Source organism: Natrix helvetica, assembly GCF_964273705.1.
Source record: "Natrix helvetica genome assembly, chromosome: 7".
In the NCBI taxonomy this organism is placed as follows: domain Eukaryota; kingdom Metazoa; phylum Chordata; class Lepidosauria; order Squamata; family Natricidae; genus Natrix; species Natrix helvetica.
This window is the reverse complement of record NC_138558.1, coordinates 11,251,190-11,461,959: the sequence shown is the minus strand read 5'-3', so window position 1 is coordinate 11,461,959 and position 210,770 is coordinate 11,251,190. Positions and strand designations below refer to the sequence as shown.

The following is a 210,770-nucleotide window of genomic DNA, read 5'->3' as shown; positions in this document are numbered from 1 at the left end:
AGAGAAATACCAGCTCAGAAATGGATTGGGGCAACCAACTGGCCTTGGGATAATTTGTCATAGCCAACTCATCATGGGACCAAAGAGAGATTCCTTGTATGTCCAATCAATAAAGAATTCAATTCAATTCTATTCTATTCTATTGAAAAGGTTATTGATTCATTTGGTTTCTTTTCTTTTCAACAGGGATCCATCCATGACGATACCTGCATTGTGGGGTGGTGCCCCCTTTGTTCCCTCTGCCAAATCAAGAGAGATATCAACAGAAGGAAAGCGATGGGGGCATTCTAGAAGACTTCACCCTAAGCGCCTTTCCGTTCCTCCTTTTTTTCGTTAGAATTCTGAGAAGTAAGATGCATAAAAGTAGTTTGCAGGAAGAGCCATTATTTAGAGGCAACCTTGCTTCATCATTCTAAGCACATTATTAACCCAGAAATTAAATTTTAGTGCTTATTCAGAGCTCAAAATCCAGTCACGCAAAAACCTGCTCTTGTTTGTCCTCGTCTTTGCTTGCTCTTCCTATTGCTTTTAAAATGGAAAACAAAACATTTTGGTTGCTGCTGTTATGAAACAATCAAATAAAATAAACCCTACTAGACCTTTGAAGATTTATTGGTGGATCCTACCATTCGGCCTTTCCGGTTTTAGGGCTACTGTTGATTTTGGTTTGCAAGATGTAGACACGGGAGAATATATGGTAAGGTGAAGATAAGGTAAAGGTTCCCCTCGCACATATGTGCTAGTCGTTCTTGACCCTAGGGGGCGGTGCTCATCTCCGTTTCAAAGCCAAAGAACCAGCACTGCCCGAAGATGTCTCCGTGGTCATGTGGTCGGCATGATCAAATGCCGAAGGCGCACGGAACCCACTCTGGCCACGCCCCCCTGGCATCCCAAAGTCAAACAATACCCTGATGCGGCCCCCAATGAAATCATCACCCCTAGTTTAGCTAATAAACTATGTTGTTCTTACTCTCCTAGCCAATGTTCTGACCCAGGCTTCCTTAGAAAGCAAGAAGCAAAGTCTTGGTCCCGACAAAACCTCTTTTATTTACACGACTGTGAATTTTTCATTCAGTCAGCAAGGTTTTACCAAACGGTCTTTCAGAGGACTGTTTATCCACACCCACCTTATCTTGTTTAGCGTGCTGCCAGATAACTAGTTTCCAAACACAGGGCAAGGCAACACTTGGCATAGAGTGTCTTATAATCACAAACAGAACTTTCCAGACCAACTGAACAAATCGTTTCCTGCAAATGCCCACTCCCCATTTGTTCCTCTTTTGTTTCCTTTGGGAGGGGCCAATCACCTTCAAGGTGTGGCTTTACTCTTAAGCCGATCCTGGTTTCTTAGTTGTACTTGTCTTCCGGCAGCTCTGCGCATGCACACACTGGGAACAGGCTCCAGCTGTTCCTCTGCCTCACTGCTCTCTAGCTCCCACTCTGCCTCCGAAGCAGAGCCCTCGTCTGAGCTTTCCTCAACCCCCAAGACTGGCCGTGTTCCTCCACAACCTCCTCACTGTCCGACTCTGCTGCCAGCTCTACTGGCCACCGGTGGGCCACAACAGCCAATGACACAACCTTTCCTAATGCTGGTGTGGGAAACTGCCAGGCAGGCTGCAGGGAGGAATCAAGTGAGGGCCTAGCTTGGAGTCCTTGAGCAGCCACAAACGCATAAGCTTCACCTCCAAGATCCACGAAGCCTTATTCCAGCTATTCCCACAGGAGCAAGAGCTGTCTAGTGAGGTTCTTGTAACATAGGAGGTAGACGCCGAAGTTACTCACTTTCGTTTTTCATTAATGGCTGCAGTTGGTTACGCCTGACAGTTGGTAGTCTCTGACCCTTTCCACCACCAACAGAGTTTCATTTCTCTGAGACTGTCCTCTCTCGTAGTAAAATGAAAGCCCTTTTACTTGAAATTCTTCTAAGGATGCTGTTTCTAGACCTCCATTTATTAACATCAGAACGCTGAAGTGGTATGTGGATGTTAGAATTGTATGCTTATTCCTTCCTTCCTTCTTTTCCCTCCCTCCCTCCTCCTCTGATTTCACCCTTCCTTCCTTCCTCCTTCCTCTTCTGATTTTATCCTTCCTCCCACCTCCTGATTTCACCTTTCCTTCCTTCCTATCTACTTCCTCTGATTTCACCCTTCCTCCCTCCCTCCCTCCTGCCTCCTGATTTCACCTTTCCTTCCTTCCTTCCTACTTCCTCCTCCTGATTTCACCTTTCCTTCCTTCCTTCCTACTTCCTCTGATTTCACCCTTCCTTCCTCCCTCCCTCCCTCCCTGCTGCCTCCTGATTTCACCTTTCCTTCCTTCCTTCCTACTTCCTCCTCTGATTTCATCTTTCCTTCCTTCCCCCTTCTCTGATTTCACCTTTCCTTCCTTCCCCCTTCTCTGATTTCACCTTTCCTTCTTTCCTCCTCCACTGATTTCACCTTTCCTTCCTTCCCTCCTTCCTTTTCTTCCTACTTCCTCCTCTGATTTTATCTTTCCTCCCTTCCCCCTTCTCTGATTTCACCTTTCCTTCTTTCCTCCTCCACTGATTTCACCTTTCCTTCCTTCCCTCCTTCCTTCTCCTTCACCTTCCATTAATCCTGTATATCATGGTTAGTTATTGTTAGTATTTTTTAAAGAATGCTGTGTACTAGCTTCGAAGCTCTCAGCAAAACAATTACATTCACACTCTCTCTCTCACACACACACCCATTCTATTTTTATTCCTCTTTTCCTGTGTCCTTGGGAAAGGAATGGCATCTTTCCCCCATCCCCGTCTTTAATAAACCCTAACCCTAACCACCACCATCCCAAGCTTTTAAGTTACTATTGTCCCACCTTGCTTCCCCCTCCCCTTAAAAGGAGGCTAGGGAAGAAAGCCGGAAGGGGGGGATCTAAGGGGGAGGGAAGAAGAGGCTTAGGCAGATCCCTCTCTGAATAGCCTCCCGCCCAGATTTCAACTGATTTCCTCTCCGATCCTGAACAGACCCCCATCTCCCCCCCCTTTTTTTTGTTATTGTCTCTGGACCTTTATTTTCCCCATTTATTGGGGGGTTTTATGGGGTCTTCCCCCCGCCCCCTGCCAAAAGGAAAGCCAGCTCGGCTTCTCCTCCTAGAAGCCCCCCCTACCCTTCCCACTACCACCCCCACCCCCAAACTCCCACTTCAGGACAGAGGAGCGCGCGCTGGAAACGCGTGTTGGGGCAACGTGGGGGCGCGCGTTCTGACCCTCCAGTGCTCGGCCAGCAACTGTCTGAGCTCCTGCAGGGCCGGCTTGCTGAGGAGGGTGGGGGGGAGCAGCCCTGACGCCTCCGTCCCCCGTCCCCCCCTCTCCCCCAATGGCCCCAGCCCAAAGGGGCGGCGCATTTCAAAGGCGGCAGAAAGCAGTCAATTGTAAAATACGTTCTTGCAAGAGCGGGTGTAAAATAGTAAGGTGACCAACTTTTTTACAGTGAAAAGGAGGATAAAACATGTTCTATTGTCCAAAATGCTAAGGTGACCAAATTTTTTACAATGAAAAGGAGGACAAATAAATTGGAAAAAATATATCGTAAATAAAAGAAATATTTTATTCATTGCAACAATAATACACTAAAATATGATATCTGCATAATAAAAACATTTGCAACATTTTATATTGTAATTATGCTTACATGCCTGTTAATTATTATTTAAACGCGTACTGTTCCATTAAATTAATATTCTTTGTCAATGTATCATCTTCTAACAATATATTGGAAATATCTGAACAAGAAATATCCTTCATATTGAATTTTACGGCAAGTGCTGCAGCTAGAGTATCAACATTTAATCTCGATTTCTCACTTGTCAAAAAATCATTGGCAATTGAAAAAAACTCTTTCAACTGCTGCATTAGTTCCAGGGCAGCACAATGTAAATTGAACAAGTATAAATAAATGTTGACATGGAATATGTTCATTTTTGAAATGGCTGAAAATATCCACCCATCTTTTATCAATTTCAACATGTTGATTTTCCCATTGTATTAATTTTTCAGAATTTAAATATACATTCAGTCTTCTAATTTCTTCAAAGAGACAATTGTCATCTATTTTAATGTCTAGCATTTCTTTAGATAAAAATTCTTGAGTCTTGACGAATTGTCATGTCAAATACAAATACGTCACATAATGCACAACAGATTAGTCTTAAAATATCGAAAAGGAGGACATATAGGAGGACACTTTTCGAGGGAGGACAGAACTTACAAAAGAAGGACTGTCCTCCCTAAAGGAGGACGGTTGGTCACCTTAAAAATAGGCACAAAGTACCCTCAGCCGAAAGTGGAAATCCTTCCCATGTCATGCCGTTTGACAAGGATCATATTATGGAATATAGGAACTGACACAGAATTCCGGGATCAAACAGAAAAGGTTTATTTGCACAAAGTTCCAGTCGCAACACAAGGAAGCACCGACTGGACCCCGAAGGATTTATTTGTAACACTATTATAGATCTGACAGGCTTACTTTACTTTACTTTACTTTTATTTCGATTTTTATACCGCCCCCTCTCCCCAAAGGGACTCGGGGCGGTGTACAGTCAAATAAAACACATAAAATGCAAAATACAAACATAGAAACATAGAAACATAGAAGAGGAGGCAATAAGACACTGTACAAAGTAAAGTAGATAAAAACCATATATCAACAATCCTAAAAATACCCAATTAAAATTACCCAGTTAAAATATATCTGCCAGGAGGTATAGTAAGGTTATGAATGGTCCAGGCCGGCTAAACGGAACAGGTGAGTCTTCAGTTTTCGTCGAAAGGAGGGGAAGTCGGTGGTGGTTCTGATATCGGGAGGGAGGTCATTCCAGAGGGTTGGGCCCATCACAGAGAAGGCTCTACTCCTTGGCTTCCCCCCCAAGCCCTCCCTTTTCCTTCTCTCATAGCTAAAAGAAAATGTGGTTTTTCTGATAAGTCACAAGTACTCGCGTCTTCAAAATTGCGGTTTGGCTAGGTGTGATTTAAGCTTCCTCTTGCAAACTAGGCTTCCTGTTGCAAATTCTTAATCTTCAAACTAAAGCTTTCCTATTACAGAACTCTTAACATGCTCCATTATAAAGACAGTTACATATATTTAAGATTCCTATTATCCCATATTATATTATCCCATATTAATCACACCATTCACAATCTTCCCAGAACGCCTAGTAGTTCATCCCTTTATGGAATTATCTACCTTTGCAGTCCTTTAAGCAATAGGTGCCGTTTTGCTTAAATCCACAGATCCTGCTTTCTTGGAATTTAATAAGCATCAACCGAAACAAAACAGTTTATTTTTAGATTATAGAATAGAATAGAAATAGAATAGAAATAGAATAGAAATAAAAGAGAAATAAAACAGAAATAAAATAAAAATAGAATAGAAATAGAACAGAACAAGAATACAACAGAACAGGAATAGCATAGCATAGCATAGACTTCTTTATTGGCCAAGTGTAATTGGACACACAAGGAATTTCTCTTTGATGCATATGCTCTCTGCACATAAAGAAAAATAAAATAATACATTCATCAAGAATTGTAAGATACAACCAGCGGTGGGTTTCAAAAATTTTTAGAACCTCTTCTGTAGGTGTGGCCTGCTTTGTGGGAGTGGCTTGCTGGCCATGTGACCGGGTGGGAGCGGCTTGCCAGCCATGTGACTGAGTGGGAGTGACCTTGCAGTCATGTGACTGGGTGGGCGTGGCCAACTTGTAAAATACGGTGAAACTCACTTAACAACGCTCTTGCTTAGCAACCAAAATGTTGGCTCAGAAACTCTGGCATTTGAAGCACACAAGTCTTAAAGCTGTCAAGTTACAAGACCCATGCACTCTTAACCCTTTAGAAAAAAAACCCAAGGGGTGTTCAGACTTGACAGCTTTAAGACTTGTGGACTTCAACTCCCAGAATTCCTCCTCTCGCTCTTCATCTTGATGATGTGCGGACGGGCGGGGGAAGGGGGGAGCTGGAACCTGTTCTAAACGGCACTGTAGATTTGTGGAACCTCTTCTATAGAAGAGGTTAGAACTGGCAGGAACTCACCCCTGGATACAACACTTAGTGATAGTCATAGGTTACTAATAAGCAATCCAATTATACCAGGAAGCAAATAAAACAATATAAATTTTAAAGATACAAGCAACATAAGGGGTCATAAGTGGAACAACATATAGTCATAAGTGGAAAGAGATAGGTACTAGGAAAGAGATAGGTATTAGGAAGGAAGAGAAGAATAATAGTAATACAGTCTTAGTAGATAATTTGACAGTTGTGGGGATTAGTTGTTTAGCAGAGTGATGGAATTCAATTCAATTCAATACAATACAATACAATACAATACAATACAATACAATACAATACAATAGCAGAATTGGAAAGGACCTTGGAGGTCTTCTAGTCCAACCCCCTGCCTAGGCAGGAAACCTTATACCGTTTCAGACAAATGGCTATCCAACATCTTCTTAAAGACTTCCAGTGTTGGGGCATTCACAACTTCTGGAGGCAATTTCTGTTCCACTGATTAATTGTTCTCACTGTTAGGAAGTTTCTCCCCAGTTCTAAGTTGCTTCTCTCCTTGATTAGTTTCCACCCATTGCTTCTTGTTCTACCCTCAGGTGCCTTGGAGAATAGTTTGACTCCCTCTTCTTTGTGGCAACCCCTGAGATATTGGAACACTGCTATCATGTCTCCCCTAGTCCTTCTTTCTATTAAACTAAACATACCCAGTTTCTGCAACCGTTCTTCATATGTTTTAGTCTCCAGTCCCCTAATCATCTTTCTTCCGGAAGTTATTGTGCAATTTGCCAGATGGCCTCACTTAGGGGGCTGCAAACATTTCCTATCTTTCTTATAATTCTAAGCCCTATTACATTTCTCAGTACTGTTCCCTTCAGAATTATGATTCCTGCGAAAACAACATTTAGCTATTATTGCTTGTCTTACAGTCCAACTATCCGTTTCCTTTTCCCAACTTAATTCCACCTCCATTTGGCCATTATGCAATTTGATTCACAGCTGGGATTAGAGGTTTTGGAAGGGTCAGAAATAGTGAGGGAATCTGCTATTTGGCTTCTAGAATCTGAAACGGAAAAAAGGCAGACATATCAGAAATGTTTCTAAAGACAAGGCAAGGAAGGATTAGTTTAAAGATAATTTCCTAAGCATTCTCAATTGTTACATCTCGTGATTTCTCTTAAACCAAGTTTCGTTTCTTCTCCTAGCATCTCTTTTGCGTCTTTTTTCCTTTCTTAGGGTTTTGTTTTTTTAAACCCCCCCCCCCCCACTGAAACAAAAGGTACTTCCTCATTTGAAAAAAAAATCTATCACATTGGTTAGAAAGGGTAATTCCCTCTCAGTTTTAAGGCACAACAGGAGGCAGTCAGTGGGCAGATAAATTGCAGCTGGGCAAAGAGACACCAAAAGGGGAAGAAAAAAAGAAGGGGGGAAAAAGGTTTGAAATTTTGCTTTCTTTGAAATCATTCTGGCTTTGCTTTTGTATTTATTCTAAACTAATAAAGTTTTCCACGTTTTTAAATCTCCCTGGACCTAAAGACCATCTTGTGAGATTCTGTATTACCTTACAGAATCTGAATCCTGATTTTTTAAAACAATTTAGGGGAAAATAAGAGTGGATTCCTAAAATAACACAAATATAAAGATGGTCATTTTTTTGCAGAGGAAAGCTAAGAAGTGACTTGGATAAATTAAGCGTTTGTTTCTAATTCCCCACTTTAAATCTCCCCAGGGCCTTACTTTTTGAAATGCTTATTTTTATTTACTGAATATCCATGCTGCCTATTTAAATATCTGTACTGTATTTAAAGGGGAGAAACAAGAATGGAATGGAATAGAATAACATATTATTCTCCTTGGTGTTCTCTGAGCTTGCTTGATTTCATGCAGACATCTATCCTATCCTATGTTTAATAGGATAGTGGACTATCAAAGCAAAAACAGAGAATCGCTACCAATGTTCATTTTGGAATTGAATGGTATTTTAAGGAAGGTATTTTAAGGAAGGCATTTGGTCTCGTCTTAGTTGTGGAATCACCGGAGGGCAGGGCAAGAAGTAACAATTGGAAACCTATCAAGGAGAGAACCAACCTAGAAATAAGGAGAAATTTCCTGACTGACAGAACAGTTAATCAATGGAAAGGCTTCCCTCCAGAGATTGTGGGGGCTGCATCCCTGGAGGTTTTTAAGAAGAGACTGGACTGCCATTTGTCTGAGATGTATGGGGTTTCCTGCTTGAACAGGAGATTGGACTAGAAGACCTCCAAGGTCCCTTCCAACTCTGTTATTCTGTATCATTCCTTACAGAATCAGTGGATGAACTGTCCTGTTCTTGAAATCTTTGTATACAGGAAAAGGTTTTACCTTCAATGACCACCTAATTCAGCCAGTCTCTCTCCGACAGTAATTTCTTTGATTCTATTTCATAATAGTTAGGAACATCATTATACAGAAAAATACAATAGTGTGCTTTTAATTTAATGTGGTGTGTACATTAGTTTTTTCAGCCCTCCCCTCTGCTAGGTGATGTCTTAGCTAGCATTTGCATTCGCAGTGTTGATGTTGCAGAAATTGCATTTTTTGCGTATAGCCAAAATATTTCTACAGTGTTTTTTCCCCCTCATCTCTATAGGTCTCTGTGGATATTTCTGTTTCCCTTGTTTGGGATGCCGAGTTGCTTCAGATATGAATGAATGCTGTTTGTGTGGTGCAACTGTGGCCATGCGAGCTGTCTATAGGACAAAATACAATATCCCTGTAAGTAGATTACTTTACTTTACCTACTTTACCTAAGATTAGCCCAACTTCAGGTTTATAAATGCTAGTTAAAACCCAGCCCAAAAACCAAACTAAAATATTAAGAAATACTCGTGAAATTGGAGAGAAATACCAACTCAGAAACAGACTGAGGCCACCAACTTGCTGGGGGATAACTTGTCATGGCCAACTGGCCAAGGGAAAATTCAACAACTCAATCTAATTATTTAAGATATATTTTAAAGATTATTTTAATTTTGGTCATTCACATTTCATTTTGCCCCTCCTTTGGCATCCTTTCTCCAAGGATTCTATTGCATCATTTCTTCAATATCACTGTAATTCTTGTCCTATGGCAAATTGTCCTTGGGGAGTTGACCACAACGAGTTGTCCTGAAGCCTGTTGGCCACTGAAAGTTGGATGTGACAAGGTATCCTAGACCCGCTCAGAAAGACACCTGGCATACACAATCCGGAAGTTTGTGAGAAAATAAAAACCTGACCTGTGATGTGAACAGATCATTCTTTCATTTGTTATCTGCAGCAGTCCATAATCTTTCAGAATTATAGGAATGAAAATGACACTTGTTCTATGCCAGTGATGGGGAACCTACACGGAGACATTTGTCAGGGCATGAGAGGTGTTCACCCTTTTTTAAAGCCATTTTTCGCCCTCCCGAGGCTCCAGAGGCTTTATAGAAGACTGGGGAGGGAGAAAAGAGCTTCCCCGCCCCCCCTGCCCCCCGGAGGCCCTCCAGAGGCTTCATGAGCTTCCCTGAACCCCTCGGAGCGCAAAAAAACGGCCCTACGGGCAAACCGGAAGTTCAGGAACGGACTTCCTGTTTGCTCGGAGGGTCGTTTTGACTGTTCCGGAGGCTTCAGGGAAGCCTCTTGAAGGTCCCTGAAGCCTTCGGAGCACTTAAAACGACCCTCCGAGCAAACCAGAAGTCACTTCCGGTTTGCTCGGAGGGTCATTTTGAGCGCTCCAAAGGCTTCAGGGAAGCCTCTTGAAGGTCCCTGAAGCCTTCGGAGCACTTAAAACGACCCTCCGAGCAAACCGGAAGCTTCCGATTTGCTCCGAAGGTTGTTTTGACTGCTTCGGAGGCTTCAGGGAAGCCTCCTGAAGGTCCCTGAAGCCTCCGGAGGGCTTCCGGGGGGGGAGGCTGTTTTTGCCCTCCCCATGCTCTTATAAAGCCTCTGGAGCCTGGGGAGGGCGAAAAAAGCATGCAAAATTGGGGGGGTCACGCCTGTAGTGCACGCATGTGCACTGGGGGGGGGGTCGCGCATTGCATTATGTGTGCGGCACGCCTGCACACGACCCCCTGCACTCCCCACACTTATGGCACGCAAGACAAAAAAGATTCGCTATCGCTGTTCTGTGCCAAAGGTAACTATCACACCAACCTGGCCCATAAGGATAAGGCAGAATTTGTTCCATGTCCCATGGATTAAGGTTTGTCATCTGTGGGACCATGAAAAAAAAGACCTGCTCAGTGGGCTGAAGACTACAAATTGAAATGGAGCCGATCATGTGATAATTTGGTTGCGTTGCTGCTGCCACTGGCGATGGGTGAAGTGGGTCTTTTAAAAAAATAGGTTTTCATAACGGAATGGATGTCTATTGTTCAGTGAGAAATTTGCTAAGTGGGTTTTGCCCCATTTTACAACCTTTCTGGCTACAGTAGTTAAGTGAATCACAGCAGTTGTCACAAAAAAGGGATCACATGACCCCAAGACACTCTAACTGTCATAAATATGAACCAGTTGCCAAGGATTCATTCAGGGGATACTGCAAAGGTTGTAATTTTGAAAAATGGTCGTAAGTCGCATTTTTCAGTGCCATTGTAACTCTGAAGCCAACAGCTAATTCTTTCATCTGTTATCTGCAGGAGACCATAATCTTTCAGAATTAGAGGAATGAAAATAAAAACGACACTTTCATGCCAAACGTAACTGTCACATCTCCCTGGCCCATAAGGATGGGAAGGCAGTATATGTTACAAGTCCCATGAATTAAGGATTGTAACCTGTGGGACCATGCCCGCCTACTCTGCTGCTTTGTAACTTTGAACGGTCACTAAATGGACTGTTGTAAGTCAACAGTCCAAGATAGAGTTAGCTTTTCATGATTCCATATCTGTACGTCATGGTTTTACTAAGTCTGCATTACTATTACTATTAATCTTCTCATCGTTCCTATCGCCCATCTCCTACCACTTATGACTGTGTGACTCTGTTGTTTGTATCCTTACGATTTATATTGATAGTTTCCTAGTATGATTTGACTGCTTATTTGTAACCTATGACTATCATTAAGAGTTGTACCTTATGATTCGTGACGAATGTACCCTACACTGAGACCATATGCACCAAATTCCTTCTGTGTCCAAATTATACTTGGCCAATAAATAATTCTATTCTATCATATCCCATTCCATCTATTCTATTCTATTCTATTCTAATCTATTCATATCCCTTTCTATTCTATTCATATCCCATTCCATCTATTCTATTCTATTCATATCCCATTCTATTATATTGTATTCATATCCCATTCATTCTATTCTATTCATATTCCATTCCATCTATTCCATTCCATTCTGTTCTATTCTATTCTATTTTATTCTATTCTATTCATATCACATTCCATATCACATCCATCTATTCTATATTATTCTATTCTACTCATATCACATTCCATCTATTCTATTCTATTCTATTCATATCACATTCCATCTATTCTATTCTACTCTATTCTATTCTATTCATATCCCATTCTATCTATTCTATTCATATTCCATTCCATCTGTTCCATTCTATTCTATTCTATTCTATTCATATCACATTCCATCTATTCTATTCTATTCTATTCTATTATTCTATTCTATTCAAATCCCATTCATTCTATTCTATTCTATTGAAAAGGTTATTGATTCATTGGGTTTCTTTTCTTTTCAACAGGGATCCATCTGTGAGGATAGCTGCATTGTGGGGTGTTGCCCCCTTTGTTCCCTCTGCCAAATCCAGAGAGATATCAAACTGAGGAAAGCAATGGGGATATTCTAGAAGACTTCGTCCCAAGCGCCTTTACATTCCTCCTTTTTTTCATGAGAATTCTGAGAAGTAAGATGCATTAAAGTAGTTTGTAGGAAATACTATTATTTAGAGGCACCCTTGCTTTATAATTCTAAGCATATTCTTAATTAAATTTTAGTGTCGATTCAGAGCTCAAAATCCAGTCACACAAAAACTTGCTCTTGTTTATCCTGTCTTTGCTTGTTCTTCCTATTTCTTTTAAGATGGAAAACAAAAACATTTTGGTTGCAGCTGCTATGAAACAATTAAGAATAAAAAAATAAAAACCCTATTAGACCTTTGAAGATTTATTGGCGGGTCTACCATTCTGCCTTTCCTGTTTTAGGGCTACTAAACCAGTAGGGAACAAAAATGGAAACCCACCACTGATGGATCCACGGAGATGCTGCAACAGACATAAGTGTAAAAAATGGTCATAAGTAACTTCGAACAGTCGCTAAATAAACTATTATAAGTCGACCAGCTGTACTGTGGAAATGGAGATATGCTCATTTACATAGTTTGTGTTCCTTTTAAAAAAAAACAGTCCTAGTGCCTTTAAATGTGCTGTGAAACTCACAATAATAAAAGTTTTGTTGTCAAACATAGCCCTGAAAGTTTTATTGGCTACTTCCTGTCAGATCCTGTTAGTATTTGGTTTCTAAACAAGATTATACTGTATTCACCTATGCATTATAGTCTGTCCCATAAAGCAGCTTATGGTAAAACCAAAGGACAAAAATAAATTATCCAATAAAGTGATTTCAGCAGCCTCCAATATAATAATCGGAATGCTTTCCCTTCTTAGCAACTTGGGTGCTTTAGAAGTCTGCCTATTTCAAAACTGCATGGGCCAGAGCCATGTGTGAGAATAAGTGATTCATACTTTATATGATGGCGCAAAAGCCCACCCTACCATTAAGTGATATTGTAATTAATTTGGGAGAAAGGCAGTCTGGAAAATATTACTGTGGTTCAATTATACTGAATGTGCCCCATTCTGTATGGAGAATTTACCTAGAAATTAATAAAAAACAGTCTTGTTTTTCTTATCTCACGTTTTGTGTGTTTCAAATATTATTCTGTTCTAGGGAAAAGCGGTCGGTGTTAATTTGCTAGGCTGTTTTTATGGTGTAATGGTTGTTTTATTAATCTATTAATCTGAAGGCTAAGATTTTCATTGGTATATATAAAGTGGGACAGGACAATTGTACTGGAATTCCACAAATAACATAAGCAATTGTCCTGGTTTCCCATCAACCCAATGGAAAGAATGGGCAATGTGATTGTGTGGTTTTTGTTTTAATTTCTGTCGAGTCAACGCTGGCTCTTGGCAACTGTCTGTAGGAAGTTAGCACCCACCCCTCCCTTAGAGAAATGAATCATCCTGGGAAATATTAAAAAGGCAGAATATTATATTTCCCTGGATAAGAAATGGAGAAACATGTTTTTAGGCAGGGAAGAGACTCCCTCTTAGTAGCCCCCACCTTTGTCAATGGTCCATTAAAAAGCCTGAGCTAGTCTACTCTACATAACAAAGGTAGAATTAGCCTTCTACAGAAACTCACCACAAGGCACCTGGGAAGATTACATCAGCCAGCAGGGCAACCAAACTTGGTCTCAAAGCACATCCTAGAGAGTTGCATATGCGTGGCTCCATGGGAGTCTGACAACCAATCAGAATACAAGATCAAGATCGAAGGCCGGAGAGGGCATACGTCCTGAAACCACGTGATCCTATCCACCATTAAAATCGTCTTTCCAACCAGCCTCCATGTTTCCAGTGTCTTTTTCCCCACTTGGAACTGAACCCAGAAGGACATTTCTTCCAACAAGGGAAGAATCACATTTCTGTTATTTTGTTTTGTTTTTATTCTTACTTGATCTATTGATCACCTTATGAGAGAGACCAGACCAAGAAAATGACTCCATCGGAAGACTAGAACGATAAATTGTTGACATCGGCTATAGTTGCAGAATCCTGCAAGCCTGAAAGGTAAAATATTGTACCTTTCCTCCCTTTGAAAACCTTCTGAGTAAAGGACAGCCTCCTGGAGCACTCTGGAGGCCCCTTTTTGGGCCCGGAAGGCCGCTTGGAATGCCGCCTGGAGCACCCTGGAAGCCAAAGTGGGTTGCATGGGGGCCATGCACAGCCCCCGGCACCCCACTTTTGCTAGGAGAGGCACCACGGGCCGATCCTTTGCTATTTCCAGAGGTGGTATTTCTGACAGGTTCTGGAGAACCGCTAGCGGAAATTCTGAGTAGTTCAGAGAACCGGCAAGTAGGCTGGCCCCACCCCTGCTGCCTCCCAGCTGATCTTCTTTTGTTGCCCTGAATAGGAGAACAGAACTGGAAAGCAAGTTAAGTGGGGTGGGGAGGGAATGGGGATTTTGCAGTATCTTTCCCCTGCCACACCCACCACGCCACGCCACGCCCACCAAGCCATGCCCACAGAACCAGTAGTAAAAATGTTTGAATCCTACCACTGTTCCAAGCCCCTTGAGTTTGACACCCCTGTTCTAGATCAAGGACTACCTGTGATCAGAGGTGTTGGGTGGGTCAGAAATAGTGGGGAATCTACTGTTTGACTCCTAGAATCTGAAACACAAAACAGAAACATCAGAATTGTCTCTAAAGATGGGACAAGAAAGGATCGATTTAAGGATAATTTCTAAGCATTCCCACTCATTGCCTCTCATGGTTTCATCTGAACCAAGTTTCGTTTCTCTTCCTAGCCTTTTCTTTTGTGTTTTTTTCCTTGCTTTTTTTTTACAAAAACGCCCATCAGGCTGGACTTCCTTGTTTAGAAAAATATCAAAGCAAATTGGTTCACTAAATTCATTCCCTTTCGGTTTTAAACCACAAAAGCAGGGGGAAAAAAGTGGGCAGAGTTTATTACAGCTCAGCAAAGAGGAGCCAAAAGAAGAAGGAAGGAAGAAGGAAAAAAAGGTTTGAGATTTTGCTTTCTTTGAAATCTTTCTGCCTTTGCTTTTGCATTTATTCTAAACTAATAAAGTTGTCTGAGTTTTTTAATCTTGCTGGACCTAATCTGCTTGTTAAAAGACCCTCTTGTGACATTCTGTATTATATTACAGAATCCGAATCCTCATTTTTTAAACTTGGGGGCAAAATAAGAGTGGATTCCTAAAGTAACACAAATATAAAGATGATCACTTTTGCAGAGGAAAGCTAAGAAGTGACTAAAATAAATTAAGTGTTTCATGTCTAATCCCCATCCTTATATCCTCCCAGTGCCCAAGTTTTGAAATCCTTATTTTTATTTAATGAATATCCATGCTGCCTATTTAAGTATCCATACCAGTGGTGGGTTCCTACCGGTTTGGACTGGTTCAGTCCAGTAGTGGTTTGGCAGCCTGGGTCGCTGGAACCGGCAGTGATTTAGGCCTGCCACACCCGTGAACTGGTTCTCTGGGCTGTGCCGTAGAACTGGTTCGGTTCTTGTTTTTTGTTTCTGCAGTAGTCACTGCCGGAACCCACCCCCTGATCCATACTGTGTTTAAAGGGGAGAAACAAGAATGGAATAGGAATGGAATAGGAATGGAAATGGAATAGAATAGAATAGCAAATAAAGGAGAATGCTTGTAGTCCAGGTTTGAAATGAGGGGTCCTTGGTGCTGTCTCAGCTTGCTTGTTTTCATGCAGACATTTGGTCATCCTAACTAAGTAACATCATCGGTGCGGTAAGGAGGGCTGTTTGCTGTCACCATTGGTCTGAAATGGGATAGGGTTTCTTGCTTGAGCAGGGAGTTGGACTAGAAGATCTCCATGGTCCCTTTCAACTGTTCTGTTCTGTTCTACTCTACCCTACCCTACTGTAGTAAGGTAACAGAAATAACCCAGACGGCATGCACAGAAAAAATTAATAAGCACGTAGCCAGGAGCCATAGCCAGAGAAAACCACACACGTAGCCAGGAAGAGGTTACACTTGGGCACAAAAGAAATAAGATAATGGGATTAGGAAAAGGGTAACAGAATTGGGAATCTAGCAATGACCGGCCAGGATAACAAAAGCACAAAATCAAATTCCAAGATAACACAAACATCATGACCATTTACATAAAGCAGACACCTTTGTATAAGCGCCCCAAACAGGAAAACACCCTCCTCATGTTTTATGATAGGATTAACTTCCCCCCCCCCAAAAAAAGGGGGGTGTTTAGCTTAAAATGGGAAAAGAAAATATTGGGATAAAGGTTTTATGTTGTTGTATAATGTTAACTGTAACTCAAGTAACTGCATTTTTAGAACCAAACGTCATCCCAGAGAAAGGAAACATCTGGGAATGCTTAGCAAGGGAATTGCTTAACACCACAGACTTCTGCCTAGAGGGGGGGGGGGGATCAGTGAAAGACATTTTAAAAACATGCCTCATGGGGGTGGCAGTGGGACTCCAAGCCATTCACAACGACACTAAGCGTAGGCACATCCCCATCACTCCGTCATACTCAACCATTTATGATTGGGGAAACGTCACCCAGAGTAAAAACGTAGACATGTACACTCTACACATAGCAGCCGTCTCGTCTTTACCCTGGTGTTTTAGGGTCGAGGGATGCGAAGCCCAAAGAAGGGTAGGTTGCGCTAACCTCAACAAGACCGACCTCAAATGCAACCATACAGAAAACATTCCCCATTCCTATAGCCACCTGAACTGAACCGGTAGTAAAAAATGCTTTAAGAAGTGGGAAAAAAGATTCAGCTGTGTCGTGCGAACGTGGGAACCTTTCTTTTCACTTTCTAAAGCATTTTTTTCCTGCCGGTTCGGGCGAATAGGCAGGAGAAAAATGCTTTAGAAAGAGGGGAGGAAACTTCTGACAATTGCGCGGCTCCCAGCTGATCCGCGCCCTCCGATTTTTAAAGCATTTTTTTTCCGGCCAATTTGCCCAAACTGGTAGTAAAAATTGCGTTAAGAAGTGGAGGGGAAAGGTTCAGCTGAGCCGTACGATCCTCGGAAGCTTTTTTTTTTTTACTACCGGTTCACTGAACCAACGAAAATCGTCCCTACCGCACCCCTGCCTTCTACCCAGCTTGTTCATTCATTTCTTCTCTTTTTGACTCTTTTCTTTCTTTTTCTTAGAAAATTGTCCACCATGAATGATCAGCCAGTGATTGTCACTCAGCCACAGATGATGATGGTGGTCCAGCCCAACAGAAACTATTGGCAAACGGACTTATGTGACTGCTTTAGCGATTGTGGAGTCTGTAAGTGACCAGGCCAATAACTGATAGTGGGGTTTTGGAAGCCTTCTTGGGAAGAATGGGCTGAATATCCTTCCAGACTGGATAGGTTGCAGAAATAAATTGTTCTTTATGATTTGAGCAAGGGATGTTTAATTCTTGAACAGCCCCCTGGATTGGAATTAGGATGGCAAGATATAAAGGGAGACACGGCTTCTATACTATCAAAAGTTGTTTATGGAACTTTAAGGTTCCACATGAAGGAGATGACCAGGCTGAGCCCGAGGGTGGGGTCAAACGCACTATCGGTTGGGAATCGCTATGCTCCCACAGGAGATCTAAGTCCAGTTCCCCATGAATTCTGTTGACTCTTATTTAGCACCAATTTGTCTTGACCATTAGTAGATCAGATTCTGGCACAAAGCATGAAGTAAACTCTATTCTGGCACCTGGTTTTTTGTGCCTGATGCTACCCACCTGAAGAATTATGCTAAATGGTTTTTTTTTTTAAAGAAAGCAATATGATGTTCTCTTAATGTTTTCAATTTTAATGTTCGTAATAAGGGATAGTTGCAGCTTTCCGAGCTTGGCTGTTGTCTTGCACATGTTTCATTACCCAGGTAGGGAATATCATCAGTGCTAGGACAGCATCCATGCTAGTACCAAAGCTGTTACTTACTTGGGTAATGAAATAGCTGCAAGAAAACAACCAAGTTCAGAGATCACCAAGGACACAACAGCTCCAAGGTGAGTTACAAATATTCTCTTCTATTGGTAATTGTTAGGCACAATCAATCCAGGTGCAAAGAATTCAGTTTACCTATTTTATTACGCAGGCCTCTAAAACAGGAAGCTTCTTAGACAGGCGATTTGCACTGGTGAGACTAGGTAAGGTTAAACAACATTCAGGGAAGATCAGACTTCATTCCCTTATGCCCATGTAAGGATTCCAGATTAGTTCCCTGTTTGATTCCACTCCCTGGCTCAGCCAGTCTCTCTCCGACAGTAATTTCCTTAATTGTCTGTCAGAATAGTTGGGAACATCGTTATACAGAAAAATACAATAGAGTGTGCTTTTAATTTAATGTGGTGTGTACATTAGTTTTTTCAGCCCTCCCCTCTGCTAAGTGATGTCTTAACTAGCATTTGCATTCCCACTGTTGATGTTGCACAAATAGCATAATTTGTACTTTCTGGGCCATAAATCTTATGTCATTCAACGCATTGCCAAAATATTTCTACGGGGCCTTTTTCTTCCTCTCTATAGGTCTCTGTGGATTTTTCTGCTTCCCTTGTTTGGGATGCGAAGTTGCTGCAGATATGAATGAATGTTGTTGCTATGGCTCAAGTGTGGCCATGCGAGCTGTCTACAGGACAAAATACAATATCCCTGTAAGTAGATTACTTTACCTAAGACTAGACAAACTTCAGGTTGATAAATTCTAGCTAAAAAAAAAAACACCACCCCAAACTAGAATATTAAGAAATACTCGTGAAATTGGAGAGAAATACCAGCTCAGAAATGGATTGGGGCAACCAACTGGCCTTGGGATAATTTGTCATAGCCAACTCATCATGGGACCAAAGAGAGATTCCTTGTATGTCCAATCAATAAAGAATTCAATTCAATTCTATTCTATTGAAAACGTTATTGATTCATTTGGTTTCTTTTCTTTTCAACAGGGATCCATCCATAACGATACCTGCACTGTGGGGTGTTGCCCCCTTTGTTCCCTCTGCCAAATCAAGAGAGATATCAAACTGAGGAAAGCAATGGGGATATTCTAGAAGACTTCACCCTAAGCGCCTTTCCGTTCCTCCTTTTTGTCGTTAGAATTCTGAGAAGTAAGATGCATAAAAGTAGTTTGCAGGAAGAGCCATTATTTAGAGGCATCCTTGCTTCATCATTCTAAGCACATTATTAACCCAGAAATTAAATTTTAGTGCTTATTCAGAGCTCAAAATCCAGTTACACAAAAACCTGTTCTTGTTTGTCCTTGTCTTTGCTTGTTCTTCCTATTTCTTTTAAAATGGAAAACAAAACATTTTGGTTGCTGCTGTTATGAAACAATCAAATAAAATAAACCCTACTAGACCTTTGAAGATTTATTGGTGGATCCTACCATTCGGCCTTTCCGGTTTTAGGGCTACTGTTGATTTTGGTTTGCAAGATGTAGACACGGGAGAATATATGGTAAGGTAAAGATAAGGTAAAGGTTCCCCTCGCACATATGTGCTAGTCGTTCTTGACTCTAGGGGGCGGTGCTCATCTCCGTTTCAAAGCCGAAGAACCAGCACTGCCCGAAGAAGTCTCCGTGGTCATGTGGTCGGCATGATCAAATGCCGAAGGCGCATGGAACCCACTCTGGCCATGCCCCCCTGGCACCCCGAAGTCAAACAATACCCTGATGCGGCCCTCAATCAAATCGTCACCCCTAGTTTAGCTAATAAACTATGTTGTTCTTTCTCTCCTAGCCAATGTTCTGACCCAGACTTCCTTAGAAAGCAAGAAGCAAAGTCTTGGTCCCGACAAAACCTCTTTTATTTACACGACTGTGAATTCTTCATTCAGTCAGCAAGGTTTTACCAAACGGTCTTTCAGAGGAATGTTTATCCACACACCCCTTATCTTCTTTAGAGTGCTGCTAGATAACTAGTTTCCAAACACAGGGCAAGGCAACACTTGGCATAGAGTGTCTTATAATCACAAACAGAACTTTCCAGACCAATTGAACAAATCGTTTCCTGCAAATGCCCACTCCCCATTTGTTCCACTTCTGTTTCCTTTGGGAGGGGCCAATCACCTTCAAGGTGTGGCTTTACTCTTAAGCCGATCCTGGTTTCTTAGTTGTTCTTGTCTTCTGGCAGCTCTGCGCATGCACACACTGGGAACAGGCTTCAGCTGTTCCTCTGCCTCACTGCTCTCTAGCTCCCACTCTGCCTCTGAAGCAGAGCCCTCGTCTGAGCTTTCCTCAACCCCCAGGACTGGCCGTGTTCCTCCACAACCTCCTCACTGTCCGACTCTGCTGCCAGCTTCACTGGCCACCGGCGGGTCACAACAGCCAATGACACAACCTTTCCTAATGCTGGTGTGGGAAACTGCCAGGCAGGCTGCAGGGAGGAATCAAGTGAGGGCCTAGCTTGGAGTCCTTGAGCAGCCACAAACGCATAAGCTTCACCTCCCCCAAGATCCACGAAGCCTTATTCCAGCTATTCCCACAGGAGCAAGAGCTGTCTAGTGAGGTTCTTGTAACATAGGAGGTAGACGCCGAAGTTACTCACTTTCGTTTTTCATTAATGGCTCCGGTTGGTTACGCCTGACAGCTGGTAGTCTCTGACCCTTTCCACCACCAACAGAGTTTCATTTCTCTGAGACTGTCCTCTCTCGTAGTAAAATGAAAGCCCTTTTACTTGAAATTCTTCTCAGGATGCTGTTTCTAGACCTCCATTTATTAACATCAGAATGCTGAAGTGGTATGTGGATGTTAGAATTGTATGCTTATTTCCCTCCTTCCCTCCCTCCTCCTCTGATTTCACCCTTCCTTCCTCCTTCCCTCCCTCCTCTTCTGATTTTATCCTTCCTCCCACCTCCTGATTTCACCTTTCCTTCCTTCCTATCTACTTCCTCTGATTTCACCCTCCCTCCCTCCTCCTGATTTCACCCTTCCTCCCTCCCTCCTGCCTCCTGATTTCACCTTTCCTCCTTCCTTCCTTCCTTCCTTCCTTCCTTCCTTCCTACTTCCTCCTCTGATTTCACCTTTCCTTCCTTCCCTTCTCTGATTTCACCTTTCCTTCCTTCCTTCCTACTTCCTCCTCCTGATTTCACCTTTCCTTCCTTCATTCCTACTGATTTTACCCTTCCTTCCTCCCTCCCTCCCTCCCTGCTGCCTCCTGATTTCACCTTTCCTTTCTTCCTTCCTTCCTTTTCTTCCTACTTCCTCCTCTGATTTCATCTTTCCTTCCTTCCCCCTTCTCTGATTTCACCTTTCCTTCTTTCCTCCTCCACTGATTTCACCTTTCCTTCCTTCCCTCCTTCCTTCTCCTTCACCTTCCATTAATCCTGTATATCATGGTTAGTTATTGTTAGTATTTTTTAAAGAATGCTGTGTACTAGCTTCGAAGCTCTCAGCAAAACAATTACATTCACACTCTCTCTCTCTCACACACACACACACACCCATTCTATTTTTATTCCTCTTTTCCTGTGTCCTTGGGAAAGGAATGGCATCTTTCCCCCATCCCCGTCTTTAATAAACCCTAACCCTAACCACCACCATCCCAAGCTTTTAAGTTACTATTGCCCCACCTTGCTTCCCCCTCCCCTTAAAAGGAGGCTAGGGAAGAAAGCCGGAAGGGGGGGATCTAAGGGGGAGGGAAGAAGAGGCTTAGGCAGATCCCTCTCTGAATAGCCTCCCGCCCAGATTGCAACTGATTTCCTCTCCGATCCTGAACAGACCCCCATCTCCCCCCCCCCCCTTTTTTTTGTCTCTGGACCTTTATTTTCCCCATTTTTATGGGTTCTTCCCGCCCCCCGCCAAAAAGAAAGCCAGCTGGGCTTCTCCTCCTAGAAGCCCCCCCCTTACCCTTCCCATTACCCCCTCCCAACTTCCACTTCAGGACAGAGGAGCGCGCGCTGGAAACGCGTGTTGGGGCAACGTGGGAGCGCGCGTTCTGACCCTCCGGTGCTCGGCCAGCAACTGTCTGAGCTCCTGCAGGCCCGGCTTGCTGAGGAGGGTGGGGGGGAGTAGGCCTGACGCCTCCGTCCCCCGTCCCCCCCTCTCCCCCAATGGCCCCAGCCCAAAGGGGCGGCGCATTTCAAAGGCGGCAGAAGGCAGTCAATTGTAAAATACGTTCTTGCAAGAGCGGGTGTAAAATAGGCACAAAGTGCCCTCAGTCGAAAGTGCAAATCCTTCCCATGCCATGCCGTTTGACAATGATCACACCGTTCACAATCTTCCCAGAACGCCTAGTAGTTCATCCCTTTATGGAATTATCTACCTTTGCAGTCCTTTAAGCAATAGGTGCCGTTTTGCTTAAATCCACAGATCCTGCTTTCTTGGAACTTAATAAGCATCAACCGAAACAAAACAGTTTATTTCTAGATTATAGAATAGAATAGAAATAGAAATAGAAATAGAATAGAATAGAAATCGAACAGAACTAGAATAGAACAGAACAGGAATAGCATAGCATAGCATAGACTTCTTTATTGGCCAAGTGTGATTGGACACACAAGGAATTTGTCTTTGATGCATATGCTCTCTGTACATAAAGAAAAATAAAATAATACATTCATCAAGAATCGTAAGATACAACCAGTGGTGGGTTTCAATTTTTTTTAGAACCTCTTCTGTAGGTGTGGCCTGCTTTGTGGGAGCGGCTTGCCGGCCATGTGACTGGGTGGGAGTGGCTTGCCAGCCATGTGACTGAGTGGGAGTGACCTGGCAGTCATGTGACTGGGTGGGTGTGGCCAACTTGTAAAATATGGTGAAACTCACTTAACAACGCTCTTGCTTAGCAACCAAAATGTTGGCTCAGAAACTCTGGCATTTGAAGCACACAAGTCTTAAAGCTGTCAAGTTACAAGGCCCATGCACTCTTAACCCTTTAGAAAAAAAAACCCCAGGGGTGTTCAAACTTGACAGCTTTAAGACTTGTGGACTTCAACTCCCAGAATTCCTCCTCTCGCTCTTCATCTTGATGATGTGCAGACGGGCGGGGGAAGGGGGGAGCTGGAACCTGTTCTAAACGACACTGTAGATTTGTGGAACCTCTTCTATAGAAGAGGTTAGAACTGGCAGGAACCCACCCCTGGATACAACACTTAGTGATAGTCATAGGTTACTAATAAGCAATCAAATTATACCAGGAAGCAAATAAAACAATATAAATTTTAAAGATACAAGCAACATAAGGGGTCATAAGTGGAAGAACATATAGTCATAAGTGGAAAGAGATAGGTACTAGGAAAGAGATAGGTATTAGGAAGGAAGAGAAGAATAATAGTAATACAGTCTTAGTAGATAATTTGACAGTTGTGGGGATTAGTTGTTTAGCAGAGTGATGGAATTCAATTCAATTCAATTCAATACAATACAATACAATACAATACAATACAATACAATACAATACAATACAATACAATACAATACAATACAATACAATAGCAGAATTGGAAGGGACCTTGGAGGTCTTCTAGTCCAACCCCCTGCCTAGGCAGGAAACCTTATACCGTTTCAGACAAATGGCTATCCAACATCTTCTTAAAGACTTCCAGTGTTGGGGCATTCACAACTTCTGGAGGCAATTTCTGTTCCACTGATTAATTGTTCTCACTGTCAGGAAGTTTCTCCTCAGTTCTAAGTTGCTTCTCTCCTTGATTAGTTTCCACCCATTGCATCTTGTTCTACCCTCAGGTGCCTTGGAGAATAGTTTGACTCCCTCTTCTTTGTGGCAACCCCTGAGATATTGGAAGACTGCTATCATGTCTCCCCTAGTCCTTCTTTCTATTAAACTAAACATACCCAGTTCCTGCAACCGTTCTTCATATGTTTTAGTCTCCAGTCCCCTAATCATCTTTCTTCTGGAAGTTATTGTGCAATTTGCCAGATGGCCTCAATTAGGGGACTGCAAACATTTCCTATCTTATAATTCTAAGCCCTATTACATTTCTCAGTACTGTTCCCTTCAGAATTATGATTCCTGCGAAAACAACATTTAGCTATTATTGCTTGTCTTACAGTCCAACTATCCGTTTCCTTTTCCCAACTTAATTCCACCTCCATTTGGCCATTATGCAATTTGATTCACAGCTGGGATTAGAGGTTTTGGAAGGGTCAGAAATAGTGAGGGAATCTGCTATTTGGCTTCTAGAATCTGAAACGGAAAAAAGGCAGACATATCAGAAATGTTTCTAAAGACAAGGCAAGGAAGGATTAGTTTAAAGATAATTTCCTAAGCATTCTCAATTGTTACATCTCGTGATTTCTCTTAAACCAAGTTTCGTTTCTTCTCCTAGCATCTCTTTTGCGTCTTTTTTCTTAGGGTTTTGTTTTTTTAAAATCCACCCGGCTGAAACAAAAGGTACTTCCTCATTTGAAAAAAAAAATCTATCACATTGGTTAGAAAGGGTAATTCCCTCTCAGTTTTAAGGCACAACAGGAGGCAGTCAGTGGGCAGATAAATTGCAGCTGGGCAAAGAGACACCAAAAGGGGAAGAAAAAAAGAAGGGGAAAAAAAAGGTTTGAAATTTTGCTTTCTTTGAAATCATTCTGGCTTTGCTTTTGTATTTATTCTAAACTAATAAAGTTTTCCACGTTTTTAAATCTCCCTGGACCTAAAGACCATCTTGTGAGATTCTGTATTACCTTACAGAATCTGAATCCTGATTTTTTAAAACAATTTAGGGGAAAATAAGAGTGGATTCCTAAAATAACACAAATATAAAGATGGTCATTTTTTGCAGAGGAAAGCTAAGAAGTGACTTGGATAAATTAAGCGTTTGTTTCTAATTCCCCACTTTAAATCTCCCCAGGGCCTTACTTTTTGAAATGCTTATTTTTATTTACTGAATATCCATGCTGCCTATTTAAATATCTGTACTGTATTTAAAGGGGAGAAACAAGAATGGAATGGAATAGAATAACATATTATTCTCCTTGGTGTTCTCTGAGCTTGCTTGATTTCATGCAGACATCTATCCTATCCTATGCTTAATAGGATAGTGGACTATCAAAGCAAAAACAGAGAATCGCTACCAATGTTCATTTTGGAATTGAATGGTATTCTAATGAAGGTATTTTAAGGCAGCCATTTGGTCTCGTCTTAGTTGTGGAATCACCGGAGGGCAGGGCAAGAAGTAACAATTGGAAATCTATCAAGGAGAGAACCAACCTAGAAATAAGGAGAAATTTCCTGACTGACAGAACAGTTAATCAATGGAATGGCTTCCCTCCAGAGATTGTGGGGGCTGCATCACTGGAGGTTTTTAAGAAGAGACTGGACTGCCATTTGTCTGAGATGTATGGGGTTTCCTGCTTGAACAGGAGATTGGACTAGAAGACCTCCAAGGTCCCTTCCAACTCTGTTGTTCTGTATCATTCCTTACAGAATCAATGGATGAACTGTCCTGTTCTTGAAATCTTTGTATACAGGAAAAGGTTTTACCTTCAATGACCACCTAATTCAGATATTCCTGAGTTCCAGAGTGCATAACTGGGATTCTCTGGCTCATAAAACTTCTCTGTTGTTGTTAGTTGCGAAGTTGTGTCTGAGCCATCGCAACCCCATGGACAATGTTACTCCAGGCCTTCCTGTCCTCTACCAACCTCTGGAGTCCATTTAAGCTCACACCGACTGCTTCAGTGACTCCATCCAGCCACCTCCTTCTCTGTCGTCCCCTTCTTCTTTTGCCCTCAGTCTTTCCCAGCATTAGGCTCTGCTCCAGGGAGTCCTTCCTTCTCATTAGGTGGCCAAAGTACTTGAGTTTCATTTTCAGGATCTGGCCTTCTAAAGAGCACTCAGGGTTGATCTCTTCTAGGACTGGCCGGTTTGACTGCCTTGCAGTCCAAGGAATTCGCAGGAGTCTTCTCTAGCACCACAGTTCAAAGGCCTCCATTCTTTGTCACTCAGCCTTCCTAATGGTCCAACTTTCACAGCCATATATTGTAACTGGGAAAACCAGAGCCTCAACTATACACACTTTTGTTGGCAGGGTGATGTCTCTGCTTTTTAGTATCCTGTCTAGTTTTGCCATCGCTTTCCTCCCCAGGATGAAGCATCTTTTAATTTCTTGCCTGCAGTCCCCATCTGTGGTGATCTTGGAGCCCAGGAAAATAAAATCTGTCACTACCTCCATTTCACCTCCATCCATGGCTGGATGCCATGATCTTAGTTTTCTCAATGTTGAGTTTCAAGCCAATTTTTGCACTCTCCCTCTTCACCCGAAGAAGTCGAAACTTCTCTATAGGTTATGAATTCCCCAGCATCGCACATTCACTCATTCAGAAAGCAGCAGTTTCTCGCCAAGTTTACATGCCGAGACACACATAGTTATTCTTGTTCTTAGTACATGAGATAATCGCTCTTCTTCTCTCTTATATAATAATTGGGCGGGGGTGGGTATGAATAGATTCCAGAGTCATCAATGAAGCAGAACAATGGGAAGTGTAGAGCACACACACACACACAAAGAGGAGGGGGAAGGAATTCATGTATTTATCCAACAACTGGTTAAATAGTAAGGTTGATTTCCCTGGGACAAGGCGATGTTTACCAATTCACATCCTTTCAAGGATGACTGAGATACGAGAACCAGTTTCATTAGAAACCCAGAGGTGGTGAGTTTCAATCTGGAATTAAGGAGAAAGTTCCTAACAGTGAGGCCAATTAACCAGTGGAATAGCTTGCCTTCAGAAATTGTGGGCTCTCCATCACTGGAGGATTTTAAGAAGAGCCTAGACAGTCACTTGTCTAAAATAGTATAGATTCTCCTGCTTGAGCAGGGGGCTGGACTAGAAGACCTCCAAGGTCCCTTCCAGCTCTATTCTGATTGATTGATTGACAAGACACTCTGCAGATATTCTGTTCTGTTCTATTTTGTTCCATTCCATTCTATTCTAGCCTAGCCTAGCCTAGCCTATTCTAATTCTGCCTTAAGTGTGAAATCCATGGGTGACTCTGGGCCAGTCCCTCTCTTTCAGCCCTAGGAAGAAAACAAGGGTAAAACTTCCCAAAAATCTTGCACAGAAAACTTCATGGATTTGCCTTGAAAGCATAAGCAAGCAAGCAAACAAACAAAAGTCCCAAAGATTTAGCCAAAAGGCAACTGGACTTTCTTGAGTTTTTTTTCCTTGAAAATGTTTCACTTCTCACTCAAGAAGCTTCTTCAGTTCAGAACTGATGAAGCTTCTTAGATGAGAAGTGAAGTGTTTTAAAGGAGAATAAAACCAAAAAGTCCACTTTGCCTTTTAGAAAAGCACCTTTGGGACAACAAAGACCTGGATGATTGAGAATCTTCATAGACAAAAAAGGGAAGAAAGGAATTCTATCGTACTAGAATACTAGACTCTCTTTGACCATCAGCAATAGGACAGAGCATTGGTCAACTTAATGTGCTTTCAGAGAGTGAGATAAGCCAACGGCTTGCCAGCAGCCACCCAGTTTCAAGATCCCAAAGCACAGGGACTAGAATCAAAGGAGGAAAGAGCAATTGGCTGTGTGCAGAGGGATCCACTCTTTCAAAACAACAGAGGACAATTGGATATTCAGAATGGCTCTGTCCCAGGTTGAGAGAAAGATTCTCACAGTACCAATTTGTGTACCAGAAAGATTTCATCCATCGATGGGATTCTGTCAGATGAGAATTTAATTAAGAAAACACTAGAATGCGCAGAAATGGACAGATTAACGCTTACTATTAAGCATAAAGAAGAAACTGAATATTTTTTGACATGAGATGTATTTTATCAATGGTTAGGCAATAGATATAGAAGTTGGAAAGGAGGAGAGAGAGATAAAAAGAGGAAATGTTAACGTGGAGAGAATTTAAAGATGATGATGTTATGTACTATTGTTATTATACTATTATATACCGTATTTTTGGTGTATAAGACGCACCGGAGTATAGGACTCACCAAGATTAATCAGTGGAACAGCTTGCCTCCAGAAGTTGTGAATGCCCCAACACTGGAAGTCTTTAAGAAGATGTTGGATAGCCATTTGTCTGAAACGGTATAGGGTTTCCTGCCTAGGCAGGGGGTTGGACTAGAAGACCTCCAAGGTCCCTTCCAACTCTACTATTATATTGCATTGTATTGTATTGTATTGTAAGATTTTGAGGAGGTAAACTAAAAAAAAGTTTTTGCACTCTGCAGGCCTCTCAAACCTTCTGCATGCCTCATTGATTGTGAAAAACGGGGCATGCAGAGAGTTTGAGAGGTCTGTAAAATGCTCCTGGTGGGGCTGCCCCCCCCAAAATGAGCAAAAAATGGGCCCATTTTTTGCAAAAAAACAGGGCATGCATAGACTTTGGGAGGCTTGTAGAGTGCCCCTGGAGGTTTGGGGGGCAAAAATGAGCAAAAAACAGCACTTTTCTGGCTCATTTTTGCCTTCCCCAGCCCCCAGGATCACTTTGCAGGCATCCCAAATCCTCTGCACGTCAATTTTTGTGAAGTTTCGGGGGGGGGGGGAAATGCTGTATTCAGTTCATGAGACGCACCCAGATTTTCACCCTCTTTTTGTGGGGGCGGGGGAAGGTTCATCTTATACTCCGAAAAATATGGTAGTTATATAGTTAAGATTATTGTGATGAATATAACAACAAATATGTGGATGATGACTGTTCAGATAATTGTACCCAGATTGCACACTGTTTGATGGAAATGGAAAGTTATATAAATAAAACAAATAAAACATAAAAAAGAAAGAAAGAAAGAAAGAAAGAAAGAAAGAAAGAAAGAAAGAAAGAAAAGAAAAGAAAGAAAGAAAAGAAAGAAAGAAAAGGAAAGACTTCATCCAGAATCGAATCTAGCAACCAGATCCTACTCTGTAAAGTTGGGAGTGACATCGCCTTCTACCCAGCCTGTTCATTCATCTCTTCTCTTTTTGACTCTCTTCTTCTTTTTTTTCCTTAGAAAATTGCCCACCATGAATGTTCAGCCAGTGGTTGTCACTCAGCCACAGATGATGGTCGCGATCCAGCCCGACAGAAAATATTGGCAAACGGACTTATGTGATTGCTGTAGCGACTGTGGAGTCTGTAAGTGACCAGAGCAATGAATGTTTCATTATCGAAGAGTCTATTGGCAAGATATAAAAGGAGACCCGGTGTTCTGACCCAACCTTAGCGGAACCAAGAAACAGACTCCCTCTCCTGAAAAAAACCCTCTTTATTTAACTACTTCATACTGTGAATTCATGGCATTCACACACAGAAAAGTCCAAACAATAATCCTTCAAAGGGTTAACCGCAGTACGGACCTTATCAGTTCCTTGGATAATCGCCAGACAGGCAGCTTCCAGCCGCTAGTTGTAAATTAAACTCTGTCAAGCAGTTTCTGAGGCACAAACTACAATGAACAAGGTTGTCTCCTGAAACCACCCCTGCCTTTTCCTCCTACTGCGTTTCCCTGAAAATAAGACAGGGTCTTATTTTCTTTTGACCCCCGAAATAAGAGCTCGGCCTTATTTTCGGGGAGGTCTTATTATTTTTGAGGTGCAGGAGGAAGCGAGCGTGGTCACCTCATGGCTGCTGCTGTGCTGCAATATTTTCGGGGAGGGCTTATTTTCAGGGGCGGGCTTATTTTAGCGCATGCGCTCAAAAGCCTGATTGGGCTTATTATCCGGAGAGGTCTTATGTAACAAGGTATTTATTCCCCAGCCAGGGAGGGGCCATTCAGCATCTCTGTGTGCCTTTCTTCCCGAGCTGGCTCCTGGTATTCAGTTGTTCTCCTCTGCTGACAGCTCTGCGCATAGGCAACATCTGGAACAGGCCCCAGCTGTTCTACTTCCCCACTTACCTCCGACTCTGAAGGCAGCTGGGAAATGTCCTACAGATCCGGCTCTGTCTCTGCTTCTGATGCAGAGCCTCCATCAGAGCCTTCCCCAGACTCCAGGACTGACCCAATTTCCTCCCCACCTCCATCCAAGTCTGCCACCAGTTCCACTGGCAGCTGGCGGGCCACAACACACGGCTTCTCTACTATTAGAAGTTGTGTAGGGAACTTTAAAGTTCAAAAATATAGGAGATGACCAAGCTGAGCCCGAGGGTGGGGTCAAATGGACCACCAGTTTGGAGTCGGTATGCTCCCACAAGAGATTTAAATTCAACACCCCCCACCCATGAATTCCGTTGACTCTTATTTAGCACCAATCTGCCTTGACCATTAATAGATCAGTTTCTTGTATAAAACATAAAGCAGACTCATAGTACTTTTGAACTTTATCCCGGCACCTGGTTTCTTGCACCTGATGCTACACCATTATGCTAAAATATTTTTTTGAAGAAAACAATCTGGTGTCCACCTAATGTTTTGAATTTGAATTTTCATAATGAGAGGGGTCCTTGCTGCTTTCCAAGCTTGGTTGTTTCCTTGCACATGTTTTCTTACTCAGGTAGGGAATATCATCAGTGCTAGGACATCATCACTACTAGTGCTAAAGATGTTATCGCATTCAGTGGGTTGCAAATATTTTTACTATCGGTTCGGGTGCCCTTCCCTGCGCGCCGCTTCTGTCCGGGCGAGTAGGCAGAGCCTCCCCGCCGCCGCTACTACTGGTTCGCCCGATCCAGGGTGAACCGGGAACAACCCACCTCTGATCTAATTGGATAATGAAGTATCTGCAAGAAAACAACTTTTGAAGCCTGGAAAGCATCAAGGACACAACAGTTCAAATGTGAGCTGTAAATATTCTCTTCTATTGGTAATTGTTAGGCACAATCAATCCAGGTGCGAAGAATTCAATTTACCTATTTTATTACGCAGGCCTCTAAAATAGGAAGCTTCTTAGACAGGCGATTTGCACTGGTGAGACTAGATAAGTTTAAACAACATTCAGGGAAGATCAGACTTCATTCCCTTATGCCCATGTAAGGATTCCAGATTAGTTCCCTGTTTGATTCCACTCCCTGGTTCAGCCAGTCTCTCTCCGACAGTAATTTCCTTAATTCTATTTCATAATAGTTGGGAACGTCAGTATACAGAAAAATGCAACAGAGTGTCCTTTTAATTTAATGTGATTTGTAAAAGAGTTTTTTCAGCCCTCCCCTCTGCTAGGTGATGTTTTAACTAGCATTTTCATTTGCAGTTTGGATGTTGCAGAAATAGCATAATTTGCACTTTCTGGGACATTAATCTTATATCATTCAGCGCATTGCCAAAATATTTCCACAGAGGCTTTTCTGCTTCCTCTCTGTAGGTTTCTGTGGATTGTTCTGCTTCCCTTGTTTGGCGTGCCAAGTTGCTTCAGCTATGAATGAATGCTGCTGCTGTGGTCCAACTGTGGCCATGCGAGCTGTCTACAGGACAAAATACGAGATCCCTGTAAGTTGATTACCTTGCTTAAGACTAGACAAACTTCAGGTTTATAAATTCTAGCTAAAAAAAACCAAAACCCATCCCAAACAATAATATTAAGAAATACTCGTGAAATTGGAGAGAAACACCAACAAAAAATGGGGGCGGAGCCAGCCAGAGGCGGTATTTGCCGGTTCTCCGAACTACTCAAAATTTCTGCTACCGGTTCGTTAGAACCGGTCAGAACTGGCTGAATACCAACTCTGTGTGCATTTGTTAAGTTAGTAACATGGTTGTTAAATGGATCCGGCTTCCCCATTGACTTTGCTTGTCAGAATGGTCACAGAAGCGGATCACATGATCCCCGGACATGGCAACCGTCATAAATAGGAACCTGTTAAGTAATTAAGCTCCCCATTAGAAGAGCGAGTATGCAGAGAAATGTAATGAGAGTGATATGGAAGAACACGCACAAACCAGCATACAGAGACACTGAATAGTATAAAAATATAGTAGTTTACTATGTAGAAATATAGAGGTACTCAGAGTCCAGTTAACAGTCCAAGTCATACACGGTTCAGTAATTCAGTTATCAATAATAGTCAGTCTAGCACACAAAATATAGCTAACAGTTGCAAACCACAATACCTCAGTATACACCAACCAGCTTCTAACAAAACAGAGAGAGAGCTAACAACCATTCTGGCTCCCTCTTATAGCTGCTTGGGGTAACAAGCCAATTACATCTCTGAATCATTTAAAGTAACAGTAAAGTAATCATAGCTTATATACATTGCCAAGTCAAGCCTAGGGTTACATCCCTAACAGAACCCGTTGCCAAGCGTCTGAATTTTGATCACCTGAAACATTGGGGATACTGCGAAGGTTGTAATTGTGGGGAAACGACTGTAAGTCACATTTCTCAGTGCCGTTGTAATTTTGAATGGTCCTTAAACAAACCATTCCAAGTCAAGGGCTGCCTGCATTTTGTCATCCAACACAGAGTTAGCTTTTTGTGACTCCGTATCCCTACATCCTGATTTTATTGAAAAAGTTATTGATCCATTGGGTTTCTTTTCTTTTCAACAGGGATCCATCTGTAACGATGCCTGCATTGTGGGGTGTTGCCCCGTTTGTTCCCTCTGCCAAATCAAAAGAGATATCAACAGGAGGAAAGCGATGGGGGCATTCTAGAAGACTTCACCCTAAGCGCATTTCCGTTCCTCCTTTTTGTCGTTAGAATTCTGAGAAGTAAGATGCATTAAAGTAGTTTGCAGGAAGAGCCATTATTTAGAGGCAAGCTTGCTTTATCATTCTAAGCGTATTCTTAACCCAGAAATTAAATTTTAATAGTGATTCGGAGCTCAAAATCCAGTCACACAAAAACCTGCTCTTGTTTGTCCTCGTCTTTGCTTGTTCTTCCTGTTTCTTTTAAAATGGAAAACAAAACATTTTGGTTGCTGCTGCTATGAAACAATTAAGAATGTAAAAATAAAAACCCTACTAGACCTTTGAAGATTTACCATTCTGCCTTCCCTGTTTTAGGGCTACTGGTGATTTTGGTTTGCAAGTTGTAGTCACTGGAGAATGTAAGGTTAAATTAAGCACAACTAGCCTACCTAAAAAAAAAAAGCATATTTCTAATTCTGCACATTTTGGAAGTAGGAAATTTGCACCCTGTTTTTGAGCATGTTATAGGGACACAGTAGTTCAGTGGCTAAGACGCTGAGCTTGTCGTCCAGAAAGGTCAGCAGTTTGGTGGTTCGAATCCCTAGTGCCACGTAACGGAGTGTGCTCCCATTACTTGTACCAGTTTCTGCCAACCTAGCAGTTCGAAAGCATGTAAAAATGCAAGTAGAAAAATAGGAACCACCTTTGGTGGGAAGGTAACAGCGCTCCATGCGCCTTCAGCATTTAGTCATGATGGCCACATGACCACGGAGACGTCTTTGGACATCGCTGGCGTTTTGGCTTTGAAACGGAGATGAGCACCGCCCCCTAGAGTCAGGAACGACTAGCACATATGTGTGAGGGGAACCTTTACCTTTGGCCTACCTGAAACTGCTTTCTGTCCAGATGTGAGGGACTAGAATTATTGTGATTCCCAACCATCACAGCTTTGAATTGAAGGAGGCATAAAAAGACAAATATGGAGATCTCCATCTTAAGAAAAATTAGTGTATGTGATTGTTTAGCTCAGGGGTGTCAAACTCAACACACACGGGCCGGATCTGACCCATGGGTTGCTTAAATCTGGCCCGTGGGGGTGACCTGGAAACAGCGAAGGACTGGCTCACGGTGCCTCTGCCAGCCAAAACGGAGCTCCATTTTGGCTGGCAGGGGGTTGCAGCAGGCCACCACAGGTGTCCCCAACATGAATGAGGTTGAGCTAGCCACACCCACCCTTGCCATGCCCCCCTGGCACCCCGAGGTCAAACACAACCCTGATGTGGCCCTCAATGAAATCGAGTTTGACACTCCCAGTAAACTATGTTGTTCTTACTCTCTTAGCCAATAGTACAACCTTTCCTAATGCTGGTGGTTAATGCCAGGCAGGCTGGAGGGAGGAGTCAAATGAGGGCCTAGCTTGGAGTCCTTGAGCAGCTGCAAGCACATAAGCCTGGCCTCCAACAAGATCCACCAAGCCTTCTTGGCTATTCCCATAGGAACACAAACTGTCTAGTGAGGTTCTTGTGACATAGCAGGAAGGCGATAAAGTTATGACTTTCATTATTCGTTAGTCACTCCGGTTGGTTACACCTGACAGCTGGTAGTCTCTGTCTTTTTCCACCGCTACCAGAGTTTCATTTCTCTCAAACTGTCATCTCTCACAGTAAAAGTAAAGCTCTTTTACTTGAAATTCCTCTCAGGCTGATGTGTTCTAGACCTTCATTTATCAGCCTCAGAACACTGAAGTGGTATGTGGATGTTAGAATTGTATGCTTCATGAGGTATCCTCCAAATACAGATATGAACATAGAGTTTGCAAGGCCTTTATATACCTAATAAAGTCCTAACTACAGGTAATCTTCGACTTACGAACACCATTGAGCCCAAAATTTGTTACGGGAGAAATTTGCTAAGTGAGTTTTGCCCCATTTTACGACTTTTCTTGCCACATGTGTTAAGTGAATCTCTGCAACTATGAAGTTAGTAGTATTGTTGTTAAGGGAATTTGGCTTCCCCATTGTCTTTGCTGGTCAGAAAGCTTCAAAAGGGGATCAAATCAGAAATATAAACCAAGTCTCCAGTGTTCAAATATATATCACGTGCCCCTGGGGATGCTGCAACAGTTGTAAGTGTGCAAATTGGTCATGTCACTTTTTTCAGTGCCATTGTTAATTTCAAACAGTCACTAAACAGACCGTTGTAACTCGAGGACTAGCTGTACTGAAGAAATGGAGACATTCTCATTTACATGGTATCTGTTCCTTTTTAAAGCTATCCTAGTGCCTTTAGATCAGTGGTGGGTTTCAAATTTTTTTAGAACCTATTCTGTAGGTGTGGGTTGTAGGTGTCTCTTCCGGCTCTTAATTTTTATTTTCTTGGGGTGGTATTTCCGCAGACCCCAAAATAGTTAAATATAATTTCTTGTTCCCTTTCTTTCTCAAATCCATCCTAATTATATTCCCCCCACCCTTTGTATCTTACTTTTGAATTATTACTTATATATTGTTATTTTCTTCCCTATTTTCCCCCCTCTAGCCCTGAAAGTTTTTTGGGCTACTTCCTCTCAGGTTTTGTTAGTATTTGGGTTTTAACCAACATCATACTGTATTCACCTTTGCATAGCAGCCTGTCCCGTAAAGCAGCTTATGATAAAACCAACGGACAAAAGTAAATTGTTCAATAAAGTGATTTCAGCAGCCTCAAATATAATAGTCTGAATGCTTTCCCTTCTTAGCAACGTGGGTGCTTTAGAAGTCTGCATATGTAAGAAATGCATGGGCCAGAGCCATGTGTGAGAATAATTGATTCATACTTTATATGATGGCTCAAAAGCTCACCTTATCATTAAGTGATATTGCAATTAATTTAGGAGAAAGGCCTTCTGGAAAATATAACTATTTGCTCAATTATATTGAATGTGCTGTTTTGTATGGAGAATTTACCTAGAAATTTAATAAATATAACCTTGCCTACGATTAGTTTTTGCGTCCCTTTTTTTTGCCAAGGTTGTTAAGTGAATCACTCCAGCTGTTAATTGAATCAGGCTAGTCTTTAAGTAAATCCGCTTCCCCCGTTGACTTTGCATGCTGAAAGCCAGGTAAGGTGGTCCCAAATGGTGATCAGATGACCACAATCAGAATCGAGCTGGAAGGGACCTTGGAGGTCTTCTAGTCCAACCCACTGCTCAAGTAAGAGACCCTATACCAGTGATGGCTAACCTTTTTGGTGCCAAGTGCCGCGCAACCTCAACATGCAATGCAAGCGCACCACCATCCCTTGTGTCCCGCCCCCGCACATGATTGCATGTCCCCTGCGCATGTGCCCTGCCCCCCCCCAGTTTTGGCTTCCAGGTTGGTGTAGGAGGCTTTCCAAGCACAAAATGGGGCACGGGGGTGGGGAGGGGGGCTCATGCGGTGCTCCCGCACCTCATTTTGGCTTCTAGGTTGGTGCAGGAGACTTTCCAGGTTCTCCAACTGCACTTCATATGTTTTAGTTGCCAGGCCTTTGATCATCTTTGCTGCTCTTCTTTTCTTCTTCTGTATCCGTAAATTCCGACTTGCTGGTCTGAATTTTGATCACATGACCACGAGGATACTGTGATTGTTGCTGTTATGAGAAGTGGTCATAAACTTTTTTCAGTTCCGTTGTAACTTTACTGCTAAAACAATGATTCTAAGTCAAGGGCTACCTGTATCGCTTTCCTAGGCCTAAAAGTGTTCTGACGGAGGCTTCCCAAGAGCCTGAAGCAAACTCCTTGTCCCGACAAAAACAGCTTTTATTCATTTACTGTGAATTCTGCTCATTCACATCCAGCAAAGTCTTTCAAGGGAGGATTTATGGTCACAGACCTTCTCTGGCTTGGAGAGCTGCCAGGCCGATCTCTGCAAAACTACGCAAGGAGTTTCAGAGAGTCATGAACCAGTTAAATGAACTAATTGTCTCCTGCAAACTCCACTCCCCTTTCACTCCTCTTTTATTTCCTCTGGGAGGGGCCATTCATCGTCCACCTGTGGCCTTATTCCCAAGTCGACCCTTGTTCTTTAGCTGTTCCCTTCATCTGGCAACTCTGCGCATGCGCACACTGGGAACAGGCTCCAGCTGTTCGTCTGCCTCACAGATGTCTGACTCCGAAGGCAGCTGATAACTGGCATACGGCTCTGGCCCCATCTCTGCCCTCTGACACAGAGCCCTCCTCAGAGCCTTCCCCAGACTCCAGGACTGGCCCATGTTCCTCCCCAACCTCCTCACTGTCCGAATCTGCTGCCGGCTCTACTGGCGGGCCACAACAAAAAGAAAGGGACTGACTCAAAGTTTCCCAGCTGGCTTTGTGCCTAAAGTGGGCACTAGAAATCATGACCTCCCAGTTTTTAGCCCAGGAGTCTCCAAAAGTGGCAACTTTAACACTAGTGGACTTCAACTCCCAGAATTCCCCGGCCAGCCATCTTAAAGTTGCCAAGATTGGACATTCCTATTCTGATCTCTGCTCCTTGGGCTTTACATTGTCACCAGCCACCTTTGTGAGGAATGCACTCTAATATACACTACTACATCAACATGACAAAATAAATAAATAAATACAAAATTATGCATATACCATGGGTGGGTTTCTACCAGTTCTAACCTCTTCTATAGAAGAGGTTCCACAAATCTACAGTGCCATTTAGAACCGGTTCCAGCTCCCTCCCCCCGCCTGTCCGCACATCATCAAGATGAAGAGCGAGAGGAGGAATTCTGGGAGTTGAAGTCCACAAGTCTTAAAGCTGTCAAGTTTGAACACCCCTGGGGTTTTTTTTCAAAAGGGTTAGTGGTTCAAGGGCCTTGTAACTTGACAGCTTTAAGACTTGTGTGCTTCAAATGCCAGAGTTTCTGAGCCAACATTTTGGTTGCTAAGCAAGAGCGTTGTTAAGTGAGTTTCACTGTATTTTACAAGTTGGCCACACCCACCCAGTCACATGGCCGGCAAGCCACTCCCACAAAGCAGACCACACCCACAGAAGAAGTTCTACAAAAAATTGAAACCCACCACTGGCATATACCCACATATATTATATGATAATGAGAAACAACACAGTCTAGTTCGGATGTATGCATGCACATGGTGAGAGAAACGAATCTTGCGAGTTTACCAGACGGATGGCACAGGGAACGAAGCGGTTACAGAATCTGGTAGTCCTGCTAGAAAGACTTTGAAACCTCCTCCCAGAGGGGAGCAACAGAAACACACTGTGGAATGGTTGTGTGGGGTCTCTAACAATGCTTTGAGCTCTACACACATAGGACTTATGAGCAGTATTCTGAATGAAAGGAAGCGAGCTTCCTATGATCTTCTCTGCTGTCTTCACTACTCTCTGAATGGACTTTCTATCTGAGGCACTACTGCCAAACCAAACCAAACAGTCCCTTGTCTCCCCATTGGCTGGGTCTGTCCGAGACAACTAATAACCCCACGTGAATCTCCACCTGTTTACATCTCCCACTACCATACTTTAGGCACCCCTAACCCTTATTTATTTATTTATTTATTTATTTATTTATTTATTTATTTATTTATTTATTTATTTACTTTTTATAGTGTAGCCCCCTAGTTAACTTTGCAGCTGAAACAACCTAGCCTCAGTTGAGGCTTCCTGCTATCTATTTGCCTAGAGACATAAGAGGAAATGTGGCTAGTATTTTTTGCAATGCATGTTTTCCTATAAGACCTTGTGGTTAAACTACCATCTTTGGAGCAGCAGGTGCTTCCTGTTACTTAACCTTTGCTTTTTTCTCGCTGCTCTTGGTCACATACATGTTGTCATGCCCCTGTCGGAGTCGAACAGCTGGCAGAGAGGAGGAGAGTGGTTCGGTTACCTGTGGAGGAAACTGGGGAAGAGCAAAGTCAGGCTGGGCAGAGCAGGGGAGAGTTAGAACAATGGAGAAGGGGCTCAGATGAAGACCAAGGCCCACCCCCTCGTCATCCTAGGGAGTGCAGGGAAGAACACAGAAGAGAGCAACGTGGGTTGTGTGGTTTATGAGGAAGGAAGGGCCTCGATTCCCTTAACAAGGCACGCCTGGGGATGGAGCTTAAAGGAAAGGCAGTTGGGGTGGGCGTTTCTCGGGGAAAAAATGCTGTGTTCACCTAATGTAGAGTTGTCCCGACTGCTTGAAGTATTTACGAACTTCGGTGTGCTTATCTCGTCCTTCTGGAATTGCTCCTGGGATTCCCTATCTTGCCCAGCTGGAGTGATTGATTGCAGTCATTCTGCTTACTGCATTTGGACTGGAGTATTTGCAGGTTTGTGGAAGAGCTTTTCTATGGGCTGGAGAGTGAAAGGGACGTCGGGGGCGCATTTAGTGTTAATAAAGGGACTCATACCGTTTCTCTGGCTGTGTTGCCTTTGTGCCACGCCCTGGGTTATCACACATGTTCCAGAAGGGTGTCAGACATGCTTGGTGCAAAGACAACATTTTACTATTTCTCACACCTTCAACATTTCCCCTCCGGAGACTTTTGTGCCATAGGGTAACAGCTGTCCAGCTACCAACAGGGCAGTGACAAGCAGCCCTGTGTCACTGGTTAAACAATTGTAGGAAGTTATCACCTAGCCCTCTCCCAGAAAAATGAAATATCCTAAGAAATATTGATAAGGCAGAATATTATATTTTCCTGGATGTGAAAAAGGGAGAAACACATTTTACACAAAGTAAATTCCTACAGCTTCCAGCCCATCCCCACTTTATCAATGGGCCATTAAGAAGGCCAAGCTAGTCCACTTTACATAATAAAGAGTTCAGCTCCAGGGGGATGGGTGTAGAGTTCTGGCAGTGACAATGAAGGCATGATAATATAAGCCTTTACTCAACTGACCACATGGCATCTGAACTCAAATCAAACCTGAATTCAAAACAGCCTAGAGGGTTGCCCCTGCATGGGCCCATGTGAGTCTGGCAACCAATCAGAATACATTTCTTACACAGGAACAGGAAACAGATAGGTGGGGCAGAACAGATTATAAAAATCCCTGCAAGCCCTTCTTCAGCCCTTCCCTTCCCTTCTCTTCCCTTCTCTTCTCTTCTCCACCAACATTGAAGCATGTGATCACCTTTGCTGTTCAGGGCTCAGGCCATGTGGTCCTGTCCACCATTAAAACCATCTTTCCAAGCAGCTTCCATGTGTCCAGTGTCTTTTTCCCCACTTGGAGCCGAACCCAGAAGGACATTTCTCCTAACAATTGGCGACCCACAGATGGGACTCCAAGCTAGCCTAACAAATGGATATGGCTCAGGTAAGCCTCCCATGCCGGCACAGACCCCATTGAGTCTGTGGGTGGACTTTATCTTGGCCTTAGCCATTTGGATCTAGGCTTTAAAGGGGTTTTGAGTTTGAGCTCAAAGGCTGCCTGGAAAGAAGGTGAGTACCTCTAAATTTTAATTCTCTAAAATTTAATTTTAAAGCATGGGAAATGTGTGTATGCCTGCCTGTGTGTGACTAGTGTGTGTAAAAATGGATGGAAAAGTGAATGGATTTTTTATTTTTTGTTGTTGCTGCTGTTTTTGTCCTGTGAGAGAAAAAAGCTAAAGCCCATAAGAAAGTTAGTGAGAAAAATGGAGGTACGCATACCCGCTCCGACAGCACCCCTCCTGGGTCACTGTGCGGCTGGTCCTCCGGGTCTCTTTCCCCAAGACTTGAAACTGTAAGAAAAGTCCCTGCGTGAAAGGGCGCGAATCGAGAGAAGGTTCCCGCGGTGAGGAACGCGTCAAAAGTCCCTCCGAAGGGCACCCCCAGAAAAGTCCCTCCGAAGGGCACCAATAAGACCCTCCGAAGGGCAAACAGAGAAAGTCCCTTCAAAAGGGCGCGAAAGGTCCTCTAAGGACGCGAAAGTAAAGTGGGGAAATACGAAGTGGCAAACCCGGCTAGGACGAAGTGAACCCACATCTAAACGGGATCATGGGAAGCGGTAGCTCGAGGGTAGCCATGGAAACCCCCCTAGGGGAGTTGTTGGGGGCCTGGGACGAAAAGCAAATGCCCGTCCTGGCCGGAATGAAGAAAAAAAAGAGCAGATTGTAGAAAATGGGCTTTGCTGAAAGATGATACAGGAAAAACTAATTTGGCTGAAAAGGTACTTAAAAGGAAATGGTGGGATTTCTTTTTTTTTCCTCTTGTCTGTCTCTTTCTCTGTCTTCTATGTAACCACGTGGTTTTTGTTTGTTAAGATTTGTGCCTTCCCCAATTTAACTGAAATTCATGGTGGGAATGATTTTGTTTTTCCCTCTTTGTCTGTGTGTGTGTATGTCTAAGTCTTTGTGCACCCTCAAGGTAATTGTAACTAAGATGTCTCCAATCCAAAAGACAAGAATTTTAAAGTGTTCAAAGAAAGAAAGGAGTAAACTGGCAGAAATTGCCTTCGCTCAGTTTGTTGGGCCCACAAAAACTGAGTGAAGGTGGAGGGAATCTTTGCTTTGCATCTGTTTTGGCCAGCAGAGACAGAGTAAAGATACTTTTTTCTTCCTTCCTTCCTTGCCTATACCTTAAAGTAACAACCCAGGAAATGTTTGCAAGAAAAGTTTCATCCTTGCATTTATTGTGTGTCTAAATGATTTTACCTGTCCATTTCTTTCCTGGAGCATGTGAATCCAGACCCCATTTCTCATCTGTGATATCCCCATAATGTTTATCTGTTTATCTGCTTAGTAACTAATGGTTTTATTTTTTTCAAACTCTGCCTGCAAGCTATCTACCCCCCCCCCACGCCCCTCCCTTACCTCTAATCCTCCAACAATGCCTTTTCTGTGGGGGAGGGAACCTTGTTCTCATGTCTTTCAGCCCTAGAAGATTGTACTCTTCAGGTGAGTATAGATTTTTTTTCCCTTTGGGGGGGAGGAGGAGAGTGTTGCCTTGTGTGTGCATGTATGAAATGAAGGAAATTCCTACTAAAGGTTTGCCTTCAACCTGAGTAAAAACCCTCTGCACATTTTTCTGACCAACCTACTCTATTAGTCCTAAAGTAAAAACCTGGCCTCCAGAAGGCAGTTTTGATTTAGATTTTGTCAACAAATTTGCTGATTTTCTGGCCACCATCAGATGAATCAAGGGCCCCACCCAGATGCAAATGATGTGTTAATGAAAGTCTCCATACATCTTGGATCTTTAAAAATTAGCCAGCATCCGCTGGCAGGTCCAAATTAGAAACGAACACCCCAGGGCAGAGACAGGTATTAACAATCTAGTGCTTAAGGAAATAGGACAACGGGGTCACTTCAAGCAAAAGTAAGAAATTTAGCAGGTAACAAAAAGGTAAAGCCTGTCTGAATGGAAGACCTAGGTAATTGGACTTGATTAATTTGATGTAATGTCTGTTAAGAAATTCTGTGTGTGTGCGCGTGATCATTTCCAGACCTGGAGGGAAGTTGAGATCCTTTAATAATAGAAAATGGAGCTCATTGGCTTATGTACAGCTCCCTGAAGTAATTGTAATAACTGCCTTGCATGAAGAACGAATGAAATGGGATTTTTGTATGTGAAATTAATGATTGCAGTGCAAATGTGAGTATGTTGATGGTAAAGTTGGTATGAATGTAGTTTGATTCCCTTTCATATAAAGAAGCAGTCAGTTACAAGGTTGTTTAATGGTATGTGTGTGTATGCATGTGTGTTATCATTTCCAAACCTGAAGGGAGGGTGAGATCCTCTAATAAAAGAAAATGAAGCTTGGTGGCTTGTGAAAAAAAAAAAGCTTCCTGAAATACCTATGATTGTTTGGCATGAGCAAGCACGAAGGTCTGATTGCAATATGAATGTGAGTATGTGTCCCTCATGCCCCAGGGAGTGATAAGTGAATGGATGCAGAGATCCACGTGATTGCCTGTGTGAATCCCCCCCCCCCTCCTCCTTCTGGGTCATTCTTTGGAGGGAAGTAGGAAAAGCGGGGAGAATGAATGTCTGCTCATTTTACCATGAGTGTGTGTATGAAATGCCCCAGTGATACCTGTGAATGCCTCTGGGCATCCCCCCCCCCTCCTTCTTTCCCTCCTTCCTTTTGGGTCATTAAAGGCTGAAATTTTTTCTCCTCACTTTAACCACTTTTCCCCCCCCTCTCTTCTGAGAAATTTGGAGTAAATGGGTGATCTGCTCCGCTTACCTTTCACTATTGTGATCTTTTATCTGCATATAAAATTATGCAGTTACATTTCTTTGCTCTGAATACAATTTTGATTTTTTTTCTTGAAATTTTTGAGGTTTAAAATGCTTAATTAAACCTATAAAAAGGAATGATTTTGAGATGTTTTGCTTACATTTGTAAATGTTTTAACATACTTAATGAGAATTTGCTTCCATCTGAATGGAATTTGATATTTTGGAGTGTTGACTCAAAGTACCTTTTTTTTTTTTTAAATTGCATTTTTTTTTAAAAGCTGTTCTTCTTACCTCCCTCTTTTACACCTGAGTGCATTTTTAAACGCTTATGAGTCAAGGTGCTCTACCCTATGAGATTTTGTTTGTTTGTTTGTTTGCAACACAAGTTGTTGTCCGTCTTGGAAATTTACTCATCTTACTGCAAAAGTGTTTCAATCATACAGGCAGTGGGAATGTCATGTTCCATGAAATTTACATCGTCTACCTCCTGAAATAATGTTTGGATTTCCACACTTGGACAGAATGGGTGATATTCCACAACATGAGACTAAAGATATGTCTGTAAAGAACTGTATTCTTGGCCTCTCCTTTTTTTTTTAACCTCAGAAACACAGGACTGCTAGCTCAAACCATAACTCTCCAATTTGCTGCTGGTGATTGCCTCCTGATAAAACCTGACATGAGGAGAAAAAAAAAACTTAGCCAAGCCTGGGACAGACTACCAAGACTGACTGACCACTCTTACCAGCCTTACCACCAAACCAAGCATGCCACCCTAGCAGACATGAAAGAACCCTAAAGGAGATGAAGAAGTAAAGACCAAAAGACTCTCTTCTATCCCCAGAAGACAGCTGTAAAGACTATGGGGGAGGGTGGAAACTGATTGTAAAGTTTTGTTTCTTTGCCTCCCTCACAGAAATTGTAATTGTAATTCTTCTTTCCTGTCTCATTTATATTGTAATCAGTTTAATGTATTCATGTAAGAATTGTATTTGAGAATGGCTAGCACAGCAAGTTCTGAACACCTTAGATTTCTGGCTGGTGGGAGGGAAATTTTGTCCAAAATGTCTGTATTTTCTGTATTGTAGAAGCAGCTACACACACACACACACACACACACACACACACAAAGAGAGAGGGAGAGAGAGAGGCTCCATTCAGAACTAGATTGAAACTATCTCCTTGACTTAACTCCACAAAGCTTTTCCTAGGTTGATTTTGCCCTTGCACAAAAGCAGATATCTCCCTTTTAATCCCATGGGGGAGGGTCAGTTCCCCTCAGGCAATTTCCCCACTTGGAGAGTAGCAGAAAGGATCTTCAAAACTCAAACCCTGTGACCCAATTAAAAAAAAAAATGCTGCTGCCCAGTTGCCCAGTAAAGCAGGACATGTTGCACTGGTGGTCTCTGATAGGAGTCCCTGGGCTCATTGTGTGTAACTTTAAAAAAAAAAAAATACTAAATAGCTTGTATTGCACACTAGCTAAACTCAATTTGGCCTCACTAAAATAGGAGCCAGGGCAAGTTAAAGAAATCCCTTGGAAATGGGCAGCCTGTACTTCTTTAAAAGGAAGAATCCTTCAATGGCTGTGAAGTTTTTTTGGGACTTCTGCTTGCTTGTAGTCTGGAAGCTCACAGAAAGTGATATCAAACACCTGAAAATAATTGGCATGGTAAATTGGATATTGTAAATTTCTTTCCAGAAATTGTGCCCTGGTTGCTAAGACCTTCATGGTTGAAAGCTCTCTGGGAGCCACTGAAGGGATCCTTCTGCTGTCTCTTTCAATGCTTTTCCATCAGAAAAATTAAGTTTCCCTGATCTGACCAATTTTATCTTTTGTCAAAAACATGTGCGTTCCACTCACATTTTTTTGAAAAAAAAAAAAGGAGGGATTGTAGGAAGTTATCACCTAGCCCTCTCCCAGAAAAATGAAATATCCTAAGAAATATTGATAAGGCAGAATATTATATTTTCCTGGATGTGAAAAAGGGAGAAACACATTTTACACAAAGTAAATTCCTACAGCTTCCAGCCCATCCCCACTTTATCAATGGGCCATTAAGAAGGCCAAGCTAGTCCACTTTACATAATAAAGAGTTCAGCTCCAGGGGGATGGGTGTAGAGTTCTGGCAGTGACAATGAAGGCATGATAATATAAGCCTTTACTCAACTGACCACATGGCATCTGAACTCAAATCAAACCTGAATTCAAAACAGCCTAGAGGGTTGCCCCTGCATGGGCCCATGTGAGTCTGGCAACCAATCAGAATACATTTCTTACACAGGAACAGGAAACAGATAGGTGGGGCAGAACAGATTATAAAAATCCCTGCAAGCCCTTCTTCAGCCCTTCCCTTCCCTTCTCTTCCCTTCTCTTCTCTTCTCCACCAACATTGAAGCATGTGATCACCTTTGCTGTTCAGGGCTCAGGCCATGTGGTCCTGTCCACCATTAAAACCATCTTTCCAAGCAGCTTCCATGTCTCCAGTGTCTTTTTCCCCACTTGGAGCCGAACCCAGAAGGACATTTCTCCCGACACAATTGTGGAGTCTGTGCGTGGTAATTAATACCTCGAACCTCGTTCGATCAAAGATGGCACCTACTGCTTTCAAATTCACTTCGGTCTAATAAGTGACAACTTCTTTTTTAGACTGCTGGTGTTTGCAAAAGGTCGTGAGGTACAACATGCATCCACTTGGTAGTCGCAAAGGTGCCTTTCATTGTGAACAGCAAAAGGTTACACTTACTGAAACTCAGCTCTCTTTCTGTCAAGTGTGCCACACTTTCTGCAGCTATAGTAATGGAAAGTGGCCAAGTTTAACTTGGATTCTTCACTGTAAGGTTTAAGTGGTTAAGACATCCAGTTGTGGGAAGCCACACAACCCCTCCCGCCAAGATTGAAATATTTTGGGGGATAGTAAGAGGGATGCGGTGGCTCAGTGGTTGATATGCTAAGTGGATGAGATGCTAAGATGCTGAGAAAGTGGGCAATTCAGCGGTTCGAATCCCTAGTGCCGCATAACGGAGCGAGCTCCTATTACTTGTCTCAGCTTCTAGCAGTTCGAAAGCATGTAAAAAATGCAAGTAGAGAACCGCCTTTGGTGGGAAGGTAACAGCGTTCTGTGTGTCTTTGGCGTTTAGTCACACCGGCCATATGACTACAGAGACGTCTTCGGACAGCGCTGGCTCTTTGGCTTTGAAACGGAGATGAGCACCGCCCCCTAGAGTCGGGAATGATTAGCACATATGTGCGAGGGGAACCTTTACCTTTAAAGGAGAAATGGAGAAAGATGTTCTTAGAGGCAGTCCTTAATGTGCCTATTCACAAGCAAAACAACTTCACCTCCAGGTGATGAGATTAAGGACAGGACAGGACCTTAACCCCATTCATTGAGAAAAGTGGAAACAATACTATTGGTCTATTAAGAAAGGCAGGCTAGAGGCAATAGATAACAGGGTAAAATTAATTACACATGCCTGTCAGGATTAGATTCAGAAAGCAGGCCATTAAGACCCATCAGGAGCCTTTGGGAAACAAGTGTAGAAAGTTAGCACCCATTCCTCTCCTAGAAGAACGAAATATTTAAGGAAATATTTAAAAGGCAGAATATTTCCCCTAAAAGAGAAATAGAAATCTTAAGACAGAAACTCAGCCCCAGCTCCCTGCCCCCAGTAGATATTTTGGTTATCTACAAGACAAAAGACTGGGCCATCTTATTTACAAAACAATAGACCTTCACCCTCAGGACATAATAGGATTAGCCAGGCTTCAAAAATTTTAGCAAGGGATTCTCTGGGTGGGTGTGGCCAGGGTGGGCGTGGCCTAGTCAGCCTTCTGCATCATGGCACCCTCCCCAGGCTTCGGAGGCTTTGCTTGAGCCTCCCCGGGAGGGCGAAAACTGCCTCCCCGGGCTCCAGAGACCCTCCGTAGGCTGGAAATGGTCCCATTTCTGCACTTCTGGAACTTCAGGGAGGCCTGTTTTTCACCCTCCCCAGGCTCTGAAGGCCTCAAGCCTCTGGGAGGGTGAAAATGGGCCCATTTCCGGACTTCTGGAACTTCCAGGAGGTCCGTTTTTTGCCCTTCCAGAGCCTCTGCGCAGGCTCTGTACTGTTGGAAGAAATGTCCTTCTGGGTTCTGCTCCAAGTGGAGAAAAAGACACTGGAGACATGGAGGCTGCTTGGAAAGATGGTTTTAATGGTGGACAGGACCGCATGGCTTGAATCCTGAACAGAAAAGGTGATCACATGCTTCAATGTTGGTGGAGAAGAAGAGAAGGGAAGAGAAGGGCTGAAGAAGGGCTTGCAGGGATTTTTATAATCTGTTCGGCCCCACCTATCTGTTTCCTGTTCCTGTGTAAGAAATGTATTCTGATTGGTTGCCAGACTGCCATGGGCCCGTGCAAGGGCAACCCTCTATAGGCTGTTTTGAATTCAGGTTTGATTGAGTTCAGATGCCATGTGGTCAGTTGAGTAAAGGCTTATATTATCCTGCCTTCATTGTCACTGCCAGAACTCTACACCCATCCCCCTGGAGCTGAACTCTTTATTATGTAAAGTGGACTAGCTTGGCCTTCTTAATGGCCCATTGACAAAGTGGGGATGGGCCGGAAGCTGCAGGAATTTACTTTGTTTAAAATGTGTTTCTCCCTTTTTCACATCCAGGAAAATATAATATTCTGCCTTATCAATATTTCCTAGGATATTTCATTTTTTCTGGGAGAGGGCTAGGTGATAACTTCCTACAGTACTTACTGGCATCCGTAACGGGCCACGTGGAGACTCCTGGGTGGGAGGGGTGGGATGGGTGGGGCCAACCAGGGGTGGGATTTGTAAATTCGCCAAACTAGGCAGATCCTTAGCTAGAGAATTGTTTGAACCCGTGCGAACCTGCAGCAGCCCACTCCTGGGATTAGCCCTCTACCCATCTAGCAACAGAACTTACCATATGGCACCACTAAGACCCTTCAATGCATCACCCAGATTCAACCAAGCTTGGAACACAGACAGCCTACAAAGTTAGCTAAGACCTCCCAACCCCCTGGGAGTCTAGCTAAGACCCCTGCCCACTGGGAGTCTGATAGCCAATGGGAAACATGTCTTGTAAAGGAGTAGTACACTCTTAAGGCAGGGCCCAAGAGAGGATATAAATATATCCCCCTCTCTCTTCCATGTGGTCAGCTACCCAGAATCACCCATGTGCTTGGTGGTTCTGCTTCACCATTGAAACATCTTTCTAATCGGCCTCCAATGTTTCCAGTGTCTTCCTCCCACCTGGAACTACACCAGTGAAACCAATCAAATAATCAAAGCATACAAAGCAAACCTCAAAATTACAAAATACCAAAAGGGGTGGGCTTCAAAAATTTCAGCAAATGGCTTCTCTGCCCAGTTGTGGCCATGGGGGATGTGGCCTAGTCAGCCACCTGTACCATGACGCCCTCCCTATGCTCCGGAGGCTTTTCTCGAGCCTCTGGGAGGGTCTTTCCGGTCTTCCGCAACTTCCAGGAGCCCCATTTCCCCCCCTCTTCGAGCCTCCGCATGGGCACTGCACTTACTTCACATCCAAAATGGGCCGCGTGGATACTGCTGGGAGGGGCAGGGTGGGAGGGGAGGGGCGGGGAGGGCCAATCAGGGGTGGGATTTGGTGGCTCTCCGAACCGGCCATAACGTTAGCTACGGGTTCTCCCGAACCCGGACGAATCCGTAGCAGCCCAACCCTGCAAAATACTGTAAACGGTATAAAAATCCTTGCCCTCATCAGGCTAATTTGTCAGCTGTCCCAGAACTGCATGCTGTGTGTGATTTGGTTCTGCTCATCAATAAACAGACCTTCTTTCTCAAGCTTGGAACCGGACTTGGCTTTTTCTTCCAAACTCCTTGAACGTGACTCTGTGGTTGGTTTGTGATTTTTCTGTTTACTTCTGCATTTAATGTTCTGCAAAGACATTGTTGGAGGAAATGTCCTTCTGGGTTCGGCTCCAAGTGGGGAAAAAGACACTGGAGACATGGAGGCTGCTTGGAAAGATGGTTTGAATGGTGGACAGGACCACATGGCCTGAGTCCTGAACAGAAAAGGTGATCACATGCTTCAATGTTGGTGGCGAAGAAGAGAAAGTAAGGGGAAGAGGCTTGCTAGGCTTTTTATAACCTGTTCAGTCCCACCTCTCTGTTTCCTGTTCCTGTGTAAGAAATGTATTCTGATTGGTTGTCAGACTCCCATGGGCCCATGCAGGGGCAACTCTCTAGGCTGAGTCCAGGTTTGGTTGAATTCTCAGAGTTCTCAGTTGCCATGTGGTCAGTTGAATAAAGGCTTATATTATCATGCCTTCATTCCCATCCCCCTGGAGCTGAAGGGGAGAACTCTTTTATTATGTAAAGGGACTGGCTCAGGCTTTAATGGCCCATGGACAAAAGGTGGGGGCAGGAAGCTGCAGGGAGAGTTACCTTGTCTTTTTGAAACATGTTTCTTTTCACATCCAGGGGAAGTTTCTGCCTTTTCAATATTTCCTAGGATATTTCATTTTTCTGGGAGAGGCCTGGGTGATAACTTTCCACAACATGATGCCTGATAATCACCGTAAAGTGGAGTCTCTAAAGTTATCGTTCTGATTTAAACCAAGGTGCTTTCTAACTGGTATATATCCACTTCTTTTCATAGACAGTCTCAGTTGGGTTCTGTTTTCCCAGTGCAAAAGGGGCAATAAATCACACTGGAACAAGGAAAAGCAACTTAATTTTTCTCCAGCTGCATATCTCTGGAAAAATAGAGAGCCTCATTCTTGGGATAGAAGCCACCATCAAGATCTGAGTAAAAATTCCCTCGGATATTTATATAAAAAGTTTATTTGTTGTTTACAGACATGGAAAAAATGGTAGAAGTGGTTGGAGGAAAGAAATACCCGTATTTTTCAGAGTATAAGACCTTTTTCCCTCAAAAAAGAGGCTGAAAATCTTATTTTCAGCTCTTATACACTGAATACAGCATTTTTTTGCCTCCCAAAACCCTGCCCCCTTCACCAAAATGGCTATGCAGAGCCTGTAGGAGGCTTGCAGAGTGCTCCTGGGGGCTGGGGAGGGCAGAAATGAATGAAAAACAGGCCATTTTTTGCTCAATTTTGCCCCCCACCCCACCCTCCAGGAGCACTCTATAAGCCTCCTAAAGGCTATGTATGCAATTTTTTTGACAAAAAACGGGCCTGTTTTTATGAAAAACGGGTCGTTTTTTGCTCGTTTTGGGGGGAGGCCACCCCCAGGAGCACTCTGCAAGCCTCCTAAAAGCTATTCATGCCTTTTTTGGGGGAAAAACAGGCTCCTTTTTGGGAAAAACAGGCTGTTTTTTGCTCATTTACCTCCAGGAGCACTCTGCAAATCCCTAAAGGATATTCATGGCTTTTTTGGAGAAAAAACAGGCCATTTTTGTGATAAACGGGTTGTTTTTTTGCTCAGTTTTGGGGGGAGGGCACCCACAGGAACACTCTGCAACCCCCCTAAAGGCTATTCATGCCTTTTGGGGGGGGCAACGGGCCCATTTTCGTGAAAAACAGGCTGTTTTGGGGAGGTTTGCAGAGTGCAAAAACCTTTTTTTAAAAAAATTTGCCTCTTCAAAACCTTGGTGCGTCTTATACTCCGGTGCGTCTTATATTCCGAAAAATACGGTAAAGATTAATGAAAGAATCTAACAAAGTTAAAAGCTATAAGTAGAGGAGGACTGGCATATACACACATAGCCGAGAGAAATAAAGTTTATCAGAGGTAAACAGCCCATATATTAGATGGATAAGTAAAGGATAATGAAATAAGAGGGTTAAAAATTGAGAAACTTAAGTAAAACAGAGGGGAAACAGGATAAAGACAATTGTACCGATTTGAAACTGCTAAAAGAAGGAAAATGAAGTTCCAATGTGTTTGTGTAAATGTAGTCTATGTCTAAGTTTTTTGTATTTGTAGTTTGGAAAATAAATAAAGATAGATAGATAGATAGTTAGATAGAGAGAGAGAGAGAGAGAGAGAGAGAGAGAGAGAGAGAGAGAGATGATGGATGATAGCTAGATAGCTAGATAGCTAGATAGCCAGATAGATAGATAGATAGATAGATAGATAGATAGATAGATAGATAGATAGATAGATAGATAGATAGATAGATAGATGATAGATAGATATATGATAGATAGATAGATAGATAGATAGATAGATAGATAGATAGATAGATGATAGATAGATATATGATAGATAGCCAGATAGATGGATAGATGATAGATAGATAGATAGATAGATAGATAGATAGATAGATAGATAGATAGATAGATGATAGATAGATATATGATAGATAGCCAGATAGATAGATAGATAGATAGATAGATAGATAGATAGATGATAGATAGATAGATAGATAGATAGATAGATGATAGATAGATAGATAGATAGATAGATAGATAGATCTGAGTAAAAATTCCCTCAGATATTTATATAAAAAGTTTCCCCATTCTTTACAACATGACAGTCTCAGTGATTTATCTGACAAGATTTCTGTTCGTGGCATTTGTCATTTGTCAAGATGATATGTTAGTACAAGATTACACATAGCAAAACCTTCCTAATCTCACTGCCAGATATTTCCTGGTGTGTACTTGTGGTCGATCGGGTTGTCTGTTTTCCAAGAAAGCCAGAAAAGATCAAGAAAGTCTAGGCAGTCCGTATCTGGTTTGATTAATTCCTGAGTGAATTGGTATTTAAAACATTATTTGAGGTTTTTTTTTTAAATGAATGATATTCCTTTCCTATGGTAGTTACTGCTTTTATTGTTCTTTTCTCTACGGTTTAAAGGGGACATTCCTTTTTTTTTTAAAATAAAGCTTATAAACTTTGTTAATTGATTTTTACTCAGAATATGGCATAAAAGTGTAATGTTATTGGAGGATTTTTGAAACAGCTAACAAGTGCCATTATGTGGTTGTGTTTTTAAATTTTTAAGTTCAGGCAGAAGCACATTCAAATAATTCTAGTCAAATGAGAATTGTGATATATTGATGGTAAGATATATAAAGATTTTTGATTTAAAGTGTACAATCTATTATGAACTACAAGTAATGACTATGGAAGAAATGCACGAAAGTTATTTGTAACCAATCGACAGGCTTTCTACAAGATGTATTGAAGGATGATTCTTTTTTTGTGTTTTTGTTCAATTAAAAAAAGTTCTTTAAAAAAGATAAAAATAAAGGGGACATTCCCTGTTTGAAGGATTCCATTATTTTACATTCTTTGTCATTTTATGTTCTTAAACTGTCATCAAGCTGCCAGATAGCCTGTAAACCTCTACCACTCTTCCTTCCTTCTTTCTTTCTTTCCTTCCTTCCTTCCTTCCTTCCTTCCTTCCTTCCTCCCTTCCTTCCTGCTCTTTCTCTCTTTTTCTTTCTTTCTCTCTCTCTCTCATTTTCTTTCTTTCTCTCTCTCTCCCTCCCTTTCCTCCTCCTCTCCTCCTTTTTTCTCTCCCTCTCGCTCTATCTCTCTCCCTCCCTGTCTCTCTCTCCCTCCCCCCCTCCCTTCCCCCCCTCCCTCTCTCCAGTGGTGGGATTCAAATAATTTAACAACCGGTTCTCCACCCTAATGATTTATTCCAACAATCAGCTCATCAAACTGCTCAGAAAGTTAACAATCGGTTTCACCCAAAGTGATGCAAACTGGCTGAACCCCACCACTTCCTCCCACTCGCCCACCCTCTCTCTATTATTGTCAATTGTATAAAGCTGTTTTGGAGATGTAACAGTGGGGACTTCCTGGTTTTGATATGATTACAATGTTAGATATTGTAGAATGGCCAGAACAGATGGCAATACAAAACCACTTTATATTTGAGTATCTTTGTGGTTTTGCAAAGAAGGAACTTCCATGTCATGGAACTTGTTTTCTGTGGTGATAATACTACCCACTTCTCTCCAAATTTATCAATACCAAGGTAGGGTGGTGCTTGCTAACAGCTGATAAATTCTCGTTGATTTTTCCCTGCTTTCTTCTCCTAAAAACAGTTACAAGGAAGACAGAGACCAGATTTGTAAACAGTCAAAATCTACTGTGTTTCCCTGAAAATAAGACAGGGTCTTATTTTCTTTTGACTTCTGAAATAAGCGCTTGGCCTTATTTTCGGGGAGGTCTTATTATTTTTGAGTTGCAGGAGGCAGCAAGCGTGGTCACCTCATGGCTGCTGCTGCGGTGCAATATTTTGGAGGGGGATTTTGAGCTCTGCTGGCTGGGGAATTCTGGGAGTTGAAGTCCACAAGTCCTAAAGTTGCCAAGTTTGGACACCCCTGTTTTAGCGCATGCACTAAAAAGGCTGATTGGGCTTATTATCCAGGGAGGTCTTATTTTCGGGAAAACAGGGGAAGAGTAAGAGAGATTATTTGATGGAAATAAGCAGAAAGTGTTATCTAGTCAAGAGAGGCTGAAATATATTTTAAGTCCAGAGCAATGAGATAATATTCAGAAATATCTCAGGGAGACGCTTCCTTAATTCACTGCACTATAAGGGGAAAGATGTATGCCAGGGATCCCCAACCTCTGGGCCACAGCCCACTAGTGGGTCGTGAGGGGTTTGCAACCAGGCCACGGAAACTGCAGTGATTCATTTAACAACTGTGGCAAGAAAGGTTGTAAAATGGCACAAAACCCGCTTAACAACTGTCTTCTTACTGTTGGAAGAAATGTCCTTCTGGGTTCAGTTCCAAGTGGGGAAAAAGATACTGGAAACATGGAGGCTGCTTGGAAAGATGGTTTTAATGGTGGACAGGACCTCATGGTTTGAGGTCATGAACAGAAAAAGGGGGGTGTCACATGCTTCCAGATGTTGGGTGAAGAAGAAAAAGAGAGAGATGCTGAAAGTCCCTGGTTTTATGCCCCCTCTGGCCTTTGATCTTGAGCTTGTATTCTGATTGGTTGTCAGGCTCTCATGGGGCCATGAAGGGGCAACTCTGTAGGCTGTGCTTTGAGTCCAAGTTTGGTTGCTTTGCTGGCTGATGTAATTTTCCCAGGTGCCTTGTGGTGAGTTTCTGTAGAAGACTAACTCTACCTTTGTTATGTAGAGTAGACTAGGTCAGGCTTTTTGATGGCCCATTGACAAAGGTGGGGGCTATTAAGAGGGAGTCTCTTTCCTGCCTACAAACATGTTTCTCCATTTCTTATCCAGGAAAATATAATACTCTGCCTTTTCAATATTTCCCAGGATATTTCATTTTTCTAGGAGAGGGGTGGTTTTTAACTTCCTACATTACCAATGGAAATTTTGGGTTCAGTTGTGATGGTAAGTCACGGACTATCTGTATAACAGGTTCAAGTTGCACTCCTAATGCATCCAAAGGTTGTGGAGAGTTTGTTTAACAATGACAGAAGGGTAAACACTCAAGATTCACTCTTTTATTTTAACTTTTACTTGTTTGCAGGATACCTGTCCTTGGGTATTAGGGTGGAAGCAAAAATTAGGTCAAAGAAACCCAAACATATCTCTGCTTACTTGACACTTCTGAACTGAAGTGTCACAACATGAGTGTCACAAAACAATCTGATTTCCAAAATGTGTGCATTCCCCCCCCTGTCTTGGCCTTTGAATAGTTTGTTTGAAGCTATTTTCCAGAAAAAATAAATGAAGATTCAATCAGAAAAAAATGTATAAGTGGTCCTCAACTTATGACCACAATTGGCACTGAAATGTGGTTGTTAAGCAATATGGTCATTATCAGATCCAATCTTATCATATTTTTTTTATCATGGTTGTTAAGTGAACCATCAGGTCATTAAGCAAAACTGGCCTATTGGCTGTCGGAAGCCGGCCTGCAAATTGTGATTGTGCAACCACAGAATATTGTAACCGTCGTAAATATGAGTTGATTGCCAAGCGCCCCAAAAAGCAATCACATGATTGTGGGCATGGTGCAACGGTCATAACTACGAGGATAGGTCATAAGCCACTTTTTTGCAGCACCATTGTAACTTTGAACTGTCATTAAATGAGTGGTCGCAATTCAACGACTACCTATAAATTATTTGGTGTTTTACTACAATCAATTCAAGTCTGAAATTCAAACAAATTCAACTCAATGAAATCCATGTCCCAGACAGAATATGAGATCTCAGTATAGGTAGTCCTCGACTTATGATAGATTGCTTAGCAAGTTTGAAGTTACGACTGATTCTAAAAAGAGGTCTGCAACCCAGATTTGAAGTTCCAATGGCCAGCTCCCTTCTTCATGCAGTGAACACCACAAGGCTGCGTTTAGTTTACGGCAAAATTGCACCCCTATCAAAACAGTGGTTTGTTTAATGACCATGGGATTCGCTTTACGAGTGCTCCATTCACTTAATGACCACCGTAAAAAAGGTGATAGAATTAAGATTGGTCATGTGACCGACCCATTTTAAGACTATTATGACATATGATTGTAATGGGCAGGCTTCATACTTGTCAGGTTTTCTTTTGAGGATGTCAAACCAGCTGCAGGATAGAAATTAAAAGGTGTTGCTGTTACGGGTTTAGATTTAGGAAACAAGGTTTTTGCCAAAAAACAACAACATCAGGCTTCTGGTTCTCTAACGTCCGTACTTTTGTTTCAGCAGCCAACTTTAGAAGAAAGAAGAAGTATATTGATAAACAACTGTGTGTATTAATTTACACGTGAAATCTATCACACTCCACTATATAGGATGTTCAAATTTGTTAGTGGTGTCATACAATACAATACAATACAATAGTAGAGTTGGAAGGGACCTTGGAGGTCTTCTAGTCCAACCCCCTGCCTAGGCAGGAAACCCTATACCGTTTCAGACAAATAGCTATCCAACACCTTCTTAAAGACTTCCAGTGTTGGGGCATTCACAACTTCTGGAGGCAAGGTGTTCCACTGATTAATTGTTCTGTCAGGAAATTTCTCATAAATTGGAATGATTTTTCTCCTTTGTGCATCGAAATGGTAATTCTGTCATTTTATCTTGAGCCCAAGAATTCTGTGTTTCCTAATTCCCCTGTGCAGTTAAGAACCTATAAATATAAGGAAAGAGAATGGCACCAAATTAAAATACAATCTTATGCACAGGAACTTGGGAGCATTTTTGAATATACAGTACTATAGTGGGTTTTGCTTTTGAACATCAGGTCAACACGTCTGAAAGAACCTGAAAAAAAACAACGGATAGCCCTAAATGATACTGGTGTTGGACAAACCTAATTCTGATGACCACAGCATCATATTTGGGGGGAATAAAAGTTTTCCCAGTTGCAATGCATGGCTGTGTAAATTGGACCATAAGGAAGATTGAGCGCCAAAGAATCGAGGCCTTTGAACTATGGTGCTGGAGAAGTCCCTTGGACTGCAAGGCGATCAAACCGGTCAGTCCTAGAGGAGATCAACCCTGACTGCTCTTTAGATCCTGAAGAGGAAGCTCAAAGACTTTGGCCATCTAATGAGAAGGAAGGACTCCCTGGAGAAGAGCCTAATGCTGGGAACGATTGAAGGCAAAAGAAGAAGGGGACGGCGGAGAATGAGGTGGCTGGATGGAGTCACCGAAGCAGTAGGTATGAGCTTAAATTGACTCCAGAGGATGGTAGAGGACAGGAAGGCCTGGAGGAACATTGTCCATGGGGTCGCGATGGGTCGGACATGACCTCACAGCTAACAACAAAAAAGTTATTGGCTGGATTTTAGCATATTTGCGTTCACAAAATTATTCATGTTTTGTAAATCATATCCTATGGGTTACGATTATTGTGCTAACCCAGTAATTGTGGTTTATTCAAAAATCTAGTTCCATCTTGCTTTAGCAAGCTTGAAACCTACTGGCAAGAATCAAACTAATTCTAATAAAAGTAATTCTAATTCTAATTTAACTAATTCTAATTCTAAATAAAATTAATTCTAATTTAACCGTGTTTTTCCCAGTGCTGAGTTTAAAGCTTGAGGTATTTTGAACTACTCTCGCTCGTTAGGAAATTTCCCTAATATAAAAAACAAAGGAAAACCCCAAGCAACCGCAGGCAATCAATCTTACTTTAAGATCAGAGGTTTATTGTTTCATGAACAATTTCTGAACATGAATAGCAAACATAGCTTTATTTAAACTAGCATCTTATTGCAATAGGGTCCACTGTCATAGCTGAATCCATAAGGTGACCAACCGTCCTCCTTTAGGGAGGACAGTCCTTCTTTTGTAAGTTCTGTCCTCCCTCGAAAAGTGTCCTCCTATATGTCCTCCTTTTTGATATTTGAAGGCTAATCTGTTGCACGTTATGTGACGTATTTTATTAAACAGTTTTTAATGGTGTTTTTTTTTACTTCATCGCAAGTATATTGAACAGATATTGAATCTTGTGTTGAATTTTTATCTAAAGAAATGCTAGACATTAAAATAGACGACAATTGTCTCTTTGAAGAAATTAGAAGACTGAATGTATATTTAAATTCTGAAAAATTAATACAATGGGAAAATCAACATGTTGAAATTGATAAAAGATGGGTGGATATTTTCAGCCATTTCAAAAATGAACATATTCCATGTGAACATTTATTTATACTTGTTCAATTTACGTTGTGCTGCCCTGGAACTAATGCAGCAGTTGAAAGAGTTTTTTTTCAATTGCCAATGATTTTTGGACAAGTGAGAAATCGAGATTGAATGTTGATACTCTAGCTGCAGCACTTGCCGTAAAATTCAATATGAAGGATATTTCTTGTTCAGATATTTCCAATATATTGTTAGAAGATGATACATTGACAAAAAATATTAATTCAATGGAAAAGTACTCATTTCAATAATAATTAACAGGCATGTAAGCATAATTACAATATAAAATGTTGCAAATGTTTTTATTATGCAGATATCATATTTTAGTGTATTATTGTTGCAATGAATAAAATATTTCTTTTATTTACGATATATTTTTTCCAATTTATTTGTCCTCCTTTTCATTGTAAAAAAGTTGGTCACCTTAGAATCCAGCAAGGATTAGCTACGGCCTGAACTCTTCCCAAGACAATCTTTTTATGCTTTTCTGCACACATTTCACAACTTACTTTCTTGTTCTGCCTTACTGACCACCACTCTCTGCAAACACCCGTGTACATTTGAGGTTCTCAGACGCTTGTTACTTTCAGTTCCTCATTTCCTGCCATCTCGCTCTTCCTGCTCTAAATATATCCGTATCAAGTACAAACTTTGCAGAAAATGTGGCACGTCAGCACATTTGGAAATATTAGTCTGGTACATTTTGCAATTATGCTAGTTTTAAAACTTTGGAACGGTGAGGCCTGCAAGCTCAGTCCTAGGCCTATTACCTGCAACTTTCCAATGAATATTTTCTCCCGTCACAGAAGGTAGGTTAAGTACAGGTAACAATTAGGTGTGAGGTCCTTCTGTGCATTTCCTGCCTCTGATTACTTTTCTGTGTGGGAATGGAATGCAGATTAATCTTCTTTTCCCCCATATGGTCCATCTGGAGGCAGTTACCTTGACCTTGAAATTACTTCCAACAAAATGCCAGAAAAAAATTAATAGTGTAACCTTACAGTTAGACCAGAATATGTACTTCAACGATTTATATCAGATTCCAAGGACTACTGGCTAGAGTCACAAGCAATTTCTCTGCCCGTATTTCATCACTGCTTTGATTAGTGTGACAGGTAAATACAGGTAGCCCTCAGCTTACAATGAAGAAAGAAGTAAATGCTATCTACCTGCAAATCACAATGGTAATCACAGTCATGTGACCACAGGAAGAGGCAAACAGCTTCAAATACAAGCAGGTTGTTGCCGAGTGCGCAAAACACAATCACATAACTACAGGGGAGGGGGAGGGGGCTGTTGGAACTTTGACTCTGGATCGTACATCTAGCACTACCTGTCCTATAGAATAAGGTATGTCTGTGGGGATTCTCCAGGTCACAGTTGCCACAAAGGTGCTTTTTTTTCCCCAAAAGGCAACTGGACTTTCTGTTTTTTTTTCTTTGAAGACAAATGCAAGGCATTTGATAAGGTAGACCATAACCTACCACTAGATAAAGTAGAAAAATGAGGGGTGGACAGCATCACCACCAGATGGATTCGTAACTGGCTGGCCAACTGCACTCAACATGTAGTCCTCAATGGAACTGCATCTACATGGAGGGAAGTATGCAGGGAAGTACCCCAAGGCTCTGTTTGGGGCCCAGTACTCTTCAACATCTTCATCAATGATCTGGATGAGGAAATAAATGGGGAACTCATCAAATTTGCAGATGACACCAAGATGGCAGGAATAACCAACACTCCAGAAGATAGGCTTAAGATACAGAAGGATCTTGACAAACTTGAACATTGGGCACTATCTAACAAAATGAAATTCAATGGTGAAAAAAGTAAGGTTCTACATTTAGGAAAGAAAAACAAAATGCACAGGTATATTATAGGTGCTCAATAGTAGTAACTGTGAGAGGTATCTTGGAATCCTAGTGGACAACCATTTAAATATGAGCCAGCCATGTGCAGCAGCTGCCAAAAAAGCCAACACAGTTCTAGGCTGCATAAACAGGGAGATAAAATCAAGATCAGGTAAAGTGTTAATGCCACTTTATAATGCCTTGATAAGGCCACACTTGGAATACTGCATTCAGTTTTGGTTGCCATGATGTAGAAAAGATGTGAGACTCTAGAAAGAGTGCAGAGAAGAGCAACAAAGAGGATCAGGGACTGGAGGATAAAACATGAAGAATGGTTGCAGGAACTGGGTAGGTCTAGTTTAATGAAAAGAAGCACCAGGGGAGACATGATAGCAGTGTTCCAATATCTCAGGGGTTGCCACAAAGAAGAGGGAGTCAAACTATTATCCAAGGCACCTGAGGGCAGAACAAGAAGCAATGGGTGGAAACTAATCAAGGAGAGAAGCAACTTAGAACTGAGGAGAAATTTCCTCACAGTGAGAAGAATTAATCTGTGGAACAGAAGTTGCCTCCAGAAGTTGTGAATGTCCCAACACTGGAAGTCTTTAAGAAGATGTTGGATAGCCATTTGTCTGAAACGGTATAAGGTTTCCTGCCTAGGCAGGGGGTTGGACTAGAAGACCTCCAAGGTCCCTTCCAACTCTCCTATTGTATTACATTTTGCTTCTCCTCCGAGAAGCTTCTTCACTTCTGACTGAATGGTGGGAGGATGGAAGGATTTATATCCCTTGCAGTCATCTGGTTATTAGCACTCTCTCTGAGAGTCGTTGAGGCCACTTGGAGTTTTATCTATACCCTCGGCAGTGGTGGGTTCCTATCGGTTCGGCCCAGTTCGGCTGAACCAGTAGTAGTTTGGTGGCCTGTGTTGCTGGAACCGGCAGCGACCCAGGCCTGTCACGCCCCCAAACCGGTTTCTGGCTTCTGCGCATGCGCAGAGCAAATTTTATTGCTGTGCGCATACGCGGGACTCACCCATGAGTGAATCGGCAGTAGCGACTGCCGGAACCCACCCCCAAGCCACCTGAATAACGCAAATGAGTGTGTAACCTTCTTGGAATTGTTGAAAGGACCGTGTTGCCAACAGGAGACAAGGGGTGTCATATCCCTGCTCCTTTGGTGGGAGAGGGCTCAGTTCAATTCTCAGCTCAATTTAAACCTTTATTGTCAGAGTATGACATGCGTACAATGAGATTGGCTGAGCCTCCCTTTGTGCAAACCCCCCAACCCCCCCAACACAACACAACTCACAGTGAAAGTCCAGTCTAGCCCAGGGAATCCTACAAACACCCAGTCCTATAGCACCATGGGAATTTATTGCACGTCGTCGCGCCGGTCCCACAAGTCAATCGTCCTGGGTTATTTTTCATTCAGGAGTCTGACAGCCGACGGGTAAAAAACTGTTCTTCAGCCTGTTTGTGCAGCTGGCTATGCTTCTCTATCTCCTTCCAGACAGTAAGGAGAATAAAGAAGGGCTGACCAGGATGCGAGTCGTCCCTGAGGGTTTTCCTCACTCTTCTAAGGCAGCGAGCCCTAGCGATGTCATCTAGTGCAGGGGTCGGCAACCTTAAACCCTCAAAGAGCCATTTGGACCCGTTTCCCACAGAAAACACTGGGAGTACCCAAAACCCTTCCCGTGCCTGACTATTTCCTGACTGCTCCCAAAACCAGCCTAAGTATTTGAATTAAAGGTTCTGTTTTCTTCTGCAACTTTTCTTGGATTTATCCATGGTTGGCCTACTGGGGGTCGAAAAGCTCAATAAATTGCGTGTCGCACATTGGCGGTTTGTGACACAATATTTTTTAGCAACAGGGAGCTGCAGCAGAGGGATGAAGAGAGCCACATGTGGCTCCAGAGCCACAGATTGCTGACCCTTGGTCTAGTGGTATCAGGGGACAGCCCATGATGGTTTGTGGTATCCTCACCACCCTCTGTGGTGTCTTTCTATCCCTGGCTGTCAACCCAACATACCATATTGTAATGCAACGAGTGAGGATGCTTTCTATTGTGGACCGGTACAAGTTGTTCCACTTTATTTCCCCCCCCTTAGTCTAGATTGCCTCTTTGACCCCCCCCCTTTCAAACCAGCAGTCCTCTCTGTCCACATTCTTCTCAAAGTCAACTTTCTGAACCGCTGGTTCCACACCCATTTGCACTATTCAGGTGACCATGAGGGCACAGATAAACTTCCGAGTGGCCTCAATGGCTTTGAGAGAGCGCTAACGGCCAGATGACTTGAAGGAATAGAAATCCTTCCATCCTCCCACCATTCGGTCAGAACCAAAAAAGCTTCTTGGATGAGAAGTGAAGCATCTTCAAGGAAAACCAAAGTCTAGTTGCCTTTTGAAAAAAGCACCTTTGGGACTACCTTTATAATAGTTCAACCTACTTGAATTTAAAGGAAATACTAATAAGGATATACTAAATAGTATTATACTAGATGGTGCCTTTGTATACTTGCATTTATAAACATTTGTTTCCTGCAATATCTATCTATCTATCTATCTATCTATCTATCTATCTATCTATCTATCTATCTATCTATCATCTATCTATCTATCTACCTACCTACCTACCTACCTACCTGATGCTCTTGTATACTTGCATACTATAAATATTTGTTTCCTGTAACACATACGTGTTATGCCTTTTGTTATGCCTGTTATGTGCCACATTGCACCCTTATGTTTGTATTTCCTGCAACTAAGGAAAAATGCTGTAAAGTACCTGGCATTTGTCAAAACCTATGCCTTACCTTTGATCTGTCACCCTTCTGCATAAGAAAGTATCTCACCTTTGATCTGTTCCCTTCACAACAGGCGGCCAAATGGCCAATCATGAGAACAAAGGAAAGAGATAAGGCTGATAAGGAGTATTCCATCCTTTTTGCAGGAATACCCAAATCTAATTAGGAAGCCAGGATGTTGTTTTATGATGTTTGGCTGTATAAAAAGGAGTTACCCCGTCTCGGAAGTGTAGTTCTTCCCTGCATATCCTAGGGGTATATTGGGAACAACTGACCATCATGTCTTTAAACTTTGATCAAAGATTAAATGCTGATTGTTATTCAGTTTCATTTTTGGCTCATTATGACTTGGATGTATTCTCAAATTTCTATGGGTCTAAACTATTCTCAAACCTTACAGGAAAATATGCATCTGTTAGATAAATGCCAAGTCTTACTTTTTAATGTTTAACAGCTTTTAAACAGTTTATTTTTTGGTAAAGACCAATAAAAATGCAGGAAATGAAGTATCCAGATACCAAGTAACTGCTCAATTTCCATCCCATCTTTATTGGAGCAACTGTATCTAAAGAGAATGGAATTTCAATTTTTCACAACACACAAACATTCACAAAGTTACATGGCAACCAAAATTTTAATATAAAACTTAAACACATTCATCTCTTTAAATTACAGCTTAAAATAATGTTCAGGTTGTGCCACTATCAAGGTTCTTAAGAGCAACAAGTAGAACCAAAGCCAGAAGTTCAATTTCCTAGGTTTATTTCACATTTTTTTTAGAAAAAAAAAACATCCAAAGAACGGGTGTGGGGGAGAAGTTGAAAGTCTATTGGGTCATTTGAGCTTCCATAGCCTGTGCTGTCCATTCTGGGGCGGTCTGACTTATCTTCTCCAAAAGATTGTTAACTTGGAAGCAAAGCGACTGGATCTGTTTGTCCCACGTTGGTAAGGCTTCTCGTGCTAAAATAAAAAACAAGTACATAAAATAAACAACAGCAGAAGTTTCATGCTTGTAACCTTCATTCTGATAAATGCAGTTTATTATATATGACAAGCATTAGCAAATATTTTTAAAAGTACATAAAATAAACAACAGCAGAAGTTTCATGCTTGTAATCTTTATTCTGATGAATGCAGTTTATTATATATGACAAGCATTAGCAAATATTCTGGATAATTTAGAACAGGACATTTACAGCACTTCCACTGTATTTAGACTGCCATCTAGGGGTTGAAGGAGGAATCACTGACAGATGTTACAGCACAAATGCAAGATCTTTATTAAGGCAATTATTTATTAAGTCATCCAAGGTTTAGAAAATAGACTTTTTCAAACTTTCATTATTTCCCAAACAACTTTCATGAAAGTTGTTTATCTCTACTCCAAGTTATAGCCTTACATAAAATGATGTATAGATGCTTAATTACCCCGTTTCCCTGAAAATAAGACCTCCCTGCATAATAAGCCCAATTGGGCTTTTGAGCACATGCGCTAAAATAAGCCCCCCCTCCATGAAAATATTGCAACGCAGCAGCAGCCATGAGGTGACCTCGCTCGCCGCCTCCTGCACCTCAAAAATAATAAGGCCTCCCTGAAAATAAGGCCAAGTGCGGGGGGTCAAAAGAAAATAAGACCCTGCCTTATTTTCGGGAAACAGGGTATTTATAGGTAGTCCTCACTTAATAACCGGTTGCTTAGAGAATGTTCCGAGTTATGACAGATCCCCGAAAAGGTACTTATGACCCAGATTCCAAGTTCTGACGGCTGCCCAACCCTGTAGTCTCATGACTGCATTTGGGCACTTGGTCCACATTTACGGCCGTTTGCAGCATCCCATGGTCACCTGAATGCAATTTATGACTTCTTTTGCTGGAAACAGGCCTTTTACTATCTGTTTCCAACAACAAAACCCCACCCATTTGCTTAACAACTACTGCAAAAAAAGCCAGAAAAGTGCACCAGTCACATGATAACCTGCTTAACGACCGGCATGACTCACGACTGTAAATCTGGGTTCAATTACAGTCATACATTGAGGACTACCTGTATTTTTCACACCAGAGTTTAGCAAGCTGGTAAACAATATTGAATCCTATTGTTTGGTCTGGCAGAGATATTGTTATGTTCCTTCTGCCCACGGAGGAAACTGCTGTTGTGTTCCTTCACAAACAACACGGAAACGCATTGGATCAGGGTATCCCCATTTTGCCTGCCTGCTCCACTGAATGCACAAAAGCTTCTAAGCACATAGGCCAGGGGTGTCCAAACTTGGGAACTTTAAGACTTGTGGACTTCAACTCCCAGAATTCCCCAGCCAGCCATGCTGGCTGGGGAATTCTGGGAGTTGAAGTCCACAAGTCTTAAAGTTCCCAAGTTTGGACACCTCTGACATAGCCTGATGGGGGAGGAATCCTCAGCTAACCCTCTCTAGTTGCCACATGTTCATCTGGAGGAAATTTAGCTGGTTGCACTAGAAGAGTCACCTAGAGCCAAACTTACTTTCAAAGTGGACTATTCCATCTATTTGATCAATGAAGCCATTCATGCGTCCCTCGGTTATCATCTGGGAGGCTATTTTTTCTGCCTGAAAAACAAAAGCAAGTAGCACACCAGCTTCACTTGAACGAAAGAGGCCAGTCCTGATAGAACATTTATGCGAAGAGATCTAATTTACTGGAACTTTGAAAGAAGAGATTGGACAACCATTTGTCTGAAATGGTATAGGGTTTCCTGCCTAAGCAAGGGGTTAGATTTGAAGACCTCCAAGTATCCGTTCTGACAGAGGCTTCCCGAGAGCATGAAGCAAACTCCTTGTCCCGACAAAAACCTCTTTTATCAATTTACTGTGAATTCTGCTCATTCACATCCAGCAAAGTCATTCAAGGGAGGATTTACAGTCACAGAACTTATCTGGCTTGGAGAGCTGCCAGGCTGATCTCTGCAAAACTTTTGCAAGGAGTCTTGGAGACTCACGAACCAATTAAGTGAACTAATTGTCTCCTGCAAACTCCACTCTCCTTTCTTTCCTCTTTTATTTCCTCTGGGAGGGGCCATTCATCATCCACCTGTGGCCTTACTCCCAAGTCGACCCTTGTTCCTTAGCTGTCCCCTTCCTCTGGCAACTCTGCGCATGCGCACACTGGGAACAGGCTCCAGCTGTTCGTCTGCCTCACTGATGTCTGACTCTGAAGGCAGCTGATAACTGTCATACGGCTCTAGCCCTCTCTCTGCCTCCGACACAGAGCCCTTGTCCAAGCCTTCCCCAGCCTCCAGGACTGGCCTATGTTCCTTCCCAACCTCCTCAACTGTCCGAATCTGCTGTAAACCCCACTGACGGGCCACAACAGTTCCCTTCCAACTCTGTTATTCTGTTTCTGTTCTGTTCTTTTTCATCCTTCCAGAGACTTGGTATTATTGGGGGAAAGTGGCAGGAGGCAGCTCTGTTTCTCAACCTCCACAACGATAAGATGTGTGGATTTTAATTCCTAGAATTCCCCAGCCAGTATATTGAAGCTGCCGTTCAAAAATGCTGGTCTTCACCTTGAGCTCCTCAATGAAAGGTGGAACACAGAGCTAAAAAAAATCAGAAAACGATCCAAGCAAGTCCCAAGATTAATCTCAGGACTTCTGAGTGGGTCTGTGTGAGACTTACATTACAGTGCAATTTAAGAAGAATTATGCAACTGTTTGCTGAGAAGTAACAGGTCCAATAAATAGGATTGTTACATTCTAACATTGACTGAAATACTTTTTCCAAAATATGGAAGGTATGCTTGGAAAATATGGAAAAAGGCATACCATATCATTCCAAATTATAACAATATAACAACAAGAATACATTGTGTATCTTTTTTGTCTTTACATCTCATATAATAGGTCCAGTTTTCCTTCAGTGTTGTTAGTTCTTAAAATCAATTCAATTTAGGGTCCAGGTCTTTGCAAATTTCTTATATAAACTCAACCATAATGCTGCTTCCATCACCTGACTCTCAAAGAGTCAGCATCACAATTTACAGTTTAGCAAAAGAATGAATGAATCAATGGAAGATGCATACCTTGGCTGCAGGTATTTCTAACAAAGCTCCAAGTTCTTCAAAGGTAATGTTGTTATATAGTTTGCTTGCAGATAGCAAATTATGTTCAATGACAGCTCTGTCCAAAATACTAGAACCTAAGGAGGAAGAAAAAGCTATTGATCAGCTACATGTTTAGCTACAAAACATGTAAATATACATAATGCATACAATACATATGCCAATAATATATGCGTATATATGTGTTAAGAAAAAAAATAGAAAGGAGCAGGTATATATTAATACAGTGAAACTTCCAATGAATAGTTCATTTGAGAAGATGGGAGTCTGTTAAATCCAAATGTTTGTTAAATTGAATGTACAGAATTTGCACCGATTTGTAGGAGAAGACACAGAGCCTGGGTCAGAGTCAAGAGAGGAATCAGTCTGGAGGCGTTCCCATAAGCAATCAGAGTCCAGCCCTTGAATTCTATGGATTCTTATCCAGTGCCAGTTTAGTGATGACTGTTACTTGACTAGATTATTGTGTGTAGGCAAGAGTGATAGACCTTAACTGAAAGTAATTTCGAGACCCACGTGCTGCCGTGTGATGGAGCAAGCTTGCATCATTTGCTCCACCTCCTGCCAACCCAGCAGTTCAAAAGCAGGTGACTGTGGGTAAGATAGGTGGGTACCACTTCAGTGGCCAATTTAACAGGAGCTCCAAGCCAAGCATCGCCTAGGCAACAATGATGTTACTGGTTAATCTTTCAACCCGGAAGTGCCTCAGCGCTTCCGACACAAGAGCGAGTGGCTGGAATTTAACGTGCACTCCTGATTCTTCAGTGGCTCAGTGGCTAAGCCGTCGAACTTGTCGATCAGAAAGGTCGGTAGTTCGAATCCCTAGCACCGCATAACGGAGTGAGCTCCCGTTACTTGTCCCAGCTTCTGCCAACCTAGCAGTTTGAAAGCAGGTAAAAATGCAAGTAGAAAAATAGGGACCAACTTTGGTGGGAAGGTAACAGCGTTCTGTGCGCCTTCAGTGTTTGGTCATGCCCACCACATGACCATGGAGACGTCTTCGGACAGCGCTGGCTATTCGGTTTTGAAACGGAGATGAGCACCGCCCTCTAGAGTCAGGAATGACTAGCACATATGTGCGAGGGGAACTTTTGCCTTTACCTTTTACCTGATTCTTCATGCCTGACAATTTCTGTCAATGGCATAAATGGCATTATTTTCAATAAAACCTCAATGTATGAACAAGTCCTTGATTTATGATTTTAAACAATGGAAATTATTTATGCTAATCAGCTGAACTGAAATCCTCTATTACTTACAAATGTCCTTATAGGCATGTTCTACCTTTTCTGAGTGACCAAAAATTCTACTGTTTAACCCATGGATGCTGACCACCGGTTCAGAGAAGTATCTGCTCTTTGGCCCTTCTCACTTATTACTACCGCTGCTAACTCGTCTGAGAGACTTATTAGGGCTACAAATTAGATCTCTCCACAATGGGATCTCCTTGTCTAATAACATGCCTTCCCTTTTCTCTTCCATCATTCAACTCTCTTAAGTTGCATGCAAGTGCCAGAAGTTTGGTTCTGTTTCTGCCTTCTCTCCCATTAAAAAAAAAAAGAATCAACAGGCCACCTTGTTCTTCTATAACAGACAGCTGCTTCTACTGTAAAATGTTTCTGCTTCTGCTTGCAAACAGCAGACATTCAGAGGGGAGGACTCTGATTAGCATAGGCCTGTGATGACGCACCTGTGGCACGCGTGCCACAGGCGGCACACGGAACCATATCTGCTGACACGCATGGTCAGTTCCAGTGTGCATGCGTGCACAGGCCAGCTGAGTTTTGGCTTTCCGGAGGCCCAGGGGATGCCGTTTTTGCCCTCCCCAGGTTTCAGGAAAGCTTCCATAGCCTGGGGAGGGTGAAAATGGGTGGGGGGGGGGAGCATGGGGTTTTTTTGTGCACACATGCACATTTGGGGAAGTGCTTATGGGTGCTGGCACACGCGCAAGCTATCACACATGCGTGCTCACATTTTTGGCACCCAACAACAAAAAGGTTAGCTGGTATAGGTATAGGCATCACTGGTATAGGCAATGCCAACTCCCCCTTACCCTGAAAGGGCACCTAATAGAGAATGAAAACAACAAAACTTGCACAAAAGTGCGGGTGCAAACGAGATACAATGTAAAAACAAAAACATGGAAAGGTCATCCTAATCCTAACCCTTACTGATTTTCACAGAATCGGTTCCAAAATAATATTTTTATCGAGAACTAGGGTCAAAATTGGAATGGAGAGTAATATTGCCTACAAAGCGAATGTGCCGTAATACAGAGAGATGAGCAACAGCTATTAAAAATGGAAAATCTGAATGAAAAACAAACAGCTTGGAATGCAAAAAAAAAAAAAAAAAAGGATTTTTAGAAAAGGAATTAGGGAGGCAGACTAGGAACCAGTTAAAATAGGACAAATTAAAACCAGAGTCAGAAATCAGGCGTGACCGGTTCCTCTTTGACTTATTTCAAATATAACTATAAGGCATTCAAAAGAAATAAATCCAGTGAAAAGCACGGAACATTCTGACCAGGCATTAGAGAAGACTCCATAATCCTTCCTAAGTATGCCAAACAACCATTCCTGCCTCCAGAACTTTCTAGTCTACCAGACAGACCAGTCATTCATGTAATTCCATCCTTGAATCCAGAAAGGAAAATGCTGTATTTTTGTTCTCATGCTTACGTATATGAAAAATAGGATAGGGCAATCTAGTCTATTTTTCATATACATAAATAAGCATGAGGACAAAAATGCAGCATTTTCCTTTCTGGATTCATCGTCTACTTTTTGGTGGCCTTCATCACCCTGGAGCTTTGTCATTTAGGACAGAACCCCCGTTTGCGTCAGGCAACCGGTTTGGTATTCATCTGAATCTAATAATACATGTTGCCAGTACATCTGTCAGCTGCCACCTTAACACTTGCTTCTGCTTCGCTACCATGAACTCTGGGGAGGGGGAATGGGAGGGGGGGGAATGCTTGGGGGGAAAATGAAAATGACTGCTGTATTCCACCCCCCACCCCATCCCCAGCTGCTTCAAGGTCACCTGGCTGGGAGAAGGAAAGCAGCTGCTGTTCTGACCGAGGCTTCCAGAGAACATGAAGCAAACTGCTTGTCCTGACCAAAACCCCTTTTATTAATTGACTGTGAATTCACATCCAGCAAAGTCTTTCAAGGGAGGATTTACAGTCACTTATTTGGCTTGGGGAGCTGACAGGATGATATCTCCAAAACCTGGCCAGGAGTCTCGGAGAGTCACGAACCAATTAAGCGAACTAGTGGTCTCCTGCAAACTCCACTCCCCTTTCGCTCCTCTTTTATTTCCTCTGGGAGGGGACATTCATCGTCCACCTGTGGCCTGACTCCCAAGTCTACCCCTGTTCTTTAGCTGTTCTCTTCATCTGGGAACAGGCTCCAGCTGTTCATCTGCCTCATTGCTGTCTCACTGACTCTGAAGGCAGCTGAGAACTGGCATACGGCTCTGGCTTCCCCTCTGCCTCCGACAGAGCCCTCGTCCGAGCCTTCCCCAGACTCCAGGACTGGCCCATGTTGCTCCTCCAACCTCCTCACTATCCGAATCTGCTGCCAGTTCTGTTGGCTGCTGGCGGGCCACAACAGCTGCATACCACCTATGCTTGGAAGTGACCATTCTGAAAACATCTTGCTTGAATAAGGTAATGGGGGGGGGGGGAATCAGCGATGGGAGGCAGTTAAGGGATGGAAAACTTTTCAGTTGGGGATTTTTGGTGTACGCTTCTCAGTTCTGGCTATGGATTAGTGCGATGCACTTGACTTCTAATAAAATTATACCTTTCTCAACAAATGGAGCCAAGGATCATTTGTATTTAGAGGTTTAAGTGGTAGCAGGTCTAACAGTGTCAATGTATAACATTGCCCAAGTAGTCAGTGAGGAATGATGAGGAATGATTAACATATTATTCAACGTTTTAAATATAATGACCATACTAGACCATACTAGGCAAAGTACCATCAGCCGTTGTTGCTTTCTGATGGGGCATGAGCATGGCAGCGAACTCTTGCAGCTGGTTTCCCCTTATAATTCTGTCAAGGTACATTTTCTCCAGGATGCCATAGGCTGCAAGCTGCTGGCATCTTTCATCCTTGAAGAGAGTGGCTAACATTCGGGAGCGCTGCTGTCCTGAAACACAGTAAGAATAACGTTAACTTCTCCAACCTGTTCTGACCCAGCCTTCACAAGCAATGAGAAACTGCTTGCTCACAAGTAACACAACCCCTTTTTGATTTAAGTCAGGGCAGGAACAGTCCCTGTTCACATCGGCCCTATTATTTCCCAGCAGGGAGGCTCCATTGGCACCTCAAATTCAGAGCAATTGGTCCCGACAAACTTGGTTTTGGCAAAGGAATCCAACATGATCGATGTACACTGGAAAATTAATGGTTGGCCCACTCCAAAACCCCTATTTATTTCCCAGCCAGGGAGGGGCTGGCTAGCATCTACATCTTCTTTCCCCCCCGAGAGCCGGCTTATTGCTTTCTGTTGCTCTCCTCTCCTTTCCTCTCTATGCCTATGTACATCTGGAATGGGCCCTATCTGTTCCTTCCCCTCACTCAGCTCAGGTCCCGAAAACAGCTGCCTCTCTACCTCGGGGAGGACGGAAGACCCTGGCTCTGCATCTGCCCCTGATCCTGCTTCCACTTCAGAGCCTTCCAAAGGCTCCGAAGCCAGCCCAGGTTCCCACTCAACCTCCCCCTCGTCTGACTCTGCTGCTAGCTCTGCTGGCAGCCGATGGGCCACAACACAACCCAGACGCAACATGTAAAATCTGCAATAGATTTCTTTTTTTTAATCCACTGGATTTGTTTGTCAATCTCAAACTTCAATCTGTCTGTCCGACATGACCTTGTGGTTAAGAAAAGAGGCCATCATGTTGAGGTTGACTTCTGCTGATTAGTTGGGACACAATTACAGATACCCCTTGTTTAGCGGCTGTCTCAGATAGTAGCCGTTCACAGCTACAAAAGCGATGAAGAACAACATTGCAACCAATCTCATTTACAACCTTCTCAGTGTTCCCCATTACAGTCACTTTACAGATAGTCCTTACTTGAGCCCAAAATTTATGTTGCTGACAAATTTGTCATGTGAGTTTTGCCTCATTTAATGACTTTTCTTGCCACATGTGCTAAGTGAATTGCTGCAGTTGTTTAGTTAGCAACACGGTTGTTGAGTGAATCTGGCTTCCCCATTTACTAGGCTTATCAGAAGGTTGCAAAAGGTGACTCGATGACCCCAAGACACTGCAACCGTTCATAAATGTGAGTCAGTTTCAAGTATCCGAATGTAAATCACGTCACCATGGGAATGGTCATAAATCACTTTTTTTTTTCAGTGCCTCTGTAACTCGGAACGGTCAATAAACGAACTGTTGCAAATCAAGGACTACCTGTATTTTATTTTTAAATTTATTTTAATCCCTTTATTATTTTTTATAAATACTGTATTTTCCAGCGTATAAGGCGATTGGGCGTATAGACGACTCCCTACTTTCAAGCGCCCGCGAGCCGGCTGAAGGCCTCCGCGCTGCCAGGTTCCGTAGTTTGAGCTCAGCGCCTTCCTCCTCCAGACCGCCAGCCAGACCTTACTAAGCCATCCCAGCACTCATCCATTCACGTGCCCAGGCGAGGAGCGCTGAGGTTATCGATTGAAAGGCCGGCATCTACGCTGGTGGCGTTGCTTTTTCTTTTCTTTTCTTTTTTTGGTATGGCCTTTCTTATACCCAGCGCATAAGATGACCCCCGATTTTTGAAATAATTTTTTGGGGTTAAAAAGTGGTCTTGTATGCCAGAAAATACAGTAATTTAAGAAAGCAAACATGGGGGAATGTGAGCTATTAATTAAGGTTTTGCTATATCAATTTATTACAATAAAGACCCAAATATACAACAAAATACAAACATTACAAGTCCAATTATACTATGCAATAGTCATAAATACATTCAACAATGATTTACTAATAATTTAGGTAAAGGTTCCCCTTGCATACATGTGCTAGTCATTCCCGACTCTAGGGGATGGTGCTCATCTCCGTTTCAAAGCTGAAGAGCCAGTGCTGTCCAAAGACATCTCCGTGGTCATGTAGCCAGCATGACTAAACGTCAAAGATGCATCGAACGCTGTTACCTTCCCACCAAAGGTGGTCCCTATTTTTCTACTTGCATTTTTTACGTGCTTTCAAACTGCTAGGTTGGCAGAAGCTGGGACAAGTAATAGGAGCTCACTGGGTTACGTGGCGCTAGGGATTCAAACCGCCAAACTGCCAACTTTTCTGATCGACAAGCTCAGCGTCTTAGCCCGAGCTACCGCGTCTGTGTATAACTTATACTTTCCTAATTAATTCACAAGTTGTGTCCCTAATCTAACAGCCATCACCAAAAATGGTTGGCTGTAGCAAGAGTCATATCTTCGAATCTCTGCCAAGCAACATCCTTTTAACACATTCCAGATCAAGAATGTGACAGAAGATTGGCCTGGTATTTTGAAACTACAATTAGAACAATTAATCAGCAGAACGTTTTGCCTTCAGAAGTTGTGAGTGCTCCATCACTGGAGGATTTCAAGAGGAGATTGGACACTTTTCTGCAATGTTATAGGATCTCTTGCTTGTGCAGGGGGATTGGACTAGAAGACCTCCACGGTACTTTCCAACTCTGTTATGCTGTGAGCTTGAAGTCTCCTCAAAATAGCAATATGCACTGTATACATTTCAAAGATTCGAATAAAATGGAATTACCGTATTTTTCAGAGTATAAGATGCACCTTTCCCCCCCTAAGAGGGTGAAAATTTGGGTGCATCTTATACACTGAGTGTGGCCCCACCCACCCACCCTTTGGTCTCTGCCTCCCAGCAATTTACCTCCTTGCAGCAAATGGGGAAATGGGGCTTGCAGAGGCGGGATTGGGCTATGGCAATTCTTGCAGCCTGAAACAGCTGATCATCAGGATGCCCCTACTTAAATTGAAATTGATAGTGAAACTTGCTGTTTGCTGCAAGGAGGCAAATTGCTGGGTGGCAGTGGCAGATTTTTTTTTCTTCTAATCAGGCTAAACTGAAACAGGCTGTTTGCTGCAAGGAGGTAAGTCAATAACTATCAATGCCTATAGAATGTTCAAATTAGTAGACTTATTTTTAAAGACTTCTTTATTATTGTTCTAGGCAACTTAACAAAATGAAGAATCTCTTTAAAATAAATGGTTGATCTGAAGAGGCCCAGTGCTATGGTATCTTCTTTTAAATAGCAGAGAATAACGTATACTTTCCAGAAAGCCACATCAATTTTAACAGCATCTGTACAAGTATAGTCTGAAATGCAACACAACAAACAGTGTATATCTTCTGTACTGTTTGCTGCAAGGAGGCAAATTGCTGGGAGGCAGAGGCAGATCCCCCCCCCCCCGTTTTCCTCCCCAAAAGCTTGGAGAGTCTTATACTTTGGAGCATCTTATACCCCGAAAAATACGTTAAATCTTCATCTATCATTTTACCTGCTGAGGCTAAGATCGTACAATGCAAGGCGTGCTTCAGGGCTTCAAGCCGCTCGCTTTCGTGGACTATGCTTTTATAAGAAAGCTCATTATATCTTTGGGCAGCTTCAATGAATTTCCTTCTGTAGTCAAGAACACGAGCGTAGCATACCTGGAAGAAGGAAAAACGTATCACTAAAAATCGTCCGGGCTGCCAAAATTTCTAATGTTGCAGAATAGCATTTCAATGGCAATCAAATCTGTCGGTGCTATTTTTAAAACAAAAGTTATATTGAACAACCACAATTAATTGAACCTCATTTATCCTGTTCAGTTTGGATATTATGAAATATATCTCTCTGAGGCTGCTGCAGCTGCCATTTAAGTCATCCGTTCAGAGCAGCATAAAAGAAAACGAGACCTTGGAGATAAAATTCGTCAACGGGATATTTTGTGAACCTTTGTCTTTATAGATCAGCTCTACCACCAATTATATTATTATTACTGCTGAGGGAAGGAATATGGATCACTGGACAATTTTAGACCTAGAGGATATTTTTCAATATCTTGTTGATACAGCACACGCTCTTATACTTACAACAGACCTCCCTGAGAGCATATTATACGAATAAATCATAACTTTGCATGCAGGAGTCATAAATATTAATAGTTTTGTTATAATCTAGCATAACAGTGGCGCAGTGGTTAGAGTGCAGTACTGCAGGCTACTTCTGCTGACTGCCAGCAATTTGGCAGTTCAAATCTCGCCAGGCTCAAGGTTGACTCAGCCTTCCCTCCTTCCAAGGTGGGTGAGGACCCAGATTGTTGAGGGGCAATATGCTGACTCTGTAAACTGCTTAGAGAGGGCTGTAAAGCACTATGAAGCGGTATATACGTCTAAGTGCTATTGCTATTACACACAAAGCCAAACCCATTATGAATATTTTACCTTATAATGAATTTGTAACTGCTCATTGGTCGATTCATTTTGAAGAAGGGATGCTCTATTTATATAAGCCTCAGCTTGAACGGGATCATCATCCTCCAGATAAAGTCGTGCAATTTTCAGATAAGTTTCCAGTTTGTAATCCACATTGTACTGCCTTGAATAGTGAGGGAAAAAGACGGAGTTTCAGTCCCATATTTAAGCAGGATCACACTTTTTTGCAAGTAGATTTAAACAGTCTGCCAGATTTCACAATAAAGCACGCAGAACTGTACGAATAAAAAATTGGGGATGGTTGTATTCAACAATCAATGGCAATTTCACACTCTACCATGAGTGAATAGGGGGAAACCTCTTCCAAGAAAAATGAATAGCTTTGGGGGAAAAGAAACTGTTCTCTTCGACTGAAGCCCAGACTGAAGTCTTTTGCCTAATTATACTCCCGTTTGCTAATTTCTTTCCAGATTGATGCAAGATGCCTAGCAAAGCCATTTAGAGTCCCTGGTGGTCTCTGGTCCTGTTGTCCTCCCCCTCCTCCCAATCTGAGAAATATCTATTCAGATTTTTAAAAAAGACTGGGTTTTATGTGCTAATGACAACTTTGCAAGAATTGATTTCTGATACAGTCTCTATTCAAATTATTCTTCATCCACCCTATCTAAATCTCATTAACTCCCTTTTTACAATCCTGTAACACCCCCCCCCCCCTTTTTGGGACAGAGTCAGGGTGACTGGATGGAGCTGAGCGTTTACTGGCTGTATCTAAATCACATTCAACCACCACCTAAATGGACACAAAGCTTAAACAAAAACCAAGTGTACCAACAACAAAACAAAGCCCAAAGCCTTCAGAATGTTATTTTTAATAAGGAGCAAGATGTAGACTAGAAGTTTCAAGGGAGAAATCCATAGCTTCATTAGAGTAGCTGAAGGAAACAGGCTATTAAAATGCAGCTGGCACAAAATTGCATCCTTTTATAATCAGGAATACAGCACTATCCTATTGCTAAATAGCTCAGTTTTAAGTATTACCTAAAGTAAAAATATCCTCAAGTTAGCTCCTAGCTAACTTTTTCAGGCAGGCACACAGATGTAGTTTGCCTTTTGGAAGACATTTTTGAGTTATTTTATTGTGTAATTACTCCCTAGATGATATTTTTTTTAATTTTAGCAGATTTTTTTTTCCCCTTCTACAACACATTACAGTCATTATACCAACATTGTTATATCATCATATCTGTACATGTATATAACATTTCGCTTCTATATTTACACACCTTTATACACAGTTCTCTATATATTTATATATATTGTTTTTTGGCTTAATTAATTTTCTTGTTTTGCAGCCATTTGTACCAATTGTTCCAAATTTCATAATATTCCGACTCTTCTTTATCTTTTAATTTCAGTGTTAATTTATTCATCTCTGCACAATCCAAAGTTTTTTTTTATCACTAATTCGTCCGAGGGGGCATTATTTTGTTTCCAGCATTGGACAAAAGCTATTCTAGCTGTAGTTAGCAGGTGTGTTAATATGTATTTAATTTTCTTTGTATATTCCCCTTTGATTATTTCCAGCAGAAAGATTTCGGGTTTGTATTTTATCTGTTCTCCTGTAATTTCTTGCACCTATTTCCAGATTTTTGTCCAATATTTTTGTGTTTCCGGGCAGGTCCACCATATGCGATAAGTACTGCAGTAATTAAATCAAACTCACTTCACCTTCCAAAGATCAGTCTCATGTGGCCATTGGCTGAGATAAGCATTTTGATATAAACACTTGACATTTAAAAGACACAAGGATCCCAACAAAGATAAGACTTTTAGAAGCTTGCTGAAACTACTGATACATTTCTGCTTCAAAGACAACTGTTGAAAACAATTAAGTTTCTATACCATATTGTGAGAGAGCAGCAATAAGACGCCATTACTCTAGAATGAAAACTCCAGAAGAAAGGACAAAGAATGTATCAATTTTTTTTTGTGTTAAAGAAAAAGGGATAACTGTTCTATTTACTTTTGTCCTGTTTCAAGAGGAATCCCCACCAGCACTTGTGCTGCGTTCCGCCAATCTTCTTCTTTCTCATAAATGGATGCCAGATGTTGTCTTATAGAAGCAACCTGAAGGGAGAAAGAAGGGAGGGAGGTGAAGGCATAGGATAAACTTATAACCCATTTATCTTATCAGAAATATGTTTATTTTCCAGTGGCCTTTGTGCTTGTTTCGATTTTTCCCCATCCAACAGATTTTGACAGGAGCCTCACTGACATAACAAATATATTGAGGAAATATTTGCAGAGCAGGCATTTTCTCCCAATCTCTGAAAAATGAACCTGTTAACTAGGATTCAATGTATTTCAGGATGGATGGCCTTGGTAACCATACAATATCTAAGTAATCAGATAAATAACACAAGGAGTTACACAACACTGATCTACAAAATGAAATCCATCAACAAGGTGAACCCCAAGACAGTTTTGCTAAGGTTCCCTTTTTTTGAATGAATGAAAATATATTGCAATCAAAGAACCCAATAACAAGCATAATGACACAGAAAGAAAACAACATACATTTTGTCATTACATGGGAAGCAAGTCATTCAATACGTATTTTCTTCCTCCAATTCTTTTAAAAACACTTTTAGAGGTCTCCTCTTGCATCAAACCAAAGTATGAACAATTTAAAAGGGAAAAAAATCAAAATACAAAACTGCTTAGCAGCATAAGCATGTTGAGAGAACCATGTATCTCTAGTTAGTCTGGTTCCAAAGCTGAAGCAAATCAAAATAAGTGGTGAATCAAGTGACCAGTGAAATGCTTCCAATGCAAACACTTATGCTAAATAATAGTTGAATATAATAGAAACCCAAATGCTACGGTTGGGAGGGGGGCAAAGTGACTTTTAATTCCTCTCCTGCCTACAGTTCTCTCTTCCCATAGCACACTCCTCCTTGTGACAACTGCTTCAAAACCTGTTGATGATCCAACAATTATCTGAAGCACATTTTAAAGGTGTGCCATAAGTTACCAACTGCTCCCTCCTGTTGGAAAAGTATGGATCTGGGGCAGTGGTGGGATTCAAATAATTTAACAACTGGTTCTCTGCCCTAATGATTTCTTCCAACAACCAGTTCACCAAACTGCTGAGAAAGTTAACAACAGGTTCTCTCGAAGTGGTGCGAACTGGCTGAATCCCACCACTGATCTGGAATGGGGGTGTTATCCATGAGGTCTTGTCCTTACCTGTTCCTCAAATGAAATTACACGAGGTTGGATCTTTTCTAAGGTGAAGTGGTAGATCTCTTTGGCTGTACTATCGGGAAGGTTTGGAAGATGCGTGCAAAAGTCAGTCAACAACTGGCGTGAAATTACTAAACTGACATTTTCGTTTACCACTAATACAAAAGACACAAAGAGAAATAATGTCATGTTTGCATTGTCATTTTAAACAGTGCGCTGATCATAACTCATTTTCTTATTTAAGCCTGAACAATGAATAAGCCAACAGTTTCCAAGGCAAAGTTTTCAGCCTCTGAACCATCTAATGGTTGTATGAGACATAACATTTCTGCACCAGCGTACCAGAGATCTATTCTGTAATTTAGCTTTGCTGATATGCTACCACAATGTCAAATTGCATAATCTAGAAGCAGGCAGAGAAGAACCTGCTGAATCTGCCACAACACAAGCGATTCAGAGCAATAATGATGTTCAGGTGTTCAAATATTTACTCTAGTAAGGTTTTTGTGCAGGCTGATTCCCTTACACCAGAGGTCTTCAAACTTGGAAACTTTAAGACTTGTGGACTTTAACTCCCAAAATTCTTCAGCCAGCTATGCCAAGTTTGGGGACCCCTGCCTTACACTATGAGAAATATTCAGAAATTTTATTGCAGTGTTTCTCATAATATTTTTAAAATGTATTTTTAACAATCCAGCCCTAAGTAGTTTTCTTGAACAAGAAGTTCCAATCTCATGTCTGCAGTACACAAAAATAACTACATTTCATAGTTACAAAATGTGGCCCAATTACATAGAAATGTATCGTAAAAACAAAGGATCCTTTTTTTACCCACCGGAAAGTATTACATGCACAGGAACAAGGAAGCCAAATTACATAAAGAATGCAGATTGCTAAAACGTGTCTCTCTATAAACCAACAACAACAAAAAAGTGCCAGAGCAACTTAGAAAGTCAATTTTTCACTCATCACAGGGTTGTGATCCCAATCATTAATTCCCAGTGGGTTTTACTACAAATAAATCTACTCCACAAAGAACTTCAGTGTTTATTAAGAACAACATGAAAACTCCAGAGTTTAGTTATAAATACAAAGCTAGAGATTTTAGTTAAGTTCTCCACTTTGTTGATAGTAAAGCTGTTCTCATTAAATGGTCAGTTCTTCTATAATGCTTCTTTTGTAATATTCCAAAGGCTAATGCAAAAATGCTCATCAAGGAATAAATCCCTTCAATTTTGTTAAAATTTCCAAGTGTGCGTAATTCAATTAATTAATGAAATCAAAACTCTGTAAACATCTGGTTCAATATATAATTTGGTACCATTCAAAATCCTTTTCCTGATTGCAGTTCAGTATGTACAACAATGTCATGCAACACCAAGCACAGTTTAATAAACTCACTTGCTTCTACAAAAGCTTTTAATGCTTCTAGTTGTTCCACTCCTGAAAGCTGAATTGCTTTCTCCAGTATCTGTCGATACCTGCCAGAAAGTTGTAAAAATAGATGACAATTAATTCTACATCCTAAATAGGAACTTTGTATTTTATTTCTTCCCATTTTTAGATAATACAAGTAAATGCTTTTTAACCTATAAAGGTTATCCTGTTCTCCTTTACTTCAGTTCCTTATTTCTTGGAATGTTATTTATGACAGGCCGCAGATCTAAAATCGGGATGACCGTTATGTTTTTCAGAACAGAGAGGTATTCAGGAATACCTTTTTGCTTTTGAGCAAGACTGTTGGATATAATCTTTCTTATACTTGCCATACTTCTGCATTTTCCACCAAAGTAGAGATGCCCTCAACTGCTAACACATTCACGTCTCTTTTTTGCTGAAATATAGAAATTATTTGCTACTGCAATCTTCCTATATTAGATTACACTAATGGGATTTCATGCTAGACTCGTTGTTCAGTCACTAGGTTGCGTTGAAGTCTTTGCGGCCCCATGGACCACAGAATACCAGACACCCCTAGTCCTCCATCATCTCCCAGGGTTTGCCTAATTCATGTTCATTACGTTGATGGCCCTATCTAACCATCTCATCCTCTCCTGTCCTTTTCTCCTTTTGCCTTCAACCTTTTCCAACATCAGGATTTTTTCCTCTTCTCATTGGGTGGCCAAAGTATTTGAGCTTCAGCTTCAGGATCTTTCCTTCCAAAGAACAGTATGGAATGTGATCTTCAAATAAAGTCAAGTCTTTTCTGAGCCAAGCTCAACTCTGGTGACTTAATATCCATGGTGTTTTCTTAGCCACAACAATGAAATAATTGTCATTGCTTTATTCCAGGATTTAAAAACAAGACATTTTCCAGTCTAGCCTACACACAGGATATTTTATGGCAGTCTCCTATCTAAGTTCCCATTATGCTTAGGTTTGGGGGATTTACTAGAATACACCTTTCACTCAGATCTCCCATTATGCCCTTGAACTGCAGCTTGGTTCTACCAATTGTCAGATGAACACATTTCATGTTTTAAAAAAAGCACTAAAATATTTCTATTTCACAGTCCCCTATGAAATCACTTTAAAGCAGATTTTCACCTGTTTACTTTGAATATACAGAGATTAAGAGAGAGAATCAGTTTGGTGTAGTAAATGTGCTGGCGTAAAAAAAAAATCAGAAGCTTGTGAATTGTAGGCCTGTCTTGGGCTTTAGGAAAGCAGCTGGAGCTTTGGGCCAATTCCTCTCACTCAGCCTAACCCACCTCACAAGGTTGTTGTGAGGAAAATAGGAGGCAGCAGTATTAGGTATGTTGGCAGCCTTGAATTGACTCTCTCTCTCAAAATCTAATCATATCACAGGTCCTGGATATTTTTATTGTTATTGTTGTCAGTTGTGAAGTTGTGTCTAACCCATCGCAACCCCATGGACAATGTTCCTCCAGCCCTTCCTGTCCTCTACCATCCTCTGGAATCCATTGAAGCTCACGCCGACTGCTTCAGTGAGTCCATCCAGCCACCTCATTCTCTGTCGTCCCCTTCTTCTTTTGCCCTCAGTCTTTCCCAGCATTAGGCTCTTCTCCAGGGAGTCCTTCCTTCTCATTGGGTGGCCAAAGTACTTGAGTTTCCTCTTCAGGATCTGGCCTTCTAAAGAATAGTCAGGGTTGATCTCCTCTAGGATTGACCGGTTGGATCGCCGTGCAGTCCAAGGGACTCGCAGGAGTCTTCTTCAGCACCAGAGTTCAAAGGCCTCCATTCTTTGGTGCTCAGTCTTCCTTATGGTCCAATTTTCACAGCCATGCATTGCAACTGGGAAAACTATAGCCTTGATTTTTTTATTAATTGGCTCCTATTTTATATCATACTCCAGTTGCAGCACATTATTGCTTGAATTGTTTTATTCTGTGTTTGTACTGCACTAAATTATAAGCATATAATAAGATGCTGCGGTAGTTAAGGTGCTGGGCTAGAAACAGTGGATTTCAGTCCCCCTTAAAGCATGGGAACATGACGTTTTCTGAACCCAGCCTACCTCACAGGGTTGTTGTTAAGGGACTATTAATCCTTAAGTTTCAAAAATTAAAGGCGAGATATAAATCCAATCATAAACGCATAAATAATCAAATACATCTGCTGCCACTCCGTTAAATTTATTTCTCTGCCGGGTGTACATTACCCTACAACCCGAAAAAAAGGGCTGAGGGAAACTGACTGACCTTAACACCAGGGTCTCCAGCTCCGAACCCCCCCAAATAGTCACTCCCTCTCCTCTAGGCCCATCCGTGGGTTTCCCCTCAGCTCATAACCCCAACTCCGGCCTTCCCAGACCCTCAGAATGGAGACCCGCTCCGGCTTCTTTATCTCTTCCCACCCCTGCCCGATCCTCTTATCAACAACCAGGAGAGGGGGGAGGAGGAGGGCTGAAAACGACCGTGAAGGCCGCCTCACTCACTTCCCCGCCAGGTCCTTGTGGGAGCCGCTGGAGCTCATGAGCTGGGTCAGCTCCTGCCTCACTGAAGCCGCCATCTTGCTCGCCCGTCCCTCACGGGGTGTGGGAAAAACAAGCACGGGCTGGGACGCCGCTGCGTAACCACAGAGCGGGCCCGCCTAGAGCGGATCGGACGCTGGTGTTTGCGTGTATGAGCGCGTCAGCCTCAGTCTCTGTTGTTGTTTTTTAAAATACCCCTGCGTAACCACAGAGCGGACCCGCCTAGAGCGTGTGTGCTCGTCGGCTTCTGTCTCTGTTTTTTTTTTTTTATAATACCCCAGCGGCTTCGCGTGTACAAAGTGGGCGGGCCGAACGCCGGAAGTCGGGCGAGCTTTTGAGGGAGGGAAAGGCGGGAGAATGGAGCGGAGACGGGGGACGAGGAGGCGCGACGTCGGTTGTCAGGGCGCCGTCAGCCGGCTTATTATGGGATGCGGCGGCGTCGGAATGGCGCGAGGCGCGTGATTTTGAACCGACGCGGAGCCCTTGACGCCGGGCTCGGCTGGCTTGAGGTGGCGGCCCGGTGGCCGCGAGCGAAGGAGCGAGAGAGCCCCGGCCAGGCGGGAAACAGACGAGAGAGCAAACGGGGGAAGGAGCCCGCCAGGCCCCGGCAGGTGAGATGCCGGCGTCGCGGTGTGAGGGGCGGAGGGGAGGGGGAGAGCGAGCGGTGGGCTTAACGGCGAGCAGCGAACGCCTTGACAGGACCGAGCTGTGGCCGCCTCCTCCTCCTCCTCCGACTCCCTCCTCGGGGCGGGGACTGCCAGGCGGGTTGGGGAAGCGCCGTGGGGAACCGCAGCCGGTGCTTCAGCCCCGTTGGTGGCCGCCGTCCGGACGTCAGGCGGTCCCGGCGTCTCAGGTGTCTCAGGTGGGGCGAAAGGCGGCCTTCGAAAAGGAGAGGGGGCGGGAGGGTTTTCGGCCCTTTGGGCGACGATCGCGAATGGACGGGTTAAACTTGACCGTCGGGGTTGCTTTGTGGAATGGGTGGATGGAGGGGAGGGCGGCCGTCTTGCCACTGCTGGGAAAGGGAAGAAACCTAACAGGATGTTTACCTGCCTCCTTAGAGACATTATCAGCGATGTTAGTCTCAATCGATAGAAATGAAACTTAGTTAAATGTGTTCATGTATAATGGAGAAATGTTCAGATTTCTATATCTAAACATTTCTAAGAAAGATATAGATGAACATGAGATAAAGATGAGTTCACACACAGTATAAATGTATAATTTTAAAAAATAATTAACATTACAAAAATGTTTACCTACTTTCTTATAGAGATTATTAGCAATGTTAGCCTCAATTGGATCAATAGAAGTGAAACAGAGTTAAATTTGTTCATGTATAATAGAGAAAGGTTTAGATACAACAATTAGAGATAGAGAGGAAGGTAGAGATAAAGAGGAGGAGTTAGGCATTTTTTTTAATATATATGTTTGAATAATATAATAAGGATTATATTATATAATATAATGATATTATGATTACTTAAATTTGAGAAATGTGATAGAGAGATTATTAACAATATTAGCATCAATTGGATCAATATAAATGAAACTTAGTTAAATTTATTCATGTATAATACAGAAAGGTTTAGATAGAACAAGTAAGATAGATGAAGGTAGAGATAAAGATGAGGAGCTAGGCATTTTGTGAATATATATGTTTGAATAATATAATAAAGATTACTTAAATTTGAGAAATGTGATAGAGATTACTAATATTGTTATTGTGAATTGGATTAATACCAGTGATACCCAGAACCAACTCTGTTCGCACACAATATAAATGTATAATTAAAAATAATAATTAAAATATATTACAAAGAAATGTTTACCTAGCTTCTTATAGAGATTATTAGCAATATTAGCATCAATTGGCTCAATATAAATGAAACTTAGTTAAATTTATTAATGTATAATACAGAAAGGTTTAGATAGAACAAGAAAGATAAATGAAGGTAGAGATAAAGATGAGGAGTTAGGCATTTTGTGAATATATATGTTTGAATAATATAATAAAGATTACTTAAATTTGAGAAATGTGATAGAGATTACTAATATTGTTATTGTGAATTGGCTCAATATAAATGAAACATAGTTAAATTTGTTCATATATATATTAGAGAAATGTTTAGATAGAAAAATTAAAGATATAGATTCAGGTAGAGATGAAGATGAGTTAGGCATTTTTTTGAAAATATATGTTTGAATAATATAATAAGGATTACTTAAATTTGAGAAATGTGATAGAGATTACTAATATTGTTATTGTGAATTGGGTTAACATGAATGATACCCAGAACCAACTCTGTTCACAAACAATATAAATGTATAATTTAAAAATAATAAAAATATATTACCAAAAAAAAGAATGTTTACCTAGCTTCCAAAATAAACCCCTAACATGTCTAGGGCTGTGAAAATGATAATAACTTGGTTGGGAAAGCTTTTGCTTTTTTGTTTGTGTATGTATGTGTATATGTGTGTGAAAGAGGAAGAAGGGGGTAATAAAGTTTAAAATAAATTTTATTTGCATACATACAGTAGTGATACCTGTCCTATCATTTTCGATCAGCCACCCTTTATGTCAGGTGCACAAAAAGGAGTGAAATGGGAAATCGACTTGCTAGATAAAATGATTAGGTGCAAATAGACATACATATTATTTTCACAGCTGAAGACAAAGCAGAAATGGTTAAATTGATTATTTTATTTGAAGAGGTTAATTAAGTAAGTTTTTCATTTGGATATCACTCCTGGATTTTGTTCATTTGGATATCACTCCTGGAAGAAACCAAACAGAATTGTTTACTTAGCTTCTAAAACAAACCCCTATAACATGTCTAGGGCTGTGAAAATGATAACAACTTGGTCGGGAAAGTCTTTGCCTTTTTAAAAATATTTTATGTAAAAGAGGAAGGAAAGAAAAAGTTTAAAATTTTGTTTGCATGCATACTGTAGGGATATCTGGCCTGTCATTTTCCTTTGGGTTGTGTGGGGGAGAGGAGGTCAGCCACCTAATGCCAGTGCAGTAAAGGAGTGAAAAAGGAAATCAAAGACTTGCTAGATAAGATGAATAGATGCAAATAGACCAGTGGGTCTCAACCTTCCTAATGCCACGACCCTTTAATACAGTTCCTCATGTTGTGGTGACCCCCAACCATAAAATTATTTTATGTTTTACATATTTTTTTGAAAATATGTGTTTTCCAATGGCCTTAGGCAACCCCTGTGAAAGGGTCGTTCGACCCCCCCCCCAAAGGGGTCCTGACCCACAGGTCGAGAACCACTGAAATAGACATACATACTATTTCTACAGCAAGGAAAAGAAAGCAGAAATGATTAAATGATTACTTTATTCAAAGAGCAGAATATGTTTAAGTGTCTTTTTCATTTGGATATCACTTCTGCATTTTGTGCTTGTGATGGAAAAAAATTAAACTTTGATTTTGGTTTTGTTGAGTAGATAGATTTGTCGTTATATTTGTCGCTAGTTATATACTAATGTGTAAAAAAAAAGACAAACTTTATTTGCTGTTAAAGCAGCCTCAATTTGTTCGTATCATAGATGTCTTTTTGTCTACTTTTGGTAAGTACATTTCAGGTCCATAGAGTTAGTAATATCTTCTGAAACTATGATGATCCATTCCGCAGAAAACAATAGATAAGCTAATGAACAAATAGGTTTATATAAAGCATGCACACTCACTGTGGATGAGTGGAAGACTATATAAAATATATTTGAAAGTCAATATGAATTATTGCTATGTTGACAGTGAAAATGATGTTGGGAAGTTGAGGTAAATCTACAGAGTACTTAGAGCCAAATAGTAATTGCATATTAAGAATCTAATCTTTTCTAAGGCTGTGTAATTATTTTCAGTTTTCAGTATTTGCACTTTTCCTTTCGCTGACATGCCAGGGACTAGACATGAAAAAGTTGGTGACACCAACGTAAAAGTAAAATTTTATTTCCATTCAATGGAGTGGAATGTGGAGGCTAAACCCAAATTTTTCAGGGGTGGCATACAACATTGGGCCATACATTGTGAGCTTCTGTTCTATAATTGTTTTAAATGTAAATTAAATGGCTTGATTTTTTTGGGGGGGGAGTCCTTGGTACTGTCTGAAGTTAGTTATTGGACTTTTATTACCAAACTATAGCATGAGCAAGTAATGTTAGCAAAGCAAACAACCAAGGTCAGAGAGCACCAAGAACTCCACAGTTCAATCCAGAGCTACATACCAGTATATTCTCTTCTGATAGGACCTATTTTGTTCCCTTTGAATTAGTGCCAATGTAGGAAAAGGAATCAGGCTTTTACCTTATTGTAGCATAGGCGATGGTATTCAGATTAATTTATAACTGCTAAAATTGTACATTAATCTTAACATATTCAAAAATTTCTTTCAAGTTTTTGGTGATATGATTGTTGTGGCCAATGGCTTGGCAAGATTGTGTTGATGAGAACCTAACACATAGAAACTTAAATTTGCTCAGATGTTGAATTGTTGTAATTTGGGAACAACTGAGAATCACAGATTTGTTGCTAATGTAAAGTGTGTGCCCAGTATTTATGCCGGTGCTTATTTGTGACAAAGCATTGGCTTTACAATTTTTCTCATTGTGATTTACAGAATATCTTGAATACATTCATGGCTTTAACATTTGTCATTCTACAGTGCTATTTTCATTTGACTATTAAGAGGTGTGCTAGCGGCTTATAGAAGCCCTGCCTGTCACTCAAAGAAATCCAAGGCTCAAATTCTTTCTGCAATTTCACATCTGCCAGCTTTACTTCTGAGTAAATATGTATTATGTTAGTTCACTCAAGCTCTATAACTCTTTGTTGTCTTTAGTTTGCTCTGCTGATTTGAGTGTCATTCTTGAGAATTTTGCAGGTGACCCAAGTAAACATTTTCTGAGCTGTTCTACAGCAGGGGTGTCCAAAATTGGCAACTTTAAGACTTGTGGACTTCAACTCCCAGAATTCTCCAGCCAGCAGCTGGTTGGAGAATTCTGGGAGTTGAAGTCCACAAGTCTTAAAGTTGCCAAATTTGGACACCCCTGCTGTACACAGTTGTTTGCCTATGGAGATTTTCAGTCTTCTAGGTCATGGTTGTCCCAAAAGTGATTTTTTTCCCCAAGAGGCAAGTGGACTTTCTGGTTTTTCTTTGAAGACTTTTCGCTTCTCATCCAAGGAGCTTCTTCAGATTCGGAACTGAAGAAGCCTCTTGGATGAGAAGCGGAACGTCTTCAAAGAAAAACCAGAAAGCCCACTTGCCTCTTAAAAACAAAAACAAAAAGCACCTTTGGTGTACACAGTTGTTGTTTGGAACTGTATCACCTACGCTGCGCTTTTGCTCTTGCATTTCTACCTAACGTTTTCAAGCTCAGCTTCTGTTCATCTCAACGACCGATATTCCTCCGTCCCATTTTTAACCGGAGAATCTGGACCCTGAGCGAGAACTACTCCGCTGCGTCTTCTGCTCGTCGAAATCCGCCGCTTTTTCAATGGCGCAAAGCAGGGCCGCCTGTTAAGGTGCCGCGGGGACTTGGAAGGCAGCCCGATCCACCGGCGGGGGGCGCGACGTGTCCGGAGCGAATCCCCCTCCTCGCTCTCCGGCTGCGCCTTCGTCTCGGGGCGCAGGTGGTCCGCTCCGTTGGCCGTCGGGGCAGGGCCATCGGGGTCCGGGCGGGCATGGTTTCCCGGTCCTCCTTTCCTGGCGGTGGGAGGGCTTCCCTGGGCGGGCTCCGGGGCGGAGGCGAGGAGGCCGGCGGGGGTTGTTGCGGAGCTGGGGCTGCGAGGGTGATGACGAAGTGAAAATGGCGGATCTTTCGAAATCCTATCCCGGCCCTTGACATTCCAGAAGCGGCAGCTCAACAGCCCGAAGAGGCTCCTCTGACCCGCTTGGCTGCCAGCGGCCCCTCCAGCTGCCTCTCTCTCGCCCTCCCCGCAGCCGGACAGACCCTCGGGGCGGGACGCCGCCTCCCCGCCCGGGAGCTGGCACCGACCAGCTTAGAAGGACTCGCGGCTGCCTCCCGGAGAGGGTGAGAGAAGGGCGCATCGAGAGGTCTGGGCAGCCCCGGATGCGCCGGCCGCGGAGGCTGGAGCCGATCGAGGGGCTTCTCCTGCTTCGGATTGCAGGTGTTTCGTCCCCGGAAGCGCCGCTGGGAAAGGGATCGGGAGCTCCCGGGGCCTAATTTTCTTCCCTCGGGGGTGGGGGCGGGGGCGATCGAGAGCTGTCCAGCTGTGCCACGGCTACTCAGCTGGGAGGATAGGACTCGCGGGGCGAGGGAGGTGGCGGCGGCATTTTTTTCTGGAGGAATCCAGGCTGGGGCTTTGCTGCCTAGGAAAGTCTTCTTCATCCTTTGCTGTACAGGTTCAGCGAAGGATTAGGAGTGCCTTAAAATTGCTCCCGGGACACAAAAGAGTCTTAAAAAACTAATTTCATCCGGCTTCTCTTTCCCACACGAATGGGTGTGTTTCAAAAGTCACCTCTTGTAAATTAGCACTTGCGAAAGCTTCCACCTGTGTTTGGCTGTTCATATTTATCATAAGTAAAATAAAATAAAATATTTTTTTTTAAAAAAAGAAAACTCATTAACTTTTGAAAAGCACAGCTCAGCGTAGCAATCAGTAAAAAGAAAAGTTATTAGGAAAAAATAGGGTTTTCTCCTCTTTTTTTAATAGGCTTTGGATGGTGAATTAAGACAGGTCCTATTCCTGGCAAAAATGCCGTAGACAAATGATAATTATTCCACATAATGCCTCTGGAAGAAAAAAACATTTGTATTTAACAGCTGAATTCTAAAGTGCCGCCAATTAATCTCACCATTGTTGTTTATTTTATTTCAGGGTAGAACCATTTTTCTATGGATCTGTAGCTCTTCCACCGCTTTGAACTTTGTAGCAGCTTTATTTTATAGAATTTATAATGTGATTAAATGTTATGATTTTATACCCCAAAATAATTAGAAAGTGATATATTCAAGTGATATATTAGAAACAAAATACCTGATAATGTAACCAAGGGATTCTTTGCTATCTTCCTCTTCTACAGTTGTATTTAAAAGGCCTCATTTTAAATAATACATAAATCACAAATATAAGGCATTTCAACCAGTGTAGAAAAAACTGCTTAGTTTTGAATTCTAGGTACTTTCAGTATTTGATGGAGTATTTATCTTTAAAAAAAAACATTGGCAGAAGTATAGGAGAACTGTTTGTATTTAGATCATTATGTAATCTTTATATTGTATGCTATAAAATGAAAACCAACATAATCTGCAGATTACTTGCCTGCTTTTGATATGTGTTATATTCTTAAGTAAAATACTTTTACATTTTCAAAAACTATGCAAGCAATGCACCTGTAAATTGCAATGTTGCATCAGCACACTAACTTATGACAGCAGTTGCAGCTGTTATGGTTGCCATCATTAAGGGAATCAAATTGTTAGGCACAGTACCATATGATTGTTATTTGTAACTTCTTACCAGCTTGTCAAAAGCCATCGGTGAAGTTCACAAATGGCAACCATATGACCGCAGAATATTGTGCCCATTGTAATTGTGAGCCCGTTGCCAAGCACCTGAATCACAGTAATGTGACTCGGGATGCTGACATGGTCACAACTACGAGGATTGGTCATAAGTCTCATTCAGTGCCATAGACTTGGCAGCTAAAGGAATATTTTCAAGGGAATATTTTCCAAGCAGAATGTATACCCAGCTAAGTAACAAAACAAAAAACAGCAAACAAAAAACAGTTAAGATTTGTGTAGGAAATATCTTTGATTGTATTAACTTCTATTTCCTCTAAAACATACTACATATTTTTCTCTTCTGAATCAAAAATAATTCAGGAACATTACAAATATTGGATGTAGAATTGAAGAATCCCATTTCTTTACTTAAGGTTTTTTTTTTTACAAGAAATTCTAAGTTCAGTCAGTTTACTTACAGTAACACTTCAGGTTTATGTTGAAAAAATGTTGGTTATTTGAGTAGTCCAAAGAAGAATTCATCAGAAAATTCAAATTTTATCTAAGAGCAGGTGATATAAGTCTAGTGATACTACTATTTACAAATAATTCTCATCCAGTAATGACAAGTGAAAATTTAAATAAAACCTGCCTATAATCTTGGATTTCATGGCTTATAAATCTGAAATCCAAATATTTATTATAACAAAGTTAAATAAGGTTCCCTAAATGTAAAACATTCATTAAACATAGAATAGCTGGTGAGCTTATTGTAGTTTAAAAAATGTCGTTTTAAAAAATGCTGAAGTCATACACATTGTTTTATGAATGACTAAACCACTAGTCCTGTGGCCTGTTTTAATTATTAGTCATAAAATAATACAGAGTCATAAAGAACCTTTTTAATCAGTGACCCAAACTGTTAGTATTTCATTAATGTATGAGAATACTTTGTAGATAAGCCTTTAATTATGCATGGGAATTTAATATGAATAGTCTGTTTGGTATTTATAATTAACTTTGAGGAACTAAATGTCCATGTAGTCTGATATCTAGGATAATGGTGCCTGAAAAGAGAGGCTTCTGTATAAAATATATTTTCTGATGAAATCTAGTTAAAAAATAACATCCATGTTGATGGATGTTAAAGTAAGTAGACTTACAACTGACTGTTTTCATATATACAACACACATAACCACACATCTCAATTATACAAGATTGTTGTGTTTCCTGTAACTCAAAAATTCCTAGTGTGTGTTCTAATCCATGATAATATACTCTACAAAAATCAATGCTAAACATAAGTACTCTTTAAAAATAAAGATCCGTTTGAACCCACCATAGCCAACTATTAGAATACCAACCTGTTCTCTTGTTATAATTTTTTTTTCATTCTCCCACTTAGATTCTGAAGTCAGGTTTTGAAAAACAGGAGGGTTTTTCAGAAGATGGATAATTTTTACAATAAAAAAAAATAGTACAGTAGACTTGTGAGTGGTACATCCAGTTAAAAATACACATCAGCTTTTGAATTTATGAAAACCCAAGGCGTTATAAACAAAACAAGCTGCCACATTTTTCTTCTATGCTTAACAAATTATGGAATGATTCATGTAATATGTAAATATACTATCTGTTTGTTTGCATGTAGCTCTTGAACCCCTTCCCCCAGATTATTATTATTTGTGTGTGTGTGGTAGTTTCAGGGCCAACTCTGATCGTAGTTGCTGAAATTAATGGCATAATTTCCTCCATTTTGATATCATAAACACTCAGCATTTAAAAAAAAAACCTTAAGAATTTTTAAACAAGAAAATCCTGAAACTCTCTAAAGAAGTTCACTTTAAAAAGTCATTATGCCCCATGTACTTATACTCCTGTTCTTATATCTTGATGCTGAAATGTGCAGCCATCGAAAAATTGCCCATCCCCATCCTGGTTGATTGTAAATTGACTACTGTGGGCAATAAACTGTTATTGGTGCTTGGATGAGCTGCTCCCAAATCTTTACAGGGTCATAATTTTCATTTGAAAAATTATGATCCTGATTTTGCTCCTCAGGTACCTCATTAACCATTGTATGAAATACGTTTCTCTGCGAAAAATGTATTTGAAGTACTCTTGCAATAACTAGTGCTGTGATTCATATCTGAATCTGTATTAGTAATGCAGTCTCTTAATAGTAATTTAATACTTTATTGAACTTGTATGCCACCCAACTGCCAATTAGTGGCATTTTTTGAGGGGGGGGGGAGAGATGGGGAACAACTTTGCTTTTTAAAAGTGTTTCAGTACCAGACTATCACCCAGCTAATAAAACTCCAGATTTTTATAATGGTTTCCAGAAAATTTATTTATTATTTATTTAATCACATTTGTCTGGCCACCCATCTGATACGGTTGCCGTATTTTTCAAAGTATAAGACACACTGAAGTATAAGACGCACCAAGATTTTGAAGAGGCAAATTAAAAAAAAGGTTTTTGCACTCTGCAGACCTCCCAAAAATGCCCTGTTTTTCGAAAAAACGAATAACCTTTTGGAGGCTTGTAGAGTGCTTCGGGGGGGGGGAGCCCCCCCAAATGAGCAAAAAACAGCCCATTTTTCATATAACCGTGCCCGTTTTTTGTCAAAAAAAAAAAGGGCATGCATAGCCTTTAGGAGGCTTATAGAGTGCTGCAGGGGGGGGGGGCAAAACTGAGCAAAAAACGGGCCAGTTTTTGCTCATTTCTGCCCTCCCCAGCCCCCAGGAGCACTCTGGAAGCCTCCTAAAGGCTATGCATGGCCATTTTGGTGAAGGGGACGGGGTTTCGGGAGGCAAAAAAATGTGCATTCAGTGTATAAGATGCACCCAGATTTTCACCCTCTTTCTTGAGAGAAAAAGGTGCGTCTTACACTCCGAAAAATACGGTACTCTGGAACGCATACATAATAACAATAAAAATATGGGAAGCCCATTAAAACAATTTGAATTTTTTTTTTTGAAAGATAACAAATAAAACAATAAAATGGTGGCAAAACATACAGAGAGTGCTTTCTATTAACTATCATAGAGCCATCTAGCATGCTCTACAGGTAGTCCTCAGCTTACAAGAGTTTGTTTAGTGACCATTCAAAGTTGCAACGGCATTGAAAAATATGACTTATGACCGTTTTTCACAGGCATGACCTTTGCGGCATCCCCATGATCGTGAGATCAAAATTCAGATGCTTGGCAACTGGTTCATACTTATGACTGTTGCTGTGTCCCAGGGTCATGTGATCCCCCTTTTGTGACCTTCTGATAAGTGAAGTCAATGGGGAAGCCAGATTCCCTTAACAACCAGTTTACTAACGTATCAGCTGAAGTGATTCACTTGAGAACAAAAATTTTGGGCTCAATTGTGGTCGTACCTGTACACTCTCATGGGCTCCCCAAGCTAATTGATCAACCCATGTTTTATTGGCCACCTGAAACAAGTTGGGGTGAGCCTCACCTTGTAGGTCAGGGGCTGTGGCAGAAAAAGCTTTCTTCCTAGGCCCTGTCTGATACACTTCATGACTGAAGGGACCCTCAACGTGCCTCTCCTGTGGCCCTAATATGATGGATAGATGTTCCTAGGCAGACACATCCATCAAATAATGGGACCCCAAGCCATGTAGGCTTTAATCAGCACATTGAATTGGACCCAGAAGGAAACTGGCAACCAGTTCAGCTCTGGATCAGAGGCATAGCATGTGCAGTCCTAGGGCACACATCACTGCCAGTGTCTCAAAAATGCTTTTTCCAAAAGGCAACTGGACTTTCTCAGGTTTTTATCTTTTCCTTTCCTTTCCTTTCACTCTACTGTACTCTCCTATTTTTCTTTTCCTGAAAATGTTTTGTTTCTCACCCAGGAAGCTTCTTCAGTTTCTTCTCCCCTCTTTGGGGGGGAGAAGGAAGTTCTGCTTTAAGAAAGTTCAGAATATTCCCAAAGATCCATCTCATCCCGCTCACTTTTTTTTAAAACTATTACCGTCTGGCAGACGGTACAGGACAATAAAACAAGGACAAACAGGCTGAAAAACAGCTTCTCTCCCAGGGCAATAACCATATTGAATTCTACGGTATAGTGCAATATCGGGTTTTCAATTTCAGTTATATAGAATGCAAAGGATGCATATTTGTGTTTCTATTTTTAGAATTGTAATGTACACTGAAGACGGCATTTAATGTCATTGTACCATGTGCAATGACAATAAAGTAAACTAACTAAACTAACTAACTAAACAGTTCTAACTGAAACTGCTTCTAGCTTCTAATTGAAGAAGCTTTGTGGACGAGCAGCGAAATGTTTTCAAAGAAGCAAAATCCCCAAGAAATTCATTTTGCCTTTTGGATAAAGTCCCTTTGGGATAACCATGACTTGGATGATTGAGAATTTCCGTAGACATAACTGCATTCTGCACCAGCTGAAGTTTCTGGATTCTCTTGAAGAGGCAGCCCCACGCAGAGCGCATTACAGTAGCCCATTGGGAAATGGGCACATCTGGTGACAGTACAAAGCTGTATAACGGCCCTCCTAGCCATGACTGGAACCTGGAGCAGGAGTTGTGACTCCAGAAGGACCCCCAGACTGCACTTTGCTTAGGGCAGGGGTGTCCAAACTTGGGAACTTTAAGACTTGTGGACTTCAACTCCCAGAATTCCCCAGCCAGCATGGCTGGCTGGGGAATTCTGGGAGTTGAAGTCCACAAGTCTTAAAGTTCCCAAGTTTGGACGCCCCTGGCTTAGGGCAATGCAACCTCCCCTGAGAGCACCAAAGGTCCAAATCCAGAAGACCCTACAACCTAAAGCCCCTCAATCTTGCCAGGATCTTCTGAAGCCTTTTGTTCCCTATTCAGGCCCCTGCCTTTAGGCACCGTGAGAGGATGTCAACATTGTGTATCTATAATTGGCCTTGACCCCCCAAAAAAGGATCAAAGGTGAAGGAAAACATCCCGACGGTGTAGCATTTCCTCAATTTAGGATGGATCTGAAAATAACAAAGATCATCATTCTCTCTTCCAGCTTCAGCACATGGTGCTGCGCGATGATGTTTTTGGAGGTGCACCGATGTGAAGCAGCAGGAATTTAAAAGAAATTCAGGTAATTCGAAATATTCCTATTTCGCAAAATCAGTGTCCCTGCGGCGTAGCACCAATGTCCGATCTAGAGATCATGTCAACATGTCAAGCATTTTGTACCCTCTCCACTTTCATCATAATATTGAGTTTAATTATGAATTCCCAACACTCTTTACCATGCTTTGCTTCTGTAAAGCTGGATAACAATCATACTGTAATACGTATTTGTTTTGTAGAAATAGAGTTATAGAGCCTCTTTTGGCTAGCCATGGGGGCCCCTTCTTGCCCCAACCCAAGTCTCTTCATGCAGCGCCGGTGCCACTGGGAGGTTTTAAATAAATCTATAAATATTGTCGTGCGCAGGAGTTGCTTTCAGAGTTCGCTGTTGAAAAAGGATGGGATAACCTGTCCCTGCATTTCTGTCATTTCCAACAGAAATCCTGCCAGCCCAGTGTTTTGGTATAATGAAAGCTTACGTTGTTAACAAAGGAGGTTATTTTAAAGCAAATTAATTCCCATTTGGCTATGGTATATATTGGGTGAGTAATGGGTCAACCATCCTCTCCCTAGGTAACAGAAAATCAAAATATCTTCCACTCACAAATATATGTCGTGCTTTTGCCCGATGGGGATTTTTTTCAGCATTAAAACAGAAGCATTATGCTGAAAGGGAGGAAAGCTCCCCCAATGTGGCTCCGAAAAAGATCTTCTTGTTGGTTATTCAGTATATTTATGGCTAATAAGTGATTAGAACTGAACTGTCCTGATTTTCAGCTCAAGCTCCAGGTTTCTGAGGTATAATAACCCTTTCGGTATAAATTAGTAACTATTCTTATTAGCTAATAGATTTGTGTGTATGGGGGAGGGTATGCTAACAGTGTATTTATCCACAATTGCTAACACGTCACTTCCACAATTATATAGCTGTCCAGCTATGACACCTCTGATGTTTCAAGTTACATAGTTTGGCCGAACATGAGAATTGAACATTTTTTTTAAAAAAAAATCTCATTGTAGTGGCTCCTGTCGAACCTACCGTCAACATCTGCAAAATGGAAGTGGTGTCAGCAGAAGTGAACAGCTTGCTCCCTGAAGAGATCATGGACACAGGTATAACGTTGGAGGAAGACGAGAACATCGAAGCTGTAATTGTGGGCGACCCTATTCCTATGGAAACAGAATTGGAGGCAATGGCAAATGTAAGCTCCGCTGATGATCACACTACTACTGTCACACCATCGGTCACCACGGAATCCGTCACATTGCCCAGCAATTGTGTTAGCCCCGTGACCGGCAATTCTGCCTTCGTAAAATCTGATGCCGGTGTGACTGCACAACCTTCTTTTCAAAGCGGCCTCCAAAAGCTAGGCCCCCAGACTCCAGTCTCTCTGTCAGCCAATCAAATTATTCTTAACAAAGCAACGGACTTGAAAATTGGTAAACAGGCCATAAAGCAGGAAGGTCAAAAACTCATAGTAACAACGCTGGGCAAGCCCGGACAACCGATTGTCTTAGCGCTACCCCACAACCAGCTGTCGCAGTCCCAGAAAGCCACGTCGCAACTACAAGCCAGTGACGCCAAGGTTCCAGCCCAGCAGTTCAAGGTGGTCACAATTGGAGGAAGGTCAGAGGTGAAACCTGTCATTGGTGTCTCTACTTTGACTCCAGGGTGCCAGCTGGTAAATACCGCCAACCAGTCATCCGTACTGCAGACCCAGCAATTAAAAGCAGTGCAGGTAAGAAGGACTTCTATCGATTATTATTCCCTTTGCAATAAAATTGATGTACTATAGGGAATTCCCTTTGGTGGCAGGAAGACAGCTGGCTAGGTTAAAAAAAAAACCTCAATCTTTAAAAAGCAAGTTCTAAAGCAAAGGTGTTAAAAGACAGCGGAAATGATGACTATTTTTAAATAATAAACTAATTTGTCCATCGAGATGAGGTTGCAGCAGCACATATCAGAAAGGGTTTCCTCAAAATTACCAAACTTTGGAAACTTGACTTTCCCCAGGACTTGATTTTGTTGAGGTGGTGAGCCTCTTTCAGGATTTACCTGTTAATTTTGAATGTTTCCCTCTGCGACATATCCTACTCTTTCCTTATTATTTTGGTTTCTATTGTTTTTAATGTTGCACGTTATCCAGAATCTTACTGAGTTGATCAGCTCTCTGAAGTGAGTCGATCAATCAATCAATCAATCAATCAATCAATCAGATGATTACTAGAAGTGAAAGTTGGCAGTTTGGAGACCAGCTTAAGACTGGTTCTTGTTCAGGTGCAGTGAAGAATGAAAGGACACACTGTGTGAAGAAAATGTGGAAAGGAATGGCAACTATACATATGCAAGCATATAAACATGCAAAAATTTAAACTTCAGTTTAGCAGTGATTCAGTGACTATAAGCTCAAGAACGGTAAGTCTTCATGTCTGTGTCTGAAGAATATTCCTTTGTTTCTGGCCTATTAATGAAAAAAAACCCCAAAAATGGTTAATTTATATTTACAATTGTCTTTTTTTTTTTTTTTTGCTTTTTTATAATAGGCCAAAAACAAAGGAATATTCTTCAGACATAGGCATGAAGACTTACAGTTCTTGCGCTTATACTTACCCCATGAATCACTGCTAAACTGAGGTTTAAATTTTTGCTTATGTTTATATATGCAGTTGTGTATCGGTTTACATTCTTTTTCACATTTTCTTCGTCCAACGTGTACTTTCAGCTTTTTTGCTTTTAATCCAGTTTGGGAAGATTCTTATTCATAAGTAGCCAATAACCCGACGTTGCCCGAGTATTTATTTATTGGTGGAAAATGTCCAGACCAAACGTAATTTCTAATGTTGGATTTTCCCCCTTACCAGAGGGAGCCCCCTTATGGAGTACTGTGAAGCCGTTACCACGGCAACTCCATTGTGCTGTACAGTAGAAGCCATTGAAAGGCACATAGGCTGCATTTTAACAGAACACACACCCCGGAGGGGTGTTAGGGGTGTCTTAGTCCCACAGTATTTTTCTCCAGAGAGTAAGTGATCTGTGTACCAAGTTAGGTTGAAATTGCTCGAGGTGTTCCAGAGTTATGCTGGAAAACACACACACACACACACACACACAGAACCATTTGATAGATAGATAGATGATAGATATAGATAGATAGATAGATAGATAGATAGATAGATAGATAGATAGATAGATAGATAGATAGATAGATGATAGGTAGGTAGGTAGGTAGATAGATAGATAGATAGATAGATAGATAGATAGATAGATAGATAGATAGATGATAGATAGATGATAGATAGATAGATAGATAGATAGATAGATAGATAGATAGATAGATGATAGATAGATGATAGATAGATAGATAGATAGATAGATAGATAGATAGATAGATAGATAGATAGATAGATAAAAGGATATATGTGTAGTGAACCAATGTATGAATCTATTAACTGAGTCATTTATTTTGCCTCCCATCCCTCTATTACAGTGGTTCTCAACCTGTGGGTCGGGACCCCTTTGGGGGTCGAACGACCCTTTCACAGAGGTCGCCTAAGACCATCGGAAAACACATATTTTCGATGGTCTTAGGAACCGAGACACCAATTTTATGGTTGGGGGTCACCACAACATGAGGAACTGTATTAAAGGGTCGCGGCATTGGGAAGGTTGAGAACCACTGCTCTATTACATTACTAAGCCACTCCACCCCCCACCCCCCCAACTACATATGCAGGTAGTCCTCAACTTACAATAGTTCATTCAGTGGCCATTCAAAGTTATGATGGCACTGAAAAAAGTAACAAGATCATTTTTCACACTTAGGAGCTTTGAAGCATCCCTATGATCATGTGATCAAAATTCAGCGGCTTGGCGACTGGCGCATACTTACCTGCATTATGCAGTCTGCATTAAAATTATAATTACTTTGGGCAAAGAATTCTCTCTTTCTTAAACTGCAAAGAACTAGGGCTATTTAGGCCGTGGTTGGCCATTCTTTTGGCTTGTCTAGGCTGCATTAAGTAAAAAGTAATTCTTGGGCTGCATACAAAAACTTATAATATACTTCATGTATATAAATAAAAAACTGCCTTGTTAAAAAAAATTTAAAAAATTTATCTTGTGGGGTCTCAGCACCGCTTGCACCTCATGGGCTGTGGTTTGGACATGCCTGATTTAGGCTATAGAGCCCAGTGATGGCAAACCGTTTCAGCACTGAGTGCCACACTGTGCATGTGTCTGCGCATGTATCACAGCACCTGAAGACCAGCTGGCCGGTGCGCGTACATGCCTGTTTTTTTTTTACCTTTTCAGGCCGTTATTTGGGCTGTTTTTGGTCTGAAAAACAGCCCAAAATGGCCCAAAAAACCAGCCCGAAACGGCCTGAAAACATTTTCAGGGCACTTTTCAGGCCATTTTCAGGGCGTTTTCTGGTGTTCCGTTGCCTGCAAAGACCAGTTGGCCAGCGTACAATAGGTGAAATATGATTATCTTGAAACTCCCCCCCCCCCCCAAAAAAAGTGGTTTTATTAGCCATCAAACCTCAAAAAATGCACTTTTCCTAAAAGGTTTCCACAATTTTGGCCACTACCGTATGTGATAGTTTTGGGCTGTTCTTTTACCTTTTTGGGGGTGGGTGGGTGGGTGGGTGGGAGGTGTTTCAGTGGAGTTGGGTCAAGGTTGGTTCTCCCTTGCTTCTAACTCCTTTGGCTTCCCTTCTTTAAGAAACGATTGGTCATTGGATTCCTCATTGTTTTTTTTTTAGATTGCTAAGAAAGCCAGGACACCAACTTCAGCACCAATGATAACGAAGCTCATCATCACAAAACCAATCAATAGCAAAGCAGTCACAGGGCAGACAACTCAAGTATCACCAGTCATTGCAGGTTTATATCTACATCTACATCTATATCTATTAATGGCTTTTTTTTCAGGTTGTAATATTTAGCCAGGGTGTAACAAGCGAATGGGAAGTATAAAGTGACCTTTGATGGATTTTGATTTCATCATGGAATTTCCATTCCCGGATTCCTTCAAATTTGTCAAAACTATGTTAACCCGCAAGCACTGGGAGGATATTAGGTTATGGAAAGCCCAGGAACAGCTTTCTTCAGTCTGGGTTCTCTCCAAATATTTAAGGTTCATCTCTGCAGAGTACACCTGGTAGGGGGGAGTTTGGGAGTTGGTCCCTGCCTTTGGAGGGCACCCAGATTGGGGGAACCTGCGCGAGAAGTGATGCTGTTCAGATATAGTACGATAATGAATTCCAGAATTCCCAACTAACGCGACCAACAGCTCTGCTGACTGGGAATTCTGGGAGTTGTCATCCAAACAATGACACATCCTGGTTTGTATTATTTTGAGGAAAGTTGCTCTAAGTGTAGTGTTTTTCAACCCTGGGGACTTTAAGATGGGTGGACTTCAATTCCCAGAATCCCCCAGCCAGCAAAGGGATTCTGGGAGTTGAAGTCCATCCATCTTAAAGTTGCCAAGGTTGAAAAACACTGCAGTTAGAGCATCACTCAGTGTAAAAGGGAGTTGGATTTGTAAGCTTTTGATTTCTTTTATGGCTTAAAGAAACATTTTCCTAAGCACAGGCACCTTGAATGCCAGCCATAAAAAGGACTCTTCTCTCGTCAAGTAGAAAGTATGTAAAAGTTTATCATCTTATCTTTAGAAGTTCAGATCTTGGATTGATTATGTGGGAGGACATGCAATTATCTTACCGTGTGCTAAATACAGAAAGCTTCCCAGTTTTATGAATATGTAATAAAGTGCAGAAGTACACTCTTGGTTGGCTTTGAATTATGCTGTCATTCCATTTGCAATTATTGACAAGTTTTGTTGCTAAGAAATCAATAGATTGATCGTACATATTATTTGAAGCATTCCTGCCCCATTTCAGCATATTTTGGAATACTTATTTTTGTATTAGAGCAGAAGATCAATCTTTTCTTAGGAATTCTTTATTTTTTCCAGGGCAACAATGTTTGGAATTATTTACTTTTTTTTCTTTTGTCCAAGGGGAAAAAATGGTCAAGATTGTTTCTCTTTTGCACTGCAGAGGAATTATGGGGCAAACGTTTGCAGATTCATTTACAAACTATACATAAGAGGAGTGAGCTGCAGAGGAAACGGAGTTAAATCCTGGCATAAATTTATTTATTAAATTTGTATACCACCCCTCTCACTGATTGGGGCGACTCTGGGCAATATTTGATCACATTAATTAAAAAATCTCATTTGTCTTTTATGACTTTTAACAAATTATTAAGAGCAGAATCAAAATTGTATCAACATTTTGGGACTATATTAAGATGCACTACTACAGGTGAAACTCAAAAAATTAGAATATTGTGCAAAAGTTCATTTATTTCAGTAATGCAACTTAAAAGGTGAAACTAATATATGAGATAAGACTCATTACATTGGCTGATTCCCTGGCCGGGAAGAGAGAGAGAGAAAGCATGCGCAGCAAGTCCTCTCATCAGAAAAGAGGACTTTGGACCACTGAACAACAGGACTTTGGACCACTGTGCTTCATTAAGACCAGGGTCAACGCAGCCATCTACCAGGAGATTTTGGAGCACTTCATGCTTTCTTCCGCAGACGAGCTTTATAGGGATGCTGACTTCATTTTCTAGCCGCCCACACTGCCAAAAGCACCAAAACCTGGTTCAATGACTGTGGGATTACTGTGCTTGATTGGCCAGCAAACTCGCCTGACCTGAACCTCATAGAGAATCTATGGGGCATTGCCAAGAGAAAGATGAGAGAGACATGAGACCGAACAATGCAGAAGAGCTGAAGGCCGCTATTGAAGCATCCTGGTCTTCCATAACACCTCAGCAGTGTCACAGGCTAATAGCTTCCATGCCACGCCGCATTGAGACAGTAATTGCTGCAAAAGGGGCCCAAACCAAGTACTGAGTACATATGCATGCTTATATTTTTCAGAGGTCCAATATTGTTCTATGTACAATCCTTGTTTTATTAATTGCATGTAATATTCTAATTTTCTGAGATGGTGGATTTGGGTTTTTCATGAGCTGTATGCCATAATCATCACAATTATGACAAATCATGGCATGAACTATCTTGCTTTGCATGTAATGAGTCTTATCTCATATATTAGTTTCACCTTTTAAGTTGCATTACTGAAATAAATGAACTTTTGCACAATATTCTAATTTTTTGGAGTTTCACCTGTATAAAAAGTATACTTGTTCCAAAGAGAATAGTGGGTTTGGGGTGTTTTTGGCAATGGGGGTGATTCTCTAGTTATGCAAAAAAGTGTTTTGTTTAGTTTTTTACTGCTATTTGAATTATCTGCTTACTTGGTGACTTTTTAGGTGAAGACCATTTTGTTTTTAATCGCCAAAGTATTGTTTTTTTGTTTTTTTTAAAAAAATAAAGTAGTATGTAGGCTTTCAAGAGAGAGAAATAATTCAGTGAAGTATGTACCAGTAATATATTTTATAGTTCCACAAAATGTGAAGATTGCATCAGTTTAAATTTAAATTGTATGTTTATTTCTAAAGTTAAGTGGTCTGCTATTAAAAACCCTCTAGCTCATAGAAAGTGCTAATGCCTTTACAGAAAATCTTGCACTTTATCTTCTGATAAGATGGGTAAGATTATAACTCTGGGTTGTTGTTTTTTACAGGTAGAGTTCTTACTCAGACTGCTCCGGGGACACCCCCCAAAACTGTAACTATATCAGAAAGCGGAGTTATTGGGACAACTTTAAGTTCTACAATACAGGAGGCACCAAATAAGATAGCAATCTCTCCTTTGAAATCCCCAAATAAGGTAAACTTATATTTCAGTTGCTTATGTGTATATTGTATTTCAGATTCTAGTTTTTACAATTGAGACACATTGCTAAGAAATTCCATAGTCCAGTGATGGCGAACCTTTTTTGGCTCGCGTGCCACAAATGGGGGGAGCGCAGGGGGGTCGAGTGCGGGCGTGCCGCACCCATAATGCAACGTGCGACCCCCCCAGTGCGCATGCGCGCAAAACGCGCGACCCCCCCATTTTTACATTTTTTTTGCCCTCCACATGCTCCAGGGGCTTTATAGGAGCCTGGGGAGGGCGAAAAAGCTTCCCACGACCCCCCGGAGGCCCTCCGGAGGCTTCAGGGACTGTCCAGAGGCTTCCCTGAAGCCTTCGGAGTGCTTAAAACCACCCTCCGAGCAAACCAGAAGTGACTTCCGGGTTGCTCGGAGGGTCGTTTTAAGCGCTCCGAAGGCATCAGGGAAGCCTCGGACGGTCCCTGAAGCCTTCGGAATGCTTAAAACGACCCTCCGAGCAACCCGGAAGTCACTTCCGGTTTGCTCGGAGGGTGGTTTTAAGCGTTCCGAAGGCTTCAGGGACGGTCCCTGAAACCTCCCGGGGGGGGGGGGAGCTCTTTTCGCCCTCCCCAGGCTCCTAATAAAGCCTCTGGAGCCTGGGGAAGGCGAAAAATAGCTTTTAAAAAGGTGAATTCAGCTGGCCAGCGCTCGCATGCGCGCTGGTCAGCTGACAGGGCAGCGCCTCGAGTGCCCTGAAAAATGGCTCCGCGTGCCACTTGTGGCACGCGTGCCATAGGTTCGCCATCACGGCCATAGTCCATGCTCCCGTTTGCACAAATGCATTGGCGTGAAAATGATTGAAATGTATGTTCCACTTCAACTAAGTTAGTCTGATTTTGAAATGGACTTTCTGAAGGATCCTGGCTGTTTTCAGCTGTTTTAGAATTGTCTGCTCTCTGGCATCATTCTGCCATGGGAATTTGTGCTAAAGGAAAACTCACAAATCCTCCAAATAAAAATGAGTATGACAGAAAGTATTATTTGAGTCAGTGAAGGAATTAGATACAGGTAGTTCTTGACTAGTGGTGGGATTCAAATTTTTTTTACAACCGGTTATGTGGGCGTGGCTTGGTGGACGTGGCTGGGGAAGGATACCATAAAATTTCCATTTCCTCCCAAGCAGCAGGGACTTGGGACGCAGAGAATAGATGGGGGCGGGGCCAGCCAGAGGTGGTATTTACCAGTTCTCCGAACTACTCAAAATTTCCGCTGCTGGTTCTCCAGAACTGATCAGAACCTGCTGAATACCACTTCTGTCCTTGACTTAAAATAATTCATTTAGTTACAATGGCACTGAAAAAAGTGACTTATGACCGCTTTTCACACTTACAACCGTTGCAGCGTCCCCATAGTCAAGTGATCAAAATTCAGACGCTTTGCAACTGATTCATATTTATGATGGTCGCAGTGTCTTGGGGTGATGTCATCACTTTTGCAATCTCCTGTCAAGCAAAGTCAGTGGGGGAGTCAGATTCACTTAACCACCGTGTTACTAACTTAACAACTGCAGCAATTCACTTAACAACTGTGGCGAGAAAGACTGTAAAATGGGGCACAACTCACTTAACAACTGTCTTGCTTAACATTAGAAAGTTTTGGGCTCAATTGTGATTGTAAGTCAAGGACTACCTGTACATTAATTTGTTGTTGTTGTTAGTTGTGAAGTCGTGTCTGACCCATTGCGACCCCATGGACAACGTTCCTCCAGGTCTTCCTATCCTCTACCATCCCCCAGAGTCCATTTAGAGCTCACACCAACTGCTTCAGTGACTCCATCCAGCCACCTCATTCTCTGTTGTCCCCTTCTTCTTTTGCCCTCAATCTTTCCCAGCTTGAGGCTCTTCTCCAGTGAGTCCTTCCTTCTCATTAGGTGGCCAAAGTACTTGAGTTTCCTCTTCAGGATCTGGCCTTCTAAAGAGCAGTCAGGGTTGATCTCTTCTAGGACTGACCGGTTTGATCGCCTTGCAGTCCAAGGGACTCGCAGGAGTCTTCTCCAGCACCAGAGTTCAAAGGCCTCAATTCTTTGGTGCTCAGCCTTCCTTATGGTCCAACCTTCACAGCCATCCATTGCAACTGGGAAATCCATCGTCTTAACTATATGCACTTTGGTTGGCAGGGTGAAGTCTCTGCTTTTTAGTATCCTGTCTAGATTTGCCATAGCTAATACAGCTATGCAAACTGGGTTTAACAGACTTGTAGCTGCCACTGCCCCCCCCCTCCCACTACCTCCTTTCTTCCATCCCTCCCTCCCTAGTTGATAATAGCTTTACTTTTTTCCAAAATGGAGTAAGGCAGTCCTATTGCGTTTTGAGTCCCTCCCTTGCTCATTTTGCCTCCAGACCCTACCTATATTGTGGAAAGTCTTGACCTCTTACGCATTTGCAATGTTACCTATTTTAAAGTTGGGATTCTGTGCTTATGTGATCCTGTTAAGCAGCTAACGGTGGTGTCGGTCGCCTCACAGCCTCCAAGCTCCCCACAGAAAACAGTCGGTGTTCCTCTAAACGTAGCGCTGGGACAGCAGATTCTCACAGTGCAGCATTCAACGCCCTCTTCCCCGGGGAAAGCTGTCGCTAACAGTACAACTGCTCAGGTACAGGCTAATTTGAGTCCCATTCTGAGAGCCTGGTCTTCAGATTGTGATTTGCAGAATTGAATAGTTTCAGGCATGATTGATTGTTCGTTCTTTCTTTCTTTCTTTCTTTCTTTCTTTTTCTTTCTTTCTTTCTTTCTTTCTTTCTTTCTTTCTTTCTTTCTTTCTTTCTTCCTTCCTTCCTTCCTTCCTTCCTTCCTTCCTTCCTTCCTTCCTTTTCCTTTCTTTCTTTCTTTCTTTCTTTCTTTCTTTCTTTCTTTCTTTCTTTCTTTCTTTCTTTCTTTCTTTCTTTCTTTCTTTCTTTCTTCCTTCCTTCCTTCCTTCCTTCCTTCCTTTTCCTTTCCTTCTTTCTTTCTTTCTCTTTCTTTCTTTCTTTCTTTCTTCCTTCCTTCCTTCCTTCCTTCCTTTTCCTTTCCTTCTTTCTTTCTTTCTTTCTTTCTTTCTTTCTTTCTTTCTTTCTTTCTTTCTTTCTTTCCTTCCTTATTTCCTTTCTTTTTCTTTCTGTCTTTCTTTCTTTCTTTCTTTCTTTCTTTCTTTCTTTCTTTCTTTCTTTCTTTCTTTCTTTCTTTCTTTCTTTCTTTCTTTCTTTCTTTCTTTCTTCTTGAAAAGAAGGACCAGGAGTGACATGATAGTAGTGTTGCAATATCTCAGGGGCTGCCACAAAGAAGAGGGAATCAAGCTATTCTCCAAAGCCCCTGAAGTCAGGACAAGAAGCAATGGATGGAAACTAATCAAGGACAAAAGCAATCTAGAACTTAAGAGAAATTTCCTGACAGTTAGAACAATTAATCAGTGGAACAACTTGCCTCCAGAAGTTGTAGATGCTCCAAAACTGGAAGTTTTTAAGAAGAGATTGGACAACCGTTTGTCTGAAATGGTATGGGGTTTCCTGCCTAAGCAGGGGGCTGGACTAGAAGACCTCCCAGGTCCCTTTCAACTCTGCTATTCTATTCTGTTATTCTATTCTATTCTATTCTAGTCTTCCTTCTCTTTTTTCTTTTCTTTCTAATTGAAATTAAAGCACCGCTGAAAGGAAATAGCTTAAAGCCAATGCAGAATCTATACTCCGCAAATAGCTTCTGGTCTAACCATGAACGGTGTGGCAGCACTGTTTTATCTGTACGTATGTTAGTCTCGGGCCTGAGGGGGAATTGTGCTGACTCTCATTAGAAATGAAGAACTGGCTTGCCAGCAATCTCAAATATATATATTTTATGTCGTTTCAACAGGCTGTGAAATCTGCAGTACAGACCCTCACTGTTGGGGGCGTGGGTACTTCTCAATTTAAGACAATAATTCCCTTGACAACGGCGCCCAATGTCCAGCAAATTCAGGTACCTGGAAGCAAATTCCACTATGTCCGGCTTGTAACCGCCACAACTGCCAGTAGTACGGCACAACCAGCCAATCAGAATCCCAGCACCAGCACTGCAACCTTGCAGCAAGGTTAGAAAAATCTTTATTTGAATATATTAAAATATAGATGCATAAGAAAAACGCAAGTGGGAAGCTACAAAGGAAGTTTGATGAGACTGGCAAGTTGGAAGAGTTGCTTTATGCAAGTTGAAAGATGACTGCTTAGCCGGAAATGGTTGTGTATTTTTAAAATAGTTTTAGGATTGATTTGTGGTTGAAACGTGATTATTTGTTACGTTCCTTGCTTGGTTGGAGAATGCCACTTCGTTAAGGCTTCATCATGACCCCGGCTTGCTCACCTTACTCAGATCTTTTTCAGAATTTTGGGAGGCATTTTAGAATTACAATAATGTTTGTTGCATTATTTTTCATGGCTTGAGTCGCCATTAACCAAGACCCTGTAATAAAGATCTGATATTTACGTTTACTTTTATCTCAAGTTTTCTTTTAAAAATAGACCAGTTGGCAATGTGGCTGCAAAGCCTTCATTGGTTAATTTCACAACTCTACTTTGAGCCATTACTTCATTTTCAGTTAATACGTTTGCAAGTGGGGTTTTGCACCCGGACATTGCAGTGTGCAGAGTGATGTCCCTCCTGCTTGCTTCGTTTTGCTTCCACTTCCACTTGCCCATTCTTCCCATCACTGTGATCGCTTCGTGGCACCTGGACACATTTTTGCCTTCGTTTGAATTGGGAGGGGGGTGGGGGAGAATGATGGAGGAGGTTCCCTACTCAAGTTGTGTCTGAAACCTCGATGGTTTTGTATAGCTTGGAACTCCCTTAAGCCTGCTTGTGAATTGCTGGCGGGCTCCGTAAAAAAAAGCTTGCAGTGTGGAGTGCTTCCAACTATTCCCGTGGGCCAGGGGTCTCCAACTTTGATAAGTTTAATACTTGTGGAGTCAAACTGCCAGAATTCCTCACCTAACCACGCTGGCTGGGGAATTGTGGGAGTTGAAGTCCAGAAATCTTAAAAATTGCCATGTTTGGAGACTCCTGTTATACATCCCTGCAACACAGTTTTCCCATTCCCTTTCTAGGGCACCTTTGTGTCCCTGTATCATTTTTTTTTTAAGCCATGTGCAGCCTTTATACCAGCAAGCTTGCTAGTACTGTACAGGTAGTCCTCGACTTACAACATTTTGCTTAATGACCATTCAAAGTTACGGCAGCCCTAAAAAAGGGGGGGGGGAGGATTTCTGACCAGTTTTCACAGTTATGACCCTTGCAGCATCCCCATAGTCACGTGATTTGCATTCGGATGCTTGACAGCTGACTCACGTTTATGACGGTTTCAGTGTCCTGGGGTCATGTGATTTCCCCTTTGGCGACTTTCTGACAAGCAAAGTCCATGAGGAAGCCAGATTCACATAACGACCGTGTTACTAATCTAACAACTGCAGTGGTTCACTTAACAAATGCGGCAAGAAAAGTCGTAAAATGGGACAAAACTCACTTAACAAATTTCTCACTTAGCAACAGAAATGTTGGGCTCAGTTGTGGTCGTAAGTCGAGGACTACCTATATTATTGTAGTAACATAAGCAATAATTCTTGGGAAGCAAAATTGGAATTAAAACCCTGAAAACAACTAAGAGCTGCTTTGATCTATTTTTGACATTAAAGCAGTGGTGGGTTGCAGGCGGTACGCCCCAGTACGGACATACCGGTGCCTGCCCGGAGCACCGGGTACCATTCCAGTACAGTGCTCCGGGGGGCCTGCCCGCCCATCGTCCTTACCTGTCTTTAAACTCTTTGGTGCTTCCGTGCACTTGCATGGCACAGTGCCTGCGCAACGCTCCGCCGAGGAGCTGGAGCATCGCCGAGGCTCGCGGAGGCGTCGCTGGATGATAGGACATATGCATGCGCTGCGTGGGTTGATGTGGAAGACACCAGGCCCCGTTGCAAGCATACCGGTTGCAACGGGATCCGGAACCCACCACTGTTAAAGCTACCCAAATAAATGGAATGTGTATATTCGCTAATCTGGAAATTATATTTCTACCTTCAAAACGCTTAGATGTGCCACGTTCTTATTTTGCTTCCCTGACATTAGATTTCTAAACGGAATTGTACGCGGCTTTTATAATAAGCCTTTTTGCAATTCATGACATCTTTCTGCAGCTATTTATATATAGACAGGAGGATATGACATGCTGGGTAGCATCTCTTGCTGAATATGACACAGCTCAAGATCGATCTGCCAGCTTAACGTTCTAATAGATGAGAATGAGGGGTGACTGGCTAATTAAGGAAGCTGCCCACCCTTTTCTCAACGTCCTAGTCTGTCGAGTTGCCTGTTGTATCTGATGCCATTTCTTTTCAACAGCCAAACCAGTGGTAGTGAACGCAACCCCTGTACGGATGTCTGTTCCAATTATCCCAGCAACGCAGACAGTCAAACAAGTGAGTTCCACCTACACCGGCTTCCTACGAAGCCGGCTTTGCACAGAAACGTTCCATGCATTCCATTCTGGCTATCCTTCTAAAGTTATTTGTTGCAAAAGATTGCCGTTTGCTACACAAAACAAGACACTGAATATTTCCTTCCTTGCAGGTGGCCCCCAAACCAATGAACACAACTTCGCAGATAGTTACCACAAGCCAGCCACAACAGAGACTCATTATGCCTGCCACACCACTGCCACAAATCCAACCCAACCTCACCAACCTTCCCCCTGGCACTGTCCTGGCCCCTGCCCACGGCACAGGAAACGTGGGATATGCCTTTCTCCCTGCTCAGTATGTCACACAGGTATGAGATTATGAGAAGGAATTTACAAAAATAATATACGGTGTTTATAACTAATACTCTCGAAGGAGAGGCTAGAGCAGGGGTGTCAAACTCATGTCATCACGGCAGCGTCAAGTGATATATCGGGACTTTTTTCCCCCTTCACTAAACCGGGGGTGGGCATGGCCAGCGCATGATGCATCCGGCCCGAAGGCCGGGAGTTTGACAGCCCTGGGCTAGCTAGAGAGTTTGTATATTTGGTAGTTGCGGGCAATTTCTAAGCCTTCTGCACCTTTTCAGCATGCTGGCTGGGGAATTCTGGGAATTAAAGTCCACACATCTTAAAAGTTACTGAGATGAGAAGCGTTGTTTTAAAGCAGGGGTCAGCGATCTGTGGCTCCGGAGCCGCATGTGGCTCTTTCATCCCTCTGCTGCAGCTCCCTGTTGCCAGTCGGAGGAGACTCTACGGTGGGGGAACTGGACTTCCAGTCAGCAGAGGAAACAGGATGCCGAGCTAGGAGGAGATTCTATGGTGGGGAAACCAGACTTCCAATCGGCTTTAGAATTGAACGAGGAGCTTCCTATTAGGACCTTGGTGGCTCTTTGAGTGTTTTAGATTGCCGAGCCCTGGTTTAAAGGACTTCTAACTGCTGCCGGAAACAGCTCCTCAGTAAGGTTAAACCTTAAAAATAAATCTGAGTTGTTTTCTTCGTTTTGAGATTAAACATTGTTGCATATGAAGCAGTTAGCTAATTAATGGAGCCTAGAATTTATCCCTTGGGCTCCTGAGAAGAGGGAATGTTCTTTATTCCCTAAAATCCGGGGGGGGGGGGGAGGCGAAAATCGGAACAAAGCTGTAAGTGTGACACAGTGTAATTTAGATGGCTAAGCAGAATGTATTTTCGCAGTATCACATTTAGAGCAACTCAGCTTGCAATATTCAAAGGGTGGGCAAGAAAGAAGAGCAGCTCTTCTTCCACATGGTCTTCCGTGGCCTGTGCATTCTTCAGATGTGCGGGCCTCACCTCCCAGAATGTCCCAGCCAATCGTCTAAGGCCGTGATGGCGAACCTAGGGCACGCATTTCCAAAGTGCCACATGGACCCATGTTGCTTGACACATGCGGCATTGCCCGTTCTTCTTCCTGGTTTCTTGCGCGTGCAACGATCTGGCCTTGTGCGTGCGGCAGCGCTGGAAACTGGAAGAGCTCAGCATCGCTGTTCTAAGAGGTTTGAGTGTTAAAATCCATAATTTGGAGAACTGGTGCAAAAGGTGCAGGAGGGAAAAAAAGTTATGATAGCCGAATACTTTTATGGAAAGCATAAGATATGAATAGGGAAAATCAGGTTCACAAGCTTGATTTGGGTTACACTCTTCCCTTCAACACTTAATTTCTCCCCGTATTTATTACACATTCTGAATGAATACTTGGATCGGTTTTATTTGTTTTTAGGATTGATGTTACCTAGCCTTAAATGTATTGAGGGATGGGGGGAATGGGGGTATTGTCAAATGAGTTTCAGAAGACCTGTAAAGAAATGTTTTGTAGAAGTCCACTAAGGGCAATAAGGAGCCCAAAGCAAATACTGGAGCTGCAGAGAATTGTAACATTATTGTTAAAAGACCGTAGCGGGAAAAGGATGCACCACGCTCAGCACCTGTTAAGTTTTGTACATTTTATGCACCTGTGGAATTTTGACCTCCTGAAGCTAAAGTGCTTAAGACCAGAGGTTTCCAACGTGACAACTTTAAGACTTGTGGACTTCAACTCCCAGAGTTCCTCAGCCAGCAAAGCCGAGGAATTCTGGGAGTTGAAGTCCACAAGTCTTAAAGTTGCCAACGTTGGTGACCCCTCTTTTGATAGCATAAATTGCAAATCAACAGAGCATATGTTTTTAATGTACCTGTAGTTAGCAGGCTGCTATTTTTAAGTCACATCTGGCAAATTTGCCTATCTCTTTTTTCACTTTCAGCCTTTATTCATAATCAGAATTGCAAGTACAATAACAAGAGATTAGGCTACCCTTGTAGGTATACTAAATTTGAAAAATATCATTTAAGGCTAAGTTTCTAGAAAGCCATATTGCTTAAAAATACCATTGACCACCTTCTGACTTCCAACAATGGAAAAAGAAGGGTGTGTGATTAATGCAGCTATTTGTGAAAAATCCTCACCTACAAACAGCATGTCATGCATTAACTGTGTGTGTGTGTTTTTTAAGCTACAGCAGCCATCTTGTGTCTCCATAGCGAGCAGTACTACTCTTAGTGGGACATCAAATATCCAGACTCAAGCCCGACTTCCATTCAATGGGTGGGTATTGTCTACACAAATTATGCCACTACACGGAAGGAGATAAGATCGGGAAAAGCATTTAATGTTCAACTATTAAAAAAAAAACCAGCTGCTGCAGTTTTGTCCACGTACCGTAGATACTGAAGATTTCCTCCTTTGCTTTGCATATAGTTTGGCTACCTGATTAGAGTATTGTGTTATTGATTTGGTTATTTCATCCCAGAGACTCAAGACGGGGGAAAAAAATTGAAATGAGGCTGTTAAAAATAGATAAACATAGAGACAAGTTTTACAAATATTAGAATATAATCTTGTAGCCATCTCTATGCAGAAGAATCCAATAAAAGAAGACCCGGTCCATCCACCTAGTTTATGTTTACATCATGGTTTTTTTTGGGGGGGGGGGATAATGCAGAGTCTGAAAACAGATTGGGGGGGAAATGGCCTCTCTCTTCTCAGAGAAAGCCTTCTCTGCTGCTGCCCCTGGAGGCCCACGCTCTCTTAAGTCTTCTGCAAAGGGATCAAAATTTGGTTCTGCGTCCTTGGGTGGGTGGGGGGGCACAGAGGACCACACAACTGTGGGATGGGCTAGCCCTGTGAAGGCAAACCTATGACACGCGTGCCAGAGGTGGCATGCTGAGCCCTCTCTGTGGGCATACGTGCCATTGCCAGCTGCTCTTCCGGGTTTTGTCCCATGCATGCATGCCAGACAGCTGGTCTTCACGCAAAGACCAGCTGGCTGGCATGCATGTGCGCACTGGAACCTGGAACAGCTGCTGGCCGCCACACACATGCGCACCAGCCAGCTACTCTCTTCCAGGTTCTGGTGCTTCGGCGCGCGTGTACGGACCAGTTTCAGCCGTTGGTGCCAAAAAGGCTAACCATCACTGAGCTAGCCCCATGAGAATCCCCTCCTTCCTTGTAATAATCAAGATTTAATTTGCCATTTTGGGATTATTACCCTTTGGAAGTTTATAATGTCATTATTCTGTCATTTATTTATTTTTAATCCTAACTTAATTTTAATGTTAACGTTAATCTTTCTGCATTTCATGGACTGATTATATTATATTGTACACTTCCCAGAGGCCCATTTGAGGCAGATTGGCGGTTTAGAAACATTGAAATATAAATAAATAAAATGATACTGAAATCATATCTTCTAGAATAATCTCGTCTGAATCTGCAAATCGTCCAAGGAAGCCCTGCAATTGTACAAAATCGCTGTGTCTTAAGCTGTGAGTATTATATACCTAGCCTCTTTGGAGATTTAAAAATCCACTTTCTGCTGTATATTAGAAGAAAACCCCACTTTAAAAATTATTCTGTAAAAATCTACTGAAATGATACTGTGTATTTGCACGATTAGAACAGGTCTCTGCAATGATCTATAGCTGAATGATTCGGACTTAAGGGCAGACCAGCAGTAAACCTCGCCTTGCAGAAAAAGGCGTACAAGCAATCCTTTTATGATATTCACAGGTTATTCTCAGGATGGAATTTATGGCTGCTAAACTGAAAGAAATCTTTAGGAGCAATTCATGCTAGTTTATTTCCTTATTTTTTGTATCAATTTAACCAATTTTTTTACAGCTGATCATCACTCACCTAAATGACTCTGGGTAGCTATCAAATTGTTATAAACCATAATTAAGATAGATGATGTTGTATCATCTCAAAATGGGCACATCTAACATTCCAGTCTGAACATCTGTGGAAGCCTCAGGTTTTTAATGCCTTACAAAAGCGTAGCAAGGTTGGAGCCAATTGAATCAGGATGAGGGGGGGGGGACAGGGGGAGAACATTTGAGCTCCATGTGAGATGATCGTCAAACGTCTTTTCTTTAGAGGCAGCCGTTGTTTCTGGTATTTAATTTGTCGGTTCCCTTTGAAAAGCCTGGACCATTTTTATGGCTCATGTCATGTTGAGAATTCCTGCTAAGCCCAAAGTTAACATGCTCGCACTCATGAATAAAGGAACCAGTACACACGCACACACACACCTTTGCATAGGTCTGGACAGATGTTTCAGATAAAAGCCCAGCAAGTTGCCAACCTTTTATGTCCAGAGGTTTCTCCCAACACTTAAGAGATTCTGTGTGGTTGGATGCAGAAGAGGAAGGAGTCGAGCTCTGCACTGAACTGGTCAAGCGTCATTAGGATTTATTTTCTTTTTTACAGATACTGTGATTGCTTTGCAAATGGGGAGTTCTGTAACAATTGCAACTGTACAAACTGCTATAACAACCTGGACCATGAAAACGATAGGCAAAAGGCAATCAAGGTAAGGTGTTGTTGTTGTTGTTTTAAAAAAATAACAATCCTGTGTCATCTTGGGGAAATAACATTTCCCGAGTTCACAGTAGCCGTGAATGTCTTTTTGATTGGTTTGGTTTGGTTTATTTGGATTTATATGCCGCCCTTCTCCAAAAGGACTCAGGGCGGCGTACAACATTAAAAAACACACATCCCAAAAGTTAAAAAAGATTAAATCCATATCCAAATAAACAAACTGAATTTAAAAAAAAAACAATACATTTAAAATAAGTTAAAATTAAAATTAACACGCCAGGCCGGCTTGCTGGAAAAGCCAACTTTTTAGGGCGCGTCGGAAGGACCGGAGGTCAGGGATTATGCGAAGCTCCGGGGGGAGCTCATTCCAGAGGGAAGGCGCTCCCACAGAGAAGGCTCTCCCCCTGGGGGTCACCAGCCGACACTGCCTGGCCGACAGCACCCTGAGGAGGCCAACTCTGTGGGATCGTACTGGACGGTGGGAGGCTACCGGTGGCAGTAGGTGGTCTCGCAGGTACCCTGGGCCTAAGCCATGGAGCGCTTTAAAGGTCATAATTAGCACCTTGAATCGCACCCGGAAAACAACCGGCAACCAGTGCAGGCCGCCTAAAAGGGGTGTAACAGTGGCTGGAAGCCACAACTGTTGTCTTTACTACGTTAGATGGATGTCTTTTTGCCATTTTGTTTCCTGCACAGGATAGAAGTTGAATCTCTCTTAACATTTTGGGTGGTTGTTGTTTTTTTGTAATGGATTTCTCTTTCTTTCTTCCTCCTCCCGTCCCTCTTTACATTCCCCTTGTTAGGCCTGCCTGGACAGAAATCCCGAAGCCTTTAAACCTAAAATAGGGAAGGGAAAGGAAGGCGAGTCGGACAGGCGTCACAGCAAAGGTTGTAACTGCAAAAGGTCCGGGTGCCTGAAAAATTATTGCGAGTGCTATGAGGTAAGGAGGAGCTTTGCGGTGACGCTTTCTTTGTTTAGTCTTGTGAAATCTAGCATTTCAAAAATCTTCACCACTTAGTGATAAATTTGCGTGAGGTATTAATACTTTACACCTCTTAAAAACCCAGGGTTAAGTGCAGTCACCAAAAACCTAGTTAATAAAGATACCTTCGGTTTTTCTAAAACAGGGGTGTCCAAACTTGGCAACTTTAAGACTTGTGGACTTCAACTCCCAGAATTCCCCAGCCAGCTCTGGGGAATTCTGGGAGTTGAAGTCCACAAGTCTTAAAGTTGCCAAGTTTGGACACCCCTGTTCTAAAAAAAAAAAATCCCTAATGTCGATTGATCTTAATAGAGGCAATCCCAACATCTCGCTTCTATAAAGGCCTTCCACCATTCTCTCCCCATTTAGTCATCTTTCTGTGTCTTGGATAGTGACTGTTCTTCAGAGTTTCCCAGCTTCTATTTTGATATCTTTTTGTGAAATGAGTTTATAGCATTTGTACAAAAGAAACTTCATAATTGTAGGTCTCCGACAGAAGTAAAAACTCTACCCTCTTTTTCGAATGCCCCCTATATTCTAGTGAAAGGGGGACACAGTGGCTAAGACGCTGAGCTTGTTGATCAGAAAGGACGGCAGTTCAGTGGTTCGATCCCAAGTGCCACGCAACAGAGGGAGCTCCCGTTACTTGTCCCAGCTTCCGCCAACCTAACAGTTCAAAAGCATGCAAAAATGCAAGTAGAAAAATAGGAACCACCTTTGGCGGGAAGGTAACAGTGTTCCGTGCGCCTTTGGCGTTTAGTCATGCCGGCCATATGACCACGGAGATGTCTTCAGACAGTGCTGGCTCTTCGGCTTTGAAATGGAGATGAGCACCGCCCCCTAGAGTCAGGAACAACTAGCACATATGTGTGAGGGGAACCTTTACCTTTATATTCTACTCAAGCAATAGCTGGGAAGATAAGGTAATATTTTAAAGTAGCAAGCTTTTCAGGAATAATAAAATTGATTTAATTCAATTTTATCTCCTCCTATCCATACCAAATTAGTAAATTTTTATTGGTCTGTTAGTATTAACTTTCTATAATATTTGTCAAAATGCTTTTAATTTAAATTTTAAAAACTGCTAGCCACATCTTTAATTATTAAAAAAAGATTCAAGGACAATCAGGAAAGCTGTATCACAATCATACCGTTTCAGACGTTCATTAAAGGTAAATGAGTTTCCCTGCCAGAAATGAGACAGAAATTGAAAATCTGTATTATTTTTGAGGTGGCAATCAGGCATTATTTATTTTAAAGCATATTTAGAGCGCCATTCACCTTAATTCGGGCTTCAGAAGAATGCACAACTTAAAGGGAGTTTTATAATCAAATAATCAGCAAAACTAAACAAGAGCAACAGCAGATTAAAATAATATCTAAATGGAGAATTTGTCTTCAGTTAGGGAGACTGTGATGTAGGTGTGCTCTAAGAGAAGACCCATTAACCTTTTCTAGGTCAGAAAATCTACTTTATACTTGCATAAACCATCCCCAACACGAGAACATCTTCACGCACAGAGTTGGATTGAAAGAAAGGGTCATTGTGACAATACTTGCGCTATCAGGGTTTTGCTGGTAGTTTGCTCGCCGAGGTTACACTGAAAGGGGGAGCTCCAAATGTACCGTATTTTTCACCCTATAAGACGCTCTGGAATATAAGACACACCCAATTTTAAAGGAGGAAAATCTAGAAAAAAAAGATTCTGAACCAAATACTGTAGTAAAATATTTTATATCAACTGTATAAAGTTAACAGCAGTTTAAGAACAATTTTATGTCAACCATGTAACATATTAAGAACTATCTTTACTCTCATTAACAGTCAGTAAAGTCAGTAAACAGTGAAAGTAACAAAAATAAGGCTGTAGTGTTTTTATTCGAACCCCAAGAATTCCTCTTCTTCGCTGCTATCAGAAATGAGGAAGGACAGATCCACGCAGTCATTGTCATCACTTTCTTCCTCACTGGTGTCAAATAAGACGTCGTCTTCTGTTCCATCCAAGGCCTTACTAATGCCACACTTCTTGAAGGATTTTACAACAATGTCCTCCTTCACGGAGTCCCATTACCTTTTAACCCATTCACACACTTGTGTGATAGTGGGCCTCTTCATCCGCCCAGTAGACATCAGATCATGGTTCCTAGCTGCCATCCAGGTGTTCCACTCCTCTCGCATCAGAACTTTGAACGGTTTGTTAATGGAAACATTAAACATTCGGCGTATAAGACGCACCAAGATTTTCACCCTGTTTTTTGGAGTAAAAAAGTGCGTCTTATAGGGCGAAAAATACGGTAATACATTTGTATTTGGTGGCACTTTTATTCTGTACGTCCCATAGAGCTCTGTAACACTCAGTGAACATGCATTTGGTTGACTTTGGATTTCTCCCCGTTGTAGGCCAAGATCATGTGCTCTTCAATTTGCAAATGTATTGGCTGCAAGAATTTTGAAGAAAGCCCAGAACGGAAAACGCTGATGCACTTGGCCGATGCGGCTGAAGTGCGAGTCCAGCAGCAGACAGCCGCCAAGACCAAATTGTCTTCGCAGATTTCAGATCTTTTAACCAGGCCGGCCCCAGTGCTGACAAGCGGAGGGGGAAGGTGTGTTCGCTTACGGTTTGTTACTTTTGTACCATTTCTTGCACATAAATTAGATTTTGAGAGGAGGGCAACCCCTCCAGGTGCCTAAAGCGTTCTCTTCCTCTCTTCCCCTTGCTAGCTGCTAAACTCTCTTTGTTTTCCCTCACGGCTTCTGCTGTTACCGATCATGAGAGTGAAATACAGTGCATAGATGACGGGGTTACTGGTTTATGATTTGCCCCGTTGTGGATTTAAAGGTCCGGTACCTTTAAACCTGAAGAAAGAGCTGTGGAATTGGTTAATTAAAATCTATAGAAGGCCAAATGCATAGGGGAAAGGGGAAAGAAAGGGGAAAGAGAAAAGGAAATGAGGAAGAGAAGGGAAGAGGAAAGAAAGTGAAATATAAGAGGAAAGAAAAGGAAGCAAGGAAGAGAAGAGGAAAGGAAGCGAAATATAAGAGGAAATAGAAAAGGAAGTGAGGATGAGAAGAGGAAAGGAAGCGAAATATAATAGGAAAGGGAAAAGGAAATGAGGAAGAGAAGGGAAAAAGAAAAAGAAGCAAAATAGAAGAAGGAGAAAAGGAAGTAAGGAAAGAGAAAAGGAAGTGAAATACAAGAGGAAAGAAAAGGAAATGAGGAAGAGGAAAGAAAAGGAAATGAAATATAAGAGGAAAGGAAAGGAAGCGAGGAAGAGAAGGAAAGAGAAAAGTGAGAAAGAAGGAAAGAGGAAAGGAAGGGAGAAAGAGAAGGAAAAGGGAAAGAGAAAAGGAAGCGAAATATAAGAGGAAACAGGAAAGGAATCAAGGAAAAGAGAAAAGGAAACGAAATATAATTCAAATACATTAGCATGGCTCAGAACCTAAACCTTCCTCTTGTTTGTGAATAGCTCGGTGTATCAGTTAACCAAAAGTGCGGTTGTTTCAGCTACATTGGATGAAAACAGCTCATGCTTTCTCCCCCCCCCCCCCTTTCCAGGTTGCCCTTCACGTTCGTAACAAAAGAGGTTGCTGATGCGACATGTGACTGTTTACTTGCACAGGCTGAACAGGCCGAGAAAGCAGGAAAATCAAAAGCAGTAGCGGAACGGATGATTCTAGAGGAATTTGGACGTTGTCTAATGAGAATCATTAACTCGGCAGGAAAGTCCAAAAGTGATCCTTGTGCCATGAACTGCTGATTCTTACAAAAAAACTGGCTTTGCTCAGACTGGGACACTAAAAGGCACACGGACACTTTCCTGGCTCACAGCAGCATTCTTCGTTTGTTCCCCGGTGCTGTGAAGTTTCCATTGGTGTATGTTAATATAGGAACTTTGCAACGAGGCTTTTACCCTTTTAACTTAATTTTCTTTTGCTTCACAGATACAGGATGCGTTTTATTCTCAACCTCTAAACAACACGGGGCAGCGAGTGCAAAGTTTAGATAGTTTCCTTCCCTTCGTTCTCTTTTAAAAAGGGTATTCTAGAAGCAATTCTTTAAATTATTATTATTTGCAATTGATACGGTTGACTTTTGTATTTAGAAGAAGAAAGAAACTAGTCGGTCGATCAGGAGCAAATCAGTTTTTGTGCAAAACTAATTGAAATGCCTAGATATTCTTATAAGAACAATATACTGGATAGATTTTTTCCCCAGCCCATTCAGTCAGCATCAGAGCACAGATTATATTTGCAAAAATATAGGCAGCGGTACATCTGTGGATGAGTTAATGCTGACTGGAAATTATTAAAAAATAAATATTTGCTGAAAAATAGCTTTTAAAAAAATGCAAATTTAAAAGTTATCTTGTTGACCACAATCTAATTTCAGTGACAGTGCCTTGTCTGTTGATCTTAAAATATTAACACCCTAGCAGTGATAGCTGCAGCTATATAACATTGATAGGAAAAAAAAATCAAGGTCATAATTGATATCTTAATCATTTTGGTATGTTTTTAAAAATGCATCACTGTAAAATATATATTCCAAATTTTAATAAGACATTTTTCATGTCTGGCTTTCGAGGGGATCAACATTTTATTTGACAAATGTCAATGTAATTAGATTTTTAACATTTCTGCTATATGCCCTATGACAAAAGTGAGAACAAACCTGTCTCTTGTTTGTTTAGAATGTAACTATCCGGTCAACTACTGAGTTTCCCAGTTTCTCCTTCAAATACTTCAGTAGACTAATTTAAAAAAAAATCTTAATTAATTTAATATTAATTTATATTCGTAGTGTCTAAGCTTTACTCATACTCAACGGCAGGAATAGGTGGAAATAATTGACGATCATGCCCATATTTGTTAGTGGAAGCAATTACTGGGGATATTTCTAAACTAAGGAACCCTTGGTAATATTTCACCTTTAATTATAAAGGGGTGACCAAGATAATCCTTAGATTTCCCCAAATCTGGGTTACTTCCCAAACTCTGGACTTCACTTCACAAAACTTCCCATCCCTGAGGTTTCCAGAAGCCCATTATTATGTCTGGAAGTGCTAAAATTGTGCAAAATGGCCGATGTTCTTACTACACTGTCTTGAGTTTTCATAAGAAGCCATTATTTTGGGTCTTTTGTGTTTCTCAAATCTTTTTTTGCCTCCATTCCAGATGACGCATAGTGAAATTGCTTTTGGAAAGATATATATTTAATGGAAAGGGAAGAAGTCAGTATGTTGTTTAATATGGTCACCATCCATTGTCAATAAATTGCTTAGACGTAGCTCGTTTAACTGCCTTTATAAGAACTGTGTGAGTTTTGTTTTAAAAGGCGCATGGCGCAGTGTGGAGGGTGCATCTTTTGAAGGCTGAGGTCTCTTTAAAAAACAACAACAACAACCTGTACGATTGTCATTTACAGTGTTCAATAGAATGAACAACTCCCTTATGTCCTTGAGCTTTCATGCATCAGCTTCAGTCTGTCGGGTTATGGTTGAAGTGTATAAGATAGTTGAAGTGGATAAGACAGTGGAAGTCTATAGAGCCATATCTGCTTGTGCAGAAAATTAGATCCATCGTATGAAAATGCACATTTCAACTGGAGAGGGAGGAGAAAGATATTACCGAGGGGTTGAAACTTTTTTTTCCCTTCAGCCAAGAGCAACCATTCGTCCCAGTAAGTATTCAGCCGAGATGTTCTTTTAGCAGTGTTCAAACCAATTTAAAGCTGTGCGTTCTTTTCATTATTCGATCGGCTTAGTTTATATTTTAAAAGTATATTTTAGATGCATAGTCTTAGGACAAAAACCGAAAAGATTTCCTTGGGAAAGAGAGAAAAGAATGGAATAACATTATTTGGATGGAACCGCTTAGGGGAGAGAGAACCGTTGTGATAAAAACTATTAAAATGCGAAACACGAGCGCATGGGTTTGTAGTGAAGAACTTGTTCAATGAGTTTATGAATATCTAAGTTCCATGTTTGAATTAGTGAGCACCTGCTAGATAATGTAGCCTGCTCTGTAATTATATTGCTGCAATTCCCCCCCCTCAAAATGGATGTTTTCTCCATATAAATGTGGGTGGGTGTGTATAGATATATGTACACACACAAACACATGTTCTATTGTATTGCAATATGTGCATAGCATACTTGCTTAAGTTACACACAACCCTGAAAGGAAAGCTGTTTATTTCAATATAATTCTTTTACTAATAGAATTATTTTTGGCTGGGCAAGAGTTTGTTAATTTTCTGAATAGATGAAGACTTGCCTTTTTACTAAATTTCATAATTGTCCATACAACAAGATTTGTATAAATGTAAACTAGTGTAAGTGGGTAAAATCTTGATCAAGTTATTTTTCAAACATGTGTTGCTTTGTCTAGAATTACATTTGTTTTATGTTGTACATATTCTGTGTCTTATTTTAACTTGCACCTTTTTTTTGTGACGTGTATTTATAAGTGTGCAGAAAACCTTCTGTGAAGTTTGGATTCTGGTTGTAGATTATGTATAATGGAATTGTGTGTAAAAGATTTGAAGAAGGTGCAATCAAAGGAAGCTAGTTTTTTTGTCTCATAAAACAAGCTGTCTCTTCTACATAGCTTGGATCTTCTCCCCTTTTGAGTTTTTCTTGATTGTTTGCATGAAAGTGCTCACAGGTTAGTAAAACAAACCAAGATCTTGATAGCGGCTTATCAAAATTATGCCTGCATTGTGATCCTCTGTCAGCTGAGATTCTGCAGTGTTTCTTTCAAAGCCCCTATAACAATAATTAGGAGCTGCTTAGCCAGAATGCTTTTATATTGCATCCCCTTATTAGAAGATTTTGAGATGGGGAGGGTATTTGGGAAAATTTTCTAGTTATGGTTTACATCCAAAAATAGATAAAATTTATATTACTAGACCTATTAAAAGAATACACTTTTCTATATTGTAAAAAAAAAAGTCAGATAAAGAAAAAAATAAAATGTTTATACTATTATGTACAAATTGACAAATGTGTTTTTCTTTGCTAATGTCAGTAATATAAAAAAATTGCAGTGGTACCTCAGTACTCGTACTTCATTGGTTCCGTGAGGCACACGGAGTTCTTAAAAAGATGAGTAGTAAAGAAACCATGTGATTTCCCACGTGACCCTTTGTTTCGCCTGGAAGGACTTCCTATTTGTCCCTTTTCCTAGGTCAGCAACCTTCCCAGTATGACCAACTTCCTATTCACCTTCTGTGGCTGTTCCCCAATTCCTTTTGCAGTGCGTTGAGTACCAAACAAAGATGAGTACTTGGACAACATTTTTATATGACAAAATGTGTCAAGTACCAAATTTGAGGAGTTTTGAAGCAGTCGAGTGCCGAGGTACTGCTGTAGTAGATTTCATTAGCATAACCACTCATTTTGAAAAGGTGTCATCTGAAAGTTTTTTCAAAGTTAAACTTCTCATTTTTGCTTTCATGTTTTCCTTACGTTATGTCATTTTTGATGCTGATGTTGACATGTAGCCTTTGCTTTCTCTCTTTTGGTCCTCTAAATTCTCTCTGTTAAAACACACTTCCTCCTTTAAAATTTTGTGAAAACAAGGCATTTTACTGGCTGTCCTTTTCTGTAATTGTTGAATAGTTAACAAAACCTCATCAGATTAGTGTTGGTTAGTAAAAACACACTTAATTTTAAAAGTCTAGGTGATATTACAAATTATTTTAAAAGCCTGTAGTTCATGCCTATAAATATTCAGCCCCAAGTCTTACTTATAAGGGATGAAACAGCACAGCCTAACCAGACCACCTGCCTATTACAACAATGCAGTGTTTTGATTCTTTCATCGTATCCCGAATAACCCTTCAATAATTTGGGTGAATTATGCTTCCGCTGGGCCCACTGGAAATTATTACATTCACACTTCACTAGAGACTCAGAAGACAAATCCTCTAAATCAGTGTTTCTCAACCTTGGCAACTTGAAGATTTCTGGACTTCAGCTCCCAGAATTCCCCAGCCAATGCTGGCTGGGGAATTCTGGGAGTTGAAGTCCGGACCTCTTCAAGTTGCCAAGGTTGAGAAACACTGCTCTAAATGCTCTAATACCACAATTGAGGCCAAAAATTATGTTGCTAAGTGAGAAATTTGTTGTGTGAGTTTTGCTCCATTTAACAGCTTCTCTTGCGACATTTCTTATGCGAACCACTGCAGTTGTTCAATTAGTAACACTGTTGTTAAGTGAGTCTGGCTTCCCCGTTGATGCTGCTTGTCAGAAAGTCACAGGAAGGGATCACATGACCTCAGGACACTGCAACCGTCATAAATATGAACCTGTTGTCAAGCATCCGAATGTAAAGTACATGAGCATGAAGATGCTGCAATCGTCATAAGTGTGAAAAATGGTCATGTCACTTTTTTCAATGCCGTTGTAACTTTAAACAGTCTTTAAGTGAACTGTTGTTAGTCAAGGACTACCTGTACATTTTCCCATCCTGAAGTTCTTATAATTGACACTTTTCAGGAAAGACGTTTTATCTTGAGATTAATTCTTGATTATTAAGAAAACCAGAATCGTGTAGCTAGTTGACTTGACATCTCCAAAGTGGTCTGTTGAATAGTATTACAGAAAGAGGTCCCTATACTGTTGCGCACGCACACACACACGCACACACACACACACACACACACAAATTGACCCACTGAGGGACCTGGACTATAATTTTTGCCACTGATTTCTCTAAGAAGAAAGAGAAGCTATGCCAGTATTTTTCAGGCTTGACCAGAATTCCCTAGCCAGCCATACTGAATATTACCATATTGAATTATGATGAAGAAATCATCAAGAACATGTCATTCGTGTCACGAAAACCCCAGAAGGAAACAGCTTCTATTATACAATATGGCTCATTTATTTGCACATTTATCGTAAGATCAGAATCTTGGGTCACCCCAACGCCTTATTTCTAAACATAATACATGGTGCTCAAATACCGCAGTACAGTGTGAGCAATTCGGGCCTCTTATCTGCATCACAATCTTGCAGTCTTGAACTGATCTTTGAATGCCGTTTAATGCTCTTCCCTTCGCACCCTCCCTTTTTTCCCCCAAGCAGAACTCTACAGATTCTGCATTCATTTTGTATATTAATCTACTACAACTTAAACATGCTTTTAAAAGGTAAAGGTTCCCCTCACACATATGTGCTAGTCGTTCCTGACTCTAGGGGGCGGTGCTCATCTCCATTTCAAAGCCGAAGAGCCAGTGCTGTCCAAAGACATCTCCATGGTCATGTGGCCGGCATGACTAAACGCTGAAGGTGCATGGAATTCTGTTACCTTCTCATCGAAGGTGAATCCTATTTTTCTACTTGCATTTTTTACATGCTTTCGTACTGCAAGGTTGGCAGAAGCTGGGACAACTAACGGGAGCTCACTCCGTTATGCGGTGCTAGGGATTCGAACCCCCGAACTGCCAACCTTTCTGATCGATAAGCTCAGTTTCTTAGCCACTGAGTCCTTCAGATTCTGCATTCATTTTGTATATTAATCTACTACAACTTGCTTTTTAAAAACTGCTATAAAGGAATAAACCTTAATGAATTTGTTGAAGGTAATGTTTATTTAACTTGTGGGGTCTATAGCATTTCTCTCTTGCTAGACTTAATGGGATAGAAACAGTGCTGCAAATAACTCAGCTTCACATTTGAGTTTTACCGGGCTTTATAGCAGACCACCATTCCCTTGGCATTTCCCTGAAGGATGTAAACAAAGGAGGAAGCGTATGAGGATTAGAGGATTAGAGCTTTCCGTATTCAGTCTCAGAAACAACTGTTTACAACCTGTAGAAAAGCAGGCTACTGAGAAAATTGCAGACACCTGAGCTGCTTTTCTTTCCCCCTCCTATTTGAGCCTTCTCCCCATTGCCTATAAAAACTTCAATTTTCAAACAAGTGGGGGAGGATCTGTGTATTTTACAAGCTGGGTAACAAAGAGAAATCAGCCAAGCAAAAGGCTTTATTTTTTATATATATTCCACAGACACTAACCAGAAGAAAAAAGAAACTCAGCAAAGAAAATGCAAGTTTTTCTATACTGCATGTTAGTAAATGTCTATGGAGACTCTTAGTCATCCAGGTCATGGTTGTTCCAAAGATGCTTTTTTTTCAAGAGGCAACTGGACTTTCTGGTTTTTCTTTGAAAACGTCTCGCTTCTCATCCAAGAAGCTTCTTCAGCTCTGACTGGATGGTGGGGGAAATAATAACACGACCAAATCCTTCCATTCTGCACCATCCAGTCGGAGCTGAAGAAACTTCTTGGATGAGAAGCGAAACATTTTTTTTTTTAAACCAGAAAGTCCAGTGGCCTCTTGAAAAAAAAGCATCTTTGGGACTGCTTGTTAGTAAAGAAGAAGAAAAAGAAACCCAGTGAGAGGAATCAAAGAGAAATCGGTGTAAGAGAAAAACATTGCTCTGACTTCCAATAGTAATAGAGAAGGAGTAAAATACAGTATAGAGAAAATTACAAAATTGTAAATGGAAATAGAAGTGATGACATGTCTGTTTTACTTTGGTATCTTTTTTTAAAAAAATAAAGCATCTTTCCAAACTTTTATACAGAGATGGAAAAAGTCAACTGCAGTGCTTTGGATCATTTCAATTGGATATTTTAAAAAAGAACCCACGACACAACCACATTGTATTGACATAACACATTAAGGCCCTCCAAAATACCTTAAAGTAAACCAAAGGACCCAGCAGCCCAAGAAGAAAAAGCAGGAGTTGCCTACAACATACGGTTGAGAATAGCCACCCTATTACATCCCCCCCCCTCCCGCAACAATCTGGAACCCTCATTTTACCAACCCCAGAAGTTTGGTAGCCTGAGTCAACTTCGAGCCAGTCAGAATCAAACTCCTGGCAATGGGAATGCAGAGTTAGTATTGCCAATATTGCCAGTGGTGTGTTTCCATTCTTTTTACTACCAGTTTGCTCGTGCGCACAACGCTTCTATGCCTACACAGAAGTGTCTGGGTGGGAGGGCAGAGCCTCCCGCCGCCGCCATTACCTGTTTGCTCGATCTGGAGCGGACCGAGAGCAACTCACCTCTGAATACTGCACTCTAACCACTGTGCCATCACGCCTCTCTATATAACTGAATTATGTGAGTCTTTAAGCCATGATACGGCTTTGACATCCCCTGGGTTGAGTGGTCTATGAATCCATGCAACGTGATCTGGAAAAGAGGTTTATTCTTTATTGCATTCTCCACCAAATCTGCTTTAAAGTGTGGTGGGACCCACCCAGCCCACTTCACCTCATTGCAGTTTGGCAGTTTGATCCTGACTGGCTCAAGGTTGACTCAGCCTTCCATCCTTCTGAGGTCGGTAAAACGAGGACCCCAATTTTGGGGGGCAAGAGGCTGACTCTGTAAACTGCTTAAAGAGGGCTGTAAAGCATGGTGAAGCAGTATATAAGTCTAAGTGCTATTGCCATTGCCAAAAAGCTCTCGGCTCTTCCTGCTGTCCCAGGTGCTGAACTTCTGAACTGAAGAGCTCCAAGCACATTGCTCGCCTGCAGGATTCCAGTTGACAGGATGTATGGATCTATCTCTCTGTGTGTCTCTTTCCTGCTTTCTCTCTTCCCCCTCCCTCATTCTCCCTTATCTTTCTCAGTCTTTCTCCCTGTCTCTCATTTCTCTTTCTCTCTTTCTCCATCTCTTTCTCTCATATCTCAGTCTCTCTCCTGTTCTTGTGAGAATTATATCCATTTCCATGCCCCCCCCATAGAAAAATATACAGTCCCGCTGACTTTTTAAAGGCGCCATCTCACACTCACTCATATTTTTTATCACCACAAACTAGCATTGTCGTCTCCCTATAATGTCTAACAGCGTTGGTTTTCAACTTTGGCAGCTTTAAGACATTTGGACTTCAACTCCCAGAATTCCCCAGCCAGTCTTGTTAGTTTCCCCCATGCTGGCTGAGGAATTCTGGGAGTTGAAGTCCACAAGTCTTAAAGTCACCAAGTTTCCAACTTTGTTTGGCCTATATGAGGGGTCCCCAAACTTGGCAACTTTTAAGACGTGTGGACTTCAACTCCCTGAATCCTCCCGCCAGCTCTGCTCTTCAGTCAGCCAGCCAGCTCTTCAATTCTGGGAGTTGAAGTCCACAAGTCTTAAAAAGTTTGAAGACCTCTGACTATATACAGGGTGAAGCACCAAAGTTGAATTTGGGACTTGACAAGCTTCCACATCGTCAACCACAGCTACCTCTCTGGGCAGACTTTGGCTTGGCAGGTAGGTTGGTTGGTTGGTAAAGTTGAAAGGAGCCAAGTTAAGGATAGGGCTTGGCTTAGCTTAGAAGAGCGCCGGGATATTCCAAGAATCGTTGCGTAGCGAAGAAGATGGCAGTAGCTTCCGTATCCTCGTCAAGAACTCTAAAGGGATCATGTGCCCGTGGAATCCGCCGCAATAAAGGACAACTGGAAGAAGCCTCTCCTTTAACGGGGCCATTCCTTTAACGGGGTCAACTGAAGCCACCTCTCCAGGGATCCTGCCTGTCCTTTGCTTCCCCTTCCGTTGAGATAAACCAAATTCCAGCCGACGTCCTCTCTCTCCTCCAGGGGAGAGGAATCCTTCCCCGCAGGAAAAATGCCCACCTTCGGCCTTCTTTTGTCTACTCCGTTAAACAACCACAACAACCAAGTATACTTGCGGAAGTAGCGCCGGAAGCGCTGAAGGACAACTTCCTGACGCTCCTTCCTTAGGAACTCTATGGCTGTATGGAACTGGCCGCCCGCACACCGGAAGCGGGGGGGGAACCAAAGCCGCGCGCCAATCAAAGGCAAGCGTTTGGCTAGACCAATGGGAGCGCGGCTAGAAGGAAGAGGGAGTAGTTTTTATTCGCGGGTTCGGGCGCGTGGCTTTCTTTCCGCGCGGCGCTTCACAGCGCGGCGGGTCGTGGCGGGGGTCGGGCGTGGAAGGCACCTTCTCGCTCGCTCCTCGCGGTGGGACGTGAGTTAGATAAATGAGAAATTGGAAAATAATTACAGGATATAAATATAGAATAGATATAGATCCCGTAATTATTAGGGGTCCGTGGTGTCGGGGCAAAGGAGGTTTGAGAGCAACCGCCTCGTTCGTTTGCCAAGGGTGGAGGATTCGTGCCTTTTAATTCTGGCGAAAGAGGCGAGCAATCCGGCTGGTGGGAGGGGATGATGTGTGTTGTAGTCTGCGCGGGCGAAGGGCACGTGTGGGTGGGGATTTGCTTCCCCGCTGCTTGCTTTGCAAGAGCCGCAGGCAACGAAATTTGATTTTAATGGATGCCGATTGGTTTCGCACTTAAAGTGACAAGTTATTCTAGAAGTCTTCATTCGGATGCCATCCGGGCTTATAAGCCACGTGTTGCATGGCAAACCCGACTCACTGAAGTTATTCATTTATTTTTATTTATTTGATGTGTCGATCATTTAGAAGATAATAAGAATAAATGAGTACGAATAAATGGGAATAGTAGGACAGGGACGGTAGGCCCGCAGGTGCGCTTATTTACAGGAATGGGATGAGGTCAACAGTGGACAGAAAGGTTAAAGTGATGGGGGATTTGAAGATGTAACAACGGAGTCGGGTAGAGCATCCCAGGCATTGACCACTCTTGCTGAATTCGTATTTTCTGCAATGAGTTTGGAGCGGTTTACATTGAGTTTGTACCTGTTGTGTGCTCTTGTATCATTGCTGAAGTAGTCATTGACTGGTAGCACGTAATTTTGTGTACTATGCTTAAGTCCAACCTTAGACGACATAGTTCTAGGTTATCCAAGGCCAAGATTTCAAGCCTGGTGTTGTAGGGTATTCTGTTGCCAGCAGAGGAGTGTAGTACTCTTGTGAAATATCTCGGGACTCGCTCAATTGTATTAATTTCCAATATACAGTGCGAATTCCAGGCAGATGAGCTGTATTTGAGAATTGGTCTAGCAAAGGTTTTGTATGCCCTAGTTAGCAATACAGTGTTACCAGAGAAGAAGCTTCGCAAATTAGGTTAACAACTCTTATTGCCTTTTTGGCAATGCTGTTACAGTGGGCTCTAGCATTTAAATCGTTTGATAGTTCTGGGAACTCTGGGTTGACAAGGATTGGGGACAAGTTTTACTCTTGGATGCTAAAGGAATCGCTAATTGTTTTGATTTTTTAAAAAGAAGAATACATACCCAATGTTTGAAACATGGAGTCCCAAAATTTGAGGTAAGACTTGTTGTTTTCCCCCTTAAGATTCCTTTCCATGTATTAGATTGTGCATTGAATCAGATTTCTTCATATTTGGGTAAGATTGTGGTTCCACATTGAGTTGGTTGTTTTATGGGGTCTTATATTTCTGATGTTTTAATATAAGCCAATCCGAGAGTACTGTGTGTTGGGCAGGCATATCAATTTGTTTATTACATTAATAAAGGATAATCAAAACATTGATAAAGGTTTTGATTCCGGTGAATCTGTTCCTAAATATAACTAAGAATGCATACATCTCATGACTGTATCATTTCTATGAATTGGTACTGTTGATAAAAGATTCAGAATTCTGCCACAAAATTATTAACAATTAGATGTATATGCAGTACTGTCTCCTTCCCAGTGATCCTGGCAGTTTGCAAACTTTTTGAAACATTTAAAAATGCAAAACAATACAAAAAAAAGATGACAGAGAAACCAAACCTGGATGGGGACCATGGAAAATGCAAAAGGTGTAACTTTCTTACCAAAATGGCAGTAGGATGGAGACTCTTTGAATCTCAGGAACAATCTTGAGGGGAGGCAGTATTACAGAGAAGATGTGCTCTCAGATAAATGGCATTTAATTGAAGGAATCTGGATCACCAGATTCACCACCAGATCAAACTATGTGCATAAAATATAATTTACTTCTAAAATGCCACGCTTAGATATTTGCATATCTGCAACATGGATGTTCAGGCTGTTTTCTTTCTTTTGGCCAGTTTTTCTATGGTGTTCAATGATTAAAATATTTTTGCTGTTCACATCATGATTTGCTGTGATTATGACCCACATAGATGAGGACACCATATTTTGTTTCAGTTTTGAGAAAGTATATTTCAACCTTTATAAATATAATTTATACTATTTATGTAGTCACAGTACTTTTTTCTTGCTTTCAGGAAACAAGAAATTTCTCTTGGAGGATAACCAGGTAATCATTAAAATATTTCTCAATACCGTAGTAGTAGAGAATAAAATAATCAATCCAATGGGGATAATGTTAAACTAAGCCACTATGTTGAGCAAACCGTACATTTTAATGGTGGTCTATAAAGGTGGGATTCATATACTAGTCACTAAAATCAAGCTTATGCTATAGCTTTGGTTTGTTAGCTGCAACTAAACCAGTGAATTGCTGACAATTTTTTTGATTTTAGCAACTAAATAAAACAGTCCTATGAGAACTCATAAACCTGTCCTCCTGAATACATATTATCAGATTGATCACACAGATGCAAAAGTTTTGTATGAAATCAACTTTAGTATTAAGTAGTATATGGTTGTATCACCCATAGAAAATTATTTTGTGTAGTATTTGATGTACTATTATTCTGTATTTTGTGGCAATCTCTAGCTTTTGACAGGTTCCCACATAGAGATTAATAATTAAAATGTTACATAAAATTGGGGTCATTCTGTACATTTATTGTCCCTTATCACCAAAAATTAAATTATATCTTACTTTAAAAATACCCCCTGTAGGTCAACATTAAAAATATAACTTAAGAGATTAGTATGCAATCAAGTCTCATGCTTTTCAAAAACTGATTACATGTAAAATATTTTATTTTGTTCCTTAGGTATGTTTTTAAAAGGCCAAACATTCGTGTTGTGGATTTTTCATCAAAAAATTTTTTTTTCATGTTGTAGAAAACTCAACTTTCATCTGATTTTTCCATCTGTTTTTAAAACTTAACCTTTAATGGATCATATTTCCAAGAGAAATGGGGAAATGAACTTCAACGTGTGTCAAAAGTATAGTATTCAATGTCTTGTATTTTACTGATTTTACTTATAATAAAAAAATACCTTAATGTTGCTTTACGTGTTTTGATTTCTATACTGTATTAAAAGGGATGCTGAATCTAAGTATTGTAATAGTGCTTATAATATTTGTACAATACTCTTGGTGCAGAAGGATTGAGATGTTTATGTCAAGATATATAAATATATAATGTCTATGTAATGTTACAATTTTAAATAAAAAATCATTTATGGTGAAATGATCAGTCTTGACCAAACTTTGGAGTTACAGGGAAAAGTGTTGGGTCATTGCTTAAAGAATAAGCATTGCAGAGCTTCATCTTACCTAAGTGATCGCTAGAAGTCAAAAACCACTTGATAACAAGTAATAAATGGTACAGCTTTAAATTTTCTCACCTGATCTCTTATGGTTACGTTACCAAGTTGCTATAGAATTCAAGGCTACCTTTTCTAAATGGGCACCCACTAGATGTTTTTATACTAAAAGCACCCATATTTCCCAGTTTTCCCCTATTTTAGCTGGGAATTATAAAGTTACAAATTACACATGTAGAGGATATCCAGTAAAGAATATTGTTTTAAACTTTTGCTTGAAAAATATTTCAGGATTTGTATGAATATTTTAGCACGGGTTCCCTCTCCTCATGTAAATGGAAAATACTAACTGGTTTGCTGTTTTAAGATACATTATTTAGCATTTAAAATTAGGAACGAGCATGCTATTTTTTTTTTTTTTGCAGTGCTTTATGCCTATGTAGGTAGGCATCGATGGCAATATTTCTTTTATTTTTGTGATGTAAGGCATAGCTGACGTGTTAAATGAAAATATTTTACTTTATGTGGTTGACAAAATATCCCAATATTTGCTTTTTTAGCAATTCTGTGCAATGGCTTAAGCCGAGAACAGGGCTAGTCATAGATTCTAGTCTATAACCTGTTCCAGCCAAAAAGAAGCATGTCTGAACATGATGTGGGGATCCAGCATCAAGCAATAGCTTAACACCTCCTAGAGTAGACTGCTATCTCTTTCTACAAGGTGGCTTAGTGTGATGCTTGAACCTACCTAACAGGTTTCCTGAAACCAGGATTAATTACAAAGGCATTCGCCCTGTTCATATCTGATGGCCAAGCTGGATGCCCACCAAAATGATAGTAGTTTTATTGCAGTAAAAGACCAGCATTATAAGTAAGCATTGATAAAATCAAATGCCCATGAGGATTCTCAGTCATCCAGTCATAGTTGTTTCTAAGCTAATTTTACTTTTTGAAAAGCAACAACTTTTTTTTTCTGAAGAAGTAAAACATTTAGTTTCCCATTCAGGAAGCTTCATCAGTTGTACTGGATGGCAGGGGAGATGGAAGTACTGGATGTACCAAACCTTCTTTCTCTTTGAAATGTATTTGTCTTTCTCTTTTTCTTCCTCCAAAAAATCAGTTCAGTTGCTTTTCTTAAAAAAAAACCTTTCAGTTATTAATAAAATCAAATGAAATAAAGAGATGATCATTCTTAGCAATTGGTGATGGATTGGGCAGTCAAAAGTGCCTAATTTTGCAGAGTATTAACAAAATCTGGCTACATTCAAGGAGACCATCCTGAATGGCTAAATCTTGTTAGTAGGGGTCCTTGGTTCTCTCTGAGCTTGCTTGTTTTCTTGTAGACATTTCATTACCCTAACTAGGTAACATCATCAGTGCTAGCATGATGACAACCTAATTTGGGTAGTGGAATGTCTACAAGAAAATAAGTCAGAGTACCAAGGACCCCTTCAGGTCAATCCTGAGCTACAAATATTGACACTTGTATTAAAATAAATTTTATAAAGAAAGATCCTTGGTGCTCTCTGTTATATACATATTGTTTGTTTGGGACTGCTGGATCTTTAAATTTACTTAGGATGTCTTGGAGGCCTTTAGTTGGTTTGTGTGTGTTACGATGATTCCATGTGATTGTAATAGTTTTTGGGTGGTTTCTGGGTTTTTAACACTGCCATCTCAGCTCAGGAAATCTGGGAGTTCAAATCCACAGGTTGTGAAGGGATCATAATTGCCTACTGCTGGCGTATATTATGCCCCAGACTGAAATATCTCTGGGTAATCTTCCAGGGCCTTCTGATCACCTTAACTTTTTCCCCCAAAAGGGGACGCTTCAAGGCTGGATGAAAATAATCCAGAAACTTTGGCTTTAGCAACGTCTTCTTAAATAAGGAGCATACTAACTTTCTAAAGGTGATAGTTGAAACCATCCCTTCACTCATGAGTTGTACTTTGTTGCACACTGACCTGGCAAAATAGCAGATATTTTATTTTTGGGTAATTTTTAGATTTCAAGTGGAACATAAAAGTAAACAAGGTGTTAAATTTGTTCTGATGCTTTCTTTTATATTTTATTTTTAAGATTGTTAGATCTGTGAGTATCTTGGGGGGATTTTCGCCACCAGTGTGGAAGCTGCAAAAAATTTTCTGTACACCCTTTTACCTTTCCCTATATATTTTAAAACCAATAAAAATTTTGCAATAAAAAAGAAAAAAAAGAGTAAACAAGGCCTCTTCTAGCACACACAGTCAAGAAATTCTGTGAGAGATGCATCATAACACCACTTATAATTATCTCAATCTTTGTTGTTGTTAACTCAAACCCTATTTAGATTTTGACAATGCTTGGGAGCAAATATAATAAGAGTGCCACAACACAGGACAAAGCATGGACTAACCCAAGGGTCCCCAAACTTGGCAACTTTTTAAGACTTGTTGGACTTCAACTCCCAGAATTCTCCAGCCAGCAGAGCTGGCTGGAGAATTCTGGGAGTTGAAGTCCACAAGTCTTAAAAAGTTGCCAAGTTTGAAGACCTCTGGACTAAACGGTGAAAGACACTATAGAGATGTCAACCCCGAGCTACAAATATTCTCATTTAGTCTTTTATACGGTCTGCAAAATTAGGGAGACTTTGGGCAAATGACTGAGCGGCAGGAGCCCGGCGTAGCCCTTTGGGGGTGTCTCGACCCCCGCAGCGCCTCTTGCGACGGTTGCGGCCTAGTCCGCGAGAAAGGCCTGGCGCTTTGCACGCGGGCAGAGGACCCTTTCGCCCTTGCCGGCGGCCCCCGAGGAGGCGTCCAAGGCCTACCGCGCTTGCGTGGCGCGGGAGGCCCAACCCAAGCCCAGCCTTCCAGCGGGTGTCGGTTAGTGCCGGAAGCCGGCGCGATGAAGGCGGTGCTCCGGCTGCCACGTTGAAGCGGAACGTGGAAGAGCCGCGGCCGCTGCGAAACGCCGAGGAGGAGTTGGAGGTAGGAAGAAAGCGGCGGCGGAGCCTCTGAAGGGGCCCGAGCGGCGCTCCTCTCCGAGCAGGTGAGGCGGCGTCCGCCGGGGATGAGTGCGGGGACCCAGGTTGGCTGACGCGGGCGAATTGGGGCCGGGGGCGACGCTTTATAGCACACCCACCTCGGCTTTGCCGTTGAAAAAGAGGCCGGACGCTCCCAGGGAGCGCCGCTGGCTTTGGGCTTCGGCTCCGCTTTTGTTCCTCTCCGGCTTTGGGCCTGTCCGTGGCTTCCAAGGCGACTGGGTGCCCGTCCGTAGCTGGTCCAGCCCGCTTGGAGAATAGAATAGAATAAATAGAATAGAATAGAATAATAACTTGTCACTTTGAATGCAGACTAATTGGCATGCATTAAAATGAAATTTCGTGGCATGCAGCTCCCAAATAGCCAATATACACTACATAACCATGATAAAATACATACATACATACATACATTCATACATACAAAATTAGGCATGATCTACCTACTTATATTATAGGACACAGAAACAACACGGAGGTAGTCATCTACATGGCTATAAAATACATACATTCATACAAAATCAGGCATGATATACCCACATATATGATACAGAAACAACACAGATGTAGTCATCTACATGGCTGTAAAATACATACCTTCATACAAAATTAGGCATGATATACCCACATATATTTTATGACACAGAAACAAAATGGATGTAGTCATCTACATGGCTATAAAATACATACATTCATACAAAATCAGGCATGATATACCCACATATATGATACAGAAACAACACGGATGTAGTCATGTACATGGAGCTGCAAGCCAGCCCATGGCTTTGGCTGAAATTTATTTATTTATTTGTATTTATTGTATTTATTTAGTTTGTCACTCATGCACAAGATAACAGGAATAAGAATAAACAGGAATAAGAACGCAGGAAATGGGGATGAATAAATGGGGACAGTAGGACAGGGTAGTGTGCTTATGCATGTCCCCCTTACAGACCTCTTAGGAATGGGGTGAGGTCCACATTAGAAAGTCTAAGGTGAAAGTTATGGGGGGGTTTTCTGGGCTAAAATTCCGTATTTTTGCCATGCTGTGAAACTTTCACCTTTCCAGGTTGGATTTGCACAAGGCGGAGGCTTCAAAGGGAAATCGTTCAAAGGGAAGCCAGGCAGTTTGCAAACTTGCCTTTTCTTATAGCCCTTGAGTTTGTGTGGTTGTGGTTGTAGAAGAGAACACCACACCGCCTGGGCAAAATCTTGCAGAAGGAGTTTTGCACTCAGTGCATTGCCTAATTTCTCCTTTGAATTTCAGGGGTGATATCTACACGTGGGAAGGTATGCAGAGAGAATGCTTCTATGTTTATAGGTAGTGCTCGGCTTATAATTTGAGCCCCACATTTTTGCTGCTAAGTGAGACATTTTGCCCCGTTTTTACAACCTTACCTGCCCCAGTGGTTAAGTGAATCATTGCCGTGAAGTTAGTAACACGGTTGTAAAGTGAATCCCCATTGAGTTTGTTTGTCAGAAGGTTACCAAAGGTGGGTCACATGACTTTGGGACACTGAAACCGTCGTAAGTGTTAGTCAGTTACTAATAGCTGAATTTTGATCACGTGACCATGGGGATGCTGCAGTGGTCGTAAGTGTGAAAAACAGTCATAAGTCACTTTTTTCAGTGCTGTTCTAACTTCGAATGGTCGTTAAATGAATTATTTTAAGTCAAGGACTACCTGTAGTTGTTGTATCAGTTGCAAAATTCATAGATAGTAAGTCCTTCTATAACAGTGCCAACATACCACATCTTACATATACATGAATTTTCACTCTTTGTTTTCCTTAGTTACCATATTTTTTGGACTATAAGACGCACTGGAGTGTAAGAAACACAAAGATTTCGAAGAGGAAAACAAGAAAAAAATAGTTTTTGGCCTCCACGCATTTAGTTTTTGCCCTCCCCGGCCCCCAGGAGCACTCTGCAGGCCTCCCACATCCTCTGTCCCTCCTGTTTTCACCAAAAACGGGCCAGTTTTTGGCTTCCCAACCCTCCCATGCATCCCATTTTTGCCCTCCCCAGCCCCCCAGGAGCACTCTGCAGGCCTCCCGAACCCTTTGTGTGTCCCATTTTTCCCCCAAACAGGCCTGTTTTGGGCGAAAACAGGTCACGCAGGGAGGGTTTTGGGAGGCCAAAAGCAGGGCATTATTCGGTCTGTAAGACGCACAGACATTTCCACCCACTTTTTTTGTGGTTTTTGAGGGGGGGGGGGAAATACAGCACTTTCCTAATTTGTATGGTTATTACGTTGGTGCAAATTATCATTGTGTGGCTGAGGTTACCTGACATGATTAATTGAACTGTAGTTTACTCTCTGTTTCCTGCATTTGCCCAACATACTTAATTAATCACACAGGCAGGATCTGGGCACCCTGCTAGCTAAACTTTTCTTCTGTGGCTTGAGTGAACACAGACCTTCCTTTCTGATGCCTGTTCTTGAAACCTGATTAAAATGGCAAAATAATAGCTACTGTTCCCTCTGCAGCTGTTTAAAGGGCTGTATATATACACTGTATTTTTCGGAATATAAGACATACCCGAGTATAAGACCCCCAGCAAGATTTTGAAGAGGTAATTTTTTTAAAACGTTTTTGCACTCTGCAGACCTCCCAAACCTTCTTCCGCCTCAATTTTTGTGAAAAACTGGGCGTGCAGAGAGTTTGAGAGGCCTGCAAAGTGGGGGCTGGGGAGGGGCATAAATGAGCAAAAAATGGCCCATTTTTTGCTTGTTTTTGCCCTCCCAGCCCCCAGGAACACTTTGCAGGCCTCCCAAACCCTCTGCATGTCCATTTTTGTGAAGGGGGCGGGGTTTCGGGTGGCTTAAAATGCTGTATTCAGTGTATAAGACACACCCAGATTTTCTTCCTCTTTTTGGGGGGTGGGATAAAGGTGCGTTTTATACTCCGAAAAAGGTGTTATCTGAGAACCCACATATGCTTTCGTGCATACACGTACTCCTTGACCACAGTTGAGCCCCAAATTTATGTGGTTAAGCAAGACACTTTACAACCAACTTTATCACAGTTGTTAAGTGAATCAGTGCAGTTGTTACGTTAGTGACACGACTGCTAAGTAAATCTGGTTCCCCCATTGACATTTCTTCTCAGAATGTCACAAAAGGAAGTCTACCATGCATGGGCATGCCTCCCGCCAGCCAGCTGGTCTTTGGGTCTCTGCCACGTATGCGTGGGGGGTGGGGCACATGTCGGATGCTTGCGTGCATGTGCGGGGGCGGCGCATGTGCGGGGGGTGGTGCTTCAATTGCATTTTGGGGGTTCACGCACATGCGTGTGCCCCTGTGCCCCGTTTTGGTCCTGGAAAGCTGCCTGTGCCAACCTGGAAGCCAAAAATGTGTGAGGGGGGCTGGGTGCATGCGCCTGGGGTATTCACATTGCATTTTGGGGTTTCACGCACCTTGGGCACTCAGCCCCCAAAAGGTTAGCCATCACTGTACTAGAATATCAACTGAGAGCAAGCCCAATTCTTTACTAGTCCTGATGATGTTGCGTAGTTTGGAAACAACCAAGCTCAGAGAGCACCAAGGACTCCTCATTTCACCCTGAGCTAAAATATTCTCCTTTATCGACACTTGTATTAAAAATAAATTTTATAGGGCAGGGTCCTTGGTGTTCTCTATGTTATAGATATTTCTTGTTTGCTTTTCTTGGGACAGCTGAATCTTTAAGTTTACTTAGGATGTCTTGGAGGCCTTTAGTTGGTTTGTGTGTGCTACGATGATTCTATGTGGTTGTGATAGTTTTTGGGTGGTTTCTGAGTTTTTAACACTGCCATCTCAGCTCAGGAAATCTGGGAGTTCAAATCCACAGGTTATGAAGGGACCATAATTGCCCATCCCTCCTGTATATTATGCCCCTGGCTGAAGTATCTCTGGGTAAGCTTCTTCCAGGGCCTTCTGATCACCTTCTTAACAACTTTTTCCCCAAAAAGGGGAAGCTTGAAGGCTGGATGAAAATAATCCAGAAACTTTGGCTTTAGCAACGTCTTCTTAAATAAGGAGCATACTAACTTCCTAAAGGTGAAAGATAGTTGAAACCATCCCTTCACTCAGGAATGAACTCACTACATCATGAGTTGTACTTCGTTGCACACTGACCTGGCAAAATAGCAGATCTTTTATTTTTGGGTAATTTTTAGATTCAAAGTGGAACATAAAAGGAGAGTAAACAAGGCCTCTTTTCTAGCACACAAAGTCAAGCAATTCTGTGAGAGATGCGTCATAGCACTTATAATTATCTCAATCTTTTTTTTTTTTTTTGTTAACCCAAACCCTATTTATATTTTGACAGTGCTTGAGAGCAAATATAATAACAGTGCCACAAAACTGAGGACAAAGCATTGACTAACCGGCTGCTTCACCCTAGGAGGATCAAATATTGGGCTTTATATATTTTGTATTTTGATTTGGAAGCATAATGCCCCATATTCTACATAGAAACCCAGTTTGGAAATCTAATCTTGAGAAAGATCCAGGATGCAGCAGCTTTTCAGAGTGGAATACCAGGCATATACATTTAATAAACAAACAAAGAGAAGACTTGTCATTTGATATTTGTTTTAGCAACAAATAACTTGAGTAAGAGAGGGAAGGAGAGGGAAGAAGAAAGAGGAAAGGAGAGGAAGATTGGGGGGGATAGGAAGAGAAGGAGAGAGGGTATGAAGGGAAAGAGTAGAGTGGACTAGGGGAGAGGAAGGGGAAGAAGGAAAGGGAAAGGAGAGGAGGAAAGAAGAAAATAGAGAAGGGAGGGAAGGAGAAAAGGGAAGGGAAAAAAGTAGAGTGGTGATAAAGCAAAATAGGTGTATGGGATGGTAAGCAAAGTAATCCCGATTATATATTTTAATTTTTGATATGAAAAAATCAGTGTTTAGAAGTGTTAAAATGTGATAAGAATCGTAACTAAGAAAATATATACTTGTAAATGTGTGTATGAGACTAAAAATAAAAAACTTGTTTAAAAAAATAACTTTTGAGTAAAGTCAATCTTTCTTACGTCAGTTTAAAGCAGGGTTCTTCATCTTTGGCCATCTTAAGACTTGTGGGCTTCAACTCCCAGAATCCTGGGAGTTGAAATCCACAAGTCGTAAAGTTGAAATGTCTTTTAAGTAAGAAAGAAATGTGAAACTGAAGGAGAAAGGGCTTTCCCGGTTATTTTCCCCCTACACGCCCTTTCTTGGGGGGATGGGGGGGATAAAATTAAAATTAAAATGTCATCTTAGTAGGATAATAGCTTTGATATTCTTTATAATCCTTTTCTCAGCAGGATGAAACTGAAAGAGGTCGACCGTACTGCCATGCAGGCATGGAGCCCTTCCCAACATCATCCCATTTACTTGGCCACAGGTAGGTTGTTGGGTTTGATGTCAGAGGATGGGTTAGGAATGCACAGCGTGGCTTCCAGAATTCTTTGCAACCTCTTAAGAGCAGCTCCACTCTGAGTCATGTGACTAGGATGAGGCCTCCTTAGAATGGAGAGATGGGTAGCATGCCTAACCTTTGCCCAGATGCATTCTTCATAGGGATGCATTGGAGCAGGGATGTTAAATTCAAGGCCCGCGGGCCAGGTGTAGCCCGCGGAGTGCTTAGATCTGGCCCGCAGGGCTGTCTTGGAAACAGTGAAGGACTGGCCCACAGTGCTCCTGCCAGTGAAAATGGGCTCCAGAGCTCTGTTTTTGGCTGCCACCACGCGGCCCTCCCGAGCTCCATTTTTTCCGGCAGAGGGTTGCAGACGGCCGTCGTAGCCAAAAACGGAGCTGAAGAGCCCGTTTTCTCTGCCAGTGTGCTCAGGCCACCATACATGAGTGATGTTAAGCTGGCCACACCTGCCTTGCGCCCCCCCCCCAGGTCAAGCACAACCCTGAAGTGGCCCCCAATGAAACCTAGTTTGACACCCCTGCATTGGAGGATATTTTTTCCCCTCTGTAACACGCATACTTTGGAATTCAGTCTTTCATTAACAAACTTCTTTTCCTCCTCAACAATTTTGGTCCCATTCATTTGTACTTTTGGAAAGCTATCGTGTTGGTTGATGGATGGATAGTTACACAGAGCCCCGAGATCCTTTCCATATATTTTTTTTTCTAACACTATTAAACAGATTAAAAGAAGGGACTGAATTAATTTTTTTAAATTCCAAACATGGGCATACTTGATAATTACGGCAGTTCAAAGTTACAACTGGCAAAAAGTTACAGTTCTTTGATTATGTGGAAAGTGGGAAAGGATGCCTAACAAACAGAAGTATTTAGAACAGACCATATCCATCTAATTCAGATCTTCTATTTAGCACCACATGCCCTATCTTTGCATGTTGATGTCCAGTTCATCTTTTGGAGCTACTGGCTTCATGAATTACTGGAGCTATTGTTCCTAAATTGAAGTAACGTTTGTTTCATGGCTTTTTCTGAATTTTGTGCTACCCAGCCAAGAGAAAAGATCCATTTATAGTACAGTCCCGTGCATGTCCACATGGAAGAAAACCTTGCTGTGAGTGCAGATTCCAGACTTTTTGCAGCATTTGCCTAAGGTTAAACCTGGGCCCTGAACTCCAGAGGACTCTTAGCCCTTTTTATAATATGTCAGTATTAAGTAAATGTGTGTTTCTTGCAGGTACCTCTGCTCAGCAGCTGGATGCCACTTTCAGTACCAATGCTTCCCTAGAAATATTTGAACTTGATTTGACAGACCCAGCACTGGATATGAAGTCCTGTGCCACTTTCTCCTCCCCTCATAGGTAAGTCCTGCATTCTAAAGCTTTATTTCTCCTTTTTGAGAATTTGCAGTGCCCTAGAGAAAAGGAAAGGGGTAGCACGTTGGTTCAGAAGTTAAGACACTGGGCTTGTCGACTAGAAAGCCGGCAGCCCAGGTCCAAGACTTGAGCTCCATGCGACAGGGTGAGCTCCCATCCTCACCTCAGCTCCTGCCAATCTAGCAGTTTGAAAACATGCAAATGCGAGTAGATAAATGGGTACCACTTTGATGGGAAGGATGCATCATACTGGCCACAGGACTGTGGAAATGTTGTCAGACAGTGGCCCAGTGGCCTTGAAACAGAGATGAATACTTTCCCCTAGGATTGGCAACAACTAATGGAGTTAAATCTGCAAGACTCCTTTACCTTTTGTGTTTTTTATAGAAAGGGAAATGTCAGAATGTGGATAGTAGTTAAGGTTGCATCAATTTTTTCAGTGCTGAGGTAGCTTCAAACGGTCCTTAAAAGAATGGTTGTAAGTCGAGGACTACCTGTATATATTTTTATGGTTTCATTGTTTTTAATGTTGTAAGCTGCCCAGTCGCCTTGCGGTGAGATGGGCAGGAAACAAATGTGATACATGACTATACGTTCTGTACTTGTGGGACCTGGGAGATGGGATTGGAGAAGGAAGATTCAAGAATTGGGCAACAAGTACAGGTTTCTTAGATTTCATGATGCCTAGATTTGTGTGGCAGAAAGTAAGGCTCTCTCGACCACCCCAACTTGCCAGTTAGAAAAGAAAGACTTTCGAAAACATTATTAGCACAAAGTACACTTACTAAAGCCAAGTGGTTACAGAAGAAGCAAAGCCAGATCTGGGATTTTTACGCACAAAACATATGGTTAACTTTTTCCTTGTTCTCACCTTATCCCCCTGCTTATCTGTGAGTGTCCAACTAGGTACTAACAAAGGGTTCCCGGGCTGGATAATTTTGCATTCCATGGTGTGACCAGGGAGCGATCGGCGGCTTTCACGGGATGACACGATGTGTAGTTTCAATTCCTCTCATGCTGGCACGCCCGTATCCCACCCCACAATCTCCTCTCCCATTGAGTATGGCAGGATGACAGCAAGCAATGCATGGCGTATGCATTGCTTGCTCTAGCTTCATCCTCCTTTTCAGCCAGCTGGCTGCCTTCACAGGTCACACCAAGCCATACTAAGTTGATCAAGACATTGTGGTCTTCTTGACTAGCCCTAGGCACTGGTTTAAAAATTATAGCACCTGGAATTGCCTACTGAGTGCAATTAGTTAACAGGAAGAATTCTACTGATCTTTTTAGTGGAATTGGTCTCAGCTTTTGATGTCAGTTTCGACAATATCAATAAATCCTCCTCAGAATAACAAAAAGAGTTCTACTTACCTCTAAGCCAGGGGTGTCAAACTCGAGGCCCGTGGGCTTAATCTGGCCCATGGGGTCCTTAGATCTGGCCCATGGGACCACCCTGGAAACAGTGATGGACTAGCCCGTGATACCTCTTCCAGCAAAAATGGTGCTCCGTTTTCACTGGCACAGGTTTCAGGAAGCCGTCCCAGCTGAAAACGGAGCTCGGGAGCTCGTTTTCGCTGGCAGAGCTCTCGGGCCACAGGCACCACTGACATGAGTGACATCAAGCTGGCCACGGCCACCCCAGCCCCTTGAGGTCAAACACAACCCTGATGCGGCCCTCAATGAAATCGGGTTTGACATTCCCTGCTCTAAACCAATATTTTACTGAAGCCTTGAACCTTGGTTATTCTGTACGTCCCCTATCACCAGCGGCATCTTGATTTAAATACTAACAGATCAGCCTGTTCCTCTTCAAACATCTTAAAGCAAATACAAAGGGCCCAATTTTTTTTGAAAACTAAAAGGTAGACGGATGAAAAACTTCACTTGTTGCTGATCGACAGTTCCCAGGATCCCATGCTGTTGACCTTGTTTGAGAGGTACCCGTGAGTTCTAAATAAGCCCAGTTGGAGGGCTCCAAGTTCCTCAACCCAATCTAAAGTTTTTTAGATAAAGTAGGTGCCTTGGAGTCCGTCTTGATTCCCAGTGACTGCCTAGACAAATCTCTGCCATTGTTTGGTCAATAGTTTTGGAAGTGATTTGCCCTTGTCTTCTTCCTAGTCTGGGAGAAAGGGACTAACCCGCTCACTCAGTTGACTTCATGTCTAAAGCAGGAGTAGAACCCACAGTCTTCCTAGTTACTGGTCTGGTGCCTTAACCCACCACGTCACGGGTGTCAAAACTCAATTTCACTGAGGTCTGCATCAGGGTTGTTTTTGACTCGGGGGGGGGGGAGGGAGCTGAGGTGGGTGTGGCCAGGGTGATCATGGCCTCTCTCAACGTCACTTGTGTCGGTAGCGCCTGCGGCTCAAGTGGTCTGCCAGCCAAAACGAACTCCCGAGTTCCGTTTTCGACTGGGACAGTCTCCTGCAACCCTCTGCCAGCGAAAACGGCGCTCGGGAGGGCTGCACTGAGTGCCAGTCTTTCAGTGTTTCCAGGGCCGGTTCTAAGTACCCTGTGGGACGGATCTGGCCCATGGGCCTTGAGTTTGACACTCCCGCACTACGTCACACTGGTTTTCTTTTATGTAATCATGAGCATAATTTGTTCCATAACTTTGGTCACAACCCGATTTGGTTGTGACCTGAACCTAATTTTGGAAATTTGACGCTTACCCAAAGAAATGGCATGGAAGGGAAAATAGACTGAGGGAAAAAAACTGTGAATTGTGAACCCGATTTGGTTGTGGTCAGAGGTGTTAGCGAATAGAGGTTCTACTGTATAGGATACTATCATCCCGTCTGTTTGTTTCATGTGCCAATGAAAATTCCAATATAGGTCCCCTACTGGCAAACTCAATAGCATCACCTCTCAGAAAAACGGAACAAGGCTGATGGAAAAATATATTTCCCAATGACTTCTATCCATGTGTTCTTGACGTTGTCTTGCAGGTATCACAAATTGATCTGGAGTCCTCACAAAACAGCATCCGATGAGACTCTTTCCGGAGTTCTTATTGCTGGTGGTGAAAATGGGAATATAATTTTGTATGATCCAGCTAAAATATTAGCTGGTGAAACCGAAGTCATGATTGCTCAGAAGGACAAGCATACGGGACCTGTAAGAGCTCTGGATGTTAATCTATTCCAGGTTAGATTTTCCTTCCAACTTTTCATAGTGTCTTCAAAGCATTTCAGATCGAAGTGGTTGTGGCCGGCCAGCAGAGCTGGCAGCAGATTCGGACAGTGAGGAGGTTGGGGAGGAACATGGGCCCATCCTGGAGTCTGGGGAAGGGTCTGATGAGGGCTCTGTGTCTGAGGCAGAGAGGGGGCCAGGGCTGTGTTACAGTTATCAGCTGCCTTCAGAGTCAGACGTCAGTAAGGCAGACAAGCAGCTGGAGCCTGTTCCCAGTGTGTGCATGCGCAGAGTTGCCAGAAAAAGGGACAGCTAAAGAACAGGGGCCGACTTGGGAGTAAGGCCACAGGTGGACGATGAATGGCCTCTCGCAGAGGAAAGAAAAGAGGAGTGAAAGGGGAGTGGAGTTTGCAGGAGACAATTAGTTCTCTTAATTGGTTCGTGACTCAAAGACTCCTTGCCAAGTTTTGCAGAGATCGGCCTGGCAGCTCTCCAAGCCAGAGAAGGTCTGTGACTGTAAATCCTCCCTTGAAAGACTTTGCTGGATGTGAATGAGCAGAATTCACAGTTAATAAATAAAAGGGGTTTTTGTCGGGACAAGGAGTTTGCTTCATGCTCTTGGGAAGCCTCGGTCAGAACAGAACTTCCCCCTTTTATCCCGAACAAAGTGGTCACTTTTTGTCAGATGGGCAGCCCTATAAATTTGATAAATGAAATAAAAACTCATGCGCATTAGCTTTCTTGAAAAAGCTGCTTTTGATACAATTTAATTTGTAGGGCTTGCTTTGTGTTACAGACAAATCTAATAGCTTCTGGGGCAAACGAGTCAGAGATCTACATCTGGGATTTAAATAACTTTGCAACGCCAATGACACCGGGAAGCAAGACACAGGTATACTAGATTCATATTACGTGTGCGAGAACTGTGTAAATCACTGGATAAGAGGAGTGTGGCCATGGAGGTTGTGTTGCACTTAAGGATAGTTGTATTTGCCTTAGCTTCCTGGTGGTTTGTCCTATCTCTGGATTTAGTGGGCATCCAAGTTATGACTTTTCAAATAAAGAAAATACATTTGATTTCTCTTATGGTTCGTGAAAACGCACAAACATTCTTAGGTGGAGAATGTGATTAGGGAAATGCTAGAATGTGCAGAAATAAATAGGTTGACCCTGGCTATCAAAGAGAAAGAACAAACTGATTGGTTTTTTTTAACTTTTTTTTATTTTATTGTTTTAATTAAACAAAAAACAACACAAAAACATTCTTCATTACATCTTCCAGAAAGCATGTCGATTGGTTACAAATAAATTTCGTGCATTACTATAATCATTCTTTATATTTCATTCATATTGAATTGTACATTTTAAATCAAAAATCTTTATACCATCAATATACCATCATTCTCATTTAACTATATTTGTTTAAACGTGCTTTTGTCTAGAATCATTTATATTTATATTATAATAAATCTAGACAAAAATTTATTACTAGAATTTATAAGTACCCAGGAGAGATTACATCTTTATAACAAAATCTAAACAAAAAAAAATTAATTAAATTAGTAAATCTTTTCCCCAGGAAGAACAAACTGATTGTTATACAATTTGGGGAAATGGATTGCTTATATCAAAATAAAATAAAATAAAATAGAATAGAATGACAGAGTTGGAAGGGACCTTGGAGGTCTTCTAGTCCAACCCCCTGCCTAGGAGGGAAACCCTATACCGTTTCCAACCTCTTCTTAAAAACTTCCAGTGTTGGAGCATTGGCAACTTCTGGAGGCAAGCTGTTCCACTGATTAATTGTTCTAACTGTCAGGAAATTACTCCTCAGTTCTAAGTTGTTTCTTTCCTTGATTAGTTTCCACTCATTGCTTCTTGTTCTACCCTCAAGTGCTTTGGAGAATAATTTGACTCCCTCTTCTTTGTGGCAACCCCTGAGATATTGGAACACTGATAGTATGTCTCCCCTAGTCCTTCTTTTCATTAAACTAAACATACCCAGTTCCTGCAACCGTTCTTCATATGTTTTAGTCTCCAGTCCCTTAATCATCTTCGTTGCTCTTCTCTGCACTCTTTCTAGAGTCTCCACATCTTTTTTACATCATGGCAACCAAAACTGGATGCAGTATTCCAAGTGTGGCCTTACCAAGGCATTATAAAGTGCTATTAATACTTCACGTGATCTTGATTCTATCCCTCTGTTTATGTAGCCTAGAACTGTGTTGGCTTTTTTGGCAGCTGCTGCACACTGCTGGCTCATATTTAAATGGTTGTCCATTAGGACTCCAAGATCTCTCTCACAGTTATTACTATTGCGCAAGGTACCACATATACTGTACTTGTGCATAAAATAAATATTAAAAAACATTCTTAAGTGTTTACAGGTTATTCTAGAAAAACTGGTTAATCCCCTCCCCCTCCCCACCTGAGATACTTCTGAGTCAAAGAACATCATGTTCCTTAGAATAACAAATACAAAGCATTGTATTTTGGGAAGTATCCAGGTCATATGTTTGCCCTCTGAAGGCGCATTGGATTCTTAATACCATCTTGTAAACATGAATTGACAGTTTCCCCCAATTGCTCTTCTGTTCCTTCTACTTCCTTCTGGGCTTTCCTTGCATGAGTAGTAGGAAAAGCAATAGCACTTAGACTTATATACCGCTTCATAGTGCTTTTACAGCCCTCTCTAAGCAGTTTACAGAGTCAGCCTATTGCCCTCAACAATCTGGGTCCTCATTTTACCCACCTCGGAAGGATGGAAGGCTGAGTCAACCTTGAGCCTGGTGAGATTTGAACTGCCAAATTGCAGGCAGGCGGCAGAAGTAGCCTGCAGTACTGCCTTCTAGCCACTGCGCCACCGTAAGAGAGAGAAAGCTAACCCATTCATGGTGTGTAGTAAGTCTTAAGCCAAGGAAGGTTGAACCCATTTCCAACCGTTTTTCCCACCCCAACAGCCTCCTGAAGACATCAGCTGTATTGCGTGGAACAGACAAGTCCAACATATCTTGGCCTCTGCAAGCCCCAGTGGTCGTGCTACCGTGTGGGATCTCAGGAAGAACGAGCCCATCATCAAAGTCAGCGACCACAGCAATCGGGTAACTATCCAGCCGCGTGCCTTAAAGGCAAAGGATCAGGGGGGGAGAAAAAAATTAATTCGGGCGAATAATTAGAAAGTTACAGGTGGCCCTCAACATACAACCGCAGTCCAGCCCAAAATGTATGTTCTGAAAGCGAAACGTTTGCCAACTGAGTTTTGTTTTACGACCTTCCATGCCAGGCGGTTAAGTGAACCACTGCAGCTGTTAATTTAGTAACACGGTCGTTAAGTGAATCTGGCTTCCGCATTGACTTGGCTTGTCAGAAAGTCACAAAGGGGGACCACGTGATCCAGGGACACAGCAATGGTCTTAATTGCAACCAGTTACCAAGCATCTGGATTGTGATCCCATGACTACAGGGATGGTGCCATGTTGCAGGTGTGAAAAATGGTCATTAAGTCTCTCTCTTTTTTTTCTGGCACCGTTGTAACTTTGAATGGTCACCAAATGAGTTGTTGTAAGTTTGAGGACTACCAGTATTAGTGTAATGGAAAAACAGATCAGTATTGTTTTTTAGTGTGCTTGGATTTTAAAGCTACGTCTGAAAACGTGACCAAATAATATTTTGGGGTGTTTTTTTTTCTCTTCCTGATTTTTCTTTTTTATCTCTTTTCTCCCCCTTTTCTCCCATTTATTAAAGCAACAGCAATCCATGTAAAGATTTTAAAAAGATATGTTGAATTTAAAAAAAAAAATTCAGTCAGCTGCTTGGCCAGATTATTATTACCTTTCGTAGGGAATAAATGCAAATTGGTGTCCTTTGTCACCCATGTAAAATAACTGTTATGGAAGTAACAGTTCCATACAGTGCACATTGCCTAATCCTTGCATTTTCTCACCTCCCCAACCCGGCCTGGTTTTTTAGTACTTGAGATCATCCTATACATATAGATAGAGTGTAGCATATTCATTTATGGTATGTGGCTAGGACGTGCTGGCAAAGCTATGGCACACGTACCACAGGTGGCACGCAGAGCCCTTTCTGTGGCCACGTTAGCCGTCATCCCAACTCAGTTTCACCGCGCATGCATGCACCTGTGCCTCCCACCAGCCAGATGGTTTTCGGGCCTCTGCCATGCATGTGTGAGACACGCGTACATGTGGGGGGGTGCACATGGGGTGTCATGCGCACACACCGGGGGGTGGGGCGCACACGGGGGCATACACACATTGCATTATGGGTGTGCGTGCACACTTTCAGCATTCAGCCCCAGAAAGGTTAGATATAACTGGGCTAGGAGGTGTCCTAACCCACCGGTGTCAAACTCGCCGCGTCACATTGTCGTGTGACGTTTCACGACATTTCTCCGGAGCTGGAGTGGGCATGGCCTGCACAAGACGCATGGGGCCACAGGCCGCCAGTTTGACACCCCTGGCCTAACCTCTCCATCTTACAGATTAACTTTGGGCTTGTTAAGTGTGTGAGGATCTATTAGAGATTTTCACATCCTACATGTGGATTGCTCCCCTTGCAGTGGTTGCAATGAACTACATGTTGAACATGTTTTTCTAAACAAGGAAAAGTGTCATTGAAAATTACTAGGACGCTACACTATTTCTAAGGAAGAAAAGCCATGTAGTCTTTTACGAAGAGCTTGTAAAAGAGAAGTAGTTTTCTTTTACATTTGTAGGCGTGGTGGCCTAGAGCAGTGTTTTTCAACCTTGGCAACTTGAAGATGTCTGGACTTCAACTCCCAGAATTCCCCAGCCAGCATTCGCTGGCTGGGGAATTCTGGGAGTTGAAGTCCAGACATCTTCAAGTTGCCAAGGTTGAAAAACACTGGCCTAGAGATGGAGCTTTTACCCTTACAATCAGGAGGCTGTGAGATCGATCCTAGGTAGCAACAGATATTTCTCTCCCTGGGCACAAAGAAAAAATATTGCTGCGAACTCCACACAGGCATCAGGAAGGGCATCTGGCCAGTAAATGCTTAGCTCCATTCGGTCACCTCAACTCCACCCCAATGCAAAGGATTACAGGGTTGTTGTTGTTTTTTTAAAAAAATGAACATTATTTATACCATTTCAGATGCATTGCTCAGGGCTGGAATGGCACCCGGAGGTTGCTACGCAAATGGTTCTGGCGTCAGAAGATGACCGGCTACCTGTAATCCAGATATGGGATCTCAGATTTGCCTCTTCTCCTCTTCGTGTTCTTGAAAACCATGCAAGGTGCATAAAATACAGCTTTGATGGAAGGGGGGGGGGGGGCTAGAAAGACTGGTGGAGATGTTACAGCAGGGGTGTCCAAACCTGGGAACTTTAAAACCTGTGGCTGGCTGGGGAATTCTGGGAGTTGAAGTCCACAAGTCTTAAAAGTTCCCAAGTTTAGACACACCTGTGTTACAGCAAAATATATGGACAGATTTTCATGCAAAGGCATTGGCAAAACAATGATTAAATCACGCTGGAAAATAAACGTATAGGATTGGATGCAGATGATTGGAGATACACCTTTTTGATCAGCACCCAGAGTAAGATTTTATTTTATTTGAGACAAAAGCAAAAAAAAGGGGACTTTTAAGCATTTCGGTTGATTGTTTTTCAGTTTGGTTTATGATAATAGCCCTTTTATTCTAATCATTTCCTCTTTTTCAAATGTTAATGTCCCATTGATATCAGTTCACATATTTGCAATGTTTGGCTAGTTTGATAAGCTTTTGATATATATATATTTTAACACAGAGGTATTTTGACAATTGCTTGGAGTATGGCAGATCCTGAACTCCTGCTGAGCTGTGGCAAAGATTCTAAAATCCTTTGTTCCAATCCAAACACAGGAGAGGTATTTGCATTTAAGTAATATTTAATACTTTAGAAATTTTTAAAAAATGTGTCAGTATATACCAGTGATGGCTAACCTTTTTGCTGTCACGTGCTGAAAGCACCCCCGCACGGACAGGCCCATAATGCAATGACACCCCCCCATGCTCCCCCACACATGCATGCGCGACCCTGCACGCTCCCCCTGCCTTCCTGCATATGCACCGACAAAACCTCCCCCCCATGCTGCCATTTTGACCTCCCAGCAACCTCCTGGGACCTCTATTTTATGAGCTGTATAAATTAAACGATACATAATAATACCGGGTTCCTTTTAAAACCCAGTAATGGTAAATACATTGTTAACGGAATCTCATGGTTGATAGGTGTAGCTACCTCCTGACAGGTTCCAACAACCAAGTCAATGGGGAAGCCAGCAGGAAATCGCCAATCCCTGGCAGCTTGTAGACAGACCAGCAAACAGGAAAGGAGCTGAGGGGGGAGGGCGCACCGCTGGGCCAGGGAGGGTGTGCGAAGATGCAATGGAGGCTTGGAGTTGGCAGGAGAATATAATTCTCCATCTTGCTCGCAATAGATTGATATACTGTATACTGACCAATTTTGCAGGTTGTTCCTTTTGGCAGCCATAATAGTTGTCTTTCTTCCTTTCTGCTGGTCACAGGTGTTGTATGAGCTTCCTACCTCTACCCAGTGGTGCTTTGATGTGCAATGGTGTCCCAGAAATCCTGCCCTTCTCTCTGCTGCTTCTTTTGATGGACGAATCAGTGTTTACTCAATCATGGGAGGAAGCACGGATAGCCTGCGACAGAAACAAGCGGACAAGGTATCTCATTTAAAAAAAAAAAAAAACGGGGCAAAGGCAGGTTTTGCAGTTTATGATGAAACACCTAAAAATAAATGATTGAAAATGTTGGCTGTCTCAGAACTCCGTGTTCTTGGTTTCTCAATGAGGCTTTAAACATCCACCTGCCAGGGAGGAACAGATCCAGTACTAGTGGTTCTTTGGCTGTGTTCATTTTTTCATCCCCTAATCCACTGCTTCTCAACCGTGGCAACTTTTAAGATATATATGGACTTCAACTCCCAGAATTCTTCAGTCGGGCCCTGCTGGCTTAGGAATTCTGGGAGTTGAAGTCCAGACATCTTAGAAGTTGAGAAACATTGCTGCAATCCTTACCTATCTGTCAGAGTTTGTTGCAAAAATCAAATCCAGAAAGCACACACAGATATCTGATTTTGGTGCTTTTGGCAATGTGAGCAGCTGGAAAATGAAGTCAGCACCCCCATCGTCTGCAGAAGGAAGCATGAAGTGCTCCAAAATCTCCTGGTAGATGGCTGCGTTGACCCTGGTCTTAATGAAGCACAATGGTCCAAAGCCCTGTTACTCAGTGGTCCAAAGTCCTCTTTTCTGATGAGAGCAACTTTTGCATCTTATTTGGAAACCAAGGACCCAGAGTATGGAGGAAGAATGGGGAGGCCAATCAAGCACAGTAATTCCACGGTCATTGAACCAGTTTTTGGTGCTTTTGGCAAAAGTTGCTCTCATCAGAAAAGATTTTGGAGCATACTTCCTTCCACAGAAGAGCTTTATGGGATGCTGACTTCATTTTCCAGCTGCCCACACTGCCAAAAGCACCAAAACCTGGTTCAATGACCGTGGGATTACTGTGCTTGATTGGCCAGCAAACTCGCCTGACCTGAACCTCATAGAGACTCTATGGGGCATTGCCAAGAGAAAGATGAGAGACATGAGACCGAACAATGCAGAAGAGCTGAAGGCCACTATTGAAGCATCCTGGTCTTCCATAACACCTCAGCAGTGTCACAGGCTGATAGCTTCCATGCCACACTGCATTGAGGCAGTAATTGCTGCAAAAGGGGCCGAAACCAAGTACTGAGTACATATGCGTGCTTATACTTTTCAGAGGTCCGATATTGTTCTATGTACAATCCTTGTTTTATTGATTGCATGTAATATTCTACTTTTCTGAGATGGTGGAGTTGGGGTTTTCATGAGCTGTACGCCATAATCATCACAATTATGACAAATCACGGCTTGAACTATCTTGCTTTGCATGTAATGAGTCTTATCTCATATATTAGTTTCACCTTTTAAGTTGCATTACTGAAATACATGAACTTTTGCACGATGTTCTAATTTTTCGAGTTTCACCTGTATACAGGGAAGTTAAGCTAAGCCTAAGCCACGGCCGGGCTCCTTGCTTTCTCAGCTCCCAAGCAGCCCTCATTGGCTGACTTAGTTGCTGTGCCTATTCATTGGCTGACCTTGTTACCATGTCTCTGCCAGTTCATGAATATTCTGACACTTATTATCCTTTGATTTTAAAAACAAACACAGAAGGCACTTTTGACAAATGGCAAACAGATTCTAACACACAAAGGTTTGCCCTGGAATTGGATTGAGATAAAGATCAAGGAATAATTTCCTCTTTCTTTTCTGTTTTCAAAAGCTCTCTTCGTCTTTCGGCAATCTCGATCCCTTTGGAACGGGGCAACCCCTTCCTCCGTTGCAGCTCCCACAACAGACCACCCCTCAGAGCACAGTTCTCCCTCTGAAGAAACCACCCAAGTGGATCCGTCGACCCGTGGGAGCATCTTTTTCTGTAAGTCCCTGCTGTTTAGATCCAAAAAAGAGGCAGTGTACCTAACAGCAGCTACGCCAAATATTTATGATTTAAATTTTGCCTTACTTGTTCAACTCTTGTTGAATTTATGGTTGTATTTTACCCTCTTGGAATTAATATTCCTAACTTCAGAAATGGCTTTTATTTTAGATCAGTTTTAATTCAATATTTGTGTGTGTTTAATTGGTATTTTATGACCTACCGTATTTTTCGGAGTATAAGACGCACCTTTTTCCCTCAAAAAAGAGGCTGAAAATCTGGGTGCGTCTTATACACTGAATACAGCATTTTTTGCCTCCCGAAACCCCACCACCTTCGCAAAAATGGCCATGTATAGCCTTTAGGAGGTTTAAAGAGTGCTCCTGGGGGCTGGGGAGGCAGAAATGAGCGAAAAATGGGCTGGTTTTTGCTCAATTTTGGCTCCTCCAGCCCCCAGGATCACTCTATAAGCCCCCTAAAGGCTATGCATGCTCTTTTTTGACAAAAAACTGGGCCCTTTTTTGCGAACAATTGAGTGTTTTTTGCTCATTGGGGGGGGCTCACCCCCCCAGGAGCACTCCATAAGCCTCCTAAAGGCTATTCGTACCCTTTTTGGGGGGAGGAAGGGCACGTTTTCACGAAAAATGTGCTGTTTTTGGGAGGTCTGCAGAGTGCAAAAACCTTTTTAAAAAATTTACCTCTTCAAAATCTTGGTGTGTTTTATACTCCACTGCGTCTTATACTCAGAAAAATACGGTAAATAAACTGACGGTGTAATCCCCTAGAGTCCAAAAGGGGCTGCCAACGTCTGTCCTAAGAGTGTTGGTTTCATATGTAGTATTCACAATTGCCAACTCCTTGTGAGGCAGACTGTTGCAATTCCACACAAACCATACTGAGCACCAAAAAGGATTTGCTTTCAAACTGTCTAGTTGTACGAGCAGGGATGGATTAACAATACCACTGATTGCTTTAATTCCAGTTTGGCGGGAGGCTGGTCACTTTTGAGAACAGCAAGACTCAACAGCAAGGAGAACATCCTCAACAACACTACCACGTCTACGTTAGTCAAGTTGTCACCGAGAATGAATTCTTGAACCGGTCCAACCAGCTGCAGGAAGCGGTTCAGGCCGAAGCCTTCGTCAGCTACTGTCAGAAGAAAATCGATGTAGCCAAAAATGACTTCGAGAGGAGCGTGTGGTCCTTCCTCAAGGTGATTGCATTCAGAATTTCTCGCTTTTAAAAATAAAAGACATGCAAAGATCCAAAGTGGAAAATATTTTTGGATCCGTATGGGCCCCAGAATACTTGGCAGTTCTCAACTTATGACCCATTGCTTAGCAAGCATTCTGAGTTATAACAGACCTATTTTGGATCTATTTAAAACGACCCAGATTCAAAGTACCAGTGGTTGCGCCACCCCCCCAAGGGGGCACACCAACCAACACGAGTGCTCCATCCCACGTCCATGTGGTTGTGTTTTATGATGGTTTTGCCAAAAAAACCGGATCGTACTTTTAGGTTTTGGCAAAACTCTTTTGACGAAACTACTCACAAATTTCTGGAAGAAGAGTAAGTGAAGACAGAAAGAAAATAAATCCAGTTAGCTTTCATTTCTCTACCGTTTTTCCCCATGTAGAGCTGATTTTGTTACCCTCTGCTGTCCCTCTTCCCTCACTTCAATTGCTTTGCTACAGAGTTTCATAGCTAATGGGTCATTTAAATTTTACCATAATGTATAGTGATTGTTTGGCAGAGGTGTCTTGCATTGTGAACGCAGGAAGAACGCAAAAACTAGCCAGGCTCTCAAATGCATTCTTTGCTTTTTATTTTATTTTTTATTTTTTAAGGTGCATTTTGAGGAAGACTCTCGTGGCAAATATTTGGAACTCTTGGGGTACAAAAAAGATAGTCTGGGACAGAAGGTAAGCGTTGCTATGTTACATTTTGAAGGACTACATTAAAAAATATTCGTCATCTATTAATTGCCTTTTGGGTTTGGTTTGGAAGAAATCATGGGGCTATGGGTAGAAAATAGATACGGCAAGAATTAAATGCCTTTCACTTCTCAATAATCTTAAAACTGCCTGCTCTCTGATTAATAAAATGCTCAGGAATTCCTAGGAATTCATGAATTTATGACATTCCTAGTAATTGCATGAAATATCATCCTCTCTTTTTTGCTGATAGTTTCTTAGTCTAAATCAGGCTTTCCCCAACTTTTTTTTTTTTTTTACCCTGGAAGAACTTTTGAAATAATTTGGGGTTTTAGGGTATCTCTGCCTAAAAATTGCAAAACACAGAAAAACAATACAATTCATCTCTGACCTACACCACCAACACTTTTCAACATTTACAACAAGCGGGCGCCCGAGTTGCAGCACGTAAAAATTCCCATTGCTGCTAATTCCAGAACTATGCAGTGCGCACAGCTCAAAAAAGATGGTTGTGTTGTTTTTTGCTTCCATCTCAATTTGCAGTGGACTCAGGTTGAAAAAGACAGGTACAGAGTATTTGAATAATAGGGACATCCACAGAGTGTTTCTTGCTTGAATATATCACTCACCTGGGTCAACTACCGTATTTTTTGGAGTATAAGACACACCTTTTCCCCCAAAAAAGAGGCCTGCAGAGTGCAAAAACTTTTTTTTAAAATTTACCTCTTCAAAATCATGATGTATCTTATACTCTGGTGCATCTTCTGAAAAATACGGTAACACGCAAGGATAGGTGGATGAGGGAAGAAGGAAAAAAAATCACAACAGTTTTAGTATTTAGATTGTTTCGGTATCGCTTAAGATCTGACCAGATAAATTGAAAATATTTCATCCTTTTGCCTGTTTTTTTTTTTTTTAAGAAGTTAAAGTTAAGAAGCTTCATTCTCCAAAATAAGTGTTACGCCATTTGTTTTATTTTCCTTAGATTACTTCAACTCTTGCTAAGGAGAGTCCTCAGGGCAGAGATCAAGATGAGGTAAAAAAAAATATAGATAATCCAGTGCAACTTAAAAAAAAAAATTGATAAAATTTTGAAAGTAGCACCTTTTCACTCTGACTTTATTGCAGCCCAGTGCTTATATAGTTAAAAAAATAAGAATTTAAAATCCCGACAATGCAATACCCATTAAGGGAAAACACTGATCTCTACAAGGGGATGTGTGGAAGACTCAGTATTCATTGCAATTTGTTAGTTTTACTCTAAAGTAAACTACGACAAACCATCTGTCTGAAGTGGTGTAGGGTTTCCTACCTAAATGGGGTTGGACTAGAAGGCCTCCAAGGTCCCTTCCAACTCTGTTATTCTGTTCTATGATGTTATGCACTGGGTATGCACCGGCCCATCAACAACATGAATCACGTCAAAGGATTACAAAACTACAGTTTTTATTGCTTATCCTCCGCAGAAGCTAAACACTGCCACAAGCTGAGCTGGGCATCCCCTTGCTGTTCTCCTTTGTACACCTCCTTCAATCCCTGTTTGACTCCCGGTTTCATTCCTCCTCATTCCTCTGCAGCCATAGTCTAACTTTCTCCTCCTTTTAAAGCACGGTTTCTCTTTCTGCAGAGTGCTTGATTTCAATATATTTTTCTTGCTTTGTACTTATGTTAAATCATATTTTTCCATAGATAGATAGATAGATAGATAGATAGATAGATAGATAGATAGATAGATGATAGATAGATAGATAGATAGATAGATAGATGATAGATAGATAGATAGATAGATAGATAGATGATAGATAGATGATAGATAGATAGATAGATAGATAGATAGATAGATGATAGATAGATAGATAGATAGATAGATAGATAGATGATAGATAGATAGATAGATAGATAGATAGATAGATAGATGATAGATAGATGATAGATAGATAGATAGATGATAGATAGATGATAGATAGATAGATAGATAGATAGATAGATAGATAGATAGATAGATGATAGATAGATAGATAGATAGATAGATAGATAGATAGATAGATAGATGATAGATAGATAGATAGATAGATAGATGATAGATAGATAGATAGATAGATGATAGATAGATAGATAGATAGATAGATGATAGATAGATAGATAGATAGATAGATAGATAGATAGATAGATAGATGATAGATAGATAGATAGATAGATAGATGATAGATAGATAGATAGATAGATAGATAGATAGATGATAGATAGATGATAGATAGATAGATAGATGATAGATAGATGATAGATAGATAGATAGATAGATAGATAGATAGATAGATAGATGATAGATAGATAGATAGATAGATAGATGATAGATAGATGATAGATAGATAGATAGATAGATAGATAGATAGATAGATGATAGATAGATAGATAGATGATAGATAGATGATAGATAGATAGATAGATAGATAGATAGATAGATAGATGATTGATAGATAGATAGATAGATAGATGATAGATAGATGATAGATAGATAGATAGATAGATAGATAGATAGATAGATAGATAGATAGAGAGAGAGATGATAGATAGATAGATAGATTAGAGAGAGAGATCAGACAGACAGACAGGATAGATAGAATAGGTCGGTGATGGCTAACCTTTTTGGTGCCGAGTGCTCAAAGAGTGTACAACCCCCAAATGCAATGTGAGGGTCCCCCGCGCATGCGCCCCACTCCTCCTTGCCCATTTTTGTCTTCTAGGTTGGCTTTCCAGGCACAGGGGGTGGGGGGTTGTGCGGCACTCCCACACCCCGTTTTGGCTTCCAGGTTGGTGCAGGAGGCCTTCCAGGCCCAAAATGGGGTGCACCAACCCTCAAAATGCAATTTGAGTGCCCCGCGCACATGCCCCCTGCCCCCTGCACAACCCAACCACGTGTCCCCTGACAAACACAGGCAGCAACCCCTGAGTTGGCCCTTAACACTGCAGCTCCTTCCCTTCCCCAGTCACCTCATGGAGGCTTGGCCCTTTACCACCCTGCCAGTGTGATTCCGGTGGCCAAATCTGCATGGGAGGGGGATACGAGCTCCAGTGTCCCAGTAGCAGCAGGGCCAGCAGGCAGGACCAGCAGACGCCAGGGCACGCCAAGAGCTTGGCCTGTTGTGGCTACGGGCAAGCACATGGTGAGACAGAGAGGGTTGGGCCGGCAATAGCAGCACTCCCACTCCCATCGGCCCCCATGCTCACCGCCTCCTGTACGTCAAAAAAAAAAGACATCCCCTGAAAATAACTCCTAGTGCTTATTTTCGAGCCAAATAAAAAAAAGCCCCGGGTCTTAACTTTTGGGGAAACATACTAGGTACCATTTTGGTCGGGAGACAAGCTGATGCTCTGTGCAGGCAATCAGATTCCTGACAGCTCTGAACCTTCCCAGTTGCAGCGCCCATTCGCGAGGCAGCTCCTGGAAAGGAGGAGGCTTTGGGTAACACTGCAGAAAGAGCCAGTTGCCTTTCTCTCTGGGGCGAAGCCAGCTCGCCATCCTATGGCGCACCTCGGGAGTGCGCCTGGGCGTCCTACGACAGGGCTGGCATCTTGAAAAGCCAAACTACTACTCTGCACTAGCCTTGTGGTCTCCTAGTTAACGTAACAAGGCCCTATGCCTGTGATGGTGAACCTATGGCATGCATGCCCAAAGTGGTATGCAGAGCCATGTCACCTGGCACGCATGGTGTCCACTGTTCCTCTTCCAGGTTTCTGGCGTGCATGCGCATGTGCTGATCAGCTAGGCTTTTTGCGCGTGGCAATGCCGGAAACCCAGAAGAACTGGTCTTCTGTTTTCCGGCGTGAGCTTGCGCACCTGTCAGCTGATCGGTGTGTGCATATGCGCGGCAGTAACTGGAAGACTTGCCGGCCGGTGCGCATGTGCACGCAGGAAACCCAAAGTTTATTTGCTGGCGTGCGCATGCCCTGTGGGCAGCTCCTCTTCCTGGTTGCATCCCAGAGAAACACATACGCAGGTGCTCGGTGCCAAAAAGGTTCCCCATCATTGCCATACGCCAGGGGTGTCCAAACTTGGGAATTGTGGACTTCAACTCCCAGAATTCCCCAGCCAGCATGGCTGGCTGGGGAATTCTGGGAGTTGAAGTCCACAAGTCTTAAAGTTCCCAAGTTTGGACACCCCTGCCCTACGCTAATGACTACTAATAATTACCCTCAAGGAGAATATTTGTGCATATCCTGGGGACAAACCTAACTATGGTTTCTGCTACACTTCCTTACATTCCTGCAGCCGGTGTGGGTTGAAGGTCTCCTGTAATTATTTTAGCAAGCAGTCAATATTTGGATTCTTCAGAAAGAGAAATGTTAGAAAGAAAGAAAGAGAGAGAGAGAGAGAGAGAGAAAGAAAGAAAGAAAGAAGAAAGAAAGAAAGAAAGAAAGAAAGAAAGAAAGAAAGAAAGAAAGAAAGAAAGAAAGAAAGAAAGAAAGAAAGAATCGGGTTCTTCTCCTTGTTGCTCTAACTCTAGGTTTACTAACACGACACTTTTTTGGGAGACCTCTTGGGGCTATTTGTGGGCTGTTTGCATTGGTTAAGGAGTTGGTTTCTTTGCTTTAATCTTTCAAACGTCCTCTTCGTATCGGTGAGAAAGGCTCACGAGGAACCTGATCCGCTTGCACAGCCTGATGTTGGAGAGGGTCTTGCGGTTAAGGACCAGCTGTTGCCAGAGGTATTCTCCACCACCACCCTTTTGTGCTAAAAAATATGCAAACTGACACACACGGGTAGAGAATGTGAGTGATTGTGCATGGATTCCCAACTAACCTGCTTGCTTCTGTGGGTATCTCCTGTCCTGAGGGATGTACAGGGAGTCCTCGACTTACAACAGTTCATTGAGGGTCCGTTCAAAGTTACTACAGCCCTGAAATAAGTGAACTTACGACCGTTTTTCACACCACCGGCTGAAGCATCCTCACGGCCGTGTAATCAAAGTTCAGACTGTTGTCAGCTGACTCATATTTATGACGGTTGCCGGGGTAACGCGACCCCCTTTTGCGACCTTCTGACAAGCAAAGTGAACGGGGAAGCCGGAGTCCCCTTAACAAGCGCGTTACTACCGTAACAACCGCAGCGATTCGCTTCACAGCTGTGCCAAGAAAGGTCGTACAATGGGAAAAAGCTCCATGAATGTCTCACTTAACAACAGAAAGGTTGGGCTCAATTGTGGTCGCGAAAGTCGAGGCCTACCTGTATCCCCGGGACTGCCTGTAAACTGAGATGGTATTCAAATTACCTTCAAAGTTTAGCCATATTTGACTTAGCAGCAAGGATGTTGCCTGCTGTGATTGGATGTTTTGGAAATAAATGTGTTCTGAACCAGCTCCCCAAACACAGCAAACTTTCACCGCAGGCTAACAAGTCTGTCTGGCAGGGAGGTGAATAGTTGTCTGCCCCATCTATTCATCTCCGCCCCCTGCCTTTTATCCCCAGAGCTAGGGTGGGGCTTCATTAGCAACGGTGGCTCTTCTGTCCCAAGGACCGGCCCATAGATTTCCACGGCTCTCCTCTCCTCTGCCCCATCTATTCATCTCCGCCCCCTGCCTTTTATCCCCAGAGCTAGGGTGGGGCTTCATTAGCAGCGGTGGCTCTTCTGTCCCAAGGACCGGCCCATAGATTTCCACGGCTCTCCTCTCCTCTGCCCCATCTATTCATCTCCGCCCCCTGCCTTTTATCCCCAGAGCTAGGGTGGGGCTTCATTAGCAGCGGTGGCTCTTCTGTCCCAAGGACCGGCCCATAGATTTCCACGGCTCTCCTCTCCTCTGCCCCATCTATTCATCTCCGCCCCCTGCCTTATATCCCCAGAGCTAGGGTGGGGCTTCATTAGCAGCGGTGGCTCTTCTGTCCCAAGGACCGGCCCATGGATTTCCACTGCTCTCCTCTCCTCTGCCTTCTGCACATCCGCGCCTCAGGCACTGGGTCCAGCTGTTCCTCCTCTTCTTCATCAGCCACCTCCAGACCTGGGGGCTGTTGACTCTCCATCTGAGGGCTGATGGATGGCCCAGGTTCCGCCTCTCTCTGACAGCTCCATTCCCTCTTCCCCTCGGAGCTCTCAGGTTGCCTTGATGTTGACCCTGACTCCCATGTTTCCTCCTCCTCCTCTGATTCGGCTGCTGGAGGGGTCGGCGGCCAACAGGCCACAACAAAATGAGGCTGGTGTGTATTTTGCACATGTGGGTAGACCTCAACTAACGATGGGTCATTTAGCCGCCATTTCAAGTTATAATGGACCGACAGCCATCCTCCCACAATCGCATGACTGTATTTAAGCTGCTGGCCAACCAGCCCGGACTTTCAATTTCGTTGTATCTATTTTGCACAAGGACAATAAAGACTATACTTAGGGCTGCTTGCAGTGCCTTGCGGTCACATGGCTGCTTTTTAAAGCATTTCCCCCATAACGAATGATTTAGTTTGCTTAACAATTGTGGTGTTTGCTGAACAACCACCACAACAAACATCGTAAAATGGGGTTTATGACATGGGTGTCCTGCTTTATGACCATCGTGACTTACTGTTGTGGCCCGCCAGCACAGCTGGCAGCAGATTCGGACAGTGAGGAGGTTGGGGAGGAAGATGGGCCAGTCCTGGAAGCTGAGGAAAGCTCTGATGAGGGCTCTGTGTCGGAGGCAGAGAGGGGGCCAGGGCTGTCTGACAGTTATCAGCTGCCTTTGGAGTCAGAGATCAGTGAGGCAGAAGAACAGCTGGAGCCTGTTGCCAGGCGAAGGGAAGAGCTAAAGAACAGGGGTCGACTTGGGTGTAAGGCCACAGGTGGACGATGAACTGCCCCTCCCAGAGGAAATAAAAGAGGAGCGAAAGGGGAGTGGAGTTTGCAGGAGACAATCAGTTCTCTTAATTGGTTCGTGACTCAAAGACTCCTTGCCAAGTTTCGCAGATATCGGCCTGGCAGATCTCTAGGCCAGATAAGTTCTGTGACTGTAAATCCTCCCTTGAAAGACTTTGCTGGATGTGAATGAGCAGAATTCACAGTAAATTAATACAAGGGGATTTTGTCGGGACAAGGAGTTTGCTTCATGCTCTTGGGACGCCTCGGTCAGAAAACGACCACAATGCGCAGGCTCCATTACCGTTGTAAGTCGAGGGCTATCAGTGATGCACACAAGAAATGTTAATGAAAAGTCACCAAATGTATCATTGCTCACCTTCAGCTAGTACCTCTATAGATACTTCAATATGACAGTTTGAATAACATGGCAGAAATGATTATACCCCCCAGTCCTATGCCTATTTGCTCAAAATTAAGTTCAATAGCGTTCATTCCCAAGATGAATGATCAGAGGAGTGAAAATGTAAATAGACCATTTCTCATTGTAGTGAGTAGGATAAAATAAATTATTGTTAAGTGGCAGTTTTCATTTCAGTGCAGCTCTGCCACAATGTTTCCCGTTATAAAGCACGTTATGATTAGAATGCATTTCAATAACATGTCCTGAAAAATATATTAAGCTGCATTGTTTTTTCCCCTTCCAGAGTAAAAACACTGAGATGGATTCACTGCAACCTGTCAATGAAACCTTTAACATTTCTGTCACCGGAGGTAAATATATAGACATATATCCATCTTCCGTAACGTCTCAGGTTACCAAACGGAGTTAATTTTCTGTTTCCCCAAAAATAAGACAGGTCTTATTTTCTTTTGACCTCCAAAATATGCCCTTGGCCTTATTATCGGGGGAAGGGGGGCTTATTGTTTTGGGGTTGCCAGGCGGCTGCTCTCTTGTTAGCGGGCTCCCAAAGAGCCTGGCATAACCTCAGGGGCGAACAGCTGTGTTACGCTGTCACAACAGCGCAACACAGCAGCCATGAGGTGACCACGCTCTGCCCAGCAACCCCCCTCTCCAGCCAGGCAGAGCGCCACTCACCGACCTAGCAGTATTTCAAAGGCGCCAAGCTGCGCATGCGCCTCCCCCCCCCCCCCCGGCTCCCACAACTTTGCACCTTCGGAATACCGCTAGATCAGTGAGTGGCTCTCTGCCTGGCCGGAGGGATTGTTGTCCAAGGGGCTTATTTTCAGGGGAGGGTTTATATTTTTCCCCACCCCAAAAATCTGTCATGGCCTTATTTTCTGGACATGTCATATTTTGGGGGAAACATGGTACATTTTGATTATAAGATAATGTTGATGAGCATTATCTGTGAGTGTTTGTTCTCCTTCATGCAGACATTGATGGTTTGATCACTCAAGCTTTGCTGACGGGGAACTTTGAAAGCGCCGTGGACCTCTGCCTGTACGACAATCGCATGGCTGACGCCATTATCCTTGCCATAGCTGGTGGCCAGGAACTCTTATCCAAGACGCAGAAGAAGTATTTTGCAAAAACAAGAGGCAAAATTACCAGGGTAGGTGGAACTTTTTCAACTGGAAGCAAGGATAAAACTTACAGATTGGCAAATCTCATGATTAACTCCCTCCTCCTCCTCCTCTTCTTATTCCCCCCCTCCCCTTTCAAACCCTTGGGCAATTCAGAGAATAGCTAAGCAGGTATGTATTTACGAAAGGACACATCATTTTTATTTGTTAAAAAGAGATTTTTAACTCCCTTTTACGTCCATTTCTTTACGTCCATTAAGTGAATCACTTGCAGTTGGCAAGTCAGTAACGCAGTTGTTGAGTAAATCTGGCTCTCCCATTGACTTTGCTTATAAGAAGGTCGCAAAAGAGGATCACGTGTCCCCGGGACAGTGCAACGGTCATAAATATGAGTCAGTTGCCAAGTGCCTGAATTTTGATCACGTAACCCTGGGAATGTTGCAACAGTCATAATTATGGAAAATGATCATAAGTCATTTTTTTCCGTGCCATTGTAACTTCGAACGGTCACTAAACCAACTGTTGCAAGTTGAGAACTACCTGTACGGCCATGGCGGCGCAGTGGTTAGAGTGCAGTACTGCAGGCTACTTCTGCTGCCTGCTTGCGGTTTGGCGGTTCAAATCTCACCAGGCTCAAGGTTGACTCAATCTTCCATCCTTCCCAGGTGGGTCAAATGAGGATCTAAATTGTTGGGCGGTGATAGGCTGACTCTGTAAACCGCTTAGAGAGGGCTGTAAAAGCACTGTGAAGCGGTATATAAGTCTAGGTCACAGGTCGGCAACCTTAAACATTCCAAGAGCCACAAAGGTCCTAACTGGAAGCCTCCCATTCAATTCTGGAGCCCACCGGAAGTCCAGTTCCCCCACCATAGAGTCTCCTCCTAGTGCAGAGTCCTTTTTCCTCTACCTGTCCTAACCGAAAGCCCTATTAATTGTGGAGCCGACCAGAAAACCCACCCCTTGCCATAGAGTCTCTTCCTGGCGTGTGGTGCTCCTCCCCCCCTTCCCCCCCCCCCCCCAAAAACGGAAGCTCTTCTCAAAGTTTTGGCACCGACCAGTGACAGGGAGCTGCAGCAGAGGGATGAAAGAGCCACATGCGGCTCTGGAGCCATGGGTTGCTGGCCCCTGATGTAGGTGCTATTGCTATACATCAACATAAGCCATGGAGAAATGCAAAGATCAGATTGGACTCAACACTTGATGCCCAGTGTAAGGTAATGTTACAAGGAGAAAAGGAAAAAGACATTTCTTTCAAACAGGTATACTGTGTAATAAGAGAGCATGGCAGCTGGATCTTAAAAAGCACAGCTCAGAGATGAGCAAAAGAGAAATCCACTTCCCAGACTCTGGATGGATGCCAAGGTCTGACTCGTTCATGCTTCATGATAATCCATATTTAATGTCTCCATTCGGTCGAGGTTCTGTGAAAATAAGGCGGGGTTTGGGTATAGAACAGGGATTCCCAACCTTTCGGATCTCGGGGACCACTAAATTCATAATTTTAAATCCCGTGGACCAGCAATACAATTTTTTAAAAAAAGATAAAGATAGTGCAATATAAAAAATGCAGATAATTTTTTCTGCAGACCACCGAAATTTTCTCACAGGATCCCCAGTGTTCCACGGACCACTGGTATAGAAAGCCCGACCCTTTTGTTCTACTTAACTCAAAATATAGGTAGTCCTCAGCTTACGATAGTTGAGTTAGTGACCATTCAAATTTACAGTGGCACTGGAAAAAGTGACTTATGACTGGTTTTCACACTTACGACTGTCGCAGCCCACACACACGTGATCAAAATCCGGATGCTTGTCAACGGCTTCACATTTATGACAGTTGCCGTGTCCTGGGGTCATGTACTCCCCTTTTTGTCACCTCCTGGCATGCCAAGTCAATGGGGAAGCCAGATTGACTTAACAGCCAGGTGATTCACATAACAACTGCAGCGATTCACTTAACAACTGAAGAAAGGGCATAAAATGGAGCAAAACTCACTGAACTGTCTCACCGACAGAAATGTGTGGTCGTAAGTCAAGGGCTGCTTATACTGTGGCAACAGATGAAGCAAGTATCAACGTTGATTCCAGAGTTGGCCATTCCTCAGGTAGACCTGTCAAGATCAGGAGGACCTGAGTTAGTCGCGATTGTGATCGTCAGTGATTTCAGTGGATCTCTGACCAACCGATTCATGCATAGCATAATGCAATCTGGTGGGAACCAAGTTCTACAGAAGCTTTCCATATGCCCTGGGACTGAGTTGCCTGCAATGGAAGCCCAGGGATGGCCAAATTCTGTGGGGTGCAGTCTTCACCTATCTAGAGACAGCCTTAGCAAGACCATACCTAGAATACTGCATCTAGTTTTGGTCACCACACTATAAAAAAGACGTGGAGACTCTAGAAAGAGAGTGCAGAGTAGAGCAACAAAGATGATTAGGGGACTGGAGGATAAAACATATGAGAAACAGTTGCAGGAACTGGGTATGTCTAGTTTAATGAAAAGAAGGACTAGGGGAGACATGATAGCAGTGTTCTGATATCTCAGGGGTTGCCACAAAGAAGAGGGAGTCAAGCTATTTTCCAAAGCACCTGAAGGCCAGGGGAGAAATAATGGATAGAAACCGATCAAGGAGAGATTCAACCTGGAGATAAGGAGAAATTTTCTGACAGAACAATCAACCCATGAAACAGAAGTTGCCTTCAGAAGTTGTGGGAGCTTCATCCCTGGAAGCTTTCAAGAGGAGACTGGACTGCCATCTATCAGAAACGGTGTAGGGTCTCCTGCTTGGGCGGGGTTGGACTAGATGACCTACAAGGTCCCTTCCAACTCTTGTTATTTTGGCAGCCATTTGGGGAAGGGTGTTCTATGTGTTCTCATTACTCAGTTAAAATTGCACAACATTGGAGAAAGGGCATTTTGAAGGTTCTATTGACGTTTGTGTGTCTGTATGTCGTCTCCCCCCCACCCCCCCACCCCCATTCCAGCTCATCACTGCTGTTGTAACCAAGAACTGGAAGGAGATTGTCCAGTCGTGCGATTTGCAAAACTGGAAAGAGGCCTTGGCAGCTGTGTTGACTTACGCTAGGCCGGATGAATTTGCAGTTCTTTGTGGTAAGCCAGATGGGCAATCACAATTCTAAATATTCCCACCACCCCCATTCCTACCCCTATAGATATAAATGCAGGCAGGCAGGCAGGTTGTGGGGGGGGGAGAGATACAGATACACACACACACACACACACACACACACATACACACGTGCATGCATACATACTTATAAATAATGTTCTCAATCCAGGGAAATAATACCTGGCACATCTCCTTTACTAATTATTTATTTAACTTGGGCATTCGGATTTCGTGCCTGAAGGTAAAAATAGCGCCTCCTATTTTATTGTATGGGCCTCCTATTCTAAATCCTCCTGGTTACTAATGGCCTTTAATTTGTCTCTGACGAGGAGCACTGGTCCTGATTAATAGCTGAGAATTAATATTTGAAAGCATTGGATATGCGGAACTCTGAGAGGAAATGACAAGTATTATTAAGCTGTTAAAAAATTATAGTTCAGAAGGCAGCCCTCCTGTAAAAGCTGTCCTTTTCTAGCAACTCGATGAGAAATCATTCTGGATCTTGAACGGCTTTAACTTTGGGATCAGTGCCCATTCGCATAACTTGAAATATACATATAGCTCGTCTCTCCAACTCTCCAGAAGTGTTGTAATCTAGAATTGGGAGGAGATTTTCCAGTTAAATATCTATGGAGATTCTCAGCCATCCAGGTCATAGTTGTCCCAAAGGTGCTTTTTCAAGAGGTGTAACTGGACTTACTGTTTTTTCTTTGAAGACCTTTCTCTTCTCATCCAGGAAGCTTCTTCAGCTCTGATTGATTGGTGGGGAATGATTGCCAGAGCTGAAGAAGCCTCTTGGGTGAGAAGCGAAAAGTCTTCAAAGAAAAACCAGAAAGTCCAGTTACCTCTTGAAAAAAAGCACCTTTGGGACAGATTGTCCAGTTGCAAAACTGGAAAGCAAGCTGAACTCCTGGGTTTGCTTACATTAGGTCAGACTACGTTGTAACTGTGGTTAAGATTTCATCAAGCTACTTCCCATTCCAGCGTCTTATTTCAGACTAGCTGATAACCTGGAGTTGCCCGGGTATCTATTTATCCTAATCCATACATTTGTCCTCAAAATTAATCCTGGATGAAACGTAATTTCTAATGTTGGATATTTGTTGAGAGAAGATCCCACCTTCCCCTGTGGCCTTCATACTCCTTTCTCCCCTGCCCCCATTTTAATCTTTTTTTTTTTAAAAAAAAATCATTTTTAAAAAAATATAAACATTCTCCCTTTCCTTAAACAGTGTGTCGTCTGGGTACAAATTGAACCATTAAAATTTACAACATCATTTACATTGATATTAATTCTCTAATCTTAGAATTATAGTATATTAAATAGTTTTACATAGTGAACCTGTTTGTTTTTTCTGTTAACATATCTTCTACTAAAATATAACAATGACATTAAACATAATAATCCTCATCATCATAATACATCACAATTATGATATTGTTTATATCTCTATCTTAACATATTTTCTACTCTTCTTTAACCTCCTTCTTTTACTTCCAACTTCTATTTTTATTCTCTAACCATGGATAAAATAATTCCCATATCATATAGTATTCGGTTTGCTCTTTCTCCTTAATTGCCAGCGTTAATCTGTTCATTTCTGCACATTCTAAAATTTTCCTAGTCACCTTCTCATCAATAGGGATCTCTTCACTTTTCCAATGTTGTACAAATACAGTTCTAGCTGCGGGTAACCTTCTAATGATACATTTTAGATAACTGATTATTGTTATTAACTGTTTTATCTTTTTAATATTTGTAAGCTGCTCAGAGTCGCCTCCGGATGAGATGGGAAACACATAAATCCAATACATACATATATACATGCCTAATACATATACACACACCAGTGGTGAGTTCCGGATCCCGTTGCAACCGGTATGCTGCAATGGGGCCGGGCGTCCACCACGTGCATGCACGCATGCGTACTTACTGCCCACGATGCTCCAGCTGCTCGGCAGAGTGTCGCATAGGCGTCGTATGTTCCATGCACGAAAGCCCTGATTGGCTCATATACAGGTAAGGGAGGGAGGGAGGGTCCTCCGGAGCACTGGAAACGGTACCTGGTGCTCCCAGCAGACACTGGTACGCCCATTTGTATCCCAACACACAGACACACACATCACCAGCAGCAGCAAATGAAGAAAGGGAAATGCGGGAGAAGGTGTACCTGAGTCTCCAATGCTTTCTAATTATGTGGATAAATTGTTCTATGGCCACATGTATATTTTGTTTATCTTCCTAACTAGATTTGTTGGGCTCAAGACTTGAAAACGAAAGGGACAGCGTTTTGCAAACACAGGCTTGCCTGTGCTACATTTGTGCCGGAAATGTGGAGAAGTTAGTTTCCTGTTGGACTAAAGCCCAGGATGGAAACAATCCACTGTCTCTTCAGGTTCGGCCCTTTTATTTTCAATTCCCTTTGGGTCTCGGTCGTTGGGAGATGCACAGTATCATCCAAAGTTCCCCAACCTTTCTGGTTTGGCAGCCTGGTTGGGGGGGGGGGAGAGGGGGAGGTGCCTTTACATGCATGAACACATGTACGAACAGGGCCGCGATCACCCACGGAACACAAATGGGTCCACAAGTGCCCACGCATGACACGGTGATGCTAGTGCCCACACAACGCTCGCGGAGACACTAATGTGAGGGGGCTGTGCCCTCTGGCCAGTCACTCATGCAGTCCACTGGTCAAGGGGCTATGGACCAGTAGTGGGGACCCCAAATATAGGGTCTCCTGCTGAGCAGGGGTTGGACTAGAACAGGGGTCAGCAATCTGTGGCTCCGGAGCCGCATGTGGCTCTTTCATCCCGCTGCTGCGGCTCCCTGTCGCTAAAAATACGTGTCACAACCGCCAATGTGCGACACGCAATTTATAGAGCTTTCCGACCCCCAGTAGGCCAACCATGGATAAATCCAAGAAAAGAAAAGTTGCAGAAGAAAACAGAACCTTCAATTCAAATAGTGCATAGGCTGGTTTTGGGAGCAGTCAGGAAATAGTCAGGCACGGGAAGGATTTTGTGTACTCCCGGTGTTTTCTTTTCTGTGTGAAACGGGTCCAAATGGCTCTTTGAGGGTTTAAGGTTGCCGACCCCTGCACTAGAACCATGATAGCGAACCTATGGCACGCATATCACAGGTGGGCACGTCAGCCATCACCCTGGCTCAGTTTAGCCGCCCATGCATGCGCACCTCCCTCCAGCCAGCTGATTTTCGTGTCTATGCCGTGCATGTGTGGGGGCGGCGGGGCGCATACAGAAGATCCGTGCGCACGCACCAGGGGGGGCGCAGTGCACGTGTGCATGGGGGGAATCACAAGTGGGGGGATTTTATGTGCATGCACGGGGGCAGGCGCGTGGGTAGGCACGTACATTGTATTATGGGCGTGTGCGCGCGCATACGCTTTCGGCCCTCAGCACCAAAAAGATTAGCCATCCCTGGAGTAGAAGACCTCCAAGATCCCTTCCAGCTCTATTCTGATTGAAGTCAATTCTAGCTGAAGAGTCCATCAATCTGTCTGATTCAAGCTTGGTCTTCTTTGTTTGTTTCTTTTCTCCTTCCATTTTGCGCTCCTAGGATCTCATTGAAAAAGTGGTCATTTTGCGTAAAGCTGTCCAACAGACTCAGGTGATGGACGCCAACGCTGTCGGGGCCCTCCTGGCTGAAAAGATGAGCCAGTATGCCAACCTTTTGGCCTCCCAAGGCAGCATCGCCGCAGCCTTAGCTTTTCTTCCAGCGAATACCAACCAGGTAAGCTGACTTTACCGTGCCTATCTATATTTCCTTGTTCTGCCTTTTACGGGCAGTCCTCGCCTTATGACCACAGTTGAGCCCAAAATCAACCTTGCTAAGTGAAGACAGTTACCAAGTGACTTTTGCCCCCATTTTACGCCCTCCCTTGTTAGGGTTGCTGAGTGAATCACTGCCGTTAAATTGGTAACATGGTTGTTAAGTGAACTTTGTTTTATCGGAAGGTCGCAAAAGAGGATCACATGGGGACACTGCAGCTGTCATAAAAATACGAGTCCGTTGCATAGCGTAGAATTTTGAACACCTGACTTAGAGGATGGTGCAGTAAGTGTGAAAAAAGATCATAAGTCACACTTTTTAGTACCGTTGTAACGTTGAACGGGGACGAAATAAAGTGTTGTAAGCCAAGCACTACCTATACTAGATTAGCCGATTGAAGGCAGCCTGAGAGAAGAGAGGTTCAGTCAGCCATCACCAAACTGGTTACTATGAATCCATTGTCTTCTGTGGCTTTTGTGATAACATTAACAACACATCCACTTGATAGATCTGCTCCTGTGAGTATTACTCAACATGGGATTTATTGTATAAATGGCTAGATAACAGATGCAGAGATTAGAAACGTAATAACGAAAGATCAACAAACTAGAAATAAATACAGGTATTTAGATATATATAAGAATATATACTGTAAGTAATGTTAATATCGGATTGTATGTGACTGTGGATTTAAATGTATAGAATGTAAATATGTAGAGCGTTACTGTGCAACTATGAAAATAAGGGATATAACTATGACGTACAATATTATATATTTAAAAGATTATGCTGTATGACCATGAGAATAATGGTTATGATCAGAGAATAGAATAGAATAGAATAGAATAGAATAGAATAGAATAGAATAGAGTAGAATTCTTTATTGGTCAAGTGTGATTGGACAAATAAGGAATTTGTCTTTGGTGCATATACCCTCAGTGTACATAAAGAAAAATAAAATAGAATACATTCATCCAGAATCATAAGATACAACACTTAGTGATAGTCATAGGTTACTAATAAGCAATCAAATTATACTAGGAAACCAAAAAGAAAATTTAAAATATAAAGATACAAGCAACAGGGTTATAGTCATAAGTGGAAAGAGATAGGTACTAGGAAAGAGATAGGTACCAGGAAGGAAGAGAATAATAATAGTAATATAGTCTTAGTAGATAATTTGACTGTTGTGGGGATTAGTTGTTTAGCAGAGTGATGGCATTCGGGGGGAAACTCTCCTTGTGTCTAGTTGTTCTGGTGTGCAGTGCTCTATAGCATCATTTTGAGGGTAGAAGTTGAAACAATTTATCTCCAGGATGTGAGGGGTCTGTAGATATTTTCACAGTCCCCTTTTTGACTCATGCAGTATACAGGTCCTCAAAGGAAGGCAGGTTGGTAGCAATTGTGTTTTCTATATAATATCCTGTTTCCCTGAAAATAAGACCTCCCCGGATAATAAGGCCAATCGGGCTTTTGAGTGCATGCACTAAAATAAGCCTTCCCCCGAAAATATTGCAACACAGCAGCAGCCATGAGGTGACCACGCTCGCCGCCTCCTGCACCTCAAAAATAATAAGACCTCCCCGAAAATAAGGCCAAGCGCTTATTTCGGGGGTGAAAAGAAAATAAGACCCTGTCTTACTTTCAGGGAAACACTGTGTGTGTGTGTGTGTGTGTGTGTGTGTGTGTGTGTATTTATTTTCTTAGATTTTCATGGGTGTAGGTATGCTGGTCTTGTTGTATTCGGGTCTTTTCCCATGTAAGATTGAGATTGTCTTGGCATCGTTTCAGCGAGATCTCACTCCCCATCTTCGTCTTTTGAGCTTAAAGGCCAAAACTCAGCCTGAAGATGGTGAGTGAGACCTCGCTAAAATGTTGCCAAGACAATCTCAATCTTACATGGGAAAAGACCCGAATACAACAAGACCAACACACACACACACACACACTAATACTATGTATATTTAAAAAGGATTTGATACAGCCAGTACACGGTTGTTGCAAAACTGGAAATATATGGAATAAAGTAAAATACATAATAAAAACATTTTTTTTAAAAAAGATAGATCTGCTCCTGTGAATCTGCTTAACTGGGTGTTTTGCCCTTTGCCAGCCCAACATCGTGGTGCTACGGGACAGAATCTGTAAAGCGCAGGGGGAGCTTCCCAGGGGCCCAGAGGCAACCCCAGCGCCCTACGAGAGGCAACCAGCAACCAAGGGGAGAAGTGGCCCTGCTCCTGGCCAGATGCCGCAAAACCCAACTCCGCAGTATTATCAGCAGGTAAAAAGGCCCCTTCAGCTACCACCCTTACGTTGGTGGTTACAGCATTTTAGTGCTTCTGCATGATGGTCTGCTCAAAATTACCCAAAAGTGTGCCTCTTAAATCAGAGCTTGTTATCCTACTTTCAGTTTGGGAAGGTGTTCCTTGCACTCTCGTTCCGGAGATATTTTAGGAAATCTTGCCTGGTGAAGCTGCTGGAGGTTTCATGCAGCAGCTAGTCAAGGTTTTACTAATTTGAAAGGCTCTTTGGAATAGTGATGTATTTTGCCCCCAGCTCATGACGGCAAGAGCTCTCCCTTCTCCGTTTCTTGCTTTGATTTCTCCCCTGGATCTTCAGTTCTAATAAAGCTTAGTCCATCGTCATTTAGTAGATGCCTTGCCCCAAAAATGTTATATATAGCATGTCACTTGGTTCAGCCTTTTTTTCTGGAGACTCTGTAGATCAGAGGCCTCCAACCTTGGCAACTTTAAGACTTGTAGACTTGTTCCAAAGGTGCTTTTTTTTTTTCTTCAAGAGGCAACTGGACTTTCTGGTTTTTCTTTGAAGATGTTTCACTTCTCATCCAAGAAGCTTCTTCAGCTCTGTCTGGATAGTGGGGAGTGGAAGGATTTATACTCCTTGCAGACCGCTAGTCATTTGCATTCCTTTTAGTGAGTCGTTAAGGCCACTTGGAGGTTTATCTATGCCTTCAAGGTCACCTGAGTGGTGCAAATGGGTGTGGAGCCTTCTTGGAACTGTTGAAAGGACTGTGTTGTAAACTGGATCATTTATCTCCAGTTTACAACACAATCCTTTCAGCAGTTCCAAGAAGGCCCCAGAAGTTGTGGATGCTTCAAAGCTGGAAGTTTTCAAAGAGAGACTAGATAACCATTTGTCTGAAATGGGATAGGTGTCAGGGTTCCCACCGATGCTCTAATTAAGTCATGAGCCTGGAGCCAAGCTTCAAAAGAAATCCAGTTATTAGGAGCTTCATATCAGCACGTTCCAAGTGAAGCCAACTCTGACCTCACTTAATTCATGTCCCGGCTCTGACCCTGTTACCCCTCCCACAAAGGTGTGTCATCAGTCACATTCCCCAACGAAGCAATTTCGAGGGTTGTAGAAGTCCCTCCCTCTGGCCACTGTGGGTCTCCGTGGAGATGGCCTTAACATAGAGATGGCTTGGAATGTGCTTTTGTTTTGACTGAGGTGTGATTCCACGCTGCAGCTGTGAGGCTCGGTTCCCCATCCCCCTGCCTATGGCAACTCGAGAGCAGGTCAGGAATGCTTTGCAATTTGACCATAGGGTTTCTTGCTCAAGCAGAGGGTTGGACTAGAAGACGTCCAAGGTCCCTCCCAACTCTGTTATTCTGTTCTGACCTAGGCTTCCCGAAATCACGAAGCAGTCTCCTTGTCCCGACAAAAAACCCTTTTTATTAAGCTAATGTAAATTCCTCTCATTCACATCCAGCAAAGTCCTGGCAAACAGTCTTTCAAGGGTGAATTTACAACCACAGACCTTATCAGGCTTGGAGAGCTGCAGGGCCGGTATCTTGCAAACACAATGCTGTACAAGAAAAGACTTGGCAAGGAGTCTCAGAGTCATGAACAGAGCTTCACACTAATTAAGCGAACTAATTGTCTCCTGCAAACTCCACTCCCTTTTTGCTCCTCTTTATTTCCTCTGGGAGGGGCCATTGACCATCCACCTGTGCCTTTACTCCCGAATTGGCCCTTGTTCCTTAATTGTTCCCTTCTCCTGGCGGCTCTGCACATGCGCACGTCGGGAGCAGGCTCCAGCTGTTCTTCGGCCCCACTGATCTCCGACTCCGAAGGCAGCTGATAAGTGTCAGACAGCTTTTACCCCCTCTCTGCCTCCGACACAGAGCCCTCGTCAGAGCCTTCCCCAGACTCCAGGACTGGCCCATGTTCCTCCCCAACCTCCTCACTGTCCGAATCTGCCGCCAGCTTCTTTGGTTGCTGGCAGGCCACAACATATTATTTTGCCTGTGAGGAAAACCCATCCTTGATTATCCATGTTCCTTCCCTCTGTCCCCTTCCCCCATAGACGTCCTTAATTGAGTTGCACCACTTGATCAGGAAATCTCGATTTGCAGAAGGCTATGATTCTTGCAAGCAAATTAAGCATAAGAGAGTTTACAGCAGCTCCATATAAGAGGCCAGCCTTGTTCCAGCCTCCTTTTATCAGCATATGGCTGCAGGAAGAAGCAACAACTCCCTATAATAATGATTGAAGAGAATATTTTTTTAAAATATTTTTTTTTATTTTCAGACAAACACACAACACATATAACATAAAAGCCTCTTCAATTACACATAGTGTGTCCTTCTGTGTAAAAATTACGGTCCGTCCAAGCCTTACGAGAGAAGAAGCTTTTAATCCACAAATACAAAAAATGGAGAAAGTATAGAGGAAGAAGGGAAAAAAAGAGACCAGTCCAGTTTAAAAGTAAGAGGCATTTGGAAAGAGTCCGTCCATAGAAAACAAACCAAGTTAAGGTAGAAAAGATAACACAATCGTCTTAAACCAGAGTTAATTCGCCGCTTATTTTCTTCTGCCTTCAATTTTATTTTAAATTCCAATTCTTCTGGGTTTTCCCTTATCTAATAATAAAAAAATTTCTCACCAATTTGACACCACTCCTGTACTACTTCTGTTTCAGAGGCTTGTCCCAACCTTCTGCAGCCATTTTGGTTGCTTCTCTTGTAGCTGGCAAAAAGAGCTTTCTCCTGGATCAATCGGGCGCTTTGTGATGCCCCTGAGATCAGCCGGACATGCTCTTCGATTGAAGAGAATATTTGTGGCTCAAGATTAAACTGAGAGAACCTTGGTGCTCTCTTAGCCTTGGTGGTTTTCTTGCAGACGTTTCATTACCATACTAGGTAACATCGTCAGTGCTAGTGAAGGTTAGGGTTTGCACTGACTCTTGTTACCCAGTTTGGTAATGAAACGTCTGCAAGAAAACCACCAAGCTCAGAGAGCACTCTTAAGGAGCCCACAATCACACACGAATACAACAATCAGTTTTTAAAAGTGATCCCTAATTAATAGCAGTCCTAATCCAGCAGAATAGATTTATGATTGATGGGAGTCATCTGGTTATGGGAAGATGGAGAAAGACACAGAAAAGGGACAATTCTGAGTAGCTCAAAGTGTATTATTTTGCTGGATGGCAAAATAAATATCCATGAAGGTAAGGTGGGCAACCTTTGATGTCCAGAGGCCCCTCTTAATGTCTTTTTATGAGGTGGAACCTACAATGGGTGTTGCAGTGATGGAGAACGTGGATGCTATGTCACGCAGATAGACAGGTCAGGATATTTTTTTGCCCAGTTTTGGGGTAGGGTGGGATACGGGATTAGATTTTATTCTTCTTTAACTGTGCAAAGCCACTCATGCAGGGTTTATAGTAGTTTTCTTGTGCTTCCCACCACAAGATGGAACCAGTGGAATGGCTTGGCTTCAGAAGTTGTAGGTGCTCCAACACTGAAGGCTGTTAAGAAGGGACTAGACAGACATTTGTCTGAAATGGCATAGGGGTAGTGTTGGCAAACCTTTTCGGCACCGAGTGCCAAAATGGGAGCGCACGTGGGGGAGCGCCAGAAACTGAAAGAGCTGCGTTTCTGGTGTGCACATGCGCACCGGTCACCTGGTCTTCCGGTTTCTGGCATGCATGTGTGTGCCAAGGCCAGCTGGCCGGCGCAAATGTGCACACCGGAACCTGGAAGAGCAACGGGCGACAGCTGGCGTGCCCGGAGAGATGGCTCTGTTTCTGTTTGTTCTGTTTATTGGATTTATATGCCACCCTTCTCCCAAAGGACTCAGGGCGGCGTACAACATTTAAAAAAACACATATTACAAAAGTTAATGGCGTGCCACTTCCGGCACGCGTGCCATAGGTTTGCCATCACGGCTATAGGGTCTCCTGCCCGATCAGGGGCGGTGGGCTAGGTGACTTCCAAGGCCCCTTCCAATCTATTATTCTGTGCTCTATGTTGAAATAAGCATAGCACCAATTTTAATCAAGTTAAATGCTGCATTTTGACGAGGCTTCTGCACTCTGCCAGTTGTCCCAGGATGTCTCTCTTTGCTTCGCTAGTCTGCGTATGAAACATCGCAGCACTGTAGGAAATATTATCTGACAGAAGAGGGGAAACGTGCTTTGTTTCTGAAAATTGATGGGTTTGAGTTTTGTCTTTCATCCTGGAGAACAAACGTAACATAACCACTTGGTCTTAAATGACACCCATCTGGTTTCCCTTTTGCCTGTTTTAATTATCTAACCCCATTTAGCAACTTTATCAAACACACATAGCTTCCCCCCCCGCCCCATGTCCCATGTCTTAACACTAAATTCCAGCAACTGTAATGGACATAAAAGAATCCACTGTCTTGCATGAAACTTTGCTGTACCTTTTCTTATGTATGTCACAATACTATGTGTCACGCCCTGCGCTAAAGTTTCAAAACAGAAGGTCCTTTCCAAAGAATTCATGTTTCACCTTTTTGGGGGGGGGAGGGGGGGGAAACATTAGCAAGACATTCCTAATCTAATTCTCTTCGTGTGTTATTCAGCACGACAATTCTAGCTTCGCTGCTTACCTTTCGTCAGTGGAGAAAAATGCATGAGCTGCAAAGAGTATAAACGTCTAGCACTTGTGGCATGAATATTAACTCTTTAAGAGTTGGCAGTTCTGGTAAATATTAGCTGCTTGCTGATATATTTAGTCTCTCCCTTCGTCTCCATGTTGCTGCTCGTTTCCTTGCATGGATGAGAAGGCGTCTTCCACCAACAACTGTAAATCAGTGGTGAAATTCAAATTTTTTTACTACCGGTTCTGTGGGTGTGGCTTGGTGGACGTGGCAGGGGAAGGATACTGCAAAATCCCCATTCCTTCCCCACTTCTGGGGGAAGGATATTGCAAAATCTCCATTCCCTCCACACTCAGGGGCCAGCCAGAGGTGGTATTTGCCGGTTCTCTGAACTACCATATTTTTCGGAGTATAAGATGCACCTTTTTCCCCCTCAAAAAAGAGGCTGAAAATCTGGGTGCGTCTCATACACTGAATGCAGCATTTTTGGCCTCCTGAAACCCCGCCCCCTTCACCAAAATGGCCGTGCATAGCCTTTAAGAGGCTTTCAGAGAATTCCTGGGGGCTGGGGGGGGGGCAGAAATGAGTGAAAAACGGGCTGTTTTTGCTCATTTTTCTCCCCAGCACCAGGAGCACTTTATAAGCTTCCTAATGCCCATTTTTTGACCAAAAATGGGCCCGTTTTCACAAAAAAGGAGCCGGTTTTTTTGCTCGTTTTTGGCCCACCCCCTCACCCTCTTCAAAACCTTGGTGCGTCTTATACTCCGAAAAATATACTCAAAATTTCCGCTACCAGTTCTCCAGAACCTCTTGAATTTCACCCCTGCTGTAAATGACTAGAAAGTTTCTTAGTGCATTCCTGAGCAGTCTGGCTGTTTGAAACTTTTTTGGCTTTTCACTTCCTTTTATTTATTTATTTTTTATTTTTTTATTTTATGTTTCCATGATTGGTATCTCTCTGTTCAATTCAGGTTAGAATTGCCCCTACTGTTACTACCTGGAGTAACAAAAACCCCACTGCCCTTCCCAGCCTTCCTGCAGCCTCTCCCTCTGAGACACAGGTATAACATTCATTATTCCTCTTCGAGCAGAACCTGCTCTCTCCTCCTGTAGACCTCATGCCGTGTTCCTTGGCACTCCCCCCCCTTTTTTTTAAAACGCACTGTTAATAATTCCCAATGCGTCCTTGGCCACCTGCGAAACGGTTTCAGACTTCCAGGCTTATCCTGGGCTTCTCCATCGTTTGGCCCAAATATCGCTCGGTTTTAAGATAACTTTGCTGAATGTCAGCTGTTAGATGGAGTTGGAGATCAACTAACCACCCCTGGGTTTTTTTTAATTTGTGTCCCAGAAGATCCTGAATTGTTTCGTCCTCCTTTCCCATTCCTCCCCTCCCCCCCCCCCCCGATTGCTTGAAATGGCTTTCTCGTTTTATAAAATGGGTTTATAAAAGTCTTGAAATGGATCCATTCCCCCTTCACCCTCCCTTGCCAACCCAGTAATCAATTCAAAATGCATTCCCTAATGTTGCTGATGGAGACTATAAGCTTTTTGGCAAATCACATTTGAATGCTTTCAATCAAGGGGTCTGCAACCTTGGCAACGTTATGACTTGTGGACTTCAACTTTCCAGAATTATGACTGGTGGACTTCAACTCCCAGAATTATGACTGGTGGACTTCAACTCCCAGAATTCCTCAGCCAGCGCATGCACGACGGCTTGTGGACTTCAACTCCCAGAATTCCTCAGCCAGCGCATGCACGGCGGCTTGTGGACTTCAACTCCCAGAATTCCTCAGCCAGCGCATGCACGGCGGCTTGTGGACTTCAACTCCCAGAATTCCTCAGCCAGCGCATGCACGACAGCTTGTGCACTTCAACTCCCAGAATTCCTCAGCCAGTGCATGCACGGCGGCTTGTGGACTTCAACTCCCAGAATTACGACTGCGCTGGCTGAGGAATTCTGGGCATTGCAGTCCACAAGTCATAACATTTGCCAAGGTTGCAGACCCCTGCTTTAAATCCTTGCCGTTAACACAGTAGTAGAAAGGAACAACAATGTGCGAGCTGAGATCAGAGCGTTTCACTTCCGAGACAGGTCTCCTGCTGGGCTGCCCCTCACGGCGTAATTTCTCTGTTTCCCGCTCCCCTCTCCCGTTTCTTCCTCAGAGAGACAACCCACCTCCTCCTCCAGGGTTTATTATGCAAAAGGACCTGAATCCCCATATGCCACCGCAACATCAGCCTGCCCATCCAGATTACAATATGTACACAAGGCAACCGTGTCCACAACGTAAGTAGCTGCAGTATTCTCTGGACTTCGCATGCTGGATTCCTTAAAATGACTCGGCAAATACGGGATAATCTGTTGCTTTCGTTTTCCTCAAAGTTAACCCCTCTCTAAAGATAATATTTGTTCTGACCGAGGCTTCCCCAGCAGCACAAAGCTGAGTCCTTGTCCCGATAAACGCCTTTTATTTAATTTACAGCAAATTACTCTCCAGCAAAGTCTTTCCTCTCCCACAGTCTTTCAAGATAGTTCACAATTAGCGACCTTTATCAGGCTTGGAGAGTGGCCAGGCCAATGTCTTTCAGATGCCGGAATACTTGGCAAGAATGCAGGAATGAACGAATTGTCTCCTGCAAACTCCACTCCCCTTTCGCTCCTCTTTTATTCCCTATGGGAGGGGCCATCCACCTGTGCCTTTACTCCCGAGTTGACCCTTGTTCCTTAGCTGTTCCCTTCGTCTGGCAACTCAGTGCATGTGCACACTGGGAACAGGCTCCAGCTGTTCTTCTGCCCACTGATGTCTGAGTCTGAAGGCAGCTGATAACTGGCATACGGCTCTGGCCCCCTCTCTGCCTCCGACGCAGAGCCCTCATCAGAGCCTTCCCCAGACTCCAGGACTGGCCCAGGTTCCTCCCCAACCTCCTCACTGTCTGGCTCCGCTGGCCGCTGGTGGGTCACAACAATGTTATCTGGTGCCAACCACCAGTGTAATCTAACATAACTGTAATATAATGTAACAATGCTAACCCTTTCTCTTTTCCAAGAAAATTGAGGCACAGGGAGCTCATGGGTTTAATTTATTTTAAAAAGGGCTCTCCCACGTTCATTGTTTCTTTTTGATTTCTATGTTACTGTTGGTATTCCTACCCAGGATGTGGTGGCTCAGTGGCTAAGACGCTGAGCTTGTCGATCAGAAGGTTGGCAGTTCAGCGATTCAAATAGCGCTGTGTAACGGAGTGAGCTCCCATTACTTGTCCCAGCTTCTGCCAGCCGAGCAGTTCGAAAGCATGTAAAAAATGCAAGTAGAAACATAGGAACCACCTTTGGTGGGAAGGAAACAGCGTTCCGTGCACCTTCGGCGTTGAGTCATGCTGGCCACATGACCACGGAGATGTCTTCGGACAGCGCTGGCTCTTCAGCTTTGAAACGGAGATGAGCACCGCCCCCTAGAGTCAGGAACGACTAGCACATATGTGTGAGGGGAACCTTTACCTTTAATCGTATTCCTTAAAAGTGTCCTCTCTGGAACAGAACTGAATAAGGATAAATTGTCGCAGCTTTTGTTATAATGCATTGCCCCTTTTAGGGATAAAACAATTTTGGTTCTTGGGCACCACTTAGACTAGGGGTGTCAAACTCACGGCCCGCGGACTGGATCCAACCCACGGGGTACTTAGATCTGGCCCGCAGTGCTGCCCTGGAAAGGACCGGCCCGCGGTGCCTCTGCCAGCAAAAACAGAGCTTCAGGGGACCACGACCCCCAATCTCCATTTTCATTGGCAGAGGGCTGCAGGAGGCTGTTGTGGCCACAAAGAGGGCCCAGGGGACCGTGCCCCCAAGCACCATTTTCGCTCGCCGAGGGCTAGCAAAACAAACTAAAACCAAATCAAAAGGAGAAATGTTTCTCCTTTTGCATTTGAGCATGTAAGAAGGGACAGGAAAGGGGAAAGGGAAAGGAAAGAAAAAGAAGGAAAGATTGGAAGAGAGCATGGAAGGAGAAATAAGGAAAGAGGGAAGGAAGAATAAAGAGGGAGGGAAGGAAGGAAGGAAGATTATAATGAAAATGAGGGAGGGTCTCAGGGAAGTCCTGCCTTAACACTTGGCTACCACAGGTGCCCCCGACACAAGTGACATCGAGCTGGCCACGCCCACTTTGCACGCATGCACACACGCACACACCGGTCCTCCGAGGTCAAACCCAACCCTGATGCGGCCCTCAATGAAACCGAGTTTGACACCCTCGGCTCAGACAGTCAAAGACAGCCGAATATTCTGCTGTGGCCTTCCCTGTTCAATAGATTAACTGAGCCTTTTTCAACTGTGGCAACTTTAAGATGTGTGGACTTCAATTCCCAGAATTCCCTAGCCAGCTGTGTCACCCCAGGGGCACCAGGAACCGTCTAAGCAGCTACATTCTATGAACACCCTTCAAGGGTAGCCCCATATAAAGTGCAGCTGCTGGGCCCATCCTTTGTGGACTCTGACTGAGCCGGAATTCAGCTCAGATCTCTCCTTCTCTCCTGTTATTTGCAGCTCTAGTTGATTAATTTCCCCCAGGGCATCTTTAAAAAAAGTGAACATAGATTTGGCAGTCAAGAGAGCTGCAGGTTAGTGAGAATTCATATGATTTCCTTCCCACCCCTCTAACCTAATCAATAACTAATGTAACAATTCTTCACAGCCTAGCAATTTCTATTCTAGGCAAACTATTTTGTGCTTTTAGGCTGACTGTACGTCTGACTTTAATTATCGCATTTCAAAAGGGGGAAAAAACGGACCTTGGGTGATTAATATCTTTTTCTAAACCCGTATAAACCTGTAAAGTAAGTTCTGCCTTGTTCGTATGTGGCTGTTTTAATTCTGTCTAAAACTTCCTTCTGGTGGCTTTACACTATTAAAACAGAAACCTGTCTAGAGGTCTGTACAGATAGTCCTCGGCATACGACCACAGTGGATCCCCAAATTTCTGTTGCTAAGCAAGGCAGTTGTTAAGTGAGTTGGACTCATTTTATAACCTTTTTGCCGCAGTTGTTAAGTGAATCACTGGTTGTTAACAGGATCGTACAGTTAAGTGAACCAGCTTCCTCTCCCCACCCCATATTGATTTGACTTGTCATAAGATAAGATTGTCAGACCTGCAGCCATCTTTTCTTTTGGATCTTTGGCCTGCCACACTTTCTATTATTCTACTGTGCGTTTTCTATTGTGGGAAAATGGGAGGGGGGATTGTACGGAGTTAGATGCTATGTAGCCATAACAAAATTCTTTCTAGAAAGCCAAGGTCATCCTTTGTCTCTGCACCTGACTGGAACTGGATGGGTGGAACTGCCAGCATGGCAGTGGGAGATTGGGCCATGTGATGGACTTGTGGGTATGGGGGCAAGATCATGAACTTTCAACTGGGCGGGGAAAACCGGGAAGCTTTCAGACTCGGGTTTTCCCAGATGTGCCAACATGACTCTCTTAATAAATTGGAACTTTGAGCTAGACTTTGCCTTGGACTCTGATTTAATTTTGGACGCTATTTGGAACCCTGACAAAGATAAGATGGCTAAGAAGGTTACAAATGGGGATCACATGACCCCGGGACCGGGCAGCGCAGCTCTCATGCCAGTTGCCAAGTGCCCGGATTTTGATCATGTGACTACGGGATACTGCAACAGTAATAAATGTGAAGGTCACTTACTACGTATCAGTCACTTTTTTCAGTGCCGTTGAAACTTCAAATGCTCACAAGACGAACAGGTGTAAGTCAACGATTACCTGTCATCTGAAAGAATTGCAGATACAGACAGCCCTTGACTTACAACGGTTCATTTAATGACCATTCGAAGTTACAATGGCGCTGAAAAAAATGACCATTTTTCACATTTATGACTTTCGCAGCATCCCCACGGCCACGTGATTTACATTCGGACGCTTGGCAACGGACTCATATTTACGACGGTTGCAGCCACCTGGGGCCTTGTGATCCCCTTTTGGCACCCTTTTGACAAGCAAAGTCAACATGGAAGCCCAATTTACTTAAAAGCCACGTTACTAATTTAAGTATGGCAGTGATTTGCTTAACAAGGGGTGAGCAAGGGTGAACGCAGCCTGGATGCGCTGGCGAGAACTCACCGGGGTTCTATGTGACAGACGAATGCCAACCCGTCTTATATCTAAGATTTACAAGACAGCCAACCCCCCTGTTGCACTGTACGGCACCAAATGCTGGGCAGCAACAACAGGGACCGAAAGCTCTCTCCATGCCGTGGAAATGCGAAGGCTCCGTTGGGTATCGGGCATCTTCCTTCTCAACCGCATCGTTCGACAACATTTTGGCGTGGCACAAATTATAAAGATGAGAGAAGGCCGACTCCGCTGGTATGGGCATGTCCAGAGAGCAGCACCTTCCGCCATGGCCAAAACTGCCGGTCAGGTTCCATTCAGGCAAAGAAAACAAACAAGACGACTAAGCAGGTAGTTCATGGTAAATGTAATCTTTATAAGCCTGTTCCGATACTTGCAACAAACACACAGTGCAAAACACGAGTGAATTAAAGTCGAGCCTGTAATTCCGTACTTCACCATTTAAACCCTCCTGTGGCCCGTCCTCTCCTACAAGCGCGCAATACACCCAAGATACTCTGATGACGTGACAGACCATGCTGGTTTTCATTGCCACGCCTGCGCTGGTGTCGTTCCGTATGAAAGTCACTGCAGGATCCGAAGGTCCTTCAAGCTCTTGGCGCGGCAGGGAAACCAGTGTGGTGTCAGGTTTCCGAAAGATGCCCTAATTAACAGCAGCAATCCAAGTCACGAAACGCCCGTGTCATGAATCTCCCCACCAACAGAATGGCAGCCGCTAAGAGCGCCAGGGCTGACAAAAGACAGTAGCCGGCGACTTCACGAGCGTCCAAAACAGAGATGACAAGACACCATCAACAAAGATATGCAAGCCGCCGGCCTGCGCCCTGGAGACACGGCTGACCGAGCAACGTGGCGTTCAAGGATCTGAAAAGCAGACCCTGCACCTGCGGGAATACGCTCGGAAGCAAAAGAAATGATTCGCTTAACAAACGTGGCGAGAAAAGTCACAAAAGGGGGCAAAATGCACTTAACAAATTTCTCCCATAAATTTGGGGCTCAATTGTGGTCGTAAGTTGAGGACTACTTAGTAATACTAGTTCTAGTATTACTAGTATCTACTAGTTCTAGGACTACTAGAAATAGTAGTTAGTGCGTTTTCCTTACTAACCTCGTTCTTTTTCTTCTCCAACGTAGCTTGTCAACCAACCCAACCGTATTCTTTTCGACCGTCGCTCTATCAGCCGCAGCAACCTCCTCTGGCCCCTCCTACTTCGACCTCCTACCCTACCTCTAACCCCCCTTACATGCCCTCTAACCCTGCCGGTGCCATGCCTCACCACTTATACCCCTCCCAGCCCCAGGCCTCTCCAACCAGCTTGAATCCGAGTTCTTCTCTTCCCGCTCCTCCTCCTCCCCCTCCTTCCGGCGCCTCCTTCCAGCATGGCCGGCCAGGAGCGCCACCATCTTCTCTGCCGTCGTACGCATTGCCTCCTGGACCAACAGGTACAGAGACCTCGACCAGTGAGTTGGCTGCTTTCCAAAGAACAGGTCCGCGCTTAAAAGGGCTGCCGGGGGGCTGGGGGGGAGTATTGCATATTGAGACAGGGTGCCTTTTACATTCTTATTAATGTAGCATGTGTGTGTGTGGTGATCTTGTCTTGTGGTTTAACACGGTGCATTTTGACAATGGCAGAGGGCTCGCCCTCTTTGCATGCTGCCTAGCATCTCGTGCTTCCTCAGATCCTTTTCAGAGCAATTAAGACAATAGATGTGTGGCCCCTCTGAAGCTAGGCTGCAGTTGGCACTCCTCCCTGTGTCTTTAGGGCAGGGGGGTCAAACTGGATTTCTAGATCAGCATTGTAGTTGTCCTCCATTGGCCGGGAGTGGGGGAAGGGATGGGACGGATGCCTCCTGCAGTACCCTGCCTGCCAAAACGGGGAATGGGGGTTGCACGTGGAGCCCCCCTGCCTCATTTTCAGCCTCTGGCAGCACTCTGGCAGCCAAAAAGGTCCTGTTTTTGGCTGGCAGAGTGCTGCTGGGGAGGCCGAAAATGGGCCACGCAAGAGCCACATGCCCCCCCCCCAACCGTGGCCAGCAGAGGCACCACGGGCCAGTCCTTTGATATTCCTAGGTCGACCCCGCAGGCCAGATTTAAGCACCCTACCAGCCAAATCGGGCTAACGGGCCTTGAGTTTGAACCACACACACACACACACCCTGCTTTATGAGATATTTAAGAAAAGCAACTTCCATTAACTTTTATTGGTTAAAAGGCACTGTTCAATTGCTCACCAAGAGACAAGCCAGGGTGTTTGTCGGGAGGAGTTGGCAGCTCTGAATCAGCAGCTTGTAGGAGCAACAAGCTGTTTGGTTCAAGAGAGTGGAGAAGAAGAGAAAATCTGGCTCTTTTGTCTATTTTGGTTCTGTCCCAGGATTGTTTAGCTATTATTTGCAATCTGTGGCTCAGCAGCCATGAATCCTTGCTGCGACATTAGCGTGCTGCTCTTTTTATTTACTGACATGTTTATTCTCCCTCCCTTCCTTCCAAAGAGGCTTGAATTTACACTTATGTAAATGTCTTTTCTACAAACTCAAGTGGTAGACCAAACTATGGCAAAGTATTTAATTTCACGCATCATGCCAAACCACAGTTTTATTTTAAACCAGGATCTGGTGTCAGAGCCTGTATGATTGGCTTCACAACTACTCCAGTATGATGTCTGAATCCAGCCCACAACCAATCTCATAGAACAGGGGTCCCCAGGCTTGGCAACTTTAAGACTTGTGGGCCTCAACTCTCAGAATTCCAGAATGTAATGCAATAAACTTTTATGAAGGATTTGCTATTAGAATAGCAGTTACAAAGAAGTAAAGTGAAACACGTAGAAAAAACAAGCTATACAAAAATTATCATCATGTCAGTTAATACTTAGTTGGGTAACCTGATTGGCTCATTGCTAACAGAAGATGGCACCTGATTGGCTCTCTAAACACTCATGCTCATTGGCTACAATCAGATGAAGGAAAGCTACCTGATATCAACCTAAGCAAGTTGTGCTTCCTTTTTCTGGTTATTTGGCTATAACTTTTCATAGAAGACCGATAATTGAACAAACTTTGTTGCATTACATTCTTGATTAAATTAAATTAAATCGTCCCATTGATATATAGTTTTATGGTACTACTCCAAAAAAGGTGATGTTATTAGCCCCCAAACCTCAAAAATACACTTTTCCCAAAAGGTTTCCACAATTTTGGCCACTTCTGTATTTAGCCAGTGACCCACTGTCAATATATATTCACCGATAAGGAAGTTTTTGCCTTCCAGTTGCAAGGCAGTTGAGAAAGGCCATTGAAACCAAAGGGCCCCCAACCTTTTGGGTACCAGGGACTAGTTACATGGAGAGAGGTTTTTTTCCATGGCCCAGAGGGGGTGTGGTTTCAATACAATAGCAGAGTTGGAAGAGACCTTGGAGGTCTTCTAGTCCAACCCCCTGCCTAGGCAGGAAACCCTATACCGTTTCAGGCAAATGGCTATCCAACCTCTTCTTAAAAACTTCCAGTGTTGGAGCATTCACAACTTCTGGAGGCAAGTTGTTCCACTGATTAATTGTTCTCAGTTCTAAGTTGCTTCTCTCCTTGATTAGTTTCCACCCATTGCTTCTTGTTCTACCTTCAGGTGCCTTGTGCAATAGTTTGACTCCCTCTTCTTTGTGGCAACCCCTGAGATATTGGAAGACTGCTATCATGTCTCCCTTAGTCCTTCTTTTCCTTAAACTAGACCTACCCAGTTCCTGCAAACGTTCTTCATATGTTTTAGCCTCCAGTCCCCTCATCATCTTTGTTGCTCTTCTCTGCACTCTTTCTAAAGTCCCCACATCTTTTTTACATCGTGGTGACCAAAACTGGATGCAATATTCCAAGTGTGGCCTTACCAAGGCATTATAAAGTGGTATTAACACTTCACGTGATCTTGATTCTATCCTTGAATCTAGTTTCATGTGCTACCTCATAAGGCGGATGGAGTTTTGCTGTTTTGTGGGGCACGGTTACTGGCCTGCCCCGGAGTGGTGCCAGTTCATAGACCGAGGGTTGAGAACTTCTGATTTAAGAAATGCAGTTTCCCCACCAGCGGGTGAGCAGAAGCGCATGTGCATGATGAAACATCTGCTGGTCTGAGTTTGTTAAGCATGGCATAGACAAGGTGTGGCTTTAAAGAATGAGCTTTTAAAAGCTTTTGTACCTTGCTTGTGTTCCCCGTTTTTCCTCCCTTAATGCATAACAACAGACCTGTTCCTTTACTGATGTAATTTAATATTTCCTCATTTTTTTAAAAGGATAATACCTAAGTCCATGTTGGTGAATCAATGGTATGCGTGCCAGAGGTGGCACACAGGGCCCTCTCAGTGGGCACGTGCGCCATTGACAGCTGCTCTTCTGTTTTCCGGTGCGCTGGTCTTTGTGCACCGGAAAATGGCCTAAAAATGGTCCAAAAAAACCAGTCAAAAATGCCCCAAAACCAGGTGGTTTTTTTGGGCCATTTTCAGGCAATTATTCGGGTCATTTTTCAGCCCCAAAATAACCTGAAAACAGCCCAAAATGTGGCCAAAAACAGGCCCCCGTGCGCCAGTATGCGCATGCGTTTCGGTTTGGCCACTTGGTGTCAAAAAGGTTCACTATCGCTGCCCTAAGTGGAAAGTGAGGAGGGCCTGATCTGTCAGTGGGAAACGATTTCCTCTGTCTATCTATTAGAGCATGTTTCTCAACCTTGGCAACTTTAAGTCCTGTGGACTTCAACTCCCAGAATCCCCCATTCTGGGAGTTGAAGTCCACAGGACTTAAAGTTGCCAAGGTTGAGAAACACTGTATTAGAGTGAAGGCTTAGTTGAGGTGTTACCACTTCCACAAGTGCCGCCTTTGTGTGGATTTCAGATGGATGCCCTTTCCTGGAAACAAGAAAAACAATTAGGATGCTGAGCAGATTCACAGTCAGGGTGGATTGTCTAGAAAAAGCTTCCCCAAGCTGTAAACTCACAATCTATATCCCGCCCGACTTCAATTACTGGGATTTGAAGTCTGACCTTAGTCATCCTTGATTCAGCCTGCAGAGCCGCTTTAGGACTGAAGGCTTGCTATATAGTGAGAGGCAGATACTTCCCATTTTCATCTGTTCAAAGCTGTTTATCTAACCCTGTACTCATTTACCTGGAAGTCAGTTCCAAGGAAAGCAGTAGGACTTATTTCCGCATCGCTACATGTGGAGCTGCATTGTTGGCGGATCCGCCCAATGTCTAAAAGGAATTGATTTATAAATGGCTCAAGAGTGAATCACCAAGTCTAGGAGTGTTCTGACTTAGTCTTCCCCAGCGGCACGAAGCCGAGTCCTCATCCCGCTAACCCCCTTTTATTTAATTCACAGTGAATTCCTCTCCAGCAAAGTCTTTCCTCTCCCACAGTCTTTCAAGATGGTTCACAATGAGCGACCTTGATCAGGCTTGGAGAGTGGCCAGGCCGATATCTTTCAGACGCCGCAATACTTGGCAAGAATGCAGGAATGAACTAATTGTCTCCTGCAAACTCCACTCCCCTTTCGCTCCTCTTTTATTCCCTATGGGAGGGGCCATTCACCATCCACCTGTGGCCGTACTCCCATCGCCCCTTGTTCCTTAGCTGTTCCCTTCATCTGGCAACTCTGCGCATGCGCACACTGGGAACAGGCTCCAGCTGTTTGTCTGCCTCACTGCTGTCTGATTCCAAAGGCATGACCTAAACTCCTTTCCTGCCAAAAATAGGGTCGTGTCATGATTGCTTATTAGCTAGTGACCTCTTAAATAATACTTAAAATAATATTAGTTTTAAGCAAAAAAAAAAACTATGTTCTTGATTTCGTCTATAGCTATAAATATAGCCATTTTAATCATTCACAGCAATGAATGGGAACTAATCAAGGAGAGAAAGAACCTGGAATTGTGGAGAAACTTCTTAACAGTGAGGAGAATTAATCAGTGGAACAGCTTTGCCTTCAGAAGTTGTAGATGCTTCATCACTGGAGGATTTTAAGAAGAGCATATTCCTTTTTAGCGCACACTCCTTCCCATCTCCATTTCAGTAATAAGAAATAGAAATCACCCATTCAATTGGGCATATTACAGCAAACCATAATTTCATTAACTCTTTTTTTTTTAATTGAGTTACTGTACAATTAAATGGTTCACCCTAGGTCTGAGCCATCAACCGAGCTTTCTAATCTCCAGTGGCTGAGTTTGCACAACATGTTAAACCACAAATAAGGAATCCTCATTATGGCTGAGAGCATTATGTACATTCATTGCATATTGGATGGTACGAATGTGGCTTTTGTGGTGTTCACTGCATCTCCAAGGACAAAGCTTAAAAAAAGAAAAAGCGAATATTCGTTTGTAATATATAGTTTAAAATATCTCCTAAGTTGTTTTTGTATTTTACCTGCAGAGTATCATTATTTACAAGACCAAGCCAGTTTCCTGCAAGGTGAATTATGTTGTAAAATAAATGAAACACAACAAAAGGGTCTAACAAGTTTGAATCTAGCATTGCATGCAATCGCTCTTTCAAATTCCGAGTGAATTAAAATTTAGTAAATTTAAAACAAAATTTAACCTCCAATGGCATTTTAAAAATGAAAATGACCATAAAATAAAGTAACTAACCTGGGTTTTCCAATCAAGATTCTGATCAGTTGTTAAAACAGATTATGAAGTTCTTAATAATCTTTCTGCAAAAGATTCATATCCAGTCTATAGTGAGTAAATCAGCTATTGTACAAGCAAGAAAATTCAAACTACACGTTATGACCGAAGAGACAGAAATGCAATCTTTAGAATAGTACCCCTAGCCTAGAAAATATATGACATTTTTCTTTTTAAAAAAATAGCAATTGTGCTGGCCAAGATGGAATTATTTGGGTAATTTATGCAAATAAAGAGTTTTGCAGAAATATTTAATATTGGTAGTCCTTGACTTACAACCACAATTGGGATCAGAATTTCCTTTGCTCTATACACGGCGATTGTTAAATGAGTCATGTCCAATTTTACAATCTTCGTTTGTCACGGTTGTTAAGTGAAGCCCTGCAGTTGTTAAGTGAACGACATGGTCATTAAGCAAGTCTGGCTTCCCCCATTGACTTTGCTTGCTGGAAGCCATCTGGGAAGGTCACAAATGACAATCACATGACCCCGAGATGCTGCAAACGTCATAAATGCGTGCCCGTTGCCAAGCATGAGAATTCTGATCACGTGGCAACAGTCGTATGTCACTTTTTTTTCAGTGCCGTTGTAACTTCAAACGGTCACTAAAGGAATGGTTGTAAGTCGAGGACTACATGTAGTTCCTTTCTCAAGTAGACACCCACCCACCCCCCAAGATAAGGAAGCAAAAAAATCATGAAAATTCTCATCTGGGGCCAACTCATTCCACCGCTTGTAGATAATAATGATAATAGCAATAATGCCCAGGCTGGAATAACCTCCAAAGAGATCCAAAATTGTCATAGAGCGGGGGTGTCAAACTCGATTTCTTTGAGGGGCACATCAGGGTTGTGTTTGACCTTGGCGGGGTGGCCAGAGGGGGGGTGGCCAGCTCGACATCACTCTTGTTGGCGCCTGTGGTGGCCCAAGCGCTCTGCCAGTGGAATTGGGCTCCCGAGCTCCGTTTTCGGCTGCTACAGCTTCCCTGCAATCCTCTACTAGTGAAAACGCATATGGCCCTCCCGAGCTCCATTTTCACTGGCAGAGGGTTGCAGGAGGCTGTAGCAGCCGAAAACGGAGCTCCAGGACCCATTTTCATTGGCTGAAGCATCGTAGGCTGGTTCTTTGCTGTTTCCCGGGAGGCCCCGTGGGCCAGAAATAAGTACCCTGCGAGCCAGATCTGGGCCCCGGGCCTTGAGTTTGACACCCCTGTCATAGAGAAAGGGCTGTCCCCATGTCCCTATGTTTGGGATACCAAGACAAAATTTTGGAATCAGGTAATTCTGTTTGCAGAACAGAACTTGTTAGCCAGCTCTTAGATTTCAAAGAGAAGCAGGAAGCACAGCCAAAGTGGCTTTCCAATTTCTAAGAAGCAAAAAAAAAAGCTTCACCTCTCATTATATTGTGAAAAATAATAAATCAGGGAGCTTAAAAGATGCAACTGCCAGGAATTATAATTTGTATATTCGGAGTCCCCTCATTTGCCAGGCAAGGCTCTCTCTGCAGTTTCACCTATTCCATGGCAGTTTTGGCGCCCTTTTACAAATTATTCAGATTCTGTTATATTTTTGGCTAGTTCAGGGGTCGGCAACCTTAAACACTCAAAGAGCCACAAAGTTCCTAAGCGGAAGCCCCCCCTTCAATTCTGGAGCCAACAGGAAGTCCCGTTCCCCCACCATAGAGTCTCCTCCTAGTGCGACATCCTTTTTCCTCTACCTGTCCTAACCGGAAGCCCTATCAATTGTGGAGCTGACCGGAAAACCCGCCCCTTGCCATAGAGTCTCTTCCTGGAGCGCTGTGTTTTCCTCCCCTCCCAACCGGAAGCTCCTCTCAAAATTGTGGTGCTGACCGGCCACAGGGAGCCACAGCAGAGGGATGAAAGAGCCACATGCGGCTTCAGAGCTACGGGTTTGCTGACCCCTGGGCTAGTTGATGAAAGAGGAATGCAGAACACTGAATCATTGGTCAGCTTAAATCCAGCAAGTAGCCAATCTCTGCATTTTGACCAAAAGCTGGTCATGTTCTCTTCCCTAGTACTTTTTTCAACATTCACCTCATTCTTAAAAGCAAGAAAAACGAAGCTGAAATTCTTACAAAGTGGAATGGATGCTTCTTATGCCGGGTAGCTCTAGGAAACCTACCGTGTTTCCCCGAAAATACGACAGGGTCTTATTTTCTTTTTACTTACAAAATATGGCCTTAGGCTTATTATAGGGGAGGGCTTATTATTTTGGGGTTGCCGGGCGGCTGCTCCCTTGCGAACTGGCTCCCGAAGAGCTGGGCACAGCCTCAGGGGCGAAGCAGCCATGAGGTGACCAAACACACGAGCAACCGCCCGGCAAACCTCCTCTCCAGCCAGGCAGAGCGCCGTTCACTGATCTAGGGGGTATCCCTAAGGCGCCAAGCCATGTGGCGCTCTGCCCACTCCCCAGCTCCCGCGGCTTGGCACATTCGGGATACCCCCTAGGTCAGTGCAAGGAGCTCTGCCCGGCTGGAGAAGGGGGTTGCACGAGCACCTGTTCCGCTCCCATCAGGCATGCCTCCTTGCCTGAACATGTCCGGGCCCGGCTCTCCCTGCAGCAGCCGCTGCCGCCGCCCCGGGGCTCCGAGCATAACGTGTTCTCTGGTTTCAAACTCGGCTGCCGAGTCTTCCAGCAGTGGCCGCTCTAGGAGTGCGCTCTGTGGTTGTGGGCTGGCTGCTGGAAGACACTGTCCGGAAGACTCTTACAGACAGTTCCAGCAGCCAGCCTACAATCATAGAGCGCACTCCTAGAGCGGCTGCTGCTGGAAGACTCGGCAGCCGAGTTTGGGAGTTTGGAACCGGAGAAGACGTTATGCTTGGAGGCGCGGCGGTGGCTGCTGCTACAGGGAGAGCCAGGCCTGGACATGTTGAGGCAAGGGAGCAGCCACCCGGCAACTCCCCCCTCCGGCCAGACAGAACGCCACTCCCCAACCTAGCGGTATCCCGACAGCACCAAGCAACGTAAGCGCCTTTCTCTCCCGGCTCCTGCGGCTTGGCACCTTCAGGATACCGCTATGTCGGTGAGCGGTGCTGTGCCTGGCCGGAGGGGGGGGTTGTCCAGGAGGTTTATTTTCGGGGATGGGCTTATATTTTTGCCCATGTGAAAAATGTGGCAAAGCTTTAGTTTCAGGACAGGTTGTATTTTCGGGGAAACAAGATAGATGTGAACTGAACTAAATGTACAGTTCCGTCATCACAAAGGCCAACAGCAATGATTTGCATTTCTCACATTTTCTTTGCACATTTATAGCCTCCGATTCTGTTTTAGCTTTTAAAAAACGCAATCGGATAACCTCATGATTTAAAAAACAAACCAACGATAGAAGTTACTCTGAAAGGCTGTGGTGAAAAACGGCACCGTTGTGCAACCAATGCCTTATTTTGTTTTTATTTGAACAACCCTTGCAATGAGTGAAGGACAGAACATTGAGTTCTGGGTACCGTCCAGATTATTTTTAGGACGGAATCCGGGGAATTCCTGAATTGGGGGGGGGGGGGGGGAATCCACTGGGAATATTCAGAGCAGCTCTTATTTTCGGTCGGACTTTCTCAGGCCCGATCCCTAATGGATTAAAATGGGCTCAGCCTCGTAAATGCAGAAGCACGGAACAAAGCTAGATTTATATTCTGCGGATTAATCTCCCCATCTTTTTTAGCATTGCACGTTGGCTCTCAGCCTGATCTCTTGGGCAACCCACATGCCCTGCGGGTGGATATATATTTCATTTGAGCTCACGTTTTCCTCATTTTACAAGTCGGTGCGCATGTGCCCACAGAGAGCTCCGAACATGGCATGGGTGGCTGTCCTTTTTCTCACCATGGATCTTGTGAAAGTATTTTCCACCCTAAGGGTTGTTGTTGTTTTTTAGGTTTAGATGTGTCCTTTTTCCTTCAGCATCATTGTTTAGAACTGAAAAAGCTGAACAACAATCTTTCCATTAGGCACTGGAATAGTTAGCTTAGAAGCCAGCTAACAGTTGGCTTAAAAGCTTGAAGCACATGTAGAAGAAGGCGGTATTGGGCTACCAGCTTGCCAAGAGTCCAAAAAGAATTGGGCTAATGCGCAGAAGCCATGGAGATCAACTATTAATCTTTGATGCCCATGCGACTGCCTCTGAAGGCATCTGCTGAGAGTTTGATCAGGGGTGAAATCAACTTACCTTCGCTACCAGTTTGGGCGATGTGACCTCCGCGCATGTGCAGGACCTTCGATTTCTGACAATCAGCTGTGGCGCGCAATTTAGATTAGCTAGAAAGCATGAAATCCGACGATTCTAGCTAATATAAATCACGGGTCACAGCTGATAGTCGGAAATACCGGTTCGCCTGAACCGGTAGCATTTTTACTACCGGTTCGGGCGAATGGGTCCAAACCGGTAGCATTTCACCCCGGAGTTTGGTGGCTTCCTAATGCAGTTGGTTGGCCGTTATGAGAACAGACTGTTGGGCCAAATGGGCATGGATCTAGTCTGGCAGAGCCTTGCTTATGGTCTAGATTCTGTCCCAGCCTATTACAATTCCAGATAGTAAGCTATTGACCTGGGATGGAGAGAACAACACCCCACTAGCTTCTATCTAGTTACTGTATTTTTCGGAGTATAAGTTACGCACCAAGGTTTTGAAGAGGCAAATTTAAAAACAAAATTTTTGCACTCTACAGACCTCCCAAAAACGGACCGTTTTCGTGAAAACGGGCCCGTCCCCCCGTCCCCCAAAAGGGCATGAATAGCCTTTAGGAGGTTTATAGAGTGCTACTGGGGGGGGGAGGCAAAATTGAGCAAAAAACCCACCAGTTTTTTTGCTCATTTCTGTCTTTCCCAGCCTCCAGGAGCTCTCTCAGAGCCTCCTAAAGCAGGGGTCTCAACCTGCCTAATGCCGTGACCCTTTAATACAGTTCCTCATGTTATGGTGACCCCCAACCATAACATTATTTTATGTTTTCCATACTTTTTTTGAAAATATGTGTTTTCCAATGGTCTTAGGCGACCCCTGTGAAAGGGTCGTTCGTCCCCCAAAGGGGTCCTGACCCACAGGTTGAGAACCACTGTCCTAAAGGCTATGCACGGCCATTTTGTTGAAGGTGGGCAGGGTTTCTGGAGGCCAAAAATGCTGTATTCAGTATATAAGAAGCACCCATATTTTCACCCTCTTTTTTTGAGGGAAGAAGGTGGCGTCTTATACTCTGAAAAATACGGTACTTCTTAAGAGTTAAATTCTACCTTTCCCACCAGAGCCAGGGGGTTATAGGTAGCACTTTCTCCTTCATTTTCGTCTGCAACAAAAACAGGAAAGTTGAGCTGACCCATAGTCACTCCTGATGGTCCCTCATGAAATTTTGATTTTGCTCAGAGGCCCTTCTCTGGAATTTGAAACGGCTATTCTTCCCTACTGACTCTTTGTTGTTCTCCTTGCAGGTCCTCAGAACGGCTGGAATGACCCCCCTGCTCTGAGCAGAGCCGGAAAGAAGAAAAAGGTTAGCTACACAAGCGTGAAGCCCCCCCCCCCCCCCCCCCATTAAATACCAGTCTTCTCCTTCCCAGCGTTATACCTGCACAATGGCAGGGTCCGCTTGTCGGCAAAGCTGTTTCCAATTGGGTCCCTCTGGGGGTGACGGCCACATATTGCATGTCCTCCTGGATGCAGCCAATCCACCGTTTCCTGGGCCTGTCATGTGGACTTGGCTGGCCATTGGGATGCAGACGCACGGCTGTCCTTGCCACCGAGTCTTCTTTTACCGCATCATTACCAGTCTGGCTGACAAATCATGCTCGGCCAGGGGTTTGCATGGGTTCGGTGATCCTCTAGCGAAGATTCTGTGTGGTTCGGTGAACCCCCAAATCCCACTCCTGGCTGGCCCTGCCCACCCTGCCCCTCCCAGGAGTCTCCACGCAGCCCTGTCATCATTCCAGGTAAGTTCAGGACCCATGTGGAGTCTCGGGGAGGGGGGGGGGGAAAACGGGCCTTCTGGAGGTTTCTGGAAGGCCTCCGGAGCTCAAGGGAGGCAGTTTTTGCCCTCCTGGAGGCTTGAGGAAAGCCTCCGGAGCCTGGGGGAGGCAACCCCCACCCCTGTGGTGCAGGAGGCTGACTAGGCCACGCCCACCATGGTCACACTCACCCAGCAACGGGGCAGTGAACCCGTTGCTGCAATTTTTGAAGCCCCCACCCCCATCCCTCTGCAGGAAGGATGGAGCCTTCTTCAAACACAATCGTACGGCACAGCTGATTGTCACAGCTGATAGTCGGAACCATTTTAAAAACTTTTTAACGCTTTTTTTACTACCTATTCTCCCGAACCAGTGGTAAAAAAATGCTTTTAAAAAGTTCTTTTAAAAGGTTCAATACAATACAATACAATAGCAGAGTTGGAAAGGACCTTGGAGGTCTTCTAGTCCAACCCCCTGCCTAAGCAGGAAACCCTATACCGTTTCAGACAAATGGCTATCCAACATCTTCTTAAAGACTTCCAGTGTTGGGGCATTCATAACTTCTGGAGGCAATTTCTGTTCCACTGATTAATTATTCTCACTGTTAGGAAGTTTCTCCCCAGTTCTAAGTTGCTTCTCTCCTTGATTAGTTTCCACCCATTGCTTCTTGTTCTACCCTCAGGTGCTTTGGAGAATAGTTTGACTCCCTCTTCTTTGTAGCAACCCTGAGATATTGGAACACAGCTATCATGTCTACCCTAGTCCTTCTTTTCATTAAACTAGACCTACCAAATTCCTGCAACCGTTTTTCATATGTTTTAGTCTCCAGTCCCCTAATCCTCTTTGTTGCTCTTCTCTGCACTCTTTCTAGAGTCTCCACATCTTTTCTACATCGTGGCGACCAGAACTGAATGCAGTATTCCAAGTGTGGCCTTACCAAGGCCTTATAAAGTGGTATTAACCCTTCACGTGATCTTGATTCTATCCCTCTGCTGATGCAGCCTAGAACTGTGTTGGCTTTTTTGGCAGCTGCTGCACACGGCTGGCTCTTATTTAAATGGTTGTCCACTAGGACTCCAAGATCCCTTTCACAGTTACTACTGTTGAGCAAGGTACCACCTATACTGTACCTGTGCATTCCGTTTTTCTTGCCTAAATCAACTATGCCGCGCGATCGTCGAAACCTTTTTAAAACTTTTTTTAGCATTTTGTAACTACCGGTTCAGGTGAACCAGCCCGAACCAGTAGCATTTCACCCCTGTTCTGGGTATCTTACAACCTAAAAGCATCGAGAAACATTAAAATCATCCATTATAAAAGCACAATAAATAAAAACATTAGCCGATAAAATCAAGGAGACAAGATGGCAAAGAAGGGAGCCAGACTCAGGTGGGGATGGGTGGGTGACGTTGTCAGCCATTTAAATTAGCCAACCATTAGTCGTCCCTTGTTTTCATTGCAGGTGCCTGAGAGCTTCTTGCCTCCTGTTCCCATCACGGCCCCCATCATGACTCCTTTGTCGGACCCGCAAGCCCAGCTGCAGCAGCCTCCCACTTCGGCCCCACCTCCGACTCAGGTTCCCTTCCAGCCTTCCCATCTGCCTCCGGGCCAGCCAGGGTTACAGAACCCTTTCCAGAATGTTCCATCGTCTGGGGTCCAGACAATCATGACTCCATCCGTATCGGCGTCTAGCATGGAAGGAGCACCGGGCGCTCCAACAGGAAACACCATGCAGGTAAGGTGATCTTGCTAGACTAGCAATTCTCCTTGGAGGTCACCTACCTCTTACTTGCCCAAGAGGTGCATGCATTGTTGTGGCCTGCCAGCAGAGCTGGCAGCAGATTCGGACAGCGAGGAGGTTGGGGAGGAACCTGGGCCAGTCCTGGAGTCTGGGGAAGGCTCTGATGAGGGCTCTGTGTCAGAGGCAGAGACGGGGCCAGAGCCGTATGCTAGTTATCAGCTGCCTTCGGAGTCATAGATCAGTGGGGCAGAAGAACAGCTGGAGCCTGTTCCCAGTGTGCGCATGCGCAGAGTTGCCAGACGAAGGGAACAGCTAAAGAACTGGGGTTGACTTGGGAGTAAGGCCACAGGTGGACGATGAATGGCCCCTCCCAGAGAAAATAAAAGAGGAGAGAAAGAGGAGGGGAGTTTGCAGGAGACAATATGCACACTGGGAACGGGCTCCAGCTGTTCGTCTGCCTCACTGATGTCTGATTCAACCTCCTCACTGTCTGACTCTGCTGCCAGCTCTGTTGGCCACTGGTGGGCCATGACAAGAACATCTGTAGGATTGAACTATGGGGCCCATGGTGCTCTCTGAGCTTGGTTCTTTTCTTGCAGACGTTTCGTTACCAAATTAGGTAACGCCATCAGTGCTAGTAGAGAGTGGGGATTTGCTCTCATTTTATATTGTAATGGCTTGCCCCTTAGCAAGTTCTGCCAAAGAAGCGAACAATAAACAACAGCCCAATCAAGGAACCATCAAGCCCGCTCCCACCAACACTGGCAAAAGGCTGAGGACACACAAATTCCAAAAAAAAAAAAAATATCTTCAATCATTTCTTTCTCTCTCCAGCATATGCAGTCCCTGCCCACGGAGAAGATAACCAAAAAGCCCATTCCTGAGGAACACCTTATCCTAAAGACCACTTTTGAAGCTTTGATCCAGAGATGTCTCTCTTCAGCTACCGATCCGGTAAATCTTTCGCAGGGGATGCCAGCTCCGCTATTATTATTATTATTATTTTTAAATGCATTTTGTGTGACATAATCATACATCCATAACTCGTGACATCCATCATTAGGTGACAAGTCACACCAGAATTGATTTAATACCTCTCCCTAGCTCAGCTCTCCCCGTGCTTCTGGGAAATTGCAGAATTTGCAGCTGTCATTTGATTTATGCAGCGGGTCACGGAGGAAACCCCTCCCCTGAGAAGCTGCAATGAAATTTAGGTTTCCCATGGGAAACCTACACATTAAAGGTATGCAAAATACCCATTTACAGTTATGTCTCAAATGGGAAATAGATGACTGACGTAGTCCTGTTAGTTCTCTGACTTACTCAGATAATGCCTTTTTTTTTCTTTTTTGCACAGAAAAACATTTAATCATTTTCTCTAATTCAGTTTGGGATGAGCTCTACAGCCCCTTTCATCCCCAGCCAAGATGGGAAGTGTTTGAAAATTATAGAAGTAGTAGTCCCCTGTTTCCCCGGATAATAAGCCCAATAAGTCCCTTTTGAATGTATGCGCTAAAATAAGCCCTCCCCTGAAAATAAGCCCTCCCTGAAAACATTTAAACGCATGCATAGCCGGTCCCCACCATTTCCTCTGGTTGCTTGCCGTGCAAACAACACGAGGTGAGGAGGCGAGGCTGGGAGGGGGGGAAAGGGGGGGAACATGCCCCATGCACCCCACACACCCTTACTTAACAGCCACTCCCACTGTCAGGCCTGTAGTTATGTTCTTTTTAGGATCTTTGGCCTGCCACACTTTCTTATAATTTTCTATGCTGTTTCAATAGTGTAGTAGTTGGGAGGGGGGAATAGAAAGGAGTAGGATTGTAGAATGGATTGTTGACATTCTTTTGTAGAAGCCAAGGTCATCTTTTGTCTCAGCACCTCGACACCTGGCCGGAAGAAGATGGGTGTACATGCCAGCGTGAAAGATGATGATTGGAACATGTGATGGATTTGTGGGTGTGGGGAGAGATCATGAACTTTCAACTAGGTGAACTTACAGGATGTAATTCAGAGTTGAAATTTCCATAGCCGTACTAACATGCCTGCGGAATAAATTGCACCATTAAGGATGTTTTGCCTTGGACAATGATTTATTTCTGCATGGTATTTAGAACCCTAACACCCACATCCGTAGCCAGCACACCCCTTCTGTCATGCTAATGGCCACCGCAGGTCCAGCGACCCAGCAGCAGCCATGAGGTGACCACGCTCGCCACCTCCTGCACCTCCAAACTATTAAGCCCTCCCCGAAAATAAAGCCAAGCACTTATTTTGGGGGTCAAAAGGAAATCAGACTCTGTCTTATTTTCAGGGAGACACAGTAGAAACAAATATTGGAAAAAGGTTGAAATGCGTAATAGATTTGAGCCATTACACCATCCTGGGGCCAGCAAGGAAATGCCAGGAAAATTCTTCAGAAAAATGAGTGGGTTTAATTCAGTTTGACAGGTCCATAGAGCCATTGGAAGTTTGATAGAAAAGAGGAGAGAGGAATTGTTGACATGATGTCACAGACCACCTCTCAGTTCTTCCTTGGAAGGGATCCAGAACAGAGTAGCCTCTTCTTCTCACTGCTAGGATGCAAATCCAGAACTTGAATCCACCTGCTGTTAGCGTTCTAAATACCATGCATGAAATAAATCATTGTCCAAGGCAGAATCATCCTTAAAGTTACCTTTTATTCATACAGGCAAGTTAGCACGTCTATGGAATTCCAACTCTAATGTTCTTCCTGGAATTCCACCCAGTTGAAAGTTCATGATCTATCCCCACACCCCATAATCCATCACATGTTCCAATCATCATCTTCCACACTGGCATCTACACCCCTCTGCTTCCGGTCAGGTGTTGAGGTGCGGAGACAAAAGATGACCTTGGCTTCTATAAAAGAATGACAACAATACATTCCACAATCCTACTCCTTTCTATTCCCCCCTCCCAACTACTACACTAATGAAACACATAGGAAATTAATAAAAAGTGTGGCAGGCCAAAGATCCTAAAAAGAACATGCCTGACACCTGCATTAAGAGGCTTGTTTTTCTTGATCCCAAGCCAGTTTGTAGCTTCTAGGCCAGGGGGTGTCAAACTCAAGGACTGCGGCCTGCATCCAGCCCGCGAGTTGCTTAGATCTGGCCCACGGGGCCAGCCTGGTAACAGCAAAGGACTGGCCCACAGTGCCTCTGCCAGTGAAAACGGAGCTCCTTTTTCGCTGGAGGAGGCCGTTGTGCTCCATTTTCGCTGGCAGAGGGCTATCAAAACAGACTGAAAACAAAACAAAAGGAGAAATGTTTCCCCTTTTGCATTTGAGCATGCAAGAAGGGGCAGGAAAGGAGAAAGGGAAAGAGGAAAGGCAAAGAAAAAGAAGGGAAGATGGGAAGAGAGCAAGGAAGGGAAAATAAGGAAAGAGGGGAAGGAAGAAGAAAGAATGAAGAGGGAGGGAAGGAAGGAGATTATGAGAGGGAAGGAGGGTCTCAGGGAAATCCTGCCATAGCAGTTGGCCACCATAGGCGCCCCCATGTCACGCCCACACCTGGCCACGCCCACCCACGCATGGCCCTCCGAGGTCAACCACAACCCTGATACGGCCCTCAATGAAATTGAGTTTGACACCCCTGTTCTAGGCTGTCTCAAATAAAAGTCTTCTGCTGTCCAACTAGGCAGAGCCGTTCTGAGATCTTTCTAGCACAATGCTGAGTTTCAGTCTTGCTTCTCCAAAACACAAAGGAAGAGCCAGGCTTTAGGTATTCCTCAAGGGTAGCCTCATGGGGAGCATACTGTAGCAGTCAAGCCGAGATGTTGCCCCAGCATGGGTGACTATTGGCAGGTCTGCCCAGTAAATCCCCTTTTCTTTCCTTCCCCCATAATACATTTCCCTTGGCTGAAACGTGGCTGGGGTTTGAAACATTCGCCCTGAAATATTTAAAATCCCAACACATGTGCCCACATCCCCACCGTGCATTTCCTGTTCCTTTTCTCCAAAGGGAGCAGTGAGATATTCAAAGACATGGCACCTCTGGAGGATGCAGAAGAGGACAAACCACATCAGGTTTTATACAGTTGCAAAGTCCTTAGATGTTGCATTCAGTCTGAATGCAAAGTGTTCCCGGAGATGGAAAATGGTTAAAACAAAATTTCTAACTGTATTCCTTTTCCCGTGGATGAAAACACCTTGAAAAAAGAGATAAATGCAACTGTGGCCTTCCGTGAGTGCAATAAGACAATGTTTTCATTAATTTTCTGTTCTGCTTCCTCCCATAGCAAACCAAGAGGAAATTAGATGATGCCAACAAACGCCTGGAGTTTCTGTATGATAAGCTTAGAGATCAGACGGTAAGCTTTATCTATTGCCACCCGTATATCTCTTACGTCCAGTGAATGAAATGGCATTTTGTTGGCTAGAGCCCAGTGTTCAAATACACTATATTGCCAAAAGTATTCGCTCACGCATCCAAATAATCAGAATCAGGTGTTCCCATCACTTCCATGGCCACAGGTGTATAAAACCAAGTCCCTAGGCATGCAGACTGTTTTGACAAACATTGGTGAAGGAATGGGTCGCTCTCAGGAGCTCAGTGAATTCCAGCGTGGAACTGTGATAGGATGCCATCTGTGCAACAAATCCGGTCGTGAAATTTCCTCGCTCCTAAATATTCCACTGTCAACTGTCAGCTGTATTATAAGAACGTGGAAATGTTTGGGAACGACAGCAACTCAGCCACGAAGCGGTAGGCCACGTAAACTCGTCCAACATCAGTGTGTGACCTCACAAATGCGCTTCTGGAAGAATGGTCAAAAATTCCCATCAACACACTCCTGAACCTTGTGGACAGCCTTCCCAGAAGAGTTGAAGCTGTTATAGCTGCCAAGGGTGGACCGATGACATATTGAACCCTATGGATTAGGAATGGGATGTCACCTACAGTAAGTTCATACGCGAGGAAAGGCAGGTGAGCGAATACTTTGGGCAATATAGTGTATGTCAAGATCCTCCTCCTGGATCTTGAGCCTATCTGTGATGACCCGGGGCAAGGCATGGAGGCAACACAGCCAGCTGATAGTTCAAACTCCCCTTTATTGCCCCAACTTTCCCCCAAATACTCCCATGTTTATGTCTTGGAGCAAGGTACACATACAGCAGCCTCTGGCTGTGATTAGTCCAACAAAACACCGTTAGCATCATGGCTTCAAGGCAAGAAATCCAGCGAGTCAAAGGGAACAAAGTGCCAATGAGGCCAACGAGGCAAAGGAACACGAAACTCCATGAACTCAGTCCTTGTTCCGGGCAAGCGCCCCCTCCCAGAGCATCTGCTTAAGTCTTAATTAAATAGAAATTTCAATGGAAAAGAAGCTCGAGATGTTCCTCATATAAGCCCTACTCCAAAAATAAGCCCCAGTTAAGATTGTCAGCCAGATGGAAGCATTTGGTACCCTTTTCCCACAAAAATAAGACCTCAACTGAAAATAAGCCCTAATGCAGTGGTGGCAAACCTTTTCGGCACCAAGTGCCCAAACCAGAATGCCTGTGCGTGCCGGAATGCTGTAAACCCGAAGACCAGATAGCCGGTATACATGCCAGCCAGCTGATCTTTGGCTTTCCAGCAGGCGCATGCATGTCGGCCAGCTGTTCTTTGCATGCCAGGCCACCGAAAACCCAAAGACCAGCTGGCTGGCACACACATCTCTGGTTTTGGCCATTTTTCGGGGCGTTTGGGGGGGCATTTTCCAGCACTCCAGCGCTTGCGAAGACCAACTCGCTGAAAACGAGAAGAGCAGCTGGCCTGCATGCCATAGGTGTTGTTTGGAGCAAACATTAATATCTTGTTTTCAGGGAAATACGGTGGCTGTAAGTGTAATCTCAACTGCAAGGCTTATAATTTGCCTTTATAATCCAGAAGGCAAATTATGTGGTGCATTTGGGTTGATTAGCAAATTGAAAAATGCCCAAGGAAATGGCGAAGTCAACCACATACAGGTAGTCCTTGACTTACAACCATTTGTTTAGGGACCACTGGAAGCTAAAGCAGCACTTCAAAAAGTGACTTTTGACCGTTGTTCACACTTACGACGGTTGCAGCATCCTCATGGTCACCTGGTTGAAATTTAAATGCTTGGCCAGTGGTTCCTATTTATGACGGTTGCAGTGCCCCAGGGTCATTTTTGCAACCTTCTGACACGCAGAGTCAATGGCCAAGCCAGATTCCCTTAATAACCCTGCTACTAATTTAACCAGGGGTGTCCAAACTTGGCAACTTTAAGACTTGTGGACTTCAACTCCTAGAATTCCCCAGCCAGCTCTGCTGGCTGGGGAATTCTAGGAGTTGAAGTCCACAAGTCTTAAAGTTGCCAAGTTTGGACACCACTGAATTTAACAATTGCAGTCATTCACTTAACTACTGCGGCAAGATAGGTCATAAAACGGGGCAAAACTGACTTAGCAGCTGTCCTGCTTAGCAAACAGACATTTAGGCATCAAATGTGGTCGTAAGTCGATGGTTACCTGTATTGTTACAGGGGAAGAGGACACAGGCACAGCCTTATAGTTGCCAGTTGTACTTGGCATGTGCAAACATCCTTACCTATCGGTCGCTGCTTTTTGTTAAGCCAACTCAAATGCTACTCAAGCCGTCGCGAAAGCTACGGCTGTTCTAACGCAGCCATTGTCAGGTTTCCGAAAGATTCCCCTAATTAATTCATGAACCTCGAGCCAAGTTTCAAAAGAAATCCACTCATTTATTAGGAACACCATTTCGGCAATACCCCACCGCAGTTGGATCTGATCTCCTTTTTTAATTATGGCTGAACTTTACCCCTGTTTCCTCCCTCCCCTCAGTCTGTGCCATAAATCACATTCACCAATGAGGTGCCCGCCTCACAAGCCTGCTGTAGTAATCTGAGATCTGACTCTAGCCGAAGGTATGCGTGGAATGCGCTCCGCCCCACTTCCCTGACCATGGCAACGGGGTTTATTTTTCCCCTTCCTTCTTTTCCAGCTCTCTCCGATGATAATCAATGGTTTGCACAACATCGCCAGGAGCATTGAAACCCGGAACTACACCGAGGGGCTGAACATCCACACCCACATCGTCAGCACGAGCAACTTCAGCGAAACGTCCGCTTTCATGCCCGTGCTGAAAGTAGTCCTCACTCAAGCCAACAAGCTTGGCGTCTAAAGTGGGCTTCGGAGGAAGTCCCGGAGCTGTGGAAGGGTGCATGACGTGTTCCACATTCTGTCCCTTAGAGCATGATGCGGTAGAGAGAGCGAGTCCCGGCAGCGTCCCTGCCAGAGGAGCTTCACTTTAGAAGGGCTCGTGAGCTTTGGTGCTTATTCCTTTCTCTTCTCTTTTATTATTCCTACCTACAGATAACTGTATTTAATTATGCCACCCCCTCCATATCGTCCATTTTAAATGCATGGTATCTGCTGCTTTGAAAGTGGCTTTTAAATACTGTCAAGAGAGAGGATGAGGCAGCCGTCGTCAAAGAAAAAAAAAAAACCTTCCTTCCACAAGTCTCATTATCAACCAATTAAAAGTTCCAGATTCTATTTTATATGTGTGCTGGCTTATTTTTTTAAGCATCTGTTGTTGTTTCGGTTTATAATCAGCTGAACTCTCAGTTCGTGTCATAGTTTGAGTTTTTTGGGAGCCACATGACTGCTTATTTAGGCGACTAGGCTCGAAAGCAGAAGACTGTGAGTTCAAGTCCTGCCTTAACCATGAAAGTTGGCTGGGTGCCTTTGGGCCAAGCACCAGGAGTCTGTGAGTTCCAGTTCTGCCTTAGCCTAAAAGCTTGCTAGGTGACATTGGGCCAATCATCAGGAGACTATGGGTTTTACTCCCGCCTTAGCCATGAAAGCCAGCTGGGTAGCTTTGGGCCAATCCCCAGAAGACCATGAGTTCTAGTCCCGCCTTAGACATGAAAGCCAGCTGGGTGGCTTTGGGCCAATCCCCAGAAGACCATGAGTTCTAGTCCCGCCTTAGACATGAAAGTCAGCTGAGTGGCTTTGGGCCAATCTCCAGAAGACCATGAGTTCTAGTCCCACCTTAGACATGAAAGCCAGCTGAGTGGCTTTGGGCCAATCCCCAGAAGACCATGAGTTCTAGTCCCGCCTTAGACATGAAAGTCAGCTGAGTGGCTTTGGGCCAATCTCCAGAAGACCATGAGTTCTAGTCCCACCTTAGACATGAAAGCCAGCTGAGTGGCTTTGGGCCAATCCCCAGAAGACCATGAGTTCTAGTCCCGCCTTAGACATGAAAGCCAGCTGAGTGACATTGAGCCAATCATCAGGAGACTGTGAGTTCTACTCCCATCTTAGCCATGAAAACCAGCTGGGTGACTTCGGGCCAGTCAACCAACTCAACTCACAAGGTTGTTATAGTGGGGAAAATAGGAGGAGGAAGGTGTATGGGATATGTTCTCTGCCTGTAATTATTTGTAAACATAATAAAGGGATACAAAAAATTAAATAAAAATGCTTAAAAAGTAGTTTCTCAAAATTAAACTTCAGCCTTAGTTCAGTTCAGGTTCACTTTTCTTTTTGGAATGCATGATTATAACAATGGTTCCAAGAGAGAATCTGCACGGCTCAGAATTGAACTGTTGGGCTAACAAAATAGTTTCAGGAAAATCACCAAGTTAACTGTAGGAAGTTAAAACCCAGCCCTCTCCTAGAAAAATGAATCATCCTGGGACATATTGAAAAGGCAGAATATTATATTTCCCTGGATGAGAAAAGGAGAAACATGTTTTTAGGCAGGAAACAGACTCACTCTCTTAATAGCCCCCACCTTTGTCAATGGGCCATTAAAGGCCTGAGCCAGTCTATTCTACATGACAAAGATCTCCCTCCTTCAGCTCCAGGGTGATGGGATTAAGGCATGATAGTATTAGCCCTTCAACCATCTCACCACAGGGCACCTGGGAAGAAGCGATGCTCAACCAAACTTGGACTCAAAACACAGCCTACACCCCTGCATGGCCCCCACGGGAGTCTGACAACCAATCAGAATACAAGCTCAAGATCAAAGGCCAGAGAAGGAATAAAACCAGGGACTTTCAGCATCTCTCTCTCTCTCTCTTTTTCTTCTTCACCCAACATCTGGAAGCATGTGGCCCCCCTTTTCTGTTCAGGATCTCAAGCCATGTGGTCCTGTCCACCATTAAACCATCTTTCCAAGCAGCCTCTGTGTTTCCAGTGTCTTTTCCCCCACTTGGAACAGAACCCAGGTGGACATTTCTTCCAACATTAGCAAAACATCAAGAACTCAACAATTGCAACTAGTCAGAACAGAAGGTTTGCTTATCAAGCGTGGGGAGTCATTCCTAGACTATGGAAATAACCTCCTTGGGAGTCATATTTGGGCCCTATTCTATTCTTAGAAAATCTGTAAAGATGCATCTCTTCCACTGGGCTTTGTAGGGGTTGAGTAAAGTTGGTTCAAAAATAACTTTTGGAAAAGATTGTTTTGCTTTATTTTAACCCATATTAGCCCCCTGAGTACTCATTTAAAAAGAAAAGTGGAATAAAATTGATTTTTTTGGGGGGGGAGGGAAGAAAAACTTTGAACGCAGCCTAATAAAGCCTCAGCAAGAAACAGTGCAAAAATTCCACCTGTACAAATGGGAATTGAATGGTACCCAGATTGTGCAGAGAGCTCTGCATCTCCTCTGTAAGCAAGCGTCATGAACCAAATTCCTTTTTAGCTGTGTGGAAAAGACTTGCAGTTCCCCCTCCTCTTTTAATTGGCTTAAAGCACTTGAGGTTCTAATCAGAAATTATTATATTGCTGGAAGAAATATCCATCTGCTTCAGTTCCAAGCCAGGAGAAAGGCACTGAAGACAAAATGGAGGCTGGAGGTTGGTTGGAAAGATGCTTTAATGATGAAGCAAAACCACCAAACACATGGCTCTCTGGTGCAGCTGCACACATGGAGTGGAGAGTGAGGGGTTTGTATACCTTCTCTTGGACTTTGCACTTGAGCTTCCTGTTCCTGTGCAAGGACATGTATTTTATTGGCTGTTGTCAGACTCCCATGGTGCCATGTACAAATCCTAGGAGTTTGTCTGAGGTAAGCTTGGTTGAGGTTTGGGCTGATGCAATGAAGGGACTTTTGGGGCAATTCCTATTGTGGCTGAGGGCTAACCCTACCTTTGTTCAGACCTTGCTGCATGGACTAATGGATAACCAAATCTGTATTTCTAAATGCCAGCCTTAACGTAGTATCTGTTTGAGGCAGTGGTGGGTTCCTGCCAGTTCTAACCTCTTCTATAGAAGAGGTTCCACAAATCTACAGTGCCATTTAGAACCGGTTCCAGCTCCCTCCCTCCCCCCGCCCGTCTGCACATCATCAAGATGAAGAGCAAAGAGGGGGAATTCTGGGAGTTGAAGTCCACAAGTCTTAAAGCTGTCAAGTTTGAACACCCCTGGGTTTGTTTTTTTCTAAAGGGTTAGGGGTGCAAGGGTCTTGTAACTTGACGCCTTTAAGACTTGCGTGCTTCAAATGCCAGAGTTTCTGAGCCAACATTTTGGTTGCTAAGCAAGAGCGTTGTTAAGTGAGTTTCACCACATTTTACAAGTTGGCCATGCCCACCCGGTCACAGGGCTGGCAAGCCACTCCCACCTGGTCACATGGCCAGCAAGCCACTCCCACCCGGTCACATGGCCAGCAACCCACTCCCACAAAGCAGGCCACATCTACAGAAGAGGTTCTAAAAAATTTTGAAACCCACCACTGGTTTGGGGGCAGGGAGCTGGGCTCTGAGTTTCTGTTTCCCTTAAGACTTTTATTTGTCTTTTAGGGGAAATATTTTATCCTGCCTTTTTAAAAAATATTTCTCAAAATTGTTTGTTCTTTTAGGAGAGGGGTGGGTGTTAACTTTCTACAATATAATTTGTAACCAAGGATTCCTACCAAAAATTCAATTGCTCTGAAGGCCATATCTTGATCTACCAGTGATGGACAGTCCATAAGACTTCCAGATACTATAGAATGTCTCCCCTCTGCCAGTGGTGGGTTGCCAATTTTTTTACTACCAGTTCGGGTTCGCTCCTACGTCCGCGCCAGTGGTGGGTTCCGGGCGGTACCAGAATGGTGGCTCGTAGGACCCACCCACCCACCTGCGTTCCTTACCGCTTTTTGAGGGAAACAGGCCAATTGCCTATGCGCGTATGGCTCCTGCGCATCCTCCATCGAGCAGCTGGGTTGCAGGGTTGTGACATGCACATGCGGGTGCAGTGCGTGTGCCCAAGGAGGACGCCTGGCCCCGTCGCAGAGTACCGGTTGCAACAGGATCCGGAACCCACCTCTGGCCCATGCACAACGCTTCTGCACATGCGGGTGGACGGAGCCTCTCACCACCGCTACTACCAATTCGCCCAATCCGGGCCAAACCGGGAGCAAGCCACCTCTGCCCTCTGCATTGAATAACCACCCTTGACAGAAAACCTGTCTCATTCACCGGGCACATATTTCTTTCCGTTCTGCAGCAAAAACAGTGGAAGATAAAGCAAAATGGAAAAGGGAGCGGGGGAAACGGCTAAGTGCATCGTGAAGACAAAAGGAAAAAAAGGGGAGGGGGACTATGGGATGTAGAAGAGGTAAGGAGAAGAGAGAAGCAGTGCGAGGAGGGGAAAAGCAAGCCTGATAAAAGAATTTAGAAGGTTAATTTGGCTAGGCAAAGAGATCCGGTTACGGAATCAACCATAGAGCATTCAGTATTTTTGCAGCATGTGTGCAGTCATTGGTATTGCTTCTTCGTGCCTTTCCTTTCAGGGGCTGCGTTCTCACCAGCATCTTCCCCTCCCTCCCTTGGACTTTGCACATCAGAAGGTCACCAAAGGGCATCGCAGGATCTCCCGGATACTGCAACCGTCACAAATATAAGCCAGTTGCCAAGCGTCTGAATTTTGATCATGAAATGGCCGTTAGTGTGAAAAATGATCGTGTCGTTTTCAGCCCTGTTGTAAGTTCGAGTGGTCATGGTCGAGTGATTGCATAAGACTATCTGTAGTTATGGGAATTATGGAAGTTCTGCCCTAGAAAATCTGATCAGTTGGAAGTTAGGAAAACTGGTCCTAAATAAATCTCTGGCCCTGTGTTGTTTGCATGGTTTAAAGAGAGTTGCAACTGGAGGGATGCTATAGACAACAACTGGGGTATTTCCAAGTGGACACTTGGGCTATAAACTGATCCCAGGTCTGGTCTGGAAAAGATAAGATTATAGTTCTGAGCTAGCTTGGGTGTGTTGGAAGAAATATCCATCGGATTCAGTTCCAAGCAGGGAGAAAGATATGGAGGCTGATTGGAAAGATGGTTTATTGACGGACAGGACCACCTGGGTTTGAGGTCCTTGGCAGCTGAACACATGGAATGGAGAGTGAGGATTATTTATACCCTCTCTGGGCTTTGAACTTGAGCTTCCTGTTCCTGTGGCAAGAGCATGTATTCTATTGGCTGTTTTCGGACTCCCATGGGGTCATGTAGGGTCGTGTTTGTCTGAGCTCCCAGGTTTGGTTGAAGCTTGGAAGGTGATGATGCAATCAAGAGGCTTGTGTTCCAAAAGAGTTTTGGGCAATTCCTATTGTGTCTTAATGGCTTTGTTCTGGTTTGGATCTTGAATGAGGGCTAATCCCATCACCCTGGAGCTGAAGGTCTTCGGTCTTGTAGACAGGCTGGCCCAGTCCTGCTGGGGCTATTAAGAAAAGTGGGGGCTGCTTTCCAAGAGCATGTTTCTCCTTTAGGGAAATATAATATTCTGCCCTTTTAATATACTATCTCAATATATTTCATTCTTATAGGAGAGGCGTGGCTGCTAACTTTCTACAGGTGATTTGCCAGTGGCCCTTGGATCCAGAACAGTGGTGGGTTTCAGAAAAATTTAGAACCTCTTCTGTAGGTATGGCCTGCTTTGTGGGAGTGGCTTGCCCGACCATGTGACTGGGTGGGAGTGGCTTGCTGGCCATGTGACTGGGTGGGAGTGGCTTGCCAGCCATGTGACGGTGGGTGTGGCCAACTTGTAAAATGTGGTGAAACTCACTTAACAACACTCTTGCTTAGCAACCAAAATGTTGGCTCAGAAACTCTGGCATTGAAGTGTGCAAGTCTTAAAGCTGTCAAGTTACAAGACCCTTGCACCCCTAACCCTTTAGAAAAAAACAAACCCTGGGGTGTTCAAACTTGACAGCTTTAAGACTTGTGGACTTCAACTCCCAGAATTCCTCCTCCAGTCATGTTGGCTCAGGAACTCTGGCATTGAAGCACGCAAGTCTTAAAGCTGTCAAGTTACAAGCCCCTTGCACCCCTAACCCTTTAGAAAAAAAACCCCCAGGGGTGTTGAAACTTGACAGCTTTAAGACTTGGGGACTTCAACTCCCAGAATTCCTCCTCTCGCTCTTCATCTTGATGATGTGTGGACGGGCAGGGGGAGGGAGCTGTAACCGGCTCTAAACGGCACTGTAGATTTGTGGAACCTCTTCTATAGAAGAGGTTAGAACTGGCAGGAACCCACCCCTGATCCAGAAGTAAATATAGGCCAATGCAATTAAAAACCACTATGCTGTCCACACAATGCCCTTGAAAAAAAAAACCTGCAGAATTGTGCAGGAGTCCTTAGCAAAGGTGAGTTTCTGCTGGTTCGCCCTGAATTGGGCGAACCAGTAGTGGCGGCGGCGGCGGCAGGAGGCTCCGCCCACCCACCCAAACGCTTCTGCGCATGCACAGAAGTATGCTGCGCGCATGCACGAGCGAACCGGTAGTAAGATAAATTGAAACCCACCATTGGTCCTTAGCACAGCATCTCTGAACCATGGAGACAAAATCCAAGCAGGAAAAAAATTGAATCTAAAATAAAATGGAAGAAATCCAAAGGCATAGAACAATTGTCAAATAAGGTTATTGAGGAAATATGCAGCAAAGCACACGGAGGTATATAAATCATACAATCCCTTGATAAAAAGAAACCCAGCTAAATTCCATCTGGTCACTAGGCAACATCTAGGCAGACTGCTAATTAAGTCTATATCCTAGATAACCCCCTTTTGGTTATATATATTTTTTTAAATTCACCCTGGCTGTGATTCCTTGCTATTATTACTCAGATATTACTGCAGGGTCTTGAAGAAATCATGTAATAAAGCGGGGGAGGGGGGAGAGAAGCCAACTCAGTTTTAAAACGAAGCAATGTCCTCTATTTATGGAAGTCCAGAGCTGAGTCGGAACTAGAGCAGAATCATCGCCTGAAATGCTCTAGAACTTTCCATCAGAAGACCTTCTCCCACAAACTATTAAATTTGGGCACATTTTCCGGGCCTATTTATTCATTTCCAGGCCTATTTTTCTAACTGGTCAAATCTTAATCAATCATACCCTATAAGTGAGCTGTTTATAGTTCAAAATGCTAACGTTAGATT

At 43.0% G+C, this 210,770-nt stretch overlaps 5 protein-coding genes and 1 long non-coding RNA gene across 22 annotated transcripts; 5 read left to right on the top strand and 1 right to left on the bottom strand.

The window, feature by feature from the left end:
* The first annotated feature begins 14,643 nt into the window (after positions 1–14,643).
* LOC309395345 (placenta-specific gene 8 protein-like) lies at positions 14,644–19,141 on the top strand. Of its 2 annotated transcripts, none has more exons than XM_081959498.1 (4): positions 14,644–14,800; positions 16,951–17,075; positions 18,319–18,443; positions 18,735–19,141. In XM_081959498.1, exons 2-4 carry the CDS (start codon positions 16,964–16,966, stop codon positions 18,837–18,839), a joined length of 342 nt encoding a protein of 113 aa, XP_081815624.1. In that variant the 5' UTR covers positions 14,644–14,800; positions 16,951–16,963; the 3' UTR covers positions 18,840–19,141. The 2 variants fall into 2 exon arrangements, with proteins under 2 accessions (XP_081815624.1, XP_081815625.1); XM_081959499.1 differs by lacking the exon at positions 14,644–14,800 and adding an exon at positions 15,670–15,694.
* Positions 19,142–20,504: 1,363 nt separating this feature from the next.
* On the top strand, positions 20,505–35,203 carry LOC309395346 (placenta-specific gene 8 protein-like). 3 transcript variants are annotated; one of them, XM_081959501.1, is made up of 4 exons: positions 20,505–20,525; positions 28,685–28,809; positions 30,969–31,093; positions 32,156–35,203. In XM_081959501.1, the coding sequence occupies exons 2-4, from the start codon at positions 28,698–28,700 to the stop codon at positions 32,258–32,260; spliced, it is 342 nt and encodes a 113-aa protein (XP_081815627.1). In that variant the 5' UTR covers positions 20,505–20,525; positions 28,685–28,697; the 3' UTR covers positions 32,261–35,203. The 3 variants fall into 3 exon arrangements, with proteins under 3 accessions (XP_081815627.1, XP_081815628.1, XP_081815626.1); XM_081959502.1 differs by lacking the exon at positions 20,505–20,525 and adding an exon at positions 24,114–24,134; XM_081959500.1 differs by lacking the exon at positions 20,505–20,525 and adding an exon at positions 24,236–24,292.
* A 26,867-nt stretch (positions 35,204–62,070) lies between these two features.
* COPS4 (COP9 signalosome subunit 4) lies at positions 62,071–81,382 on the bottom strand. Of its 2 annotated transcripts, none has more exons than XM_081959227.1 (10): positions 81,231–81,382; positions 78,734–78,813; positions 77,336–77,487; positions 76,110–76,213; positions 74,096–74,249; positions 73,168–73,318; positions 69,619–69,801; positions 65,605–65,720; positions 64,049–64,133; positions 62,071–62,508 (listed from the first exon to the last, which is right to left on the bottom strand). In XM_081959227.1, exons 1-10 carry the CDS (start codon positions 81,302–81,304, stop codon positions 62,375–62,377), a joined length of 1,233 nt encoding a protein of 410 aa, XP_081815353.1. In that variant the 5' UTR covers positions 81,305–81,382; the 3' UTR covers positions 62,071–62,374. The 2 variants fall into 2 exon arrangements, with proteins under 2 accessions (XP_081815353.1, XP_081815354.1); XM_081959228.1 differs by having other exon boundaries at positions 69,631–69,801; positions 81,231–81,381.
* Positions 81,383–81,629: 247 nt separating this feature from the next.
* On the top strand, positions 81,630–119,391 carry LIN54 (lin-54 DREAM MuvB core complex component). 5 transcript variants are annotated; one of them, XM_081959209.1, is made up of 15 exons: positions 81,630–81,877; positions 93,779–93,856; positions 94,852–95,570; positions 98,595–98,715; positions 101,496–101,641; positions 104,120–104,278; positions 105,508–105,724; positions 108,022–108,098; positions 108,250–108,447; positions 110,654–110,739; positions 111,888–111,959; positions 112,903–113,005; positions 113,817–113,954; positions 116,398–116,600; positions 117,554–119,391. In XM_081959209.1, the coding sequence occupies exons 3-15, from the start codon at positions 94,887–94,889 to the stop codon at positions 117,753–117,755; spliced, it is 2,406 nt and encodes an 801-aa protein (XP_081815335.1). In that variant the 5' UTR covers positions 81,630–81,877; positions 93,779–93,856; positions 94,852–94,886; the 3' UTR covers positions 117,756–119,391. The 5 variants fall into 5 exon arrangements, with proteins under 5 accessions (XP_081815335.1, XP_081815331.1, XP_081815334.1 ...); XM_081959205.1 differs by having other exon boundaries at positions 81,631–81,877; positions 110,648–110,739; XM_081959208.1 differs by having other exon boundaries at positions 81,632–81,877; positions 104,123–104,278; positions 110,648–110,739.
* A 7,525-nt stretch (positions 119,392–126,916) lies between these two features.
* LOC309395396 lies at positions 126,917–130,064 on the top strand. Its single transcript, XR_014175900.1, has 3 exons — positions 126,917–128,215; positions 129,145–129,176; positions 129,826–130,064. It is a non-coding gene; the product is annotated as an uncharacterized lncRNA (long non-coding RNA).
* A 3,045-nt stretch (positions 130,065–133,109) lies between these two features.
* Positions 133,110–203,910, top strand: SEC31A (SEC31 homolog A, COPII coat complex component). 9 transcript variants are annotated; one of them, XM_081959203.1, is made up of 29 exons: positions 133,213–133,352; positions 138,627–138,709; positions 139,976–140,099; positions 143,063–143,261; positions 144,043–144,138; positions 146,207–146,347; positions 148,380–148,522; positions 149,036–149,135; positions 149,796–149,957; positions 151,606–151,758; positions 152,741–152,971; positions 153,609–153,683; positions 154,681–154,731; positions 158,324–158,401; positions 161,221–161,287; positions 161,912–162,090; positions 165,047–165,173; positions 167,443–167,588; positions 168,770–168,943; positions 171,096–171,263; positions 176,831–176,920; positions 178,029–178,152; positions 183,136–183,444; positions 188,413–188,451; positions 194,106–194,164; positions 196,078–196,350; positions 197,191–197,310; positions 200,620–200,691; positions 203,352–203,910. In XM_081959203.1, the coding sequence occupies exons 2-29, from the start codon at positions 138,631–138,633 to the stop codon at positions 203,529–203,531; spliced, it is 3,759 nt and encodes a 1,252-aa protein (XP_081815329.1). In that variant the 5' UTR covers positions 133,213–133,352; positions 138,627–138,630; the 3' UTR covers positions 203,532–203,910. The 9 variants fall into 9 exon arrangements, with proteins under 9 accessions (XP_081815323.1, XP_081815322.1, XP_081815321.1 ...); XM_081959197.1 differs by lacking the exon at positions 176,831–176,920 and having other exon boundaries at positions 133,110–133,291; positions 183,136–183,489; XM_081959196.1 differs by lacking the exon at positions 176,831–176,920 and having other exon boundaries at positions 133,110–133,352; positions 138,630–138,709; positions 183,136–183,489.
* The last annotated feature ends 6,860 nt before the right edge of the window (positions 203,911–210,770 follow it).

What these genes read in the sequence shown, in the direction of transcription:
- LOC309395345 (XM_081959498.1), top strand. Translation starts at nt 16,964, where the DNA reads ATGAATGATCAGCCAGTGATTGTCACTCAGCCACAGATGATGATGGTG. An exon ending in CTTTAGCGATTGTGGAGTCT is followed by an intron (nt 17,076 to 18,318) that starts GTAAGTGACCAG and finishes TCCTCTCTATAG; the next exon opens with GTCTCTGTGGATTTTTCTGC. An exon ending in GGACAAAATACAATATCCCT is followed by an intron (nt 18,444 to 18,734) that starts GTAAGTAGATTA and finishes TCTTTTCAACAG; the next exon opens with GGATCCATCCATAACGATAC.
- LOC309395346 (XM_081959501.1), top strand. Translation starts at nt 28,698, where the DNA reads ATGAATGTTCAGCCAGTGGTTGTCACTCAGCCACAGATGATGGTCGCG. An exon ending in CTGTAGCGACTGTGGAGTCT is followed by an intron (nt 28,810 to 30,968) that starts GTAAGTGACCAG and finishes TCCTCTCTGTAG; the next exon opens with GTTTCTGTGGATTGTTCTGC. An exon ending in GGACAAAATACGAGATCCCT is followed by an intron (nt 31,094 to 32,155) that starts GTAAGTTGATTA and finishes TCTTTTCAACAG; the next exon opens with GGATCCATCTGTAACGATGC.
- COPS4 (XM_081959227.1), bottom strand. Translation starts at nt 81,304, where the DNA reads ATGGCGGCTTCAGTGAGGCAGGAGCTGACCCAGCTCATGAGCTCCAGC. An exon ending in AGTTACAAATTCATTATAAG is followed by an intron (nt 73,319 to 74,095) that starts GTAAAATATTCA and finishes TCCTTCTTCCAG; the next exon opens with GTATGCTACGCTCGTGTTCT. An exon ending in TAGAAATACCTGCAGCCAAG is followed by an intron (nt 64,134 to 65,604) that starts GTATGCATCTTC and finishes TTTGTTTTTCAG; the next exon opens with GCAGAAAAAATAGCCTCCCA.
- LIN54 (XM_081959205.1), top strand. Translation starts at nt 94,887, where the DNA reads ATGGAAGTGGTGTCAGCAGAAGTGAACAGCTTGCTCCCTGAAGAGATC. An exon ending in CTGCTCAGTATGTCACACAG is followed by an intron (nt 108,448 to 110,647) that starts GTATGAGATTAT and finishes GTGTTTTTTAAG; the next exon opens with CTACAGCAGCCATCTTGTGT. An exon ending in CTGACAAGCGGAGGGGGAAG is followed by an intron (nt 116,601 to 117,553) that starts GTGTGTTCGCTT and finishes CCCCCTTTCCAG; the next exon opens with GTTGCCCTTCACGTTCGTAA.
- SEC31A (XM_081959203.1), top strand. Translation starts at nt 138,631, where the DNA reads ATGAAACTGAAAGAGGTCGACCGTACTGCCATGCAGGCATGGAGCCCT. An exon ending in ACTTTCTCCTCCCCTCATAG is followed by an intron (nt 140,100 to 143,062) that starts GTAAGTCCTGCA and finishes GTTGTCTTGCAG; the next exon opens with GTATCACAAATTGATCTGGA. An exon ending in CCAATCCAAACACAGGAGAG is followed by an intron (nt 149,136 to 149,795) that starts GTATTTGCATTT and finishes TGCTGGTCACAG; the next exon opens with GTGTTGTATGAGCTTCCTAC.